The sequence below is a fragment of the Mobula birostris genome, chromosome 22 (genome assembly GCF_030028105.1).
Source record: "Mobula birostris isolate sMobBir1 chromosome 22, sMobBir1.hap1, whole genome shotgun sequence".
Lineage (NCBI taxonomy): Eukaryota > Metazoa > Chordata > Chondrichthyes > Myliobatiformes > Myliobatidae > Mobula > Mobula birostris.
The window spans coordinates 27,236,836-27,525,193 of record NC_092391.1 but is presented as its reverse complement, the minus strand read 5'-3'; the positions used below and the strand labels follow the sequence as shown (position 1 = coordinate 27,525,193).

The following is a 288,358-nucleotide window of genomic DNA, read 5'->3' as shown; positions in this document are numbered from 1 at the left end:
TTTAGTAATGCATGCATTAAGGAATGATACAAATTGTTCCTCCAGAATGATATCACAGAAACACAAGACAAACCAAGACTAAAAAACTGACAAAAACCACATAATTATAACATATAGTTACAACAGTGCAAGCAATGCCATAATTTGATGGAAGAACAGACCATGGGCACGGTAAGAAGTCTCAAAGACTCTCGGAAGTCCCATCATCTCACACAGACAGTCGAAGAAAGCCTCCAGTGCTGCAAATTTGCCGATGCAGCATCCTGGAAGCACCCCAACCACAGTCCGAAAACCTCGAGCCTCCGACCAGCTCTCCGACACCGAGCACCGAGCACCATCTCTGCCGAGCACTTCGACCCCAGCCCTGGCAACAGGCAATAGGCAAAGCCGAGGATTTGGAGCCTTCCCCTCCAGAGATTCTTGATCGCACAGTAGCAGCAGCAGCGAAGCAGGCATTTCAGAAGTTTCTCCAGATGTTCCTCTGTGCTTCTCACGGCTGTCTCCATCAAATCAGGATTGTGCACGGCATCCGAGTTCACAAATACGGTATCAATTCGGAGCGGCTGCACGTTGCGTCGCGCCGCCATCTTCTCCTCCCCCGTATATGGGCAAATAGGTGCAACTGAAGTCCATTTTAGTGCAAAAGTGGTCGAAATCATAACAACGCTGCTGAACTATAGTGTTTAGGGTTTGCCCGTTGGCTCACAGTGGTTGAAGTAGCTGTTCTTGAATCGACTGGTGTGGGAATTCAGACCTCTGCACCTTCTGCCTGATGGTGGCTTCAAGAAGGTGGTATGCCCTGGACGGTGGGGATCTTTGATGATCGATATTGCCTTTTTGAGGAAGTGCCTCCTATAGATACTACTCGTGGTGAGGAGGGGCGTGCCTGTGATGTTTTGGACAGACCCAACTACTCTCTGCAGCATCTTACGTTCCCATGCATTTGAATTTTCACACCAGACCATGATGCAGCCAGTCAGGATACATTCAACTGTACATCTGTAGAGTTCAATCACAAGCCAAGCCTCCTTCACTTCCTAAGAAAGTAAAGGCACTGATGCACTCTCCTTATGATTGCACCTTTATGTTAATTCCGGTAAGATGGCCGAGCACTCTTTTTTACGATCACAGGACCCTGTGGGACACTAAGAACTTCAGGTCTTGCAGGTCTTCCCCATCAGCGGCAGAGGAGCTGGACTTGGTGCAGACCGTGTTCCTCCCTGCCAGACAGCGGGGTCGGAGTCGGTGTGTGAAGGTAGTGGGGAGTCTAACGGCGCGCAATTATCCTAGTTATTGTTCTTGTGAGCGTAAGGCCCTGTGAAACATTAGAATGTGGAATGCTGCAAGTCCGGTTCACTGTGTTTTTGGTGGGACCCACGGTGGGGAAGGTGCATGACCTCAGTTCAAGCACAGACTAGGGTTAGGCTGCAGTGTCATCTGTTACAGCCACCCAGGAGAGGTGACGCCAGAGGCGGCGTGGCGCGGCGTCCGTGCTGGTGTCAGTGCTGCCCTCCGGTGTTCGCTCAGTAGAAGGCAAGCTGGATTGCATTTGTCTGCAGACTGTTGTGGATTTGTTCTTGCCAACAACATCCATGGACTCAGGAACTGTATGGTTACTGCTGTCTTATATATGTGCTATATGTGCTTTGTGCTGTGTATGACTGTTGGTACTGTGTTTTGTACCTTGGCCCTGGAGGAATGTTGTTATGTTTAGCTGTATTCATGGGTATTCATTTATTGTTGAATGACAATTAAACTTGAACTTTAACTATTTGTTGACACATCCGTTATGTTAACACCCAGGAATTTACAACTGCTGACTCTCACTACCACCATTCTCCCAAGATAGACTGGCATATTTTTCCCTCTTGAAGTCTACAATCAGCTCTTTAGTTTTGCTGACTTTGAGCGAGAGGTTGTCGTTGCAGCTTCACTCAACCAGACAACCTATCTCACTCTGGTACACTGACTTACCACCATCTATGATTTCTCCAACAACAGTAGTGTTATTGAAGATGACGTTGGAGCCATGCTTAGCCACATAGTCATGTGTGTGCAGAGAGCAGAGCAGGGAGCTAAGCAGCCTGTGTAGATGATTAGAGAGGAGACGTTGTTATCATCCCTCACGACTGCGGTCTGCGCGCGAGGAAGTGGAGTATCCATGGCAGAGGGAGGCACTGAGGTCCAGGTCTTGGGAAGGAGTTCCAGAAACTTGGTCCTGAAAGAGAGATGGCACACAAACAGGCTCTTCGGCCCATCACTCTGCCCATTTACACTAATTCATTGCACATTCTCATTAATTCCCAAACAAGAGAAAATCTGCAGATGCTGGAAATCCAATTAACACACACAAAATGCTGGAGGACTTCAGCAGACCAGGCAGCATCCATGAAAAAGAGTACAGTCGACATTTCAGTTTGAAACCCTTCAGCAAGATTTGTTCTGATGAAGGGTCTTGGCCTGAAACGTCAACTGTACTCTTTTCCATAGATGCTTTCTCATTAACTCCCCCAAGATTCCACCACTCGCCTATGCTCTAGGGGCAATTTACAATGGCCAATTACCAATGTGTGTTTGGATATGGGAGGAAACTAGAGCACTCGGGAAAACCCACACAGGCACAGTGAGAACATGCGAACTCCACTCGGAAAGCATCTGAAGTCAGGATTGAAGCGGAGTCTCTGGCACTGTGAGGCAGTGGCTCTACCAGCCGTCCCTTGAAGGTGTTGAGATCCACCAGCAAGCAGCCCCACATGCCGCCCTCCGATGGAGTGAGGACGACCGATGGCAACAGCTGAAACTTGTCAGACCCACTCAGCTCCCTTGAGGCGATAGGAGCTGGTCTTCACAAGGAAGGCAATCACATCCGTCTCCAGCCAGTGGAGCCCTTTTCCCTCTGGCCTGAGCTCTGGGTGACACCAGACTCGATCAAATTCTGTCTTGATGTCTGGTGTACTCCTCTCTTCCCTCGGCCCAAGTGGTGATCCATAGCCCGTCATAAGAGATCCGACCCTCTCCACAAGCTGATTCCTCAAAGCAAATAATGTGCTTCACTGTTCAATGTTTAAACCTATATGTGATAGCATAACAAAAGCATAAGATCTGAAAACACCCCTAAATTACTACTGATGTACTATGGACTGGCTGCATCACCATCTGGTATTGGTGGAGGGGTGTGGTGTTGCTACTGCACAGGACCGTAACAAGCTGGAGAGAGTTCTACACCTAGTCAGCTCCATCATGGGCACAAATCTCCGTAGTATCCAGGACATCTTCAAGGAGCGATGCCTCAAAAAGGTAGGTGTCCATTATTAAGGACCCTCATCGTCCAGGACATGCCTTGTTCTCATTGTTACCATCATAGAAGCCTGAAGGCACACACTCAATAATCAGGAACAGCTTCTTCTCCTCTGCCATCCAATTTCTGAATGGACATTGACCCCATGAACACGACCTCACTACTGGTTTTTATTTCCATTTTTGCACTACTTTAACTATCATATACTTGCTGTTTTTCATTGTTTTTTTCCTTCCTATTATATGTACTGCATTGTACTGCTGCTGCAAAGTCATCATATTTCACAGCATATGCCGATGATATAAAACCTGATTCTGATTCTGATCCCACAGCCACTGGAAAATTTCTTTCCTGGTGGCCATTATTCCCTCAACCGACTTCTCCCAAAGCTGATTAGCTGGTTGTTCTAGCATTGCGACTTCAGTCCTGCTGTGTACCAGAATGTGCATTTCCTACATAAAAGAAATGGCTTTATCAGGAAAAAGAAAAAAATCATGGGCTGCGAAGCGCTTCGGAATGCGCTTGCGGTGTGTGAAGACGGGTTTGAAATGGGAGACTCTGAACGCTGAAAACCCAGCACTGGGGAGCTCAACACATCATGGTCATTCAACCTTTGTTCCTACTACTGTCAGGCTTCGGGCCTTCGTGGACAGGCAAGAAAAAATCTGGCAGCGCACCAGCATTTCCATTGACTGACGGCCCATTCCTGCTTCGGTTTTATTGCCTCATGGGGTTAAATCTTCCGAGCTACATTCCCAAAGTGCATATCACTGACAAGCATTATTGGTTACCATGGACACTGCTGCTGGCTAATGGTGCTTTTCCCATTTAGCTGCTCCTGTTTATATTCCACTTAAGCAAGTCCAGATGATTGTGTTGCTACTTCTGTTACAAGTCTAAATCAATCTGCTGTTAAATTCACTGGCTTGTCAATGATAGAAATCGTTCCTATTAAAGCCAGGAATGAATCAGGCTTTGCTGCCCTCTCCCCAGGCTCCACGCAGCACCGCGTTAGACCCACCTCCTCGAACATCAATCCTCATAACTGCACGGCCTGCATAATCAATCTTAAACCAATCTCCGAGGCACAAATCAGAAAGTTGATTATTCGAACTGTGCAAGAAATGGAAGTTTAGATTCCATCATCGCTTCCCGCTGCAGGAACAGCTAAAGTGCATCAAGCTCCTGCTGTTCCCGGCTCTCAGCCTAATCCTTCACCTCTTCACTACAGAGGGCTTTTACAGAGTGAGTCCATTTCCCCAGCCCCAATAATTCCACCCTCACTCCTCTGCCCCACCCAGAGCTGACCCCAGCATTGAAACTGCCTGAACTCAGTCAGCCATAAACATATTTTGGCTGTTTTTCTATGTTAGGAGGTTTGAATGAGAGAAAATTACTCAATAAATTCTAAACCAAGGCTAAAGGATTTTGCTATGCCTGGTCCCCATTGTACTTGCACAGAGATTGTTTGACAGAGAGCTTTACTCAGTATCTAACCCAGACAGCACAGTGCTGGGGTGTGTGATGGGACAGTGGGAGGGAGCTTTTCTCAGAATCTAATCATCTCTCCTTATGTGTTTCTGTGGGATATCATGGAGAGAGATTTACACTGTGTAACCCAGATTGAAGACTCCTGTGGTGTTTTGACAGGAGAGTATGCTTCAGTTTCTTCTGATATGCAGGTTGTGTGGGTTAATTGAATGCTCACTTTGAAGTTGTCTAAGACGTTGGTGAGGCCTCATTTGGAGTACTGTGTGCAGTTTTGATCACCTACTTACAGGAAAGATCTAAACAAGGTTGAAAGAGTACAGAGAAAATTTACAAGGATGTTGCCAGTACTGGAGGACCTGAGTTATCAGGAAAGATTGAATAGGTTAGAACTTAATTCCTTGTGATGTAGAAGACTGAAGGGAGATTTGATAGAGGTATACAAAATTATGAAGGGTATAAAGAGGATAAATGCAAGAAGGCATTTTCCAGTGAGGTTGGGTGGGTCTACAATGAAAGGAGATGGGGTAAGGGTGAAAGGAGAAAAGTTTAAGGGGAACATGAGCAGAAATTGCTTCACTCAAAGGGTGGTGAGAGTGTGGAATTAGCTGCCAGTGCAAGTGGTGCATGTGAGCTCGACTTCAACATTGAAGAGAAATTTGGGTAGGTAAATGAATGGTAGGGGTATGGAGAACTGTGGTTCCAGTGCAGGTCATCCAGAGTAGGCCATTTAAATGGTTCAGAACTGGCTAGAAGGGCTGAAGGGCCTGTTTCTGTACCATATTTTTTATGACTCTATGACAATACATGTAGGTGAGTAGGAGTGATAGGAAAGAGGGAGTTTAACTTTAATTAACCCAGTGTTACTGAACAGGCCTTTGGCCTGCTGTGTCAGTCCCAACTACCAAACGCCTGTTTTCACCGCTCCAACACTAATGCCAATTCTTTTGATTCTCCCTGCATCCCACTCAACTCCCACCAAAAGCTACCACTCGGGGTAACTTAACCCACCCACCCGCTCGTCTTTGGCATGTGGGAGGAAAAGCCACGGGAAGGGCATATAAGGCAGAAAATGTGAGTGGGAGGATCGATGATTGGGAAACTTTTAAAATCCATCAAAGGCAACAAAGAAGGCTATAAGAAGGGAAAAGATGAAATATGAGGACAAACTAGCCAATAATAAAAAGCAAGGTACGAAAGGTTTTTTCAGTTCTATTAAGAGTAAAAGGGAGGTGAGAGCTGATTTAGACCTCTGGATGGGTGGGTGGGTTAAATTACCCCGAACGTGTAGGTGAGTGGTAGCTTTTGGTGGGAGTTGAGTGGAATGCAGGGAGAATCAAAAGAATTGGCACTACTGTAGGAATCTCATTAAGTTCATCTGCCATTTCTTTGTCCCCCATTACTACCTCACCAGCATCATTTTCCAGTGGTCTAGCAGTGTGCCGGAGGTCCGTGAGTGTCAGGGAGCAGGAGTGAGTGCCATTGCTATTACAAAGGAAAAAGTGCTAGGCAAATTAAAAGGTCTTCAAGTGGATAAGTCACCTGAACCAGATGGACTACATCCCAGAGTCCTGAGAGAGGTTGCTGACAAGATCACGGATGTATTTGTCCCGATCTTTCAAGAATCACTTGATTCTGGCATGGTCTCAGAGGACTGGAAGATTGAAAATGTCACTGCACTTTTTAAGAAGTGAGGAAGGCAAAAGAAGGGAAATTATAGGCCAGTTAGCCCAAACTCAATGGTTGGGAAAGTGTTGGGAGTCTATTATTAAGAGCATAAGTCAAAGGAGCAGAAGTCAGCCATTCGGCCCATCCAGTCTGCTCCGCCATTAAGGAACACACATAAAAGTTGCTGGTGAACGCAGCAGGCCAGGCAGCATCCGTAGGAAGAGGTGCAGTCAACGTTTCAGGCCGAGACCCTTCGTCAGGACTAACTGAAGGAAGAATGAGTAAGGGATTTGAAAGTTGGAGGGGGAGGGGGAGATCCAAAATGATAGGAGAAGACAGGAGGGGGAGGGATAGAGCCAAGAGCTGGACAGGTGATAGGCAAAAGGGGATATGAGAGGATCATGGGACAGGAGGTCCAGGAAGAAAGACAAGGTGGGGGGGACCCAGAGGATGGGCAAGAGGTATATTCAGAGGGACAGAGGGAGAAAAAGGAGAGTGAGAGAAAGAATGTGTGCATAAAAATAAGTAACAGATGGGGTACGAAGGGGATGTGGGGCCTTAGCGGAAGTTAGAGAAGTCGATGTTCATGCCATCAGGTTGGAGGCTACCCAGACGGAATATAAGGTGTTGTTCCTCCAGCCTGAGTGTGGCTTCATCTTTACAGTAGAGGAGGCCGTGGATAGACATGTCAGAATGGGAATGGGATGTAGAATTAAAATGTGTGGCCACTGGGAGATCCTGCTTTCTCTGGCGGACAGAGCGTAGATGTTCAGCAAAGCGGTCTCCCAGTCTGCGTCGGGTCTCGCCAATATATAAAAGGCCACATCGGGAGCACCGGACGCAGTATATCACCCCAGTCGACTCACAGGTGAAGTGTTGCCTCACCTGGAAGGACTGTTTGGGGCCCTGAATGGTGGTAAGGGAGGAAGTGTAAGGGCATGTGTAGCACTTGTTCCGCTTACACGGATAAGTACCAGGAGGGAGATCAGTGGGGAGGGATGGGGGGGACGAATGGACAAGGGAGTTGCGTAGGGAGCGATCCCTGCGGAATGTGGGGCGGGGAAGGGAAAGATGTGCTTAGTGGTGGGATCCCGTTGGAGGTGGCGGAAGTTACGGAGAATAATATGTTGGACCCGGAGGCTGGTGGGGTGGTAGGTGAGGACCAGGGGAACCCTATTCCTAGTGGGGTGGCGGGAGGATGGAGTGAGAGCAGACGTACGTGAAATGGGGGAGATGCGTTTAAGAGCAGAGTTGATAGTGGAGGAAGGGAAGCCCCTTTCTTTAAAAAGGACGACATCTCCCTTGTCCTAGAATGAAAAGCCTCATCCTGAGAGCAGATGCGGCGGAGGCGGAGGAATTGCAAGAAGGGGATAGCGTTTTTGCAAGAGACAGGGTGAGAAGAGGAATAGTCCAGATAGCTGTGAGAGTCCGTAATTTCCACCACCTCCAACAGGATCCCACCACTAAGCACATCTTTCCCTCCCCCCCTCTCTCTGCATTCCGCAGGGATCGCTCCCTACACAACTCCCTTGTCCATTCGTCCCCCCCATCCCTCCCCACTGATCTCCCTCCTGGTACTTATCCGTGTAAGCGGAACAAGTGCTACACATGCCCTTACACTTCCTCCCTTACCACCATTCAGGACCCCAGACAGTCCTTCCAGGTGAGGCAACACTTCACCTGTGAGTCGACTGGGGTGATATACTGCGTCCGGTGCTCCCGATGTGGCCTTTTATATATTGGCGAGACCCGACGCAGACTGGGAGACCGCTTTGCTGAACATCTACGCTCTGTCCGCCAGAGAAAGCAGGATCTCCCAGTGGCCACACATTTTAATTCCACATCCCATTCCCATTCTGACATGTCTATCCACGGCCTCCTCTACTGTAAAGATGAAGCCACACTCAGGTTGGAGGAACAACACCTTATATTCCGTCTGGGTAGCCTCCAACCTGATGACATGAACATCGACTTCTCTAACTTCCGCTAGGCCCCACCTCCCCCTCGTAGCCCATCTGTTACTTATTTTTTTGCACACATTCTTTTTCTCACTCTCCTTTTTCTCCCTCTGTCCCTCTGAATATACCTCTTGCCCATCCTCTGTGTCCCCCCCACCTTGTCTTTCTTCCTGGACCTCCTGTCCCATGATCCTCTCGTATCCCTTTTGCCTATCACCTGTCCAGCTCTTGGCTCCATCCCTCCCCCTCCTGTCTTCTCCTATCATTTTGGATCTCCCCCTCCCCCTCCAACTTTCAAATCCCTTACTCACTCTTCCTTCAGTTAGTCCTGACGAAGGGTCTCGGCCTGAAACGTCGACTGCACCTCTTCCTACAGATGCTGCCTGGCCTGCTGCGTTCACCAGCAACTTTTATGTGTGTTGCTTGAGTTTCCAGCATCTGCAGAATTCCTGTTGTTTCCGCCATTAAGGATGAGGTTTCGAGCTACTTGGAGACTAATGCTAAAATAAGTCAGTCAGCATGGTTTCTGGTAAAGAGAAATCTTGCCTGATAAATCTGTTACAGCTCTTTGAGGAAGTAACAAGCAGGTGGAAGAGGAGAGGCAGTGTTGACATTTACTTGGATTTTCAGAAGGCATGTGATAAGCTGCCACACATGAGACTGCTTAACAAGATAAAATCCTATGACATTACAGAAAAGATACTGGCATGGACAGAGGAATGGGTGACAGGCAGGAGGCAGCAACTGGGAATAAAAGGGGCCTTTTCTGGTTGGCTGCCAGTGACTTGTGGTGTTCCTTAGAGGTCAGTATTGGGACCACAACTTTTCACATTGTTTGTCAATGATTTGGATAATGGAATTGATAGCTTTGTGGCAAAGTCTGCGGATGATACAAAGTTAGGTGGAGGGGTAGGTAGTGCTGAGGAAGCATTGCGATTGCAGCAGGACTTACACAAATTGGAAGACTGGGCAAAAAAGTGGCAGATGGAATAGTGTTGAGAAATATGTGATAATGTATTTTGTTAAAAGGAACAATAGTGCAGACTATTATCTAACTGGGTAGAAAATTCAAACATCAGAGGTGCAGAGGGACTTGGGAATCCTTGCACAAGACTCTCAGAAGGTTAATTTACACATTGAGTCTGTGGTAAAGAAGGCAAATGCAATGTTGGCATTTATTTCAAGGGGAATAGAATATAAAATCAAGGAGATAATGCTAGGACTTTATAAGACACTAGTCAGGCTGCATTTGGAGTATTGTCAACAGTTTTGGGCCCTTTTCTCAGAAAGGACGTGCTGTCATTGGAGCGAGTCCAGAGGAGGTTCACAAGGATGATTCCAGGAATGAAGGGGTTAACATATGAGGGGTGTTTGGCAGCTTTGGGCCTGTACTCACTGGAATTTAGAAGAATGTGGGGGGGGGCAGGGGTTGGAATTTCATTGAAACCAACCTAATGTTGGAAAGACTAGATAGGTTAGATGTGGAGGGGATGTTTCCTCTGGTGGGGGTATCCAGAACTAGAGGGTACAGCCTCAAAATTGAGGGGCTATCTTTTAGAACAGATGTAAGGCGGATTTTTTTTTGCCAGAGAGTAGTGAATCTACTCTCTGCAGTGGAGGCCAACTCCATTGGTATATTTAAGGTGGAAGTTGATAGTTTCCTGATTGGTCAGAGCATCAAAGGATATGGCGAGAAGGCATGTGTATAGGGTTGAGTGGGATCTGGGATCAGACATGCCGAAATGATAGAGCAGACTTGATGGGCTGAATGGCCTAATTCTGCTCCTGTGTCTTATGGTCTTATGAAACGAGAGCATCCTGAGAAACCCTGCATGGTCACAGACTGCACCGGAGGTCAGGATTGGATCTGGGCTCAGCCCAACCATCTATGTTATTGTGCGATGGTACAGAGGAACTCCACACCGTACCCAGAACAGAAAGTGTTAAACTTTGATGGTATATTTGATCAGTTGCCTCTCTGTTCCAGACTAGTACACTGGGTGTGTCATCAGGCGGTCGGATTGGTATGGAACATTTTGTAGAATGTATCCGGCTCAGCCATCTGTGCCAGAAGTTTGAAGTTGGGAATGGCTTCCTGCCAGATGTCAGTGTGTTGTTAACTGGAGGACAACGGCATATTTCTGAGGTCGCCGGGGCTGACAGTGTTTGCTGTGATGAGGTCGGGGAGCAGTTGGTGGAGCTTCCTCTGAGATTCACACAATGTGTGCAGCCAGCTGCACTGGGGACTTGCTTTTGGCCACGTGTGACTACATATCAACTGAGCTCGGAGAATGCTCAGCAGAGGAGGTGAACAGATCAAGCTGAGATCCACGACAAATCAGTCAATGACATGGCCAAGCAGAAGCTAAGTGACGACAGAGGCAGAACTCAGGCTCCGAGCAACTGTGTCCATTAATGGCTCCACTGACCTCTTGGAGATGAGGACTAATTAGTTGGTTCTCCCTGGGGTCCTGAATGATAGTCAACCCATAATCTGCATTGTCAAATTCATAGTCATCATGTTACTGTTTGTGGGAGCTTGTTTCTAAGCACGTTGTTCAGCATATCAGTGGACATTTGAATTGAACGAGTGTTAAATTTCTCAGACACGACAAAATGAAATCACAGTATTGCTGCAATATTTCTGAGGCATTGCTTTCACAGTAATTTGTAATAGTAGCCGACTATTTTTTTGTCAGTCGTACATTTTATTTTCCAAATTCAAAAGCATAATATCAAAATTATATTAACATAATTTCAAGCTCCTGACCTCATCACCTCCTTGATCCAAACATGGACCAAAGAGCTGAATACCAGAGGTGAGGTGAGAGTGATAGCCCTCGACATCAAGGCAGCATTTGACCGAGTATGGTATCAAGGTGCCCAAGCTAAAATGGAGTCAATGGGAATTAGAGAGAAAACCCTCTGCTGGTTGGAATCATAGCTGACACAAAGGAAGGTGGTTGTTGTGGTTGGAGGTCCATCATGTCATCCTCAGGGCATCACTGCAGGAGTTCCTCAGGGAAGTGTCCTAGGACCAACCTTCCTCAGCTGCTCCATAAAGTCAAAAGTGGGGATGTTCTGCACCATTTGTGACTCCTCAGATAGTGAAGCAGTTCAGACCCCAAGGCAGCAGGATGTGGGCAATATCCAGGCTGGGGCTGACAAGTGGCGCATAACGCTCGAGCCATGCAAGTGCCAGGCAATGATCATCTCAACAAGAGAGGCTCTAACCATCGTCCCTTGACATTCAGTGGCATCACCATCACCGAATCCCCCACTATCAACATCCTGGGGGTTACCATTGACAGGAAACCGAACTGGTCGAGCCATATAAACACAGTGGCTACCAGAGCAGGTTAAAGGCTAGGAATCCTGCGGAACGTGACTCACCTCCTGACTCCCCAAAGGCTGTCCGCAATCTACAAGGCTCAGGTCAGGAGTGTAATGGAATACTTGCCACTCGCCTGGGTGAGTGGAGCTCCATCAACACTCAAGAAACTTGACACCATCCAACACAAGTCAGCCCACTTGATTGGTACCCCTTCCACAAGCATCCAATCCCTCCACCATCAACGAGCAGTTGCAGCAGTATGTACGATCGACAAGATGCACTGCAACAACACACCAAAGTTCCTAAGGCAGCACCTTCCAGACGCACAAACACTACCATCTAGAAGGACGAGAACAGCAGACACCTGGGAACACCACCATTTGGAAATCCCCCTCCAAGTCACTCACCATCCTGACTTGGAAACGTATTGCCAATCCTTCACCGTTGCTGGGTTAAAATCATGGAATTCCCTCCCTAACAGCACTGTGGGTGAACCTACACCTCAGGGACCGCAGCCGTTCAAGAAGGCAGCTCATCACCACCTTCTCATGGACAGCTAAGGATGGCCAATAAATGCCGGCTTAGCTGGCGACACCCACACCATTCCATCTCAGTGCTTGATCCTTGATTATCAATCTCCTTGGAACTGAAATATGGCAGTGCAGCAATCCCTCAGTATTGTCCCTCTTAAACTGTAACCCTGCTTCAGTACTGTCCCTCCAACAGTGCAACACTCCCTCATTTCTGCCCTCTGACTGTGTGGCATTCCCTCAGTACTGCCCCTCTGACAGTGTGACGCTCCCACAGTACTGCCCCTCTGACAGTGTGACACTCCCTCAGTACTGTCCCTCTGACAGTGTGAAACTCCCTCAGTACTGCCCCTCTGATAGTGTGACGCTCCCTCAGTACTGTCCCTCTGACACTGTGACACTCCCTCAGTACTGCCCCTCTGATAGTGTGACGCTCCCTCAGTACTGTCCCTCTGACACTGTGACACTCCCTCAGTACTGTCCCTCTGGCAGTGTGAAACTCCCTCAGTACTGCCCCTCTGATAGTGTGACGCTCCCTCAGTACTGTCCCTCTGACACTGTGACACTCCCTCAGTACTGCCCCTCTGATAGTGTGACGCTCCCTCAGTACTGTCCCTCTGACACTGTGACACTCCCTCAGTACTGTCCCTCTAACAGTCTGACACTCCCTCAGTACTGTCCCTCTGACAGTGTGACACTCCCTCAGTACTGTCCCTCTGACAGTGTGACACTCCCTCAGTACTGTCCCTCTGACGGTGTGACACTTCCTCAGTACTGTCCTTCTGACAGTGTGACACTCCCTCAGTACTGATGCTCTGACAGTGTGACGCTCTCTCAGTACCGTCCCTCCAGCAGTGTGACACCCCATCAGTACTGTCCCTCTGACAGTGTGACACTCCCTCAGTACTGTCCCTCCGACAGTGTGACGCTCCCTCAGTACTGCCCCTCCGACAGTGTGACACTCCCTCAGTACTGACCCTCTGACAGTGTGACACTCCCTCAGTACCGTCCCTCTGACAGTGTGACACTCCCTCAGTACTGTCCCTCAGACAGTGTGACACTCCCTCAGTACCGTCCCTCTGACAGTGTGACACTCCCTCAGTACTGTCTCTCTGACAGTGTGACACTCCCTCAGTACTGTCCCTTGGACAGTGTGACACTCCCTCAGTACTGTCCCTCGGACAGTGTGACACTCCCTCAGTACTGTCCCTCTGACAGTGTGACACTCCTTCAGTACTGTCCCTCGGACAGTGTGATACTCCCTCAGTACTGTCCCTCTAACAGTGCAGCACTCTCTCAGCACTGCCCCCCAGCTGGAGGAGAATATTTTTCCACTTTGATTTGTGGGTTCTGGGGCTGTGTATGTAGCTGTGGCCCGAGGTGCCGAATGGGTGAATGGTCTGGAAGGAGATACATCCCATCCAACCACTTGGGCTGGTCACTGTGTGTCCCAGTACACGGACATCCTGGGTGGTACTTCCCAACTTTCAGCAGTCGCTAGCCAGAGATTCCCAGGAATCCTCGGGGATGTTTGCATTTCTACCAGCAAGCTTCAAGAACATCCTTGCATATCTTCCTCACTCCCTGGAACGAAATTGGAATGGTGTGTCTCAGGAGGCTACTGTCAAGCTTGGGTCCGACTACTTCCTTCCGATTGATTTGGAAAGTTTTCCAGAGGAGTCACGTTGCCTTTGGGTGGTTGCCGCAAGTCGTCTCAGTCACAGAAGCTGTGCCCCTTTGACGGTGCAATATTCACTCAGTTCTACACCCAGTCGAGATTCTCGGCTCAGCTCCTCAGGACCGTCACTAAGCCAGGTTTATGTCAGTATCCTTTTGTCCTTTTTGTTTTTAAATGATTTTAGTTCCGCAGTCTGCACCTCTCACTGCCCCACTCAAGGATCATCATCATCATTGTCGTTACGTGCTGTGTCGTATGGCGTGGCCGATCATAATCCATGACCATAATCGCTCTTGGTGAACTCTTCTGTAGATATTTTGCCATTGTCTTCTTCTGGGCAGTGTCTTTACAAGACGGGTGACCCCAGCCATGATCAATCCTCTCAGAGATTGCCTGGCATCAGTGGTCACATCACCAGGACTTGTGAGATACACCAGCTGTAAACCAACACGCCCACCCCTCTCCTCGCTCCCATCAGGCAGAAGACACGTACTACCAGGCTCAAGGACAGAATCTACCCCATTGTTCTCAGACGTTTGAACGGAGTCTTCTGCGATAAAAATGGATTCTAGTCTACCTCATTATAATCTTGTACTTTATTGTTTACCTGCACAGAATTGTTTGAGAGCTTTTACACTTTATTCTGCATTGTTATTGTTTTACCTTCTTCCAGCTCAATGATTTGATTTGTATGAACGGTATGCAAAACAGGCTTTTCCCTGTATCTTGGTACATGTGACAATAATAAACCAAAACCAATAAAGAGGAAGATAAACTTAAATTGAAAATATTGTGCTTGCGTCTGGCAGCTGTGACATGTACCCATCTAGAACAAGCCAGGAGTCACTGAATGTTCCCTAAACGGGGACACCCAGGGCTGAGCCACAGAGGAACGACCCACCCTTTGAGACCCATGGAACCTCCCCCTCTATGAGGTTGCTGCCTGGGCTGTGAATAGTCACTCTACCTTACAGGCATCCGTTCGTCTCGTGAGACCATGGATTTGCGCCTTGGAAGGTTTCCAGGGTGCAGGCCTGGGCAAGGTTGTATGGAAGACCGGCAGTTGCCCATGCTGCAAGTCTCCCCTCTCTATGCCACCGATGTTGTCCAGGGGAAGGGCACTAGGGCCGGTACAGCTTGGCACTGGTGTCGTCGCAGAGCAATGTGTGGTTAAGTTGCCGTGCTCAAGGACACAACACACTGCCTCAGCCAAGGCTCGAACTAGCGACCTTCAGATCACCAGACAGACGCCTTAACCACTTGGCCACATGCCAACACTCCACCTAGGCCGAGGGTAATTTCAGACCTTGCCTCACTCGGTCCAGGACAACCGAAGCACATGGAGAAGGTCCGTAATCTCTCGTGTCTAACACATACATGTACACGGACGCACCAAGAGCACAGGAGTTCCTGACAGCTGGGGATCAGCAGCCTGATTATGTATCCAGCACTGAGGGCTTACATAGATTGTAGGTGACAAAACCACTGCTGGCAGTGATTTGGTATATCAATAAAATGAGTCTCCTTCAACAACTTCACTGATCAATATTTAATCATCCTGCCTCTGAACCCACCGTCACCTCCACAGACAAACACTGACACCCATTCAGAGTGACAGATTGTGCTGTGGGTCACGCACCTTGGTCTGGATAACATTCCACTCACTCCCGATCCGATGCCTTTTCCTTCTGATTTGATCCGACACGGACTGTCGTCCACCCCTTGTGTACTTTACACGCGTTTACTCAGACAGAAATCCTTCACTCAGACACAAGGTACAACCAGTCTCACTAAGCCCAGTTCTCCACTTTTACCGATCCTGTGTTTGGCTGTTCACTTCCCAGCAAAAACCATGAGATGAATGGGAATGAGGGCTCAGCTCTCAGAGACCGCACCCGGGGCAGGACTCTCACCTCTGTGTCAGGAGTTCAGCATTCAGATACGTTCCAGTAGTTTAATTGCATAATCCAGACTCTCCAATCAGCGTGTGTGAGACCTGTCCCCAGTCGGGATCAGTGTGCGTGCAACCTATCGTCCAGTGAGGGTCAGTGTGTGGGGGACCCAGCCCCCAGTGAGGGTCAGTGTGTTTGGGAACCGTCCCCCAGTGAGGGTCAGTGTGTGTGTGGGACCCGTCCTCCAGTGAGGGTCAGTGTGTGTGTGGGACCGATCAGCCAGTGAGGGTCAGTGTGTGTGGGACTCGTCTCCCAGTGAGGGTCAGTGTGTGTGGGACTCGTCCCCCCAGTGAGGGTCAGTGTGTGTGGGACCCGTCCCCAGTGAGGGTCAGTGTGTGTGGGATCTGTCCCCCAGTGAGGGTCAGTGTGTGTGGGACCCATCCCCAGTGAGGGTCAGTGTATGTGGGATCCGTCCCCCAGTGAGGGTCAGTGTATGTGGGACCCGTCCCCCCAGTGAGGGTCAGTGTGTGTGTGACCTGTTCCCCCAGTGAGGGTCAGTGTGTGTGGGGCCTGTCTCCCAGTGAGGGTCAGTGTGTGTGTGGGACCCGTCCCTAGTGAGGGTCAGTGTGTGTGGGACCCGTCCCCCAGTGAGGGTCAGTGTGTGTGTGGGACCTGTCCCCAGTGAGGGTCAGTGTGTGTGGGACCCGTCCCCCAGTGAGGGTCAGTGTGTGTGTGACCCATCTCCAGTGAGGGTCAGTGTGTTCCAAGTGATAGTTGGCTCTCCTCAGTAGCGGAGTGAATTCTGTCAAGTCAAGAAGAATCCGTGTTGACAAATTCGAAGTTGCTCATTAAAGCCGAGCGGGGCCTCTGGGTGATTGCTGACAGGTTGCGCAGCCGATTGCTCATTAGCTGTAGTTTCCTGCTGCCTGCCTGTTTACTGTGGAATTTCATACAATCTGGGCCCACATATTAAGCCAGACTCTAAATGTCTTTCCTCTCCCGTCCTGTGATGGGAAACCTGACAAGGGCAACGTTCCAAAAGCAGAGGGACTCGAGGTTTGGAAGAAGGAGTGATCCACTCTGCTTGTCCCCACATACATGCTGTTTCTTCTTCAATTAGGAGACCTCCTCGTCACTACCGGTTTGGATTACTGAAGAGAGGGAAGCAGGTTCCTTAATGAGCACTTCCCAGGCTGATCAAAGTGATCCTGGGAGGTGCATTCAGGATGCCAGGACTGTTGGTGAGGAGGAGACCTTGTCCACATCATTTGAGAAGGAGACTTTGATCTTCAATGAACCTGCTCTTCAAACAGCCTCCAAGTGTTGAACTGAATTTCAAGAGGGAAACACTGTGGAAGAAGTTTCTTCATCTTCTTCTCAGGCAGTCTCTCATTAATTGAGAATGACTCTCTTCCTCGCTGCTCCTGTGATGCTCTGGGCTCTGTACAGGTTCCACCATTGAGGCAGTGGATCACCTGGTGGTGGTGAGATGTGTGGGTTATGGTGTTGTCCATCCCTTCAATGTGTACAAGGCCTCCACTGAGACTTGGAGGGCTCTGTGTCTTCCCAAAAGCTCCTTCGCCATCTTGAGAAGTCGCAGGCCAGGGATCCCCATAAACTAGCGAGCACCTTCTCAAGGAGCATTGGGAAGTCCCTCGGACCATTTTCGTCACTCTCTTGGAGTAGGGTGCTTGCTTCAGGAGTCTGGTGTGATTGAGGTTGCTCACTCAGCCCAAGCGTTTGATCACAGGCTTGACGTTGGTAACGTCGGCTGGGACAGGATGCCGGCAATGGTTCACCTACCTCGAAGACCAGTTTGGAGGAGATTTAGAGGACAGGTGGTGGCAGTCCTCCAGCGCTGTCCGAGGTCACCTATGACTCGGAAGTGTTCAAGAGGAAGGGGCCAACCGTTGCTCGAATAACCATGAGCACCTGGTCAGATCTGAACGAAGATACAAGTACAGACTGCCTGTGCGAGCAGAATTTGGTGACTTTACCGCAGCACTCGCCTACGAGTGAGGAGGTTCTACATTCTAGGCCCCCTCCTGCGACGTCATGTCAAAAAGCTAAATGCCCCCAGCTCAGGGTTGCACCATCGGAAGAGCAAAACATTCGAATCAGGAGCAGCAGGAGATTGGACCTGCTCAGATTCATTAAATCATGGGTGCTCTGACATCTCGGTTCCCTTCTTGCACTAACCTCACATCCCTGAGTCCCTTAATATCCCAGACTCTCAGAATCAGAATCAGGTTTATTATCACCGACATGTGATATGAAATTTGTTAACTGAGCAGCAGTGGTTCAATACAATACATGATATAGAGGGAAGAAGAAAATAATAATAATAAATCAATAAATAGATTTACAGTGTGTGTATATTGAATAGATTAAAATCATGTCAAAAACAGAAATAATTGTATATTTTAAAGAAAGAGGTAGTGTTCACGGGTCCGATGTCCATTTAGGAATCAGATGGCAGAGGCAGAAGGTGTTTCTGAATCACTGAGTGTGTGCCTTCAGGCTTCTGTACCTCCTACCTGATGGTAACAGTGAGAAAAGGGCATGCTCTGGGTGCTGGAGGTCCTTAATAATGGACGCTGTCTTTCTGAAACACTGCTCCTTGAAGATATCCTGGGTACTTTGTAGGCTAGTACCCAAGATGGAGCGGACTAAATTTACAACCTTCTGCAGTTTCTTTTGGTCCTGTGCAGTAGCCCCTCCATACCAGACAATGACACAGCCTGTCAGAATGCCGTCCACGGTACATCTATAGAAGCTATAGAGAGTATTTGTTGACATACCAAATCTCTTCAAACTCCTAATGCATTATAGCCGCTGTCTTGCTTTCATTATAGTTGCATCGATATGTTGGGACCAGGTTAGGTCCTCAGATATCTTGGCACCCAGCAACTTGAAACTGCTCACTCTCTCCACTTCTGATCCCCCTGTGAGGATTGGTGTGTGTTCCTTCATCTTACCCTTCCTGAAGCCCACAATCAGCTCTTCCATCTCTTGAGCTCTGTATTGAGCGAATTCAATGACGGAGTCTCCGAACATCCATAACAATGAATTCCAAAAGTTCACCAATTTCTTCCCCTCTCAGACCTCAACAGCCCACCTTTACGCTCTCAATCCTTTCTGATTTAGTGCCATCAGCTAACTCAGAAATTGATTCCCTCAACCAGCTCCCTGATATGGATTGTGAATACCTGGGGCCCAAGCACAGATTCCTGCAAGCACCCCACAAGTCACAGCCTTCAGCTTGAGATCTGCTCATTCTCACTCTCTGATTCATATCTGATAACCAATTTCCATTCTATGTCAGCATATCACTCCCTATGCTGTGTGCTCTAACCTCCTGTGTGAACCTTTTGAAAATATAAATATACCACATCTTCTGGGTCCCCCTTATCCATCCCCAGATCCTCAAAGAACTCTGGTAGATTAGTCAAATGTAATTTTCCTTTCATATATACATGTTGACTGTGGTCAATACTGCTATTCTTTCAATATGTTCTTCTCTTACATTCTTTATTGATTTCAGTGTTTTCCCTACTGCCAACATTAGACTAACAGCAGGTCAACAGTTCTCTCTTTCTCTCTTAAATTGTTAAATAACATTGGCTGTTCTCCAGTTCACAAAACCAATTCCAGAATTTGCCAGACCTTGGAAGATGATAACCAAGTTTTTCGGCCTCTCGAAAGCTACTTCTTCACTAAACAGCCATTAGGTAAACTTGCACCTTACAGGATGTTTCAGGAACATATTCTTCCCCTCCATCATCAGATTTCTGAATGGACAACGAACCCATGAACACTACCTCAGTATTTTCCCCCTCTCTTTTTGCACTATGTTTTAAATTTAATTTTCTTTTTAACATATACTTATTGTAATGTATCGTTTTCATTATTATGCATTGCAATATACTGCTGCCGCAAAGCAACAAATTTCATGGCATATGTCAGTGATTTCAAACCCAATTCTGATACTGATTCACCTGCTTGTTAATGCAAGTATCTAATCATCCAAACATGTGGCAGCAACTCAATGCGTAAAAGCATGCAGACATGGTCAAGAGGTTCAATTGTTGTTCCGACCAAGCATCAGAATGGGGAACAAATGTGCTCTAAATGACTTTGACCATGGCATGATTGTTGGCGCCAGAGAGGGTGGTTTGAGTATCTCAGAAACTGCTGGCCTACTGGGATTTTCATGCACAACAGTCTCTAGAGTTCACAGAGAATGGTGTAAAAAGCAAAAAAAATTCCAGTGAGAGGCAATTCTGTGGACAAAAATGCCTTATTAATGAGAAAGGTCAGAGGAGAATGGCCAGAATGAATTAAGATGACAGTAACTCAAATAGCCACACATTATAATAGTGTGCAGGAGAACATCTCTGAATGCACAGCACTTCAAACGTTGAAGTGGACGGGCTACAGCAGCAGAAGACCACGGACATACACTGAGTGTCCACCTTCTTCCCTGAGGCTGTGACTCCGCTGAACATCACATCACAGCGCCAAGCATTATTGCACCCAGATTGAACTGTCTCAGTACTTCTATATTTGTATGCTGTAGCACTTACTTTTTATTCGCAGTTATTTTGTAAATAATACTATTCTTTTGCACTTCTGGTCAGATGCTAATTGTATTTCATTGGCTTTGTATCTGTACTCGGCACAATGACAATAAAGTTGAATCTAGTCTAATCTAATCTATTAGGTGTGAGAGGTAGCTAATAAAATAGCCACTGAATAGATTATCAACTCCTTTGGATTTATTTTCAATTTCACTAATTTCTCTGGCACACTTTTGAAGTCAATACTTGTTTTCTTCAATTCCTCATACCTGAGGTTCTCTGGTACTTTTGGTCATTTTATTGACTTTTCTGCCATAAAGACAGAAACAATATAGTTGTTTAATTCCTCTCGTCCTTTCCTTGCTTCCTGTTACAGTATATGTTCTCACACTTCTGCCCAGAAGCACTCCACTTTTGTTCTTGCCAGTATTTACAGAAGGCTGTTTTTGTATATTTTTGTCAGGCTACTCTTATATTCAATCACAAACAAGAGAAAATCTGCTGAAGCTGGAAACCCGAGCAACACACACAAAATGGTGGAGAAACTCAGCAGGTCAGGCAGCTTCTATGGAGAAAAGAACTGTCGACGTTTCGGGCTGACGCCCATCGGCAGGATTCAATGTTGCCTCTATCGATACCTTGGTCATCCTTTGCTGAGTTCTAAAGTCCTCCCAGTCCTCTGGACAATTCAAAAAGGCCCCAAGTATGTTCTGTATAATTCTAAGACCCAATGACACAGTTTCTGTTTCTGACAAGTTTGTAAACCTCCAACATGTCGGTTCATGGCCTCCTCTTGCGCCACCATGAGGCCATCATCAGGGTGGAGGAACAACATCTTAAATTCCATCTGGATAGCTTCCAACCTGACGGCATGAATATCGATTTCTCTTGCCAGTTAACAAATTCTACCCCTCTTCTATTCCCCACTTTAACCTTTTACCTCGTGTCAGCAGCCGATTACTTCCCCCGAGGTCTCCTCCTCTGTTCCTTTCTACTGCGGTCCACTCCTCTCTCCTATCATATTTCATCCTGTCCAATCTGTGACATTTTCCACTCACCAGGTTTCACCCGTCACCTTCCAGCTATCCTCCTTGCTACCTCCCCCCACTTTTTTATTCTGGCGTCTGCCCTCTTCCTTCTCAGTCCCGAGGTCTCGCCCTGAAACGTTGACTGTTTACTCTTTTCCACAGACGCTGCCTGACTTGCTGAGTTCCTCCAGCATTTTGTGTTCATGCTTTGGATTTCCAGCATCTGCAGAAATTCTCCTGTTTGTGAAGGTATCTCATTGGCTGTGGCTGTAGTTGTCTGGGAAAATACTGTAAAAGCTACATCACTGGACAGACAGCTGCAAATATTTGGATAAGCAATGCATCTATTGTGGAAAAATATATATTCTGTTAAGAACCCACCAAAGCTCAAAAAGAGAAACAGTTCATCAGTGGCTGACAGAAGAAATTAAAGATCCTATTGCATCCAAGGAAGAGGTTTATAATAAACATGAGAAAGTCTGCAGGTGCGAGAAATCCAAACCAACACATACAAAATGCTGGAGTAACTCAACAGCTCAGGCAGCATGTGTGGAAAAGAGTAAACAGTCAACATTTCAGGCTGAGACCCCTCTTCTACTGTGTAGGTATAAAGCCTAACTTTCAATTAGCTCACTCCACAACCCAACAAAATATCATATCATGATTGTTCTTCTCCAAAGCACCAACAGAGCTCTACACTGTCAGAGGGATGGTACATAGGGAGTGTCGCACTGTCAGAGGGACAGTACTGAGGGAGTGTCACACTGTCAGAGGGACAGTACGGAGGGAGTGTCACACTGTCAGAGGGACTGTACTGAGGGAGTGTCACACTGTCGGAGGGACAGTACTGAGGGAGTGTCACACTGTCAGAGGGGAAGTACTGAGGGAGTGTCACACTGTCAGAGGGACAGTACTGAGGGAGTGTCACTCTGTCGGAGGGACAGTACTGAGGAACTGTCACACTGTCAGAGGGGAAGTACTGAAGGAGTGTCACACTGTCAGAGGGGAAGTACTGAGGGAGTGTCACACTGTCAGAGGGACAGTACTGAGGGAGTGTCGCACTGTCGGAGGGACAGTACTGAGGGAGTGTCGCACTGTCAGAGGGACAGTACTGAGGGAGTGTCGCACTGTCAGAGGGACAGTGCTGAGGGAGTGTCACACTGTCAGAGGGACAGTACTGAGGGAGTGTCACACTGTCAGAGGGACAGTACGGAGGGAGTGTCACACTGTCAGAGGGACTGTACTGAGGGAGTGTCACACTGTCGGAGGGACAGTACTGAGGGAGTGTCACACTGTCAGAGGGACAATACTGAGGAACTGTCACACTGTCAGAGGGGAAGTACTGAGGGAGTGTCACACTGTCAGAGGGACAGTACTGAGGGAGTGTCACTCTGTCGGAGGGACAGTACTGAGGAACTGTCACACTGTCAGAGGGGAAGTACTGAAGGAGTGTCACACTGTCAGAGGGGAAGTACTGAGGGAGTGTCACACTGCCAGAGGGACAGTGCTGAGGGAGTGTCACACCATCAGAGGGACGGTACCGAGGGAGTGTCGCACTGCCAGAGGGACAGTACCGAGGGGGTGTTGCACTGTCGGAGGGACGGTACCGAGGGAGAGTCGCACTGTCAGAGGGACAGTACCGAGGGGGTGTCATACTGTCAGAGGGACAGTACCGAGGGAGTGTCAGACTGTCAGAGGGACAGTACCGAGGGAGTGTCAGACTGTCAGAGGACAGTACTGAGGAAGTGTCACACTGTCAGAGGGACAGTACTGAGGGAGTGTCACACTGTCCTGGCTAACTTCTCTTCCAATGTTAACTATCCGTCTGCCCCATTTTCTCCTCAGCTTCCTCCCAACTACAATGTGCTCAATGGGTCCTGACCTTGGAAAAAGTGCAGGATAACACAAGTTTTTGTGTCTGTTGTCTGCCTTCAGCTTTTGTTAGTAAGGAGGTTGAGCCTGCGCACAACTTGGTTGCCACACTTCCTACTTAGACCTCTGGTTAAGTTAGTGACTTGCTCAGTACTTTGTTGGTAATAAGCGTCTGCTAGACAGAGGAAGCACATCTTGTGCTCAGACAAAAACATCATCTGCTTCCCTGTTCCAGCACTCCTCATGTTTTATATTCTGTCCATATTATGAAGGATGATGGTCTCTAGTGTTGCCTTTCACTTGTTGCAGAGAAAGATCCCCTGAACATTCTGCAGTGTTCGTTCAGTGGAGTGTTACCGCATCAATTGCTCCGCATTGCTCAGCCCTCTGTTTTCAATTGGTCAACCTGCATTGCACTCTTTTGAGGCAAAAAAAAATCCTTCCTTGACTTGGGAGGCCAAAATCTACAGCGTTTTCAAGGTAATACTCACTCACAAGATGCTGAAGGAACTCAGCAGATCGGGCAGCATCTATGGAAAAGAGTAAACAGTCGACGTTTCAGGCCGAGACCCTTCATCAGTTTTCAAGGTGTGCTCTCCCCAAACCTTCTCATGGCAAGACTTTCTTAATCTTCTCATCTAAACTGCCTGCGATATCACTTGTCTTCCTGACTGCTTGCCGTTACTACAGGTTAACCTTCTGTGATTCATGTACAGTGACAGCTGGGTTCTGGTGAATGCCAGCATATTGCATTTTGCAATCTCTCACCTCTTCAAGAATATTCTGCCTTCTCATTTTTCTTGTCTAAGAGGCTAATTTCCTACTCTGCCGTACAAAATCTCCATCCTATTCTTAACCATTCCTTTAACCTCCTTCTACCATCTACAGGCTTTTACAATCTTCATATTTCACTTTCATCACAAGCACAGTATCCTAGAACACCTGGATATCCTGTGCTCAGTCCCATCACCTAAACTATTGATATATATTATAAATAGATAAGCCCCTATACTAACCCCACAGCAGCAGGAAAATGACCCTTTCATTCCTATAGTCTGTTTCATGTCTATTAGCCTATCCCCAGACCAAACTACGTAAATATATATTATCCCTAGCCTCATGGGCATGTTGCCTCATCCAATCGTGAATTGTCATTAGACAAACCCAGAACAAGTTGGAAAGAAAAGACCAGGCAGTAAAGGTCAAGGATGAAGATGTCACAAAGATGTAGCTGACGGCTGTAATAAGCTGCGAATTGATTTCCAAGTACAAGAAAGATGTGTATCATGCTGGCTATCACACAGAGATAATTAGAGACAGGCTGTGAAAAGGCACTGGAAGGACGAGAGAGAGGGGAAGGGAAAAGAACGCAAGGCCATTCGGCCCTTCACTCTCATGCCATCAGTCAATTAAATTTCAATTCCATCTACCTATAGTCATAGTCATACTTTATTGATCCCGGGGGAAATTGGTTTTCATTACAGTTGCACCATAAATAATAAATAGTAATAAAACCTGCCATGGTTCTACAGGACCATAAGACATAGGAGCTGACTAAGGCCACTCGGCCCATCGAGCCTGCTCCACCATTCCATCATGGCAGATTTACTATCCCTCTCAACCCTGTTCTCCTGCCTTCTCCCCTGTAACCTTTGACACCATTACTATTCATGAACCTATCAACCTCCTCTTTAATTACCCAGTGACTTGGTCCCCCACACCATCAGTGGCAATGAATTCCACAGACTCACCACCCTCTGGTTAAAAAAAATCCCTCCTCATCTTTGTTCTAAAGGGACTTCCTTTCTTTCTGAGGCTGTGTCCCCTGGCTCCAGACTCCTCCACTATCGGAAAGATCATCTCATCGTCCACTCTATCAAGGCCTTTCAGTTAGATATAACAATATCCTGTATTGCTAACACTCAGTAAAAGCTAATAATTTCAGATTTGGAACAATTAGACCTCGTATTTTGCCCATTTGTGTGCAAAAGTGTCTTCCCCCCTCCCCCTCACCCCTACTGATACCCAAAACCAGAACCAAAAGGCCTGGTTCCAGCTGGAGTTACACCATGCTCCCTTTGTTCTGTGTTGCCCCCTCTTATTGGAGGGACTGAAAGTGGGATCAGTGGTTCACAAGAATGATCCTGGAAATGAAAAGGTTAACATATGAGGAGCTTTTGCCGGCCTTGGGCTTGTAGTCACTGGTGCTTAGAAGAATGAAGGGGGATCTAATTGAAACATATTGAATATTGAGGGGGGTATGGGGTATCAGGGAGGGGTAGCACCTCTGGTGGGGGAACATGTTGCGTCCTTTTCAAGGCTGTTGGCCCACCTTTGGTCCCCAACTGGCACTCAGCTCTCACCTGTGGCTCCTCGTAGCTGTTTGCATGCGACAGCGGCCACACCCTGGGTAATGGCTTCCACAAGCTGGCTAAACCAGGTGAGGGTAGCCGACGGGTCTCAAACCCTTGGTGAGATAGGAAGTTGTCTATCCTAGCATGTGAAGACAGACTCCAGCGGATTGAGCGGACGAGACCAATGGAAGGTCCAACGGTCAAGAAGGCGGTCTCTGCAAGCGTCGTGGAACGTGTAGAGCAGGACAAGACACATAAGACGTCCTGGTCTTCCACTGCGCCTAGTCCCATCTCCAGCCGTCTTGACTCTGTCTTGCCACTGGATCCAGATGGGAATTGGGAAGAGAGAGCAAGGCTGACGCTGCGCAACTCTCCCTCACTTAAATCCAAATCAAGCGCTTGTCTCGACACCATCACATAAGCCGGCTGGTGACGTACTGGCATCAGCGCTGGACTCCGGGGTGAGGGGTCCCAAGTTCGAATCCGGTCGGCCCCCATGCTGGGTTGAGTGTCGAACTAGCAACTCGACGTACTCGTAAGAAGTACTAATGGTGTCGAGGTCTTCATCGATGACAAGGGACGAACCTTACTGATTATTGAAAAGCCTGGATAGAGCGGGCATGGAGAGGAAATTTCATATAGCAGGGCAATCCAGGACCAGGGGATACAGCCTCAGATTAGAAAGTCATATCTTGGGAAAAGAGATGAGGAGAAATTTCTTTATTCAGAGGGTGGTGAATCTATTGCCACAGATGGCTGTGGAGGCCAAGTCATTGGGTATATTTAAAGCGGTGGTTGATAAGTTCTAGATTAGTCAGGGCTCAAAGGTTGCAGGGGAATGGGGTTGACAGAGACAATAAATCAGCCATGATAGGATGGGGAGCAGACTCAATGGGCTGAATGGCCTACTTCTGCTCCTCTGTCTTATGGTCTCATGGCGCAGGTTAAGCCTGGCCTTCACATTGCCACACTGAAGTGGTCACCGACCCTTAAGGTAGAACAGACCGAGCCCTCAGAGCCAGATGGCAGCTCACCCGAGGATTTGTCTGTCTTCCTAATTGAGCAAACGTCAAACAAATCCACAGCAATCTGCCTGAGAAGCTCCATTAGACACAAGCAAAGAACAACTAATCAGTTGTGTCCATTCCGTTCAGATCTGGACATCTGCACTTCAGTTGCTGGAAACGTATTGTCCAATAACGTCAAGTGCTAACCCTTGACGTCCTAGCCACTCAAGTTCCAATTGCGGGGGTGAATGACTGTCACCCTTCACATCTTTGCCAGAGCCTTTGTTATTTTCTTTGGGAGTAGGGGGAGGGTATTTAACCCAGGACCAATGGTTGGGATGGAGAGTTTGGGGAGAGGGAGTCTTACCCGCTGATCTCCTGTAGAAATCCCACTGACTTTCAGCTCCCACTCGAACCCAGGGGGCTCGTTGTTCGTGAGTTCATCATGAAGCCATGACATCAATTTTAACACCTTATCCACCTGAAGGTGGGCTCAGAATGAGAAGATGCTAAGTGTGAAATGTGGACCAAAGGGCTCCCCGGTCCTCTCCCACCTCAAATCTCATTTCCTCTCCCACTCACGCCTTACGGTAGACAATAGACAATAGGTGCAGGAGTGGGCTACTCAGCCCTCCGAGCCAGCACCGCCATTCACTGTGATCATGGCTGATCATCCACAATCAGTACCCTGTTCCTGCCTTCTCCCCATATCCCTTGACTCCACTATCTTTAAGAGCTCTATCTAACTCTTTCTTGAAAGAATCCAGAGAATTGGCCTCCACTGCCTTCTGAGGCAGAGCATTCCACAGAACCACGACCCTCTGTGTGAAAAAGTTTTTCCTCAACCCCGTTCTAAATTGTCTACCCCTTATTCTTAAACTGTGACCTCTGGTTCTGGACTCCCCAACATCGGGAACATGTTGCCTGCCTCTAGCATGTCCAATCCCTTAATAATCTTATATGTTTCAATCAGATCCCCTCTCATCCTCCTAAATTCCAGTGTATACAAGCCCAGTTGCTCCAATCTTTCAACATATGACAGTCCCGCCATCCTGGGAATTAACCTCGTGAACCTATGCTGCACTCCCTCAATAGCAGGAATGTCCTTCTTCAAATTTGGAGACCAAAACTGTACACAATACTCCAGGTGTGGTCTCACCAGGGCCCTGTACAACTGCAGGAGGACCTCTTTGCTCCTATACTCAATTCCCCTTGTTATGAAGGCCAACATGCAATTAGCTTTCTTCACTGCCTGCTGTACCTGCATGCTTGCTTTCAGTGGCTGATGAACAAGGACACCTAGATCTCGCTGTACTAGGAAGGACAGTAACCAGGGAAGAGCTGGACAACGGGCAGAACAGTACTAAAAGAGAAGTGTAATAGACTAGGTGCTGTACTGAAGGAACATCTCTGCTCTTCGTTCATTTTCTTTCTTCTTTATGGTCTTGTGGTCTTCAAATGTTGCTGAGAGGGCAGGATGTCCTGAGGCATCCCTTCTGCACCATTCCACCTGGCTGCCCTTAAATGTTCATCCCCTGTGATGGTGAGAGCCATGTTTTCTACACACGTTGAGAAACCTGCTTCGTCCCAGGCTGTCCTTCGGATTTTTAAGAGACAATATCATATTTTTAATCTCTGGTTTCAGTCGTGCCTACATGTAGAGTCAGAGAGTCAAACAAGATGGAAAAAGGATCTTCAGCCCAACCTCTTCTCCTATCAAACCTTTCATATTCTAACACACTCAGTCTCAGTTTTCCTATTTCCATAGGAAGGAAACCCATCCTGTTTGGTCCTTCCTTGACAGCAATACCCTTAGTTCTGTATCAGCTTAGTAACATTTTAAATGATGCACAGCAATCCTGAATGCCCAGTGGATCCGCACTGCACACACACACACACACACACACATAGAACGACACAAACTCACACTCACATACATTCACAAACACACATGCATTCTCCTCTCTCTCTCTCTCTCACACACACACACACATACAAATGAACAAACGCTAAACATACACACACATTCTCACACACAAACACAGTCACACAAATTCAATCACATACATACACATAGGCACACACATTCTCTCACACATACACACACATACATACTGCCCAGACACAGACATGCAAGCACACAAAAGCACACACAGACACATACAGACACTCACACCCACAAAGACAATCCTTGTTTTGCTATTCAGGAGCAAAGCGACTTCTTGACTGAGTTTCAGCCAGATGGAAGGGATTCAGAGGCCAAGCCTGCAGTTGGGTGGCTTTCTTCCTGTGTAGGCTGAACCCTGTTCACCAAAACTGTTTCTGAACACTTCCTCAGTGTGTTAGCTTCTTGATCCCTGGCGGGGCATCATTTGCAGTGGGCTGGCTTTGAAACCTGAACAACAAGCTGGAGTCTGAAGGCTGAGCATCACACCATTCGCTAACCTAAGAAGGTGTTAGGGGAAGCATCTGTGAGATTACAATTCAGAAATGGACCACATCACATTGGGACAGCAGTATTGACACAATGAGAAAGATCCCTTTATACTCATTTTCGTGTGAAACAGATTGCAATGGGAAAGTCCCATCAGAATTTTACAGCAAATTCTGACTTATCATAACTTATGGGAAGGGATCAGACATGTTCTGAAAATCAGGATTGAACAAGAAGGGGTTTGATCTACTGGGTTTCTTCACAGCTGAATTGAATGGGAAAGGGTTTGGTTCAATGAGATCAATAGAATGGATGGAGTTAGGGCCATTGGAATTTAATAAAATGGGAGTGAATGGGAAGTGGTTTAGTCTGTTGGGAATCTGCAATATGATTGGCTAGACAGTAGCTTGTCCACTGAGATCCCATCCAATGGGAGTGAAGTTGATTTGTTTGGACAGCAAAATGTGAATGAATAGGGAAGAGTTTGGTTCTTTGAGATATTATGGAAAGGGAATGAACAGATGCCTTAGGTTCCTGAGGGAAGGATTTGGACTCAGTATTACCCCACTAATATTCTGTGATTGATTGGTGCTGTTGACATTGACTTTCTCTGTCTGAGGTAAGGCTCAGATTGGAGCCATCAATCACTTGGTATGAATTCTATGTCAATGGAAACTAACCCCGCCCCCCACCCGAGAGTGAGGGGAGGAATCAATCACCCTTTCAAGAATTTGCAGTATTAAGTGTAACACTGGAAAACCACCAGTTCAGTGTAGAAAGCATGTTACAAAGGCTGGATTCTGACCTCCAGTACTGGGAGGACTAATGTGAAACATTTAGGTTGGACATCAGCTCCTGATAGCAGCCTCCAGTAAGATGGTCATTGTGCACAATGTCGTGAAAGCCCAAGTACCAGCAAGGACTAACTTGAGCAACGCACACAAAACGCTGGAAAAACTCGGCAAGTCGGGCAGCATCTACGGAGGGGAGAAAACAGTCAATGCTTTGGGCAGAGAACCCCTCACCAGGATGGAAAAACAAGAGAGCAGAAGGCAGGATAAGGAAGTAGGAGAAGGGGATGGAGCATACGGTAGTAGGATATAGGTGAGACCAGGGGAGGGGGAAGGTAAGTGGGTGGGGCAAGGGAAAGAAGTCAGAAGTTGGGAGGTGTTAGCTGGAAGAGGTGAGGGGATGAAGCAGAAGAAATCTAATGGAGAGCACAGTGGACTATGGCAGAATGGGGAAGAGGAGGGGAACTGGAGGGAGGAGAAGGGCAGGGTATGAGGTAACCAGAACGGGGAATGGAAAATGAGAAAAGGAGAAGGGGAGTGGGGAAGAAATTACAGGAAGTTGGAGAAGCCAGTGTTCATGCCACCAGGTTGGAGGCTACCTAGACGGAATATGAGGTGTTGCTTCTCCTACCTGAGTTTGGCCTCATCATGGAAACAGGGGAAGCCACGGACAGACGGCGGGAAGCCGAACTGAAATGGGTGGCCGCTGAGGGATCCTGCCTCGTGCCGTGCACAGAGCAATAGTGCTCCACAAAGCAATCCCCCCAGTCAGCATCCGGTGTCACCAACGCAGAGGAGGCCACAGCGGGGGCACCTGATGCAACAGATGACCCTGAAGAGATTTGCAGGTGATGTGTCCACTCGCCTGGAAAGACCTGAATGATGGTGAGGGAAGAGGTGTGGGGGCAGCTGCACCAGGACCCTTGCAGGGATAAATGGCAGAGGAGAAATCAGTGGGGGGGGTGGGGAAACGAATGGACAAGGGAGTTATGTAGAGAGCGATCCCTACAGAAAGTGGAGGGGTGGGAGGACTAACTTGATTTCTTTTATCATGTCCCCTTTAAAGCGAGGTCCCGTTTGATCTCATGACTGTACATAAATATTCATGTAATGTTATTCGAGGAGGATTCAAGGACTCAAAAAATCAAGGTACATTTATTATCAAAGTATGTGCGCGGTATACAATTATGAGATTCGGCTTCCCCACAGGCAGTCATGAAACAAAGGAGAACCACAGAAAAAAACATCAGCCCTCCCTCCCCCCACAAGCAAAAAAAAATCATCAGGCGAAAGGCAACAAAAAAAGAGCGAAACACAGAAAATAAAACACAAAATCAAAAGGCTTATTCAGTTCACTCTGTGTTCATTATCTGTCGGCCGCCCCGGTTCAAAATCGCCCAAAGTAACAACAAAAAAGGAGCGATCCAGAAAAACTAGAAGCACGTCATATGTGAATTGGAGTCGGAGCCACAAACTGCGTTGGTTAAACTTTGCTCGGGTACCGTCCTCCGACAGCATCGGGGGAGAGAGAAATCACTCGAACGCAAGGACCTTACCCCTCGGGAGCAGGGAGCGAGAGGGACACACACACACACACACACACACACACACAGACACACACACACACACACACACACACACACACACACACACACACACACACACACACACACACACACACGGAAGAGAGTACAGTCAACGTTTCGGGCTGAGACCCTTCAACCCTTCAGCAGGACTGAAGGGAAGATTTACTTCTTCAGGGTCGGCATCCCTGGAAGAGACTTCGCAGGGTCGGAATCCTTTCCCTTGTTTGGGAGAGACCGCCACACTCAGACACCTTCTTCCAGCGGCATGGGATACCTCTCAGCGACCCGGCCAAAATAATCTCTCAACCATCTTTCATAAAAATCAGAAAAAGAGGCATCTCCCCCAGACTATTTCTAGTGACTAAAGAGTCTCTGGAGTGGGCGTTGTTGTCACGAGCTAACGCGTGGCTCCAGGCTAGATTTACTGCAAAATGGCAGCTTAGTACATGAAGAGTTTTTCAGACATTTTTTGAGTCATGGCGTCAACCCTTCATCAACACTGAGCAACATATATACGGGAGTATCTGAAGATTTTGTCTGAATAATCGTAGGCATAAGACATGAAAGTCAGTCCTCGGGCCATCATGCCCGCGCTGCCCGGCAACCACCCAGAACAGACTCTTTTCATCGTTCATCACAACCGGGTTTATCATCAGTGACACACGTCGGGAAATGTGTTGCTTTGCAGAAGCAGTACAGTGCAATACATAAAATATACAATAAATGAAATAAGAAATATTTATAAAATAAGCAAGTAGTGCAAAAAGAGAATAAAAAATACTGGGGTAGTGTCTATGGGTTCAATGCCCTTTCAGAAATCTGATGGAGAGTGGAAGAAGCTGTTCCTGAATCACTGAGTGTGTGTCTTCAGGCTCCTGTAAGCAAATGCTTCCAGAGGCGGGTTAACAACTACATCTGCAGCATGCTACCACCCACACTGGCCCCCTACAACTCGCCTACCGACACAACCGATCAACAGATGCAGTAGCCACAGCTCTACACACTGTTCTTACACATCTGGAGAAGAGGGATGCTTATGTGAGAATGCTGTTCTTGGACTACAGTTCAGCGTTCAACACCATAATTCCCTCCAGGCTCGACAACAAGCTCAGAGACCTTGGCCTTCACCTCTGCCCCTCTGACCCGCAACACAGGTGCCCCTCAGGGACTTGTCCTAAGCCCCCTCCTTTACTCTCAGTATATCCATGATTGTGTCGCCACCCACAGCTCCAATCTGCTAATTAAATTTGCTGATGATACTACACTGATTGGCCTAATCTCAAATAATAATGAGACAGCCTACAGAGAAGAAATCATCACACTGACACAGGGGTGTCGAGAAAACAGTCTCTCCCTCAAAGTCACAAAAACAATAGATCTGATTGTGGATTACAGGAGGAATGGCGACGGGCTAACCCTAATTGACATCGGTGGATCTGGGGTTGAGAGAGTGAACAGCTTTAAGTTCCTTGACGTACACATTACCAAGGATCTCACATGGTCTGTACATACCAACTTTGTAGTGGGAAAAGCACAACAGTGCCTCTTTCACCTCAGATGACTGAAGGAGTTTGGCATGGAGCCCCAAATCTCAAGAACTTTCTATAGGGGCACAATTGAGAGCATCCTGACTGGCTGCATCACTGCCTGGTATGGGAACTGTACTTCCCTCAATTGCAGGACCCTGCAGAGAGTGGTGCGGACAGCCCAGCACATCTGTAGATGTGAACGTCCCATGATTCAGGGCATTTACAAAGACAGCTGTGTAAAAAGGGCCCAAAGCATCACTGGGGACCCAAGTCATCCCAACCACAAACTGTTCCAGCTGCTACCATCCAGGAAACGGTACTTCAGCATAAAAGCCAGGACTAATAGGCTCCAGGACAGCTTCTTCCACCAGGCCATCAGACTGATTAATTCACGCTGATACAATTGTATTTCTAGGTTATATTGACTGCCCTTGGTTGTACATACTATTTATTACAAATGACTATAAATTACACATTGCACATTTAGACAGAGACGTAACATAAGATTTCTACTCCTCATGTATGTGAAGGCTGTAAGTAATAAAGTCAATTCAATTCAATTCCCTTTTGGTAGTATTAAGAGGAGGACTTGGTGGGGTCCTTAATGATAGCTGCCGCCTTCCTGAGGCATCATCGTTTGAAGATGTCAACTCACTTTTCTTGATTCTCCTCACTTTCTCATCTACTCCTCCCAGATTGTACCACTCTCCTCCTCACTAGGGGCAACTAGCCTAACCACCTGCCTGTTTCTGGGTGTGAAAGAAGCAGGAGCACGCACCCAGTCATAAGCAGAGCATGCAAGCTCCACACAGACAGTACCCAAGGTCAGGATTGAACTAAGGTCCCTAGAGCTGTGAAGCAGAGGCTCCTCCGGCTGCACCTCTTTGTCACCGTTCTCTGTGACAGCTCCTCTGTCAGCAGGAAGCCAGAAGTGCTATCCATATGACCATAAGATAAAGGAGCAGATTTAGACCATTGGCTTATCCAGTCTGCTCTGCCATTTCATCATGGCTGATGAATTTTCCCTCTCAGCCCCAATCTCCTGCCTTCTTCCCGTATCATTTCATGCCCTGAAGAATCAAGAATCCATCAAACTGTACCTTAAATACACACAATGACTTGGCCTCCACAGCTGCCTGTGGCAATGAATTCCTCAGTTTCACCACTAACTGGCTAAAGAAATTCCTCCTCATTTCATTCTAAAAGGACACCCCTCTATTTTGAGGCTGTGTCCTCTGGTCTTAGACTCTCCCACCACAGGGAACATCTTCTCCACGTCCACTCTACCGAGGCCTTTCACCATTCAGTAGGTTTCAATGAGATCACCCCTCAGTCTCCTGAATTCTGTCACTGCTCATGTTCCCTCTGGGAAGGCTCAGAAGGGCATGAGAAGTCAATACTGACTATGCAGGAGCAAAGGAGAGCAGAGCAAGATGAACCACGTCCTTCCTTGTAAAGGAAACCTTCCTTTCCTCTGGGCATCCTCCAGTGGTCTGCCACACCTGCTCACTCAACCCTTTCACACCTTCTCACTCAACCATTTCACACCTTCTCACTCGACCCTGTGATACCTTCTCACTCAACCCTTTCACAGCCTCGGCTGTAAACCCACACACTTCACATTCTCACTGAATGTGGTGGCCTGCAAATAGCAAACACTCTTTCAAGAAAATTGCATCTAGTTGACATTTCAATTTCACATCCAGTGTGTCTAATGTGCTATATCATTTCTAGACGTTCCAAATGTGTACCAGAATCATGTGCAAAACCACTTTTTCAGCCAGTCATGTTGTGTTATCTCTTTGTATCCTTTCACCAAAATAATATTTATTCCTGGATTCAGGCACTGACAGAACCCATCCCCATTTTTAGACTGAAAAAATGTTCTCAACATGTTGATAGCTATATCATTATACTTTATTATATCTGCAACTGAAAGCTGAGCTAATGGTTGAAGTAGGCACGCCTAGGAACATAGATAGCTCAGAAACACCTTGGTCGCAGTTTGCTGCAGTATGCTAGTATCAATATTTTTAACTTTTATATGTTTAGATTATAGTAAATATTCATTATGGTAAACTTGAAAATATGCTTCGCTGAATGTGAAATCTTGGATTATAATAAAATAGCGGTCTTGATCAACGTTCCCTCTGATTTTTTTTACAGCTGTGTGGACCAACCATTGCTCTGAGAAGGAAATTTTTACATGGCCTGAAAACTGTGTGGAACTTAAAATATATTTTTGTGATAAATATTTAAAATAAAAAATTGAAAAATCACATACTTTTGAATTTATTTATTAATTGAAGGGTATAATAAAATACAGTAGCAAAAAGAACATCATTCACATTTCATAAACTTTTAAAATTAGACGGTGTTGGCTTTCAGTGGGCCATCAGATTATTAATAATGATCTGCCGACTTCCATTCTGTGTAGATTGTTACAATTTGTAACAGACATTGTAAGTACATTGAAGCTTTAAAATGTTTCAAAGTAAAGGTTGTAGTATATTTATTATTTTGAAAATGTATGGATTATATTAATTGACACATAGTTAATTACGGGGTATTGCACAATTATATTAATATAGATTACAACATTTTATTAACATATATAAAAGAAAATTCCAGCTGCATGGCAGCAAAGGCTATGTGCATGGGAGCATTTCAGTTACTGTGTGGCAGCGCACCCGCACAGCTTAAAGGGTACAATGGTCCTGATGCTCCTTGACATTATTTAAATTTTTGAATTCTTGTCAATAGTCACCTATATAGGAACATAATTACCCGACAATCATTAGACTTCTGAACCAACTTGCATAATTTCATTCACATCAAATCTGAACTCATTCCATAACTGATGGACTTTACTTTTAAGGACTGCAACTCATATTCTCAGTGTTAATTACTTATTTAATTATTTTATTTGGTGAATTTGTCTTCTCTGTTTATCAGTCTTTGTTTGTGTGTAGATTTTTTTCATTGACTCTATTATGCTTCTTCGCTTTCCTGTGAATGCCTGCAAGAAAATGAATGTCAGGGTAGTATATAGTGACGTATACATACTTTAAGAATAAAGTTAGTTTGAATGTTGAAGAGGTGATGGTGCCAGTTGCTCCTGTAGTTTGCATGGTGCTGTAGACTTATGGCGTAACCAGATGTTAGCTAGTTCAGAGGGAAGTAAGAAGTAGTCACAATGTTGTAGCTCTGGAATCAAGTCAGACAGGGTAAGGATGTTAAAGTATGTTAATGAGCTAGGTGGATTATTGTGATTATTTAAAGGCATCCGTTAGTCTTGTGAGACCATGGATCTGCGCCTGGAAAGTCTTCACTCTCCAGGGTGCAGGCCTGGGCAAGATTGTATGAAAGACCAGCAGTTGCCCATGCTGCAAGTCTCCCCTCTCCACGACACCAATGTTGTCCGAGGGAAGGGCATTAGGACTCATACAGCTTGGCACCAGCATCGTCGCAGAGCAATGTGCGATTAAGTGCCTTGCTCAAGGACACAACACGTTCCCTCGGCTGGGGCTGAAACTGATGACCTTCAGGTAGCTAGTCCAATGCCTTAAACACTTGGCCACGTGCTCACTATTGCGATTATAGCTGATAGATTATCTATTAATAGATGGACGTCATGGTAGTGTAGCGGTCAGCACGACGCTACTACAGCTTGGGGCGTCCCAGAGTTCAGAGGTCAATTCCAGCGCCCTCCTGTAAGGAGTTTGTACTTCCTTCCCATGGAATGTGTGGGTTTTCCATGGATACTCCGGTTTCCTCCTGCAGTCCAAAGACATACCAGATAGGTTCGTTGGTTACTGTAAATTGTCCCGTGGTTACGTTAGGTTTAATCGGATTTGTCGGGGGTTGCTAGGGTGATGTGCCTCAAAGGCCCAGAAGGGCCTACTCTGTGTTATGTCGCTAAATAAGTAAATAAATAAATATTAGTTTCAAGGCAGCATTCATTCCAGAGATTTTAATGCAGCCAGTTACTTGAACATATAAATGAATTTAAATGATCCAACAGCCACAACGATGTTTGAACACAAGTTTATTTTATTGCCTTGAGCACCGAGCCGCTGAGCCCCACTTTCACATTGCTATTTGTGGAAACTTGTTACACAGTAACTCCCTGTTGTGCTTCCTCTGCTACAACAGTGACCACACTGAAATAATACTTAATTGGCTGAGAAGCATCTAGGGATGCTCTGAGGTCGTGAACAGCGCTCTCAAAACGGAAATGTTTCTTTCTTTATTGGCCTTATTTTGCAGGATTAATCATTGGCGGGGGGAGGGGGAATGTGGTGAGCAAACAGATGTTTACAACCCAGGTCCACAAACAGTTCAAATTAAAGAGTTGAACCATTCACATTTGCACAGTAAGAGGGCATTCTGAACTGTTTTCCTACCAATTAAATTGTGATTTAATCCATGCTGGCTTTTCCACTTAAAAAAACAATGCTCTCTGTGTTATTATGTGTGCATAATAAAGAACATCAGTTCCCAGTGGACAATGCGAGGGAACCTGGAACCGGAAGCTATGATGGTGACCTGGTCGTGCACGCACAGGGTTGAGGGCAGTTCAGTAATAAATCATTCCAACGTAAACCCACACCATGTTTGTCCTTATTAAGAACAAGCATAGCATGGTGTCAGAAGTGGGATAGTGAGGTCTGAACATGCAAAGTAAATGAATACCATGCGTGAATGAGGAAGAGACTGCACGGGTATGAAAGGTACTAACAGCAAGTGAGGTCGCACACTAGTTATGATGGAGAGGAGCTGGCCAGTGAGGCGAGAGAGCACGTTGCTTCCAAAATTCAGCAGTCACTGGATTCACAAAGACAGATTCAGGTGAGAGGCCAAAAGTTCCCGTCATGGATAAGCTAATGCCTACGGCACCCATGCAGCTTACCGGCAATTTAACAGATAGCAGGAAACACTTCAAACAGAGAGCAATTCAATATATACTCAGCTGCCGAAGGGGTAGATGAAAATTTGAAAGCATCTTTCTTTTGCACGTAATTGGTGAAGGTGTTTTGGTCATCTACCACAACTTTCAAATTAACGAGACAGCTTTTATGTTGGACACTCGGATGACAAAATTTGAGGAGTATTTTGTTCCAATTAAGAACATCATAGTCGAGAGATATAAGTTACTTTTCTGTGACCAGAAACAAGGTGTTAGCTTTGACCAATACTTAACGGAGCTCCGCACACTGAGTAAGTCCTGTCAATTTAGAGGTTTGAGAAACTCACTAGTTAGAGACAGACTGGTTTGCGGAATTCCAGATAATGGACTCAGAGAAATACTGCGGCATGAAAAAGATTTGACACTGGAAAAGGCTGTGAATATGTGTAGGGCAGCAGAGACCACACCAGCACAAGCTAAGGAGCTGCACAGTGCATGCTGTGAAAACAGAGGAGCAGTGCACAACACGCACAAAATCCTGCAGGAACTCAGCATGCCAATCAGAATCTGTGGGAAAAAAGTACAGTTGACATTTTGGGCCAAGACCCTTTGGCAGGAATGGAGGAAAAAAGATGAGGAGTAGATTTTAAAGGTGGGGGGAAGGGAGAGAGAAACACAAAATAATAGGTGAAACCGGGAGGGAGAGGAATGAAGTAAAGAGCTGGGAAGTTGATTGGTGAAAGAGGTACAGGGCTGGAAAAGGGGAATCTAATAGAAAAGACAGGTGGCCATGGAAGAAAGCAATGCACAAACTGTTTCTCAAAGCAATGTCAAAGCAAAGAAAAATGCTCAAACAGCAAATACAGCAAATGTGGAGGTAGCCATATTCCAAAACTGTGTCCTGCTTATGGAAGGTCCAGAAATAATTGTGAGAAGAAGAATTTTGCAAAGTGCTGAAAGGCTGGGGTTGAGGAAATGGGGGAAGACTTTGTGGATTCTCTACAGACTGCAGAATGGGTCATTCCAGTGACAGTGAATGAGACAGTAATTCCATTCAAGCTTGATACTGGAGCCCAGGTGAATCTGTTGTCCATGGATGATTACAGGTCTCTCACAGTGAAGAGCAGGATGTACCCAGTGAAGTTTAAAGTGACAGGCTACACTGGAGAGAACGTCCCAGTGATACACAGTTGTATTGTGACCTTCAAGCATACAGGGCAGCACCTAAAGTCGCAGCTACTGATTGTACAAAAGGCAATACAGCCAATATTAGGTCTGTGTGCACGTGAAAAGCTCAGCCTGATGAAAAGAGTTATCATAGTGGCTTCACAGACCAAAGATGACCACACAACACTCATGGAAGAGAACACAGCTGTCTTTGAGGGGTTCAGATGCCTAACTGGTGTACACAAAATTCACAGAGATGAGACAGTGACTCCTGTTGTCCATGCGTGCAGGAAAGTTCAGCTTCCACTTAGAGACAAACTCAAACAAGCCTGGAATGGATGAATGACGCACAGAAAATTGAAGAACCAACAGATTGGGCAAACTCACTGGTCATTGTGCAAAAGGAAAATGGAGCATTGTTGATATGTTTAGACTCAAGAGATCGCAATAAAGCCATCAAGAAACAGCATTTTAATTTGCCAACATGTGAGTGGATCCTGTCCCAGTTTGCCGGTGCCAAGTGGTTTAGCAAGCTCGATGCCTCATCTGTGTTTTGGCGGATGATGTTTGATGAAGCAAGTTCAAGACTCTGCACTTTTCACACAGCATAGAGAACGTATCACTTTCTTTGGCTCCCGTATGGGATTCTGTCTGCACCAGAAATCTACCATAAAATCATCTACATGATCTTTGAGGGCATACTTTGTGTCAAGACCATGATGGGTAACATCATGGTCTGGGGTTCCACCAAGGATGAACATGTTACACGACTGAGACAGGTGCTTGACATGACATGAAATGTCATTTAAATAAAGAGAAATGTGAGTTTGGTGTTACGACACTGATCCTCATAGGAGATGTCATATCAGAACAGAAAGTGAAACCTGACCCAAGAAAGAGATCAGCCACTGAAACATGTGGCTTGGCTCTAACAAGTGTGGAAGCCAACTATACACAGATAGAGAAAGAGCTTCTTGCCAGCACATATGAATATAAAAGGTTTCATCAGTATATCAATGGACAAGCTTTTAGAGTGGAGACAGACCATAAACCATTAGTCTCAATTACACCAATGCACTGAATGACTGTCCCATGAGAATACAGTGCATGTTGATAAGGCTGCAGAAATATGATATGAAGATGATCTATACACCGGGAAGATATAAGTTTGCAACTGATGTGCTGTCTTGAGCAGTCAATAAGAAAGAAAAAAGTGACCAAGAGGTTAATGCAGATATACAGGCCGATGTTGACATGATCGTCACCTCTATTCCTGTGTCTCCTGATAGAACAGAGCAGATTAGGAAGGCAGCGAGAAAGGATGAAATGATGGAAGTACTCAAAGAAACAATACAGAAAGGATGGCCAGCAACTATGAATGATTGTCCAATGTGTATTCGGGATTGCTAGGCATGCAGAGCTAAGATGTCAGTAGTGAAAGATATGGTCTTCAAAGGGAACAGGTTTGTGATCCCAGTGTTGCTACGCAGGGAAATGCTCCAGAAGATATACAGAGGGCATCTTGCTGAGGAACAATGTAAACGCAGAGCTTGGGAAGTGACATACTGACCACAGATGAACCAAGACATCAGCCAGACCACTGTTTCATGTGAAATATGCCTTAACTACAGACCAAAACAGCTAGAAGAACAGCTTCCACTATACCCTGTACCAGACAGTCTGTACTTCAAAGTTGGTGTAGATTTGTTTGATTGTAACGGGAAGAATCATATTATTGTAACAGACTACTTTTCGAATTACCCCAAGGTTGCAAAACTACAATCAACATCCAGCAAAGTGGTCACCACCTTCCTGAAAGCTGTGCTTGCGAGGCATGGAGCTCCATGTGAAGTGGTATCAGACAATGGGCCACAATTTTCCAGCTGTGAATTTGAGTCCATTGCTAGTGATTGGGAGTTTCGACATATAACTCCAAGCCCACATCACTCAAAACCTAGTGGCCTAGCAGAGAGTTCAGTCAAGGTAGTGAAGGGCCTCATGAAGAAAGTGCAAGATGGACGAGAGGATTTCCACAGAAGTCTAATGATTTACAGAAGTGTGCCACTGCAGAATGGCCTTTCTCAAGCCCAGACGCTGATGGGTCAACACATACACTAACCCTCCAATGCATAAAAACCTGACACCTAAAAGAGTACACAAGGTCAAACTGGCTAAAGTGAAAGGGAAGGGAAAACGGAAACAATATCATGACAAGGCTGTGAAAAGCCGACCACTCCTAAAGCCTGGAGATCAAATGCAAATCCAGGATCACAATTCTGGCACATAGTCCATGTAAGCATAGGTGCGGGAGGAAGCAGCTCCACATTCCTACCTGATCCAGGTGGAGCAAGGGACACCACTCAGAAGGAACCACATGGATCTGTGACCACAAGCTCCAACCCCTAGATGTGACGCATCACCTGTCAGTACACCGAAGGGAACAAGAGAAAATCTGCGTATGCTGGAAATCCAAACAACACACACAAAATGCTGGAGGAATTCAGCAGGGCAGGCAGCGTATATGGAAAAGAATACAGTCGACGTTTCAGGCCAAGATCCTTTGGCAGACTTGCTGAAGGGTTTCGGCCCGGAACGCCAACTGTACTTTTTTCCATAGATGCTGCCTGGCCTGCTGAGTTCATCAAAGGGGCCAGAAAATGTAAAAAAAATGAAAATATCAAGCAGCGTTCTCACAAACACACAAACATTAACGCAGCAAATGCAAGCAATACACCTGTGGAAACAAATAGATTATCAGAAAGGACCATTAAACCACCTCAGAGACAGACTGAAAGTTGATTAGTGGATAAGGAATTGTAATTGCTCATTATAATTGAAGTTAAAATGTTGAATAGTTGAAAATCTGAAAAAAGAAATGAGACCAGCTATGGAATGTGGATACCTTTGTTGGAAAGGATTATTGTTCCTTGCAGGTTTATGAGGACATAGTGTCTTTGTTTTTCTTTCAAGGGGGAAGAATTGTTATTATGAGTGCATAATAAAGAACTTCAGTTCCCAGTGGGCTTGCAAGGGGTTCACCTGGAGCTGGACGCTATGATGGTGACCTGGTGTGCGTAAACAGGGTTGAGGAGAGTTCAGTAATAAAATGTTCTAACGTAAACCCACGCCAAGTTTGTCTTCATTATAAACATAATACTCTCGCATAGGGTTCACTGTCATCATTGGGTACGATGGACAACCAATCAATCAATCTGGGCTGGTACTTTATTGAGGAATGAATGCCTTCACTGGAGGTTGACAATAATCCATCACTATATTTCTGGAATTAAAACAGAGGATGCTGAAATCACTCAGCAAATCAGGCAGCATCTCTGGAAAGAGAAAGAGTTAAAGTTTCAGCTCATAAACTTTTCACTAGTGTTGGGAAAGAGGGAAACTGCTCAGAGTTTATTTCAGATTTCCAGCATCTGCAGTTGATTGACTTTCACTGCATTTGCGCTAGTAGAGCCGCTGCCTCACAACCTGCAGCTTCATTGTTAGTGCTGCTTATGTGCAGTTTGAACATTCTCCGATTGGGTTCATCCAAAGTCGTCCATTTTCCTCCCACATCACAAAGACGCGGGGGTCGGTAGATTAGTACTACCCCTAGTACAAGAGTGGTAGAACTTGGGGAGAGTCGATGGGAAAAAATGCAAGATGGCGTGGTAGCATAGTGGTTAGCATAATGCTTTACAGCACCAAAGATCGCCGATCGGGGTTCAATTCCCACCACTGCCTGTAAGGAGTTTGTACATTCTCCCCGTGACCACATCGGGTACTCTGGTTTTCTAAAAATTTCCAAAGCAGTATGGTTAGGGTTGGGGCATGCTATGTTGGCACCAGAAACGTGGGGACACTTGTGGGCTGCCCAGTAAAACCCACACAGATGTGATTTGACATGTTGCACTGTATGTTTTGACGTACATATGACAAATAAAACTACTCTCATTAAAAAATGTGATTTTGTGGTATTAGTGTAAATGGTTGGCACCATAGCCAAAGAGCTTGCTTATGTGCAATATCTCTCTACAAATATATGATTCTGTTTGTGAGTTTTCTTCAGAGCTTCCTCCTCTGAGGACCTTTGTGATATTTCATTTAAATAAAGTGGAGGAAAATCACTTTGTTGTATGTCTTCTCAGTAGGAAATGATCAGAAAGAGGTGGGCAAAGGATATAATCAGCCTTCACACATACAAACTGCAGCAGAATCCAGACTCGATGGCCCAAATGGCCTCCTTACATCCCATCATGATTCTATACGACACCACATTACTTTCTTCTTGCCAGAGTAATTCAGCCTGGCTCAGGCAATCAACAACATACTTCAGATTCTCGTCTGATCCTTTGGCCATCCAAGAATTGAGACGAGGCAACAACAACAACAACAAAAATGTAGCTTTGTATTAAAGCAGAAAAAAATGGAAGTACTGAACTGGTCAGGAAACAAAGATCATAAACACAAGAAAGTCTGTAAATGCTGGAGATCCAAAGCAACACATACAGACAGAATGCTGGAGGAACTCAGCAGGCCAGGCAGCAGCTGTAGAAATGAATGAACTGTCAACATTTCAGGCTGAGACTCTTCTTCAGGACTGGAAAGGAAGGGGGAAGACGTCAGAATAAAAAGGTTGGGAGAGGGGAAGAGGCTAACTGGAAGGTCAAGTGCTGGAGAAGAAGGAATCTGATAGGAGAGGAGAGTGGACCACAGGAGAGAGGGAAGGAGGAGGGGACCCAGGGGAGATGATAGGCAGATGAGAAGATGTAAGCGGCCAGGGTGGGGAATAGAGGAAAAGGGGAGGAGGGAGTTTTTTTTTACCAGAGGGAGTAATTGATATTTATGCCATCAGGTTGGAAGCAACCCAGACGGAATATAAGGTGTTGCTCCTCCACCCTGAGGATGGCCTCAACAAGATGTTGAGATACTGCACTTGATTTGGTACCAGATCTGTCCCTATGAAAATAAATAAGACAACACCGTGCCACAAATCGTCAAAGGCTCCGTCAAAGAGATGGGTTTCAGGTGTGCCAGTGTGGAGGAGTGAAATAATCAGTGAGGGAGGGGCCCTGATATCTCTGTGGATTGTACAGCTGGGGAGCTGAGAGCCGATGGAGATTTAAAAACAAAAGTAATAATTTTACAATGGAGGCATTGCTTGACTGGAAGCCAGATGAGTTCAGCCAACACGGGGTGAACTGAGTGGCTGCGTCATGGTTTTGGTGTGGAAAATCAAATGCACGCAGACTGTAAGGAGCTTTAGAGAGTAGTAGGTTCAGCCCAATACATCGCAGGCATATCAAAATAATTTACAAGAGGCGCCACCCCAAGAGGGCAACATCGAAGATCCACGCCATCCGGGTCTCGTCACCTTCCCACAGATACCACAGGGCAGGTGAAGTCCCACACCACCAGGTTCAAGTTAGCAACTTCCTTTCAACCATTTGATTCCTGAACCAACCTGCATAACCCTATTACCTCAGTACAGTGACACATGGCACAACAGTGGACCCTGTTCCTGTTCTGCTTTTGTTCTCTTTTGTCGAACTTGTGCATGGTTTACGTTTATACGTGAATGTACTTTCTGTGCCTGTGATGCCTCTGCAAGTCAGCTTTTCATTGCATCTCTGCATGTGCATTTGACAACAAACAAAACTTTGACTTGGACTCGGAATGGGACGAGTTAGCGTCCAGGCAGCAAAAGATTGTCTGAGCTCAAGTTTATGTAGGGAGGAAGATGGGTGGAATTATCTAGAGATATGGAGGATAAGGTTAGGGTCTTAGCAGCATCTGTAGCAAGTGATGTTACACACCTGATGATGAAGCAGTTTGGGTGTCAAAAATGGGCGCTAAAGTTAGGCGGGAATCGTCCGTCTCAGCCCTAGGTCTTGGCCTCAGGGCAAGAGCATAGAGGCTGTGGCAGCGGGTGAGAGCACGACTTCCCTCCTCCCGTTACTTACTCGCGTAACGATTGTAAACTGGGCATCCCAGTGCCCCACTTGTTCACTACATGACGAAAGCGCGTGTGACTAGAGGCGGCAGGGTGACGAGCAGAGATCGTGAAATGCTGAAGCCTGTTGTGTGGCAGAAAGCTGCAAGTAGGTCACACCTGCCGTGCTAAGCAGTGATGCTATATGCAGCATCCTCCAGCAGCCTAACCTCCTCTGAATCGCAACTATCCGATTCTTAACAGCTACAGCAGACCTGCTAATAAATACTTCCACATTAATGAGTGAGACCAAGCAGACTAATTTACAGCATCTAAATTGTAGAATACTCCTCATTTAGCACATTTCACCATTAAATGGCTTCTTTTTAAGAAGACTTTTCCATTAAAATCTATCCAGCATTTTCAAACGAAGAGGTTCTCAGACCTCAAGAACTAACTAAAATTCGTGACATTTGTTTGGGATATGATTTGTGAGTATGATCCTGAGTTTTTATACTTCAAGCACCCTGAGTGAGTTAAAATAACCCATGGCATGCGAAATGTTGGTGAAAAATGGTTTCGTTTTTGCCACGGGGGGTATTGTAGGTTATTACTTTGTTCTCTCACCAGAACCACTGGCCCCCACTAATACGACTTGTCAGACCGAGAAAATGAAAAATTTATATTTAGTTACTTAAATCAGAATCTTACATAATATGAATGATGATTTCTTAACAGAGCTGCCCATGCTCCGTCTGAGGTGCTTAATGAAATCAAATGGTGTAATAGGTTGGTGGTGGAGAAAGTGCTTCTTCTGGCGGCTGGCCAGAATTGTAAGACTTGCCTGTTCAGAGGGTGTTGTCATGAGACACTTCTTCAAACACAACACGAGTGGTCCGTTGGAACTGTCTCCCACAGAATGCTGGTGGGACAGGGGTGGGTGCTGCTGGAATGGGGAGGGGTGCTAATAAACTGAAAATTTCAGGGCAGAGGCCGACAGAGTTTCTTTAGATAATGGAACCTAGCCACACAAGCCGGGGTCAGACAGAGAAAATTTACAAGGACCTTGCAGGGATTTGAGGAGCTGAGTTATAGGGAAATGTCGAATAGGTGAGGACTTTATTCCTTGGAGTGCGGGAGAGTGAGGGGAGATGTTATAGAGGTGTACAAAATTATGAGGGGGATAGATAGGGTGAATGCTTGCAGGACTTTTCCCCCCTCAGATTGGCTGCAACTAGAACTATAGTTCAAGGGTTTAGGGTGAAAGATGAAATATTAAAGGGAAATATGAGGGGGAACCTCTTCACTCAGAGAGTGTGGAACGAGCTGCTAGCAGAAGTGGTAGATGCAAGTTCAATTGAAGCATTTCAGATCATTTCCGGTTGGTACGTGGATGAATGGCTATGGCCTGGGTGCAGATAGATGGACCGGGCAGAAGACTGGGCCAACATGGACTAAATGGGCCAAAGAGCCTGTTAATAGTATCATGCACTGTAATCATCTGCAGCCAAGCAGGACAATCCAGTCACAAAACTGCAGATGCTGGAAGTACAAAACAAAAGCAGGAAATGCAGGAAATAATCAGCAGGCCAGGCAGCATCTGAAGAAGAAAAATGTTTCAGGGCCAAGACTCTTCATGACAGCCCTACCTCAACTGGACACTTGAGAATAAGCATGGTCATTTTAAACCATAAGACATGAGAGCAGTATCGAGTCTTCGCTGTCCTTCTGTCATGAGTGATTTACTATCCCTCTCAACACTATTCTTCTCCCTACAACCTTTGATGCCATTACTAGTTAAGAACTTATCACCCTCTGCTTCAAATATACCCAATGACTTGGCCTCCACAGCCTGTCTGTGGCTATGCATTCCACAGATTCACCAGCCTCCGGCTAAAGAAATTCCTCCTCATTGAATTGAATTAACCTTATTACTTACATCCTTCACATACATGAGGAGTAAAAATTTCCACGTTACGTCTGCATTTAAATGTGCAGTGTGCAATTTATTGTCATAAGGGGGCATTGGGAGCAGACCCAAATGCAAGACACAGACACTGCAGTTCTCAGAACAGGACTAGGTTTGTCAAGAGAGCAAGGTGAGTAAGGAAGAAACAACGCTGGACATTGACACAGGCCCTGGACGAGACTAGGATTCAGGACCTGGGCTAGGACTTGGACTGGAAACACAGGACCCAGACAGGGAACTAGGAATGAGGAGCCTGGACTATGAACTTGGAACTCCAGAATCAGAGCCTGGACAAGGACCCAGAACCTGGGTCTTGGTTGGGACTCAGACCTGGGTCTTGACTTGGAACCAGGACCCGGGTCTAGGCTAGGACTCGGGACTAGGATCTTGGCAAGGACAGGATGTGGAACTCCTGCACAGGACGAGGGAACTCCAGCACCAGGCTGGGTGAGGCACTCCTGAGCTGGGCGAGAACACAAAGCTTAGACTTGGACAGGGCTGGAACACGGTGCCTGGACTTGGACTTGGAACACAAGAACACAGAGCTTTGGACTTGAGCACAGGAACACAGAACACAGAGCCGGGACCCCTCCTTGGGGAGCACAGGAGATTGGGCCGGGACTCGTACACAGAACACGGACACTAAACACGGGGACACAAAGAGACAGATCTAAACTCAACAATAGATAGTTCCTTCTCTTGGCATGGCAAGGCTCCGGTCTCACTCCAGTGGTTGAACTTGATGGGGATACTGACAAGGTTGCAGGCAGAGGTTCAGAAGGAAGCAGAAGGGAAGGGAAGGGAACAGACCAGCAAACAATCCCTGATTTGCAGAGGCATTTATGTGCCAGACCAAAATGAGAATCAGATGCCTCAATTAAGGCACCCAACAGAACAAGGGGAAAACCCCGGCACAAGGATCGATGGACCGGACTGTGAACCGGAATGCGGACTTCACAGACCGGACCACGACGTTTATAGTAATTTGTAATAAATAATATGTACAACAGGACAGTCAATATAACCTGGAAATACAATTGTATCAGCATGAATTAATCAGTCTGATGGCCTGGTGGAAGAAGCTGTTCCAGAACCTGTTGGTCCTGGTTTTTAGGCCACGGTACCAATTCCCAGATGGTAGCAACTGGAACAGTTTGTGGTTGGGGTGACTTGGGTCCCCAGTGATCCTTTGGGCCCTTTTTACACACCTGTCTTTGTAAATGTCCTGAATCATGGGAAGTTCACATCTACAGATGCGCTGGGCTGTCCGCACCACCCTCTGCAAAGTCCTGCGATTGAGGGAAGTACAGTTCTCATACCAGGCAGTGATGCAGCCGGTCAGGATGTTCTCAATTGTGCCCTTGTAGAAAGTTCTTAGGATTTGGGAGCCCATACCAAACTTCCTCAACTGTCTGAGGTGAAAGAGGCGTTGTTGTGCCTTTTACACCAATTAGCCAGTATGTCCAGACCACGTTAGGTCCTCCGTGATGTGTATGCTGAGGAATTTAAAGCTGTTCACCCTCTCAGCTCCAGATCCATTGATGTCTACAGGGGTTAGCCTGTCTCCATTCCTCCTGTAGTCCACAACCATCTCCTTTGTTTTTGCGACATTGAGGGAGAAGTTGTTTCCTTGACACCACTGTGTCAGAGAGATGACTTCTTCCCTGTAGGCTGCCTCATTATTATTTGAGACTAGGCCAATCAATGTAGGATCATCAGCAAATTTAATTATCAGATTGGAGCTGTTGATGGTGACACAGTCATGGGTATACAGAGAGTAAGGAGGGGGCTTAGGACACAGCCCTGAGGGGCACCTGTGTTGAAAGTCACAGAGCAGAGGTGAGGGAGCCCACTCTTACCACCTGCCAGTGATCTGACGGGAAGTCCAGGATCCAACTACACAAGGCAGGGTGAAGGTCTTCTATGTTCTAAAGGGAAGTCCTTCTATTGTGAGGCTGTGCCCTTTAGTCCTAGGTTCTCTTACGATTGGAAGCATCCTCTCCACATCCACTATACCTAGGCCTTTCACTATTCAATAGTTTCAATGAGATAACCCCTCTTTCTTCTAAGCTCCAGTAAGCACAGGCCCAGGACATTCCAGAGTATAAGCTTTTCCACGTGGGAGACCGGTAGGGTTGGTCCAGTAAAACGTGGCCCAACTGCCGATGCAGGGTTTCCACCTGAAACATCAACAGTTGCATTCCTCCCACAGGATACTGCTCGGCCTGCCGAATCCTATCAGCTGATTGTTTGTGCCTCAGATGTCAATGGTCCCCAGAACGATGATCCGGTCCCCTGGCCCTGACCTGTAGGATTTTTCCATTGACACAGACCTTCCCCTGGACGGCTGTTCCCAATGAATTCTAATGGCTCACACTTCACATAGGAGGAAATGGACCAGTGCACACGAGTGTGCAAAATCAATCTGTGTGCTGTCATGAGCTATTTACAGTGTGTCTCTGTACACCTATGTCGCTGTGTGAAAGAAAGCACTGAGTCCAGACTGGTCTAATAAGCCATCTTCATACACATCGCTACAGTTATAGACAAGTTGTCATGCTCTTAATTGAGAACAAGAATACATGCGCCAGTTATATGAGAGAAACCCTCTCACCTCCGCAGGGATCGCCTACAGAATGAGGGAGGAAGGCTCATGTTTACATAGCAACGCACACAAAATGCTGGAGGAGCGCAGCAGGTCAGGCCACTCTACCAACGGGAATAAACATTTCAGGCTGAGGCCCCCAGAACACTTTGTGAGCAAATTTCCCTTCACTATGGCTCCGAGCTGCGGACGGGGTTTAGAGGACTGTGCATGTGCGCCGGTGGATGGGTGGGAGGGAGGGAGGAAACGGGGCTTCTTTTGGTGTTGTTGCTTTGGCGCTTGGTCCGTTCTGCGTTGCCCTGCCGAGCACGGTGGCCGTGATATGCGGGCCCCAGAATGTGTGCCGACACTTGCCGGTGCATCCTTAGGTGTGCTGGCTGCTAATGTAAGCAAACGCATTTTATTTTACTTATTCACTTTATTTACTGAGATACGGCATGGAATCGGCCTTTTTGGCCCTTCGAGCCGCATCACCTAGCAACCCCTGATTTAATCCCAGCCTAATAACAGGACAATTTACAATGACCAAATAACGTACTAATCTGTATGTTTTAGGAATCTAGGAAGAAACCCGAGCACCCAGAGGAAACCCCTCGATCACGGGGTGAACGTACAAACTCCTCACGGGCAGTGCTGGGTCACCAGTACTGCAAAGCATTGTGTTACCGTACCTTGCATGTTTTGATGTACACAGGATAAATAAATCGGAATGAAGGGCATTTTTTTTGAAGAGTTGGCACTGTTATGATCTTGGAACCGGGAAGCTAATTTGCACAAAGAAAATTCCCGGTACCAGCGAGACGACATTGGCTGAATGGCCTGTTTATACTGGTGCTGGGTGAGGGGAACTACTGTCCATAGCACTGGGAACGTCTCCTCTGCACCATCTTGATGGAGTGTTGAGGGACCTTCTATATCCAGATAAGAGCGTAGATGCCCATGTGTGGGGCAGCCCCTCTCCTGGCGACATTTTGAAAGGAAGGTAAAAACTGAGGCATCCAAACTGTTTCACAGACATCGAAGTGCGTCCTCAATCGTGGAGTCTGCACGGCAGTGATCTGCGCACAGCAATCTCCCACTATCAAGAATTGCTTGACGAGTACTTGGGAATCCTAGTGCCGGATTCCCTAAAGGTTAACTTGCTTGCTGGCAAGGAAAGGTAAATGCAAAGTGAGCAATCGTTTCCAGAGGACTAGAATATATAAGCAAGAGTGCATTTCTAAGGCTTTATGTGGCATCGCTCAGACCGTACCTGGATTATTTTGAGCAGTTTTCTTCTAAGAAAGGATGTGCTGACATTGGAGAAGGTCCAGAAGAGATTTACAAGAATGACGCTAGGAATGAAAAAGTTAATATATGAAGGGAATTTAGGACCAGAGGGCACATTCTCAGAAGAGGAGGATAAGACAGAGATGAGGAAGAATATTTCATTAGGAGATTTGCTGTGTCACCTGGAATGCTCGGAAATTTCTACAGATGTACCATGGAGGGCATTCTATCTGGGTGCATCACCCTCTGTTATGGGGGAGGGGGCTACTGCACAGGATCAAAGCTGCAGAGAGTTGTAAGCTTAGCCAGCTCCATCATGTACCCAAGACATCTTCAAGAAGCAGTGCCTCAAAAAGGCGGCGTCCATCATTAAGGACCACATCACCCAGGATGTGTGCTCTTCTCACTGTTACCATCAGGAAGGAGATACAGAAGCCTGAAGGCACACACTCAACGATTCAGGAACAGCTTCTTCCCCTCTGCCACCCGATTCCTAAATGGACATTGAACATTACCTCACTACTTATTTTTAAATTTCTGTTTCGTACTGCTTATTTAATTTTACTATTTTATATAGACTTACTGTATTTCACGTTTTTTTCCTATATTATCATGTATTGCATTGTACAGTTGCCACATAATTAACAAATTTCACGACATATGTCTATGATATTAAATCTGATTCTGAATTTCTTTAGCCGGAGGGTGGTGAATCTGTGCAATCCGTTGCCATGGGTAACAGTGGAGGCCAAGTCATTGGGTTTACTTAAAGTTGAGGTTGATAGCTCTTGATTAGTAAAGGTTTCAAAGGCTATGAGGAGAGGGCAGAAGAATGGGGTTGAACAGGAAAATAAATTAGCCATGACTGAATGCCAGTGCAGACTCAATAGGCCAAATGGCCTAACTCTGCTTCTTTGTCTTATGGTCTTATAAATTGGCCAAGCATTCTACCATCCTGCTCTTCGCTGACTTATGGAGAGGGTTATTTTACATCCTGTTGAGGGCACAGAAAGGGCTTCAGCTTAGCAGCTGATTGCAGAACATCACAAGCATCCATCTCAATTACAGAAGCAGGTCTCTCGCGTGGGGCTCACAACTACAACCTCTGACTCATTCGCAGGAATGCCACAGTAGGAATTTTACTGATGTATGGTGGTTACCACAGCTCTGTATGTGAAAGCATGCTTCGCTAGACAGGCACAAGAAAATTATCTGTGTCTGTGATAATATTGAGAAAGAGGTGTCAGGGAAACAAAATATAATCTCTTCTGTCTCCTATTATTTTGCATGAGCATGACAGACATTTCTCTCCATGGATCAAGCAGTATCTCAAAAACAAAACAGATTAGGATGGTGCATACATAAACAGTGCTGAGCGAAGTGTGGTTGTAACCGGAGGGGAGTTATCAATGACTCTGCAACACTGCCGACTTCAGGCCCAGTCTCTGCTAACACAGCCAGCCCCAGGCCTCAAGCCCAGTCTATGCTGACACAGTCAGCCCCAGGCCTTAGGCCCAGTCTCTCCAGACGATGTCAGCCTCAGGGCTCAGGCCTAGTGTCTGCAGACACATGCAACCTTAGGCCAGGTCTCTCCAAACACAGACAGCCCTAGGCCCAGTCTCTGCAAATACAGCCAACCCTAGGCCCAGTCTCTGCAAACATAGCCAGCCCCAGGCCCAGTCTCTGCAGCCACTTCTAGCCCCAGGCCTAGTCTCTGCAAACACAGCCAGCCCCAGGCCCAGACTCTACAGACACTTCCAGCCCCAGGCCCAGTCTCTGCAGACACTGCCAGTCCCAGGCTCAGTCTCTGCAGACGTGTACTGCCTTGGGCCTAGTCTCTGCAGTTGCCACCATTTTCAGTTAGCCGACTGTACTTTGCTGCTTTGCTATAGTAGCCATGTGTCCTCTGAGAGAACAGGAAATTGCACTGTGGTTTAATATAGTCCTCTTCAGGGCTGCTGACAGTTATGTTTTGTAACTTCAAAAACTAATTGAAAGAAAAAGAGGAGAGCCCGGGGATAACGTGTCTACTTAGTTTCTTTTCTATAATGAGGCGGGCACATATGACTTGCCGGCATAATGCCGCATGCTATTCACATACTTTCAGTAAACAAACAAAGAATTCTTCATCAAATAATATATTTAAAATATTATTCAAATATTACTGAAATATTAAATGCACAACATTGACGTCTTGTGGTGCTTAGTTTCGAGTTGTCATCTGATATTCATGAAATCACATTATGAAATTATAATCTTATTCCGAGTCAGACTATGGAAGGCGAGAGCTGTGTTCAGTCATAAGAAGATTCAGTGGTATAGTGCCAAACACTGGTACAGAGCAAAAAGCCCATTTCCAGGTTGCAGGCTCTACCCTTTATTCAGCTAGATTTTGACTACGACCAGATCTCCTGTGAGTTAAGGAGTCCTACTAAGCAAAAACCCTGTGATTAAAGCATTGCAGTTAAAATGCTGGCTTGCAAACCTTTCCAGGAATCGGGGCAATAACGTGCAGCCTGCTTTGAGGCTGGTCTTTCCTTGTTTGGCTGTGTTATAGTCTGACTTGCTTACACCGTGGTCTAGAATGGAAATAAGTTTCTGTGGCTAGCACAATGTGAGGTTCAAACGTCCCCTCCTAACTGATGGAGTCAAGGCCCTCTTTCAGTCTTGCTGAAGTCTGAACTCTGTGGCTGGTGCTGCTCCCTACATTTTCTCTTGGAATAGCTGAGTGTGGAGGAGGGAGAACTTTGACAGATATGTTAAAAGGAAGTGATCAGCAAAGTTAATGGCGGTCCCTTAAAGACTAAGACAGGTGAAGTCATAATGACGGATAAGGGTAAAGAAAACAAATAAATTTTTGCTATCCGTCTTCACAAAGGACAGACAGAAAGCCTCCCAGTTATTGCTGAGAATAGGGTCTGGATTGAGCAATAAACTGAAAGAAATTGGTTCTTTTAAAAAGTGTTAGTGAATTAATGGGACTTCAAGGCAGTAAATTCACAGTCCTGGGGACCTGCATCCTGAGGCTTTGAATGAGATGTCTATGGAAAGAGTGGATGCACCAGTTATCACTTTCTGAAATTCCATGGATTTTAGAACAGTTCTCACAGAATCAGAGGTAAAGGATGGTAACCCTGCTATTAAAGAGTGGGAAGTACAGACCAGGAACAACAGATTCATGAAGATAGACTGAGATCAAGCTTCAGCAAGCTGATTCTGAGAATGGCAGGTTTGTCACATGAAGACAATTTAAGCTGTCTGGAACAATGCTCTCCTGAGCTTAGAAGGAGAGATAATTTCAGTGAAACATATGTGGTTTAACAGGGTAGATGCCAAAATCATATCTTCCTTGGCTTTCGTTTCCAGAACCAGGGATCACTGTCTCAAAATAAGGGACCAGTCATTCAGAAATGGGATGAGAAGGAGCTTCTTCACCAGTGGGTAATGAATCTTGTAGATCTTCCTGCCCAAGAGAGGTGTGGAAGTTCAATTCACATACACTCAGTGGCCACTTTTTTAATTATGCCTGTATACCTATTGATTATGCAAATTTGGATCTCATAGAAACATTCCGAATGTTAAAACGCCTGAACAGATTAGATGTGGCAAGCTTGTTTCCCATGGTAGGGGAGTCCAGGACAAGAGGGCACGACTTCAGGATTGAAGGACGTCCATTTAGAACAGAGATGTGGAGAAATTACTTTAGTGAGAGAGTGGTAAATCTGTGGAATTTGTTGCCACGAGCAGCTGTGGAGGCTGAGTCACTGTGTGCATTTAAGGCAGAGATAGACAGGTTCTTGATTAGCCAGAGCATCAAAGGGTGTGGGGTGAAGGCAGGGGAGTGGGACTGACTGGAAGAATTGGATCAGCCCATGATTGAATGGCGGAGCGGACTCGATGGGCCAAATGGCCTACTTCTGCTCCTATATCTTATGGGTCTTAATGAAACAAATCAGGGATGGCCAAGAGGATGGAACTGGGGTAGCGCAGAGACCTCGGAATTTGTGGCACTGGTGGAGGCTAAAAGAGGAAAGCACAGAAAAGAGGAGCAGCAGGAAGTCGTTTGACCTCTCAAACCTCTTGAATGCCTCCATCACTTGAAGCTGTTCTTCTGAAGTTGGAATGACTGAACTCTGTGGGAAACCTAGACCTGGACCAAATACCCAAGCAGCCACGCCACACCCACAGAAGGATCAGAAAGGTGTGTGGAATGGAAACAGAAGCTGAAACTGCTGGATATGCTCGGGTACAAGCAGCGCAGAAACCATTCCAGGCCAAACCCTCCGACGCAGATTTCCCTGGAACCTTTACACACAGCTCAGTGTTGGGTGTTGTCACAATTCTTCAGTACCACTGTTCAGAATCAATAAACCCGTCAGTACTTTTTCATGAGTAAATCAGGCCCTACTGGTCCAGGCACGTGTTTACCTTAGGATGAAGAGCAGGGTCAATGGTTAGTTATTGTTGAGAAATGTGGCTATCTATTATACGTTCAGAAACAGCTCTTTTTGCAATACAGTGAGTCTGCAAGCACATCCAAATGGCCGGTCCTGGTGTGATGAGTTGCCAACTTTCCAGGTTTCCTCCTGATAACCCAAACGCCACCGGGGAGGTCATCCACATCGCAATATTCAAGCATCGCTGTATCAATGATGCTGCCACCTGGTGAAAGGGCAACTAGAGGAACAGGGGTGAGAGAGGGAGAAGACTCAGGTGGTAAGCTCAGTGTTGTTTAAAACATCGCACCACCAACCATGTAGTCCACCTCAATGATCCATCACCCTCCATTTCTGAACCTGTCTCTGTCATACATTTCCATAGATGCTGGAAATCGGAGATAATATGAGTATGAAGACACGTAGTCCTCTTTTATTGTCGTTTAGTAATGCATGCATTAAGAAATGATACATTATTTCCTCCGGTGTGATATCACAAAACACAGGACAAACCAAGACTGAAAAAACTGACAAAACCACATAATTATAACATATAGTTACAAACAGTGTAACAATACCATAACTTGATGAAGAAGTCCGTGAGCACAGTAAAGTTCAAAGTTTCTCAAATGTCCCATATCTCACGCAGACGGGAGAAGGAAGAAAAACTCTCCCTGCCATGCCGACCACAATCCAACTCTGAGTCATCAGAAAACTTCGAGCTCTGATCAGCTCTCCGACACTGACTACTGAGCGCCATCGGAGGGCCCGAATGATTTGACTTCCTTCTTGGTCACCAAAAGCAGGCAAAGCCGGGGATTTTGAGGCCTACCCTCCGAAAGATTCACGACCGCACAGTAACGACAGCAGCGAACGGGCGTTTCAGAAATTTCTCCAGATGTTCCTCTGTGCTTTCACGTCCATTCTCCATCAAATCAGAATTGTCCACGGCCCCTATTTAACAGATACCGGAGGGCTGCGCACGCACGGTGCGCTGCCATCTTCTCCTCCTGCTGAAGAGAAAATGCTGGAAACACTCAGCAGGTCAGACAGCATCTATGGAGAGTGAAATGGATTTCGTATTTCAGGTCAAAGACCTGATGTCGGGACTGAGAGGGAAAAACAAGCAGGTTGTGAATTGCAGGGAAAATACTTCAAACCACATCCATTTGGCAATGCGGACGACATTAAATTCAACATGTCCTTTCAAAGGGTCCTTTCAGCATATAGTTCAAAGTGGAATTCAATGTTAGATTCCAACCATGCATAGCGACGAGAAGTGATGAATCTATTGCTGATGTCACCAAAGAATTAACTGCTGTTGAATGGTCACAGACCAGAGAGTGGAGCTAAGTGGTTGCAAGTTCTTCAGTCTGAGGAAGTCATACAAAGCAAGTACATAGGGAAGGAAGTTGAACTGATTAACAAAACCCATCAACAGACTAATGACGGTGCCGATGTCTGAAGGCTATCCATACACCTATTTTCAAAGAGAGAAAGCAAGAGGGTGTATTTATGCATAATATGCAAATAAGTCAAATCTTACATCATGTAATGATGTCATCATGTGTCGGTATGATAGGAGCAGTAAGTTCTAGAGTGCCTTGCAGTGAATTAGAAGGAGGTTCCCCTCTGATGTTGGAGCACTTTTGAACTGGAGGATATTATTGAGGCTGCACCATTGTCATTTTCAGAAGTTTTCGGATGACTCTGCCATAGTTGGATGCATCAGCAAGGGAGATGAGGCTGAGTACAGGGCTATGGTAGGAAACTTTGTCACATGGTTTGAGCAGAATTTTCTGCTGCTTCATGTGAAAAAGACTAAGGAGCTGGTGGTAGACCTGAGGAGAGCTAAGGTACCGGTGACCCCTGTTTCCATCCAGGGGGTCAGTGTGGACATGGTGGAGGATTACAAATACCTGGGGATACGAATTGACAATAAACTGGACTGGTCAAAGAATTCTGAGGCTGTCTACAAGAAGGGTCAGAGCTGTCTCTATTTCCTGAGGAGACTGAGGTCCTTTAACATCTGCCGGACAATGCTGAGGATGTTCTACGAGTCTGTGGTGGCCAGTGCTATCATGTTTTCTGTTGTGTGCTGGGGCAGCAGGCTGAGGGTAGCAGACACCAACAGAATCAACAAACTCATTCGTAAGGCCAGTGATGTTGTGGGGATGGAACTGGACTCTCTCACGGTGGTGTCTGAAAAGAGGATGCTGTCTAAGTTGCATGCCATCTTGGTCAATGTCTCCCAACCACTACATAATGTACTGGGTGGGCACAGGAGTACATTCAGCCAGAGACTCATTCCACCGAGATGCAGCACTGAGTGTCATGGGAAGTCGTTCCTGCCTGTGGCCATCAAACTTTACAACTCCTCCCTTGGAGGGTCAGACACCCTGAGCCAATAGGCTGGTCCTGGACTTATTTCATAATTTACTGGCATAATTTACATGTTACTATTTAACTATTTATGGTTCTATTACTGTTTATTATTTATGGTGCAACTGTAACGAAAACCAATTTCCCCCTGGGATCAATGAAGTATGACTATGACTATGACTATTCAAGCAATTCAACATGGTTCAAAGTGTTCTCAGATACAAGACATCCACAACCAACAAATCAATCCATCTCGGTCTTAAAGACTTCAAGCAGAACCCTCTACCAGACCTCATAGAGCAGTTCAAATTCTTAAGAGGATGGCAGGTAGTTGCAGGTTCCCCAGCAGCAAAGAAACTATTCATTTATTCAACTGCAGAAAATAGCAAAAGATATGTTACATTAGAAGGAATAATTCTCACCAGCCAACATCATTTTAATGCTAACTCTGTTCCAGAATCCACAGGTGATGCCTGACCTGTGGAATACTTCCCATCATTTCCATTTTTATTTTAGATTTCCACCATCTGCTGTTTTTGCTTTAGAATAGTTCTCACTGCATTGTTTAATTCTTTCTGCATTTAAGCAGAGTCATAGAGTCATAGAAAACTACAGGGCAGAAACATCTAGTCCATGCCGAACCAGTTAAACTGCCTAGTCCCATTGGCCTGATATGGGACTGTGGAAGACGTCCTTCCTCGTCCCTGTGCCGAAGACGCCGCGCCCCAGTGGCCTCAATGACTACAGACCGGTGGCATTGACCTCCCACATCATGAAGATCCTGGAGAGACTTGTTCTGGAGCTGCTCCGGCCTATGGTCAGGTCACACTTAGATCCCCTCCAGTTCGCCTACCAGCCCCAACTAGGAGTTGAGGATGCCATCGTCTACCTGCTGAACCGTGTCTACGCCCAACCTGGACAAGCCAGCGAACACTGTGAGGGTCATATTTTTTGACTTCTCCAGTGCGTTCAACACCATCCGCCTTGCTCTGCTGGGGGAGAAGCTGACAGCGATGCAGGTGGATGCTTCCCTGGTGTCATGGATTCTTGATTACCTGACCGGCAGACCACAGTACGTGTGCTTGCAACACTGTGTGTCCGACAGAGTGATCAGCAGCACTGGGGCTCCACACGGGACTGTCTTGTCTCCCTTTCTCTTCACCATTTACACCTCGGACTTCAACTACTGCACAGAGTCTTGTCATCTTCAGAAGTTTTCTGATGACTCTGCCATGGTTGGATGCATCAGCAAGGGAAATGAGGCTGAGTACAGGGCTACGGTAGGAAACTTTGTCACATGGTGTGAGCAGAATTATCTGCAGCTTAATGTGAAAAAGACTAAGGAGCTGGTGGTAGACCTGAGGAGAGCTAAGGTACCGGTGACCCCTGTTTCCATCCAGGGGGTCATTGTGGACATGACAATAAACTGGACTGGTCAAAGAACACTGAGGCTGTCTACAAGAAGGGTCAGAGCCGTCTCTATTTCCTGAGGAGACTGAGGTCCTTTAACATCTGCTGGACGATGCTGAGGATGTTCTATGAGTCTGTGGTGGCCAGTGCTATCATGTTTGCTGTTGTGTGCTGGGGCAGCAGGCTGAGGGTAGCAGACACCAACAGAATCAACAAACTCATTCGTAAAGCCAGTGATGTTGTGAGGATGGAACCGGACTCTCTGACGGTGGTGTCTGAAAAGAGGATGCTGTCTAAGTTGCATGCCAGCTTGGTCAATATCTCCCATCCGCTACATAATGTACTGGATGGGCGCAGGAGTACATTCAGCCAGAGACACATTCCACCGAGATGCAACACAGAGCGTCATAGGAAGTCATTCCTGCCTGTGGCCATCAAACTTTACAACTCCTCCCTTGGAGGGTCAGACACCCTGAGCCGATAGGCTGGTCCTGGACTTATTTCATAATTTATTGGCATAATTTACATATTACTATTTAACTATTTATGGTTCTATTACTGTTTATTATTTATGTTGCAACTATAACAAAAACAAATTTCCCTCGGGGTCAATAAAGTATGACTATGACTACGACCACAGCCCTCCATACCCCCACCATCCATGTACCTATCCAAACTTCTCTTAAACATTGAAATCAAAATCGCACCTATCATTGTGGTGACAGCTCATTCCACACTCTCACCACCCTCTGAGTGAAGAAGTTTCCCCTCAAGTTCCCCTTACTCATTTCCCTTTTCACCCTAAACCCATGATTTCTTGTTGTAGGCTCACCCAACCTCGGTGGGAAAGCCCACTTGACTTTGCTCTCTTTAAACTCCTCATAACTTTGAATACCTCTATCAAATCTCCCCTCAATCTTCTAAATTCTAGGGAATAAAGTTCTAACCTATTCAATCTTTCCTTATAACTCAAGTCCTCCAGTGCTGGTAACATCCTTATAAATTTTCTCTGTATTCTTTCAATCTTATTTACATCTTTCCAGTAGGTAGGTGACCAAAACTGCACACAATATCACAAATTAGTCCCCACCAATGTCTTGCACAACTTCAGTACTTTGATCTATGAAGGGCAATGTGCCAAAAGCTTTCTTTACAACCCTATCTAACTGTGATCTGTGATACCACTTTCAATTAATTATGGACCGGTATTCCCAGATCCCTTTGTTCTACTACACTCCTGTCATGGTTCGGTCCGTGAAGTCCGCATTCCAGTTCACAGTCCGGTCCATTGACCCTTGCTCCAGGTTTTCCTGTCTACCCTGTTTCTGTTCCTGTTGAGCACTAATTGGGCTGGCTGCATAAATACCTCCAGAAAGCAGGGTGTGGCTGCTGGATTGTTCTTGTCCTTACTCCTTGTATCCCTTCCCCTGCCTTCTGTTTCCTAGCCTGAAGCCCTGCCTTGTCTTGCCGGTAACTCTTGCCTCGCTTCGCCTGTAGACTTGTCTTGGAGCCACCCTGTACCTAGCTCCCTTCCTGTCCTTTGCCTCTGTCGAGTAAGCCAGGCTGTCTTGCCGTTACCCTGCGGTTGGTTCTGTCCCTTCCTGTCCCTTGCCTCCGCCATGTAAGCCAGGCCGTCTTGCAGTTACCTACGGTTGGTTCTGTCCCTTCCTGTCCCTTGCCTCCGTCAGGTAAGCCAGGCCGTCTTGCCATTACCTACAGTTGGTTCTGTCCTTTCCTGTCCCTTGCCTCCGTCGGGTAAGCCAGGCCGTCTTGCCGTTACCTACGGTTGGTTCTGTCCCTTCCTGTCCCTTGCCTCCGTCAGGTGGAGTACCACGCCCTGCCCAGGAGGAGCTTCGAGACCCCAAGCCTTGAGCCTCACCCCAAGCCAAGCTTCAAGACCCCAAGTCTCAAGTCTCTGGTCTCCAGCCTCGCCTCAAGCCTGAAGACTCCAGCATCATCCTGTCTGCCAGCCAAGTCACGTCCTTTCCTAGTTCTAGGGTCTGAGCCAGAGGCAAGACCCAGGTTCTGGGTCCTTGTCCAGTCTCTGGCTCGGAGTCCAAGCCCTGGCTCCTAGCTCTCTTGTCCAGTCCTGTTCCAGGTTCCCGGTTTTCATGTCCATATCCTAGCCCTCACCCTGTATCCTAGTCCTGTCCCTAGTACTTCAGTGTCTGTGTCTTGCACTTGGGTCCGTTCCCAGCGCACCCCACCTTATGACAACTCCTCAGTGCCCTATCGTTCACTGTGTAAGACCTATCCTGGTTGGTCCTCCCAAAGTGCAACACCTCACACATATTCACATTAAACCCCATATGCCATTTTCAGCCCATTTTTCCAGCTAGATCAGATCCCATTGCAAGTTTTGATAGTCTTTCTGGCTGTCTACTACACCCACAATCTTGGTGTCATCCACAAATTTGCTTCTCCAGTTAACCACATTATCATCCAGTCAGAGGAGCAATCACCTGCTACCACTCTCTGGTTTCTCCTGCAAAAAGCCAATGTCTAGTCCAATTTATGACCTCATTTTAAATGCTAAGAGACTGAACCTGCTGGACCAACCCCCCATGTGGGACCTTGTCAAATGTTTTGCTGAAGTCCATGTAGACAACATCCAATGCCTTGCCTCCCGCAACTTTCCTGGTAACTTCCTTGAAAAGCACTATGCTGTTGATTAGACACTACCTACCATACACAAAGCCGTGCTGACTATCCCTAATTAATCCCTGTCTATCCAAATAGTCATATATCTGGTCCCTTAGAATTACTTCCAACAACTTTCCCACTGCTGATGTCAGGTTCACTGGCCTATAATTTCTTGGTTTATTCTGAGACACTTCCTTAAACAGCAGAACAAGATTAGCTATCCTCCAATCCTCCAGTACCCCACCTGCCACTAAGGATGATTTAAATATCTCTGCCTCTACAAGTTCTGCACTTGCCTCCCACAGGGTCTGAGGGAACACCTTGTTGGGCCCTGGGGATTTATCCACCCTAATTTGTCTTAAGACAGCAAACACTTCCTCCTCTGTAACCTATAGTTGTACCGTGGCGAGCATTCTGACAGGCTGCATCACTGTCTGGTATGGAGGGGCTACTGCACAGGACAGGAAAAAGCTGCAGAAGGTTGTAAATCTAGTCGGCTCCATCTTGGGCACTAGACTACAAAGTACCCAGGACATCCTCAGGGAGCGGTGTCTCAGAAAGGCAGTGTCCATTATTAAGGACCTCCAGCACCCAGGGCATGCCCTTTTCTCACTGTTACCATCAGGGAGGAGGTACAGAAGCCTGAAGGCTCACACTCAGTGATTCAGGAACAGCTTCTTCCCCTCTGCCATCCAATTCCTAAATGGACATTGAAGTTTTGGACATTACCTCACTTTTTTTAATATACAGTATTTCTGTTTTTTGCACATTTTTAAAAATCTATACAATATATGTAATTGATTTACTTGTTCATGTTATTATTATGTTTTATTTTATTTATTTTTCTCTCTCTCTGCTAGATTATGTATCGCATTGAACTGCTGCTGCTAAGTTAACAAATTTCACGTCACATGCCGGTGATAATAGACCTGATTCTGATTCTGTACAGGGTCCTTGACCTTGCTGCAGCTTTGCCTCACTCCTGTAGACTCTGTGTCTGTCTCCTGCGTAAATACAGATGCAAAAATCCATTTACGATCTCCACCATCTCTCTTGGCTCCATGCGTAGATTACCATCCTGATCTTCCAGAGGAGTAAATTTGTCCCTTGCAATCCTTTGGTCTTAACATATCTGCAGAATCCCTCAGGACTCTCCTCCACCTTGTCTGCTAGAGTGACCTCCCGCCTTCCTTTAGCCCTCCTGATTTCTTTCCTAAGTGTTCTCTTACATTTCTTACACTCCTTAACTACCTCATTTGTTCCTGTCTGCCTATACCTCCTGTACACCTCTGTTTTTTTTTTCTTAACCAGGACCTTAAATCTCTCCAAAACCAATGTTCCCTAAACCTGTTATCCCTGCCTTTTATTCTGACAGGCACGTACAGGATTTGTACTTTCAGAATTTCACTTCTGAAAGCCTCCCACTTATCAAGTACACCTTTGCCAGAAAACAGGCTGTCCCAATCCACACTTGTCAGATCCTTTCTGATAACATCAAAACTGGCCTTTCTCCAATTTAGAATATCAACCCTAGGACCAGACCTTTCCTTTTCCATAATTATCTTGAAACTACTGGCACCATGATCACGAGATGCAAAGTGTTCCCTTACACAAACTTCTGTCACCTGTCCTGTCTCATTTCCTAATGGGAGATCAATAATTGCACTCTCTCTCATTGAGACTTCTATGTACTTATTAAGGAAACTTTCCTGAATATATCTGACAAACTCAGACCCTCGGTATCCTGACATTTTGCGAGCCTAAATCTCTGCAGTTCATCGCCTGCCCTCAGAAAGGTTGATTAACAACTTAGTGTGGAACTGTTCCCCAGTTAGGGTCAGTTTGTTTGGGACTGTCCCCTACTGAAAGTCAAATTGGGTTGGACTCATCTCCCAGTGAGGGTCAGTGTGTGTGGGACCCATCCCCCAGTGAGGGTCAGTGTGTGTGTGGGACCCGTCCCCCAGTGAGGGTCAGTGTGTGTGTGTGGGACCCATCCCCCAGTGAGGGTCAGTGTGTGTGTGTGGGACCCATCCCCCAGTGAGGGTCAGTGTGTGTGTGGGACCTGTCCCCCCAGTGAGGGTCAGTGTGTGTGGGACCTGTCCGCCAGTGAGGGTCAGTGTGTGTGTGGGACCCGTCTCCCAGTGAGGGTCAGTGTGTGTGGGACCCATCCCCCAGTGAGGGTCAGTGTGTGTGGGACCTGTCCGCCAGTGAGGGTCAGTGTGTGTGTGGGACCCATCCCCCCAGTGAGGGTCAGTGTGTGTGGGACCCGTACCCAGTGAGGGTCAGTGTGTGTGTGTGTGACCCGTCCCCCAGTGAGGGTCAGTGTGCACGTGGGACCCGTCCCCCAGTGAGGGTCAGTGTGTGTGGGACCCGTCCCCCAGTGAGGGTCAGTGTGTGTGGGACCCGTCTCCCAGTGAGGGTCAGTGTGTGTGGGACCCGTCCCCCAGTGAGGGTCAGTGTGTGTGTGGCCAGAAGAGATCAATGCTTTTAAGAAAGGAAACACAGATGAATTGAGAATGTGCAGCCAGCTCCCATTAAGTGTGAGGCACGTGAAAACAGGCTATTCTGCTTTTGAAGCTGAGATTTACTCTTCCTCCTGACAGAGCATCACTGATAGAATAACTTGCCTTTAAGATTTCGACTAGTGAATGCAGCGCTCGAATCCAGAATACAATTGGATCCCTGTCCTTGTTCTGGGTCTGAGGTTATTACTGGCTGTATCGACCCCAGCCCAAGTGGCTCGTTGTGAGTACACCATCGCTGGCTGCTTCTCCCAGCCTCGCAAGAACAGAGAGACAGCGCAGCTCCACAGACAACCTGAGACTCACAGTCATATTCCAGCTGAGCATTCATTAATCTCAATGAGTACATAACCAGAGATGGAATCAGTATCACCATTTCACCAGCTCTCTCCTGGTATCGGTACTCTGTGTAATGCAGAACCTACTTAGCCAGGGACCCATTGCCATTCATTCAAATAAGGGTTTAAATACGAATACATGTAAGCCAGGCTTGGAAACAGTGCGGTGAATATTAATGACTGTTCTGTAATCACAGCTGGAGAGAACGTTAACAGCAGAAATATACTATAATCTATAACCCTGCCCTCTCCTTTCTCTCTCGTTTAGATTCTGTGTCTCCTTTCTATCTCCATCGCTTTTTTCTTCTTCTTTTTCTTTAATCTCTGTTCATTCTCTCTCCTCGGCACTCTCCATTGCTTTTTCTCACGGTCACTCTTGCTCTGAGCAGTTCTTACTCCTTCTGTTCTGCCCTGCCACATTCTTTTTCTCTCTCTCCACTTCATCTTTCTCACTCTTTCCTTCTCCCTCCGTCTCTCCCTCTCTCACGCCACCACCTTCTCTATCTCCCTCTCTCTCACCCTCTCTGTCCTGCTCTCTAACTCTCTCTCCCTCCCTCTTTCACTTGCTCTCTCACTCTCCCTTTCTCACTTACTCTGTCTCTCTCTTCTCCCTATCTCTCTAACTCTCATTCCCTCTCCCTCTCTCTCTCACTCTCTCTCTCTATACTCTATCTCTCCCTCCATTCCTCTCCCGCTCCCTCTCCCCCACCTGACAAGGATACAGAAAGACAGAAGGAAAGAAGGAGAAAGTATTTCACAGATACGGCAAGAGAAGGAAAAATGGAGAAAGAGAGAGAGAGAGAGAGCGTGATGCTAATAACTTGCCAAGGGGGTGGCATACATCATTTATATTACAGGATGAGATGGATGATACAGGATACAGCTAGAGGTGAGATAGAAGAGGATTAAAACCAGGATATTAATGCTGCAAACACAAAAAGACAATGAAGCAGTTTTGAGTCAGGCGGTAATGAAAGAAGCTGAAAGAGAGCTTCACTCAATCAAACCGGGATTAAACTGAGTCGTTCAATATCTGAAGGACGACTGCAGTGCATCTGTTTTAAAATGAAACACAGATCTTCATTTATAAACAGTTCTCTTGATTCAATTGTCTGTCTCTCTGACACAGAATCACTTTGCCTTTCTGCTTTCTACTGACTTCACTCAGTGGATAGCACAGACATGAGTTGATGCTCCCAGATTAGTACTGAGGGAGTGTCACACTGTCGGAGGGACAGTACTGGGGGAGTGTCACACTGTCAGATGGACAGTACTGGGGGAGTGTCACACATCAGAGGGACAGTACCGAGGGAGTGCCGCACTGTTAGACAGACAGTACTGAGGGGGTGTCACACTGTCGGAGGGATAGTACTACAGAGCCACACAGCAGATCCAGGCCATTTGGCCCATCTAGTGCTATCCTGTTGAGGTCGTTTTTGGGCACTTGCTCTGTGGTATAGGCTGAAGCACATATCACACAACACTGCTGACACTTCCCCTGCTCTTCAGAGTCTGCAGAGTTCTCTGCACTTCAGCTCTGAATAACCCACTGTACACGTTCAGGTTTTTCCTGTATCCAGACAACCTGCCATAGGGTTGAGTTCTCTCTTTAATCTTCTTTCCCTTTCTAAAAAAGCTCTCCTTTTCTATCAGTCGGGGAGAAGAAGCAGAAAGTCCCGGTGTCAGAGCCACATGAAGAGCTACAAACTGTCTCCACGAGGCAACAAAGCATGTTCCCATCTGCCAGAGACTGTAGCACATCTGCATTGCAGCCAGCATACCAGAGATGTCTTTGTACTGGTTCACAGGCCCAGTTCTCAAAGAGCTTCTTAGGCACAGAGGCAGAGGACTCGGATCTGTTCAAATGGCAGCTGCATTAAATAATTAAGGAGTATATTTTCTGTCCTTCCATTTATTTCCGTCTGCTGAGGCAATGCCAAATGGACCTTGCCTCGGCAAATCAGTATTGCGGACATCAGCAGCTGAGTTAAAATGCTGGCTCCGATAAAGAGGGGTGCTCGTTCTTCTCAAACCAAACAAATCTTCACCTATCCCACTCTCTTGGATGCTGAGGAACATGTGGCGAGGTTACTCCGTACCCAAGGTACTCTGCGGGTACACCAACAATACCTTGCATTGATATGGATCCTTTGGCTCAGTCAAAGCTCAGCAGCATTCTCAATCCGAATGTGACACAGGCACCGTGAATGTAGTTTGCCACTTATCAGCATGATGTCAAATTCAAGTTTGTTGCTGGAGAATGGGTGCCCTGCGTTTGACCGATCTCTCTCCGTCTCCCTCTCGCTCGCTGCTGCCCCGAAGACAGTGCCGGAGTCCTGGGTCTCGGGCGAGTTTTGATCCACGTGGTTTGTGGATTGGACTCTGTAATTCACATTAGGAGGTGTCTCAGGTCACTCCATTTATTCCTATTTTGTGCAATTTAGATCGGGGCAGCCTGCAGTCAGCAAACAACACAGAGCTGAACTGAAGTGAACTGGACATTCCAAGACTCTTTCAGGGACTATATGGTTTGAGGTTTTACATTCTGTGTGTTTTTCACTCATATTTTTTACCACTTGTGTGATTTGTTCTTTTTTTGCGCTTTGGGTGTTCAATATATTCTTTGAACTGCGTGGTGTTTCTTTCTTTCGTGGCTGCCTGCGTGAAAATGAATCTCAGAGCAGTATTCAGTGTACATACTTCGATAATACATGTGCTTTGAATCGTTGAAGGGCAGAGTGTCATAGAATTACAGAGCATGCAAACAGGCCCTTCGGCTTATCCCGTCCAAGCTGACTCCGTTGCCTGGCAAGTTAGTCCCATTTGGTCTAAACATCTCCTCTCCACGTACTTACCTACACTCTTTCTTCTAAGCTGCGCGGGTACGTGGCCATGTAGTCACTAAAACTCTCCCGCGCTCTGCCGCGATGAGGCCACACTCAGGTTGGAGGAGCAGCACCTTATACTCCATCTAGTAGCCCCCAATCTGACGGCACGAACACCCATTTCTCGAACTTCTGGTAATTGCCCCCTACCTCCACCATTCTCATTCCTGGTTCCCCTCTCACCTTTTCTTCTTACCAGCCCACCACCTCCCTCTGGTGCACCCTTCCCTTTCTTCCATGGCCCTCTACCCTCTCCTCTCAGATTCCCCCTTCTCCAGCCCTTTCTCTCTTCCACCTAACAGCTTCCCAGCTTTTTTCTTCACCCCTGCCCCTCTCCCGGTTTCACCTATCACCTACCAGCTGGTACTTCCTCCTCCCCTCTCCAGACCTTCCTGCTCTAACTTCTCATCCCTTTTCCAAGTCCTGATCAAGGGCCTCGGCCGAAACATCGACTGTTTACTCTTTTCCATGGGAGCTGCCTGGCCTGCTGAGTTCCTCCAGCACTTTGTGCGTGTTGCTCCCACGCACGTAGCCTTTGTTGCTGCACAGCTGGAATTTTCTTTCAAATAATGTTTTATTAAAATGCCACGTGGTTTTCAGGCCATGTAAAATTTTCCTGCTTGGAGCAATGGTTGGTCCATGAGCCGTAAAAAGAAATTAGAGGGAACATTTCCTATCTAGATGGCTTTTTAATGTGTCTTCCTCAACCAGTATTTCTGGGAGCTCATTCCAAATACCCAACACCCTCTACTTAAAGAAGCTGCCCTTGAGATCCCTTTTAAAGCTGGAACCTCTCATCTTAAACCTTTTAAGATAGATCTTTTTAACACCTCAGCCCTGGGGAGATGGTTACGTGCCATTATCCTGCCTATGCTCCTGATGATCTTGTCACCCCGCAATCTCCTACGATCGTAGGAATGAAGTCCTAGTCTATGCGGCTTCTCTTTGGAACTCAGGCTCCCAAGTCGAAGCAATGTCCTGACAGATCTTTTCTGAACTCTGTCTAGTCTAACAGCATCTTTCCCTCAATAGGGTGACTGAAACAGTATACAATACTCCAAACGCAGCCTCACTACCATCTTCTTACAGTGCACTGTATACCATATAACATCTTACTGCAACGTAACTTCCTAACTCCTATGCTCAGTAGGATGAAGGCCAGTGTGCTAACATCTTCTTCACCATCCTTTCTACTTGTGACACCACTTTCAGTGAACTACGTACTTGCATTCTAGGCCCCTCTATTCCCTAACACTCCTCAGGGTCCTACCATTCACTGTAGAAGTCCTACACTGGTTTGATATCCTGCAGTAAACCATCTACCAAATTATTTTAGTATCATCCGCCAATGTACTAACCATGTCTTGTACATCCACACCAAATAATTTACATAAATTATAAACAACAAAGGTCCCAGCACCAACATTCCCTCCAACTTTTTATATAGCTGCAAATGTTTACTTGGCTGAAAATGTTTACGTGGCCTGAAATGTGCACGACACTTTAAATGTTTTGTTCTAATATGCACATCAAACAAACACAAACCACAACTCTCAACACAAGTAAATGGTATCAGGCAGTCAGAACAACTGAAAGGCCATAGTGGCAAAAGTAAAATGTTTTGACTAGATGGCGTTGGCATTATTAACAATGAGCTACCGACTTCCATTCTGTGTTTATTGTTACAATTTGTAAGAGTGTTGTAATTTGAAACTGACAATGTAAATACATTGAAGCTCTAAAATGTTTCAAAGTAAAAGTTGTGTACGTTTATTATTTAGAAAATGTATGGATTATATTCATTAACATAATTGATTATAAGCATTTCACAATTATTATAACATAGATTTCAATATTATATTAACATTATATAAAAGAACATTTCAGCTGCTCAGCAACCAAAGCTATGTACGTGGGAGCATTTCAGTTACTGTGCGATTGCACACCTGCACAGCTTAGAAGGCATAAAATCCAGCACTAACCCCTGTTGCACACCTCTAGTCTGAGGAACTATCCTTGGCCATCACCCTCTGCTTCCTATCACTGAGCCAACTGTGAATCCAATTCACAATTTTCCTTTGCGATTTACCCTTGCAGACCAGCCTGTCATGAGAGACCTTGTCAAAGGGCCAGTCATCAGCATTATGTGCTGTGTCATATGATATGGGCGATCGTGGTCCTTGACTAAATTTGACCTTGGCAATTTTTACTACAGAAGTAGTTTGCCGTTGTCTTCTTCTGGGCAGTGTCTTTACAAGGTGGGTGACCCCAGCCATTTTCAATACTCTTCCCGATTGCCTGTCTGGCATTAGTGGTCACATAACCAAGACTTGTGATATACACCAGCTGCTCGTACAGCTTCACGTGACCCTGACTGGGGTGCTACACCTTGCCGATGTGTGACATGCAGGCTGGCAGAGGGAAGGAGTGATTTACACCTCCTTTGGTAAAGACATATCTCCACCCCACCACCCACAAAGAGCCATTAAGTAATGAAAAGTTACAGCCAACAGCATCACAGGTGCCTACTGTAGCATAATTTAAGCGGGCATTCTCAAGAAAAACATTAGTTAAACATGATATCCAATTTTTGTAAAATGAACATAATTTGAACAAAAAAAAGTCAATTTTAGTGCAAAGTGATCAAAGTAGTCACAGTGTTGGATGTCCGATGAATACATTTGCAGGACAAGTTTTACAGTGGAAAAGCTGTTACACTGGGGTAGTTCCACTCTCTCGGCCTCAAAAATCTTGGTCCAACAGTACGAAAAATCGTCACAGCTGTAGACTTACTCGGCTGTGGTGGGTCTGTGCTTTGTCTTGCCTTTCGCTCTCCATGAAGCATCGCAGCACCGCCTTCTTGGCCGCTGGATCTTGTAGGTGATCTCATCCACCTGGATCTCATACATCGGAACTGGCTTCGCATGTTCCTCCCTCACCGGGGTTGGAGGTTCCTGGCTACCCTCACCTGGTTTAGCCCGCCTGTCGGAGCGGCGTATCAGGGTGCGGCCACTGTCGCACGCAAACAGTTACATAGAACATAAACATCTACAGCACATCACAGGCACTTTATCCCACAACATTGTGCCGACCATGTAATCTACTCTAGAGACTGCCTAGAATTTCCCTAGTGCATAGCCCTCTATTTTTCTAAACTCCATGTACCTATCTAAGAGGCTCTTAAAAGACCCTATTGTATCCGCTTCCACCACCACTGCTGCCGGCAGTGCATCTCATGCACCCACCACTCTCTGTGTGAAAAACTTACCCCTGACATCCCCTCAGCACCTTAAAACTATGCCCCTTGTGTTAGCCATTTCAGCCCTGGGGAAAAAGCCTCTGGCTATCCCCACGATCAATGCCTCTCATCATCTTATGCACCTCTATCAGGTCACCTCTCATTCTCTATCACTGCAAGGAGAAAAGGCCAAGTTCACTCAACCTATTCTCATAAGGTACACCCTCCAATCCAGACAACATCCTTGTAAATCTCCTCTGTTCTCTCTCTATCATATCCACATCCTTCCTGTAGTGAGGTGACCAGAACTGAACACAGTACTCCAGCGGGGTCTGACCAAGGTCTTATATCGCTGTAACATTACCTCACGGCTCTTGAACTCAGTCCCACGGTTGATGAATGCCAACTCACCATACGCCTGCTTAACAACACTGTCAATCTGTGCAGCAGCTTTGAGTGTCCTATGGACCCAGACCCCCAGGATCTCTCGGGTCCTCCTCACTGCCAAGAGCCACAGGTGAGAGCTGGGCAGCAGGTGGGGACAAAAGGTGGACAAGCTGCCCCTGGGTGGAGCACGACAAGCCCACCACCACCACCAGAGGCGCTCTCCCTCCCTGGGCACCTCATGCACCCCATCAAAGTAATCGGAGCATTATAGGGTTGTGCCGGTTGGCTCAAGAACCAAATGGTTGAAGGGAACTAGATGCTCTTGAACTCGGTGATGTGGCACTTCAGAGTTCTGTAGCTCCGTGGCGGCTGTAAGAAGAGAGCATGGTCCAGCTAGTGAGTTTCTTCCATGATGGGCGATGCCATCTACCAATGGTGGGGAGAGATGTGCCCACGATGTAATGGGCACAGCCCGCCCACTCTTTGCGCTCCATGCATTTTGAATGGCCACAGCAGGCCGTGGTGCAACCAGCCAGGACACTTCCAACAGTACATCTTTAGAAGTTCGTTAGTGTCTCCTAAGAAAGGTAGGCAAGTGCTGAAAGTAAATGCTCTTGCTACTTTTCTAACTGAGGGATTAAACTGTGAACGAGCATGAGTGAACCTGCCCACCTCGGAGCCGATGATGAAAGGAAGGTCTCTGATGAAGCAACTAATGACGCTGTCTAATGTTGCCTGAGGGCTGGATGATTGACCTTCAACAACTGCAACTGCCTTCCTTTCACTGGGGTATGGCTCTGACAACCGCAGAGTTCTCCACTTAGCGGCTGCTGGATTCAGTTTTACGTCCACCCTCACCGTGGTCATTCTCACCCCACCTCAGGAATTCAGCTCTTTGTTTAGATCACGTGGTGAGTAGTTCTGGCAAAAGCCAAATTGGACTACAGGAAGTGTGGCCTGCACCTCCAAAGGAAGCAAAGATGCTGAAAGCAAATGTTCTTGTTGCTTCACTTAATGTAATTGCAGCCTGAACCCACTGATGCGTGACCTTCCATTACTCACTGATGATTAAGAGCAACCTGTTGGGCAGTAATTAGCTAGATTGGATTGTCTTTTTTTTTTGTGAACAGACATACTGGCCAATTTTCCACATTGTTGGTAGCTGCCAGTGTTGTAACTGTACTGCAATAGCTTGGCCTGAGGCCTAGCTGGGCCTTCAGTATTGTAGCCAGGATGTCATCTGGCCCCGCAGCCCTTGCTGTGTCCTTTGCTCACAGACGCTTGATGATAATCAAGTGGAGTGAATCAACGTACAAGCAAAGCGCTGTAGGGTTGGGGTGGGGGGGGGGGGGAATTAAAAATAAAGACAACGAGCACAGAGGTGAACACAAATCGCTGAACATTAACACAGAGGTTCAGCAAGCACTTAAGAGGAAGCACAGTAGCTTACAGGTTAGCACCACACTATTGCGGCACCAGGTTCAATTCTGGCACTGTCAATAGTTCCACTTAATATCAGAGAATGTATTCATAGTCATAGTCATACTTTATTGATCCCAGGGGGAAATTGTATACAACCTGAAATTCTTACTCTCCACAGACATCCTCAAGACAGAAGAAAAACCCCGAAGAATGAATGATAGGAAAACATTTGAACCCCTAAGTCTGTAAGGAGTTTGTATCTTCTCCCGTGGCCATGCAGGTTTCCTCCACAGTCCAAAACTGTACAAATTAGGGGGTTAATTGGTTACATGGGTGTAATTGGGAGTAGTGGCCGGTGTGGATTCATTGGGTCAGATGGGTCTGTTGGTGTGCTGTATCTCTAAATGGATAAATGTTCTGTCGGGTTTTATTGCACGTAAGACCATAAGACTATAAGATATAGGAGCAGAAGTAGGCCGTTCGGCCCATCAAGTCTGCTCCACCATTCAATCATGGGCTGATCCAATTCTCCCAGTCATCCTCACTCTCTTGCTTTCACCTCATACCCTTTGATGCCCTGGCTAATCAAGAACCTATCTATCTCTGCCTTAAATGCACTCAATGACTTGGCCTCCACAACCACTCGTGGCAACAAATTCCACAGATTTACCACCCTCTGACTAAAGTAATTTCTCTGCATCTCAGTTCTAAAAGGACGTCCTTCAATCCTGAAGTCATGCCCTCTTGTCCTAGAATCCCCTACTATGGGGAATAACTTTGGCACATCTAATCTGCCCCTTGCTCTATTATATGAAGCCTTGGTGAAACCACATTTAAAATATAGTGTACAGGTCAAGTCTCCTAACCCAAGGAAAGATATTTATGCCGTAGAGAGAATGCAACAAAGGTTCACCAGACTAAGTCCAAAGGTGGTGAGTGGTCAGGTGAGGAGAGGTTAGATAGATTGGATCTGTCGTCCCCTGATTTTAGGAGATAAGGGGCAACCTCACTAAAATGTACAACATTCTTATGGGTTTCAACAAGGTGGAGAGCGGCAGGGATATGCAGAACAGGGGTCATAGTCCCCCTACAAGGGTCAGCCTTTCAGAGTGGAGATGAGAAGGAATTTCTTTACCCAGAGTTTAGAGAACCAACAAGGATGAAGAGGTTCATTCAGTAAGACAGAGATGGATACATTTTTAAATAGGCTGTGGAAATAACAGGCAGGATAGCAAAGGAGAGTCAGTGGATGTTATTTGTTTGGATTTGCAGAAGGCCTTAGACAAGGTGCTGCATGTGAGGCTGCATAACAAATTAAAAACCCATGACATTACTGGAAAGATACTACCATGGGTGGATTTGCTGATTAGCAAAAGACAAAAAGTGGGATAAAGGGGGCCTTTTCTGCTTGACCACCAGTGACTAGTGGTGTGTCACAGGGGTTCATGTTGGGACCATTTATTTTCACATTGTATGTCAATGATTTGGATGAAAAAATTGATGGATTTGGATTGCAAACGATATGAAGGCAGGTGGAAGGGCAGGCCACATTGAGGAAACAAGGTGTCTGCAGAAGGACTTGGATAGGTTAGGGAAATGGACAAAGAAGCAGCAGATGGAATATAATGTAGGGAAATCTATGGTCATGTATTTTGGCAGAAGGAATAAAAGTGTGGACTAAATGGGGAGAAAATTCAAAAATCAGAGGTATGAGGGTCCTCGTGCGGGATTCCCTAAAGGTTAACATGCAGGTTGAGTTGGTGGTAAGAAAGGCAAATGCAATGTTAACATTCATTTAAAGAGGACTGGAATATAAAAGCAAGCATGTGATGTTTGGGCTTTATCAGTCAGACCACATTTGGAATATTGTGAATAGTTTTGGGCTCCTGATCTAAGAAACGATTGTGCAGGCATTGGAGAGGGTCCAGAGGGAGTTCATGAGAATGATCCCAGGAATGAAAGGGTTAACATATGAGGAGGGTTTGATGGATCTGGGCCTGTACTCCCTGTAGTTTAGAAGAATGAGGGAGTATCTCATTGAAACCTATCAAATATAAAGGTCTAGATAGAGTGGATGTGGAGAGGATGTTTCCTACGGTGGGGGAGTCCAGGACCAGAGAGCACAGCCTCAGAATAGAGAGACATCCATTTAGAACAGAGATAAGGAAAACTTTCTTCAGCCAGAGGGTGGAGAATCTGTGGAATTCATTGCCACAGATGGCTGAGCAAGTCGAAGTCATTGGTTGATAGGTTCTCGATTAATCAGGGTGTCAAAGGTTACGGGGAGAAAGCAGGAGAATGGGCTTGAGAGGATGGTGGATCAGTCACAATGGAGTGCTGGAGAAGACTCGATGGGCTGAATGGCCAAATTCTGCTCCTTTTGGTCTTACAACAGAATCAAGGGATATAGAATTAGTGCAAAAAGTGGTGCTGAGATAAACAATCTGTCTTGATCTCTTTGAATAGAGGAACAGGCATGGGAGACCGAATGGCTTTTTCTACCTCTATTTCTGATGTCCTTATAATTGGGTGTGAGTAGGTACACCCCTTTATAAAGACTTGACGTAGAAGCAGGAGAAAGCTACAGAGTTTTGGACCAAAATGTCGACTGTTTACTCCTTTCCGTAGATGCTGCCTGACCTGCTGAGTTCCCTCTGGCATTTTGTGTGTGTTATTCTGGATTTCCAGCATCTGTAGAATCTCTTGTGTTTATGAGTTTCGGACAAACGCAAGTTTATGTCTGAAAGGGGTCTCCTCCCCTGACAAACCCACCATCTCCGAGATCAGTCTGGTGAACCTTTGCTGCATTCTCTCCATTGCATAAGAATCCTTCCTTGGGTCTGGAGAAGCGATCTGCCCACTACATTTTAAATGTGGTTTCATCAGACCTTCATATAATGGAGCAAGGTGTCTCTGCTCTCACCGGGGTCCTGTCATCAGCCAGCCTGGAGGTCAATACCTAAGATCGAAGCCTGAAGGTCAATCGGAAGTCAGAAGTCAAAGCGTGGAGAGTGGAAACCGGAGAACCGGAGGCCTGTTCTGAGGTTGGAGGGCCGAGTCTGTTCAGGCTGGGTGGGCGCAAGGGAGGCAAGAGGCTTGTCATGCTGTTGTTGTCTTGTTGCCTGTTGTGCTGTGTCTTTTTTTGTTCTGCCGAGCATTGTGGGCAAGCTACGCTGGTGCTGCAACACTTGTGGGCTGCCCCCCCCAGTTATGCTCTTAGCGGTGTTGGTCGTTAATACAAGCGATGCATTTCACTGTATGTCCTGATGTGCACGCAGTAAGTAAATCTGAGTCTGAGATACTCAAGCGTAAGTTGACCCAAAAATGAACAAAAGGAAAAATGTGTTGAACAGTGGAGGAAGAACAGGGGAGAAGATATAATTAGAGAGCTTTTTCCAAAAGCTGGTACAGCATAAAAAGACACAGAGAACATCCCTGTGCTCGAAAATTCAGTGCTCTGTTGGGTCTGAAACCCAACAACACGATCACACACCAACCACAAGGCAACGACTGAATTAAGCTAAAGCCAGAGAACAAGGCAACTGAGAATTCTTCACACCACAGCAAGACCAACAGACTAATTCTATTGAATTAGTACAGGCAAATTTTTTCACATTGGGACACAGCATAGCAAAGCAATATCCTTGCACAGACTAAGCCCTCAGTAATCTGATTGGTGTGTTTTAAACATTAGAAGTATACTATGGTGTGGGTACATATTACAGAAGGTGGCCATTCATCCCGAATGGTCCGGATATGTGCTTAGGCTCCATGCAATCCTTTACCCACCTCTGAAGCCACAACATCTTTTAAGTGTGCCATGACTCTAACTTAGAAAATAGCCCCAAGCTGACACAAAATTTGACACAGATATCTGAGTGCACAAAACAACTTGGACAAAGGACTTGGTATTAGGAAGTGTAACAGAGGGGCTGAGGAACAACGATGAGGCTACAGTAGGAAATTAGAAGGCTGGAGGTAAGGTGATTTAAATCAGAGGAGAGCAAAAGTCTGGAACTGGAGCAGTGCAGTGACCACAGCGGATTGTCGGGCAGGAGGTGTTACCTGAACAGGAGGCGACAGGCCATGGAGATATTTGAAATGGTTAATTACTTTAACCCTGCGAGCATGCTGAATGACTTGTACTTATCTCCGATTCCTTTATGCTGATACCTCGTGTTTACCTCAACTAATACTTGTGGTCGAGATTTCCACAATCCCACAGCCCCATAGGAGCTGTTTCCTTGAACTCCCACAACTGAAACATTTTTCTATGTTCCCCGTAATAAATCCATTTTTTACTTGAAGGCTCCAGCAGATCGGCCTTGGGCCTTCTCTTTCAGCCAGAAATAAAAGTGTGACCTGTTTAATATTTCCTAATATTTGGGTGGTGAGTGGAGATATGTCTCTGCCAAGGGAGGTGTAAGGCGCTCCTTCCCTCCGCTAGCCTGCAGGTCACCCTTGGCAAAGGTGTAGCACCTACTCAGCCCCCAGATCAGTGTCACATGAAGCCATGGGGCCAGGCGCTGGATGGCCGTATGAGCAGCCAGTGCATATCACAAGTCCTGGTTATGCGACCACTGATGCCAAGCAGACAGTCTCTGAAGAGCATTGATAATGGCTGGGGTCACCCATCTTGTAAAGACACTGCCCAGAAGAAGGCAATGGCAAACCACTTCAGTAGAAAAGTTTTGCCGGGAGCAATCATTGTCATGTAAGTACGATGATAGCCCATGTCATACGATACAGTGCAAAATGAACGAAGAAATATGTTTAACACCCTGCAAGCCTGCTCTGCCATTCTACATGATCTCAACTTCTCCTCTACCAAAGCACCATTTTTTGTCTTGTTCCATGTCTTCTGACCTCCCAAAATCTATCAATCTGAGCTTGGAATGAACCCTCTAGGGTAGAAAAATTCCAAAGATTCGCCATCCTTTATGCGAATAAATTTCTCAGCATCTCAGTCCTAAATGGCCTACATAGAACCATAGAACCATAGAAACTACAGCACAGAAACAGGCCCTTTGGCCCTTCTTGGCTGTGCTGAACCATTTTCTGCCTAGTCCCACTGACCTGCACACGGACCATATCCCTCCATACACCTCCCATCCATGTATCTGTCCAATTTATTCTTAAATGTTAAAAAAGAACCCGCATTTACCACCTCGTCTGGCAGCTCCTTTCATACTCCCACCACTCTCTGTGTGAAGAAGCCCCCCCTAATGTTCCCTTTAAACTTTTCCCCCCTCACCCTTAACCCATGTCCTCTGGTTTTTTTCTCCCCTTGCCTCAGTGGAAAAAGCCTGCTTGCATTCACTCTATCTATACCCATCATAATTTTATATACCTCTATCAAATCTCCCCTCATTCTTCTACGCTCCAGGGAATAAAGTCCTAACCTATTCAACCTTTCTCTGTAACTGAGTTTCTCAAGTCCCGGCAACATCCTTGTAAACCTTCTCTGCACTCTTTCAACCTTATTTATATCCTTCCTGTAATTTGGTGACCAAAACTGAACACAATACTCCAGATTCGGCCTCACCAATGCCTTATACAACCTCATCATAACATTCCAGTTCTTATACTCAATATTTTGATTAATAAAGGCCAATGTACCAAAAGCTCTCTTTACGACCCTATCTACCTGTGACGACACTTTCAGGGAATTTTGTATCTGTATTCCCAGATCCCTCTGTTCCACTGCACTCCTCAGTGCCTTACCATTAACCCTGTATGTTCTACGTTGGTTTGTCCTTCCAACGTGCAATACCTCACACGTCAGTATTAAACTCCATCTGCCATTTTTCAGCCCATTTTTCCAGCTGGTCCAAGTCCCTCTGCAGGCTCTGAAAACCTTCCTCACTGTCTACTTCACCTCCAGTCTCTGTATCATCAGCAAACTTGCTGATCCAATTTACCACATTATCATCCAGATCATTGATATAGATGACAAATAACAATGGACCCAGCACTGATCACTGTGGCACACCACTAGTCACAGGCCTCCACTCAGAGAAGCAATTCTCTACCACCACTCTCTGGCTTCTTCCATCGAGCCAATGTCTAATCCAATTTACCACCTCTCCATGTATACCTAGCGACTGAATTTTCCTAACTAACCTCCCATGCGGGACCTTGTCAAAGGCCTTACTGAAGTCCATGTAGACAATATCCACTGCCTTCCCTTCATCCACTTTCCTGGTAACCTCCTCGAAAAAATCCAACAGATTGGTCAAACATGACCTACCACGCACAAAGCCATGTTGACTCTCCCTAAAAAGCCCCTGTCTATCCAAATGCTTGTAGATTCTGTCTCTTAGTACTCCCTCCAATAACTTACCTACTACTGATGTTAAACTCACCGGCCTATAATATCCCGGATTACTTTTCGATCCTTTTTTAAACAATGGAACAACATGAGCCACTCTCCAATCCTCCGGCACTTCACCCGTAGACAGCGACATTTTAAATATTTCTGCCAGGGCCCCCGCAATTTCAACACTAGTCTCCTTCAAGGTCCGAGGGAACACTCTGTCAGGTCCCGGGGATTTGTCCACTTTAATTTTCCTCAAGACAGCAAGCACCTCCTCCTTTTCAATCTGTACAGTTTCCATGGCCTCACTACTTGATTCTCTCAATTCCATAGATTTCATGCCAGCTTCCTTAGTAAATACAGACGCAAAAAACCTATTTAAGATCTCCCCCATTTCCTTTGGTTCCACACAAAGCCGACCACTCTGATCTTCAAGAGGACCAATTTTATCCCTTACAATCCTTTTGCTCTTAATATACTTGTAAAAGCTCTTTGGATTATCCTTCACTTTGACTGCCAAGGCAACCTCATGTCTTCTTTTTGCCCTCCTGATTTCTTTCTTAAGTATTCTTGCACTTCTTATACTCCTCAAGCACCTGATTTACCCCCTGTTTCCTATACATTTCATACAACTCCCTTTTCTTTATCAGAGTTGCAATATCCCTTGAGAACCAAGGTTCCTTATTCCTATTCAATTTGCCTTTAATCCTGACAGGAACATACAAACTCTGCACTCTCAAAATTTCCCCTTTGAAGGCTTCCCACCTACCAATCACATCTTTGCCAGAGAACAACCTGTCCCAATACATTTTACTTTCAAACAGTAACCTTTCAGCTCCAGATTCTTCAGCCAGGGAAACACCTTCCATCTAATCTGTTGAGCCCTCAAAGGATTTTGGTTGCTTCATAGATGTCATCTCTCCTTCCTCTAAACTCTACAGAGGCTGAACTTACTCAATCTTTCCTCAAGTAAGAGATCCTCCTTGTCTGAAACCAGTCTGGTGAATCTTCACTGCACTCCCTCTATATCAGGAGCTCCCATCCTGGGGTCATGAATCCCTTGGTTAACAGTAGGGGTCCATGGCATAAAAAAGGTTGGGAACCCCTGCTCTAGAGCAAAACATCATTCTTTAGACCACATTTGCACACAATAGCCATCAACGTGTGGTCTCAGATTGATAAACCTTCTCCAGTGCCTTTAGATTCTTTCTGCAGTATGGAGACCAGATTGGAATTATTTGTAATGCTCCAAGTGTGGCCTGAAACCACACAGGTTTCATCTCACACAAAATGCTGGAGGAGCTCAGCAGGTCAGGCTGCATCTATGGAGAGACATAAACTTGACGTTGCAGGCCGAAACCCTTCATCAGGCTCGTAGATGTTGCCTGAGCTGCAGCACATTGTGTGTGTTACTCCGGATTTCCAACTTCTGCAGAACCTCTTGTGTCTAGAAGTTTAGTATCTCAATTTTTCAGGATGAACTGTTCTGTCTGCCTTTTAATGTCCTCAATCAGCCATGTCACCATTTTCTGTGCATCTGGTGTATTTGAGCCCACTGCTTAAATACTCAAAGCAGCTTGTGCAGAAAACCTGTTTCCTTGGCTGGGGAGTCTGGAATGGTGTTGGGAAGGGTGGAAGGTAACTTTAAAACTGGCTAATTTTAATGTCAGGGTGCATTCCTCAGAAAAATAAAGCATTCCCGATCGATAGATTTTGCTGTGAGGGGATAGGTTTACAAGAGTGCTGCCAGGACTTGAGGACATGAGTTCTAGGGAGAGGCTGGGCTGGCCAAGACACTTTTCCTTGGATCAATGGAGGCTGAAGGTGGGGGAGGGAGGTTGACCTTACAGAGGTGTTTAAAAATCATGAGGGGCATTGACAGGGTGAGTGGACACAGCCTCTCTCCCCTGGGTAAAGGGAACCAAATCTAGAAGGCGTTGGTTTCAGATGTGAGGGGAGAATATTTAAAAGAGACCCAAGGGGGCAAATTCTTTGTGTGGAGAGGGCACTGGGTATTTGGAATGAGCTGCCAGTTGAGGTAAGTGCAGTAACAACACTCAGTAAAGGACGATTGGAAAAGTACCTAGTGGGAAAGGTTAAGAGGGATGAGGGGTAAATGAATCTCAGGGTTTTATATGGTGACATATATGTACTTTGATAATAAATTTACTTTTGAACTTTTGAAGAAGTGTAGACAGACTCCATGGGGGAGAGGGGAGGCTGCCCACAATTCTCTGCCGCTTGCTTTACCTATGAAATACTCAACCACAGAAGCCAGGCAGGGAATGGGATAGCAGAGTGAATGGGACTGAGGGGCCGTGCAGCCTCTTCTTGCTGAGAGTTACCAGTGGCTCAGGTCTGATCCGGGGTGGTGGGGGTGAGGCGGTGGTGAGGGACGGCCAAAGTCGGTGAAGGTGAGTCGGGCGCCGACTTGGAGCTGCTGGAGCCCGGGAGCGGAGGGGGAGGTGAGGCCGCTGACGCAGGCTACTCGTGCCCGCGTTGACGTGGAGGCTGGCCCTGCGGCTTTGTTGAGCTCTGCACCCACCTCACCCTCCTGTGCAGAGTCGGTCCCGAGCAACAGGATCGCTCTCGCCAGAGCCGCAGAGACGCACGTCAGCAGGTGCTGAGTGGCAGCGGTTAAAATTAGCACCGCGCAGCTGCACATCGCTGAGGACTACTTTTTGTTCCATGTTTAATTTAATAACATATTAGATGTTTGAAGTCATATCATCCCTTAGGTAATTAGTTCGGCCAGAGAGGCCCATCGAAATCAGGCCGTAACTGTAGCAAGAATTCATATCACAGATCGACCAACTCGCTGGTAAAATAAAAACTCGCCCTTCAGCCCAGCTCACCGGTTGTATATTTCATAGGTAGAGCAAACATCCGACGGCTGACCAAAATAAAACGCTGGAAACCGTCGGCAGCATCAGTGGAGAGCGAGTTAACGTTTCAGGCCGAAGACCTCCCATTAGAATCGCGGCACTTTTCCCACAGCCGCTGCCTGACCTGCTGAGAGTTTCTCTCGTTTTGTGTTTTTTATTTCAGATTTGCTGCATGAGTGATGTTTATTGTTCGAGTTCGGAGCACGGTTGGTGAAACAACCAACAGGCCAGGCAGTAGCTAAGGAGATGAATTGATGTGCCCGACCCAGATGTTACTCAGGACCCACTGAAGGATCTCGACCCGGAACGGTTACTGTTTAATCCTCTTTATAGATACTGCCTGACCTCCAGCATTTTATGTATGTTGCATCTGTAGAACCTCTTGTGTTAAAAACAACCAACTCACTCCAGGTGCCCACCCCTCCCGGTCCATTGACTCGTTGAACTCCCCTTAAGTGTATGGGGCGGGGGGCGGTGTGGGAGAGAGAGGTGGTGGGATGGCTGGGCTTCGGATTTCACAGTGGACACTGAATGAGATAGAGAGGACGGAACCTGGAATCTCGCATCTGACTGTGCTAACTCTCTGCCGTGAGTCTGGAGGATTGTGACCGTCGCCCAAGTTGGCTGAGCAGCGGCCGAATTACACTCGGGAGCTCGTGGTCCGCTGTGTACCGCGTTCAGTCTCTTCCGTTAAGTTTCTAGGACGTCTGCAATGCCCGTCCGTTTGGTTCCCAGACCAGAACTGAAAGGGCGATACCGTACTGGAAATAAACCGAAGGTGTTTCCCGTTGCGCCCCTGGTGTTTAGCGCAGCAATGAAGGTCCTCCATCGCTATTTCCGTAACCCTGTCTACCAGTCAGGGTTGTTCGCCCTGAGCTGAACCACCCAAATATTAGAACCGGCGGACCACTCGTCGGCTGGCCTGTTTGGCATGGGTGACCCTACGAAGAGACAAGGCACCTGACTCCAGCTCTCCGGGTCATTGACGCACGCGAGTCTCCAAACCCTACAACAAGGTTGTGGTCCTCTTGGAGGAAAAGAGCTAAAGATTACTGTGAAGCTAAATCTCCTAGGAGTGTAAAGATTGCGTTGTGGCCTTTGCCCCAGTGAAAGAGCTGGGAATGAGGGGTCACCCGGCGGAGGAGCCCTGGGCCGTCCCAGCACCGATAGCGTCACGTCTCTGGGACAGAAACACCATCGCACTCCTGTCCCGGCGACAGCCGTCACTTTGTTACAACGCGCACACACTTCCCACGAGCGAGACGGCTCTGAGACGCGCCGTCTATTTCTGGATCATCGTGCAGAACGAGAACAGAAATGCGGCTGAAGCAATTCAGAACAATGACATCCTTCTCCCCAATAACTGTCGAACCAGCTGGTGAGAGTGTGGCAGCGTGCAGATCTCGGCCTTCTTAATGCCGCATTTCTGGATAGATTTCACGGATCTTACTCTTAAAGTACGCCGACTCCATCTTCCTGACCAAATCCTGCATTCCTGTGGCTCATCTCCAAGGATAGGGGTAGCTAACTACATCAAAGCCAGAACGGGGATAATGGGCCGAATAGCCTGCTACCCAGGCTTTGGAGAACGAGTTATGAGGAAGGCACTGTGCGGTCGCGGGGTGTTTAAAGAGCTCGACCAGAGCCACGTCTCTGCAACAGCAGGTTGGAAGCTCCTCCCAACGATGTGACATTGCTGGTCCCACTCCGGCAGCGAGTTAGGAGAGATGTTCTGGTTCCAGTTAGAGTTCCTTTGGAAAGAGAAAGGACAGCTCCGACCGTAGCCGGCGCCGCGTTGTCGCTTCCCCGAGCAGCCGACGACTGATCTGTGCTTGGACGGCCCGGGCAGCGCACACCCAGGAGCTCCCGAGGAGCACATCGACAAGCAAGCAGCTTCAACCCGAATCGGAAAGCGGAAATACTGAAAACATGCCACTAAAACCGAAAATACCGCAGAAAAGTCGTGCGCATAGAACCTCTCCTCCCCACATACGCTGCCCGACCCCCAGAGTATTCCCAGCAAATTCCCTCACTTTATGTTCTGCAGGGAAGCAGGCCCTGGCCCACTGCGTTGTGTTTGTCACCCATAGGTGCCCTTCCCCCCACCCCACTACACCCTCAGAGGAGGGTCTCCACCCCTTCTGCCACCACTGATGCTGCCTGGCTAGCTAAGTTCCTCCAGCCCTTTGCGTTCTCTCTTCAGTCTGGAGACCAATTCCCCTGTTCCTCCAGCAGCTGGCTTTTTTCTCTCTCCTAAGTCTATGGACCCCTGTCCTTCAGGTATATAAGTTAATTCCTCTTTAATGTTTTTCCGTGAATCTGGGGCCCAAGTGTTCCTTTCTCCCGCCAGTCTCCATATGAAGGGATTCTCCTGAATTTGCCACTGGGTACCTTGTATTCTGGATTATTACTGTATAGGAGACATGTCTGTCCAGTCTGTGTCAACTCCCATCAATCCTCTTCACTTCTTTTTTCCCCATGGTCTTCACCTACCTCATTGACTCACTCTCCCCTAATACGGCAGACTGAGAGTTCCAAAACCAAACTATTTTCTGTATTAAATGTCTTTTACTCTGTTTATATTCTGCTCAAAGCTCTTGTTGTCCACCTACTAATGAGAATCATCTTCCTCCATTTGCCCAAGCAAGTCACTCTTGGATACCCTATCAAATCTTTTGATGGCCATAGCTATGGATCTGTGTGTCATGAGCCTGTGCACCTGTATTTGTTAATTGTCATCTTATCTGGAGGTGTTAAGCCCTGGTGCTTTCTGTTTAGTCTTGTCAAGTTTATTTTGACTGGCACAGGTTTTCCACGTACTGTGATTATTTAAAGTGGGCTCCCAATCTGCAGCGTCCTTGTGTTTCAAGAATGATTCCTCTCACAGTGTCACTCCGTGAAACCACCGATGTTCCATTGGAATTCCAATGAATAAACTCTTGTTTCTGTCTCTACATGGGAGACTGTCATCCCTCTGCATCTGGGTTTCGTCACTTGTCAGCGCACAATGTGACACCGTGAGTCTGCAAGTCTACTGGAGAAGTTGGAGGCCCAATGTCTGCGAATCCATGAGTCCACTGGAGGCCGGGGGTGGGGGTGGCCTGTCCTGGGCTGGAGGACTGTGTGTGTGAGTGTGTGTGTGTGAGAGAGAGAAAGAGAGTGGGTGTGTGTGTGTGAGTGGGTGTGTGTGTGTGTGAGAGAGAGAGTGGGTGTGTGTGTGTGGGTGGGTGGGTGTGTGTGTGAGAGAAAGAGTGGGTGTGTGTGTGGGTGGGTGGGTGTGTGTGTGTGAGAGAGAGAGTGGGTGTGTGTATGTGTGGGAGGGGGTGTGAGTGGGTGTGTGTGGGTGGGTGACTGTGTGTGGGCGGGTGTGAGTGTGTGTGTGTGTGTGAAGGGGTGTGAGTGGGTCTGTGTGGGTGGGTGACTGTGTGTGGGTGTGTGAGTGTGTGTGTGTGTGAAGGGGTGTGAGTGGGTCTGTGTGGGTGGGTGACTGTGTGTGTGTGTGTGTGTGTGTGTGTGTGTGAAGGGGTGTGAGTGGGTCTGTGTGGGTGGGTGACTGTGTGTGTGTGTGTGTGTGTGTGTGTGTGTGTGTGTGAAGGGGTGTGAGTGGGTCTGTGTGGGTGGGTGACTGTGTGTGTGTGTGTGTGTGTGTGTGTGTGTGGGTGGGTGGCTGGGTTGTAGGGAGGAAAAGGGCTTGTTTTGCTGCTGTTTGTGTCATTCTGCTGAACAATCTGGGCAAGTAATGTTGGCATTGGAATGTGTGACAATGTCCCTTTGTATTATCAGGTTGTACTGGATGTTAATGGAAATAACACATTTCACTAAACATGTGAAAAATAAATAAGTCTGAATCTTTATCTTATTTTTCCTTGTCCTAAGAGTCCAGCTTCAGTCCATCCTGGGAGCTAAAGATTCAAAAGTGAAAAGCATTTCACTATGCCCAGCACTTCAGAACCTTTATTCATCTTGAGAGCCACCATTAGGTCTTGTCAGTCTTCTGCTAATCCCCAGCCAGACTGTTGTGAGCTCTCAACCCTGGGTCTTTGATTAGCCGCAGTGAGTCCAGAAACACGAGTGCTCCCGGCGGAAGATGTGGAAGCTCTCAAGGACTGATCTTAGACAGCTCCTCACAGCGACCTGATGATTCTCAGTAACAGGAGCCTACCGTAATCAGCAGCTGTGAAGAGACCATTGACAGCTCCAATGAAAAAAAAACTAGTCTGATGAAAATGACAGGAAACTGAGAGTTCATTAACCGCAAATGCAGGCATTTCCTGGATTAGAAGCTCTGCAACTCCCCAAAGGAACGGAGTCAGACGTACAGCTGAAGGCAGAGGTCCTGTGGCAATGGCAGGCAGGATCCCAGCCATTCCTCTATAAGTGACACGCAGGGACCCTTCAATACTGTCAAAGCCACCAGTGACCGAAACACCGGGGACCTGTTCCACTGAAAGGGGGTGAATGGGGGCATTCAAATGCCCACTGGATGTAATATGGGGAGGTCAAGTGCCCGCTGGAATATGAGGACCATCTAATGCCCACTGGAAGGAGCATGAGAGTAGTCAAATAACCACTGGAAGGAGCATAGGGCAGTGAAATGCCCACTGGAAGGAACGGGGCAGTCAAATGCCCACTGGAAGGAGCATAGGGCAGTCAAATGCCCACTGGAGCATGGGGCAGTCAAATACCCACTGGAAGGAATGGGGCCAGTCAAATACCCACTGGAACATGGGACAGTCAAATACCCACTGGAAGGAATGGGGGCAGTCAAAGACCCACTGGAACACGGGGCAGTCAAATGCCCACTGGGAGGAATGTGAGAGCAGTCAAATACCCTCTAGAAGGAATGGGGGCAGTCAAATACCCACTGGAACACGGGGCAGTCAAATGCCCACTGGAAGGAACAGGGGGCAGTCAAATGTCTGCTGGATGGAACATGGGGCAGTGAACACCAGCAATTTTCATGCCATATGTAAAGTTACTAATCATACCTCCTACTTTGCTTTCCAATGGGTTTTGACTGTCCCCATGTTCATTCAGTGGGTCTGATAAGGTAAAACGTGCTCCATAAATCGGGCATTTGACAGGCCCACATTTCTTCCAGCAGAAACATGGGTGGGCAGTCAAAGGCCCACCGGTAGAAATACTTCCAAGATCAATCCAATAGTAAGTCAGTTCTTGATGAGAGTCCTTGTGACTCCATCCCATACCATCCTAGTCAGCCCAACCTTGCTCCTATTCCTGACCAACAAGGTTTAAAAAGGCCATACATCAACAAAAATACAGTAAGTCCTTGGTAGGAGACAATCTCCCCATTGAGTTTCTAAACCCAGCAGTGAGGGGCTTGTGTCACAAGGATATCTCAGCTGGATGTGCCAGGGGTCCTCATGGGTTGCCATTATCATGAACATCTTCAACAAGAGAGACACGCCTCATTGGGATAAATACAGAATGGGACTTCCTGCTATCTGTCTCAGAGGAAGCCATAGGTCTCCTTAAGTACTTCCCTCTTGATCCTTGCTTCCACCTATTTGGAGATATGAAGGATCTACTCTCCATCAGGGAGCAGCACCTCATGGAATGCTAGCCCAAAAAGTTAAAGGCAATGGGATCCAAGGAAAGTTGGCAAATTGAATCCAAGTTGGTAACTAGACAGAGGGCAATGGTGGAGGGGACTTTTGTATTTGAAAGGCTGTGACCAGTGGTGGACCACAGGGACCAATACTGAGACTCTTCTGGAGTTTAGAAGAATGAAGGGACTCTCATTGAAAACTATGGAATGTTGGTAAAACAAGAAATTCTGCAGATGCTGGAAATCCAAAGCAACACACACAAACTGCTGGAGCAACTCAACAGATCAGGTAGCAACCATGGAAACAAACAAATTAGTCAACATTTCTGGCCAAGATCCTTCTTCTGGGCTGGAAAGGAAGGGGGAAGATGCCAGAATAAAAGAGTGCGGGGAGGGGAAGAGGGGTAGCTAGAAGGTGATAGGTGAAACCAGGTGGGTTGGAAAGATAAAGGGCTGGAGATGAAGGAATCTGATAGGAGAGGAGAGTGGACCCAGGGGGAGGTGATAGGCAGGTGAGAAGATATAAGAGGCCAGAGTGGGGAATAGAAGAAGAGGAGAGGAAAGGGATTTTTTTCACTGGAAGGGGAATATGAAATATTGAAAGGCCTGGATAGAGTAGATGTGGAGAGGATGTTTCTAACAGTGTGTGGAGTGGAGTGTCTAGCCTCAGAATACAAGGACGATAATAATAATAATTACTTTATTGATCCCAAGTGGAAACTTATTTTGTTACAGCAGCAACATTTAAAACACACTTAGCAATAATAATATTAACTAATAATAAAGTACAGAGTAATAATATACACAATAATAATTCACCAATGTGCAATAATAATGTACAAAATAATAAAACAGAGACTGTTTTACTGTGATGTGTGTCCTCCTGTCTCACAGAGATGAACTGTTGTATATGCTTCTTGCATTGGTAGGAAAGATTTTCTGTAATGACCCTTGTGACAGCGGTTTGAATGAGCCTGTTTGAAAGGGGGCTCCGCTGCTTATTCAGTAAGTCATGGAGACGACGTGCCAGATTGTCCAGAATGGATAACAGTTTGTTTAGTGACCTCCTCTCCACCACTAACTCAAAAGAGTCCAGTTTGTAGCCAAGGGCAGATCCAGCCTTTTTGATGAGCTCACTTAGTCTTTTTGCATCACCAGCAATGATGCTGCTCCCCCAACATAAAAGCCACAAAGAAGACTGCACTCGCTACAACAGACTGGCAAAAGATCTCCAACATCCTTTAGAACAGAGATGAGGAGGAATTTCTTTAGCCAGAGGCTAGTGAACCTGTGAAATTCATTGCCACAGACGGCTGTGGAGGCCAAGTCACTGGGTGTATTTAAAGTGGAGGTTGATGGGTTCTTGATCAGTAAGGGCTTCAAAGGTAAGAGGGAGAAGGCAGGAGAATGGGTTGAGAAGGAGAATAATTCAGCCATGATGGAATGGTGGAGCAGACTCAATGGGCTGAATGGCCTAATTCTGCTCCTAGTTCTTTCTCTTATATGCTGATGACTTGGATGTAAATGTAGGAGGTTTGATTAATAGGTACACTGTTGGCATGAAAATTGGTGGTCATTGTTGTTGGTGAAGAGAATAGACTTGGGTTACAGAACAAAATTGATCAGCTGATAAACTGGACAGAGCAATGACAAGTGGAACTTAGCAAGAGCAAGGTGACACATCTTTGTCGGTCTGCTGAGGGTAGAATGAATGGCCGGGCCCTGGGAGAACTGAGAAACAGAGAGATGTTGGTGCGCAAGTGAACGAATCACCAATGGGGGCAGCACAGCTGGATGGCTTGGGAAAGAAGGCACGTGGGATGCTGGCCTTCGTTAGCTGGGATACTGAGTATAAGGGCATGGAAGTCGTGGTACAACTTAATAAAACATTGGTTTGGCCACAGCTGGAATGCTGAGTACAGTTCCAGTCACCACACAATGGCAAGGGTGTGATTGCACTGGAAGAGATGCAGAGGAGACTCACCAGGGTGTTGTCAGGGGTAGATTGTTTGAACTGTAAGGAGAGGGTGAATATGCTGGGCTTGTTTTCCTTGGAACAGAAAAGGCCAAGTGGTGACCTTCTAGAGGTGTGCGGAAGTAGGCATGGAAGGGCTGGAGGGTGAGAAATCTTTCCCACATCAGAGGTGTCTAACTCTAGGAGGTATAGGTATAGGGTGAAGTGAAAGGGGTTTAGAGGTGACCTGAGTAAACATTTTTCCACCGAGAAGGTGTCTGCAGTCTGACGAGCACTGCCTGATAAGGCGGTGGGGGCAGATACTCACAACGTTTAGAATGTACCTGGATGAGCATTTGAATCAACAAAGCACAGACACTACTGATCAAATGCTGGTCAGTGGGATTAGTGTAGATGGGGATTCGATGGTCAGCACAAACTTTTGGGTCAAAGTAGCTGTTTCTTGCTATTTGATGTTATGACCAACTGTGACAACTCAAGGTTTTAGGAACAGCTTCTTTCCCTCCAACATCCAATTCCTGAATGGTCTGTGAATGCATGAACACTCCCTCGCTACTGCGATCTCCTTTTGCACTGCTTCTTTATTATTTATACATTACTTAGTGTAACTTCTAATTTTTTATGTTATGCGCTGTACTGCAATGCCTAAAAACAAAAATAAACATGACATACTGCATATCATTGTGGAAGTGAACCTGACTGATTGTGATGGCAATACAAGAGCCTAATGACTCCCTCATTCAACTGCAGCACCTCAAGCTCAGCTGCCCCCAGAAGCTGTATGATCTTATGATCGCTTCACGATGACGTGCAAGTCCTGATCCATTACAGAGCCGATCTCAGTGAAGAATGGTGTTGAACAAGTCGACATCTTTGCCCCAAGATCTTTCCAACCTTTCTTGCTGTAGTGTTGAGCCTCACCTACAGCCGGAATGGATCTAATCAGCAGGTTAAGTTGGAAGCCCTTAGGCCAACGTCACCTCTCGTGCTGGCCTCAGCTGCTTCGTAGAAGGTGGGTTCCGTGCCGGACTCCAGGCGTTGGTCTTCAAAGATTCTTTTCCTTAGATGGTCTAAGGCCGCCCTTGGACCTAAGATCTGAGGTCACCCCAAACACAGTAATTTGCAGAGGGTGCTCGCTCATACACGTTTTCAGCTTCTGACTGCCAATTCATTTTCGACTCGGTCATTAAAGCAGACGTGAAGAAAGGCCGCATACTCAACACCCACGAAACAAGCCAACGCTACCAGCCTGCGCTGCCTCGCTCCGATTGTAAAGAGTGAAAACTAGGTCCTGAGGAACACGGGCGCTTTGCGGCGAGGGACCTTGAGGAGAATGGTTAGGACCCAAGACCTGGAGTATCCAAGACTAGGATTGAGACACGATACAAGACTGAAACTAGGACTGAGTGCAAGACAAGACACGAGGCGATAATCTGAGTGAGTTTATGATTGAGCACTGAACCTCCATTCAGGTGCTCCCTAAGTACCGAGATCCTGGCACCAAAACATGGCGTCCAATTAGCCGTAGGATCCTGAATTCTTAAAGGGGCTGCACCTGCTATCCATACCCCAGGGAGTCGGAGCGCTGGAATTCCGGAAGTTGTAGATGGATCGTAACACACTTTCCATATCACAGGAGTTGCCTCTCCATCACAGTTCATGCTGATGTTAAGATTCCTCCTTAGGAAGGAGACCTGGTCACCAGCTCTTGCACAAGTGCCGCTCCCTGCTGTAGGCAACGGGAGGGGCTAGCACAGAATAAAGCTGAGAAACAAAGGAAAGAAAGCCAGAGAGAGGATGAGTGAGGGTGGTAGAGCACAAGGAAATAAATCTTTTTTTGAGGAAAATAATTGCACACAACTCTCAGATCTGACACAAGCCACTTAATGCTGTAATCCTTTGTAAAACATCACTTCCTGCCGTGCATTCTGTCTGCAAGAACAGAATGGTATCTGAGGGGCTGCCATATGCTTTGCACTGCATATTAATGAGGGAACATTTGCTTACAGCACAAACACCTCCATTCCCACTAAATGCCATGTTGCATTCTGCAAACGAAAAGGAGAATTTGAATTCAAGCAGCACTTTCCGAGATCTGAGGACATCCCAAAGTCCTGAAATACTTTCAAGTCGTCACGCTGATAACACGGGAGGTGTCACCGCACATTTGCACCAAGAAAAAGCTGCTACAGATGCCAAAATGACCAGAGTTATTCTCAGTTATTCTGTGTTTAATACACTGAGCCAGACGCTTGCCTGAGTCTTCATCAACGCACGGATGTGGTATCTCTCCACCTGATCAGTTTAGCACCTCAGAGAGTGCAGCCTTGCCAGAATATTGACCCTCTGACAGTGTGACACTCCCTCAGTACCGTCCCTCCGACAGTGCGGCGCTCCCTCAGCACCGTCCCTCCGACAGTGCGACGCTCCCTCAGCACCGTCCCTCCGACAGTGCGACGCTCCCTCAGCACCGTCCCTCCGACAGTCTGTCACTTCCTCAGTACAGTCCCTCAGACAGTGCGACGCTCCCTCACTACTGTCCCTCTGACAGTGCGACACTCCCTCAGTACCGTCCCTCTGACAGTGTGACACTCCCTCAGTACCGTCCCTCTGACAGTCTGTCACTTCCTCAGTACCGTCCCTCTGACAGTCTGACACTCCCTCGGTACTGTCCCTCTGACAGTGTGACACTCCCTCAGTACCGTCCCTCTGACAGTGTGACACTCCCTCAGTACTGTCCCTCTGACAGTGTGACACTCCCTCAGTACCGTCCCTCTGACAGTGTGACACTCCCTCACTCTTGCTCCCTGTGTGTGCAATGTGCTGACTGTATGACCCTCTTGACATCCCAACGGTGAATAGAAAGATCAACCTTCACTCTATTATCCACCACTGGTCATTCGTGGCTGAACCTGGACTCCACTCTTCAGTCAAGCGTCTCTGAATCATTTACTTGAAATGACACAGAGCAGGGAGCCGAGTTTCCTGCTGCCTCCCTGAGATCAATCTCATCAGCCGTGTTGCCTTTCCAACTCTCCTCCTGCACCCCTTCCATTTATCTGTTCTCAGACATGGCCATCAAATCCCCTTTAATTCTCTTTACCTCTCACCTGTGATCAGAACTAAGGCCACCAGACAGGAGCAGAATGAGGCTATTCAGCCCATTGAACTAACTCTACTATTCCATCATTGCTGATCTATTATCTCTCTCAACCCCATTCGTCTGTCTACTCCCTGTAATATTTGAATTGAATTGACTTCATTTCTTGCATCCTTCACATACACGAGGAGTAAAAATCTTTATGTTGCGTCTCCATCTGAATGTGCAGTGTGCAAATTATAGTAATTTGTAGTAAATAGTATGTACGGTAAAATATGCAACAGAACAGTCAACACCCTTACTAATAAAGAACCTATCCACCTTTGCTTTAAACATACCCAATGACTTGGCCCCCATAGCCATCTTGTTACAATGAATTCTACAGATTCACCACCTTCTGGCTAAAGAAATTCCTTCTCATCTCTGGTCTGAAGGAACATCCTTGTACAGTGTTTACAGTAACCAATCGCCAGCATGCCTTTGGGATGTAGGGGGAATTATGGAGCGATTACGGGGACTTCTCACAGATTGGACATGACATCCCTGGAAGTGAGACGTTAATTTACCATCTGCCCATCTCACCACCACTCTTCAGTCCTTTCACACTCTCCTCAGCACCCACCTCTTTGGACACGGACATCTTTTTGAGCATCTTCAGTTTGGTATTGTTTCCGAGGAGAGCTTTGTGAAGAACTTACAGTGTTGAAGCAGCATCAGAAGTAGACTACAGAGGAGTGAAACTGTGTCATTGCTTCGGCCATTTTGGGGAAGTTCAGCCAAGAGGAACGAAGTGACTTCAATCAGTTCTTGCTCTTGGCAATCTGACATTTACTGCCTATATTTGCACTAGCTATTCTCAACCAGAATAATTAAATCACCAAATAACTCAAACTCCCTGCAGCTCACCAATATTAAAGAAGTGCAGCGAAATAAGAGTTATCAATAATGCATCAAAAGCAGAACTAATTAATGCATCCTTCATGCCAGCTTCCATAAACCTCTCATAAGAATTGTTTTAAGTTAATAACATCTTGAATCACAGCTTTGTATTGCTGCCTGATATGGTCCACATATAACAATAGAACCCAACAAACCTAAAGGAGATTTTCCAGCTTTAAAAAAAGCCAAACATCAAAGGGTAACAATACTTTCAAGGTGATGTTAAGTTTAAAGAGCCTCTGGCTTCTACTGTCTTTTCTCTTGAGATTTGATGTGTTCTCCCTTTTATACGTCCTAGATTTTCTCTCTCACTCTTGGTTTCTCTCATATTCTCAAATCCAATCTCTCTCAGTTTCTCTTTTCTTTAATGTCTTGATCTCTCTTTCTTGTCTCTTTCTTGCCTCTTTCTCACATTCTCCATTTTAACTCCTTGTCTCCTTTCATCCTCTTTTTTCTTGTTTTTTCTTGCTCCCCCTCTTTCTCAAAGCATTGTCTCCCCCTCCCTTTCTCTCAAATCATTGTCTCCCTCTCTCTCTCGCTCTCTCTCAAGTTATTGTTTCCCTCTTTCTTTCTCTCCCTCAAATCAGTCTCCCCTTTCTCTTTCTCAAAGCATTGTCTCCCTCCCTCTCTCTGTCAAAGAATTGTTCCTCTCTCTTTCTCAAATCATTGTCTCCCCCTCTCTTTCTCAAAGCATTGCCCCCTCTCTCTCTCTCTTTCTCTCTCACTAAACCCTTGTCTCTATTTATTAATGACACTTTTGTACATAAAGTCCTTAGTTATTGTCTGTGGCAAAGATATCCCCATATCTGCTCATACAGCCATTTCAAAGCCTCTTTTAGGGTCACACCGCAGCCTTTTCTTTCCCACACAAGAGAAGATCAGCCTGTTCTGTCTTTGCTGTCAATCATAACCTCTCACTTCTGGAAGACAACCTTCCAGGCAGCCATAATCCCTGCACAGTGGTACCCTGTGTGATTATGGGGACAGGGACAGAGGAGGAAAGAGAAGGAAACTTGCAAGTTCAGGTGAAAAAACTGTGGAAAACTGACAGAATAGATAAAAGGTAACCCCCCCCTCTCCCTCCCTCCCCCCCTCTCCCCCTCCCCTCTCCCCCTCTCCCCTTCTCCCTCCCTCACCACCTCCACCTGCTTTGTTCCTCCAGCAGACTTCAGAGGATCACTGGTTTGCACCTAACGTGGAAGGAGCGGGCAAGGTGTTAATGGGGCTAGTGATCCCAAAGTGATAATGGGGGTGGTGATCCCAAGGTGTTAATGGGGGTGGTGACCCCAAAGTGTTAATGGGGGTGGTGACCCCAAAGTGTTAATGGGGTTGGTGATCCCAAAGTGATAATGGGGGTGATGATCGTAAAGTGTTAATGGGGTTGGTGATCCCAAAGTGTTAATGGGGGTGGTGATCGTGAAGTGTTAATGGGAGTGGTGATCCCAAAGTGATAATGGGGAAGGTGATCTGAAGGTGTTAATGGGGAAGGTGATCCTGAAGTGCAGGGGTTGGGAGTATTGGGAATCTCATGCTTCTCCTGTTCTATCAAGCATCTCTGATATGGTGGGCCCATGGGCTTGGTGCTTCTGATTCTGAAGAATCCCCCTTCCCAATCCAAGCCTTTACTCCCACCCCTGGAACCAGCTAGGCCACAGACCACTGACCCAGCCTTAACCCCATGTCCTCCTTGACAACAGGCTCCTCTCCAGCCTCAGGCTCCTCACTGGTATTTATTTCACTCAGGACATTTCTCTCTGACAGGAGTTCACAGAAGCAGTGGTGGATTCCATGAGTAGATCAGCTTAGAGGGTGCTACAGTATAGTCCCCCACCAAAGGTAAAGCAGTCAGCCTGGAGACCATCCATCATTACACCTCTCTTCCCCCTATCCCTTCTTGCACACACCCTCCCTCTGCTCCCGTTTGTCCTGTGTTTTCCTGTGAGCCTTGGCTGCCTTTCCGCGCACCCCCCCCCCCGCCACTCCACCGGAGCTGCTTCCAGAATCACATTAGCAACTCCTCGCTGATCTAGAGTGTGGAGAAAGTTGATTTACAAACATTACCAGGGCCAACACTGTGAGATAAAGTCACATGCAAAGGTACCCTAGGTTTATTACAGCAACAAAGATATCAATCGCAGACTCTAACCAGCTGGGTTCACAGTACGGAACGTTGTAAACACCAAACGCTAAATATTCTTCTAAACTTCAGTAATTAAGTTCTAAATATCAGTTTGGGTAATGCCAGCAAAGTGACGGTGAAGCACCTTCAATTACTCCAGAAGACTGAGGTTTGGTAAAATACTGAAAGGCTTTTATTCGCTGTACAATACGACCTCCACGGTGAGTGTCTGCCCCCAGACTGAGGGGGAGGGGCAAGGCGAACACCTTTATACAGGACTCTGTGGGAGGAGCCACAGGGGCAGTCAGCAGAGCGGTGTGTCCAGACAGTTAACCCAGTTACAACATATATACATGGTTTACCACATTCATCCCTCCTTTTTTTAAAAAAGAGTCCCACGGGGTGAAGTGACTGACAATATTTACAAGAAGTATATTTACAGGTCAAGTCTATCAGGCGGTCGAGTCCGTCGCTGTGATCGACGTAGCACCGGCGGTAATTGCATCGGCGACGGCGGTTGTGCTGGCTCTGGCCTGACTTCAGGTGCCAGCACGTTAGGCGTCGGTAATCCCTCGTGCGTATGCGTTGTGCCTGGTATGGGAGTGTCGTGTGGTGTCTGTATAGGGTTTGGGGTGCACAGTGTCTCGTAGGTACATACACTGGTGGGTACGGGATCAATAGTCACCATGGAGTGTTCAGGGTAGGGGCCCGGAGCTCCTGCGGGCGCCAGGTCGCGGATGGAGACCGTGTCCTCCCGCCCATCAGGTAAAACCACGTAGGCATACTGGGGGTTCGCATGAAGTAAGTGAACCCTCTCGACCATTGGAGAGTATTTATTGCTCCTCACATGTTTTCGGAGCAGCACTGGCCCCGGGGACATCAGCCAAGTTGGTAGGGTGGTCCCGGTGGTCGATTTTCTGGGAAAAGAAAAGAGCCGCTCATGGGGGGTGGCATTGGTGGCCGTGAATAACAGGGAGCGGATGGAGTGGAGTGCCTCGGGAAGGACCTCCTGCCAGCGGGAGACCGGCAGTCCCTTTGACCTGAGGGCTAAGAGTGTGGCTTTCCACACTGTGCCATTCTCCTTCTCTACCTGTCCATTCCCCCAGGGATTATAGCTCGTGGTCCTACTGGTTGCAATTCCCCTAGCCAGTAGATATTGGCGCAGCTCGTCACTCATAAACGAGGACCCTCTGTCACTGTGGATATAGCATGTGTATCCGAACAGAGTGAAGAGCTTGCACAGGGCTTTTATAACTGACGTGGTAGTGGTGTCGGGGCAGGGGATGGCGAAGGGGAACCGCGAGTACTCGTCAATTACGTTAAGAAAGTACACATTGCGGTCGGTGGAGGGAAGGGGGCCCTTAAAGTCAACACAGTCGCTCAAAGGGGCGGGTGGCCTTGATGAATGGTGCCTTTTCGGGTCGGTAGAAGTGCGGTTTGCACTCTGCGCAGACTTGGCAGTCCCTGGTCATCGTCCTGATCTCCTCAAGGGAGTAAGGCAGGTTCCGGGCTTTCACGAAGTGGAAAAGCCGGGTGACTCCCGGGTGGCAAAGGTCTACATGTAGGGCGTATAGCCGGTCGATCTGCGCGCTGGCGCATGTTCCCCGGAATAGGGCATCGGAGGGCTCGTTGAGCTTCCCAGGCCTTTACATGATGTCATAGTTGTAGATGGAGAGTTCGATTCTCCACCTCAGAATTTTATCATTTTTGATTTTGCTCCGCTGCTGATTATTAAACATGAATGCGACTGAGCGCTGGTCAGTTAGCAGAGTGAACCTTTTGCCGGCAAGATAGTGCCTCCAGTGCCTTATAGCTTCCACTATGGCCTGGGCCACTTTCTCTACCGCAGAGTGCCGAATTTCAGGGCCTTGAAGGGTATGGGAGAAGAACACCACTGGTCTTCCTGCCTGGTTGAAGGTAGCAGCCAGCGCAAATTCGGAGGCGTCACTCTCTACTTGGAAGGGAATGGCCTCATCCACCGCATGCATTGCTGCTTTGGCAATGTCCCCTTTTATGTGGTTGAAGGCCGTGTGGGCCTCAGCAGAGAGGGGGAACGTGGTGAACTTGACCAGGGGGCAGGCCTTGTCTGCATAGTTAGAGACCCATTGGACGTAATATGAAAAGAAGCCCAGGCACCTTTTGAGGGCTCTGAGGGTGTTGGGAAGAGGGAGTTCCAACAAGGGGCGCATACGGTCGGGGTCAGGGCCAATGACTCCATTCTCCACGGCACACCCAAGGATAGCAAGACGGGTGGTCCCAAATACACACTTGTCCTTGTTATAGGTGAGGTTGAAAGATTTGGCCGCTTGGAGAAATTTTTGGAGGTTGTTGTCGTGATCCTGCTGGTCGTGACCGCAGATGGTGATGTTATCCAGATATGGGAACGTAGCCTTCAGTTGGCACTGGTCCACCATCCAGTCCATTGCCCTCTGGAAGACAGATACACCATTCGTGACACCAAAGGGGACGCGCAGGAATTGATAAAGCCTGCCGTTCGCCTCGAAGGCAGTGTAAGGGCGGTCCTCCCGGCGGATGGGGAGCTGATGGTAAGCGGATTTTAGGTTTATGGTCGAGTACACCTGGTACTGTGCTATCTGATTGACCATATCCGCGATGCGGGGTAGAGGGTACACGTCGAGCTGCGTGAACCTATTGATGGTCTGGTTATAGTCCACGACCATCCTATTCTTCTCCCCGTTCCGAACAACCACCACCTGCGCCCTCCAAGGACTTGTGCTTGCCTCAAAGACCCCCTCCCTGAGCAGCCGCTGCACCTCCGACTTAATGAAAGCTCTGTCCCCCGCGCTGTACCTCCTGCTTTTAGTTGCCACAGGTTTACAGTCAGGGGTCAGGTTGGCGAACAGCGGTGGGGGAGGGATCTTGAGGGTGGAGAGGCTGCAAGTGGTGTCAGTAGTGTGGCAGTTGGCATGATGTTGGGTGGGATGCGTGGGTCGGTGTGTGTGTGTGTGGTCGGTAGCGGGGTATGTGACATATCTCTACAAAACAGGGGATTTATGACAGTAATTGGCTGGAGGGGCCCATCATACTTCATTGTCACGTTTTTCAGGTGGCTCTGGAAGTCGAGCCCCAACAGCACAGGGGCACACAGTTGAGGCAAGACCAGTAATTTAAAGTCCCGATATTCTGTGCCCTGCACCACTGGCGTCGCTACACAACCCCCCCTGGATGTCTGTTGTATGCCATGGCCATGGTGACCCTCTGACTTACTGGCCGTATCATGAGTCCACAATGCTGCACCGTGGCCGGGTGGATAAAACTCTCCGTGCTGCCTATGTCAAACAGGCAGCTTGTCCTGTGCCCCTCCACCAGGATGTCCATCATTGACCTTGCGAGCTGGTGGGGAGCGCTTTGGTCGAGGGTCACAGAAGCCAGGGTGGGGTCGCTGTCTTGGTCCGGCGCGGTGGGGTGGCCTGTGAGCACCCGTTGGTCGTAGGCGGTGGGAGGTGGCGCTGACCAAGATGGCTGCCCCCATGTCTCACACATGGTGGCGGTGTGCAGGGAAGATGGCAGCAGGGAAGATGGCGATCCCCACATCTCGCACGCAGCACTGCTCGATCCCGCTCGCGGTTTTGACTTACAGACCTTGGCGAAGTGGCCCTTCTTTCCGCAGCTGGAGCAGGTAGCTTGTCGGGCCGCGCAGCGTTTCCGGGGGTGCTTCTCCAGTCCGCAGAAGTAGCACTTCGCGGACTCATGACTGGCTGCAGCCGAGGTCGATTCGCCAGCAGGTTGCAGGGTCTGCGGCGACCACGAGGTCATCGGGGGATCGCGTGCCTGGAGAGCCTTGAAGTTATGCAGAGCAGCCTCCAACGTATCAGCCAGCTTGATCGCCGAACTTAAGATAAGATCGGCTTTTTCCAGCAGCCGCTGGCGCACGTACACTGACCTGGTCCCCGTGACGAAGGCGTCTCTCACTAGGAGTTCTGCATGCTGCACCGCCGTCAGCTCCTGGCAATTGCAGACCCGCACGAGTGTCTGTAGGGCCTGGACAAACTCAGCACTCGATTCCCCGGACCGTTGTTGCCGTGTCGCTAAGCGATGCTAAGCATAGACGCCATTTATCGGCCGCAGGTATTGTCTTTTGAGTGCATTCATCGCGCCGTCGTAGTTCGGCTGGTCTCTGATCAGCGAATAAACCCATGGACTGACTCTGGAGAGTAGAACTCTGCGCTTCGCTACGGGGTCAGTCGCTTTAATCTCCTCTAGATACACTTCGAAGCAGGCCAGCCAGAGTTTGAAAGCGTTTCCAGTGTCAGGCATTTGCGGATTGAGGTCTAATTTTTCTGGTCTCAGGGCCTGTCCATGTTTTAAAACGTACAGCGAATAAAATTGAAGCACCTTCAATTACTCCAAAAGACTGAGGTTTGGTAAAATACTGAAAGGCTTTTATTCGCTGTACAATACGACCTCCACAGTGAGTGTCTGCCCCCGGACTGAGGGAGAGGGGCAAGGCGAACACCTTTATACAGGACTCTGTGGGAGGAGCCACAGGGGCAGTCAGCAGAGGGGTGTGTCCAGATGGGTAACCCAGTTACAACATATATACATGGTTTACCACAGACGGGCCGAAATATGAAGCTGCCGGCTGCAACTAGAGTTTCACTTTGGGGAGGGGGGATTTCTATAGAACAGGAGGGAGAAAGTTTGTTCTGTTGTGAATCTAGAGTATTAGAGATTCAGTTCTTTGACTGAGGAGCTAAGTTTAGGATCTGCCTGCCCACTCAGGTGATGGTCAAGGGTCAAGGGTCGACTTTATTCGCTACAACTGTACATTTACATGTATTAGGAACTCGCTGTGCTGCAGCAAACAACATTCAACAATCATAAAGAATTACATAAAATATAAAGTTAGAGGTTAAAATACAGGTATGGAAGAGGATTCAAAGGAGGTTCACAAAACGATTCCGGGTTATCATATGAGGAACATTTGATGGCTTTGGGGTGGACTCACTGGAATTCAGGAGCATGAGGGGGGACCTCATTGAAACCTATCAAATGTTGAAAGGCCTCGATAGAGTGGATGTGAAGAGGATGTTTCCAGTGGTGGGGGAGTCTTAGACCAGAGGACAAAGCCTCAGAATAGAGGGGCGTCCTTTTAGAACAGAGATGAGGAGGAATTTATTTAGCCAGAGGGATGGTGAATCTGTGGAATTCGTTGCCACAGGCCACTGGGTATATTTAAGACAGAGGTTGATAAAGTCTTGATCAGTCAGGGCATGAAGGGATACGGGGAGAAGGCAGGAGATTGGGGCTGAGAGGGAAAATGGATCAGCCATGATGAAATGGCAGAGCAGACTTGATGGGCCCAATGGCCTAATTCTGCTCCTATATCTTATGGTTTTATGGTCTCCTATAAATACATAAATGCCACCATGTATTAACAATGTAAACAGCATAGTGAGAAGTGTTTTAAAGTGCTTACAGTGCAGAGGCATGACGGGGGTAATAGTTTGTTCGTTCGTTATGCGCCATGTCATATGATTGTTCTTGGCAAACGTTTCTACAGAAATGTTTTGCCATTGCCTTCTACTGGGCAGTGTCTTTACCCCAGCTCAGCCATTATCAATACTTCAGAGATTGCCTGCCTGGCGTCAGTAGTCACCTAACCAGGACTTGTGACGTGCACCGGCTGCTCATACGATCATCCACCTCCTGCTCCCATGGCTTCGTATGACCCTGATTGGGGAGGGGGGCAAGCAGGTGCCACACCTTGTCCAAGGGTGACCTGCAGGCTCGCGGAGGGAAGGAGTAGCTTACGCCTCCTTTGGTAGAGACATACCTCCTCAGAGGCTAACTGGAATGGTTGATCAGATTAACTGCATGAGGGAAGAAACTTTCAAGATGGCAGAAGTTTTTGTTTTTATAGCCCTATAGCACATTTCAGAAGGGAGCTTTTAGAAAAGACAGCTTGCAGAGTGGGTAGTGTCTACAGTGGTTTCACCTGCCCACTTCTCTGTCCTGAACAACACAAGATATAAAAGGATCATAAATTGAGGAGATTGGGGAGTGTCTACAGATTGTTTTTTTGCCAGTGCTTGCCTGTGCCAACTCACTAAAACAGATGACCGCTTCATTATTACATTGTGGTTTACTGCGAGCTTGTTGTCCACACATTAGATGCTAAGTTCCTACACTAACTCAGAATTACCAAAGTGGCTGCAGAGCTTGTCAGGGCTTCCTCAGGTCAAAAAAGGCACTACATGACTTATAATTGTTCCTTTCATTTCTTTCAGACTGAAGCGAATTGAAAGGGAAGTGAGCCCTCAGGACAGGCCTGGAGTGGATAGTATAGGATCTGTTTCATCAAATATCCCATCCTTAATGTGAAATCTTGTACAAGGTGTTGATTTACTTGGCACTCACTGAGCGAGGGAGTGTATGCTGACGCGAGATGGGAGCTGACGGGTTTGGAGGGAGCAGCTAGAGTGAGAGACAGATCTTTAGCTCGGAATGAAAGGGCTGCGGCAGAGCTGCGAGTTGCTTTGCATGCAGGAAACACTGAGCCGATGTTCCCTTTGATCATCTGCTTCAACTTTAATCAGACTCCGATCGGAACAACAAAGAAACTGGAATACTCAAAGGGAAACGGAGAGAAGCATGGGAACAGTGAGTGTGGGGAGGAGGTGAGGAGATGAGGGAGATGCAAAAGCAAGGGGAGTTCATAGTTCAGAGTAAATTTATTGTCCATATATATCACCATATAAAACCCTGAGGTTCATTTTCTTGCAGGCATACTCAATAAATCCAGTAACCGCAATAGAATCAATTAAAGATCACAGCAACAGGACAGTCAACCAATGTGCAAAGGAGAACTGTGCAAGTACAAAAAAAAGTAAAAAAGGTAAACATACAAACAAATAAATAGATAAATATATACATACATAAACAATAAATATCAAGAACATGACATCAGGAGTCCTTGAAAGTGAGCCCGTTGGTTGTAGGAAGAGTTCAACGATGGGGCAAGTGAAGGTGAGTGAAGTTATCCCCTTTGGTTCAAGAACCTGATGGTTGAGGGGTAATAACTGCTCCTGAACCTGGTGGTGTGAGTCCGGAGATTCCTGACACTTCGACTGTTTATTCCCATCCATCGGTGCTGCCAGGCCTGCTGGACTGCTCCAGCACGTTGGGAATATTGCTCTAGATTTCCACCATCTGCAGTACTTCTTGTGTCTAATTCACTGCCCCACTGCAAAGTCTCTTCGAGGTATGCCTACCCTGAAGAAGTTTAAATCTTCTCTCCGATGGGAGTTCAGTCACTGAACTCTCCCACTGCTCCCCCTCTGTTGCTCTCCGACTCTTTGACCACAAGCTCACTACCACAGCCACATATTCTTCTTGGGAACCTGTCTTTGCTCTCATCTTATACCACATGGCTTCCAGTTCCATTTTCAGGCCTCCCAGTCTGGGCACAACATGGAACCCAGGTACTGCATTCAATTGACTGTTTCTCCCGCTGCTGCTCGCTCAGGATGCTACGTGCCACCCTCATCGCGAATCGAAGATACCTGCAAGCACTGTCCTGTTCTGTACCGCAGCTCCAAGCCTCACTCTTCACTGCCTGCCCTGGGCCTCTCCGACACTTCATCCTCCACCGAATACACAGTTCCAACTGCTGATTCTTTTCCTTCCTTGTGTCCGCTACAGATTGGAAGATCACACACCTCCAAACTCACGATCCCCGGCCCCTGCCACCTCTGACTTGGACCCCAGCCTTGGCCTCCTGCAGGCCTCCAACCCTCTGTCTCCAGCTCAGGCTTGGGCCTAAGTATCAACCACCTCCAGACCGCGGACACCAACACCTCCAACTCCCAATCCAAACGTGGCCCCCTCGAAACCGTGAACCTCACTGCCGCCAGCTCTCTCTTCAACCTCATCACCAGCTGCTCTCAAACCGTGGATCCCACCTTCTCCAGCTTCAGATCCAGCTGCAACCTTGGTCTCCTTCTCCCCCAGGCCGAGACATTAGAGCTGCTGGGTCCTCCTCTACTATCATTACTCCACACCACACCACACCAACCCCGGGTCTCCTGGTCTCCTCTCCACTTTTCTTTCCCTCCCCCCTTCATTCCTCTGAGCCCCCATTTTCCTACCACCCTACATTCCCAGGACTCCCCTACCCCAACCCCTCCTCTGCCCCTTCCAACTCTCTATCAACCCCTGACCCTAGCTCTTATCCCTGCTGTGTTTCACCATCTCCTCCAACCTTCCCCTCTCTGAGGCAGAACTTTCTGACCCCACAAACAGCCTCACCTTTGTCCCCCCGTGCCCACACCTCAGTGAGTTCTACGTCCACTATGACACCAAGCTCTTCTCCCGTCACCTCCGTGTCTGTGCCTACTTCTTTGGCAAGGACTCTCCATCCCACACCTATGACCCCTTCTCCCAACTTCAACACTCCTCCTCATCTTGGACACCACGCTCTGCTCGTCTGCCTGCTCTTGATTTGATCTATTTATCTCTAACTGCCAACAAGACATCAACTGTCTTGACTTTAACACTCCTCTGTCCAATTCAAACCTCACTCTCTCTGAACGCGCTGATCTCCACTCTCTCTGCGCTAATCCCACTCTCACCACTGAACCCACAGATAAGTGGGATGCTGTAGTAGTCTGACGGACTGACCTTGACCTTACTGAGGCCAGATGGAAACTCTCAAACACCTCCCCTTACTGACCGCTTGGACAGGATTCCTCTCTATTTTATCCCCCTTGGTTCAGTCCCTTCCTGCCTACATCCATGACACTTCATACACCCACAATCTATTCAGTGACTTTAAGTTCCCTATCCGATCGTCTCATTTACACTTCTATCCCAGATCAGGAACGCCTAAAAGCTCTCCACTTCTTTCTAGACAACAGACCCAACCAGTTGCCCTCCACCACCACTCTACTCCATCTGGCAGAATTGGTCCTGGCCATCAATAATTTCTCCTTTGGCTCCTCACACTTCCTTCAAACCAAAGGGGTAGCCATGGGCACTTGCATGGGTCCCAGCAAAGCCTGCCTTTTCATCGGCTACGTGGAACATTCCATGTTCCAAGCCCACACCAGCATTGCTCCCAACTCTTCCTACACTACACTGATGACTGCATTGGCACTGCTTCCTGCACCCATGCTGAGCTCGTCAATCTCATCAACTTTACCTCCAACTTCTACCCTTTCCTCAAATTTACTCGGTCCATTTGTGACACCTCTCTCCCCTTTCTCAATCTCTCTGTGTCCATCTCTGGAGACAGTCTATCTTTTATAAACCCACTGACTCTCACAGCTATCTTGACTATATCTCTTCCCGCCCTTGTAAAAATGCCATTCCCTTTACTCAGTTCCTCTACCTCTGCTGTATCTGTTCTCATTCCAGAAAAACTGAGATGTCCTCCTTCTTCAAAGGAAGAGGCTTCCTTTCCTCCACCATTGATGCTGGCCTCACCCGCATCTCTTCCACTTCACACACATCTGTCGTCACCCCATCCTCCCACCACCACACCAGGGACAGGGTTCTTCTTGTCACACTAGCCTTGCATCCAGCACTCAATTCTCTGTAACTTCCGCCATTTCCAACAGGACCCCACCAGCAAGCCCATCTTTTCCTACCCGCCCCCCTCCACTTTTCACTTTCTGCAGGGATCACTCCCTATGCGACTCCCTTGTCCATTCATCCCTCCCCATTGATCTCCCTCCTGGCACTTATCCTTGCAAGTGGAACAAGTGCCACACCTTCTCCTACACCTCCTCCCTCACTACCATCAGGGCCCCAAACAGTCCTTTCAGGTGAGGCGACACTTCACCTGCAAGTCTGTTGGGACCATAAGATATAGGAGCAGAAGTAGGCCATTCGGCCCATCGAGTCTGCTCCGCCATTCATCATGGGCTGATCCAATTCTTCCAGTCATTCCCACTCCCCTGCCTTCTCCCTATACCCTGGCTAATCAAGAACCTATCTATCTTTGCCTTAAATGCACCCAATGACTTGGCCTCCACAGCCGCTCATGGCAATAAATTCCACGGATTTATCACCCTCTGACTAAAGTAATTTCTCTGCATCTCTGTTCTAAATGGACATCCTTCCATCCTGAAGTCATGCCCTCTTGTCCTAGACCCCTCTACCATGGGAAATAACTTTGCCATATCCTATCTGTTTAGGCTTTTTAACATTTGGAATGTTGCTATGAGATTCCCCCTCATTCTCCTGAACTCCAGGGAATACAGCCCAAGAGCTGCCAGATGTTCTTCATACAGTAACCCTTTCATTCCTGGAATCATTCTCGTGAATCTTCTCTGAACCCTCTCCAATGTTAGTATATCCTTTCTAAAATAAGGAGCCCAAAACTGCACACAATACTCCAAGTGTGGTCTCACAACTGCCTTATAGAGCCTCAACATCACATCCCTGCTCTTACATTCTATACCTCTAGAAATGAATGCCAACATTGCATTCGCCTTCTGCACCACCGTCTAAACCTGGAGGTTAACCTTTAAGGTATCCTGCACAAGGACTCCCAACTCCCTTTGCACCTCTGCATTTTGAATTCTCTCCCCATCTAAATAATAGTCTGCCTGTTTATTTCTTCCACCAAAGTGCATGACTGTACACTTTCCAACATTGTATTTCATTGGCCACTTCTTTGCCCATTCCCCTAAACTATCTAAGTCTCTCTGCAGGCTCTCTGTTTCCTCAACACTACCCGCTCCTCCACCTGTCTTTGTATCATCGGTAAAATTAGCCACAAATCCATTAATCCCATAGTCCACATCTTTGGCATACATCGTAAAAGGCAGTGGTCCCGACACCAACCCTTGTGGAACTCCACTGGTAACCGGCAGCCAACCAAAACAGGATTCCTTTATTCCCACTCTCTGTTTTCTGCCTATCAGCCAATGCTCCACCACACTAGTAACTTCCCTGTAATTCCATGGGCTCTTATCTTGCTAAGCAGGCTCATGTGCGACACCTTGTCAAAGGCCTTCTGAAAATCCAAATACATCACATATACTGCATCTCCTTTGTCTACCCTGCTTGTAATTTCCTCAAGAAATTGCAGTAGGATTTTCCTTTCAGGAAACCATGCTGGCTTTGGCTTATCTTGTCATGTGCGTCCAGGTACTCCGTAATATCATCCCTTACAATTGATTCCAACAGCTTTCCAACCACTGATGTCAGGCTAACAGGTTGTAAGTTTCCTTTCTGCTGCCTCCTACCCTTCTTAAAAAGTGGAGTAACATTTGCAATTTTCCAGTCATCCCGTACAATGCCAGAATCTATTGATTCTTGAAAGATCATCGTTAACGCCTCCACAATCTCTCCAGCTACTTTCTTCAGAACCCAAGGGTGCATTCCATCAGGTCCAGGAGATTTATCTACCCTCAGACCATTAATCCTCCTGAGCACCTTCTCAGTCATAATTGTCGCTGCATATACTTCACTCCTCTGACACTTTTGAATGTCTGGTATACTGCAGATGTCTTCCACTGTGAAAACTGATGCAAAATACATATTCAGTTCCTCTGCCATCTCTGCCTCTCTCATTACAATATCTTGTGCATCATTTTCTATTGGTCCTATATCTACCTTCAACTCTCCTTTACCCTTATATATAGTTAAAAAGGCTTTTAGTATCTTCTTTGATATTAGTTGCCCCCTTCCTTTCATAATTCATCTTTTCTTTCCTAATGACCTTCTTAGTTTCCTTCTACAAGTTTTTAAAAGCTTCCCAATGCTCCATCTTCCCACTAGCTTTGGCTTCCTTGTATGCCCTCTCTTTTGCTTTTACTTTGGCTATGACTTCACTTGTCAGCCATGGTAGCATTCTTCTTCCATTCAAAAACTTCCTCTTATTTGGAATATATCTGTCTTGCACTTCCTTCATTTTTTGCAGAAACTCCAGCCATTGCTGCTCTGCTGTCCTTCCTGCTAGTGTCCCTTTCCAGTCAACTTTAGCCAGTTCCCCTCTAAGCCATTGTAATTTCCTTTATTCCACTGAAATACCAACACATTCGAATTTAGCTTCTTCTTCTCAAATTTCAAAGTGAACTTGATCATATTGTGATCACTGTTCCCCAAGGGTTCTTTAACCTTAAGCTCTCTTATCACCTCCAGATCATTGCACAACACCCAATCAAGCACAGCCGATCCTCTAGATTCCCCCTTCTCCAGCCCTTTATCTCTTCCACCAATCAACTTCCCAGCTCTTCACTCCTCCCCTCTCCTGGTTTCACCTATTACCAGCTTCCTTGTATTTCTTCTTCTCCTCCCTCACCCTCTTATTCTGACTTGTTCCCCCTTCCTTTCCCGTCCTGATGAAGAGTCTTGGCCCAAAATGTTAACTGTTTATTTCCATCCATAGATGCCACCTGCCTTGCTGAGCTCCCCCAGTGCATTGTGTGTATTGCTCTAGATTTCCAGCATTTGCAGTACTTCTTGTGACTGAGGCTCCCGTACCTTCTTCCTAATGGCAGCAGTGAGAAGAGAGGGTGATGGGGGTCCCTGATGATGGATGCTTTCCTGCAACAGTTCCATATAGATGTGTTCAATGATGGGAAGGACTTTACCTGTGATGGGCTGGGTCATATCCACTTCTTTTGCAGGATTTTCTATTCAAGGGCATTAGTGTTTTCACCCCAGGCTGTGATGCAGCCAGTCAATATACTCTCCACCACACATCTATAGAAATGTGACAAGGTTTTAGATGTCATCCAAATCTTTGCAATCTCCTAAGGAAGTGGAGTCACTGCTGTGCTTTATTTGTGATTGTGTTCTGGTCCCAGAACAGGTCCTCTGAAATGATAACACCAAGTAATTTAAAGCTGCTGACCCTCTCCACCTCTGATCCCGATGAGGACTGGCTCACAGACTTCCAGTTTCCTCCTCCTGAAGTCAATAATCAGCCGCTTGGTCTGGCTGACATTGAGTAAGAGGTTGTTGTTATGACAGCACCCAGCCAGATTTTCAATCTCCCTTCAAAAATGCTCATCTGTCACCACCTTTGATTCAGCCTACAGCAGTGGCATTGTGGCAAACTTATATCTGGCCTTGGAGCTGTGCTTAGTCACACTGTCATTAGTGGAAAGTGAGTAGAAGAGAGCCCCAGGGAGCCAATGTTGCTACATAATCCTTTTCCCTCGGCCCCAAGCCACCTCTGTCTCTACAATCCCTCACCTGTTACAGAAAGAAGGCAGGGGAAATGGGGGTGAGAAGGATAAGTCATGATGGAAAGGTGGAGCAGACTCAATGGGCCAAATGGCTTAATTCTTCTCCTATCCCCCTCTCTAATATTGCCACCTAGATATTTCTGTTCAAGACAGGGCTGCCTCTGGCACTTTTAGCGCAGGGGGAGGGGCTGGCTGGTATTCCCATTTATTGATAACTCTGCTAATAAGCTCAATATGATTTGGATCATATCAGCCATCCTATCAGCCATCCATATTATTCACCTGTTTCAGTTCCATTCAGTTAACACTGTGCCAGACCTGTGAGTGTTTCATGGGACAGTGTGACCGGAGTGTTGCCTGATATCCAACCCTTTCCTTTTAGGGACTTGTTTGTACGAGTGACCCATGCTCTGAGAATGTCTGGCGGACAGTGTAGAGGGAGTTGTATTGTATTGTCCCTGACTTGGAGTGGTGGTGGGACAATATGTAGAAGAAAATATATTCTGCATCTTATACAAGCTGAACCTCTCATTTTTTTCCAAAAATACATTTATTATATTTTCAAACCACCACAGTCCTTTGTACAATCACGTTACAAACAATAACTAGACAAATTATAACTAGCCCAGACTAAACTAATACATTCCCACCCTCAGCAACACACACAGAGAATGATGGAGGAATGCAGCATGTCAGGCTGCATCTCTGGAAATGAATAACTAGTCAATGTTTTGGTCTTGGAGTCCTGATGAAGGGTTTCAGCCCGAAACATCGACTGTTTACTCATTTCCATCCATGCAGCCTGACACGCTGGGTTCCTCCAGCAGTTCTTGCGTGGCTAGCACCTTGTGTTTACATTCCCATCCTCATCGAGGCTGGCATGTATGCTCCGTGGTGCTCAATAGTCTGGAAGTACTTCTGAGTTACTCATGTATGTTATGTGGTCTTTCTCCACAGCTACAGGCGTGGACATACTCCCTGAACATTGTCAGGCAGTCAGTCCGCCAGAACCCTCCGCTCCCCGTCTTCAGTACCGTGGATAGTTCCTTTAGCCGGGAGTGTTGGGTGACAGGGCCATGTATTGAGAACTACAGAGCCCGCCGCTCCCCGTCTTCAGGACCATGGATAGTTCCCTTAGCCGGGAGTGTTGGGTGACAGGGCCGTGTATTGAGAACTGAACTTTATGCGTGACCCAAATGCTACTGCCCTCCTGGGAGTGTGTGTTGGGGCAAGGTGTAGAAGAAACTTGTTTCTGTACTTACTCCACGCTGGACCTGCACCGGGGGTGCTTCACAGTGTCACATAGACGGGCTTGTACTCTAAGACCTAACCGCCTCTGCCCTGGATTGGCTGACGCTGAACCACAAAGCCAAGAGAAGCAGGACTATTTCCGTCTCTCTCAACTGACTCCCTTTATTATAGTGAGCCCAAAAAGGATCAATTAAAATTACATGGGACGGTACGTTACACGGAAGCTTGCTGATGAGCCCAGAAGGATGAAGCAATTTGAAACTCAGCAGGGATGAAGGTAATAATGTGGAGGCCCAGAGCAGGAAGTCCGCCAGCAGCTGCCTCTAACTATTACCAGCGATATAAATCTTTACCGAAGATTACAGAGCGTGAAATACAGCTTCATAATTTATGTGTTTGTTATTAATCATTCATCCACCTTTCATGTGCCGCAAGCAGTTAGAGTAGATTTTTATTCCTGACTAATCTCCTTCAATGGTGTGCGACAGTCAGACCCCAGCATCGCCACATGTGCATCAGTAATTGGATTCCACGATTGTAACTTCATTTAGGGAATATTAAATAAAACAAGTCTTCCATCGATCATAATTACCCACTGTCTCCCGGACACTGTCAGGTGGGTGCGTCCATGCGGTGCGCATGCACCCTCGGTGTTGTCCTGCCTTTTCCTATGGTGGGGGCTCGGTATGACATCTTCAGCCCCGCAACTTCGGCCAGGGAGGCCATTGACTCACTTCCTCACGACCCACTGGGCCTTGAAGCGCTTCTGAAAGAGATTACTGACTCTGCTGCCTTGCAGGCTCCACGGACCGCATCACAACGCGTGGACAGAGAACAATTTTCAGCTCCCCCGGTTCTGCAGCCAATTAACTTAAATCTGCGTCCTCTGGAGGGGATAACAAAGCTGCCGAGTCACTACAAATGGGCCGGAAGAGTAGAGATTTGCTCTGTATTAAGCATACACCTAATTTCGTCTCGCTATCAAAAGCCATCAGAACACAGCTGCTTCCCGTCTTTCAGCTGTTTGATTTCAGTCTGGGCTTCTGCCATCTCTGGGTCTCAACGCCAGTCCCCAGCAGGGTCACATCAATGTCAGGGGGTGGGAGCTGTGGGTCAGGGGAGCATGAGGAGGGAGGAGAGTGGGATGGGTGGGTGTCAGTGGGCTGTGTGGACAGTGCTCTGTGTGTGTGTGTGGACAGTGCTGTGAGTGAGTGAGTGAGTGTGTGTGTGTGTGTGGACAGTGCTGTGTGTGAGTGTGTGTGTGGACAGTGGGGTGTGTGTGTGGGCAGTGGGCTGTGTGTGGACAGTGTGTATGTAGGGACAGTGGGGTGTATGTGGACATTGATCTATCTGTGGGCAGTGCGGTGTGTGTGTTGTCAATGAGGTGTGTGTTGTCAGTGGGGTGTGTGTGTGGACAGTGGGGTGTATGTGGACACTGGGCTATCTGTGGGCAGTGCAGTGTGTGTGTTGTCAATGGGGTGTGTGTGTGGGCAGTGGGGTGTATGTGGACACTGGGCTATCTGTGGGCAGTGCAGTGTGTGTGTTGTCAATGGGGTGTGTGTGTGGGCAGTGGTGTGTATGTGGACAGTGGGCTGTGTATGGACAAATGTCAATTAGATTTTAAGCCCTATTTTGACCATGTAATGATTGTTGGTGCCAGACAAGGTGGTCTGAGTATCTCAGAAACTGCTGATCTCTGATATTTTCACACACAACAGTCTCTAGTGTTTACAGAGAATGGTGCAAAAAAAAATCCAGTGAGCAGCAGTTCTGTGGGCAAAAATGCCTTGTTAATACCAGGGGCCAGATGAGAATGACTAGTCTGACTCAAGCTGGCAGGAAGGCGACTGTAACTCAAATAACCTCGCACTACAACAGGGCGCGGAGAGGAAAGTCCCTAAAAACACAACACGTCAAACCTCAAAGTGGATGGGCTACCACGGCAGACCACAAACATACACTCAGTGGCCACTTAACTAGTTACCTCCATCATTATGTACTTGTAATTGCTCTTTTTTCGATAACTGTAGTATCGCTGAAGGAGTACTGCAGTATCCAACAAGTCAATAGTTGAAGAAATACAGCCAGCCTGATCACTTAGAGGCTTGATTATGAGACCAAAGATCATATATTTTGGCCACATCATGGGAAGACAGAATTCCTTGGAGAAGACAATCATGTGAGGTAAAACAGGAGGTAAAAGTAGGAGAGGAGGACAGAGGCTACGATGGATAGATAATATTACTCAGACAAACTGTATGATCCTGGGTGATCTTAGAGAGGCAGTTTCCAACAGGAAGGCTTGGTGTGCCGGAGTCCGTGAGGCCACAAAGAGTCGGACTCGACTTACTGACTGAACTGCTAACTGACTAAGTACTGCTGACTCGGTATTTTTCCTGACGTTTCTCTGCAGCAGGTGTCATGTCGCTGAATCTGGTCATTTCATCGGATAAGAATGACCTTATCACTGGAATGTCTTGCTACCTGTTTAATCTGAGCAAGTTTTTAGCCTAAGACAATCGGGACTTTTTGTTCTTTTTCTTCTTTCTTTGTTCTTACAACACCCGATAAATGGTATGTTTTTATGCCTCCTTGATTCCTGGAGGACTTTGCATCACAAAATAAGCAGCCCCAACGTGTACAAGTCCATAGATGCCTAGAAGTGACAGTAGCAGTGGAGGTAGATGTGATAATAATGAATGAAGAAGAGGGTGTTCAGGAAATTGGTTTTCATTAACTGGGACATAGGATAGAAGGGTCATGGCTTCCATGTACTGTGTCCTCCATTAGATACTAAGCCCTGGTTAATGAAGGTTAATGTTCTGTAGGCCTTCTTCACCAGGTGCCTGCTACTGCCTTAGGGATCTGGGAACACGTGGACCAAGATCTTCCTGTTCCTCAATGTCCATGAGGTCCTACATGTCATGATGGAGATCTGACCCTCGTAAAGCTTTGATTAGCTAGTGTGTTGTGTGCAGTTTTGGTCACTGCCTCATACAGATACAGCGATGATGGAGGAAAGGGGATTTACCAGGGGTTGGCCTGGGACGGAACCACTGGATAGGCTGTTCTGGTTTTCCCTAAAGCAGAGGTTAGTTGGCCGGTGGTGCAGTAACATCCGCACCGGACTTCAAGGCAAACGGTTCTGGGTTCGAATCTGTCCAGCTTCTTGCGTGCTTTCCATCCCGTGCAGGGTCGAGTGTCGAGCCGGCAACTTGACCTCATAAAATACTACAGAAGCAGCAAAAAATGCTCCCCAAGGCACAAAAAGGATCACAGACAAAGCAGAGATATCTGAAGGGAGGGTCCACACATAAGGTGATAAAGTGATAAACTTTTTCCATCAGTGGCAACATTTAAAAACCAGAGGTCAAAGGTTTAAGTGAGGAGTAAGAGAGTTGAAAGGAACGTGAGGAAAAATATTTTCACCCAGAGGGTGGTTACCTTTTGATAATGGAGGCAAGCATTCTGACGATGTTTAAAGAGTATGTGGGTGAACACTTGAATTGCCAAGGGGAGAAGGGTACAGATGAAGTGCTGGTAAATAGGATTAGTGCAGCTGTGGATGCGATGGGTTTCTGTGCTCTGTGACTCTGTGGCTTTATTCATACTTGAGGCCAACCTGAATTGTCCTTGAGGGTGTGGTGCTGAGCTACAGCGTTAAACAGCAACCCTAAGGTCCCATCCCCTGCTGTTGAAGTTCTGGGATTTAGACCCTGTGACAATGAAGCATTAAGGATATATTTCCAGGTTGGGATGGTGTACGTTATGTTTCGTAACTTCAAAATGTCAAACTAATTCAAACAAAGACGTGGGAGTCAGAGATGTGGTCTAACTTCCAGTCTACTTTAAGCAAGGCGTGCACATGTCACACCTTAATGTGAGGATGTATGCAATTCCCATTTTTATACATATAACCTGTAATTAATTATTTAAACAAACAAGGATGCTGAATGAACCAATATAAAGGATTCCCTAAAGGTTAACTTGCAGATTGGGTCAGTGCTGAGGAAGGCAAATGCAATGTTAACATTCATTTCAAGAGGACTAGAATATAACAGCAAGGTGAAGGCTTCATAAAGCACTGGTAAGGCTTCACTTGGAGTATTGTGAGCAGGTTTGGGCCCCTTATCTTAGAGAGGATGTGCTGAAACTGGAGAGGGTTCAAAGGAGGTTCATGAAAATGATCCTAGGATTGAATGACTTGTCGTATGAAGAGCGTTTGATGGTTCTGGGCCTGTATTCACTGGAATTCAGAAGAATGAGAGGTGACCTCATTGAAACGTAGTGAATATTGAAAGGCCTCAATAGAGTGGTTGTGGAAAGGATGTTTCCTATGATGAGAGAGTCTAGGCACGCAGGACACAGCCTCAGAACAGAGGGGTGTCCATTTAGAACAGAGATGAGGAGGAATTTACTTAGCCAGGGGATGGTGAATCTGTGGAATCCGTTGCCACAGGCAGCTGTGGAGGTCAAATCCGTATGTCTATTTAAGGCAGACATTGAAAGATTCTTGATTGGTCATGGCATGAAGGGATATGGGGAGAAGGCCAGAGATTGGGGCTGAGAGGGAAAATGGATCAGCCATGACGAAATGCTGGAGCAGACTCGATGAGTCAAAAGGCCTAATTCATCTCCTATATCTAATGGTCTTATATATAGATGCAAGGTTACTGCAGTATTAAATACAGATTAGTATATAACCTGCAGGCAAGATGTTGCCACGCACCGTGAGCCCATGTCCTTTGGTGGTGGAGGTTGCAGGTTTGGGAGGTGCTGGCAATGAAGCATGGACAAGTAACTACAGTGCATTTTGTAGATGGTACACCCTATTACCCGGCGGTGTGGGGGGCAACGGCTGCTAACACTGGCTGATGTGGTGCCAGTTAAGCAGACTGTTGTGTCCCGGATAACATCAGGCCTCTCTCAGTTTCTGGAGCTGCTTTTCGTCCAGGTTAGTGGCAAGCACTCCATTGCACCCTTGACCCTTGACCTGGAGGTGCTGGAGAGTGTGTGGGGTCAGGAGCTCAGTCAGAGGTCGCAGGGTACCTGGCCACTGGATCTGCTCCAGTCGGTGTTGGATTAGCCTGTAGGATTGTTGTTTTTCTAGGATTTTCCTTGTAGTTTAACTTTTCTATGCTTGCATTTATTTTTATATAATCGCCTACGTACATGTAATTCTTCAGTAAAACTTCCAGTAATTGTAGTATAGCTGATTCTGTATTTTTCTAGAAGTTTCTCAGTTTTCCTGCGGCAATTGTCACGCCACTTGCATCTGGCTATTTTTGCTGAAGAGTTGCAAATGGAATTGTACAATCGTCAGCCAATCTGATGAATGAAGGAAGGCCGACTGAAACCACAGCAACTCCCACAGCAACTTTTGATCCGATCTTTGGGCATGAAGCAATTTCCATATTGGAAATGTGACAGGTTCTGAGAGGTCAAAGCAAAGTAAAACCCCAGGCTGTGCATTTTGGTTGAGAAGTCCCAGCGAAGAGTCAATCAGCAATGAAGATAAGACACTGGTTGTGAAGTCCCAGCGAAGAGTCGATCAGCAATGAAGATAAGACACTGGTTGTGAAGTCCCAGCGAAGAGTCGATCAGCAACGAAGATAAGACACTGGTTGAGAAGTCCCAGCGAAGAGTCGATCAGCAATGAAGATAAGACACTGGTTGAGAAGTCCCAGCGAAGAGTCGATCAGCAATGAAGATAAGACACTGGTTGAGAAGTCCCAGCGAAGAGTCGATCAGCAATGAAGATAAGACACTGGTTGAGAAGTCCCAGCGAAGAGTCAATCAGCAATGAAGATAAGACACTGGTTGAGAAGTCCCAGCCAAGAGTCGATCAGCAATGAAGATAAGACACTGGTTGAGAAGTCCCAGCGAAGAGTCAATCAGCAATGAAGATAAGACACTGGAGCAGAATTAGGCCATTCAGCCCATCAGGTGTGCTCCATCATTCGGTCATGGCTTGTTTATTTTCCCTCTAAACCCAATTCTCCTGCTTTCTCCCTGTAACTTTTGTCACCCTGACTAGTCAAGAACCTATCAACCTCTGCTTTAAATATATCCAATGATTTGGCCTCTACAGCCACCCACGGCAATGACTTCCACAGGCTCACCACCTTCTGGCTAAAGAAATCCATCCTCATCTCTGTTCTAAAGAGGCGTCCTTGTATGCTGAGGCTGTGCCCTCTCATCCTAGAACCTCCCAATAATGGAAACAGTAATTCCCAGTCCATCACAGGTAAAGCCCTCCCAACCATTGATCACATCTACATGGAACGCTGCCGTAGGAAAGCAGAGATCCTCACCACCCAGGCCATGCTCTTTTCTCACTGCTGCCATTGGGTAGAGGGTACAAGAGCCTCAGGACTCGCACCACCAGGTTCAAGAACAGTTATTACCCCTCAACCATCAGATTCTTGAACAAAAAAGGATAATTACCATCTATTGAGATGTTCCCACGACTAATGATCTCACTTTAAGGACTCTTTAACTTGTTATTTTATGCTCTCATTATTTATTGCTATTTATTTATATCTGCATTTACACGGTTTGTTGTTTTCTATGCTCTACTTGATCTTTCATTGATCCTGTTCACAGTTACTATTCTATAGATTTGCTGAGTATGCCTGCAGGAAAAAGAATCCCAGGGTTGTATGTGGCGACATATACGTACTCTAATAATAAATTTTACTTTGAACTTTAAATTCTCTGTGCATCCACTCTATCTAGGCCTTTCAATATTCAATAGGTTTCAATGAGATCCCCCTTCATTCTTATAAGCTCCACAGCCATCAAATGCTCCTTCACATTCACTTCTGGGATCAGTTACATAGACTTCCTCTGGACCCTCTCCACCACCAGCACATCCTTTCTGAGATACGGGGCCCAGAACTGTTCACTGTACTCCAAATGAGCTCTGAGCGTAAAGCCTCAGTGTCACACCCTGGGGTTAATGTGCCAGTCTCCGTGTTAAGACCACACTGTGGCACAGGTGAGGGAGCACAGCAGAGACTGGCTGCCAGTGGATCAGGGTTACAGTGAGCAGGCAAATGCAACACCGGGGTTGCTCCAGTCAGCAAGTGCAGAGCGTTTGGAGAATGGTTGCCAGTGCAATGTCCAGAAAGGGAGGATCCCATGGCAGAATCTCAAAAGAAAGACAAGGGAACAATCTCCCAGCGTCCTGCCCACTGCCACTAGGATTTTCCCATTCACAGTCACACAGATGTCCAGGGCAAACGGACCAAACTTTTTCTCGGTCATAACGATTTCTATCCGAACTTTTCAAGAGTGTTCCGTTGGGCCATGAAACATTTTAGGACATCCTGAGGATGTGAGAGGCTCCAGATAACTGCAAATCCTTCATTGCAAAGTTCCCAAAAATGAATTTGGATTCTCAAACTGTCCCACAACTGTGGTATTCTACATTTCTTGTGACATAACTGACACAACATTTAGACAGAATTACTCTTGTTTCCAGTCCTTGCAAATCAAAAGTTCCATCAAAACCTGCAGCAGAGCAGATTTCAATAAGCTCCTTTCTTCTTCAATAAGCTTCTCCTCTGAACTTTCTCCTCAATTAAAAATGAAACATTATAAAAATTGAATTTGGTTAAAATTTAATCGACATGAGGGATTGTTGAAAAATCAAAATGCCTTGAATGTGGCTGTCAGCTTCACTCCTGTCCTGGATTTCCTATCTCACTTCAGAACAGCACGTTCAGAGGCCAAGCTCCCACAGACAGTTACACTGGTAATGACAGACCGGGGACGGTAAACACTCTGGTAATGACAGACCAGGGACGGTAAACACTCTGGTAATGACAGACCAGGGACAGAAAACACTCTGATAATACCAGACCAGGGACAGAAAACACTCTGGTAATACCAGACCAGGGACGGTAAACACTCTGGTAATGACAGACCAGGGACAGAAAACACTCTGATAATACCAGACCAGGGACAGAAAACACTCTGGTAATACCAGACCAGGGACGGTAAACACTCTGGTAATGACAGACCAGGGACAGAAAACACTCTGGTAATACCAGACCAGGGACGGTAAATACTCTGGTAATGTTAGCCAACATCCTGGGCACAGCAAGATTCCAAAACCAATATGAGCAGTGAGATGAACAGAGACACATACAACCAGACTCGCGGGTTGATTCAATCCTTGGATGGACTTGTTCTGAGATGAGAATGAATCGTGATCTCCCTGTGTATTTCATCGTGCCTCTTGCATTTTAATTGTTTATCTGTGCTCTGCATTCTCTGTTGCTGATACACTATATTTTCTTCTGTTTTTACAACCCAAATTATGACTGGCCTGATTTACCTGGATGGTGAACAAAAAAAAGTTTTTCCACTGTGTAATAAACAATAATAAACCAATAGGCAATACCAATATCAATACCAATATCAATATCAATACCAATACCAATGCCAATATCAATATCAATATCAATACCAAAATCAATATCGATACCAATACCAATATCAACATCAATACTAATTCCAATTTCAATACCAATACCAATACCTATACCAATAGCAATAGCAATATCAATACCAATACCAATACCAATTCCAATATCAATACCAATAACAATACCAGCACCAATATCAATACGAATGCCAATATTAATATCAATATCAATACCAATTTCAATTCCAATACCAATATCAATATCAATGCCAATACCAATATCATTGACATCTATCGTTTCTTCTGTAAAAAGTACTTATCCTACACATCTCCTTTAAACTTTCTCCCTCTTGACTTAAATACATTTCAAAATGCTGGTGGAGAGTTGTTCTTTATTGCAGTGTTTGGAGTGCAAAAGTAGGGAAAGTTTGTAGCAGGCTTACGTGGTGCTGGTGGGACCAGGCTTGCAACTCTACCTATGTCATGGGGTTGCTAATTTACAGAAGGACTTGCTGCACTGCATCATTGATTGGCCAATTCTTGTTATCAAAAGAGCTAGAAGCAGCTTGGGCCAATGCTCATTGGAGGTTAGAACAATGAGAGGCATTCTTTCGGAAACATAAGGTTCTGGGGAGAATTGATTCTGAAAGGTGATTTTCCTAAGGGTGGGCCAGTGGTTACACAATAATGGATCACCTGACTGACACAGAGCTGAGCAGGAGAAGCCACCTGGTGCTTTCCCGTCTCCAAGAAGATTCCGGGAGGCGAGCAGCCTCGAGGCCAAGAAGCCTGGTGAACCCATAATCGACTCCATTTCTCTCCAAACTCACTGACGAGGAAGATTGAAAACATTGAGACGAGTGCAGGATGTGAGCAAATGTTCCAGCCGTCCACCAGCCTCTTACTCGCTGCTCCCGGAGAAGGTGTCTGTGTGATGGTCTCTACCTCCCTCTCGCTAGTTGCTCCCGGAGAAGGTGTCTGTGTGACGGTCTCTACCTCCCTCTCGCTAGTTGCTCCCGGAGAAGGTGTCTGTGTGTAATGGTCTCTGTCTCCCTCTCGCTAGTTGCTCCCGGAGAAGGCGTCTGTGTGTACCGTTCTCTGTCTCCCTCTCGCTAGTTGCTCCCGGAGAAGGTGTCTGTGTGTACCGTTCTCTGTCTCCCTCTCGCTAGTTGCTCCCGGAGAAGGTGTCTGTGTGTAATGGTCTCTGTCTCCCTCTCACTAGTTGCTCCCGGAGAAGGCGTCTGTGTGTACCGTTCTCTGTCTCCCTCTCGCTAGTTGCTCCCGGAGAAGGCGTCTGTGTGTAATGGTCTCTGTCTCCCTCTCGCTAGTTGCTCCTGGAGAAGGCGTCTGTGTGTAATGGTCTCTGTCTCCCTCTCGTTAGTTGCTCCTGGAGAAGGTGTCTGCATGTGACAGTCTCTACCTCCCTCTCACTCACTGCTCCCGAGGGAAGGTCCCTCCATTCAAATGATCTCTCTCTCTCTCTCTCTCTCTCTCTCCCTTGATGCTGTTGGAGGCTGGTGCCAGAGCAAATTTATTCAACTTGATTTGTGGATTGGACTGGAGTTCACATTAAGATGTGTTTTCTGGTTTCTGGTCTCTCTTTTTTCTGTTGCTATTTTTGGGCGACTTTGAATCTGGATGACCTGCAGATACTGAACTCTGAGCTGAACTGAATATGGATTCTTCCGTTTTCTGTTTTATATTCTGTGTTTTCGCTTGTTCTTTCTTGTTGCCATTTGCGTGATTTGTTTTGTTTTGCGCATGAGGAAGTTGATGATTTTTCTTTGAGTGGGTTCCATGATGTTTCTTTGTATCCTGGCTGTCTGTGGGAAGACAAATCTCAGGGTTGTACACTGCATAGCAACGCACACAAATTGCTGGTGAACGCAGCAGGCTAGGCAGCATCTATAGGAAGAAGTATAGTCGAAGTTTCGGGTGGAGACCCTTCGTCAGGACTAACTGAAAGAAGAGATAGTAAGAGGTTTGAAAGTGGGAGAGGGAGGGGAAGACCCGAAATGATAGGAGAAGACAGGAAAGGCAGGGATGGAGCCAAGAGCTGGACAGGTGATTGGCTAAAGGGATACAAGGCTGGAGAAGGGGGAGAATCATGGGACGGAAGGCCTTGGAAGAAAGAAAGGGAGAGGGGAGCACCAGAGGAAGATGAAGAATAGGCAAGGAATTATTGTGAGAGGGAAAGAGATAAAAAAAAAATTAGAGATGGGGTAGGAAGGGGAGGAGAGGCATTAACGGAAGTTACATAAATCAATGTTCATGCCATCAGGTTGGAGGCTACCCAGATGGAAAATAAGGTGTTGTTCCTCCAACCTGAGTGTGGCTTCATCTCGACACTAGAGGAGGCTTTGGATTGACATATCAGAATGGGAATGGGATGTGGAATTAAAATGTGTGGGACGTGTAGGAATAGGACATGGAATTAAAAGCCACACATTTTAATTCCACATCCCATTCCCATTCTGATATGTCAATCCATGGCCTCTACTGTCGAGATGGCCGTCCTTGCTTGGTGATTTCATAAACTTTTGACAGTGTTGGGTCATTCTTTGTTTCCCTTTGTGTTTCGAAATTTGTTACCAGCAACTCGTCCACCAACGTGGTGTGGAACACTTCAGCTGGGTCACGGTATGAAGACTTTTCTTCTTCAGTTGCCAAGAGTGGAAGATATGACAAGCCATCAGTGTTGTTGTGTTTTTTGGTAACCCTGAACTCTATGTCATAAGAGTGGGCTCCTAGGAATAGTACCCAATGTTGTAACCGGGTAGCAGTCAGCCCTGGAATTCCCTTCCTGGGATTGAAAACAGACACAAGGGGCTGATGATCTGTCACTGGCATAAACTTTTGTCTGTAGTGGTAGTGGTGGAACTTCTTTATTCCTCATACTGGACTAAGGGCCTCCCAGTAGTTCATTCTGCACTTGTCAGTGATCCTTTTTTCATAGGGTTTAACAAAACAACTCCAATGCCATAAGGGGACACATCGCACGCCAGCCTGATGGGCAGGGGTGGGTTATAATGGGTGAGCAGTTCGTCGGATGTTATTAGCCTCTTTGTTCCTTTGACTGCTCTTTCACATCTTTCCGACCATTCCCACTTTGCTCCTGTCTGTAACAGTGCGTTCAATGGATGCAGCGCTGCAGCAATGTTTGTGAAAAACCGGTGGTAATAGTTTACAAGGCTCAAGTATGACCTGAGTTGTGACACATTTTCTGGTTTGGGTGCCTGAAACACTGCCTCAGTCTTCTCTTGTGACTTGTGTAAGCCACGTTTGTCAATGACTTGCCTACAATATGAGACTTCATTCTTGAAAAGCTCACATTTCTCTCTCTTTGCACGCAGACCATACTCACCCAACCTGGTAAGCTCTTTACCAAGGTTCTGGGCGTGCTCTTCATCATTTTTTGCCAGTTGTGATGATGTCATGAAGGTAACATTGTGTTCCTGGGAATCTTGGAGCACATGGTCCATTGATCTTTGCCAGATTGCTGGAGCTGGTACGCAGTGCCAGACTGATATTCACCATGAGATCCCCACATTTGTGAATGACTCCGGCCTTTCCTTTCTTGCTCACCGGGACAATGGGCATGGCCCAATCGCTCCACTCAACCTTGAGGACAATTCCAGATGTCTTCAAGCTCTGAAGTTCAGCAACCACTTTAGGACGCAATGCGTAAGGCACTGGTTGTGCTTTGTGGAATCTCGGTGTTGCTGTTTCATCCAGTTCAATTCTGGCCCTCATGCCTTTGAGTTTACCATTCCCCTTCTCAAACACCTTCTGATTAGCATTAAGCAGCTGTGCCAGTCTCTGGTTAGTGCGACCATTTGGGCTGCTATTGCCTGTTGATGTCACACTGAGAGCTTTGACTGAGTGCCAGTTTGGTTGGATTTTTCTCAAGCATTCACATCTGAAAAGTGCTAGTCCTCCACTTGTCAATACATAAAGCACTAACTGTTGTGCTTGGTGTTCATGTGCCACGTTTACTTTTAGTTTGCTTTTGGAAGACACTTTTTCACCTGTGTAAGTCTTTAGCATCACTGAGGCCTTTTCTAATGGTATCTTAGAAAACAGCCTGTTGTAGTCACCCTCTGGAAATATGGACAAAGCTGGCCCTGTATCCAGTTCCATTTTCAGTTTTACACCGGACACATCTATAGTGACCCTGATGATTTTGTGAACTGTTTCAGTTATATTATCCAGTTCTAGGCAGGACAGTTCATCTTTGTCATACTCTATGCTGTCTGATTCTGTTTTACATACGGCAACGTTACACATTTGCTTAGGTTTTGTGTTTTAGACTTTTCAGACTTTTGTCTGCCTTGCACAGTCTCTCTGTGACCTTGTCTGTGACACTTTCTGCAGACTTTTTCTTTGAACCAACAGTCATTTGCATCATTATATCAATAACATTTTTGGCTTTTTGCACCATTCAGGGATATTCCATGCATTTCACTTTCTAATCTGCTTTTTCCCTAGTTCTGCTGCATCCTTTGTTGCAGTCTGCAATGATGTTGCAATGGTCAATGCCCATTCTAAGGTTAGGTTTCTTTCTGCCAGTAGCCTCACTTATGTGCTTTGACTATGCATGCCACATAAAATCTTATTCCTTAATGCATCAGAAAGTCCCTCTCTCAAGTCACTGTACTGAGAAAGTTTGCACAGTTCTGCAATGTATTCAGAAATGCTTTCATCTTTTGACTGATTCCTTTTGTAAAATCTAAATCTCTCAGCTATTACCAGCAGTTTAGGGCTCAAATGATTTTGTAAAATTGTGGCAATTCCGTTGAATGTCTTGCTTGCTGTCTTTGTAGGGGTTACTAGGTTGCATAAGAGACTACGCCCTTGCACCCATTAAGCTAAGAAGTGTTGGAGAAGTGTAGGGGTTTTGCTCGTCCACGTTGTTCGCATTACGATACAGTTCAACCCTCTCGATGCACAACTCCCAGTCTTCATTAGCACCATCAAATCTGTCAACTTTCCCAACTGAAACTGTCGCCAAGTTATTTTCACTTTAAGTTCAGCGCGTCTTTCACTGTTACTCACGGATCCTTCCTCCTGCTGTCTAACTCTCCCTGTTTCATCCCGTAATTGTCGGTGCGGTTTGTGATATTTCCTGATATCCTGGTTTGTACTTGTTGTCAATTTGTTGTGTCTGTGCACAACTACACATATATTAAATAAAAGCACGGGCGTGGGAGATGGCTTTAACTGGTGTAGTTACACTGCAGCGAGAGAGCAAGGGAGCAATGTGCATGCATGGACAACAGATCAATAGGTAGCATGGGGGGTGGTCATTGCTCTAAAATAAATAGGTCCATTCATCATAAACCAGTAATCTGATTACGTTACAGTGGTTAGTGGGAGACATCGGTCAGTAATTCTCCCCATGAACACTGCATGGAGATCATATGGCTAGAGGGATAGATCTGCCAGTAGTCCAATCACTGCCCAGCAACCATGTCATTATTGGGAGAGATCGGCCAGTGATCTTATCACTGCCCAGCGACCATGTTATTAGTGGGAGAGATCGGCCAGTAATCCCATCACTGCCCAGCGACCATGTCATTAGTGGGAGAGATCGGCCAGTAATCCAATCACGTCCCAGAGACCATGTCATTAGTGGGAGAGACAGGCTAGTAATCCGATCACTGCCCAGCGACCATGTCATTAGTGGGAGAGATATGCTAGTAATCCGACCACTGCCCAGCGACCATGTCATTAGTGGGAGAGATCTGTCTCCTGATCACTACCCTGCGACTGTGATTAGAAGTAGAGATTGGTCAGTGACTGTTCACTGGCCCAGTGGTTAGTGGAGAGAGATCAGCCAACAAGGTGCAAAGTGAAGTCTGAACCAGGTCCTTGCGTGATGGAATGTCTTCCCTGCGAGATGCTGCAGACATCCGATGGAAAATAACGCTGATTTTACCGGGCGTGAGTGACTGAAGAATAAACCCAGACTCAATTGGTCCCTTGAAGTGGGGATGTTAAACTCTCCTGATGTGCGTTGGTACAGGCGAATGGATGAGCTGCCTGTGGGGGGGAATGAATCTGAGGCTAAACCAGAGGCATTGGCAGGAGATGCAACAATTTTTAACAAGGAATTTTAGAGTCCCTGACTCTTAGAGTCATACAGCGTTGCAACAGATCCTTTGGCCCAATTTGTCCATGCCAATTAAGACCCTATCTCAGCTAGTCCCATTTGCCTGTATTTGGCCTCCAAACCTCTCCCACTCATGTACTTGTCTAAATTGTAATTGCACCCACCTCTGCCACTTCTTCAGGCAGACTGTTCCACTTGCACGCCACCCACTGTGCAAGATGCAAGTACATTTATTATCAGTGAATGTATAAATTATACAGCTTTGAGATTTGCTTGCTCATGGGTAGCCACAAAGCAAGAACCCCGAAAGAAGCCAATTAAAGGAAAAAAATAAGAATAAACATAAAAGACCAACACCAGATGCGCAAGAGGAAAAAAACCACAAATCATACAAACAATTGAAGCGAACAACAGCATTCTGAGCCAAAATGGAGTCCTCAGATCCAAACCCTGAAGCAGCCTGGAGAAGGCCCAAGGCCTCAGTATCAGTTCATCATAGTAGCAGGCACGGGGCACAGCAGCTGGGGCAGTCTTCATAGCTTCAGCACCTTGGAGAGAGGAGTAACCATCGCTGGAGAGCAAGCAAAATCAACTCGTATTCCTTCTGAATCTTTCCCCTCTCACCTTAACTCTATCCTTCTTGCATTCTCTTTGTCCTTTCCTCTACCTTGCTCTCCCACTCACTGTTCACCTGGGTCAAATTTTTCGGTCCATTTCAGTCTGTTTTCACTTACTCAATTACCGCATCTCTGCCTGTCCATTTTTATCTGTCTGTCTCTATCAGACCATCGCTCTCTTCCATCTCTCTCTTTCCACACTCCCATCCCCCAACTCTGCTGCAAACCTCACTCTTTCCCCTCCATTGTTTAATAAAATCTTAATGAACACATTTATTTTTAAGTATGAACTGGTTTTATTCGGCTTCATAAAAAGCATTCTGCTCTCTCCGAGTGTCACACAGGGACAAGTGTTTATGAAGCATCACAATGCAAAGTGTCTGCAGAATTTTTTAAAAAAATAACTTCCAAGTTAATCCATCTCTCTGACATAAAAGAGACTAATTTGGATTTTAATTATGCAAATTAGCACAATCCTTCTTCTCCTGAGATTTTTTTTAACACTGCTAACTGATTTGCATATAAAAATATCTTGTTTATTTTTAGTTGGGCCTCGATGTTCGGCAGTGAGTGTTGTAGCAGATGGCAGGGAGTTACTGCCAGGGCAGTACCCGGGGAATTGCCACTGACTCGGGGCACAGACCACAACGCAGAGAATTGACACCGGCTCTCCAGATCCAGTGATACCAGCTCACTAAGGATTACAGCAGTGCAACACCTTGCAAGGAGCAGGGACGCACAAAGCGACCCCTTGACCTTGTCACACATACGAAATGCTGGCGGAGCTCATCGGAGCTCGGGAGGGAGGTGAAGAGTCGACATTTTGGGCTGAGACCCTTCCAGGTTCTCTGTGCATGTTACCGTATGTCCCGTCCCACCCGTGGCCAGGAGGTGGCAGCACTGTTCACCTGCAGGCCTGACCTCTCACCAGCCACACCAGAGACTCTGCAGAGGCTGGAAACCCTTGAGCAGCACACAGAACACTCTGGAAGGCCCCCACCCCGAAACGTCGGCTGTTTCTCTCCCTACGTAGATGCTGCCTGAACTGCTGAGTTCCTGCCACACTTTGTGTGCTGTATTAGCAAGACAACACCAAATTAAGCCTCTCAGCCTCTCAGCACAAACTGTCCATGCCCACCAGGATGTCTGTCTGTGACTGTGATTGTCCAATATTACTTTAAACCGGGGTTCCCAACCTGGGGTTCACGGACCCCTCGGTTAATGGCAGGGGTCCATGGCATTAAAATGGTTGGGAATCCCTGGTTTAAATCCTTTCTAACCTTGCACCTGTCCTATTGTTTTAAAATAGTGTAATGATTCCTGCCTCAGCTACTTCCTCTGACAGCTCTTTCCAAACGCCCAACACCTTCTGTGTGAAAATAATTCCCCTCAGGTTCCCTTTTAAATCTTTCCCTTCTCACCTTAAATCTATGTCTTCTAGTTTTAGACTCCGCTACCATGAGAAAAAGACTGGTCTTCCGCCGTATCTGTGACACTTGTGGTTTTATGACCCTCTGTAAAGTCACCTCAGCCTCTTACACTGTGGGGCAACAAGTCCCAGCCTATCCAGAGTCACACACACACAAAAGGCCAAAAGAACTCAGCAGGCCAGGCAGCATCTATGGAGGGGAATAAGCAGTCAACATTTCAGGCTGAGATCCTTCATCCGCAGAGTCCTGATGAAGGGTCTCGGCCCCGAAATGTCGACTGCTTATTCCTTTCTGTAGATGTTGGCTGGCCTGCGGGGTTCCTCCAGGATTTTGTGAATGTTTCTCTGGATTTCCAGCATCTGCAGAATCTCTTGGGTTCCAACCCATCCAACCCCTCCCTATAACTCAAGCTCTCCAGTCCCGGTAATATCCTCGTGAATCTCTTATGTACCTCTTCCAGCATAATGCCATCCTTCCAAGGGTTGGGGAGCCAGAACTGCCCACGCAATTCTCCAAATATCAACTCACCAATGACTTGCACAGATGTACAATGATATCCAACTCCTGTACACAGTGCCCTGACCAGTCGAAGATAAGCAAGCCAGGTGCCTTCCTCTCCACACTGCCTACTCTACTTTCAGAACATGATGTGCTTATACCTCGAGTTTGGCAGCTCTGGAGCAGTGAAACCCCTCTCAGCACCTCGTGACTGTGCTTTCCAACACTTTTTTAACATAAATGACCTGGATGAGGAAGTAGAAGGGCAGGTTAGTAAGTTTGCTGATGACACAAAACTTGGGGGTGTTGTAGATAGTCTGGAGGGTTGTCAGGGGTTACAGCGGGACATCAGTAGGATGCAGAACTGGGCTGAGAAGTGGCAGATGGAGTTCAACCCAGATAAGTGTGAAGTGGTTCATTTCGGTAGGTCTTTATGGTTTGACGTTTTATATCCGGTGTTTTTCGCTTTACGTTGGCGTTTGCGCGATTTGTTCTTTTTTTTGTGTGTTGGGGGTTTGAATTTTTTCTTTGCACAGGTTCCATAGTTTTCTTGTTTTGTGGCTGTCTGTGTGGAAGACGAGTCTCAGGGTTGTATATTGCATACATGCTTTGATAATAAATGTACTTTCAACCTTTGAAAGACTTTGAACCTTTAATGTCTTGGATTGTTTCTGGCTTCTCATGACGTTTTCTGCATTTATTGTCTTGAGTTTGTTGGTCTTTTATTATGTATTTTGACAATTTTTTTGTACTAACCTCCTGGTCCCATATTGCTACAAGGATCCCATCTCTTTCTGGGAAGAGCTCTCCAACTGTGAGCCAGGTGTTCAACGCTTCCTTGTCGACATCTAGTCTGCTCAGTTCGTGCGATGTCTTCCGTGGAGGGTCGTGCTCTTCCATTGGTTAACTTTTCCTTCTGTACCTTATTTTTTTCTGGGTTGTGTTTCCATTTAAATCTAGTGGTGTGTGCTTCTTATCAGAATTGCATATGCTCGCATGGAGTGCTGAATCCTTTTTTCTTTGATGAAAACATATCCTTAGAAGTTTTTTCTGACTGTTGTGTAAATTTTTTATGTTTGTTATTCATCTTCCTCCTTCTGTCCTAGAAACGTTAATCTAAATCCGTTCAAGTGTACATCCTGCTTTCTAAAATTTGTCATTTCAGTTCTTATTTTTCTTTCTAAATTTTCCAAATCAGTTTCAGACCAGGTTATTATGCCAGAAGAACACTTTAATAAGGGCATAGTAAAAGTGTTTATTGCCTTTGTTGTATTTTTACTATTGAGCTCTGTTTGACAGAGTCTCTTAAGCCTTAAAGCAAATTCTGTCAAAGGTTTTCCCTTATGTATTTATCTATCAAGATAAAGCACGGATGGGCCCTTCCGGCCCTTCGAGCCTCGTTGCCTAGCAACTGCCTGATTTCATCCCAGCCTAATCACGGGACAATTTACAATGACCCATTAACCTACTAACCGGTACGACTTTGGACTGTGGGAGGAAACTGGAGCACCCAGAGGAAACCCATGCAGTCACGGGGAGAACGTACAAACTCCTTACAGACAGTGACGGGAATTAAACACGGGTCACCGGTACTGTAAAGCGTTGTGCTAACCGCTTCGCCACTTTGTCACCCTCTATAGTCTATTCATTGCAATATAATCTATTTTTGTTGCTTGTTGGTATCTCAGATACTTATATGTTTCATAGTCATCCATCAGTTGTGCTGTATCCTGCTGCTCTGTTTTCGATTCTGTCAGCTCTATTGCAACTTTCTTTATGTTTAATATTCTGCACTTATCCAGCCCAAAGTTCATGTTAATATCTTTAGAAAATAGTACTACTATTGAATTAATTACTTCAGTTGTACAGATGAAGGATCGTATAATTTCAAATCGTCTGTGTATAGAGGGTGTGTTAAGGCATAATTCATTTGGTTGTCTCTAATTTGATACCCTATTTTCATCCAATTCAGTAAATTAGGGAGCGGGTTTAAAGATGGACTAAATCTTAGTGGGCTTAGAGAGTCACCCTGGAAAATGCCTCAGGTTATTTTGATAGAGGTGGTAGTTCTTTTTTGGTTGTTAGTAGATAGGAAGATTACAGTATGACAATGCCTCAGCAGGCTGAGGGTAGCAGACACCAACGGAATCAACAAACTCATTCGTAAGGCCAGTGATGTTGTGGGGATGGAACTGGACTCTCTGACGGTGGTGTCTGAAAAGAGGATGCTGTCCAAGTCGCATGCCATTTTGGACAACATCTCTCATCCACTACATAATGTACTGGGTGGGCACAGGAGTACATTCAGCCAGAGACTCATTCCACCGAGATGCAACACAGAGCACCATAGGAAGTCATTCCTGCCTGTGGCCATCAAACTTTACAACTCCTCCCTTGGAGGGTCAGACACCCTGAGCCAATAGGCTGGTCCTGGACTTATTTACTGGCATAATTTACATATTACTATTTAATTATTTATGGTTTTGTTACTATTTAATTGTTTATGGTGCAACTGTAACAAAAACCAATTTCCCCCAGGATCAATAAAGTATGACTATGACTATTATCAGATGCTGAAGGAATTTCACAAACACTGGGTGTCGTTTATATAGAGTATATTTAAGAGATTCTATTAACCAGAATCAAATGTTTTTTGGTAGTCAGTATAACAACATGAAAGATTCTGCTTTTCCAGTGGGCTTGATTTGGAATTACAGAATCTATTATCAGTTGTTCTTTATATCCTTTCAAACCCTTATGGCATCCTTTCTGCTCGTCTGTAAGTCCTTGGTGGTTATCTAAGTGAGTGGTGATTAGTTGCGAGATGTACGATGTTATAATTTTATATGTTGTTTGTAAACAAGTGATAGGACGATATTTTGATCTCCCCTTTAGGTAAAAGATGTGTTAACTACAATCCCTCGTTTATCTATTGAGATGTTCCCACAACCAATGATCTCACTCTAAGGACTCGTTATCTTACTATCTCATGTTATTTATTGCTATTTATTTATATTTACATTTGCACAGCTTGTTGTCTTCTGCATTCTGGCTGATCTTTCATTGACCATGTTAGAAATACTAGTCTATAGATTTGCTGAGTATGCCCACAGGAAAAAGAATCTTAGGATTGTATATGGTGACATATATACTGTATATACTTTGATAATAAAATTTACTTTGAACTTTGAAAGGCGGGAGGAGAAGATGGCGGGGCGACGCAGCGCGCGGAGCTCTCCAGTGAAATGATATCGTATTTGTAAGTAGGAGGCCGTGCACAATTCTGATTTGATGGAGACAGACGTGAGAAGCAGAGGAACACCTGGAGAAATTTCTGAAATGCCCGGTTCGCTGCCGCTGCTACCGTGCGATCGAGAATCTCCGGAGGGAAGGCCCCAAAATCCCCGGCTTTGCCTGCTGCTGGTGACCAAGGCTGAGGTCGAAGCATTCGGTGCTCGGTGCTCGGTGTCAGAGAGCTGATCGGAGGCTCAAAGTTTTCGGATGACTCAGAGTCGGTCTGTGATCAGGCATGGCAGGGAGAATTTTCTTCCTTCTCCCGTCTGCATGAGATGTGGGACTTTCGAGAGACTTTGAACTTTTTTACTCTGCCATGGACTGTTCTTCATCAAGTTATGGTATTGTTGCACTGTTGTAACTATATGTTATAATTATGTGTTTCTTGTTAGTTTTTCAGTCTTGGTCTGTCCTGTGTTTTGTGATATCACAGCGGAGGAATATTGTATCATTTCTTAATGCATGCATTACTAAATGACAATAAAAGAGGACTGCGTGTCCTCATAATTGAATCTAAAAATTCAGGTACTTTTTTAGGATTTTTAAGAAAATTGTTGATAGGTATTAATAGGTACAGATGAAGGCAAATATACTTTTGTACCAATAGTGAATATTATCACTGCTGGTACTTTTTCAGTTGTAGGTTGTCATTATTATTATTATTACTAATCATCATTATCATTGTTGTTGTTGTATCTTTATATTTTTCTCAGCTCAGGCTGGCAAAACCAGAGCTACAGTCATAGCCAAACTCACGCATTTCTCAATTGCTGGGAATGTTCAGACTATCTTAGTGGTATCTTTGGCATTGTGGCTTGCTGAAGATTTACATAGATATTGCTGTGTGGCCTTAATTGTTTAATACTATTGTGTAGTGACTTTGAAATGAAACCAGTTGTAGATATTACTATTGGGACAATGTGTACCCTGTTCATGTTCCAAAATCTTTCAATTTCCTCTTTTAATTCAGCATATTTCTGTCGTTTTTCATTTATTGATTTCTATATGTTTTGCATGTTTCCAATGGGTATATCTACCAAGTAAGTTGTTCTTGCTTATTTATCCTATAGTATCAAATCTAGTCAGCTATTACGAGCTGTGCTGTCTGTAATAATGGATCAATTGCAGTATAACTTGTGGGACTCGGGCTCTAATCCTGGTTCAGGCTTGTACTTATAGTGAGCTGTGGGGTCTTTTATGAGTCCACCATTCACTCACACACCAGAGGCAACTCATTTGGACTATTAGCCTACTAACCATTTTGCCTTTAGGACGTGCGAGGAAACCAGAGCGCGCAGAGAGAACGTGCGGACTCCGCATGAACCGCACCCGGGGTCAGGATTGAACCCAAGCCTCTAGCTCTAATGAGACAGCGGTTCCACTACCTGTCCCTCAGCAGTGACCCGCTGTGCTATCAGGGTCATGGTGCGAAGACAGCCAAAACTGAGACGGCTAGCTTGTTCGAAGCGCCGCTATCCGTGAACCCAGAGAGAGCTCGCACCAGGGACACGTGCCAAAGCCGCTGAGGGAGAAAATGTCTGCAGGCGGAAGGTGATAAGAAGGAAGCAGCCAGCAGTCAGAGATGGCCTATAGAAGAGAGAATGGGAACAGAGGCCTCGTGATATGTCGAGGTGAAGGGAACGTGAAAAGGGCTGGCAAGTTTGTGGAGAGAAGGGTTACTGTTTAATAGATTTTGGGGGGGGATCTTGTTGCAAAGCCATTACTGCCTCAAGGAAGCAACATCTGTCATCAAAGATCCCCGTGCCATCTTCTCACTGCCACCATTGGGCAGGGGTAAAGAAATCTGAAGTCCCACACAACCAGGTTCAAGAGCAACCATTGGGTTCCTGAACCAACCTGCACGTCTTTAATCGCCTCTCAGTGTAACAGCACTGTGATCACTTTGCAACAGAATGCATTTTGTTTCTTGTTCTAATTGTGCTCATTCCTGTAAATCTTGTATACGCTTTATGGTTTTCTTCTGAAGGTGGTGATCCTGATGCTATGTGTCTGTGATGCTATGGTGGGTACGATTTTCATTGCGTATGTGTACAGCCAGGAGGGGGGAGAAGATGGCGGCGCGATGACAACGCACGTGGCCACTTCGGTGATGAATATCTGTTATCTGTCAAGTAGGGGACCGTGCACAATTCTGATTTGATGGAGACGGACGTGAGAGCACAGCAGAAAATCTGGAAAACTTCTGAAATGCCTGGCTTCGCTGCCGCTGCTACTGTGTGGTAACCGGAATCTCCGAAGCTGAAGGCCCCGAAATCCCCGGCTTTGCATGTTTCAGCGGCCGGGGAGAGGTCGAAGGCACTCAGCAGAGGATGGCGCTCGGGAGGCTGTATTGGAGAGGCTGCTCAGAAGCTCGGAGTTTTCAGACGGATGGACTCAGGGTCGGCTGGGGTCGGCTGCTTCCAAAGTATTGGCAAGTTGACGGTGCCTGGAGGTTTATGGCAGGGAGTTTCTCCCTTTTGCCGCTGCTATCGGGGACTCGGGAGTCGATCAACTCGGGACTTTGAGAACTTTTTTTTTTACTGTGCCTCTGGACTGTTCTTCATCAAATTATGGTATTGCTTTGCACTGCTGTAACTATATGTTATAATTATGTGGTTCTATCAGTGTTAGTCTTTGGTCTGTCTTGTTTTCTGTGATATCACTCCGGAGAAACATTGTATCATTTCTTAATGCATGTATGCATTTCTAAATGACAATAAAAGAGGACTGAGTGTTCTCATAATCTAATAAACTCCACTTACAAACAAGAGAAACACTGCAGATGCTGGAAACCTGAGCAACACACACAACATGCTGGAGGAACTCTGCAGGCCGGGCAGCACAGTTGTTGACTTGTTGCCCATTCTCAAGGAAATGGTGGTTAGCCTCCCCGAACTGTTGCGTTTCTTCTGGTGAAGCTAATTTTCACACCGCCGTCACGTACGGATTTCCAGGATTTAGATCCAGCAATGACGAAGAAATAGCGATGGATTGAGAGCTGGTTATTGGGCAGGGTAAGAAGCAAGATGCCAGGAGGCGACTAGTGGGGTAGCCCTGCGTTCTGGGGTACATGACAGACGTCACGGATTTGATGAGGGAACCAGATGTCAGGGTTCCATTTCTGCTGATGACTCAAACCTCGGTGGGGCTATGAGTAGGGAGGAGGAGGAGGAGGACATTAGGAACATGAACACGTTGAGTGAGTGGCCAAGCGCAGGGCAGATGAAAAATGTGAAGTTATTAACTTTGGTAATTAAAACAGAATATTTCCTTTCAAATGGTGTCAGATTGGGTAACGTTGCTGCTCAAATGGACTGAGTTATCCTGTTGTCATTGTTGAAAGCCAGCATGCAGGTGGGGCAAATGAAAAAATGCAAAAAGCTCTGATAATCCGGCCACTCGGGACTTTGGTGGTGCCGGATGGGCAGATGTACAGAACAACTGGATTTTTCTTTCATCAATACCTCAACTCTCCTCTCATTTACACTTTTGGATGTGATATGGTATGATAATAACTTTAGCAGGTGGACCAAAGAGAATCGGGAATCAGGTCCTGTGGATGTGGAGCGTGGGAACTGGAATTCTGGTGGGTGAGGAGGAAGGGCAGGAATCGGACTCCAGTGAGGAGGTGCAGAGTGTGGGAACTGGGCTCCGGTGAGGAGTGAGGAGTGTGGGAACTGGGCTCTGGTGAGGAGGTGTGGAGTGTGGGATCCGGGCTCCGGTGAAGAGTGAGGAGTGTGGGATCCGGGCTCCGGTGAGGAGTGAGGAGCGTGGGAACTGGGCTCCGGTGAGGAGTGAGGAGTGTGGGAACTGGGCTCCGGTGAGGAGTGAGGAGTGTGGGATCCGGACTCTGGTGAGGAGTGAGGAGTGTGGGATCCGGGCTCCGGTCGGGCTCTGGTGAGGAGTGAGGAGTGTGGGATCCGGGCTCCGGTGAGGAGTGAGGAGTGTGGGATCCGGGCTCTGGTGAGGAGTGAGGAGTGTGGGATCCGGGCTCCGGTGAGGAGTGAGGAGTGTGGGATCCGGGCTCCGGTGAGGAGGTGTGGAGTGTGGGATCCGGGCTCCGGTGAGGAGTGAGGAGTGTGGGATCCGGGCTCTGGTGAGGAGTGAGGAGTGTGGGATCCGGGCTCCGGTGAGGAGTGAGGAGTGTGGGATCCGGGCTCCGGTGAGGAGTGAGGAGTGTGGGATCCGGGCTCCGGTGAGGAGTGAGGAGTGTGGGATCCGGGCTCGGTGAGGAGTGAGGAGTGTGGGATCCGGGCTCCGGTGAGGAGTGAGGAGTGTGGGATCCGGGCTCCGGTGAGGAGTGAGGAGTGTGGGATCCGGGCTCCGGTGAGGAGGTGTGGAGTGTGGGATCCGGGCTCCGGTGAGGAGGTGTGGAGTGTGGGATCCGGGCTCCGGTGAGGAGTGAGGAGTGTGGGATCCGGGCTCTGGTGAGGAGTGAGGAGTGTGGGATCCGGGCTCTGGTGAGGAGTGAGGAGTGTGGGATCCGGGCTCCGGTGAGGAGTGAGGAGTGTGGGATCCGGGCTCCGGTGAGGAGTGAGGAGTGTGGGATCCGGGCTCCGGTGAGGAGTGAGGAGTGTGGGATCCGGGCTCTGGTGAGGAGTGAGGAGTGTGGGATCCGGGCTCTGGTGAGGAGTGAGGAGTGTGGGATCCGGGCTCCGGTGAGGAGTGAGGAGTGTGGGATCCGGGCTCCGGTGAGGAGGTGTGGAGTGTGGGATCCAGGCTCTGGTGAGGAGTGAGGAGTGTGGGATCCGGGCTCTGGTGAGGAGTGAGGAGTGTGGGATCCGGGCTCCGGTGAGGACGTGAGGAGTGTGGGATCCGGGGCTCCGGTGAGTGGGCAGGGAGTACAAGAACTGGGTGCCAGTAAGTGGACGGGAGCGCAGCATCCCCTGCTGAGACAGGTAGTGAACCGTCTGGATTTTCAAATCATTGATTAGTGGATTATCAGAGTTTCACTGTGAGTGTTAGCCTTCATTATGGAAGGATCTGAGAACAGGAGGAAAGATTTAATTACAATTATACACGACCCGGGACCTTGCCAACTACTGGAGAGCCCTGTACAGCTTCAACTTTAAATTCTTCGGAGTTTACCACTTCGGAGGCCCTGTCCTGGGTTCGGCACATTGGTCCATGAAGAAGAAAACAGAGCAGCGCCCCTACTTCCTTTGGAGTTTGCAAAGATTTGGCATGACATCTAAAACTTCGACAAACTTCTACAGATGTGTAGTGGAGGGTATGTTGACTGGCTACATCAGGGCCAGGTATGGAAATACCAATGCCCTTGTATGGAAAACCCTACTAAAAGTAGTGGATACGGCTTAGTAAAGCCCTCCCCACCACTGAGAGCATCTACATGCAGCAGGACAGCAGCATCTGTCAGCAGGGACCTCTACCACCCAGGACACGTTCTCTTCTTGCTGCTGCCATCAGGAAGATGGTCTCAGGTCCCATACCACCAGGTTCAGGAACAGTTATTACCCGTCAACAATCTGGCTCTTGAACCAAAGGGGATAACTTCACTCAGCTTCACTTGCCCCATCGTTGAACTCTTCCTACAACCAATGGGCTCACATTCAAGATCTCTTCATCTCGTATTCTTGATATTTACTTATCTATTTGTTAATTTGTTTGTTTGCTTATTATTACTTTCTTTTTGTATCTGCACAGTTTGTTGTCTTTTGCAAAAGACATTCAGCATTCTTTCATAGATTTGATGATGGTTATTTTTCTATGATGTATACACTGAGTATGCCAACAAGGAAAAAAAACTCGGGGTAGTATATGGTGACTTTTATGTCTGTCTAGGTACCATATCCAATGCGGATGTTGGTGACTGTGGTTTTCCATTTAGATCTATCCCCCGTTCTTTGGATGACTTCCATTTCCTCGATGTGTAGCCACCTGGCTATGCTTTTGATGTACATTAGCCGAGGTCTTCCTCTAGGTTTGCTCCCCTCAATCTTTCCAGAGAGTATGAGTTTTTCCAGTTCATCTTTCCGCATGATGTGTCCTAGGGATCTGAGTTGTCTTTCTCTTATTGTTGGTATGAGTGATCGAACTGCTTGGGCTCTTCTGAGAACTTCTTCATTTGATGTGTGTGTGGTCCATGATATTTTTAACATTCTCCTGTAGAACCATAATTCAGCTGCTTCTAGTCTCTTTTCCATTGCTGGGGAAATGGTCCAGCATTCACTCTCATAAGTCAGGATAGAATAAATGTAGCACTGCAGTATTCTGTTTTTAGTGTGCGTGCTCATCTTTCTGTCTGTTAATATAGTCTTCATTTTTTGGAAAGCTTCTTTCACCATTGCTATTCTGTATTTGACATTTGTGTCGCACCTGCCATCACTTGTTATTAGGCTGCCAAGATACTTGAACTTGATGACTTGTTTGATGTTTGTATTTCCGATCTTGATCACACATTGTGGGCTGTTTGTCTTTCTGGAGATGACCATGCTTTCTGTCTTCTTGGTGTTGATTGAGAGGCCTCTGCGATTACTTTCTGCTGCCACTATAGTGAGTAGTTCTTGAAGTTTCGTTTCTGAGTCAGCTATTAGTACGATGTCATCAGCATATCTGATGTTATTTATATTATGGCCTCCAATTGTGAGTCCTTTGATGTCTTTGATACTTCTCAAGATATTTTCACTATACAGGTTGAATAAATCTGGTGAAAAGACACAACCTTGCCTGACTCCTCTCATGATATTCACATACTCACTCACTTCTCCTTCTATTCTGATGGATGCTGTCTGGTCTCAGTATAGGTTTCTTAAGAAACGTATATCTTTCCCATCTATGTCAAGATCTTGAAGCATTTCCAGAAGATCTTGGTGTCTGACAGTGTCATAAGCTCTTCTATAGTCAATGAAACATAGGTAGATGTCTTTTTGTACCTGGATGGCTCGTTCACAGATCATCCGTAGCATGAAAATTGCATCTCTGGTTCCAGTGTTTTCCACAAAGCCGCATTGTTCTTTACTGATTTCCGGTTTTATGCAGCGTCTTGCTCTCACCATGATTACTCTGAGAATAATGTTTGCCACGTGGCTCATGAGGCTTACTGTACGATGTAACTCACATTCTGTTGCTCCCTCTTTCTTTGGAAGTGTGATGAACACTGGTTTACTTAAATCATCAGGTATTTCCCCATGATCATAAATTTCATTTGCTATTTCTGTTATTTTCTCTATTCCAAAATCTTCTAAGGCCAGTATCATTTCAACAGCAATGTTGTCTGGACCAGTTGCTCTGTTATGTTTTGTTTTATTTATGGCTGCTGGAATTTCTGATTTTAGAATGCGAGGTCCTTCAAGATTCTTCTTTATGTTTGGTTTTTCTCCTCTTTGATCTTCAAAAGGTTCTTTTATATATTCTGTCCAGCTGTTTAGGATTTCCTCTTTGCTCATAATTAAGTACCCGTCTTTTGCCTTGATGCATCCACTTGCTGAGCAAGGTAATTTCCCCGTTAGTTCTTTAATCTTACTGTGCATCAACTTTGTTCCAGGGTTCTGGGTTTGTAGCATTTCTATCTCTGAGCATTTCTCATTTAGCCATCTGTCTTTAGCTTCTCTTCATTTTCTTTTTATTGTCTTATCAAGTTGTTTGTATTCTTCACTGTCTCTTGGTTTGGTGGTCTGTTTTTGTTGCATCAATTGTATTATATCTTCAGTTATCCATTTCTTCTTACTTTTCCGCTCTTTTCGTGGGATAGTTTCTTTTTCAGCTTCAACCATGGATTCCTTCAGTATCTCCCAGAAAGATTTGCCTCCTTCATCCTGCAGCAATTGAAAACTGTTTTTCACCTTGATTGTGTATTCTGTTTTCAGATGAGGGTTGTTTTGTAGTTGTTGATAATCCAATGGTTCTGATCTTTTTGGTTTCTTTAATTTTCTCATCTTTATTTTTATTTTGCAAATGACTGGTATGTGGTTGCTTCCACAGTCTGCTCCAGGGTAGCTTTTGGATTGAGTTATCGAGTTTTTGAATCTGTTATTGATTGTTATGTAATCGATTTGATTTTTGTTTTTCCCATCTGGGCTTCTCCATGTCCATTTCCTTCTTGGATGTTGTTTACACCAAGTGTTGGTCATTATCTGATTGTTTGCTTTACACCATGATATAAGCTTTCCTTTCTCCCAATCCCTGGTCTCCAACAATATGGTCTTCTCTTCCCTCACCAACTTTTGCATTGAAGTCGCCCATGACTATGATGGCTTCTTGTGATTTGCATTCTTCTAGTGCTTTGTCTAGGGAGTGATAGAAGGCATCAATTTCTTCCTCTGAGCTTGCCATTGTGGGTGCATATACTTGGATGATCGAGATGTTTTTTTGTTGTCCTTTTAGTTTGATTAGCATCATTCTGTCTGAGATATGCCAGTATTCTAGCAGGCTCTTGGATGTTTTTTTGTCTAAGATGACTACAACACTCATTTCATGCTTATCTCCACCAGAGTATATCATCCTGTAGTCGCCTGTTTGGAATATTCCAGTGCCTTTCCATCTTATTTCACTTAGGCCTAGGATGCTGACTTCTAGCCTCTTCATTTCTAACTTTACATTTTCTAGCTTACCAGCTTGGTGCCCAGTTTGAACATTCCAAGTGGCAATTCGCAGTCTCTTGTTCTTGCAGACAGTAGTGTTATGAAGGCTTTGTGTGTCAATGCAAGGAGCATTCATAACAAGGTGGATGAATTGAAAGTCAGATTGTTATTAATGAATATGATATAGTTCGGATCACAGAGACATGGCTCCAGGGTGACCAAGGATGGGAGCTCAACGTTCAGGGATATTCAATATTCAGGAGGGATAGACATGAAAGAAAAGGAGGTGGGGTGGCGTTGCTGGTTAAAGATAAGATTAACGCAATAGAAAGGAAGGACATAAGCCGGGAAGATGTGGAATCGATATGGGTAGAGCTGCGTAACACTAAGGGGCAGAAGACGCTGGTGGGAGTTGTGTACAGGCCACCTAACAGTAGTAGTGAGGTCGGGGATGGTATTAAACAGGAAATTAGAAATGTGTGCAATAAAGGAACAGCAGTTATAATGGGTGACTTCAATCTACATGTAGATTGGGTGAACCAAATTGGTAAAGGTGCTGAGGAAGAGGATTTCTTGGAATGTATGCGGGATGGTTTTTTGAACCAACATGTCGAGGAACCAACTAGAGAGCAGGCTATTCTAGACTGGGTTTTGAGCAATGAGGAAGGGTTATTTAGCAATCTTGTCGTGAGAGGCCCCTTGGGTAAGAGTGACCATAATATGGTGGAATTCTTCATTAAGATGGAGAGTGACATAGTTAATTCAGAAACGGAGGTTCTGAACTTAAAGAGGGGTAACTTTGAAGGTATGAGACGTGAATTAGCTAAGATAGACTGGCAAATGACACTTAAAGGATTGACGGTGGATATGCAATGGCAAGCATTTAAAGATTGCATGGATGAACTACAACAATTGTTCATCCCAGTTTGGCAAAAGAATAAATCAAGGAAGGTAGTGAACCCGTGGCTGACAAGGGAAATTAGGGATAGTATCAATTCCAAAGAAGAAGCATACAAATTAGCCAGAAAAAGTGGCTCACCTGAGGACTGGGAGAAATTCAGAGTTCAGCAGGGGAGGACAAAGGGCTTAATTAGGAAGGGGAAAAAAGATTATGAGAGAAAACTGGCAGGGAACATAAAAACTGACTGTAAAAGTTTTTCTAGATATGTAAAAAGGAAAAGACTAGTAAAGGCAAATGTAGGTCCCCTACAGACAGAAACAGGTGAATTGATTATGGGGAGCAAGGACATGGCAGACCAATTGAATAATTACTTTGGTTCTGTCTTCACTAAGGAGGACATAAATAATCTTCCAGAAATAGTAGGGGACAGAGGGTCCAGTGAGGTGGAGGAACTGAGCGGAATACATGTTAGTAGGGAAGTGGTGTTAGGTAAATTGAAGGGATTGAAGGCAGATAGGTCCCCAGGGCCAGATGGTCTGCATCCTAGAGTGCTTAAGGAAGTAGCCCAAGAAATGGTGGATGCATTAGTGATAATTTTTCAAAACTCGTTAGATTCTGGACTAGTTCCTGAGGATTGGAGGGTGGCTAATGTAACCCCTCTTTTTAAAAAAGGAGGGAGAGAGAAACTGGGGAATTACAGACCGGTTAGCCTAACGTCGGTGGTGGGGAAACTGCTGGAGTCAGTTATCAAGGATGTGATAACAGCACATTTGGAAAGCAGTGAAATGATCGGACAAAGTCAGCATGGATTTGTGAAAGGAAAATCATGTCTGACGAATCTCATAGAATTTTTTGAGGATGTAACTAGTAGAGTGGATAGGGGAGAACCAGTGGATGTGGTATATTTGGATTTTCAAAAGGCTTTTGATAAGGTCCCACACAGGAGATTAGTGTGCAAACTTAAAGCACACGGTATTGGGGGTAAGGTATTGATGTGGATAGAGAATTGGTTAGCAGACAGGAAGCAAAGAGTGGGAATAAACGGGACCTTTTCAGAATGGCAGGCAGTGACTAGTGGGGTACCGCAAGGCTCAGTGCTGGGACCCCAGTTGTTTACAATATATATTAATGACTTGGATGAGGGAATTAAATGCAGCATCTCCAAGTTTGCGGATGACACGAAGCTGGGCGGCAGTGTTAGCTGTGAGGAGGATGCTAAGAGGATGCAGGGTGACTTGGACAGGTTGGGTGAGTGGGCAAATTCATGGCAGATGCAATTTAATGTGGATAAATGTGAAGTTATCCACTTTGATGGCAAAAATAGGAAAACAGATTATTATCTAAATGGTGGCCGATTAGGAAAAGGGGAGGTGCAACGAGACCTGGGTGTCATTATACACCAGTCATTGAAAGTGGGCATGCAGGTACAGCAGGCGGTGAGAAAGGCGAATGGTATGCTGGCATTTATAGCAAGAAGATTCGAGTACAGGAGCAGGGAGGTACTACTGCAGTTGTACAAGGCCTTGGTGGGACCACACCTGTAGTATTGTGTGCAGTTTTGGTCCCCTAATCTGAGGAAAGACATCCTTGCCATAGAGGGAGTACAAAGAAGGTTCACCAGATTGATTCCTGGGATGACAGGACTTTCATATGAAGAAAGATTGGATGAACTAGGCTTGTACTCGTTGGAATTTAGAAGTTTGAGGGGGGATCTGATTGAAACGTATAAAATCCTAAAGGGATTGGACAGGCTAGATGCAGGAAGATTGTTCCCGATGTTGGGGAAGTCCAGAATGAAGGGTCAGGGTTTGAGGATAAAGGCGAAGCCTTTTAGGACTGAGATTAGGAAAAACTTCTTCACACAGAGAGTGGTGAATCTGTGGAATTCTGTGCCACAGGAAACAGTTGAGGCCAGTTCATTGGCTATATTTAAGAGGGAGTTAGATATGGCCCTTGTGGCTAGGGGGATCAGAGGGTATGGAGGGAAGGCTGGTTCAGGGTTCTGAGTTGGATGATCAGCCATGATCATAATAAATGGCCGTGCAGGCTCGAAGGGCTGAATGGCCTACTCCTGCACCTATTTTCTATGTTTTCTATGTTTTCTATGATGATCTGGGCTCACCTGTCTGTTTACATGATACCCCGCACCGAGCGAGGTGTCCGCACTATTTGGAAGTGGGCTGCCATTGACACTGTTGTCTTTTACATTTGTGTATGTATTAACCATGGTTGTACTAGGGATAAAATACAAGAAGCAGCTTCTCCTTGCTTGCTTCCGGTGCAGTGTCTTTACAAGATAGGTGACCCTGAAAATTGTCCTATTAAAAGGATCGACTGCTCAGCGTCTGAGAAGCAGGGACCATCGATTGTGTTACTCACAACTTGCCTTCTGCTTCATCCACCAACTGCATTCTGTGGCTTCACGGTAACCCAAGTAGGGAGCTAACATGTGCAACACCTTGCCTAAGGGTGACCTGGAGGTAACTGTGGTTAATGGTAACCTCATTACCCAAAGCAAATGCTCCACAGCTGGATGTGGTTTGTCCTCGAACCCAGGAGGGGACATATATGTACTTTGATAATAAATTTACATTGAACTTTGAACTTTAAACTTCTTTTTAAACAGGATGTACTTGCCACAGAGGAAGTAAGGCAAAGATTCATGAGACTGGATCCTGAGTTGGTGGGGTTGACACTTGAGGAGAGATTGAGTACACTACTCCTGCTCTACAGCTGAGGAATGAAAGAAGATCTCATAGCAACCTGTCAAACGATTACAGTTCTCAATGAGCTGAATACAGTTTCCCCTCGGTAATGAGTCCAGACCAAGGGCTCACCATTTAAGAACGAAGGGAGACGAGGAGAACGTCCTTCACTGAGGATGGCACATCTGTGGGATTGTCCGTCATGCTGGGCAGTGGGCGTCCGGTCAGAGAGTTCACCCAAAATAGAGACTGCAGGTTTCTGGATCACAAAGGAATCAAAAGTTATGAGACTGAATGAGAATCAGAACCAGGTTTATTATCACTGGCATATGTTGTGAGATCTGTTGTTCTGCGGTAGCAGAATGCTGTATACATAAAACAACGTTATAATTTACAATAATAATTGTATAAAATAATTAAATAGTGTAAACAGAGAGTAAAATAATGACGTAATGTTCAGGGACTCATGGACAGTTCAGAAATCTAGTGGCAGAGGGGGAAGGAGCTGTTCCTAAAATATTGAGTGTGTGTCTTCAGGCTCCTGTACCTCCTCCCTGACGACTGTAATGAGAAGAGGGCCTGTCCCAGATGCTGAGCATCCTTGTGCAGGAGGCTGCAGCAGAGATAGAGATTTGCAGAAATCCTGAAGAATGGTAAACAGGCTGGAGGGGCTGAATGGCCTACTACCCCACTTCTGATCCCCTTATATTCTCATTTCCAGGGTAGGATGGGGTAGGACGAGAACAGAACCCTATGTATTTCTCAGTGGTGAGGGTGGGGTTGTAGAAACAGCTGGGACAAGTACTCAAGGGTGGTTTGCAGACAGTGCACTCCACATCCACCATACCAGTAGAAGATGGAATAAACGTTGGGTGTGATTGTTGGGTTAACAATCAAACTGGCTGCTTACTCCAGAATAGTGCTCAGGGTTGTTAAAGTTGAATCCATTCACACTCCTGACTGTCAGTGGGACCTGTGCCCCAGTGAGGGTCAGTGTGTGTGGGGGACCCGTCCCCCAGTGAGGGTCAGTGTGTGTGTGTGGGGGACCCGTCCCCCAGTGAGGGTCAGTGTGTGTGTGGGACCCGTCCCCCAGTGAGGGTCAATGTGTGTGGGATCCGTCCTCCAGTGAGGGTCAGTGTGTGTGGGATCCGTCCTCCAGTGAGGGTCAGTGTGTGTGGGTCCCGTCCCCTAGTGAGGGTCAGTGTGTGTGGGACCCATCTCCCCAGTGAGGGTCAGTGTGTGTGGGTCCCGTCCCCTAGTGAGGGTCAGTGTGTGTGGGACCCGTCCCCCGGGGAGGGTCAGTGTGTGTGGGACCCATCCCCAGTGAGGGTCAGTGTGTGTGGGACCCGTCCCCAGTGAGGGTCAGTGTGTGTGGGATCTGTCCCCCGGTGAGGGTCAGTGTGTGTGGGACCCATCACCAGTGAGGGTCAGTGTGTGTGGGACCCGTCCCCAGTGAGGGTCAGTGTGTGTGGGATCTGTCCCCCAGTGAGGGTCAGTGTGTGTGGGACCCGTCCCCAGTGAGGGTCAGTGTGTGTGGGACCTGTCTCCCAGTGAGGGTCAGTGTGTGTGGGACCCATCCCCCAGTGAGGGTCAGTGTGTGTGGGACCCGTCTCCCAGTGAGGGTCAGTGTGTGTGGGACCCGTCTCCCAGTGATGGTCAGTGTGTGTGGGACCCGTCTCCCAGTGAGGGTCAGTGTGTGTGGGACCCATCCCCCAGTGAGGGTCAGTGTGTGTGGGACCCATCCCCCAGTGAGGGTCAGTGTGTGTGTGGGACCCATCCCCCAGTGAGGGTCAGTGTGTGTGGGACCCGTCGCCCAGTGAGGGTCAGTGTGTGTGGGACCCATCTCCCAGTGAGGGTCAGTGTGTGTGGGACCCGTCGCCCAGTGAGGGTCAGTGTGTGTGGGACCCACCTCCCAGTGAGGGTCGACATCTTCAACAACTGAAGTGATCAGTTGAACGAAGACGGATCTTCAAAGAATAGCAACACACATCAAAGTTGCTGGTGAACGCAGCAGGCCAGGCAGCATCTCTAGGAAGAGGTACAGTCGACGTTTCGGGCCGAGACCCTTCGTCAGGACTAACTGAAGGAAGAGTGAGTAAGGGATTTGAAAGTTGGAGGGGGAGGGGGAGATCCGAAATGATAGGAGACGACAGGAGGGGGAGGGATGGAGCCAAGAGCTGGACGGGTGATAGGCAAAAGGGGATATGAGAGGATCATGGGACAGGAGGTCCAGGGAGAAAGACAAGGTGGGGGGGGGAACCCAGAGGATGGGCAAGGAGTATAGTCAGAAGGACAGAGGGAGAAAAAGGAGAGAGAGAGAGAGAAAGAATGTGTGTATAAAAATAAATAACGGATGGGGTATGAGGGGGAGGTGGGGCATTAGCGGAAGTTTGAGAAGTCAATGTTCATGCCATCAGGTTGGAGGCTACCCAGACGGAATATAAGGTGTTGTTCCTCCAACCTGAGTGTGGTTTCATCTTTACAGTAGAGGAGGCCGTGGATAGACATGTCAGAATGGGAATGGGATGTGGAATTAAAATGTTTGGCCACTGGGAGATCCTGCTTTCTCTGGCGGACAGAGCGTAGATGTTCAGCAAAGCGGTCTCCCAGTCTGCGTCGGGTCTCGCCAATATATAAAAGGCCACATCGGGAGCACCGGACGCAGTATATCACCCCAGTCGACTCACAGGTGAAGTGTTGCCTCACCTGGAAGGACTGTCTGGGGCCCTGAATGGTGGTAAGGGAGGAAGTGTAAGGGCATGTGTAGCACTTGTTCCGCTTACACAGCTAAGTGCCAGGAGGGAGATCAGTGGGGAGGGATGGGGGGGACGAATGGACAAGGGAGTTGTGTAGGGAGCGATCCCTGCGGAATGCAGAGAGGGGGGGGAGGGAAAGATGTGCTTAGTGGTGGGATCCTGTTGGAGGTGGTGGAAATTACGGACTCTCACAGCTATCTGGACTATTCCTCTTCTCACCCTGTCTCTTGCAAAAACGCTATCCCCTTCTCGCAATTCCTCCGCCTCCGCCGCATCTGCTCTCAGGATGAGGCTTTTCATTCTAGGACAAGGGAGATGTCGTCCTTTTTAAAGAAAGGGGCTTCCCTTCCTCCACTATCAACTCTGCTCTTAAACGCATCTCCCCCATTTCACGTACGTCTGCTCTCACTCCATCCTCCCACCACCCCACTAGGAATAGGGTTCCCCTGGTCCTCACCTACCACCCCACCAGCCTCCGGGTCCAACATATTATTCTCCGTAACTTCCGCCACCTCCAACGGGATCCCACCACTAAGCACATCTTTCCCTTCCCCCCCCCCGCATTCCGCAGGGATCGCTCCCTACGCAACTCCCTTGTCCATTCGTCCCCCTCATCCCTCCCCACTGACCTCCCTCCTGGCACTTATCCGTGTAAGCGGAACAAGTGCTACACATGCCCTTACACCTCCTCCCTTACCACCATTCAGGGCCCCAAACAGTCCTTCCAGGTGATGCAACACTTCACCTGTGAGTCGACTGGGGTGATATACTGCGTCCGGTGCTCCCGATGTGGCCTTTTATATATTGGCAAGCCCCGACGCAGACTGGGAGACCGCTTTGCTGAACATCTACGCTCTGTCCGCCAGAGAAAGCAGGATCTCCCAGTGGCCACACATTTTAATTCCACATCCCATTCCCATTCTGACATGTCTATCCACGGCCTCCTCTACTGTAAAGATGAAGCCACACTCAGGTTGGAGGAACAACACCTTATATTCCGTCTGGGTAGCCTCCAACCTGATGACATGAACGTCGACTTCTCTAACTTCCGCTAGGCCCCACCGCCCCCTCGTACCACATCTGTTACTTATTTTTTTGCACACATTCTTTTTCTCACTCTCCTTTTTCTCCCTCTGTCCCTCTGAATATACCTCTTGCCCATCCTCTGTGTCCCCCCCCCCACCTTGTCTTTCTTCCTGGACCTCCTGTCCCATGATCCTCTCATATCCCTTTTGCCTATCACCTGTCCAGCTCTTGGCTCCATCTCTCCCCCTCCTGTCTTCTCCTATCGTTTTGGATCTCCCCCTCCCCCTCCAACTTTCAAATCCCTTACTCACTCTTCCTTCAGTTAGTCCTGACGAAGGGTCTCGGCCTGAAACGTCGACTGCACCTCTTCCTAGAGATGCTGCCTGGCCTGCTGCGTTCACCAGCAACTTTGATGTGTGTTGCTTGAATTTCCAGCATCTGCAGAATTCCTGTTGTTTGTCTTTAAAGAATAGGTCTGCTGCCACCTTGTGGTTGAAACGAACATCTTCTCTCTGGAAAGGAAAGTCTGGAAAGCTTTAATGATTTAAATTGCTTTGTTCAATTAGGTCATTGGACAGAAGTTCTGACCTTAGTAACAGTAGTTCAGAATTATAAGGAGACCCATTAAAGGACAAAACTCAGAAAGATCTTCAGCAGTTCACAGCAGCCTAATGACACTGTCCTGATCATTCCTTAATGCCCTGCCATTTCTCCCCACTTAAATGCTTCACTGATTTCCTTTGGAAAGTGACCAGTCAATCTGCTTTTTGCAGTCCATAAGGCACCATATTCCTGATCAGAATAATACACTCGGCTCAATAACATTACTTGCGATTACCTTAAATCTGCAGCCTCTGTTGTTAAACTCTTCAAGACTTTCTCTTTAATACCGTTAACTGCCTCAGAAGTGCTGGTACTGCATCTTCCTGGAGGAAAACGTAGGAGGAGACCATGTGGCCCAACACATCTGTGCTTGTCCTCGACCAGAAATTCAACGAAATATCTGAAACCTGGGAAGACATTGTACTCAACGGCTATACCTGGAGGGAAATCTGTTTTAGAGAGCCACAGAGAACAGCTGGCCACTGTGAAAGGAGAGACTGAACAACCAAAAGACTCAAACACTAACCACAGCCACCACTTACCCTTGCCCTCACTGCACCAGGATATGGGGATGAGGATCAGCCTCCGGAAGACCCAGCAATAGACAACCCCTTGAATCAATCAGTTCATGATGAAATGGTGGAGCAGACTTGATGGGCCAAATGGCCGACTTTGTCTTACTTTGTCTTATGGTCTTATGGTCTTTAGGAGCACATTATTACTACCACTGCCCAGAGCAACCCACCACTTCCATCAATTGGCCCAACCAACTTCCCTCCGCCACATTTTTATTCAGTCCCCTTTTGAAGACCGCAGAGGGGCCAGCCTGCACTATGAAGGTCTCACCACCTCTCATGCAGGATGGATGTCAGTGACGAGGAATCTGAGTTCCTGAGCTAAGAAAGCAGAGGACTTGATGGTTCAAATCCCTCACTAATTTTTATAGATGCACCGTAGAAAGCATTCTTCTAGGGTGCATCACAACCTGGTATGGAAGTTGTCCTGTCCAAGACCGGAAGAAGCTGCAGAAGATCATGAACACGGCGCAGCACATCACACAAACCAATCTTCCATCTGTGGACTCACTTTACACCGCACGCTGTCGGAGCAGTGCTGCCAGGATAGTCAAGGACACGACCCCCCCCCCCCCCAGCCAACGCACTTTTCGTCCCTCTTCCCTCCGGGAGAAGGCTCAGGAGCTTGAAGACTCGTACGGCGATTTGGGAACAGCTTCTTTCCAACTGTGATAAGACGGCTGAACGGATCCTGACCCGGATCTGGGCCGTACCCTCCAAATATCCGGACCTGCCTCTCGGTTTTTTTTGCACTACCTTACTTTCCATTTTCTATTTTCTATTTATGATTTATAATTTAAGTTTTTAATATTTACTATTGATTTGTACTCTGGGGAACAGGAAGCACAGAATCAAATATCGCTGTGATGATTGTACATTCTAGTACCAATTGTTTGGCGACAATAAAGTATAAAGTATAATACCGAGCAGTGGAGGCTGCAAATCAGCTGCTACTTGCACTGATGGAGCAAGGCCTTGGTTTGAAAGCAAGGACATCAATTCAATGTGACAGGGGTTTGTGTAGGGGGAACACTTTGATCACAAAGTCATTAGTTTCAAAGTAAATATGGAAAAAGATAGGTCTGGTTCACAGGTTGAGATTCTAAATTGGCGAAAGGCCAGCTTTGGGTGGTATCCAAAAGCATCAGGCAAGTGTGGTTGGGGCAGGTTATTTTCTGGCAAAAGTGTCCCCAACCATATCGCAGCCACCACCCTGCGACCAGACATTGTCCTAGTGTCTGAGTCTGCTAAGCAAGTGGTGCTGCTGGAGCTGACAGTCCCATGGGAAGATAGCTTGGAGGAGGCCTTTGAAAGGAAGCTCTCCAAGTATGCAGGACTGGTCAGCAACTGTCAGCAGGCTGGATGGAGAGCGAGGTGTCTCCCAGTGGAGGTTGGTTGTAGGGGATTCGTAGCACGTTCTTTAGTTAGAGCCTTCAGCATTTCGGGTAGCGAGGGAGAGAGGAAGAGGAGAGCCATCCGCAGTACCACCGATGCGGCAGAGAGGGCCTCAAGATGGCTGTGGCTCAAAAGAGGGGAGCCGTGGAGTCATAAGTAGCTAGCCATCTGGACACAAGCTGGGGTCTGATCAGCCCTGGCTGGGTCACCTGGAGGAGGTTGTATGATGTTGAAAGACCCGAAACACCCGATGATTCCAGGAACATCACTGAAGATGTGTCCAGAAGCATCAATAGATGTATGTACACAGGTGAGTGGGAGGCCTTCAAAAATGAAATTTTGAGCGTACAAAGCTTGTATGTGCCTGTCAGAATAAGGACACGCTGTGACAGCGCTAAGCAGTATTGCCCCCATATTGTACTGTCTCAGTACTTTTATATTTGTGTGCTGTAGCACTTACTTTTTATTCGCAATTATTGTGTAAATAACACTATACTTTGCGTTTCTGGTCAGATGCTAACTACATTTTATTGGCTTTGTATCTGTACTCCGCACAATGACAATAAAGTTGAATCTGATCTAATCTAATAAAAGGTAAGATAACAGGTATAGGGAACCTTGTTTTTCAAGAGATAGTGAGGCCCTGGTTAAGAGAAAAAAAGGAGGTGCGTAGCAGGTAGAGGCAGGTAGGAGCAAATGAGGTACTTGAGGAATATAAGAAATGCAAGAGAACACTTGGGAGAGAAATTAGGAGGGCTAAAGGAAGACATGAGGGTGCTCCAGCTGACAAGGTGAAAGAGATTCCCAGTGGATTCTACAGATATTTTAAGAACAAAGGATTGCCAGGGACAAAATTGGTGAGGCAAAGCAGCATCAACTTCACAGACCCCATGCTGGTTACAGAAGAGGAGGTGTTTGATGTCTTAAGGCAAATTAGGGTGGATAAGCCCCAGGGCCAGACAAGATGATCCCTCAGACCCTGCAGGAAGCATGTGCAAGAATTGCCGGGGCCTTAGCATAGATATTTAAATCAGGTGAGGTGATTTAGCGAGAGGTGAGGTACCAGAGGATTGGAGGGTAGACAATGTTGTTCCGCTGTTCAAGAAAGGCTCTACTGTGGGGTGGCAGAGTGGCATAGTGGTCAGCACAATACTTGACAATACAGGGAACTCAGGTTCAATTCCCACCGATACCTCCAAGAAATTTCTACATTCTCCCTGTGACCCCATGGGTTTCTTCTACATGCTCCAGTTTCCTCCCACAGTCCAAAGACGTACCACACACACACACACCCATTATCTGCTCCTTGCTAACCCATCTCCCTCTCCGCTCACCCAGATGCCCATCTACTCCCTCTCCCCTCACCCAGATACCCATGCACTCCCTCTCCCCTCACCCAGATACCCATGTACTCCCTCTCCCCTCCCCTCACACAGATACCCATGTACTCCCTCTCTCCTCACCGAAATGCCCATGTACTCCCTCTCCCCTCACCCAGAAGCCCATGTACTCCCTCTCCCCTCCCCTCACCCAGATACCCATGTACTCCCTCTCCCCTCACCCAGATACCCATGTACTCCCTCTCCCCTCACCCAGATACCCATGTACTCCCTCCGCCCCTCACCCAGATACCCATGTGCTCCCTCTCCCCTCACCCAGATGCCCATGTACTCCCTCTCCCCTCACCCAGATGCCCATGTACTCGCTCCCCTTCACCCAGATACCCATGGACTCCCTCTCCCCTCACCCAGATACCCATGTACTCCCTCTCCCCTCACCCAGATACCCATGTACTCCCTCCGCCCCTCACCCAGATACCCATGTGCTCCCTCTCCCCTCACCCAGATGCCCATGTACTCCCTCTCCCCTCACCCAGATGCCCATGTACTCGCTCCCCTTCACCCAGATACCCATGTACTCCCTCTCCCCTTACCCAGATGCCCATGTACTTCCTCTCCCCTCCCTCACCCAGATACCCATGTACTCCCTCTCCCCTTACCCAGATGCCCATGTACTTCCTCTCCCCTCCCTCACCCAGATACCCATGTACTCCCTCTCCCCTGCCCTCACCCAGATAACCATGTACTCCCTCTCCCCTCACCCACATACCCATATACTCCCTCTCCCCTCCCTCACCCAGATACCCATGTACTCCCTCTCCCCTCACCCAGATACCCATGTACTCCCTCTCCCCTCACCCAGATACCCATATACTCCCTCTCCCCTCACCCAGATACCCATGTACTCCCCCTCTCCTCCCTCACCCAGATCCCCATGTAGTCCCCTCCCCTCACCCAGATACCCATGTACTCCCTCTCCCCTCACCCAGATACCCCTGTACTCCCTCTCCCCTCACCCAGATACCCATGTACTCCCTCTCCTTTCCCCTCAGCCAGATACCCCTGTACTCCCTGTCCCCTCCCTCACCCAGATACCCATGTACTTCCTCTCCTCTCCCCTCACCCAGATACCCATGTACTCCCTCTCCCTTCCCTCACCCAGATACCCATGTACTGCCTCTCCCCTCACCCAGATACCCATGTACTCCCTCTCCTTTCCCCTCAGCCAGATACCCCTGTACTCCCTGTCTCCTCCCTCACCCAGATACCCATGTGCTCCCTCTCTTCTCCCCTCACCCAGATACCCATGTACTCCCTCTCCCCTCCCTCACCCAGATACCCATGTACTCCCTCTCCCCTCACCCAGATACCTATGTACTCCCTCTCACCTCCCCTCATCCACTTTCCACCACAGATGCTGCATTGTGCACAAATGTTGTCCTGGAGCCATGTTTCTGTACGAATCAGCCTGTTGCAGTTTCTTATCTCATGCTGGTTCAGTTGCAGACAAGTAGATCCATTTTGTTTTCCAGGGAGAAAACAGTTTTGATGGGAGGGCTGGCCTGCTGGGGTTAGCCTTTTAACCTAGCCTGGATTCCAGTGCATTTACTCACACCACCCTGGACATCTAAGTGGCTTCCATCCATCTGCCCAGTCGAAACCAGAAAGTGTTGGAAACCCTCAGCTTACTTACCAGCAGCAGCAAAGGAGAGATGCAGAGGTAACACGTCAGGGCCATGATCTTCCAGTTTTTCAATCACCTTGGAAGCTTCCTCTTTCCACTCTCCCACAGATGCTTCTGGAATCCCTTGAATTTTCCCACCGGTCCATTCTTCTCTCGATTATACTCTGCCAATTGGTGAGTTCACCCCAAAAGACAAGAGGTTCTATTGGCACCCTGGCTCAGCCAATATCTCTTTTACACTCACCACTATTTGTTGCATTTTATGACTATACTTACTGAGCCAAAGAGAAATTTCTTCTGAATAAATATTGGGAAGAGTGAAGCCAATGATTTACATAGAAACATAGAAAATAGGTGCAGGAGTAGGCCATTCGGCCCTTCGAACCTGCACCGCCATTTATTATGATCATGGCTGATCATCCAACTCAGAACCCCGCCCCAGCCTTCCCTCCATACCCCCTGATCCCCGTAGCCACAAGGGCCATATCTAACTCCCTCTTAAATATAGCCAATGTACTGGCCTCAACTGCTTCCTGTGGCAGAGAATTCCACAGATTCACCACTCTCTGAGTGAAGAAGTTTTTCCTAATCTCGGTCCTAAAAGGCTTCCCCTTTATCCTCAAACTGTGACCCCTTGTTCTGGACTTCCCCAACATCGGGAACAATCTTCCTGCATCTAGCCTGTCCAATCCCTTTAGGATTTTATACGTTTCAATCAGATCCCCCCTCAATCTTCTAAATTCCAACGAGTACAAGCCCAGTTCATCCAGTCTTTCTTCATATAAAAGTCCTGCCATCCCAGGAATCGATCTGGTGAACCTTCTTTGTACTCCCTCTATGGCAAGGATGTCTTTCCTCAGATTAGGGGACCAAAACTGCACACAATACTCCAGGTGTGGTCTCACCAAGGCCTTGTACAACTGCAGTAGTACCTCCCTGCTCCTGTACTCAAATCCTCTCGCTATAAATGCCAGCATACCATTCGCCTTTTTCACTGCCTGCTGTACCTGCATGCCCACTTTCAATGACTGGTGTATAATGACACCCAGGTCTCGTTGCACCTCCCCTTTTCCTAATCGGCCACCATTCAGATAATAATCTGTTTTCCTATTTTTGCTACCAAAGTGGATAACTTCACATTTATCCACATTAAATTGCATCTGCCATGAATTTGCCCACTCACCCAACCTATCCAAGTCACTCTGCATCCTCTTAGCATCCTCCTTTCTGGTCCTGTTCAAAACAACAGTCATTAACCACCAACTCCAACCTTTGAATTGAATTGAATTAACTTTATTACTTACATTTTTCATATACATGAGGAGCAAAAATCTTTACATTATGTCTCTGTCTAAATGTGCAATGTGCAAATTATAGTAATTTATAATAAATATTATGTACGGCAGGATAGTCAATATAACATAGAAATACATTTGTATCTGCATTTGGCCTGGTGGAGGAAGCTGTCCCAGAGCCTGTTGGTCCTGGCTTTTATGCTGTGGTACCATTTCCTGGATGGTAGCAGCTGTAACAATTTATGGTTGGGGTGACTTGGGTCTCCAATGATCTTTTGGGCCCTTTTTACACAGCTGTCTTTGTAAATGTCCTGAATCATGGGAAGTTCACATCTACAGATGCGCTGGGCTGTCCGCACCACTCTCTGCAGAGGCCTGCGTGGAGGGAAGTACAGTTCCCATAGCAGGCAGTGATGCAGCCAGTCAGGATGCTCTCAATTGTGCCCCTGTAGAAAATTCTTAGGATTTGGGGGGCCCATACCAAACTTCCTCAACTGTCTGAGGTGAAGGAGGCGCTGTTGTGCCTTTTTCACCACACAGCCGGTATGTACAGACCATGTGAGATCCTCGGTGATGTTTATGCTGAGGAACTTAAAGCTGTTCACCCTCTCAACCCCAGATCCATTGATATCAATAGGGGTTAGCCTGTCTCCATTCCTCCTGTAATCCACAACCAGCTCCTTTGTTTTTGCGACATTGAGGGAGAGGCTGTCTTCTTGACACCACTGTGTCAGGGTGATGACTTCTTTGTAGACTGCCTCATTATTATTTGAGATTAGGCCAACCAGCGTAGTGTCGTCAGCAAATTTAATTAGCAGATTGGAGCTGTAGGTGTCTTGACCACTGTCAGAGGCTGAACCTATTTCCGCTCTCCCTGCCCTGCCTTGGCTTACTTACAGTGGAAACTTTCCTGCACTCCCTTGTTCGCTCCACATTCAACATCCTACCACTGCCTGAGCAAATCTGATCCTCCACACCACAGCTCATTCAATCCTTACTGCCCATGTCCGAGCTCATGAGTCTCTCCTTTGCTCACTAACCCAAATTGGTCTCAGAACCTTAATGTTCAACTTTAAGATCCATGTGTTAAACTATGGGGCCCATCTGCCTTAGAACATAGAGCAGTACAGCACAGGAAGAGCCGCTTTGGACCACAATGTCTGTGTCAACCAGGATGCCAAGTTCAATTTATCCCATTTGCCTGCACACAATCCATATCCCTCCTTTCCCCCAATAGTCATTTGTCTGTCTCATGTCTCGTAAAGGCTTTATTGTGTCTGCTTCCACCACAACCTCTGACAGAGCATTCCAAGCATCTAACACCATCTATGTAAAATATTTGTCCCACACATCGCTTTTAAATATTGCCCCTCTCATTTTAAAGTTATGCCCCCTAGAATTTGACTTTTCTAACTTGGGACAAAGATTCTGACACTCTATCTTATCTATGCATCTAATAATTTTATATATTTATTTTACGTTCAAAGTAAATTTATTATCAGAGTTCGTATATGTTACCATATACTACACTGAGTTTTTTCATGCAAGAATTTATAGGATAAAAACAAGAGAATTTACAAAAAAAAACTGTACATAAGCAAAGACTGACGAACAACCAATGTGCTAAAGGAAAGAAATTGCAAGTAAAAAATAATACTGTACTGAGAACACGAGTGGTAAAGAGTCTGCGGGTCATAGAATCAGTTCAGAGCAGCGGTGATCGAAGCTGGTTCAGGAGCCTGATGGTTGAAGGGTAGTAATTGTTCCTGAACCTGGAGATGTGGGACCTGAGGCTCCTGTACCACCTGCCCAATGGCAGGAGTGAGAAGAGAGCGTGGCCTGGGTAGTGGGGATGTCTGACGAGGGATGCCGCCTTCTTGTGGCAGTGCTCCCTATAAACGCGTTCGGTGACGGGGAGGGATTTGTCTGTAATAGACTGGGGCTGTGACCACCACTTCAGCTGCTGATGCTCCAGAGAAAGCAATCCATATCTGTGCATCTTCTCCTTATAGTTAACACTCTCTAATCCGAGCAGCATCCCAGTTAGTATATTCTGCACCCTCTCCAAAGCCTGCACATCCTTTCTGCAATGGGGCGACCAGAACTGAACACATACTCCAAACGCAGCCTAACTGAAGCTTTATACAACTGCAGCAAAACTTTCTGTATCATATAACGCCCTGACCGATGAAGCTAAGCATGACACACACCTTTTTTTACCACCCTATTTACTTCTTACCACTTTCAGACAGCTGTGGTCTTGGACACCAAGATTTCTCTGTACATCATTTCTCCTAGGGATCCTACCATCTCCTCCGTACATTTGGTCTAACAAAGTGTAGCACCTCATTCTTGCACGGATTAAGTTCCAGCTGCCAGTCTCTGTGCCCATATCAGTTCCTGGATCCTTTGATGACCATTTTCTCTATCCATAACTCCACCAGTTTTCGTGGTGTCTGTAAACAGCCCATCTACATTTTTGTCCAAGCTATTCATATACATCACAAGCAACAGAGGTCCCAGCAAGGATCCCTGCAGAACACCACTGGCCTCGGACCTCTAGTCAGAATAACACTCCCTCCACCCCCACTCTCCATCTTCTATGGCCAAGCCAAGTTTGAGTTCATTGTACCAAGTGATTATGCATCTTCTGGATCAGCCTACCCTGGGCTTCCTTGTTAAATGCCACAATAAAAATCCATGTAGACAACATCCACTGCCCTAACAGGTAACACTAATGAAACAAGTTTATAGTGGATGCCATTTCCCTAGCCCTAGACTCAACTCTGGAGCACCTGGATAAATATACCTATGTTAAACTGTTGTCTATTGACCACAGTTCCATCTTCAATACTATAATTCCATGCAAACTTATCATCAAACTCCAAGACCTGGGAGTCAATTGGATCCTCAACTTCCTGTCCAACAGACAACAATCAGTAGGAATAAGCAGCTCTATCTTTGTCATGGCTATTCTCAACACTGGTGCTCCACAAGGTTGCATCCTTGACCTCCTGCTCTGCTCCCTGAACACTCATGACTGTGTGACCAGGATCTGTTCTAACCCGTATCCTGACTGGTTACATCACAGCCTGGCATGGAAACACCAATGCCCATGGACAGGAAAGCCTGAAAAAAGTAGTGGATACAGCCCAGCCCATCATGGGCAAAGCCCTTCCCACCATTGACATCTACAAGGAGCACTGCCACAAGAAAGTAACATCCATCATCAATGACCTTCACCATCCAGGACAAGCTCTCTTCCCACTGCTCCATCAGGGAGGAGGTACAGGAGCTTTAGGTCTCATCCCACCAGGTTCAGGAACAGTTATTACCCTTCAACCATCAGGCTCCTGAACCAGTGTGGATAATGTCGCTCACCTCAACACTGAACTGTTCCACACCTATGGACTCTTTCAAAGACTCTACAACTCATATTCTTGATGTTATTTATTTCTTGTTTATTATTAAGATAATTATTGTAATTGCACAATTTGTCTTCCTATGCACGTTGATAGTTTGTCTGTCTTTGTGCATAGTTTCCATTCCTTCTATTGCGTATTTTGTATCTATTGTGAATGCCTGCAAGAAAGTGAATCTCTGGGTAGTGTCTAGTTACATACATGTACTTTGATAATAAATTTACTATTGAACTTTTTCAACTTTTTTTGAACTCCATCGACAAGTTTTCAGAATATACCATTGTAATGGGCTTAATAACATGGCGTCATGAAACAACGTTCACCTCAATGTTAGCAAAACAAAAGAGCTGATCGTTGACTCCTGGAGCTGGAATGGCCCACATGCTCGTATCTTCATCAATGGTGCTGAGATTGAGAGAGTTGAGAGTTTCAGGTTCCCAGGACTGAACATCACCAACAGCCCGTCCTGCTCCAAACTTGCAGGTGCCACAGCCACTACTTCCTCAAGAGGATAAAGAAATTCGCACGTTCCCAGCAATCCTTACCAATGTTTATTGATGGACCATAGAAGGAGCATCCTATCCAGGCTTGGTGTGGTTTGTGCTCTGCCCGTGATCATAATAAACTGCACAGGGTTGTGGACCCAGCTCAGCACATCACCTAAAGCAGCTTCCCTCCCTTCCATGGACTCTGTCCGTGTTTCTCGCTATCTTGGTAAAGCAGCCAGCATTATCAAAAGCCCCACCCACCCCAGACATTCTCCCTTCTCCCCACTCCCATTAGGCAAAGGATGCAAAAGCCTGAAAACACATTCCACCAGGCTCAAGGACAGCATCTATCCCACTGCTATAAGACTACTGAATGGTTCCCCAGTATGATAAGATAGACTCTTGACCTCACAATCTGACTTGCTCTGCTCTTGGACCTTGTTGCCTGCCTGAACTGCTCTTTCTTCATGGTTGCTGCACTTTATTCTGCATTCCATTATTGTTTCACCTTGTACTTCCTGAGTGCACTGTGCAATGCCACAGTGTACAAGACAAACTCGATACATGTAGTAATAATAAACCAACTCCAGATCAAATTCCTATCCTCATCCATCATCTTCATTTGTTCCTCAAATAACTCCATCGTACAACATAGAACAGCACAGAACCAGACTCACAATTTTGTGCCAAACTAGTTAAATTCCTAATCAATTGCCCGACTACACTAATTTCTTCTGCCTACACAATGTCCATACCACTCCATTTCCTTCCCATTCATATGCCTATCCAAGAGCCTCTTGAATGTTTCTGTCACATTTACCTCCACCATCACCCCGGGCACTCTGTGTAAAAAATTTCCCTTGCACATCTCCTTTGGCTTTTTATCCCCTCTCACTTTTGTGATGATATTCACTCCTGGCCAGTGGGCTTCTTGGTTTTTTGCTAATCCTGCTTCCTAAACATGGCAGCTGCCACATATAAGATCGCAAACAATTGTCAGTAAAGTTCCAACTAACAGCTGTTTGACTTCTGGTCATAAATGGAAGTCAGTGTCTTCAGTTCTTAAAGTGTAAATGGCAAGCAGTATCAGTTTGAAGTTAAAGCAAGTACTGTTTGTAGATCAGCTCTGTAAACATGCTCTGCAGGTAATAGACTGTCTGTGAGGAGTAAGGTTTAGCTCACTACACCTGATCTATTGCTGCTTGAGATGTAGTGTAAGACAATGAGTTGCTTAATTCAAACAGACAAGCTGACTCTAAGTTGTTTAGTTCAAGGAAGCTTGCAGAACTGGGTGGATAATATCATTTAGTATATCAAATAAATGATGTGTCTATAGTTGAAAGATTCATGTACTCAAGGAAGTTACCTTTACAGCGTTAATTATAAACTATGAACATTATGCTGAGATCTACTGTATGTCTCCAAGATGCTTTCAGACTGTTTGTGTTAAAAGGATAGCTGAGGAAGTATCATATAGGTGTGAAGTCTTCCAGCTTAAGATGGTGCTGATGAAGCTCAGCATCTACTTACTGGCAGCAAACAAAGCAAAGAACACAACTCAATACTTTATTAATAACACCTTTTCTTGTAAAATTTTTGGTAAAATGATCACCGCAAACAATGAGGAGGCAAGTTAAGATGAGGCTGAGTCAAGGGTTGAAGCGTGCAGGTGCGAGGTGAGGTCAAGGCATGTTTGAGACAATGTCGGGGTGAGGTTGAGGGATGTTCAAGGCAAAGTTGGGACAAGGTCTAGACATACTGATGGCAAAATCGGAGCAGGGGAGGGGCAGATTCGAGGCCTATTCATCTAAACCGAGAGCGAGGTTTGATCAATTGAAGCACCAGGCTGATTTGGAAAGGTCAGGTATGGGTTGAAATGTGGTGGTGGGAACTAAGCCCAGAGCATATTGATGCAACAGGGCCCAGGTCTGAGTGTGAGGACGACCCGATGTTTCCATGATTTAATTGCTGGGCCGGATACATTGGCGGGGTGTCAGGACAAGAGGTAAGGGTCAGCTGATTCTGCTCACTGCTCTGTGACGATTACTCGGCTCGGCGCTGAACTGAGGCTGAGGCTGCGGTCTGTTCCCGTTGCTCCAGGTTTCGAGTCCATGGACTCACTTTTATTCTGAATGTTATTTGCTTACCTTTACTGTTCGTACGATTTGTTTTTTTTTCTCTCTGCACACTGGGTGTTTGACAGTCTTCTTTTTTATGAGTTCTGTTGGGTTTTTTCGTCTTGTAGTTTCCTGTAAAGTGATGAAACTCAAGGTTCTATAATGTATATGTACTTCAATAATAAATGTACTTTGAACTTTGAAATCACCCAAGTGGCAGAAGAACTGTATAAGTGAAGAGAGCATGTTCAGACTTATTGAAAATGGTTAAATAACATCAAAAAGAAATGATAGAAGACAGGGTGACTAGAATCCATTCTTCTGGCTTCAGTTTCTGCAATGGATGATTTATTCACCTGTATTATTACTATGTCTTTTTAGTTTATAAGAATTGTGTACAGGGTCTTTCTTTTGTTACATTTAAAATGGCGACTTTGTTATGTTAATCTGGGGAATGCGGCTTTGTTGTGCTTTAACGCTGAAGAGAGTTTGCGCTAACAGTTTGTTTTACTTTAAAATGAGATAACAGGGTTCTATTAGCCAATGGGTGGTTATGTATCGTTTTGTTTTCGGATACCATGCTGTATGATATGACTGTGGACTGAGTTTTGGCGGGGAGTCGGAGGAGAGACGAGGAAGACCGCGGACGTGTGGAGAGGCTCCGGTCGATCACTCAGGGTGGTCCCGAGCCGTGAGTCGACGGAATTTGGGTGGTCGTCTGAAGTCGAATTGAGCTCCAATGTAGCGCGCAAAGAACTTGGACTTTGATAAGTGTTGGCGCCTTTTTTTTCATTACTTTCCTCTCTGTATCAAATGTATATTAATGTCATAGAATTAGTAATATCTATAAAGTGTATTTGTTAAAATTTACTGGGTGTGCTGGCTGATGATTGATGTTTGTGATTGATTCGGGCGGCAACCGACCCTGTGGGGAGTGTTGAGGCGGGTGCTGGGCGGGATTTCCCCTAGACGTACACGAGCCAATATAACTGAACGTTACAATTGCATCTGTGTTTTGGAAATCCTTTGTGTTTTAGAAATGGATGCAATTTGGAAATGTTTTATAAGTCAGAAATCCTCTGTGAGTTTTAAATGTGTTTTAAGTACATTATTTGCACTTAAACGTGAATCACTGGAAATAAATGAACTGTGTTTAAACTACTTCATTAGCTGGAACTATCTCCTCCTTGGTAAAGAGTTGAAGGGGGCCCACTGCTCAAATAGTGGGTATTGGCAGCTAGAACTCACCATAAACAGGGAATTAACTAGTCTTTGAAGATTGGGTAGTTCTGAATCAAACTCAGAATCAGATTTAATATCACTGCCATATGACGTGAAGTTTGTTGTTTTGCAGCAGCAGTACATTGCAATGCATAATAGTAAAAACTGTAAATTATGGTAAGAGAAATATATATTTTTTTAAAAGTTAAATATTTATAAGGTCAAGTACGGGGTGGCAGGGTCTATGTATAAATATTAAATACACATAAGTAACACAAAAAGAAAGAACAAGTCATGAGGTAGTATTCATGGGTTCAATGTCCATTCAGAAATCTGATGGTAGAGAGGACCAAGTTGTTCCTGAATCGTTGAGCCTGTGCCTTCAGGTTCCTGTACCTCCTTCCTGATGGTAGCAATGAGAAGAGGCCATGCACCGTGTAATGGGGGTCCTTAATGATGGATGCCACCTTTATGAGGCATCACCTCTTGAAAATGTCCTGGACGCCGGGGAGGCTGGAGATGACAGTTTACACATTTCTGCAGCTTATTACGGTCCTGTGCAGTAGCAACCCCCCCCCCCCCCAGCAGCACCATACCAAATGGTGATGCAGCCAGTTAGAGTTCTCTCCACGGTACATCTGTAAAAATTTGCAAGTGTCCTTGGTGACATGTCAAATTTCCTCAAGCTCCTAATGAAATATAGCTGCTGCTGTGCCTCTTTTGTAACTGCATGGATACGTTGGGCCCAGGATAGATCCTCAGGAATTTTGACCCCCTCCTGGAACTTCTGATCCCTCTGGGAGAACTGGTGTGTGTTCCCTGTCTTAACCTTCCACAATCAATTCTTTGATCTGACTGATGTTGAGTGCAAGGTTGTTGCTTGCATATATCTGATATATAGCTGATATATCTGATATATAGCATATTGCATATAGCTGATATATCTCCCTCTTGCACGCCTTCTTGTCACCATCTAAAATCCTGCCAACAATATTTGCTTCACCAGCAGATTTATAGATGGCACTTGAGATGTGCCTAGCCACACAGACACGGGTGTAGAGAATTGCAGGAATGATTGTGTTAAACACTGAGCAGTAGTCAATAAACAGCAGCCTGACGTAAGTATTAATACTGTCCGGGTGATCCAAGGCCATGTGAGATCGCATCCACTGTGGACCGATTGTGGCGATAGGCAAATTGCAGTAGCTTCAGGTCCTTGCTTAGGCAGGAGTTGACTCTAGTGCTTCTCAAAGCACTTAATGACCGTAGATGTGAGTGCAACTGGGTGACAATCACTGAGGCAGCTCACACAGCTCTTCATGAGCACTGGTATGATTGTTGCCCTTTTGAAGCAGGTGGGAACTTCCACCTATAGCAATGAGAGATTGAAAATGTCTTTGATCCAGTTGGTTGGCACAGGTTTTCAGAGCCCTACCAGGGCCTGTCGCCTTGTGAGGGTTCACCCGCAGTATAGTCTGCCTTTAGTGAGAATACTTGTGGCTATTTACATCTGATCGGGCTTAAAGTCTTCATCTGAGTTTAGAACTTTGCAGACAGCGTCATTCACGTTCCCCTGGTATGAGACTTTTCAACCCAGGGGAGAAAGGTACTGTCTGTCTACTCTGTCTATGCCTCTCATCTTATAAATCTTCTATCAATTCTCTGTTCAGCCTCTACCACTCCAGAGAAAACAATCACGTTTGTCCAAACTCTCCTTGTAGAACATGCCCTCTAATCTAGGCAACATCCTGTCCTCCACACCCTCTCCAAAGTTTCAGGAGTTTTATAAAGCTACAACATAGCTTGCAGTTTCTTAAACCTGATTCCTTGACTAATTAAGGTAAGCATCCCATGTACTGTACCTTCTTTGCCAGTCTATCATCCAGTTTCACTGACCTATGGACTTGGATCCCAACATCCCTCTGCACATCAACTCTACCCCTTTCGCATTCTACCTCCTAAAGTGCAACTCTTCATAGCAAAATGATGAGGGGTATAGAGAGGGTAAATGCAGGCAGGCTTTTTCCCATTGAGGTTGGGTGGGACGACAACCAGAGGTCATGGGTTAAAGGTGAAAGGTGAAAACTTTAAGGGGCACATGAGGGGAAACTTCTTCACTCGGAGGGTCATGAGCATGGCAGGAGCTGCCAGTGCAAGTGGTGCATGTGAGCTCAGTTTGAAAGTTTAAGAGAAGCTTGGATAGGTACATGGGTGGTAGGGGTATGGCGGGCTATGGTCCTGGTGCAGCTTAAATGGTTTGGCACAGACTAGATGGGCTGAAGGCCCTGTTTTCGTGCTGTACTTTTCTATGACTCTGTGACCCTTCACATTTGGCGGAATTAAACTCCCAAATATGTACAACATAGCCCTGCCCCGCTGACTATGCCAAATAAGGCCATGCTCTTCCAAATGTGAATTAATCTGTCCCTAACAACAGGGTAGCGTGGCAGCTAGGGCAACACTGCTCCAGCTCAGAGCGTCCTGGAGTTTGGGGTTCGATCCCAGTGCCAGCTGTAAGGAGTTTGTACACTCAACCCAGGAGGGTTTACTCTGGGTGCTCCGATTTCCTCCCACAGTCCGAAGAGGTCAAGTGGTCATGGTAAATGGTCCTGTGATAGGGCTGGTGTAAAACAGACCGGTCGCTGGGCTGCAAGAGCCGAATGAACGCTGTATCTCTGAATAAAGCAGGAACCCTCTCTCACACAGCTTCCCTATTACTAATGCAAGACTCTCTAGCCTCCCAATCCCTTGTTTTCAAGAAGAGGGGTATTATTTTTAACTCTTTTCAGACAAAAGTTGCAAACGCAGTAACCACTACTTATTATTCATGTTTTTTTTGTTGTTTTACCGATTCGAATTCACACAAACACAGCCGGGTCGCCGTCCGGACGTACATATTTATTTATTTGTGTTTCCCCCGCCTCCTCGCTGTTGCTCTGAACTTTGCCTGCAGCCGGTGGGAGTGGAGACGGCAGTGCGCGGTGTGGCTGCGGCGAGACGAGGGAGCCGCGTGTAGCAGGTAGTGCTGGAGCGCGCGGGGCGGGGGGCTCGGCTCGCGTCCCGGGGCTCGGGGCGGTGGGGGGGGGGGTTCTGCCGGCTGTCAATCAACCTGGCGAGCGGCGGGGAGGGGCTGTCAATCAAACCCGGGAGCCGGAGCAGGTGCCAATGAAAACGGGAAAGTGGGAGCACCGGGAGCCGGGGCAGCTGTCAGTCAAGCCGGGCTCCGCGCCGCCCGAGTCAAGCCGTTGTCCGGCGGCGGGAGCACTCCTGACTCGAGGCTTCGGGCCTAACTATACTCAGAGATCCGGCCGGACTGGGGTCGCCCTTCTGCCCCTCATGTCGGAGTGAAACGTGATCACTTGGCCTGACTGAGGAGAGCAGGGGGAGAGTTGCTCCCAACGGCCTCCTCTCCCTTACAACCCCCGGCCCGGGCTCCTTCCTCCTCTCACTCGCGGGCCGGGCTCGGGGCCTGCCACTGTGCCGCAGGTCGGAGGCTGCAGCCTGGGCCTCGGGGTCGGGTTAGTCGCTAGCGGGCCGCTGCTGAGAGCAGGGCGGTAGCGGAAGGCCTGGATGGCCGGGGCACGCCGGCTCTGCCGGTTGCCGACCGGATCGGGCGGTCAGGGTTGGGGGGGTCGAGTGAGGTAGTGGTGCTGCCCCTCGTCACAGACTCAGTGCACTGTCGGGCCAGCCTGGGTCCAAAGAGCTCCGAGGCGTGACCGGCCGTTGCCTGGCTGCCAATCACCATCGCTTGCACGCTCAGAACAACTGGGCACCCAAGTGGGGGATGGCATAGCAAATGCCCCTCAACGTGGGCAAACAGAATCCTGTTACAGCCTCAAATCGTAGGTAAAGGCAGTTCCCTCGTATTAACCAGCCGTCAAGGACATGTATACAGAAAGGTGCTGGAAAAGAACCAATAACGTCATGGAGGATCCCACACACCCTGCTCATGGACTCTTTGCCCCAGTTCCATGGCGTACACGCCAGAACCACCAACAGTTACAGTACTTTCCCCAGTAAGGCTGATCAACGCTTCCACCCACTAATTCCAACACTATATTATTTCCTGTCAGTCACCTTATGTATAGCTTCTGTCTCTTTATGGACAATCAATCTATGTATATAAGCTATCTTATGTTTTTATATTTATTGTGTGCTCTTTATCTTTTGTGTTTTTCTCTGTACTGCATCATATCTGGAGTAACAATTATTTTCTTCTTGTGTATAGATAATAACATTAAACAGTCTTGAATCTGAACTATCAAAGCATCCAATGCTTCACAATTAGCTGTAGAGGTTCAACCTCATTTCCCTGCTCTGTGAACCTCTAAATGTGCATTCCTGAATTCAGGCATTTCTGCACAGTTGGGGAATAAAGGACTAGAGGGCATGGGTTAAGATTTTATAGGATCATGAGGGACAACTTTTTTTACACAAGGGGTATCTGGAATGAGATGCTCGAGGAAGTGGCTGTAACAAGTACAATAAGATGCAGTTGGACAGGTACATGGATTGGGAAGATTTAGGTTGCATGCCTAGTTTGGATGTGACATTTTGGTCAGTAAAGGATCTGTGGGGCCGAATGGCCCATATCTATTCTGTATAAACCGAGTAAACTTGGCTCTGAGCGTATTTGCAATGTATTTTAAATCGGCATCGGCTTCAGAAATGGGTCAACCCATTCACAAGCTGCAATCTTGTAAGAGGTAGAGAAAACTTGAGTGTTAGTATTTTTAAAATAAACTTGTATCTGTTGCTTCCCCCCCCCCCCCCCCCGCCCATATAAAATGGCATTTTTAGCAATTGGGTCAGAAGCAAAATCCTGTTTAACTACACTTGAAAATGATTCTGTGAGATGAGTGATGCAAACTTAATAGTTTTATTTACAATAGCAGCTAGAATCTACCATCATAAAGTTTCCCAGCTCAAGAGTTATATGAAATAAAGAATTTAGCACTGGCTCAGGACATATACAGACAGGTAAGAGTTTTTAAGGAACAGTTAAAGGAGGAGGAAACACACTCATGTCCCTATCTACATCAAAGGAGCTGTAGTGGAGCGTGTACCAAGCTTCAAATTCCTTGGTGTCCACATTTCTGAGGATCTCACCTAGTCCCTGAACTCCTCCATCCTGATCAAAAAGGCGCAACAGCGCCTTTATTTCCTGTGGAGCATCAAGAAAGCGCACCTCTGTCCCAGGATACTGATGGACTTTTACCGCTGTACCATTGAGAGCATACTCACCAACTGCATCTCAGTGTGGTTTTGCAATTGTCCTGTATCGGACCACAAAGCACTCCAGCATGTGGTGAAAACTGCCCAGCAGATTATCGGCACCCAATTGCCCACCATTGAGAACATATACCATAAACGTTGCCTGGGCAGGGCGAAAAGCATTATCAAGGATGCATCTCACCCTAACCATGGACTTTTTACTCTCCTCCCATCCGGTAGGAGCTACAGGAGCCTCCGCTCCTGCACCAGCAGGCACAGGAAGAGCTTCTTCCCTGAGGCTGTGACCCTGCTGAACTTCACATCATAGTGCTAAACAGTATTGCAACCATATTGTACTGTCTCAGTACTCTTATATTTGTGTGCTGTAGCACTTACTTTTTATTTGTAGTTATTTTGTAACTAACACTGCATTTCTGGTCAGATGCTAACTGCATTTCATTGGCTTTGTATCTGTACTTGGCACAATGACAATAAAGTTGAATCTAATCTAATCTAAAACTAAAATTGGAGGGAATGGGCAGGCAATGCTACAGCAACAGTAAGGTGTAAGTATTGAAGGGATTTGAATGCAAAAGTGATTAAAAGTGAAAGCAGTGTAGATGAGCAGCCACAGCAGAGCTGGCTGAATGGGTTAGGATAGAATTAGGTGACTGGGTTGCCGGTGTGGAAGTTGTGAGTCAAGTGGCACTATTGCTAAGTTGGTGAGTTAGTTAAAGGGAATTAGTTAGTGTTATCCTGCCATCGTGATTTACAATGTCATTTCTAATTCTCCATGACTTTCAATAGAATTTTTTTCTCATCTCCAGATTTCTTGAGTTAGTATAGCATGATTGAGTGAGTTTTTACAAAGCGATTGAAGGTTATCTCAGTACTGAGGGAGGAGTGTACCTTTGAAGGTGTAATACTGAAAGTCTGCTGCACTATTGAAGGGCCAAAACTGAGGGAGAGTTGCACTGTCAGAGATAATAAAACATCTGCCTAAAGTCATCTGTGGGAGATCCATCAGATTTTATCTTGAAGAAGAGCCAAAGAGTTGTCTCTATTGTCCTGAACAATGTCTATTCCTCAAGCAACATTGATAAAATTGAACCAGGCTTTTTGTTTGCCACCTCTTAACTAAATGGCAAAAACAGATAAAAAGAAAGTTTCTCTGAGTTGACTGACTCTTGTAAAGCATCAGTATGAGTATTGTTAAGCTGTTTATTTTGCAGCCGTTTTGATTGTTTTTGTTCTACATTGTTTTCGCAGGATGTGAGGGGAGCAGCAATATGTCCAGAGTGTCATTCTCCTGCTATAATGTTCTTAATGAATTTGACACCTGCCTCTGCAATACAGACAGATTGGCAGTCCTTTGGAGCTTCCCAGAGCTACAGCCTTCCTGTGGGTTTTTCCTCTGTAAAGGACAAGTTAGCTGCTGTTGGAAGTACTGTCAACGTAAGTGTACAAATGATTGTGGAAAACCTGCAGCCCCATAACTCATCTCATGCTGTGAACAATGACGCCAGTAGTAATGCTCAAACAAATCTAGTCACAAAATGGCGGAGTGAGGGCGCGTTAGACAACAGCGCCATCAAGCTTCTAAAAGGGGCCGCCGTAGAGGATCTGAAGACCGGGTATCCAACCTGTGCACTTGGCACAGAGGAGTCGAATTTGGGTCATTGTGAACTGGATACAGACAGCGATGAGTCTGTTGACCGAGATATAGAAAAGGCTATTCAGGAATACTTGAAGAAGAAGACAGAAGAAAGTTGCTCAATGTCGAACGTCATACATGATGCTGAAGTTCCTCCTGTAATACATCCACCTATCAAAGACGCTGCTCCAAATGTCAGTAATAGAATCTCACTTGAAGAAAAGGTGGTTCCCACTGAGCTTGTCAATGTTGACCCTCTTCCTGCCCACCCAAAGGCTACTGCAGGTTCCAGATGTTCTTCACCTTCCAGCATCAGCAGCAACGACTCTTTTGAACTGAGCATACAAGCTGAGATTGAAAGGTTCTTACAGGACAAGCGGGATAAAGAAACCAGCAATCCCAGTGACAAATTAGCATCGGAGGGAGGGCCAGCACAGAAGGAAAATCTGGTGAAGGTAGGACTGAAAAGCAGGAAGAGGTACATCAAGCCCAGCACAGGGAGCCAAGCACGTGTTGTCAAACCATTGGTGACAAATCCCAACACTCAGGTTCCTGGCACCAAATCCACCAAAGTAGGTGAAGCTGGCAAATCTGGGAAGACCAGTGAAAGGAATCCCAAGGGCCATAAGAAGCTGGCCAATGAGAAGCCAACAGCAATACCTAGCTTTAAGGATCTCTGCAAAAGCAGTAACATCCAGTTGAACATGAAGACTGAATTCTCTGTCCCAAAGCCTAATTCCATAACCACAGGAGCAGAGCTATCTGACTCCAGTAGCGATGATGGGATTGAGGAAGCCATCCAACGTTACCAGTTAGAACAGAAGAAAATCAAGGATCTTCCCTTTGCTCTTGGACTGTTACCTCACAAGCCTCTCTGTTCCATGAACTCTGAATCCTCTTTGGATGCTCGTCATGCACCCAAGGACGAGGGGAAGGAAACGGCACGAGCAACTCTGAGCAAGAAGCGGAAGCAATGTATACCCAAGTCTGTGGAGTCAAAGGCACAGTGTCCACACAGCCTTTTGGATACAGTCTCCAATAATCAGTTGAGTGATGACTTTGTAAAGCAAAAGGAAAGGAAACACATAGTCTCTGAGTTAAGTTTGAAAGGAACGGAGGCCCCATCAGAATTTTTTCGAAAGCAGGACGGCCCTCTGGTGGTCAGTATGGATGGCATGACAGGAACAACGATGTTGGACAGGGAAGAGCATGTGGCCTGTGGGAAGATGACCAGCAAATATGCCACTGTTAACTCCCAGCAAATCACATCTTCTGACAGTGAAGACAGTTCTGTGGATAGTAGTGACAGCATTGAAAAAGAAATTCAAAATTACTTGGCTCTGAAGCTGAGCCAAAGCAATCAGAAGTCAAATAAAGTGGAAGCTGTGAGCGAGTCAGTCAAAGTCTTCCCCTCAGATCTGAAGGAAAAAGATAGTCTGAACTTCTTCTCTCCTGTGTCTTCATCTCAGATGCCCTTATTACGGAAAGAAAGTCTGAAGTCTAATGACAGTGTTGGTCATAAAACTGGAAGAGAAAAGTTGAGAGAAAACCAGCCAGAGGCCAATGAAGCACCTGTTTCCAGGATTGACCCTGACTCTGCCCCCTCCAAGATTAAACTTAAAGATGATCTGTTGGAGCAAGATACTTTGGAGGTAGGCAATGTCTGGGACAGCGGGGCAATCAATAGAAATCAGGACAAGTTATCCCCCAGTTGGACTACCAGCATACAGTCCTGTCATAAGCCAGTCCACGATGCTTGGCAGACGGATGACAAAAGTAGCTCACTGGACAGTGACGAAGATCTGGATACTGCTACAAAGGATCTTCTGAAAACCAGAAAAAGAGTGGGGAGAAGAGCAAGGGACTCCAAGAACCGGTGCAGGAAGCGAGTACGGTTTACAGGGGCAGAGGTGCTCACCTTCTCTGAGCAAAACACCGGTATTGGGAATGAAACTCCCAAAGCCGCTGGTGAAGGCCTTGCATTGAGCCACGCCCCCCTGAAGAGCTGTTTGTCAAAATCTAGCAGGACAGTCTGTAGAAGTTATTTAGACTTTAAAAGTAAAAATAACAAAAGAGCTGGGGAGACATCAGAAGGCGAAGGAAATGGTAATATGGTTAGAATGGGAAGGCCCGTAATGGTCTTGTTATCTACAATGCCATCCACCATGGTTGAACCGGTAACTCAAAAAACCATGACCAGAGACAGCAGTTCCGGAGATAGTGATGATGGCATTGAGCAAGAAATCCTGAGATTCCTAGCAGAAAAAGCCAGAGGGAATAGTGTAGCAGAGGAAAGCTTGAAAGACCAGGGTGAAGTGCAAGATTTTACAGAGCGAGGCAAAGGAAGCAGACCGTTAAAAGTGCCAGGCCATGGTGGAGATATATCTTCCATTTCTCAGCAGACTGAGGGGTCTTGCAGCGTTGGTATGAAGGAACTGCATCATGAGGAAGAGGCAGTCACAGCTGGGTGTTCATTTGGAGGTACGGAAAGTGCTGCTGCTGCTGAAAGCAAGACTCGCATTCACGGGCCAGGTTTGCTTCGGGACGCTTGTGTTGTTCACAGTGCAGAACACCAGACTGAACACAGACTGGTTGTCAGAGAATTGTCAACTGTGCTTCAAACTGAAACTGCACTTGAGCAGGGGATTTTGCAAGTTGGTACCACAGACTGTCAAGGGAAAGAGAGCAGTAACAGCAATTGTGACTTGCACGGTACTGTCCTGCAGATGGATGATCCCTTAGGAAACTGCCTCGCCCAGAACGTGCAGGAGAAACAGGCAGCTGCGGGTTTCAAAGCAATTCCACCCTTGGTTCAAGAGCAAAGTGGACAATATATTGATCTCAGAGAGCAGGGTGTGAGACAGCCTCAACCAAAAGCAGTTCAAGCAATGTCTTTAGAGGGAACTGTAAGCAATTTGAAATCATGCAGTGTCATCTTCACTGAACCTCTCAGTGACACTGCGCCAAAAGACGGGGAGAAAGATGCTAGCAGTAGAGCTAAATATTCCATGGAAAGCCAGTCACATGTAGGGTGCAGTACAGAACAGAGCCCTCATACTGCAGGTAAAGCATATTCACACCTGGGTTGGACAGGCAGAGATAGAACTAAACCTGAGGAGGGTGGATACCCAAGCAGGCCTTCAGGATCTCTGATGCCATCAGTAAGTCCTGATGTTCACTCCAGTCAGATGAAGGGCCCGCCTTGTGTTACCTGGCGGGAGCAGAATGACCACAATTATCAGAGTGGAATGAGGTCAAATCAAGACGCTAGACCTGAATGTTTCAACTTTGTGAGATCACATTCATGTGAAAATAGAGGAGCGAGCACCAGTGTACCATTTGCTGCACATTCCATACCTTCAACCCACAAGGAAACCAGCAGGATAGGTCAGAGCGTGCAGAGTACAGAGTCAGAGACTGCCAAAGGAGCAGTGAGTGGTGAGGGAACTGCTGAAGAGAAGGCCAGCAGTCAGCACTCAGGTAAAGAAAATGGTGGAACTGCTCAATGGCAGTCGCTGAACCTGTCTTTGTTGGAAGCTAAGAATGAGGAGCAAAGCGACAGGAGACGAACAGGAGTGGGTTTTGAGGAGAAAAGTCCTCAACCCTTTTATGACAAAGCAAATGATCAATCAGACAATGGTGATAGGATGGAGACTAGTAGTTCAGGACAGAAGGGACAGTATACTGATGTGTAAGTATAACATTGTACAGTAGATTTTCTCTTAATTATTTAAGATAACCATTAAGTTCCATTGTAGATGGTGGAATGTTGGCAAGTGGCTTAAGACAATTTTTGGCTGATGTGATGAAAGGCTATCCTAGATAAGCATTTGATTTAGGGCAAAGAAAATACATTTTTAAAATGTCCATTCCTGTCTTTTCCAAATAAATGGGATGATTAAAAGTTGGGCTGTATAGTTTCAAAGCATTTCTTGCCATGGCTGAGGCCCCTGCTATGAAATGTAGTTGCCATTTGTTTCTGTGGTAGTGGAGGGCTCACCATTTCTCATCTTAAATTGATTTGTATTTGCATTTCTCAGGGTCAGTGCAGCACAGTCTTTCTTCCTGTCCATAGATAATACCCATAGCACATCATCCCAGAATCTGGAAAAATAGCCCCAGTTCTAATTATTGTTTTCAAGGTCAAAGCCGTAGTTATGGTGATCACTCTCAGCACTTCTGAACGAATCAGAAGGTCCAGATCCAGGCTCTGTTCCTGATGAATACATTCAGGGAACAACACAGGGGATTGTCTCTGATAGCTCCTAAGTTTGAATAGTACAAATTGTGTTGACGTGTAAATGAACGTCAGTTGGATGAGCTACTCTGAAGATTGAAAGTCAATAAGAGTAAAGATTGATCTGGGATGGAGAGCTACAATAGAAATTGTTTTTGAATTGACAGAGGGAAAGTACTTCAAACAGAAAATGTGTACAGTAACTAACTTGCACACAAACCTGCAGAAGGTACCTGATCCCTTTTTTATTGCATTCAAATTGTATTTTTATTTCTGTTAAGAAGCTGCACAAAAACTGTTTAATTGTTAATACAGGTAGTGGTAGCAGGTGACTTGGGATGCCAGGAAGTGAGGTGAAATTGCTGAGGAACAGACCCTGCTAAGGGACTATAATTTTGCATTCGTTGATTGAGGTTCAGGATGCTGACACTGGAAAATCAAATTGCTATCTAGTTGGGAACAGTACTACCAGATGCAGAAAAAGGATGGCTCTCTTTTCCTGGCTGTAGGCCTTATCATCAGCCTCATAACTAGCAGCTCCTAAACCCCACTGTATTAGATTATTTAAATATTCCTCTTGAAGCAAGGAGATTATGGACCAGAACTGCCAGTTTTCAACACCTACTTGATCTCTGGAGTTTAATTGGCCATCAGTAGGATAGCTTTCACCCTCGGCCAGTAGTTGAAGGTGTAGGTAATAATTACTTTTTGTTATTATCCTTGCAGGTTGGAATAGGATTTGCCCTTGGATGTAAATTATCAATGAATGATCATAAATCAGGGAGATAATTAGCAAATGACTGACGTCAGGAACTTACTTTCCCAAACTCATGGTCTTCATGAGGAAATTTGACCTCTAGAAATTTTCAGGCTAGTATGGCAATAGGCAAGCCTACGGCACCTGCTATTCCCAAACAGTCTCTCATCCAAGTATCAATCAGGCCTGAGCATGCTTAGCTTTCAATACCAAATGAGATTAGGCACAATAGTGGTCAGCATAACGCTACTACAATGTCAGTGACATGGATTCAATTCCCACTGCTGCCTGTAAGCAGTTTGTACATTCTCCCTGTTACCAGGTGGGTTTCCTCCGGGTGCTCTGGTTTCCTCCCACATTCCAAGACGTACAGGTTAGTAGGTTAATTGGTCACATGGGTATAATTGTGCCTCGCGGGCTCATTGGCTGAAAAGCCTGTTGCCGTGCTATATTTCTAAGAAGTCAGTTTTCTAGTATGCAGCAGGAAGAATTGTTTAAAAGAAAGCTATTCACAGCTGATCTCCGGAAAAGAGGGGGAACTGTAGTTTGTGTCAGGGTCAGGGGAGCAGTGTCATCGAGTATACTTTTTCCCCATTACTGTCAAGCGGCACTCATCCCAGGATCATCTGAGGGTAGAAGTGTGAGCTCGGTCATGAATGGGTTGAGAGGGGTAACAAATCAGCCATGACTGAATGGTGGAGCAGATTCGATGGGCCAAATGGCCTAATTCTGCTATGAGGTCAGATGGTCATGATCTCTCCATGGCAAATACTCTGTCAACACTCTATCAACTGGGATTGGATTCTGTAAGGAGAAGCTGTAGAAAAGTACCTTGGGAAAGGGTACCCTACTAAAAGGGGAGAAGTGAATCAGATATGTACGGATTTATATATAAATGCAAAGAATGTCAAATTCCAGCTCAGAACTCACATAGATAATCATGCAAAGGAATCTATTGAAATATGACATTTGTACAGACTTTATACTCCAAGAATACAGAATGACTTATTTTAATTAGGGCCTGTTTTAAATTTCTTGGCTCTTTATTTATGTAAAGCCTGGTGTATTTAATTCAGCAAAATCCCAGTGAGAAATGGGATTTATAAATGAGTTACCTGGCCCTTCTTCTGGATAACACATTGCAGCAGCTTTGTCAGGATGATTTCAGCAAAACACAATAATGATGTTGCACTGAAAAGCACCTTGTCACATCAGAGTATTGGGAAGTGCTTTCCAGTGAAAATTCTCTAAAGTGTCTAAACTGCTGTGGACAATGATTGTGGAACTAACTTTATAAATGCTGACCTGCTGAGTCCCTCCAGTATTTTGTTTCTGTGCTTATAAATGCTAATCCTTCTTTCCAAAATAAAATAGTACTATCATTTTCTGTTAACATTTAACAACGAGTGCAGAATAGAAAATTGCAGGAATGTAGCAACTCCTGGGGAAACCGTCACTAATCTAAATTCATTTTGATGGCCTTTTTACTGGAATGAAGTGTTGTGGCTTACAGGGCAGTTAATGGTGATGGGACCAATTTTGAAGAAATTAGGAAAAGGTTTACCAGCAACATCAGTGTATTGTCTTACGTGGAATATTCTGTCCACAGATTTCATCTGCGTCTAAATATCAGATTTAATAACAAGTGATTACACATAAGTAATGAATGTTGCTGCAAAGACCAGCGTTTATTATCTATTCCAAATTACCCTTGAGAATGTGATGATGTGATATCATCTTTAAGAATGCTTAATGATCCATGCATGCTCTTCTGCAATCTTCATTGAATTGTGTACCGTACCTCAACGGTAATGAGGAAGTGCTGGGTCATGATTTTGAATATTGTGGTGAAATACAGTTCTACTATTAATTGTGTCTCAGAGCACCTTAGACATACCCAGTTTTGAAATATCAGTTTTATTTAGAATCTCTCTAACAGAAAACAGTGATTGTATCCTACATCATAGCAATGTGAGGTCAAAATCATGTTGATTTTTCTTCTTCATCTTCTGCTGAACCACTCACAGTCATGTCCTGGATTTAGCCAGCTAGGTGAAAAATGGTACACTCAAGCTACTCTTGAAGGTGGAAAATAAAGACCCTTTTCCCCTCCTTGCTATCCACCCATCTGGCTGCATTTTATGCCTTGTTCTTTGTAGTAATTTTTATTATGGTGGAGCACTAATTCATCAGGCAAGGCAGGATAGGAGGTGATGTTCAGCATAGATTGCCTTGCCCACCATTGACAATGTTGAAGTCTCTGAGAAGCACTCTTATTTTTTTGTATTAGTCATGATGGGTATGTTGAGCCAATAAGAAAGGGATGGTATTGAAGAGTATGATTCTTTGAGGGATGGAGTCAAGTTTGATAGTTCTATTGAATAGCATTCCCAATTTTGGCATGTTTTCAAAGTCTCCAGAGCTGTGATGTCTTTCCCATGCACAAATTCGCATGATCTTTCTGGTATGGATATTGTGTAGCAGTTTGATTGCCCTTTCCCTTCTTGCATGCCCAGCACAGAGCCACTGGACCTGTTCTAAATCGATTCTTTTGAGGGTAGTGGTCGTGCCACATAACACAATGGAGCATGAGCTCATGTTGAAGAGACTTCATGTTAATTGAATTTAAATTCTTTGGCTGTCTCGGTGAAACTGGAGCTCTTCATTTAGAGAATCAACAACAACTTGGAACCTGACATCTGAATGCATAAGCAATGTAAGCATGCAGCAGCTGATACTGGGTTTGGTCTTAACTTGGGTGTGAAGTGAGGTGAAGTAGATTGAACAGTTTTCCCAGTGGTTCTGCAGATGAACTTCACTCTAATGGGCAGCTTGTTGGAGGCATAGCAAAGTATTACAGCAAGAAGATGAAAGAGTGCCGGAGTGATTATGCAACCTTGTCTGATACTGATCTGTAGTGAGATGGGCCTCTTGTGAATGTATTAATGCATTGGTTAGGCAAACCGTCATGAAGCAAATGTAACTCAGAGAAATTTGCACCGGCATCCAAATGTAACGAGGATGCTCCACGGTCCCACACAATCAATGTATTCAAAGGTTTGAGTGAGGTAGAAAGCCCCATGTTTTGTGGTTGGTGCTGTTCTCTTCACTTCTCTTAGACTTGAGGAGTTAGTGTGTCACTGGAAAGAGTATCTTGGAGATCCCTAAATAGTTAAGAGAATTGGATTTGTATCCTTGCTTGTGGAAACTCAGTCATTCTGAGATTCACTGACACTTCCTTCTCTTCTCAGATGTCAGAGATAAAGTTGTGGACTTGTGGGAGATGTTCCTCACCATCAAGTATTAAAACATTAGCATGTATACTATATGTTCGCAGGGCCTTTTCATTTGGCTTTTCGCCTTTTCAACTTGTCGATCAAAGTTAGTAGCAAGGCTGCATGAGATAGTTTGCAGTTTTGAATTTATCCTGTTTAGGATGGTGGTAATGCCAGGTAGCTCAATGGAAAATGTGGTTTGGATGGGTATGGAATTTCACCTGACTTAACTAACTGAATTTAAGTTCTCTAGCCAGCTTGGTGGGATTCTAGCTCATGTCACTGGATCACCCAGGAATGACTTCTAAAATATTTGTCCAGTAATGAAACCCTTCTAAATGAAACCACATACTCTGTAGCATTATTCATTAGTGATCCAAAGAAGTAATAAAATCATTTCACTTTTGTGTTTTTAATCCATTTTTTCCATTTTTGATGTATGTGTTGCCAAATATTTTTTCTGTTTTGTGAAATTTTCTTGTGATGTTGAAATTTCTCCTCCGTTTTTGCCTGAGGGGTATATTGTGCACATAGTTTTTAACAAATTATGTGAAATATTTAAATTATACAGTTCCACATTTTCTTGGCAATTATCTAATAAATAGCACAGTCTTGTGATACTTGTGATGTCGGTTATTATTTCTCAACTCTTCTGCTGGGTGCACAAGGTTGTAGATAATTGAATCACTTTTGTTCTATGTCTTTCTTCTCTTCTCCACCAACAAAATCCCATAACCCCATACGTTACAATCTATCACCCCGACACTCTACTCCAATCTCTCCCACTGTCTTCCTCCTTTTTCTAGTCCCTTCCCCTTATCCTTTTCTGTCTGTCCCCACTCTCTAGTCTTTCTCTCTGTTGACATACATGAGAATATCTCCTGTTTGGTGTTTCAAGTGAGTTCTTCAAAAGAATCAGCGAAGTAGTGTTCATGGGTTTGTGATGCATTCGGAAATCTGATAGCAGAAGGGAAGAAGCTGTTCCTAAACCATTGAGTGAGGGTCTTCAGGCTCCTGTACCTTCTCCCTGATGATAGTGAAAAGAAGACATGTCCCAGGTGGTACGGGTTTTTAATGGTAGATGCCATCTTCTTTAGGCATCACCTTTGGAAGATGGCGTCGATGGTGGGGAGGCTTATGCCCATGAGGGAGCTGGCTGAGTTTCCAGCCTTTTACGATCCTGTGTATTAATACCTCCATACCAACTGGGGATGCAACCAGACAGAATGCTTTCCACAGTACATCTGAAGAAACTTGCTAGAGTCTTTGGTGACATACTAAATCTCCTCAAACTCCTAATGAAGTATAACCACTGGTTTGTCTTCATTGAGATTGCATGAATATGTTGGGTGTAGTATAGATTCTCCAAGACTGATGGCCATGAACTTGAAATTTTTCGCTCTTTCTACCGCTGACCTTTCAATGAGGATTGGTGTGATCTCTCAACTTCTCCACCCTGAAGTCGACAATCAGTTCCTTGGTCTTGCTGACATTGAGTGCAAGCTTATTGTTGCAACACCACTCAATCAGCTGATCTATCTCACTCCTGTATGCCTCCTCATTGCCATCTGAAGATTCTGCCAACAACAGTAGACGGCAAAATATTTTTTTTCTTTCTGTTTGTGTTGTTACACTGTAATAGCCACTTAACTAGAATGGGATCGTAAGCAGAAAACCAGCAATGGAAAAATGAACCAAATAATAGCTTTGCTGTTTGATTCTAACCATTAGCCATATATATCCGGCAGTATCTGTTACTTAGGACCCTTTACAGCACATTTTAATAGATACTGGATGATCTCCAGTGCCTCATTCAAATGGCTGTACTTTATGTGGCCACATGAATTCAATTGCAGGAAGGAAATTTCTCCCGATAAACCGATACTTCGGTAGAGGTAATCTGGACAACAATCGGGATTGGGAATTGTGGCCTAATATTTTTCTCTGCCCTGATGTTCAGGGTTGTATAATTACGAAGTACATTGCATAGCAAGAAGAACAATGCAGTGTTTACTCTGTAAAAGGTAATGAAAGAAAAGAAGCCAGTAAAAAAAAAACTTAAATCCTCACAGACTTGATATTAAACAGGCCCCATCAATGCAGAGCGGTGTACCAGACAGCTGATAGATTTAGTCCCTTGTCCTAAATTACAGAATATGAAAATCACTACTACATTCAACAGGTTCCTGCTCAGAATGGTGTGTGTGCCTTGGGTCAGACATCACTTTGAGCAAACCTTGGGTACCATATCTAGTACTGGTCAGTTCGTGAGGCTCGAGTTGAATACCTGGTGTTACCTACAGCAGAGCAAATGTGATATTTATGTACGAACCTCTTGTTAGGTGGATTTGCACTGCACACTTGATAGCAGTTGGGCTGCAGGGATGCCATCCGATGAACAAGCATGGTATAAACAGTAGAAAAGATGTATCTGGACTTGGGGGCCTGAATTACTAGGAGAGGTTGTGTAGTTTAGGTCTTTATTTCATGGATTATAGGAGATTAAGGGGGTGACCTGATAGAAGTAATGAAGGGGTATAGATGAGGTAAAAGTACATAGTCTTTTTTCCCCAGGGCGGGGTTGTTTAAAAACAAGAAGGCATAGGTTTAAGGTCAGAGACGAGAGAATTAAAAGGGATATCAGGAGCAGCTTCTTCACGTAAAGGCTGATATGTATTTGGAATGAGCTGTCAGAATTAGTGGTTGAGGCAGGCATATTAGCAACATTTTAAAGCAACAATGGTTAGCACAATGCTTTATAGTACCAGTTTTGTTGTTTCGTATGACATGGTCCATTCAGGAGCCGGGGTTGAATCAATCTTCGTGAGGCATCTGGTCAACATGGGTGGCCCTGAGTTGGCATCATCTGATTGAGTTCTTGAAGCACGCAAGCCTCCACACACGTCAACGTGTCGATCCAGGTCACGGAGGACAGTATCAGTGACTCGGGTTCAATCCCTGCTGCTGCCTGTAAGGGATTTGTACGTCCTCCCTGTGACTGCGTGGGTTTCCTTCGGGTGCTATGGTTTCCTCCCATGATCCAAAGACACGCCTGTTGGTCTTTGTAAATTGTCCCATGATTACGCTAGGATAAAACCAGCGGAATGCTGGGCGGCACAGCTCAAAGAGCCCATTCCGTGCTGTATCCCAATAAATAAATATGTGGATAGGAGAGGATTAGAGGGCTACAGGCCAGATGTGGGAAAATGGGATTACCTCACTGGGCTTCACGGTCAGCATGGTGGAGTATGACTTTATGACTCTATAAGCATTATATTTGTGTTCACAATACAGTGGTGTTACGTCAATTCCTGTTCCTAGGCATGCTGGGGAGATTCCAATTTATCTATCACCTACCTTGTGCATTCTAACTATCCCATCTGGCTTGGAATCCAGTAGGGAATAAATCACAAGCATAGCTGGGAAGACTTCCACTTTACTGTAATTGGAGGTGTGAATATGAGATAATTATCACACTTTAACTCATGTGAACATACAAATATAGTGCAGGAGCAGCCGTGGTTCCAACAGCTGTGGTCAGTTAGTTGTAACTTGCTATTACGTACAAATTATCATGCTCACTTGAGAGCAAGATATTCATGATCTAATGCTTTACTAAATAAAGATACCATCTGGCAAGGTACTGAGTCATATAGACAGGGCAATCACACATATCTGCCACAAAAGCTGCTCACAGTTCAGATACCGGAGTTGGAGTTGGCTTCAGTGCCCTCCCACAGATTCAGGATGAAATCTAATTCAGCCTGACCAAGTTTAATACTTCAGTACAGATTCCATTAATTCCACCCAGTTAACAGAATTTCACTTGAGGGGTTAACCTTTCATGTTTGCAACTTACAGATTCTAACAGCAGATAAATATTGTATGCTTAAATCATCCTTCCGTGCTTCATAATTTGTCTGGGAATTGAATTTGATCATTGTTTCCTTCCGTTTACGAATATCTCAGTCTAATCCTGCAATATCATTTGGACGCCTTCTATCCCACTTCAACATTGCAGATGGCCATTTCAAGCAAGGGTAATGAGGATGCGTCCCAACAGGAGATCGTAAAACCTGCAGTTTCTCATACGTAAATAGATAGGGCATCCAAATTAGAGCTGGAAATAGTAGCAGCTGATTCATGCTATTTGCTGATTTTATGTTTAGCTGCATTGCTGGTGGTAGCCCTGATTGACAATGAAACCTATTTAAACAATGTCCTGGGGTGTTGCCTGGGTGGTGATTTTTCTTCACATCATTGGAGGTAAATGCTTGTGATCTATTTGTGCTGCAATTTTCCACGTATATTCTAAATCTGTACTAAAGCATAATATTTGCATTGCTGTTCTGCGCCAGCCTTCTGTATGCTCCCTGCAGTTGCCTCAAAATACCAACTAATACCAAATCAGCAAATGAAAAGGACATAAGATTAGAGTTGCAATGAAAGTTTATAACAGCACACCCAGATCATCCAGGTACTTTGTAAACACCCCCTTTCTTATGATTTATTTATTGTTGGGATACTGGCATTCATTTCTCATCACATACTGACTCTTGAGAAGTCCCATGTGCAATATCTTCCTCTTAATGTTTTTGTTTGTGTGTTGAAGATACTTCTAAAATGCATTTGTGAAGGAGATTCCAGAATTTTGAATCATTGTCGGTGAAGAGATGGAGTATATTTCCACGTCAAGGGGATTTATATAATTCACAGGGGCGGCATTGACCCGATATATCTTGCGCCCAGCTGTTGGAAGCCATGAGGAAGGTGCTGCTGAAGAAGACACTTCACTACATATTATAGAAAGTACATTCTTCAATGTGCCTGCCTTTGGTCAATTCAGGAATAAGTATTTGAAGGTCAAGTCTTCAGACTTGGCACAAAACTCATCCCTGCCCTTCTAAATATTTCTGAGACTTGGGCCACCTAGGGAAGGCATTTCAGGTACTGGAAAAAATAGCATCAGCAATTCCTTCACAGAATCCTCCAAATTTACTGCAAGGACAAGCAAATCAGTATCTGTCACCGCTCCCTGTTCAGCATCTATAAGGGGGAAGCCATAAAGTTTATATACATGATATCAGACTTCCAAAACAGACTTATTATTCCAAGCTTTTTCAATTCTGTGCTATGGAAGCACACTAAACCCTTACACAAACAATAGAAGGAGCGGATCACCTCGGAAATGAACTACTCACTCATCTCATGGGCCACCACCAGGCCCACCTGTGTAAGGATCAGTAGATCCTGCGTAGGTCTCACAAAGCCAAAGTAGTAATAAGTCATCCCTGACTCTGAGGATCTGCTCAAGAGGAAGGTACCCCCTGCAGCCAGTGGAGAGGTTAGCTGCCATAGAATTGAAGGCACATGCCGTCAACAGTCAGGGGATTAGATGTGGGATTCCCCGAGAGACCAACACTAATTTGAAACATTTTCAAAATTAAGTTTCTTTATTGACTTCCAGGATCTGCAGAGTCAAGGCTGATGTACTTCCACATAACTAAGGGATTGCTGCAATATCAGAGCTGACACTTTTCAGTTGGATTGTCTGCCCTTTTGATTGGGAACTTTGGAAAAAAAAAAGTCCTTTTGGCTGTACTGGAAGATGCAGTGCAGCAGAATTCTCAGTTTTCTTGACAATGTATATCCTCAGATCAACATCGCTAAAGCTGATAATATGGTCATCTAAATCAGAACTGTCTGAAGGAGTTTGCTGAGTGCAAATTGCCTGTTGCTTGAACCACTTTCAACACTTCAAAAATACTTTATTTTCCATGACTTTTAATAAAATGAAATATGCCAATAAAATGCACATTTTCTTTCCTTTTGCGACACCCGTGTGTATATAATGGCAAAATACTTGCTGATACTTGAATATCTGTTAGGCTGACACCCAACAGCCTTCAGTCCTTCAAGTGGTCTCCAAGGTCCCAGATTGTCTCCTGTCATTTGTCAAGGTCTCCATTTGTATGATACAAATTACCGCCAAAAGCCGAACTTCCCGGTGCCCAAACTTTTTAATTCCAGTTCTCATTCCCGTTCTAACATGTCGGTCCATGACCTTCTCATGTGCCAAGAGGAGGAGCGACACCTTCTATTCTGTCTGGACAGCCTCCAACCTGATGGCATGAATATCAATTTCGCTTTCTGGATAAAGAAAAATCCCTCCCCCTCCCCTCATCTATTCTGGTCTCTTATCTCTTCTTACCTACCTATCACCTTCTATTTTTCTTTCTCCTAAGGTCCACTCTCCTTTCCCAACAGATTCCTTCCTCTCCAGCCCTTTATCTTCCCTACCCTCCTGGCTTCACCTATCACCTTCTAGCTATCCTCCTTCCCCTCCCTCCACCTCGTTTATTCCCCTTTCCTGTTCGGTCCTGAAGAGGGGTCTTGGCCTGAAATGTCAACTGTTTATTCATTTCCATAGAAGCTGCCTGACCTGCTGAGCTCGTCCAGCATTTTGTGTATGTTGCTTTGGATTTACAGTATCTGCAAAATTTCTTCTGTTTGTGATTTACCACCAACCCAGACGTGAGAAAAATAACACAGGTCAGATTACTCTTTGCGTTACGAATCAGCTGCTGAAATCTCATCATGCCTGTGTTACTTATGGACTTCACTGTTCCAATGTCCAGTCTCCCATTGTTCTACTCTCTGTAAGGTTTGGTAGAATTCCACCGCCCATGTCTTACCAGCACCAAGTCCTATGAAGTGCCCTGAGATATTTTGCCATGTACAATACAAATATAAGTTATTTGTAGTTTTGCTTGCATCACACTGTACTTATGAATTAATTTTTTTAAATGTTCTTTATTATCAGCATTGAATTGCAGAGACTGTCAGATTGGGGGTCAACTGTGTTGTAAGCTCAATGAAACAGGTTCCTCTCTTGTTTTCAATTAATTCCTAGGAGACACCACTTCATTATCAGGTACATAGCAACAGGACTTTCAGGTCCTCTGGGCTACTATTCTGCCATTCAAAGAGATCATGGTGCACAATATATACTTTAAAATCATTTCTTGGCATTGCACAGGCACAGCACTAAACTGAGACTGTATCAGGCAGAATCTGAAATATTTGCACCAGGAGATTACACAAACAAACAGCTCTAACGCAGCTGCAGCTCAGGAACAACACTAAGATAGGCATTTAGTCAGCTATTTGTAGAACATAACATTAAAGTTCTCATGAGTTAACAACTCGCTCCCTCAGATCCACTTGCATTAACATACTCTCCTCATTAATAACCATTCACTCTGGTGAGGTCACCATCAGGTATCACAGATTTAAAATCGAAAGGGTAAATGAGCTCATTTCTTTCACTTAGATAGTCTTCGTGATTGTAACTGTACATATCGAAAGGTGGCAGACACTGATTCCATAAATAGTTCGAAAAACAACACAACTTGGCCAGCTACTTGAGAGTAAGGCATCCAAAGTTTATGGACAAGAGTGCAGATGTATCAGCCAAACCTCTTACCTTGACTTTCTGGTATATTCTCCTTAATTGTAACCAACCACTCCCATTCAGTTTTAAAATTGTACTATAAAACCCTAACTTTCTGGTCTTGTGTTAACTTAAATTGAGGACACTTCATGGAAAATGGAAAACATCCTTGACTTCTCTGAGCTGAACTAATACATGTCCACCTTCACTGTTGAACATGTTACTTAACATAAATTAATCCTGGTTTCCTATAAAATCTCCTTTAAGCTATCCACACCTGCCACAGCATTGAAATGCCCTTAACAAATTGAGAAATTACATCCTAAGCAAATTTATCTATTTCCCTTATCAATTTTCTTGACCTGCCTACAGACTTTGTCATAACTGACCTCACCACTTTCCTATTGCATTATCCAGCCAAGTGGGAATGCCTACAATACTGCAATGATCTAAAAAAGTTTAGGATACTTATGCATTCTCACCCAAGGCATCTATTTATAAAGCCCTAGATCACAGTTGTCTTTAACACTGCTCAACTTGTCAATAACCTGTATATTTCTTCACTTTTGTTTCAGGATGCGTCTGTCTTCATACATTGAACCTGGTTTAAATATCGAGTCATACATTGTTCTAAGCCCTGAAAAGCTGTTCTGCAAACATTCTGCCAGATATTCACTTAAGAGAGCGAAATGCAGCCAGGATAAACATACAGTGCCACAATTACTGATCCAAGATTACATTAGACTCTCCTTATTCTTCATGAGGCTATTAGTCACTGAAACAGGGGTAGGCTTTGACCCATTCTTCAGTATTAAAATAGGAATGATGAAAAATGCCAGAATATTACACATGCCCAGTCTTCTCATGCTCTCTAACCCATAGATGTTAGACAGACCCTTTCAACAGCCATTATGCTCTTTGTGGATGTCAATGAGAGACTCAACTGGGCTCTTTTCCTTAGAGTAGGGAAGGTTAAGTGAAGATTATTAACAAAATTAAGATTTAAAAGTGGGTAGATAAGGAGAAAGAATTTCTCCTAACAGAGGGTTTAATAAGCATAGATTGAGAACATGTAAAATAAGAGAATGAAGAGGAGGCATTGGATCTCACAATCCTGTTCAATCTTTGTGTAAAATCATGGCTGATCTCCAACGTAAGTCAAGATGTATGCCGTTAATCCAAATCTCCTTTCAGGCAAACAATTAGCTTCCTAGGACATTTTGGAGGGAAGTTAAGAGTCAGCCTATTGCTAATGTCAGGATTATGCAGGCCAAAACAGGGAAAGGTTACTGATTCCTTTTCTGAAGGTGCATTGGCAAACCAGTTGGGTTTTACAAGATTATAATAGCCTTTCCAGCCCAGGGGTGGGGGGGCGTGGAATGGGAGTTGTAAATAATCTAACAACCCACCCCCAGAGAAGCAGGAAACCACAACCTCTAGGGATAGAGGGAAAGGGTAAGCAAAGAGAACTAATTGAACAGTGCTTTTAATGGACCCCTTGCTTGACACATATATATAGTTAGGGTGCCTAAGACCTTTGCACAGGTCTTTGTATTTGTCAATGTGGAATGGACAGCGAGTTCATAAATCTGGCAGGAGCAAAGCATGTTGGGAATAACAAGGGTGGAGCGCCACAGGAGGGTTGAGGGGCAAATGACAGAGTGAGTGCCAGGGGCCTGGGGTGGTGTGGGTACAGACACACTCAGCCCTGAGACACCAGGCAAGATCATTCAATTTCAAACAATTGGCTTATTGATCATTACAGAATGTCTCTCTGGTGCTTTCTGCTCCCTCCCCTCTCCCTTCCCCTTTTCCCAACCGTGATTCCCTTCTCCCTGCCCCCTTCCCACTCTCAATCTACAATAGAGACGCACATCAGAATCGGGTTTATCATCACTTGCACGTCATTGAAATTTGTTTATTTTTTGCAGCAGTAGTATAGTACAATACATAAAATTACTATGGTACTATGCAAAAATCTTAGACACCCTAGCTCTCTCTCTATATATAAGACTTTTGTACAGTACTGTATGATTTTACAACATTTCTATGTGATGTCAGAACAATTAGCTAATTACTAGATTATAGAAAAAATGAGAAGTGATTTTTGTCTGTAATTTCACAATTTTTACACAGAATGAAAAAGTAAACCTTCTATAGATGTACTGTGGAGAGCATTCTGACAGGCTGCATCACTGTCTGGTATGGAGGGGCTACTGCACAGGACCGAAAGAAGCTGCAGAAGGTTGTAAATCTAGTCAGCTCCATCTTGGGCACTAGCATACAAAGTTCCCAGGATATCTTTAGGGAGCGGTGTCTCAGAAAGGCAGTGTCCATTATTAAGGACCTCCAGCACCCAGGGCATGCCCTTTTCCCACTGTTACCATCAGGTAGGAGGTACAGAGTCTGAAGGCACACACTCAGTGATTCAGGAGCAGCTTCTTCCCCTCTGCCGTCCAATTCCTGAATGGACTTTGAAACTTTGGACACTATCTCACTTTTTTAACATATAGTATTTCTGTGTTTGCACATTTTTAATAATCTATTCAATATATGTAATTGATTTATTTGTTTATTTATTATTTGTTTATTTTTTTTCTCTCTCTGCTAGATTATATTGAACTGCTACTGCTAAATTAACAAATTTCACATCACATGCCGGTGATAATAAACCTGATTTTGATTCTGAGATGAGATCAACTTAACCATCACTCCCAACAAAATATAATTGCATTGCTCTCAGGTGTTTAGTACCTACAGTGAGATTTTTTAAAAAGCTTATTACATAATGGTGATTCACAAGAGGTTAGTATTGAGGGAAACTAACAGAATGTGTGTTGCTTGAGGAACTGAATGCAAATACAACGAGGTTTTGCCTCAGCTAGACCATTTATGGAGTACTGGAGTATTAATACTCTTTAAAGGAGGAGTATGGGTCTCCTTATTTAAGGAAGGAAGCAATTCAGAGATTCTCTACACCAGTACCTTGAATGAAAGCGATGAACTGAGGCTGAAGCTGTTGGCCTGTTCGATCTGCTCCAGGCTTTGTGTCTATGGACTCACTTTCATTCCAAGTGCTTTTGCTTGCTTTTATTGTTTGCACAATTTGTTTTTTCCCCTCCCTCTCTGCGCATCGGGTGTTTGCTGGCCTTTTTTAAATGGGTTCTTTCAGGTTTCTTGTTTTGAGACAAATCTCACGGTTGTATAATTTATGCATACTTTGATAATAAATGTACTGTACTTTGAACTTTGAATGAGCAGATTGTCTTTTGATGAAAGGTTGGACCGATTAGGCTTATATCCACTGGAGTAAGACAGGACATGATTGAAACATATAAAGTCCTGAGGGGTGACTGAGAAAAGGAGATTTCCTCCTATGGGAGAATTTAGAACTAGAAATCACTGTTTAAAGTAAGAAGTCGTTCAATTAAGACAAATAAGGCATTTCTTTTTCTTTCAAAGGATAATAAAGCAAAACCTTTGAAGATGAAGATCAATAGATGCAGTAGATACTTAATAAGCAAATAGGTGAAAGGTTACCCACAAAGGTGGAATGCAGAATTGAGTTTAGAGCAGCCTTGGAATGATGTAACAGGCATAAGGGGTCAAGTAAACTCCCAAACCCAGGCTTGAGGGGTCAAGTAACCTATTCCTGCTCCTAATTCATATATTTGTACATTAATAAATGAAGAATCTGAATCACTAATACATGTTGATATATCTGAAGATGTTTGGAACTGACTGTACAATTATTTGATTAAAGCCTTAAAGTTTGGGATTTCATCCCAAAATTGTTAAAGCATGGAAGTGAAAAGTTTATTCCCTAATCTACTTCAAAACAGTGGCTTTCTATATATTATCATCTGATAGGGCAAAAATGAGGCTTAATTTTTGTCAGCTGCAGCTCAGTAGGTGATTGTCAGCTGTGAGTTTGAGGTTGGTCAGATACTGGGGACTGGAAGTCCTATAATTTTCTGCAGCAAATTGACACACCGCCTTTTGTTATTTGACAGCTAATTGCTGATTGGAAACTTTGTGCACGCAGAGCTCACTTTGGTAAATTGCAATGCACTCCACCATGTGGTCGATGGACTTTAACACAGAGAACGCAAGGCATACAGCACATGCAAGCTAAGACTGGCAAGATGCTGAAGTGTTTTGATATGAATATATATCTGAGACAACTCACGATCAGCCCTATTCCTCAGCAACACACACAAAATGCTGGAGGAACTCAGCATCTATGTAAAAGAGTACACAGTCGACGTTTCGGGCCAAAACCCTTCATCAGGACTGGAAAGGAAGGGGAGAAGGTGGGGGGAGGGGAGGAAGAGGTACCAGGTGCAGGTGATAAGTGAAACTGGAAGATGGGGAGGGGTGAAGTAAAGAGCTGGGAAGTTGATTGGTGAAAGAAATAAAGGGCTGGAGGAGGGGGAATCTGATCGGAGAGACAGAAGATCATGGAAGAAAGGGAAGGGAGAAGAGCACCAGAGGGAGGTGATGGGTTAGTAAGGAGATAAGGTGAGAGAAGGAAATTGGAAAGGGGGAATGATGAAGTGGGGTGCAATTTAGATTAGATTATGAGGACACTCAGTCCTCGTTTATTGTCATTTAGAAATGCATGCATTAAAAAATGATACAATGTTCCTCCAGAATGATATCACAAAAAAACCAGGACAAACCAAGACTAAAACTGACAAAGCCACATAATTATAACATATAGTTACAACAATGCAAAGCAATACCGTAATTTGATAAAGAGCAGACCATGGGCACGGTAAAAAAAGTCTCAAAGTCCCGATCGACTTATCATCTAATGCAGACGGAAGGAAGAAACTCTCCCTGCCATGAGCTTCCAGCGCCGCAAACTTGCCGATGCAGCACCCTGGAAGCACCTGACCACAGTCCGATTCATGAGTCTGTCCGAAAACTTCGAGCCTCCAACCAGCCCTCCGACACCAAGCACTGAGCACCATCTCTGCCGAGTGCTTCGACTCCGGCCGCCAAGCAACAGGCAAAGCCGAGGATTCGGGGCCTTCCCCTCCGGAGATTTCGGATCATACAGTAGTGGCGGCAGCGAAACAGGCATTTCAGAAGGTTCACCAGATGTTCCTCCGTGCTCTCACGTCTGCCTCCATCAAATCAGAATTGTGCACGGCCTCCTACTTGACAGAATACAGATAGTCATCAATTGCTGGAAGTTCGCAAAATTGGTGTTCATGCCATCAGGTTGGAGGCTACCTAGATGGAATATAAGGTGTTGCTCCTCCAACCTGAGTGTAGCCTCATTGCAGCAGTAGAGACCATGGACCGACATGTCGGAATGGGAATGGGAATGGGAAGTAGAATTGAAATGGGTTGCCACCAGGATATCCCACTTTTTGTAGCGGACAATGAAGGTGCTTGGTGGTCTCCCAGTCTACGTCGGGTCTCACCAGGAGCACTGGATACAGTCGATGACCCCAACAGACTTGCAGGTGAAGTTTCACCTCACCTGGAAGGACTCTTTGGGACCTGAAATGGTAGTGAGGAGAAGAAGAAGAAGAAGAATATCTTTATTGTCATTGTTGTGGAGCAATGAAACACAGTTTAGCAGCTCAATGTTTTGCAGCATGACAAAGAATATATACATAAAATAAACTCTAAAACCTCAGGAGTGCAGTCCAAAATTAATAATATATGGATGGGGGTGTAGGACTATTGCACACCCGCCATTCCTGGAAGTGTGATGCATTTAGCTGTCGCCGTCTTAGGAGGAGGGCAGGAGGAGGGAAGGGGGTGTTATACATTTCACTGCTTGTGGGTAGAAGCTGTTAAGGAGTCTGTTTGCTTTTGTCCTTAATGCTCTGTATCCCCAGAAGGTAGAGGGGAAAACAGGTGATGTCCAGGATGAGTGGGATCCTTTGAAATACAAGTAGCCTTCTTTTGAAGTCTGCCAGTATAAATGTCTCTGAGGGAGGGTAATGTTGTGCCAATAACCCGCTCTGCTACCCTCACCACCCGCTGCAAGTCCTTCCTGTCCTGTTCTGTGCAGCTGGCAAACCACACTGCACAGCAATACGTCAGGAGGCTCTCTATAGTTGTCCGATAGAAGTTGATCAGCAGGTGATGAGGGAGGAGAGCGTGCATTAGCTTCCTTAGGAAGTAGAGCCTCTGTTGGGCCTTCCCCACCTGATAAGAGATATAGGCAGTCCAGGTGAGGTCAGCCGAGATGTGGACTCTGAGGAACGGTAGAGGAGATGTAGGGGCAGCTGTGGCACTTGTTCAGCTTGCAAAGAAAAGTACCAGGAGGGAAATCAGTGGGGAGAGTCTCATGTTTGCAGCCCTATTTCTGTTTAAATTACACCATTCAGCTGTGGGGTCTGGTAAGTTTGCAAGAAGACAATGCCATGAATCATCTCAGACCCAATACCCAGCATCTCATCTCGATGGTAAATGCTTCATTCCTTACAGGGTGCACCATGATCCCTACTCAGCCTACCCACCTCATGTTGCTTGGTGACCCAAAGGTGTGTGTCTCAACATGTCTACGCCATTACCCCCACGACTTGAAGACCAAATTAGTCCCAAATTAGGATATAGGAATGCACCTGAGTCAATGGTGGAGGCAGATACACTAGTGAAATTTAAGAGACTGCTAGACAGGTATATGGGGGAATTTAAGGTGGGGCTGGTTATATGGGAGGTAGGGTTTAAGGGTTGTCACAACATTGTGGGCCGAAGGGCCTGTACTGTGCTGTACTGTTCTATGTTCTGATAATCCATCATCCTCAGCACTTTGATTGTACTACAGCAGCAGATTTTCCAAACTATCAAATATTACTCATGAACACGAGAAAATCTGCAGGTACTGGAAATCCAAAGCAACACACACAAAATGCTGGAGGAACTCAGCAGGGCAAGCAGCATCTATGGAAATGAATAAAGAGATGATGTTTCACACCAAGGATTTTCTTCAGGACTGAGAAAGAAGGGGGAAGATGCCAGAATAAAAAAGGTGAGAGGAGGGGAAGGAGGTTTGCTGGAAGGTGATAGGTGAAGCCAGAGGGGTTGGAAAGGTCAAGGGCTGCAGGAGAAGAAATCTGATAGGAGAGGAGAGTGGACCATAGGAGAAGGGAGGAAATGATAGGCAGGTGAGAAGAGGTAAAAGGTCAAAGTGGGGAATAGAGGAAAGGAGGGGAAAGTTACTCGTATTATTTCAACACATTTATTTAATAGTATAGTTATACTAGTTACACATGTCACACAGTAGATTTTTTCAGGAAAATCAGTGAATTTAAACAGAGCCAAAACATGCATGTGCTTCAACTTTTAAATCCAGCTACAGAATTAACCACACAATGTTCACAATGCTGTTCCCAGTTCCATTTATAGACAGATGAACTTAGTTTATTAAAGAGTGAGGCAAATGCAGGACCAATTAAATTTCTGACCCAAAAGTGCCATGGAATATTGCAGTTTTACTATATTGTGGTTTGTGCTTTTCCATGGCATAACAATGGGTGTGTGGTTTCAGAATTAATGATTCTAATGTACATTGCACATGACTGCACTCCCTTGGCATTACACGGCAGAGGAAATGCCCCTGGAATTGTGAAATTTAACTTCCTTTGTTAGTACAAGACACAGGAGCAGAATTAGGCCATCATGGCTGATCCCAGATCCCACTCAACCCCATACACCTACCTTCTCACCATATCCTCTGATCAAGAAACAACCAACTTCCGCCTTAAATATACTCACTGACTCGGCCTCCACCACAGTCTGCAGCAGAGCGTTCCACAGATTCACTGCTCCTTACCTCCGTTCTAAAGGGTCGCCCCTCAGATTTGAGGCTGTGCCCTCTATTTCTGGATACAGCCACCAGAGGAAACATCCTCTCCACTTCCACCCTATCTAGTCCTTTCAACATTCAGTAGGTTTCAATGAGAAATGAATATACCAAAGAGTTTAAAGACCTACTGTTGCGTTTGAGACTGTCACCCATCAGTAATATTGCACACAATTTTTTTGTTTCCCTTGAAATCAATTAACAAAAATACAAATAGACCAAAAGGAGTCAAAAGCAGAAAATAAAACAAAGCTGAAGTGGAGTGCAAGTAGATTCCGTTCCCACAGATATTTATTCTTTGATAAGGGCAAGAAAGAAACAGAGAAATATTATAAATTTGAAATATTGTGAATCAAAACACTGTCTGCTCCCAGAGCTGTAATTCTAAAATTTTGTAGATCACAAAAGCTATAAATTCCCAAACTGAAGATACCTAAAACCATGAACTCAATCATTCTAAATGCAGACTCTGGGAAGACGAGATAACATTTCAACTCTTCCAGCATTCCCGCAGTCAAACAGAGCGATAACTTCACTGGTGATGGTTGTTGGACAATTTCTCCTTAGTCAACCTGTGATGAAAGAAGGAAGAGCAGGAGCAAGTACATGTCTTGAGGATGAAACAATGTACTGAAAATGTAAAAAATGTTCTAAGAATACCGTTGAGGTTATGCTTGTTATCTTATTGTTTCATCCCAGCCATAACATAACAGAAGCTTATTTTGCGTTATCAGGCCATGAGAAGAATAGGACAGTCAAAGAAACATGTTGGTTGGAGTAGTTGGAGGTTATTATGAATAAGGTATATATAATGATTATCTCATGACGGGCAATGAATAGACCCTATCATTAGTACGAAGTGTTTTATTTTCCATTTATGTGTATGTTAAGTTACAAACTGTTGACCAAGCAAAGTGGGAACAGGATGGTGCATCTTGTGAGACGGGTGAATGGAGCAAGCAGCAACAGATACCATGACCAAACAGACTGAAAGAATGTGAAATGAACTTGGATGCACGTGTAAACTGGGTTGCATGAATTCAGTACTTAACAAGGAAAATTTGTACTAATGAGGAGAAGATGGAAACAGATTATCTCCACCTACTGAACCACGAAGAGATGTGATTTTACACATTATGATTATTTTGTGAAAGTGGCAGAGAAGTGTGTAAACTTTCCTTTGCACTTTTTCCCTTTCCCTAGATCCATTTTATACACGTGTACATTGACAGTGATTTGCCTACTTTATTTCATATTTTCTTGACCTTTCATTTCAATTTTTTTCTCATTTCACTGATTTTTGGTGAATTTAGTACATAAATACAGAAACATTGTGTCGTTTTAATATATTATGCAATCATTGGGAAGAAAAGAAAAAATTAACTGGCTGCAGAGTGGGTCACGTTGCCCTCCATACTTACATGAAAATTGGATTAGTTTTCAATATCGTACATCTTCCCATAAGCCTTGTTTCCCCTGATACGCAAAGTATTTCTCAGCAGGCTTGAACATACTTAAAAACTGTCTTTGTGTGCACTTTTTTTTGGACACTTTTAACTTGCACTGGACACTTAAACTGATTTTAACTGACATGTGGCTGTTGTGTTTTACTATTTATTGTTATGTTTATTATTTAGTGTTGCATTTGTTATGTTATGATTGCACTGCCCCTGAGAAACGCCGTCTCATTCTGCCCTGCAGGGCTGATGTATGGTTAGAATGACAATAAAGTTTTTTGAATCTGGAATCTTGAAAATCCCAGTGACTCACAAATAAAAACATGTGTATAATTAGGTTTGGCAACAGTTGCAAAGAAGATTAACACTTGAATTAATTGTAAGTTATTATTGATAATGTAAATATAGCAAAAATCCCAACACCCTCTGTAAGGAGTTTGTACGTCCTCCCCGCGGCGTGTGTGGGTTTCCGCCAGGTGCCCTGATTTCCTCCCACAGTCCAAAGGTGCACCAGTTAGTAGGTTAATTGGTCTTTGTGAATTGTCCAGTGATTAGGATAGGGTTAAATCGGGGGTTGCTGGTGGCGCAGTTTGAAGGTGCAGAGGGCTGTTCTGCATTGTATCTCAATAAATACAATACAAAGAAAAGTTCATAGTGAGTTACTTTTCACCTGCTGAAACTGATTCTCACTTTATAGCTGTGGCCTGATTTGCTGAGGGTCTCCAATATTCTATAGTTTTAATTAACCCTTAGAGCATTATATTAGTCAAAAAATTGCACCACCTGAAGTAAAGAAATATTTCCTGTTATGTGCCATAAATGACTAATCCCTAACCCCTGACAACCTGACTCTTAGTGGAAAACTTTATTTGTTCACTTGGAGAAGCAGCACGGCAACAGGCCCAATGAGCCTGTGTTTCCCGATCACACCCGGGCGAGCGATTAACCTGAACCCGTATGTGTGTGCAAACTGGAGCACCCCGAGGAAAGCCACGCGGTCATAGGGAGAATGTACAAAATCCTTTCTATCCAAGAAGTTTATTCTGTCAAGCCCTTTAACATTTTGTTTTATATTTTAAAATGATCATGTCTCATTTAACTAGATTTCAGAAAATACTGTCCGTTCCTCATCCCAGGAATCAATACAATGAACCTTCGCTATAGGTCTCTAAGACAGGTCTGCCTTAGGATACATTGGATAAAGGAAATCAAATCTACACACTGAGAAGGGGAGATGACCACGAAAATATGAAGGATGTATATTAACCATCCAGCAATATTTAGGAAAGCGGAAAAGAATTCTCGTACATTACTTTCCCTCCTTTTTGCTGTCTGATTAACCTACAGACATCTAATGCCTGCTGGGACTTCACCCAAACAAAGATGAGTATTTGATGTGTGGCCAGTAACACCGAGCTTTTGAAGCGATGGCCTTGCACACATTACCACTTCCAGCAGAGGTGATTGAACAGTGATTAGAATTGTAATTTAACTGCCTCTTCCCTTGTCTGCAACTGTCAAAGTCCCCTCGTTTCACCTCGGGATGTGAAAAAGCAATTGAACTTCATCATTGAACACTGGATCGCTATGGGAATCGAACAATGATCAATAGAAAGCATTGTGCCTGATTCACTCATTCTGTTTTAGAGGATCTGATCTGAGATTTGAGCGTCCTCTGGTTGTCCGTGGTTAGGTATCAACTCCTTTTGTTAAAAAATAATGCACCCCAGGCTGCATCTCCTGTCCGGATGAACTTCTTAAATGTCATGACTGCGACGCTCATTAATTTACAAAATGGACAAAGCGTGGTTAACAGAGTCCCGGGGTTGGGATTTAAACTGGGCAGAGGGGTAGGCGTTGTTGAACGCTGCCCGAGACAGGGTATTTCTGTTTCCGGAGACGGCCGGGCTGCTCCCGATCCCGATCCCTGCCTCCCGCACACACGGAGCCCCTCCCGGCGTGGTCGGCGGCTGCAACCCGGAACCGTGGCCGTGTTTCCGGTTCCTCGAGAGGATGTTTCTGCTGCTCCGGAGGTCGCGGCTCCTCGGGTCCGTGGTGAGTCCTGTCCTGTGTCTGGGGGTGAGGGTGGGGAACCTCGGGTTGCGAGCTGCCTGCCGCCCATCATCGAGGTCTTCCTCGCTGCGCAGTGTGACTGTTGCCGGCGTTGGATATTTCACTCACTGTCCCCAGGGGCTCTCATTACCTGTCGCCCCAGTTACACCCAGTGCTGGTTAATAAACTCTTCATCCACTCCGCCACACGAAGGGTCCCGGCCCGAAACGTCGACTGTACCTCTTCCTATAGATGCTGCCTGGCCTGCTGCGTTCACCAGCAACTTTTGTGTGTGTGTTGTTAGTAACACGAGTATTCTTTGTCCAGGCCTGTCTTGGTTCCTCAGATGGTGGAGCCTGGCTCTCCATTCTACATCTGTTTATAATTTACTCATTTGAACCAAAAACTCCTATGTGCGTTCTGCATCACTGCAGTGATAGCATGTACAAAGTAGGTAGGTATGTTCTGTATCTCACTGAAACGCCTAACATACTTCATTCACTTACACAGTGACCACTATGTCGGGCATCCCCTCCTACACAGAGCTGAACTGTTCACTGCCTGGTGTAAAGCTGCTTTCACAGTGCAAGAGTTCACTTTATTAAATTCCCCAGGTGAAATCCATTCTTCCCAGCCTCCTGCATTTTACTAATACTTACATAGAAACGTAGAAAACCTACGGCACAATACGGGCCCTTCGGCCCACAAAGCTGTGCCGAACATGTCCTTGCCTTAGAAATTACCTCGGGTTACCCTTAGCCCTTATTTTTCTAAGCTCTATGTACCTATCCAGGAGTCTCTTTAAGAGACCCTATCGTATCCGCCTCCACCACCGATGCTGGCAGCCCATTCCACACACTCACCACTCTCTGTGGAAAAAAACTTAACCCTGACATCTCCTCTGTACCTACTCACAAGCACCTTAAAACTGTGCCCTTTCGTGCCAGCCATCTCAGCCCTGGGAAAAAGCCTTTGACTATTCACACGATCAATGCCTCTCATCACCTTATACACCTCTGCCAGGTCACCTCTCATCCTCCATCGCTCCAAGGAGAAAAGGCCAAGTTCACTCAACCTATTCTCATAGGCATGCTCCCCAATCCAGGCAACATCCTTGTAAATCTCCTCTGCACCCTTTCTATGGTTTCCACATCCTTCCTGTAATGAGGCAACCAGAACTGAGCACAGTACTCCAAGTGGGGTCTGACCAGGGTCCTATATAGTTACAACGTTACCTCTCGGCTCCGAAACTCAATCCCACGATTGATGAAGGCCAATACACCGTACGCCGCCTTAACCACAGAGTCAACCTGCGCAGCAGCTTTGAGTGTCCTATGGACTCGAACCCCAAGATCCCTCTAATCCTCCACACTGCCAAAAGTCTTACCATTAATACTATATTCTGCCATCATATTTGACCTACCAGAATGAACCACTTCACACTTATCTGGGTTGAACTCCATCTGCCACTTCTCAGCCCAGTTTTGCATCCTATCAATGTCCCGCTGTAACCTCTGACAGCCCTCCACACTATCCACAACACCTCCAACCTTTGTGTCATCAGCAAATTTATATGAAAATTCAGCGTAAATTTGTTATCAAAGTACATATGTCACCATATACAAGCCCGAGATTCATTTGCATGCAGGCATACTCAATAGATCCAATAACCATAATAAATCAATGGAAGACCACACCCAATAGGACAAACAGTGTGCAAAAGACAACAAACTGCAAATACAAAAAATAAGCAATAAGTATCGCAAATATGAGCTGAAGTGTCCTTGAAAGTGAGTCCATAGGTTGTGGGAACAGTTCAGTGATGGGGTGAGTGAAGTTATCTCCTTTGCTTCAAGAGCCTGATCGTTGAAGGGAAATAACTGTGCCTGAACTTGGAGGTGTGGGGTCTTGTACCTTCGTCCTGATGGCAGCAGAGAGAAGAGAGCATGACCAGGGTGGTGGAGGTCCCCGGTGATGGATGCTGCTTTCCTACGACAGCGCTCCGAGTAGATGTGCTCAGTGGTAGGGTGGGCTTTACCCGTGATGACCACTACTTTTTATAGGACTTTCAGTTTCAGGGCATTGGTGCTCCCATACCAGTCAATATGAGGGGTCGCAGGGATGGATACACATTTGATTCTGTATGTCACAGGGGTACAGCCTTGATGACGTTTCACAGCATGGGTGCAGCTCTGGTAGATACTTGTCTGTCACTGCATGCCACTAGACTAGACTTGGTGTGGACAGATCCGTCACTGTGTACCATCAGGGCTCGACTGTCCCAATGTGACATTTTTGGTGCCGTAAGTAGCTATGGAGAAACACAGTGCGGAAATAGAAACCCCAGGCCCTCTGAGTTGCCCTGATCAACGACCACACGTTTATTCTCCCACGTTCCCATCAACCCACCCAGACCCCAACTCTCACCCGCCCACTAAGGACAGTTTATGTCGAGCAAGGATTGAGAGGAGAGCTGAACAGCCGGGGGGAGGGAGTCCCGTCCAGTCACAGTGACAAGATGCACAGGAGGTCAGGGTTGAAACCCAGGGGGACTGGAGCTGTGACACAACAGCTCTACCACTTGAACCACTTCATGTCCCGCAGGTTTTCAAAGAGACACACCACGATGATGGGCTGAATGGCCTCTTTCCAGACTCGAGCACGTGGAATCAGTATGAGAGGAAAGGATCAGGATAGATTTAATATCACCAGGGCCAGCGCGTGTTGTGAAATTTGTTAACTTGTGGGAGCAGTACAATGCAATACATAATAGAGAAAAAAAACCTGAATTACAGTGTGAACGAATGTATATTATATAGTAAAATTAAATAAGTAGTGCAAAAAAAACAAAAAAAAAGTAGTGAGATGATGTTTATGAGTTCAATGTCCATTCAGAAATTAGGTGGCAGAGGGCAGAAGCTGTTCCTGAATCGCTGAGTGTGTGCCTTCAGGCTCCTGTACCTCCTTCCCGATGGTAACAACGAGAAGAGGGCACGTCCTGGGTGATGGGGGTCCTTAATGTTGGATGCCACCTTTTTGAGGCATCGCTCCTTGAAGATGTCCTGGATACTACAAAGGCTAGTACCCATGATGGAGCTGACTAAGTTTACAACTCTCTGCAGCTTATTTTGATCCTGTGCAGTAGCCCCCACCCAGCCCCCCAAATACCAGATGGTGATGCAACCAGTCAGAATATTGTCCACAGTACATAAGACATAGGAGCAAAATTGGGCCATCAGGCCCGTCGAGCCTGCTCCACCATTCAATCATGGCTGATACTTTTCTCCCCTCCTCAGCCCCACTCCCCGGCGTTTTCTCCGTAACCTTTGGTGCCGTGTCCAATCAAGAACCAATCAATCTCTGCCTTAAATACACCCACAGCAGCCTTCTAGTTACAAATTCCACAAACTTACCACCCTCTGGCTAAAGAAGTTCCTCCACATCTGTTTTAGATGGATCCCCTCTATCCTGAGGCTGTCCTAGACCTCCCCAACATCCTTTCCACATCTACACTGTCTAGGCCTTTCAACATTTGAAAGGTTTCAATGAGATCGCCCCTCTTCCTTCTAACTTACAGCGAGTACAGACCCAGAGCCATCAAATGTTCCTCGTATGATAACCCTTTCATTCCTGGAATCATCCTTGTGAACCTCCTCTGCACCCTCTCCAATGCCAGCACATCTTTTCTAAGATGAGGGGCCCAAAACTGTTCACAATACTCAAGGTGAGGCCTCACCAGTGCCTTATAAAGCCTCAGCATCACATCCCTACTCTTGTATTCTAGACCTCTTGAAATGAATGCTGACATTGCTTTTGCCTTCCTCACCACTGACTCATCCTGCAAGTTAACCTTTGGGGTGTTCTGCACAAGTACTCCCAAGTCCCTCTGCATCTCAGATTCCTGGATTTTCTCCCCGTTTAGAAAATAGTCCGCACATTTATTTCTTCTACCAAAGTGCATGAGCGTGCATTTTCCAACATTGTATTTTACTTTCCATGTTATAGCCGCTGTCTTAGCTTCTTTATAGTTTCATCGATATGTTGGGTTCAGGTTAGATTCTCAGAGATGTTGGCATCCAGGAACTTGAAATTGCTCACTCGGTCCGGGTGTTCCCTCACCTTACCCTTTCTGAGGTCCTCAACCAGTTCTTTGGTCTTACCGACCATGAGTGTGAGGATGGAGAGTTGAGCAAAGGTACTGGTCCCAGGCTTTCTTCAGTTCTTTTTTTTTTATTCCACAGGTACTGAAGAATCGCTCAGCAGAAGCCATCAGTAATGGCCACTTTGCTAGGGGGAAGGCGAAAGGTAAGCAAGCACCATACATCCAAGCAAGGAGGAGTCTTGTAACGTGATGCTTCTAACATAGTGCAGAGGAGTTAGGAAAGATGACCAAATGTTAGTGCAGACACCGTGTTTAAGTGGAATCTTAAAGTGAAGGGATTTAGGGAGGTAACTCCAGGGCTTTGGGCGTAGGTAAATAACAGCAGAATGCAGTGACTAAGACTTTGCAGAATCTCCACGGGCTGTGAGGCTGGAGGTGGGAGATGGGGAGGGGGTGGGGGGGTGGTTCTGAAGGGGGATGAGAAGGGTACATCAAGAAGTAGAGGCAGAAGTCAGCTCTGTGCTCTCTTGAGCCAGCCTGACCATTCGCCAAGCTCCCCTGCTCACTGACTTCAGCTCCACTTTCCCCCAGAGCCAGGCCTCCCACTGTGTTGCAAAAGCCCGTCACCACCGCAAAGAGATTGAATGAGTTCCCATCAGTCACCAGCCTCCCAGAGGGACGTTGCTCTGCGTCCCTTCGATGGGGTGGCACAGCGGGTAGTGCTGCTGCCCCACCGCTCCAGGAGCCCTGCCCGTGACCCTGACCCCGAGTGCGGCCTCCGTGCAGTTGCATGCTCTTCGTGTGACAGTATGGCTTTTCCCAGGCTGCTCTGGGTTTTCGTCTCCCAAACGTGTTCATACTGGGAGGGAAATAGGTTAGGGAGAACTCACAGCCAAAGTAAATGATAAGAGTGTTGGGGCGTTGATGGGCATGTGAGAGAAAATCTACTGCAGGGGAAAGAAAGTGGGTGAATGAGACTGGTGGGGGGGCTGACTTAAACTCTAGAGGCTGAATGGGCTCCTGCATTGTAGTGTGTTTCAGTCGATCAACCATTATCCCAAGCACGTGACTCCTTTCCGTAGAGCCCTTCATCCTGGGAAGACCTGTTCAGTTTTGGGGCTGTTGAAGCTCAGTTCCCAGACGCTGCTTTTACCCTGGACTGTGTTTATCATTCAGGGACTGTCGTGAGGCATCATGTGGCACACAGCTCCACGGAAACCATTTCCGAGGGCACAGAGGATTCCTTCCTGAAGTGGACCCTGCTTCTGATCCCGGTTGCCACCTTTGGTCTTGGAACCTGGCAGGTATCACAGCAGCTTGGTGCACGCTCACGGTCTGGGCCAGGTGTACAAGGGGCGGGGGGGCGAGGGTTAAGGGAAACTCTTTGTGGCTTAGGCTGAGTTTCAGCAGCCGTTGGGGCGGGGGTCAGGAATCAGGTGGAGTTTCTCATAAACACGAGAGATTCTGCAGACGCTGGAAATCCAAAGCAACACACACAAAATGCTGGAGGAGCGCAGCAGGTCAGTCAGCGTCCATGGAAATGAATAAACAGTCAACGTTTCAGGCCGAGGCCCTTCATTAGGACGGGAAAGGAAGGAAAAGATACCAGAATAAAAAGGAGGGGGGTGGGGAAGGTGAAAGGTGTAGTCGGGTGGGTGGGAAAGGTAAAGGGCTGGAGAGGAAGGAGTCTGATAGGAGAGGAGAGTGGACCGTAGGAGAAAGAGAAGGAGGAGGGGACCCTGGGGGAGGTGATAGGTGGGTGAGAAAGGGTAAAAAGTCCAGAGTGGGAAAAAGAAGAAGGGAGGGGGAGGGAGTTTTTTCTTACCAAAAGAAGAAACTGATACTCATGACATCAGGTTGGAGGCTACCCAGACGGAATATAAGGTGTTGCTCCTCCACCCTGAGCATGGCCTCATCTTGGCACGAGAGGAGGCCATGGACCGACACGTCAGAATGGGAATGGGAGGTTCTGCTTTTGGCAGATGGAGCGGAGCTGCTCGACCGAGTGGTACCCCAACTTACAAGGGGTCTCACCGGAGAGGAGGGGCCTCATCGGGAGCGTGAGATGCCATAGACGACCCCGACAGATTTGCAGGTGACGCGCTGCCTCACCTGGAGGGACTGTTTGGGGCCCTGAATGGAGCTGAGGGAGGTTTCTGCTGTTACTGTGGGATGGTTCCAGGGAAACTGGGTTTGGGCTGGTGGCAGTTCTGAGGTGGCGGGTCAGAAAACATGAGAAATAGAGGCAGGAGCCTTGCTCCACCGTGTAATCAGATCATGGCTGACAAAAGTCGAACAACTGCAAATGCTGGAAATCTGAAGTAACCTGGAAACTCTCAGCAGCTCAGGCAGCCTCTGTGGAAAGAGGAGGTTAATGTATCAGATCTCGGGCCCCTCATCAGGAGGAGCTCCTGACCCTTTCTCCTCACCAGTCAGGGACATTAACACCCACACTGCTTCCCCTGACCCTCCTGCCCTAGAATGGCTCCCATTCTCTGCTCTGGCCCTTCACACTCATCCTGTGGAGCATAGCTTATCTTTTACCACTGCTCGGCACTCTTAATCCTTGTTTCTCTTAAAATTTAAAAATCTGTCAACCTCTACCTTGATCATTCTCAGTGATTGCACCCCCGCAGCCCTCTCGGTTAGAGAGCTCCACTAACTCACCATCTTCTGGATGAAGAAAAATCTTCTCCCAGTTGAGACCAGGTACTTGGGAACTCGGTACCAGGGGAACATCCTCCCCGCCAGGCCCCACAATAATTTTGCACGTTTCAACAGCATCATCTCTGAAATTCTCCTAAGCTCCAGAGAGTGCAGGTCTGGACCTGCTCACTACTCCGTCGCCATCTCAGGAATCAGTCCAGTGAATCTTAACTTCCCTCCCTCTGTCAGGTGTTCCCAACTGTTTTTATGCCTTGGACCAATACCATTCAGCAAGGGGTCATAGAAACATAGAAAATAGGTGCAGGAGTAGGCCATTTGGCCCTTCGAGCCTGCACCGCCATTCAGTATGATCATGGCTGATCATCCAACTCAGAACCCTGTACCTGCCTTCTCTCCATACCCCCTGATCCCTTTAGCCACAAGGGCCATATCTAACTCCCTCTTAAATATAGCCAATGAACTGACCTCAACTGTTTCCTGTAGCAGAGAATTCCACAGATTCACCACTCTCTGTGTGAAGAAGTTTTTCCTCATCTCGGTACTAAAAGGCTTCCCCTTTATCCTTAAACTGTGACCCCTCGTTCTGGACTTCCCCAACATCAGGAACAATCTTCCTGCATCTAGCCTGTCCAATCCCTTTCGAATTGGATCCCCCCTCAATCTTCTAAATTCCAGCGAGTATAAGCCTAGTTGATCCAGTCTTTCATCATATGAAAGTTCTGCCATCTCAGGAATCAATCTGGTGAACCTTCTTTGTACTCCCTCTATGGCAAGAATGTCTTTCCTGAGATTAGGGGACCAAAACTGCACACAGTACTCCAGGTGTGGTCTCACCAAGGCATTGTACAACTGCAGTAGAACCTCCCTGCTCCTGTACTTGAATCCTCTTGCTATAAATGCCAGCACACCATTCGCCTTTTTCACCTCCTGCTGTGAAAACTCCAGGTTGCGATCCCCTGCTCGATCACAAATGGAGCCTTTCTGGGGCAGGGCATAGGAAATGTATACAGTATCATCAGGAAGTGTCTCTCCTCTTGCACTCAAATCCTCTTACAAGCACTACCATTGATCTTAATTGCTGTCTGCATCTGCACGTTTGGTTTTGTGTGCAAGGGCACACAGGTATTGATGAATCCCACTATGTTAAAAAAAAATTGCCAGTCAGCTCTTACTGTGAGGGGGTCAAGGATTGGGGTGGGTGTCGGCAGTGATTGGCAGGAGTCGGTGCTTATTGTGGGAACCTGGGAGCAGACTGGAGCAGGAAGTCATTGTGAGGTGTCTGGGATGGGATTGGGGTTCGGTGTTCTGCGTGCAGTCTCGGTGACTGTGAGGCCAGCTGTGATTAAGGATGACTGTGGAGTTGGAAGATCTGGGTCGAACAGTATGACTAATTCCTGCTGACATTCCCCTGCTGGAAGGCAACCAGAGAAGGGTATTGAGATGTTCCATTGCCCCAGCGTCACTGCCCCACTCCACTCGGTTCCCTGTGCGGGACCAAGCCCCTGTCTTGCTGCATGGGGTTGCACGTCCCTCTCTGATACCCTCACCCTCACCCTTCCCTTCCCGTAGGTTCAACGTCGGAAATGGAAGCTGCAGCTCATCGACAAACTGAAAGAAAGAAGCCGCTCGGACCCCGTGCCTCTTCCCATGGAGTAAGTAAAATGGCCAGCATCCTCCTTCCATGACGGAACACTAAACCCTCCCCCGTCACCGCCCTGCCCTTACCCCCGGAGTGACACTGACCCATGCTGCCCCTTCCCTGGCGTAACACTTACCCTGCTCCTCCCCATCCCTGGCTGAAAGGAAAACTTAACTTTGAAATTGAGAGCAGGAAATGTTGGAAATACTCAGCAGATCAGGCAGCAACCATGGGGAGAGGAGCAGTGAACATTTCAGGTTGATGACCTTTCGTCAGAAAAACCAGGAAATGGCAGCTCTGTTCTCCCCAGAAGCTGCTGGGCCCACTGACTATTTCAGGCACCACCTCTTATTATTTCAGGTTTGTAGCTTTATGCTTTCCACTTAGCTAACCTTCGACCCCAAAATATGATTGATGCTTTGCCCACTAAGTAATTCTGACTTGTGACAGGGAGTAACTCCATCTCCTGCCCTTGAGTAGGGGTGAACTCTGACCCCTTGTCCTTGAAGTAACTTTGACTTTCAACAGTTCGCACGTTAATTATTCTTTCAATATCTCTAAATCCAAAGGACCAGAGAGAGTGCACTGACCCGTTGTGCTGATGAGTAATTGGTTGGGTCCCGGGTTTAGAATTGCGGCTTATTTTATTAGTGCTGTTTCCGTGGTTACACTAGCTCTCACCGTTGTGCGTTGTGCCCCGCAGCAGACTGGAAGTGAAGAAGCTGGAGTACCGGCGGGTGCGGGTACGCGGGAGGTTTGACCACTCCACGGAGCTCTACATCATGCCCCGGTCACTGGTGGACCCTGACAGGGAGGCACGGGAGGCGGGGCGCCTGACTTCCAGCGGAGAAAGCGGCGCCAACGTGATCACACCGTTTGACTGCACAGATCTGGGGTAGGTCAGAGGGACAGCTGCTCCCCGTGCTCCCAAGTGTCGGAAGTGGCAAGGGGAAGCCATGTAGTCCCTTGAATCTATTAAACTGCAACAGCAGGAAGACTCTCTGTCCCTGCACAGGAACATGAGGAGACTCTCAGACCGAGTCCAAGAGGTCAGAAGCCACAAACGCTCTCCGTTTTTCTCCAAGTTTCCACAACTCAAATTGAGATCATTTGTATTTTATATGGAAGTTTAAGAGAAAATTGAACATCTAATATTTTAAGGGCAATTTTTACTATGGAAAAGCTGGTATCCAGTTCATGATTGCTCAATGCCAGGGTCGTGCCCACGTAATGGGATTTTTCTTTATTAGAATTCTGCTGCTCAGTGACCCCATGTGGTATATTTAGCACCCCCTCTATCAAATCCTCCAAAGAGGGTGAGCACAGCTTGACTGGAATGCTCAGACTGTGGCGAGTACAAGTTTTCCCGTCCAACAGTTCTCCTCCGCCCTGGGACGGCAAGAGTGGTGACGGAACACTTGGCGTCAGACCGCGTGCAGAGCTCACGGCTAGTAGAACGTCCTGAACTGAACCGGGCTTGTGCTTTTTACCTTTCAGAGTGCGAATTCTTGTGAACAGGGGCTTTGTACCCAAGAGGAAGATCAATCCGGACACGAGGACAAAAGGACAGGTGAGGAGCAGGTGGAGCGTTAAAGGAGTATCAGGGGCTGGGTAGAAACCTCGATGGGAGGGGATTCAGTGGGTCGATGGACTCCACTGAGGACCTTTAACCAGTGGAGATATAAAGGGTCCCCTCTGGCCAGCAGAGAGAGTCCAGATTTGGGAATTATTTCTCCTTTATTATGAATAAAGTTTGATTTTTTTTGTGACCATATTTTTATTTCAAAATATTATTAGTGTCAATACATAAAGTGATGTTAACATTGTTTACGTCAAGGTGGCAGAGTAGCGTAGTGGTTAGCACAGCTCTTTCCAGCACGGGTAATCAAGGTTCAATTCCCACCGCTGCCTGTAAGGATTGGGTACGTTCTCCCCATGACCGCGTGGGTTTCCTCCGGGTGCTCTGGTTTCCTCCCATAGTTGGTAGGCTAATTGGTCATTGTAAATTGTCCTGAGATAAGGCTAGGGTTCAATCGGGGAATTGCTGGGCGTCGCCAGTGCCACTCGTGATGCCCCCTGGGGTGATAGACACTTCCCCAACAGATAGAGCCCTTCAAAGTCCAGAAGCAGAACTCCAGACTACTGTCCTTCCCCACAGGACTTTGCATGGCCATGAGGTCAAGGAAGCTAGGCCCAAATTGTAGACTGCCGGTGGACAGGGTAGCTACTAATGGGACCCTCTCTACAGCGGCAGTGAAAAATCATTAGCTTGGCTCTGTAACTATGAAGAGCTGTGAAGCACATCCTCAGGAATTCATATGTTGACTCTGCCAGATTACAGATGAGGTGGATCTGGTTGGGGTCATTCGACTGTCTGAAACGCGCAAACCATTCACCCCTCAGAACGACGTTGAGAGGAACTGCTGGCATTACCGGGACGTAGAGGCAATGGCACGGATTGCTAACACGGAGCCCATCCTCATTGATGCGGACTTTGGTAAGCATGTTGGTCACGAGCTATTAGGCAAATCTCTCAGTGTTGTCTGTCACTGGGGCAGAACTCGGGGAGCTCTTCTCTGCTTTCTGTTGGGGAAGGTGCATTTGGGAGTGGAGTTTTGTGTGAATGCTGCCCTGTTGGAACCACAGTCTGAAGGGAGCACCAGATTGTGAAAGAGGTAAAAGGAGGCAGTGCTGTACTGTCAAAGGGAGGTGGACTGAGGGAGAGCTTCAGCCTAGACAGAAGTATTAATGTCAGGTATTCACTATTGTTGCCCAGACTCCACATTCAAGAGACAAGTATTTCTTGGAGACCATGGCTACTATTTATCCCTACAAATGACCTTGTCATTCTGATATTGATGTTTGTCAGAGCTTGCAGTGCACCAATTACTTTACAAAAATGACATTCACAAGAGCTTCGGGTAGCCTTAAGTTTTGATGACACGTGATTTTCTTCCTTTAATGTTTTTCCTTTGGCTGTCTTTGATATTGCTGAGAGCAGCACAGAACACCCCCTCCTCCTCCTCTGTCCGGCTGATCACACAGTTACGCTGGCTGTGAATGGCCTAGGTGGGTAGGTACCAGGCCTGATCAGCTCCAGTCTACCTTTGCGGTTGCCCCTCGATGTAGAAGCCCTGCTGCCACTCACCTCGCCCATCAAAAGCCCTGCCAGTCATTTCACCTGAACAGATAGAGCCACCTATTCTTCAACCGCGAGCGAGATTGTGATGGGTATCAAGGTGTGAATGTGTGTCGGTTATGTTTCCTTGTTGTTTTGCTGTTAAATCTGCTGTGCGCTATGGGCTCCAACATTTGCTTCATCCTGCATCTAATGGAATTGTCAAGTGGGACCATAGAATTCACAGCCATTTAGCTCAACTGGTTCTTGCCAGAGTTTCGGCTCCACATCACATCAAAAAGTCCTTTTCCTTTCCCTTATAAAGCACCCAAATACATCTATGCATTTCACATCACCCAGTCTGGGAAGTAGAGATTTGCACATTCCCTTCATTTAATGATGAAGACATGTCCTTCTACATCACCAGTGGGATTGGTGGATGTTTTATTTTTGTTTTGTCTCACTCATGTAAAGACAACCTTTGCCTCCAACATCTCCACAAATTACTTCATGATTTTAAGACCGCCATCGTAATACCATCAGTCTTTGCGAGAAGAGAGTCCAAGTAATCTCAGTGCATCCTGAATTCTCTCTCAGTGCTGGTGTCTTCATCATAATAAATCTCTCTTGCACTTTTTCCAGGTTCTCTTATTTTTTAAACATTGTGATGGCCAGCTTTTCAAAATACTCATGCAATCTCACCCAAGATTCTGTACTGACTGAACATAACTTTTCCCTTATTTAATTATATCCCTCTTAAAAAAGGAACCCATGCCCCTTTAAGCCCTTGCTTTGCTCATTTAATGATTTGTGTATCTGTACTTGGAGGACCTCTGCTTCCCATCACTATTAAAAGCAAATGGGGCCTCTGTTCCTCCTCACGAAATGGACCAACGTGAACTGGTGGGATGGGAAACAGCCCAGCAGGATGGTGTGGGTGACAGTAATGGTGGCAGCCCAGGGGCAGAAATTCCTTTCTCAGTCCGTCTCTGATGAAATTAAAGACTACTTGATGGCTGGTGATGCACCTTATGATCTGAGCACATAATGCAGAAATATGTGTCCTTGTACATTTAACACTGTTTCTTACAGACAGCACAGTCCCTGGAGGCCCTGTTGGCGGGCAGACCCGGGTCACCTTGAGGAATGAACACCTGCAGTACATACTAACCTGGTAAGACCATGACTGTTAGCCTAGGTTGAGTCTCCATCAAAGGGCTAATCTCAATCAAAGAGAAGATATTGCAAGAGCTGATCTTTTCAGTTGTAGATACTGAATGGCCTAAAAGTACAGAGGTTACCAGAATAGTTACTGGGAGGTCTGACTTTTAGGGTATAGGATCAGGTCATGCCACCCCAAAGCCTTTCCACTACCATCAAGAATACCCCATGATAGACAATATTGCAGGCCTTGCTAGCAAAAACCTACATCTTAAGAAATGGATACATTTTAAAAATATTACAGCAGGAATCAATATTGGTCAAGGGGACAGTTGGAGCTGCTGGGTTGAAGGATTCCATTGGTTTTAAGAGAACTGCATGGAAAAGACCAGTCTTGATTGTCAGCCATGTTTAACTTGCATCTCTTCATTACTTAACTTTTGTTATACCCATTTCTGTCTTAAAATGCCAATTATTTTTCCTCTAAGTTCTAAATTCATTGCTGTCCTTGCTTCAATCATTTTCAGGTCATAGGCCAGATCGCCTAGTTCCCTAATGCCCTTCTATTCCCTGAAGGAAGGCGGCTTTCTGGATGGTAGACCTTACCCTTCCACCATCACCCCCTTTGGCTAACAGAACTAGTTCTCACCTGAACTCTCAACACTGGCAATGCTTCCCAACTTTTTCTCTGCTACATTGTCTGCAATGGTTCTGCTTCCTGCACACCTCTGCTCTATCTGGATTGCTGTGTATGTGGCACCCCCTGTCCACTTGATACTCCCAGCACTTACCCCTGCAAGTGTGTTAAGTGCCATACCTACCCCTACACCTTCAATCAAGGCCTCAAACAGTCCTTACAGGTGAGGCCTGCAAGTCTGCTGGTGGCAGATATTGTATCTCAATATCTCAAAAGGGACAATTTTGTTATCCTCACTCTGCTGCAAAAGGCAGGATCTCTCAGTGGCTAGACACTTCAATTTAACTTCCTATTCTAACATGTCTGTCCATGGCCACCTCTGCTGCCACAATGAGGCCAAACTCAGGTTGGATGAGTAACCCCCCCCCCCCCAATCTGGCTGTGTACCCTCAAACCTGCAGCCATGAACATTGTTTTCTCCAACTTTTTAAAATTGCTCCTGCTCACTTTCCACTACTCTGGCTACCCTCTGTTCCCCATCACCACCCCCTCCCTCTGGTTCAACTCTTTCCCTTTCTTCCATGGTTCAGTCCTCTCGTATTAAGATTCTTTCTTCATCCCTTACCTTTCACCTATAACCTGCTAGCTTGCATTCCTCCCCCCCCCCCATAGTCCTGAAGGGTTTTGACCCAAAAGATCAACTTCTCCACCAGACACTGCCTAACTTACTGAGTCTCTCCAGCATTTTGTCATTAAGTTCTTACTAGTCTTTTTTTTTGGGGGGGGGGGGTTTGAAGAAAAGAAAATTCCTTTTCCCAATGCGTTGAAGAAAAGGAAGTTCCTTTTTAGGTTCACTATTGATTTGACTGATATTTCCTTAAATTTCCTTTTCCCAACAAGTGGGAACATCTCCATGTCTGTGCCGTTAAACACCTCATCAGTAATCCATCATTAGACCTTCAACCTGTTGTCCTCTCATTTCTATCACAATCTTTTCTTTATTTGAAAGGTATGGACTTTGTGCAGCTACCTCCTATATGTGGTTCCAGAAGTTCATCCGGAAAATCCCTGCCTAAGAACTGGCTTGGCATTCCATTCTACTTGCCAGGTTCTTCCAATGGAAATGTTACAATTAATCACACTTAATATTCCCAATAAAATTAGTTTCTCCAACTGCAATTACCCTCTGGCTTGTCAATGAGTTGCTTCCACTGTAACTGATTAAGATGGCTAATGAGGCAACTGTGGGAACCATGGACAGGAAAGGTGCTAGGTAACATGGAGGCTCCCAGAACAGCAACCAATTCTTTTAAGGAGCCAAAGATCAATTTCCAGGCATCACTGAGTCCAAATTTGACAAAAAAAATCCTGGAATCTTTTTCAAGTAGATACTTGTTAGTAATCTTTCCACGTAAGATTTTAAGAATAATCCAACCCTAAGCCAGCTGGTGGCGCAATGACATTAGTGCCAGACCCAGGAGCAGAGGTTCCCGGGTTCAAAACTAGTCGGGTCCGCTTTCCATCCGTGCTGGGTTGAGTGTCAAGATTGCAACGCAACCTCGTAAAATAAAGGGAAAATACTGCGAAGATGTCTGTGAGGAGTGGCACGCCAGTCTCTCTCCGCACCTTGTAAGTCATGAAAGACATCATCACGGATGCATGCACACACCAAAAAGAATCCAACTTGGCTAGTGGACTAAGGATTTGCTCTGGCAAGAATTGGTGTTATCTTCCCAATGCCTTGAAGATAGACATCAATGCATCAAGACTACCTTTTAGTTGAACATTATTTGGCACAGAACTCCAAAGTTTACATCAGGGATCAAAAACTATAGGAAAATGTATCAAACCATTCCATCCACTGTTCATTCCCAGCAATGTCAACATCCTTTATTAGTCCCATTAACCCAGCAGCACATCTTTGCTACATGGAAGGAAACCTAGTTACCAGGAATGGTGACTTAACTGGATAACATTGGGCAGGGTAATAGCCGGTGCTGCATTTACCTGCCATAATGCCAATATCCTTTAAATTACAGTACTAAAATGTTTGAATCTGGTACTCCAGTATGAAGTAGCTAAATGCAGTTATGTCAACTCATTAGACCTGCAACAAAATCAATTACAAAGAAACCTATTCAAGTGTTGATATTTAATCCAAGTCTCTAGTATTCAAATACTCTTATGAAAATGCCATGTTTCCTCAACACTTCCAAAATGTACTTAAACTTGAGTCTCCATCAAAATGTGCTTCAGTTGAAGTAGGAACACAAACAGCAAAAACAGAATCTAAGGAAGTAGGCTTCCTTGATGACTGACCTGATTAAGACCAAGGTGAAAGTGCAGATGGCTGCAATGTTTATGCAACAGTACAATGAACCACAAATCTTCATAAACATTAATCAGGTGTAAGAAGGGAAAGTAGGCAAATTGTAAAGTTATAGTATACCCAAGACTGAGCTCAGTTCAACCAGATAGTCTCAATTCAAAAAAAGTTAAAATATGACTACTTTTATTTATGTACAATGGGCACAGTCGACACAATTTAGCCAAGTTTAGTTGCCAATTCCTTGGCTTTGGCCTTCTCCAGCTTCGCAATACGAGCCACAGATTTAGGTCCAAGGATCCCACCACCCCAGTGTCGACGGATCTGAAAGAGAAGGTAGAAGCCATTGTTAGCAAATCATGCACCAAACTTCTCTGCAGGCACTACACTGGTCCTACTAGCCTCATCATCCCAGAAAGATCCAGAGATCTATCAGGATTCACACAGGATAACCACCACCCCTCTTATGGGTCTACAGTTAAAGTCTGACTTCGTCCAAAAGACAAGATAGTCTTTCATGTCCCAGTTACTCAGCTGATAGTAATTGGGCTCCTAACAATCACACCTCTTCCAACCATTATATTCCAGGACTCTCGGATCTGCAACCCTTGCACACAAGGCAGGGATACGCAATCATCCCCATCCTACAGGTAGTTTAAGATTATTCAGCTTATATTTGTCTCTTCAATGCATTCTGGGAGACAACTTCCCATGGGAAAATAACCAAATGTAAAGATGCAGAGCCAGGATCATACCTCATCATATCGCTCATTGTAGTTTGTCCGCACAGCCTCTATCAGCTTGGCAATTGCACCCTTGTCCTCACTGGGGGTGGGAAGACAAATAAACATTATTTTCTGGAACATATGAGAGCACTAGGAAAGGCATTTGAATGAACCAAATGCTCAGGGTTAAAAAGCTCAAAATACCACATGGTTATTCAGGTGAAGAAATTCATCGCACATCATTGCATTCTTGGTTCAGCCCAGCTAGAGGAAGTAGCTGTACACCCTGGTTTAATGTACTATATGCCAACAGAGAGCAGAATCAAACCCCAAAGAGCCGGTGCCCTCAAAGAAGCCTTCTGGCATTGTTTTCAATATTCATTTTTAGTTCATTACCAATAGGTCAAGAACTGCAAGGACTCTACCCCACCATCACACCAAATGCTGGAAATACTATTGGATCAGCTCTTGCTGACTGATCAACATGTAGATGCCCCTCAGTGTTGAGACTGACACGCCACCCCCCTTGAACATTTCAACATGAAAACACAGTAAACAGATCAAGTGACACACCACTCCCAATCGTCAGTAATAGACAGGTTACTCACGGGTTTAGTTGTGCAAAAGCGAGGCAGCTGGCAGTCTTCCTGTGCACAAGACGCCCCAGTCTGGCTTTGCCTTTGACAATGCAATAAGGAACTCCCATCTTACGGCAGAGGGCAGGCAGGAACACAACCAACTGGAGGGGGCATCAGGGAAGTGGAAAATGGAGATTAGTACTGGCTTGACTAATCAACTCTTATACAAAAGATTCTATTTCACAGAAAATTATCAAATTAAAGTCAAACCCTTTAGCGTAATTGGTGTGTTTTAAAGTGAACTCAGCTATTAAGCTTAAGCTACACCCAAGGCTCAGGCAGCGAAATGCCTAGCAATAAAGGAACAAGAAATTGGGAACAGGGAAGGCAGGAACCATGTGGGAATTTGGAATTTAAGCACCAAGTTGACACACTGACACTTCTCATTTCACCCACACATTGCTACAAGTGTCTGGGATTTATTTCAATTGAAAATTCTCTCATTCCAAACTACTGGAAGGAACACTGAACAAATAAGGTTTAAGGAGAAAGGGAAAGTCCCTCTGAATCAGATATACAGCACAGCCTTGGCTTGATGCTCAGGGTTAAAAAGCTCGTTTCTCTGATCTACACACTGAACTTCAGGTGAAGAAATTCAAATTCATCATCGCATTAGCCAGGCTGATGCATAACAGATTAATAGGGAAGCAGAGATTTTGATGACCCAGTCAAGCCCCCATGCCACACCAACAATGATGACCTTCCAGCTCCCAGTATGCACAATCTATGAATTTGGCTTGGTCAAATACAAGGAACAAAACTGAGAACATCTTCATCCCAGTCTCAACAAATAGAGACACAAGGAGTAAGATCATCCTTTGTGTAGGGCAGAGCAGCCTTGATGATCGAAGAAAGCCCCTCCGTAAATAATGAAAGATCGCCCATCTCTGAAACAGCTATGCCATCACCTCAGATGGGAAAATCTCCAGCAGCATTAAGTCATCAGTATAGTTATGCCTGGCGCCCAAATTGGGTCTAGATTTAGGGAGCAAGGAGTGCACAGCTTACCTCAATAGGATCAACATCATGCGCAATAATCACCAGCTGAGCTTTCTTATTCTCCACCAATGTGGTGACAGTATTCACACCTGTACAAAGACAGAATAATGGCCTTTGAGACAAACAAGGCAACACTTACAGAATCAGGTATACAACAAAATCCTCCAGTCTTTCTGCACCAATTAGTTACGAGAGATGATTGTCAAGTTTGTGGCCTAAGGTAGGAGTCAATTTTAGAAAACCTAGCACATTTATTTTTCAACATAGTCCCCTCATACTTTTACATACTTAGTCCAATGGTCATGGAGCATACGGATCATGGACCTCCAGGAAGTGTCCACAGCAGGGGTGATTGATAAGTTCGTAGCCTAAGGTAGAAGATGAATTATACAGCTCTCGTTACATGCACGTGATTATGCAGAAAGTTTGAAGTTAATAACTCATTGGGGTGATTGATAAGTTCGTGGCCTAAGGTAGAAGGAGATGAGTTGTTAACTTCAAACTTTCTGCATAATCACTCAAAGAGTTGAACTGCACATGCATGTAACAAGAGCTGTATAACTAGTCTCCTACCTTAGGCCACGAACCTATCAATCACCCCTGCTGTGGACACTTTCTGGAGGTCCAAGATACGTATGCTCCACGACCACTGGACTAGGTGTGTAAACGTAGGAGGGGACTATGTTGAAAAATAAATGTGCTAGGTTTTCTAAGATTGATTCCTTCTACTGTAGGCCATGAACTTATCAATCACCCCTCGTATACATTTAACTGCTGCTTGTATCCCCAAATCCCTTAGAAAATAAAAATCCTCAATCCACAAGGAAGGCGAGAGAGAAGACCCATGGCTTGTTGCTCAGTGTTAAAAAGCTCGTTTGTTTGATCTACATGCTGAACTTCAGGTGAAGAAATTCAAACATCATTGCAACATTAGCCAATTTGTTATCACAAGAATGAGATTGGAGAGAGACTGCAACAAAACTTAAAACAGTAAACTTTCCTCAGCACCAATGCAGAGCCTAGGAATACAACCCCAAGTCATCAATAGTAAATGCACTGCAGTTGGTGGATTTAGAGAACCAGAGACAGGTGTGGGAGGGATTCTAACAAAATTAAGAAAATCAACCAGAGCAAGTCCAGAAACACAGAGGTGGTGGTTGAACACAGTAATACAGATTAGGGCACAAAAACAAATAAATGAGAAAGCTCACTGAAGACAACCAGCGGAAGAGTGCACTGGAATTGTCAGGGAATAATAGACAAGCTGCCCGAGAAGCTGAGCTTACAAAGAATTAAGTCAGGTCCACCATAAAAGGTACACAATGGCTATTAACTGTAAGCAACTCCCTGAAATCGCATCACCATACCCAATACTAGTCAATAATATCCCTCTAACTATTCTAACTGAAAGGCAAGTGAACTAGTGTCAATCCTCTCACACCTTAGTCAAGAATGCCATTCACTTCTACATCCAATGTCAACTACAAGTTAGACCATAAGATATAGCAGCCACCTGGCCCATTGAGTCTGCGTCGCCAGTTCAAGTTAAGCAAGCAGTGAACCCATCTTACCGGCTCTGAGAACAGCAGGTCTCTTTGTGGGAGCGTCAGCTTTCCCAGCCGCCTTCTGCTCAGCCCGGGCCAGCAACCTTTGCTTCTTCTCTTGTTTAGTCTCAGGCCTGTACTTGTGTGCCAATTTGAAGAGCTGGGTGGCTGCAAAAATGAATCGTCATTAACCAGGATATTTTGGGCGGAGTGGAGCAGAGAATGTGGGGGCAGGAAGCAAGTGTTAGTTTCACAGGCTGCTGCTGGTAGAGGGACTCAAGAGTGCATCAGCGATCTTGGTGGATAAATGTCATCCGTTAAACTCAGATAGCAAATATTCTGTTTACATCATCTGCAAACTCCGAGATTCCCAACCTACTGACCCTTCCCCTCATGCTCTGAGGAAACAGGAAAAAGAATTTCCTTAAGACCCAGAAACAATTCACACGTTGAGGCAAGGGAAGAGCGATGTGCAGCAGACACAATTCATTTTGGCATCTTTCAAAGCCTTTTATAACACTATGACCCACCAGTCTGTCTGTCCAATGCCTGGGCGAACTGGTTGATTGCAGGAGGCACCTTCAGCCGTTTATACAGGATTGCCCTCTGGCGCTGAAGACGGACATATCGTGGCCATTTCACAAACCTCGTCAGGTCCCTCTTGGGCTGAATATCCTGACCTGCAGAAAGAATGGCAAGTGAACTCCAGGACTCCATTCTAGCTGTAATTGTGTCCCACACAAACACCCCTGCTCCTCCTACCCACCGCAGACATTCATTCTTTTCCCCCTTCCATCAGGCATTATCTGACCCAGGCTCAAGACAGCTTCTGTCCTGTCATCACTCTCCAGCAGATGAGATAACTGACCTCAATCTACCCAATTATAATCATGCACCTTATTTACCTTTCTCTGTAGTTTGTATACTTTATTCTGCATTGTTTCACCACATTGTATCTCACTGCACTGTATGAACAGCATGGACCAGCTTTTCAATGTACCTCAGTATAATAATAAATCAGTACAAGCCTTCAAACCTTTAATGTCTTCAGTTTCAGATATCCTCACCCACCCATGACTCCGGTTTACAAGCAACTACAGCAACTTTTTACAGACAACAAAATACTATCAAAACATGGAGAAATTATAATGACAAACAAACAAGAAAAAATCTGCAGCTGCTGGAAATCCAAGCAACACACACAAAGTCCTGGAGGAACTCAGCAGGCCAGGCATCTTGAAAAAGATTACAGTCTATGTTTCATGCCAAAACCTTTCAGCAGGACAATGAGCTTTCAACTACTGCAAATATACATTATGAAATTTCAATTTAAACTGAATGATGCCCTTAACTCCAACTACAATTTAACCCCTGCCAATAACTAGGTGCTTTCCAAGACTGGAGGTGTGATCAACAAGCCAGCAGCTTTACTAGCAGAATGTGTATTCCAACATTCAATAAGGACTTGACCACTCTTCTCCCCATCAGATTCCTTCCTCTCCAACCATTTGTTTTCCTACCCACATGGCTTCACACATCATCTCCTAACTATCCTCCCCAGCTTTTTAAACTGGCACCTCCCAAAGAAAGTTCTTGGCCCAGAACACTGTTTATTGATTTCCAAAGGTGATGCTTAACCTGCTGGAGTTCCTCCAGCATTTTGTGTTATTTAACCTGCTCATTCCTGTAATACCAAGGTAACCAGAAACAGCCCAGAACATAATCTGACTAGTTTTTATTCACAGAATGAGTTGCAAACTTTTCCCACCTTCTGTAGAAAGAAGCATCCCATTCGGGTAACCCAATTAAACATTGGTGATTTCAGAAAAGACAGGCCTAAATGGGTTAAAAAGCAATAATCTTGGTTGGCTCAACACTGTCAATGCTCTTAAGTTTCCCATTCACACCCAAATCTTACCCAGTATTTAAGATTTTTTAACTGAATGCAGAACTCACCAATCCCAAAGTTCTTGGGCCTCTTTTCAAAAAGAGGATTTACGACTTTTTTCACCTCATGCTTCTTGACAACTGAAGGGGCCGGGGCCACCTTCTTGCCCTTGGCTTTCTTCCCTTTTGGCTGAAAAAGGCAGAAATCACAGATAATGATACAGCAAGCTTACCAACACCTAAAGCCATCCAAATCAGCTCATTGGCTTTGACTTCCAGAGGCATTAGGAGCGATTACAGCACAGCAGTCAACCACAATACATTCTGGTGCACTGTTTATCACAATTCCCCCTCGAGACCACAATGGAAGCTGATGCATTCCAAATTTAACCCGATACTGCACCCCCACTTATTCTCTTCATTCGTTCCCTGAAACTTATCACTAGTTCTATACCAGCCCAAAGATAATAACACTCAGATAATGCATTTGGTCCACTGCTCAAATAACATATGTCTTATCTATTCTGAAGAATAAACACCAGCCAAATAACATTATGTCTTATCTATTCTGAAGAATAAACACCAGCCCCTCTAAACTAACCATTGGAGGAACGATACACAAATCCATTTCTGCATTACCTTTAAAGCCTTCCCATCCTTCCTGTGCAGCAACCAAAATTAAAACACTAATCCAGATACCAGACCAAAATTTTAAAACCTCTACAAGATGTTATAAATGCTGACAAGCCCAAAACTGAACGTCTTACCACTTGCTTCCTCAACCACATTCCTGACTTTTACCATTGTGCACTCAGACCTCCAGCTTGTTCTGTTCCTGCACCTTCTTCAACAGCAGCCTCCATGTTGCTTTAGCTCACTGGTACAAAACGCATTAAAGTTCATGCGTTTCTGTCCATTTCACTAGGTTGATATTAGCTTCCTTCCTGGCATTTTTGACTACCAGCAAGTCTAGAAATGTTGTGGCATACACTCAATGCTGGACAATTGCTATAAAATCAAAAAATACCAATGGTCTCAATTCCAAATGCCGGACGCCATCTATTAACCTTTCCTCAATCAAAAGCAAATCACAGTAACTGATAACTTACCAGAAATAACAATACCAGTGTTTATGCCATCTAATTCAACTCTACTCGTCATGCGGCACCTCACCAGAGAAACAACCGCCTGTGGCAACACCCTCCGCTGCTAGGAACCTGTGCATCGCAATTCCCCGTGTGTAACGCACCAGACCCGCAGGCCCCATGAACCATTCCCACTTTATAACTATTCCATTCACCGTGAACCAAATTGAATTGCTTATCGCCGCAACGTCGGGCCCTCTCGCTGGGCAATGCGGGCCTGCAGTTTCCGACACGGCGCAAACACCGAGACTCGACCTGCACTAAACGCGGTACAGCTGCAAGGAAATAAGACGGTCGTTCCGGGACCTCGGGTTGGGGCAGGAGTTAGCCACCCTTCCCCGGGCTCCAAGCAGGAGCCGGCCATCCGCAACTGTAAAATGGCGGTACCCCCTAACCCACTTTGAACATAAACCTCCCTCAAACTTCATCTTCACCACACCATCGCGTCCTAATTTCGGACTGCGGGTGGAGCGGGAAGCCTGCCGATGGACATCGGGGCACCAGAGAGGGCGACGCGCCTAAGGAAGCGCCGATGGCGGCGGATTCGGAACGGTACAAAGAAAGACCACGGCCTCACCATGGCGGGGGGAAGAGAAAGAGAGAGGGCGAGAGCGCGGAATGCCGGGTAATACCCGAACCTGCTCTCGCGTTACTTAATGTCGCTGCGAGAGTTCAATTTAAAGGGATAGGCACAAGGCGGAAGTGCTGATGAAGATACTGTACTGTCGATGCTGGAAATCTGGAGTAAAACACAAAACGCCGGGGGAACGCAGGAGGTCAGGCAGTGTGCCCTCTGTAGATGCTGGCTGACCTGCTGTGTTCCTCCATCGCCCCAGGAGTCAATTGCTGACCTGACCTCCTACACACACAACTTCCAGCATCCCATTCATTCAGTGGTCGTCAAAAAAGCTGAAAAGGGCGGATTGCGGCGGGCTGACTAACTTACCTCGATCTCGCATGGGCCAAAGTTCCCCTCGTCCACCTGCCACGTCCTCGAACTCTATCTCTCTTGGTAATTCGGTTATTGTCATATTATCATTTCTCACTGCACCGCTATCTTTGCGCCAATCTGTTGTTCTGCTCTGGACGCTGAGATTGTTATATTTATTATTAACACGTACACCGTGAGCTTCAGACGAGCAAGGAATTTCATTACACCCTGGTGTGTATGACATTAAACCAGTTTGATTCTGAATCTGATCCCACCACAGAAAATTAGGTCACTGTCTCCCAGCAGTAAAATTTACTATTTCCTCTATCTTACCCCTTCGGGTTTATACTGTCAGTTTCCACCCTGCCCACAGTTTTACATGGTCCATTTGTGATTTTCCTCTTCTCTTCCTCCATCTCCTTCTCAGAGGATAAGTTAGCCATTGCAAGTCACGGACTCCCAGGGCACTCTCAGCTATACCCCTGGCCAGTGCTACAGGTTCTCCATTCTCCCAGTTCACCACCCCCACCCCCATTATATCTGCTTCATTTGCAAGTTCTTTTCACACAGGTACATCTGACTTCATTGCTTTCCTTAATTCTAGCTTCTATCTACACCATAGTGGCTGTGTACAAGAGGGCCAGAGTTGCCTCTACCTCCTGAGGAGACCGAGGCCCTCTGGAGTACGCAGGCCTCCCCTTCACATGTTCTACCAGTCTGTTGGCCCCAGTACAATCTTCTATGTGGTGGTGTGTTGGGGCAATGGCATCAACACAGGTGATGCCAACAGGCTCAATAAACTGATTAGAAAGGCTGACTGTGTTATAGGAGTCAAACTGGACACACTGGAGGCTGACAGTGAACAAAGGACCCTAAGGAAAATACTCGCAATTTTGGACAATGTTTCTCACTCTCTGCATGCCACCTTGGCTGGACAGAGGAGCACTTTTAGTGATAGACTAAGACAGCTGTGCTGATCCAAAGAGCGCTATATGAGCTCATTCTTACCCTCAGCCATTAGGCTCTATTATGAGTCAACCTATAGCTGGGGACGTGATGACTCCCCTCCTGATAGACTGTTCGAGGTAATTTTTATTCTTTCATATTTCTCTTCTAATATTTGTATATCTGTGCACTTGTAATGCTACTGTGACAGTGTAATTTTCTTTATCAATAAAGTATCTATCTATAGTTGAAAGTGACCTTGACTGTCTCATTTCTTTCCCCTATATCTGCTCTAACCCTTTCTCCTCCCACAGATAGTTCCCAAGATCCTGTCCTTCCACTCCACCTGCCTCCACATTCAACAAACCAGCCTTCTTAATTTCCACCAACTTCAGCAAAATTCTGCCACATGCACATCCCCCCTTCCCCATCTTCCACAATCAGAATCGGGTTTATTATCACCCACTTATATATCAAATGTGTTGCTTCGTGGCAGCAGATTAGTGCAAATAATTTAAAATACTGTGAATTACGGAATAAATGCAGTCCTGTGAAAAAGTCTTCAGCAAAAAATCTGTAAAGATGCTTTCAAAATAATGAAATTGACAGTTTCTAAATATCAAAAAATACAATACAGTTAAAAAAAACTAAATCAAATCAAAGGTGTGACCATCTTTTGCCCTTAAAACCGCATCAATTCTCTTAGGTACACTGTCATGCAGTTTTATATGAAAATCAGCTGGTAGGTTGTTCCAAGCATCTTGGAGAACTTGCCACAGTTCTTCTGCAGACTCTGGCTGTCTCACTTGCTTCTGTCTCTCCAGGTGATCCCAGACAGTCTCGATGATGTTGAGATCAGGGCCCTGTGGAGGCCATACCATCTGAAACCATATAAAAATCTCTGCTGTCTAAGGCTTTTACACGGTACTGTAAACTGTGCAAAGTAAAAGGAATAATGAAATACTGTTTATGATTTAATGCAATGTTCAGAAATCTGATGGCAGAAGGAAAGACTCAGCATTTTCAAGAGATCATCCATCTCCATCAACCACTCCCCTTCTCATCTGAACTTTCTGATGAAATGAAACACCTGCTTTTTTTTGCCTAAACTTCCTAACATCCAGGAATCCAAACAGTATTGCAATAATTTTATGCATTGCATTGCACTTCTGCCACAAAAAAAACATGACATATGAGAGTGGTGATAAACCTGATTCTGGTATGGGTCTCTATTGTGGACTGAGGGTGGGAAGGGGACAGGGAGAGGGGAATCATGGCTGGTACAAGGGGAATGGAGATCGGGTGATGGTTTTGTTGAATACAGAAGGATGTACAAAGGGCCTAATAGCCTAAGTTTGCTTATGTTTCTTATAATCTTATTCATAATCCAACAACACAATATGTGTAGAGTCAAGCTATCCTTCTGAAAGTGCTGTACCCAATATTGAAATCAACCCTCCAACTGAGGCCCTAAATATATATGCCCAAGACTTTTGCACAGTACTGCATAACCAGTTTTCTTGATGGTTCTCTTGTTCGTCCATCATTGACGTCGATGAGGACCTCGACACCATTATGATGGTGTCGAGACTAGCGCGTGATTTGGATTTAAGTGAGGGAGAGTTGTGCAGCGTCAGCCTCACTCTCTCTTCCCAATTCCCATCTGGATCCAGTGGCAAGACAGCGTCTAGACGGCTGGAGATGGGACTAGGCGCAGTGGATGACCAGGACGTCTTCTGTGTCTTGTCCTGCTCTACACGTTCCACGACGCTTGCAGAGACCGCCTTCTTGACTGTTGGACCTTCCACTGGTCTCATCCGCTCAATCCGCCGGAGTCTGTCTTCACGTGCTGGGATAGACAACTCCCTATCTCACCGAGGGTTTGAGACCCATCGGCTACCCTCACCTGGTTTAGCCGGCTTGTCGGAGCCGTTGCCCGGGGTGTGGCCGCTGTCGCATGCAAACAGCTACAGGGAGCCACAGGTGAGAGCTGAGTGCCAGGTGGGGACCAAAGGTGGACTAACTGCCTTGAAAAGGACGCGACATGTTCCCCCACCACAGGTGCTACCCCTCCCTGACACCCCATACACTTACAAGAGATGGTTACTGTTACACAGGCACAAGGATTAAGAAAAAAATGGAGGGCAATATGGGAGGGAAGAGTTAGATTGATCTCAAAGTAGGTTAAAAGGCTGGAACAACATCATTGGCCAAAGGGTGGTAATGTTCTACTAGGTGTCAGTGTAGGTTGTAAGGAGGATACAAAGAGGCTTCAAGGGATAGAAACAGACTTAATAAAATAGCAATGAAATTGCACATGGAATATAATGTGCAAATAACATCCCGCTCACTGTGAGAATGGGAGACACCTCCCTCCCCCTTGCCAGGGAGAGAGAGAACCTGTGGTTTGTCGAATATCGGATGAAATGCAAAGCCATTGGGGTAACTTTGGTCTGTATCTTTGCTATTGCTTAGCACACGCTTGGGCTCGGCGATGGTACCGATGCGTGTTTATTTCTGGTGGGGGGAGGGGGGAATCATTGCTCACTGCTGCTTACGCGCGGGAGGGGGAAGCTGGGGGGGACTTTGGGTGTAGAGGAACGTCTAAATGTTTCTTGTACAATTGACACTGAGAGTTAACATGCAGGTGAAGCAAACAATTATAAAGTTATGTGGTATTGTGCTTAATTTCAAGAGGATTTGAAATCTTACCCCAACTTTATAGTGCACTGGTAAGAGCATTCCTGCAAGATAGGTCTCTCTATTTAAGGAAGGCTAATGGGGAAAACAGTAATGGTTTACTAGATTCATTCCTGGGTAGCAGATTTGTTGTTTGAGGAGAGATTAGGCAGTCTGGGTTTATATTCTCTAGAATTTATACAAATGACATATAATCTCATTGAAACATGCAAAATTCTTCATAGGTTTGACAGGGTTGATGCAGAGGATATTTCCTCTGGTTGATGTGCCTAGGACCATGGTTCACAGTCTTCATAGGGGTTAAAGAGATGAAAAGAAATGTCTTACCCAATGGGAAGTAGATATATCCAACGGGATTGTGGAGGTTCAATCACAAAGATTCTTCAGAGTTCAATTGATTTTTGGCTACTAAGGATATGAAATACTGCAGAGAAGTTGTACAGTGGCGTAGTGGTTAGCACACCAGTTTACAGTACCAGCGACATGGGTTCAATTCCCACTGCTGCCTGTATGTTCTCCCCATGGGTTTGCTTCAGTTTCCTCCCACAATCCAGGGACATAAACCGATTGATAGGTTAATTAGTCATTGTAAATTGCACCACAATTAGGCTAGGATTAAATGGGGGATTGCTGGGTGGCGTGGCTGCAAGAGGCTATTCTGAAACGATTCTCAGTAAATAAATAAACAAAAATAAAAGAAGTGAAAGATTTAGCATGGTTTTCCCAAACTATATCATGTTTAAATTTAGGAAAAATTAGAAGTGACATTTTTGATCCTTCGGTTAAATTTGAAGAGACTTGGAAACCATTTATTCAACATTTTCATATGATGTAATTTGACCTTTCCGAATCCTCCTCATTAACTTAAAATATATGAATAGAGGAGCAGAGTTGACAACATCATTGAACGTGTTCGATTTAAGATAATGGTCTAGCCTTGTTTTGTTCTGTTTGCTTTTTTGGGTTTAGTATTTAGTTCTTTTTTTTGTTTCTTTTTGGGGGTTTTCTTTGTATTTTTTTCTTTTTATTTCTTTTTTCTCTATGATTAATTACATCATGAGTTTGGAAGTCTATTATACTTGTATTATTTGAAATCTTTTTTTGTATATGCTTATTAACAATAAGATTATTCCAGCAACACACATAAAAGTTGCCGGTGAACGCAGCAGACCAGGCAGCATCTCTAGGAAGAGGTACAGTCCACGTTTCAGGCTGAGACCCTTCGTCAGGACTAACTGAAGGAAGAGCTAGTAAGAGATTTGAAATTGGGAAGGGTGGGGAAAGATCCAAAATGATAGGAGAAGACAGGAGGGGGAGGGATGGAGCCAAGAGCTGGACAGGTGATTGGCAAAGGAGATATGAGAGGATCATGGGACAGGAGGCCCAGGGAGAAAGAAAATGGGGGGGGGGACCCAGAGGATGGGCAAGGGGTATAGTGAGAGGGACAGAGGGAGAAAAAGGAGAGAGAGAGAGAGAAAAAAAAATGTGTATATAAATAAATAACGGATGGGGTTCGACGGGCAGTTGGGGCATTAGCAGAAGTTTGAGAAGTCAATGTTCATGCCATCAGGTTGGAGGCTACCCAGAGGGAATATAAGGTGTTGTTCCTCCAACCTGAGTGTGGCTTATCTTTACAGTAGAGGTGGCCGTGGATAGACATATCAGAATGGGAATGGGATGTGGAATAAAACGTGTGGCCACTGGGAGATCCTGCTTTCTCTGGCGGACAGAGTGTGGGTGTTCAGCAAAACGATCTCCCAGTCTGCGTCGGGTCTCACCAACATATAGAAGGCCACATCCAGATTATTCCAGTCTCTCTGTATCAACATTGTTATTGTGTTTATAACTTTGGAAAATTAATAAAAAGATTTAAAAAGAAGTGAAAGATTTGGCTATGGCTTTGTTGAATACAGAAGCATGTACAAAGGGCCAAATATCCTAAATTTGTTTCTGCTCCTTATAATCTTATTCATAATCCAACGTGTGAAGTCAAGCTGCCCTTCTGAAGGTGCAATACTCAATAATGAAATCAATCCTCTAATGAAGGCCCTAAATATTATTTAAGGTCATAATTATTTGTAATCATTCAATTGCATTTCAACTTGTCACGTTTGAAGTATTGTATATATAAATTCTACCTGTAAACTTCCTTCCCAAGCAACGAGTTTCACTGTCCCCTCTACCTATCTTTGACCTCGTATTTATTTACACTTGCCTGCATTAAATTGCAAATGTTAGTGTCTGCCTATTACAGTCAACATATAGATCTTCACTATTTTATTTTGCAAACAGTCAAATGCTTTTTGGGTCCACATAATAGCTCTGTGAGCAGATAGGTATTGCAGAGACGGCAGTACAGAAAACTGTAAATAGTATTATTTTTATAACTAGAACGTCCTGGAAGCACACAGGCGCTCAGTCATCATCTGTGGAAAAAGAGTTGATCTGTCACTTTTGAGCATAGCAACCGGTTTATCATAAAACCAATAGCCAGCCACATAATAATTCCAATTTAATGCAGACAAATGTAAAGAAATGAAGAGTCCTGGTGAAGGGTCTGGCCTGGAATGTCCTCAACTGTTAAAATTGCAGGCTGACCTACTGCGTTCCACCAGTAGTTGTGCTCTGGATTTCCAGGGTCTGCAGTATCTCTTGTGTTTAAAATGTAAATACTTTCAATACTGTTAAACTGGTACCAGTTATCTTATGAAGTATTCGTTTAACTTTTAACGGAGGGAGATTTCCCTTCTTTTCTCAGCTTCTGAAACCTTTTGCACCAACCAGTCAGTGTCACGTGACAGGACAAGCGGCTCCCGAGGGTCCCGGAGAAAGCGGCAGTGACGTATTTCCGGTCGGGACACGTGTGCTGGAGTTTCCATAGTAACTGCGCTGCAGCCGCGGTGGGAGCGATGGCGCTGCGTCTCCATCTCGCTTTTACTCGTTTAGGGGGAGCGGTGACCTCCCGGCTGATTGCTGCGGCCTCCAGGTGTCCGCGCCGGGTACTCCTTGCCGGCGGTCGGCCTCTACCCCACGGCAGAAGCCTCTGGAGCGGCCGGAACAGGCGGGCTGCCGTCGGTGCGAGCCAGGCCGCTGCCACCCACTATCAGCTGGTCTACACCTGCAAGGTGAGCGAGAGGACGGCTCTGCCCCTCCGCATCTGCATTCCGGAGCCTCCGGGACACTTGCAATGACTGTTCAGAGTATAGTGGGGGTGCGGGTGGGGGAACAGCAAGGAGGGTTCGATAACCCAGGGTCGTGCACGTTCTCCCTATAGCCTAGGGAGACGCATGGGCCAAAGGGCTTGATTTCATGCTGTAAGGGTTTCCACATACCACTTGCAGGAGGGTCAGGTCAGATAGAGGTTACTGTCATGTACACAAATGTGTGAGGTACAGGTACAATAGGAAAAACTTGCAGCAGCATCAAGGCGCTTAGGTTCAGACAACACGGGAAATTTAAATTAGACATAAATGGAGAGAGAGAGAATGGATGAGACACAGCACATCCACTGAACCCACTGAGTCTCCATCACCAAGCACCCATGTTGTGCTATTCATAACCCCAGAATCAGGATTATATATGTTGTGAAATTTGTCATGTTGTGCCATCAGTGCAATACATAACAAGTTACTATAAGTTACAATAAAAACAAATAATTCGTGCTCCTATCAACATCACCCCCTTAACCCCCCCCCATCCCAGATTCCACTACTCAGCTACACGAGGGGCAACTGGTGGTAAGTTATCTGACAATCTGTATATGATGAATAAACTCTTCTTGGGCTTCCAGCTGGGTACAAGTGTCAGTTATAACCGGCGTTTCGATGAAAACCTCTGCCGTCTTCATGAGGATGATGTCTGGCCTGGTGGTATTGATACCCCCATTGTCCATCCCTCCTGATTGGTTAGTCCTCATCCAATCAGGTTTCCACTCTCCCACCTTGTTTACAAGTGAATTCCAACTTGAGTGGGACCTTTGCCTTTGTTAAAGTTCTTTTCCTCTATTTTAACAAGGACGGTGGGGGTAACAATACCTTCGGACTAGACATACCCGGGCATCATCTCTGATGGAGATGGCAGTGGTTGTCATTGAAACGTCGTTTATAATCGATTCCTGTACCTGGCTGGGAGCCTGAGAAGAGTTTATTCGTCATACACGCCGGGAAAGGACTAGATTTTTTAATCTGTATATTTCTGTAGGATGTGGGAAGAACCCCAGTCACAAAGCAAACACACAAACCCCATCATAGGAACTGAGGGAGCCACTCACCTGTCTATACCCCTGTACTGCCCTCAAAGACTATATGTTGTGAGGTATATGAGAATACGGCATTACTTATGTCGGGAACAAGGATACAGGGAAGTTGCTCTTTAACCTTTGGTATTCGGAGACCAGAGTCACTCACCTCTGTTCATTATCCAGTGCTGGCTCAGAAACAAATTTAGGGGTTTGAGGTGGAGAGGCAGGTTAAGGTCAAATAGAAAAAGGATCTGAACCTTTCCTAATACAACGCTGATGAGTATTTTATATTCTTTCAGGTGTGTAATGAAAGATCCGCCAAGAGGATTTCCAAACTTGCTTATCACAATGGAGTGGTTATTGTGAAGTGCCCGGGGTGTAGCAATCATCATATCATAGCTGACAATTTGGGATGGTTTTCAGACCTCGAAGGGAAAAAGTAAGTCCTGATTAATTTAATTTAACTAGTGGAATTCTACTTAAAATTTCAGCAATGTGGGCGTCCGTCATGTCCGATGACAGGAAACATGTGCGCAGGAGTTTTAAAGTGGAAAAGCTGTTGCACTAGGGCAGTTCCACTTTGTCTCAGAAATCCAGGTCCAGTGATGCAAACAAGCACCTTCCTTGGTTGTAGCAGATGACCACGTTTACTTCTGTTCCTCATCATGCCACTCGCTGTCCATGGGGCATTGCAGAGCCACCTTCCTGACCGTTGATCTCACTGTAGATCTCATCCACCCAATCTGCCAGAGTTGACTCTGCACGCGAGGATGGGCATGTCCCTTTCTCCCTGGGGTATGAAGCCCCTATCACATGCAACAGCTTCGAGCTACTTGGAGTCACAACTGAGAGCTGAGTGTCTGTGGGGACCAAAGATGAGTGAGCTGTCCCTCACACCGACCCTCACTGGGGAGACAGGTCCCCCACACACACTGACCCTCACTGGGGAAACGGGTCCCCCACACACACTGACCCTCACTGGGGGATGGGACACACACACACTGACCCTCACTGGGGAAACAGGTCCCCCACACACACTGACCCTCACTGGGGAAACGGGTCCCCCACAAACACTGACCCTCACTGGGAGACCGGTCCCCCACACACTGACCCTCACTGGGGAAACGGGTCCCCCACAAACACTGACCCTCACTGGGAGACCGGTCCCCCACACACTGACCCTCACTGGGAGACGGGTCCCCCACACACTGACCCTCACTGGGGGATGGGTCCCACACACACTGACCCTCACTGGGGGATGGATCCCACACACACTGACCCTCACTGGGGGAGGGGTCCCACACACACTGACCGTCACTGGGGGAGGGGTCCCACACACACTGACCCTCACTGGGGGGACGGCTCCCACACACACTGACCCTCACTGGGAGGTGGGTCCCACACACACTGTCCCTCACTGGGGGGATCGGTCCCACAAACACTGACCCTCACTGGGGGGACAGGTCCCACACACACTGACCCTCACTGGGGGGACGGGTCCCACACACACTGACCCTCACTGGGGGACAGGTCCCACACACACTGACCCTCACTGGGGGACGGGTCCCACACACACTGACCCTCTCTGGGGGGATCGGTCCCACAAACACTGACCCTCACTGGGGGGACAGGTCCCACACACACTGACCCTCACTGGGGGACGGGTCCCACACACACTGACCCTCTCTGGGGGGATCGGTCCCACAAACACTGACCCTCACTGGGGGGACAGGTCCCACACACACTGACCCTCACTGGGGGACGGGTCCCACACACACTGACCCTCTCTGGGGGACAGGTCCTTCCCACACTGACCCTCACTGGGAGGTTGGTCCCACACACACACTGACCCTCACTGGGGGGGACGGGTCCCCCACACACTGACCCTCACTGGGAGGTGCTTCCCACACACACACTGACTCACAATGGGGGGATGGATCCCACACACACACTGACCCTCACTGGGGGAGGGGTCCCACACACACTGTCCCTCACTGGGGGGATCGGTCCCACAAACACTGACCCTCACTGGGGGGACGGGTCCCACACACACTGACCCTCTCTGGGGGACAGGTCCTTCCCACACTGACCCTCACTGGGCGGTTGGTCCCACACACACACTGACCCTCACTGGGGGACTGGTCCCACACACACTGTCCCTCACTGGGGGGATCGGTCCCACAAACACTGACCCTCACTGGGGGGATCGGTCCCACACACACTGACCCTCACTGGGGGGACGGGTCCCACACACACTGACCCTCACTGGGAGACGGGTCCCACACACACTGACCCTCACTGGGGGATGGGACACACACACACTGACCCTCACTGGGGGGATGGGTCCCACAAACACTGACCCTCACTGGGAGACCGGTCCCCCACACACTGACCCTCACTGGGAGACAGATCCCACACACACTGACCCTCACTGGGGGGACGGGTCCCCCACACACTGACCCTCACTGGGAGACGGGTCCCCCACACACTGACCCTCACTGGGGGATGGGTCCCACACACACTGACCCTCACTGGGGGATGGATCCCACACACACTGACCCTCACTGGGGGAGGGGTCCCACACACACTGACCGTCACTGGGGGAGGGGTCCCACACACACTGACCCTCACTGGGGGGACGGCTCCCACACACACTGACCCTCACTGGGAGGTGGGTCCCACACACACTGTCCCTCACTGGGGGGATCGGTCCCACAAACACTGACCCTCGCTGGGGGGACAGGTCCCACACACACTGACCCTCACTGGGGGGACGGGTCCCACACACACTGACCCTCTCTGGGGGGATCGGTCCCACAAACACTGACCCTCACTGGGGGGACAGGTCCCACACACACTGACCCTCACTGGGGGGACGGGTCCCACACACACTGACCCTCTCTGGGGGACAGGTCCTTCCCACACTGACCCTCACTGGGAGGTTGGTCCCACACACACACTGACCCTCACTGGGGGGGACGGGTCCCCCACACACTGACCCTCACTGGGAGGTGCTTCCCACACACACACTGACTCACAATGGGGGGATGGATCCCACACACACACTGACCCTCACTGGGGGAGGGGTCCCACACACACTGTCCCTCACTGGGGGGATCGGTCCCACAAACACTGACCCTCACTGGGGGGATCGGTCCCACACACACTGACCCTCACTGGGGGGACGGGTCCCACACACACTGACCCTCACTGGGGGACGGGTCCCACACACACTGACCCTCTCTGGGGGACAGGTCCTTCCCACACTGACCCTCACTGGGAGGTGCTTCCCACACACACTGACTCACAATCGGGGGATGGATCCCACACACACTGACTCACAATCGGGGGATGGATCCCACACACACTGACTCACAATGGGGGGAGGGGTCCCACACACACTGACTCACAATGGGGGGAGGGGTCCCACACACAGTGACTCACAATGGGGGGATGGATCCCACACACACACTGACTCACAATGGGGGGATGGATCCCACACACACTGACTCACAATGGGGGGATGGATCCCACACACACTGACTCACAATGGGGGGATGGATCACACACGCACTGACCCTCACTGGGGGACGGGTCCCACACACACTGACCCTCTCTGGGGGACAGGTCCTTCCCACACTGACCCTCACTGGGCGGTTGGTCCCACACACACACTGACCCTCACTGGGGGACTGGTCCCACACACACTGTCCCTCACTGGGGGGATCGGTCCCACAAACACTGACCCTCACTGGGGGGATCGGTCCCACACACACTGACCCTCACTGGGGGGACGGGTCCCACACACACTGACCCTCACTGGGAGACGGGTCCCACACACACTGACCCTCACTGGGGGATGGGACACACACACACTGACCCTCACTGGGGGGATGGGTCCCACAAACACTGACCCTCACTGGGAGACCGGTCCCCCACACACTGACCCTCACTGGGAGACAGATCCCACACACACTGACCCTCACTGGGGGGACGGGTCCCCCACACACTGACCCTCACTGGGAGACGGGTCCCCCACACACTGACCCTCACTGGGGGATGGGTCCCACACACACTGACCCTCACTGGGGGACGGGTCCCACACACACTGACCCTCACTGGGGGATGGGTCCCACACACAAACTGACCCTCACTGGGGGACAGATCCCACACACACTGACCCTCACTGGGAGACGGATCCCACACACACACTGACCCTCACTGGGGGAGGGGTCACAGACACACACTGACCCTCACTGGGGGAGGGGTCACACACACACTGACCCTCACTGGGGGGACGGGTCCCACACACACTGACCCTCACTGGGGGGACGGGTCCCACACACACTGACCCTCTCTGGGGGACGGGTCCTCCACACACTGACCCTCACTGGGAGACGGGTCCCCCACACACTGACCCTCACTGTGAGACGGGTCCCCCACACACTGACCCTCACTGGGGGATGGGTCCCACACACACTGACCCTCACTGGGGGATGGGTCCCACACACACTGACCCTCACTGGGGGATGGATCCCACACACACACACTGACCCTCACTGGGAGACGGGTCCCCCACACACTGACCCTCACTGGGAGACGGATCCCACACACACTGACCCTCACTGGGGGACGGGTCCCACACACACACTGACCCTCACTGGGGGAGGGGTCACACACACACTGACCCTCACTGGGAGATGGGTCCCCCACACACTGACCCTCACTGGGAGACGGGTCCCACACACACACTGACCCTCACTGGGAGACGGGTCCCCCACACACTGACCCTCACTGGGAGACTGGTCCCACACACACACTGACCCTCACTGGGGGGACGGGTCCCACACACACTGACCCTCTCTGGGGGACGGGTCCTCCACACACTGACCCTCACTGGAGGATGGATCCCACACACACACACTGACCCTCACTGGGAGACGGATCCCACACACACACTGACCCTCACTGGGGGGATGGGTCCCACACACACTGACCCTCACTGGGGGACTGGTCCCACACACACTGACCGTCACTGGGAGGTGGGTCCCACACACACTGACCCTCACTGGGAGGTGCTTCCCACACACACACTGACTCACAATAGGGGGAGGGGTCCCACACACACACTGACTCACAATAGGGGGAGGGGTCCCACACACACTGATTCACAATGGGGGGATGGATCCCACACACACTGACTCACAATGGGGGGATGGATCCCACACACACTGACTCACAATGGGGGGATGGATCCCACGCACACACTGACTCACAATGGGGGGATGGATCCCACACACACTGACCCTCACTGGGGGACGGGTCCCACACACACACTGACCCTTACTGGGGAATGGGTCCCACACACACACTCTGACCCTCACTGGGGAACGGGTCCCACACACACACTGACCCTCACTGGGGGATGGGTCCCACACACACACACTGACCCTCACTGGGGGATGGGTCCCACACACACTGACCCTCACTGGGGGATGGATCCCACACACACACACACACACACTGACCCTCACTGGGAGACGGATCCCACACACACACTGACCCTCACTGGAAGACGGGTCCCACACACACTGACCCTCACTGGGGGGGATGGGTCCCACACACACTGACCCTCACTGGGGGAGGGGTCCCACACACACTGACCCTCACTGGGAGATGGGTCCCACACACACTGACCCTCACTGGGGGACGGGTCCCACACACACTGACCCTCACTGGGAGATGGATCCCACACACACACTGACCCTCACTTGGAGACGGGTCCCCCACACACTGACCCTCACTGGGGGGATGGGTCCCACACACACTGACCCTCACTGGGGGACGGGTCCCACACACACACTGACCCTCACTGGGGGAGGGGTCCCACACACACTGACCCTCACTGGGGGGATGGGTCCCATACACACTGACCCTCACTGGGAGGTGCTTCCCACACACACTGACCCTCACTGGGGGACGGGTCCCACACACACACTGACCCTCACTGGGGGACGGGTCCCACACACACTGACCCTCACTGGGGGAGGGGTCACACACACACTGACCCGCACTGGGAGACGGGTCCCACACACACACTGACCCTCACTGGGAGACGGGTCCCACACACACACTGACCCTCACTGGGGGAGGGGTCACAGACTCACACTGACCCTCACTGGGGGAGGGGTCACACACACACACAACTTGATGACACTATTTACAGTTTCAAATTAAAATACAGTTATCACTGTCCACAAACACTTGAGCCCCTGAGGAGCTCACCGTTATTGGAGGCAGAAATTTACTCCTGGACTGCTTCAAGTTGAAGTTTATTTTCATCTGACTGTACCTATACTGTATACAACCAAATGAAACAAAGTTCCTCCAGACCACAGTGCACCCATAAAATACATATTATGTATGGTACTTAAAATACAATATTACCACAAATAAGTTAATAAAATATCATTCAAAATACAAACCCAATTTCCAGAAAAGTTGGGATATTTTCCAAAATGCAATAAAAACAAAAGTCTGTGATATGTTAATTCACGTGAACCTTTATTTAACTGACAAAAGTGCAAAGAAAAGATTTTCAATAGTTTACTGACCAACTTAAGTGTATTTTTTTAAATATACACAAATTTAGAATTTGATGGCTGCAACACACTCAACAAAAGTTGGGACAGAGTTAAAATAAGATTGAAAAGTGCACAGAATATTCAAGTAACACCGGTTTGGAAGACTCCACATTAAGCAGGCTAATGGGTAGCAGGTGAGGTATCATGACTGGGTATAAAAGTAGTGTCCATCAAAGGCTCAGTCTTTGCAAGCAAGGATGGGTCGTGTCTCACCCCTTTGTGCCAAAATTCGAGAGAGAATTGTTAGTCAGTTCAAAAGGAACATTTCTCAACGCAAGATTGAGAGTACTTTGGAAAACCATTGTCACTCAACACAGTCCGTCGCTGCATCCAGAAATGCAACTTGAAACTGTATTACGCAAGGAGGAAGCCATATATCAACTCTATGCAGAAACGCCAGCAAGTTCTCTGGGCCCGAGCTCATCTCAGATGGACCGAAAGACTGTGGAACCATGTGCTGTGGTCAGATGAGTCCACATTTCAGCTAGTTTTCGGAAAAAACAGGCGTCAAGTTCTCCGTGCCAAAGATGAAAACACGCGTCCAGATTGTTATCAGCGAAAGGTGCAAAAGCCAGCATCTGTGATGGTATGGGGGTGCATCAGTGCCCATGGCATGGGTGAGTTGCATGTATGTGAAGGTACCATTGACTCTGAGGTGTAAATTAGGATTTTAGAGAGACAGATGTTGCCATCAAGGCGGCGTCTCTTCCCGGGACGTCCATGCTTATTTCAGCAGGACAATGCCAGACCACATTCTGCACGGGCTACAACAGCGTGGCTTTGTAGACAGAGTGCGTGTGCTTGACTGGCCTGCTGCCAGTCCAGATCTATCTCCTATTGAAAATGTATGGCGCATCATGAAGAGGAGAATCAGACAACGGAGACCACGGACTGTTGAGCAGCTGAAGTCTTATATCAAGCAAGAATGGACAAAATTTCCAGTTGTAAATCTACTACAATTAGTATCCTTAGTTCCAAAACGATTAAAAAGTGTTATTAAAAGGAAAGGTGATGTAACACAATGGTAAACATGCCTCTGTCCCAACTTTTGTTGAGTGTGTTGCAGCCATCAAATTCTAAATTTGTGTATGTTTACAAAATACAATTAAGTTGGTCAGTAAAACTATGGAAAATCTTTTCTTTGTACTTTTTCAGTTAAATAAAGGATCACGTAAATTAACATATCACAGATTTTTGTTTTTATTGCATTTTGGAAAACATCCCAACTTTTCTGGAAATGGGGTTTGTACATGTGAAGTGCACTGCACAGGTAACAGTAAACAGTGATGTGACCTCACCGGTGGCAGGGTGTTCATTAGTCTCACAGCCTGGGGGAAGAAGTTGCTGTCCAGTCTGTCAGTCCTCGTCCTGCTGATCCTATACCTCCTCCTAACGGTAGCAGGTCAGAGAGATTTTGCGATGGGTGGGGAGATCCTCAACAATGTCTTGGACTCTTCGTCTCCAGTGCTCCTGGTAACTGTCACAAATTGGGAGGGAGGAAGGTTCCATGATCCTCTCAGCAGTTTTTACTATCCTCTGCAGGGTCTTGTTGTCCAACGCAAGGCATCTATCGATGATTTACTCTTAGTTTCTCTATGTCCTTGCTGACAAGTACTGGAAACAAATCACCTATTAATTACACCCTGGAGGCAGTGACAGTTTTGTATAACCCAGTTTCTTTGTCTGTAATGCAAAATAAAATCTTGTTCTGTTTCAGTTTACTATTCAATTGATAAATATAAAATTGAAGTATAACTTTAAAGCAATCCAAACTCAATGTGGCCCAATTATCTTTCACCTTCTAGCCCCACTCAAGGTTATCTTGGCACATATTATTATTAAATGTATTAATAGGCACCATTTTGAACAAATTTCCCTCTGATTGATGCCATCAGGAATATTGAAGAAATACTGGCTGCGAGAGGAGAAAAGGTTCAGCGTGTGGTTGGTGATGGCTCTCTGGAAATCCTGACAGAAGTAGTGAATGATAAACCTGGAGATCCAGCTGAAGGAGATGTTTCTAAGGACACAACGAGCTCTGGAGAGCAACTGAAATCCTGATACTGTTGCCAAAGTGCAACGTTTTGCTGAAGGAGAATAGCACTCGGGACCTTGCAGTTGCCATTTTATAAGAGTTTGGCTGAACTTGAGGGGAAAGTTCACAAATTATACACTAACAAGCTTAAGAAATTGCAGATGGCATGTAAAGGCTGCAGATTGTATGATCTACAGGATACAGTAAAAAAATTGGCAAATGATTCAACACCTTCTCTGGTCCAAAAAAGGACATGGGTACCAAGTCCATGAAAATACCAGTTGAAAGTCCACCTCCACACAGCATTGTAATTGAAAATATTCTGTTCTTATGTCATCATCCTGGAGTCAAAACAGCAACATTACACAGGCCTACCAGCTTCAGGCAACCTAACAGCTTTTTTGGGGTGAATTAGGGATGGACCCTGCCAAATGCATTCACATCTGCAAATTGATTGATAAAAGCTGGTAGCCAGTAGACTTCAGAGATGCCTCAGAAGAATTATGAAGATATATTTTTGTAATTGTGTAGAATCTTTTCTTCAGAACATAGGCACCTCATTCATAGAAAGATAATGGATAGCAGGTTAGCTCGGTGAGTAATCGTCTGAAATCATTCTACAGAAGCCATTCAAAGAGAAAAAAATGGACAAATTCAGGATAGAATGGTGCAACTGTTTCCAAGTTTCTTTAAAATGAACATAAAAGATTGAGAGGTTGCAGCGTGGACAAAGTAATCCTTCTAGCTAAGTGAAGCAATTATTTTTCAGGCTGATTGTAAATAATGTTTGTAAATCTTTGTTCCTGGTGGATTTTGTCATTCTAGTCAGTTTTAGGTAAAAGGACAGACTTTGTTACTACAGGACCTGTATTACTTTGTAGAGTTATAATAAAACAACATCAAATAGAACTTAATTTTGTCATTCATTTATTCCTCTGGTAAGTTCTGAGCTAGATAGATAATTTCCAACCAGTATTAATCTGTGGGATAAATATCTTCTTTAGGATCCATTGTCAAGGATTGTACCTACCCACAGTTCCATTTTGATACATACTTGGATTTCGATATTGGAATTTTAACCCATATGAGGAAAATCTTTTTAATATTTTTAGTATTTAATATTTGTAATCCAGGGAGCGGGAAGCACAGAATCAAATATCGCTGTGATGATTGTACGTTCTAGTATCAATCGTTCGGCGACAATAAAGTATAAAGTAAAGTATTCATCTGAAGAAGGTGACATCCACCATTAAGGACCATCATCACCCAGGACATGCCCTCTTCTCATTGCTGCCGTCGGAGGGGAGAACACACACACCTGCAGAGACACACTCAACATTTCAGGAATAGTTTCTTCCCATCTGCTATCAGATGGACAATGAACCCATGAACACTACCTCACTATTTTTCATTTGCTCTCTTTTGCACTACTTACTTACTTTAAGTTTTAGTATATACTTCTTTTTGTAATTGATGGCTTTTTAAAATTACGTACTGCAATTTAATGGTGCTGCAAAACAACAGATTTCGCGACATATGCCGGTGATATTAAACCTGATTCTGAGCATTTAATTCTGGTATTCTAATACTTTATTTGCACTTTCACCATTGCAGCCGTACGAATTTGAGAGCATTATAGTTTATGATGGCCAAGTGTGACTAGTTTTTCTGCATTTGAATTTGAATATATTATCCCCTAAATTGACTAGTCCATGTGTCTTTGCGAACATGTTTTCCTTTTCTATGACCATTGTAGCCAAGTTTCTATTCTCCGCTAACACTGGAATCTGGATGTAACCTGTGACACCATTTATTTTCTTTAGCATTCTCCACAGCACTGTCAGACCAGTTTCCCTCCCAATTGTTGAGCTGCTCTCTTAGCATTCCTAATAACTCTCCTTGCCACCTGTTTTCTTCTGAAAGTTCTTCAAGGCTTCTTGCGTTAATCTACATTTCAAAATGCAAAAAGCCCATCTCCAGTCTCTGATAGACTTCGTACATTCTTGTGTCCACCAAGGAACACATTTCTTACCAGCTCTCTGAGACACCAGAGGAATGGCCTGATGGACTGCCCCACACGAACTAGAAATTATACTCCGATAGTCTCCTGCGGTAGCGTCAGCCACAGAAGGTTTGGCAGTTGCGCTCGTGAATATGCACGTGTCAGCTAATTATTATTTCGTTGTGATAGTATTTAACTCCGTTCATTCCGTCGTAGTATTTGTTGAGACTTGGACACAGAAATGCTTTGGTGCCTGCATTCTGTCTTCCCTGAGAAATTAGACTGTCGAGTCAACTGACTCTGAAGACTAGTGGTACTCGTTTTATTCCTCGTTGTTCTTTTCAGCCACAGTATAGGCTTTGTTTTCCATTTGAGAGTTTTAGTTAATGGCCCTATTTGGCCTAGTGTTTATTGTTTTATTTTCCCTTTAACACTGTTCGCATTAAAGTCTGTGAACTATTGACCCGCGTCAGTGTCTCTCATTCTGCACTTGGGCCCTATCCAAACTGGGTGACAATGGTGTCTCCTGGAGATAATTGATAAAATGGTTTCTTCACTCAACAGAAATTTTTCCCAGTTTGCCCTCCTAAAACACCATTTAGTACCAGAATCCAAATTCTGACAGTGAACTTTCATCCCTACAGTACACAGGGCTGGGAAATGATCATTCCCCATACCATCAGTCATTACATCACAACTGCAAGTGGAGCAGGGATAAGAGTCAAGTCCAGACAAGAGCCCCCACCTTTAGCAATATCCATCCTTGTCTTTCTTCCATCATTTAAACAAATTAAATTATATTCTTCCAAAAATTCCTCTACTACTGCTTCACTGGCACTGTAATCTTACTGCCCTGCAAATCACTCTGCATTAAAGTCACCACAAAAAATAATTTTACCAGAATATTTTCCTGCCATTTTTCCCAAACCTTCCACAGACAGTTCCTGACCTGGATTATAAAAGTTCACAATTCCCACCCTGTAAATACAACCATTCAATAATTACACATTCGGTATTTTCTGGAGAAGACAAGCTTCTGTACAACAAACTGTCCTGCACAAAGGTGGCACAGCCTCCTCCCTCAGCTCATAACCCAGAATCTCAAACGATAATTGTGATTGATTCTTGCACACAAGTATCACTCAAGGGAATACCAAAACCTAAGACATACTCTTTAAGTTCCCGTACGTTGGTGAACAGACTTCTCGCATTCCAATGAAGAACTGTAAGTTTAAGAGAAGATCACTGTGTAGCACTTTGTGTACAATCACTGTTCACCATCAGCCCATTCTCTTTACTGTCATTCCCCAAATCTTCCCTCCTAAGCAATTCATTTACCTGTTCAGGAGTAATTCCCACTAAACCCAAATACTTTGACGCTCTACCCACCAATATCCTGAGTTTATCAGACTTCTTTCCTACCAGTAGTGTTCCATTAACCACAGCACACAGAAACGCAAGAAAATCTATCTTTTAATCAATACCTCCATAGATACTTCACCTCCCCCACTCCCCACCTACAGAACCTCACTTCATGATCTTCCCCCATCTGAAACCTTGTAAGTGCCTGTCTTAACCCAACACCCTACAGATGTAGAGGAATCAAATCTCACAGCTTCAGCGTAAGAAATGTTATGTCCTAACCTCACCTTCTGAATTTCCAAAGCCTTTTGTAAAACAGGGCATCTTAAATAAGCAGCACTGTGAGCACCGCATCTTGCCCCAACGCCAACTTCACAATTCCCATATTCACGTTCTCTTCCACATTTCCGCCTGCAAGAAGCAGCAACGTGTCCCACTCATTGGCACTTAAAACACCGCAACGGAGGAGGGTCATACTTTCTGACTGAATAACTGATACAGCCGAAATAGATTTTTTCACAGCAGCACTTCACCAGAAAAACTCAACAGAACAGATCAGCTATCACATTTCCCCCCCACCCCCAGGCCTGTAATCTCTTTGCCAAAACAACTTGAGGGACCAGATTGTCCCTAATATCCTCCACAGATACACAGAGAGGTTCACCTGAAAGAACACCCCAAGCCTTCATTTTACCCCCTACTAACAATTTTATTCTGGTCCAGAGTCTTCACTTTCAGTATTTTCTCCTGTTGTTTTATATCAGCACGTGTAATCAACACCCTAGCCTTGCTAAGACATATTGCTGATTTTACTTTCCCCAATCTTTCTGCGTAAACTTTGTCAAGGTAAAGAATTTTGTCACAATAAGATATGAAAGTAATCATTATCTTGAAACGTACAGCATCTTCTACCCCAGTCTGAATGCCTTTCAGCCGGCGACCATAATCCTCCCCAACCACCCCCCCGACTCATTTTCCTTTTATATTATGCCAAAATCCATTCCAAACTATCACACAAGTCTAAATTTCCCTTCAGTCATATTACAGGTGGTACAAACCACCAGGCCCCCGTAACTCTTGCCGACCGACTACAATGTCCAGAAGACATTGCACCTTGGGAGCCCCGTTGAGAGGCATCAATAACGAGGCAGCCTACAGGGAAGAAGTCATCACCCTGACACAGTGGTGTTAAGAAAACAACCTCCCCCTCAATGTCACGAAAACAAAGGAGCTGATTGTGGACTATAGGAGGAATGGAGACAGGCTAAATCCTATTGACATCAATGGATCTGGGGTTGAGAGGATGAACAGCTTTAAGTTCTTCAGCATCTACATCACCAAGGACCTCACTTGGTCTTTAAGTACTGCTGTGTGGCGAAAAACGCACAATCTCAGACAGCTGAAGAAGATTGGCTTGAGTCCCCAAATCCCAAGAACTTTCTACAGGGGCACAATTGAGAGCATCCTGACTGGCTGCATCACTGCCTGGTATGGGAGCTGTACTTCCCTCAATCGCAGGACTCTGCAGAGAGTGGTGCGGACAGAAGACAGGTGCGTAAAAAGGGCCCAAAGGATCACTGGGGACCCAAGTCAATCACAAACTGTTCCAGCTGCTACCATCCAGGAAGTGGTACCGCAGCATAAAAGCCAGGACCAACAGGCTCCAGGACAGCTTCTTCCACCAGGCCATCAGACTGATTAATTCACGCTGATACAATTGTATTTCTAAACTATATTGACTGTTCTGTTGTACTGTATATTTTACTGTACCTACTATTTATTACAAATTACTATAACTTGCACATTCAGAGGGAGACGTAACGTAAAGATTTTTATTCCTCATGTATGTGAGGGATGTAAGAACTAAAGTCAATTATCTGTAGATTTCTTTCCCCCACCATCTCCTTCATAAGGACCTTACTAACATGGTGTGACCTTCACAAAATGAAGTCCGTCACGCAGGGCGCAACCGAACTTGATACCTCGCGCTACTTTTAACGGGCAGCTCGGCTAGCGATAGACATCGTGATGTTTCCTGTTCACCCAGCGCCCAACGCCAATCAGCTACGTCGGGAGGCGGGATGTATGGCAGCAAGGTTTGGTGGTGGTCGCAGTGTGTTGGCGGGGGCTGAGGTGAGTTGTTCCGTAGTAATGGGGTTGTGTTTAGTTTCGCATCGACGTGAGCGGGCCTAAGAGCGGGGAGTGAACACTGGGAAAGGCGGGTGGTGTTGGGAACCAGAGATCTGTCGCTGAAGCTAGAGAAAAAATGGGGAGATGGATATGGGTGCCCCTCTTCTCATTACTACCATCAGACACACTCAATATTTTAAGTACGTTTTTTCCCTTCTGTCATATTTCTGAATGCTCCATGAAATCATGAACACAATTTCATTATTTACTCTGCTTTATTTATTTTTTATATTTGCTTTTGCAATTTACAGTGATTTTCTTATGTATTGCGCTATACTGCTGCTGCAAAACAACATATTTCACTATTATGTAAATGAAAATGATTCTGATCCACTGGACGCTTGGGTAGTAAGTTCAGAAACTGAACTGAAGATGGCATGAGGGATTCTGCAGATGCTGGGAATTTTGAATAACACTCAGCAAAACGCTGGGGGAGCTCAACAGGCCAGGCAGCATCTTTTGAAGGAAATAAACAGTTGATAATTCGATTAATTCGGGCTGGGACCTTTCATCAGGACTGGAAATGAAGGGGATAGAAGCCAAAATAAGAAGGGAGGGGAGGCAGAGGAGTACAAGCTGGTAGGTGATAGGGGAGACCAGGGGAGGAGACTTCTCAGGCCAAATATGAAGTGCTTCTCCTCCAGCCTTGGTTTGGTTTCAGTTTGTCAGTAGAGGAGGCTATGGGTTAGTGTGGAAATGGGAAATGGTATCAAAAATAGGTGGCCACAGGAAGTTTCTGACTGAAAAGTGCACAGAGCTGAGATGCTTAACCTTTATATTATGGTCAACTGTGCTCCCTTATCAGATTCCTCCTCCTCCTCCAGCCCGTTAGCTCTTGTGCATATAACTTTTGACATATCCCACCCCGCCTCGTCTCACCCATCACCTGCCATCTTGTACTCCTTCCCTTCCCGCCCCCCCCCCCACCTTCCTATTCTGACTAATATCACTTTCCGGTCTTGAAGAAGAGGTCCAGCTGGAAATATCAACTGTTTATTTCCCTCCATAGATGCATCCTGACTTGTATAGTTCCTCCAGCCTGAATGTATTCTGCAGCCTTTGACTGAGCCTCAGTCATGGGTCAACTACTGACTATGCTTATTTCTTCATAGAACATAATCTCAGGCAATGTGCTATTATGAAGGGTCTCGAATCGGAAATGTGAAGCTTGTTTGCCTTTCCACATATATGCAGCCTGATCTGCTAACTGTCTGCAGTAATCTGTTATTTTTCAGGTTCCATGGCACTATTTTGCAGAACAGGGGTATCATCTCTGCTGTCTTGAACCTTGAAGCACTTCAAAAGGTATTTTGCTGGATTTAAAGCACTTTGGGACATTCTGAGAATTTTCAAGGCACTATAGCAAATAATACAACCCTGATTTAGCACCATTCCCTCATTTTCAGTGTATTGCTTGGTTTCCCATTTTTTTCCTCTCAACAGAAAAAAGCATTTGTAAGGCACCTGTCAGGATTATAGCCTACTCCAATGTAGTTTGCAGCCCGTGAAGTACTTTTGAAGCATGGCCAGTTTTGTAATGTGGGAAACATGCGACCCATTTGAAAAAGGATCTTGTGCTCTCCCGCCATATATGACGAATAAACTCTTCCGGGCTTCCAGCCGGGTACAGGTTTCGATAAACACTGATGTTTCGATAAACTCTGCCATCTTCTTCAGGGATGATATCCGGGCATGTCCAGTCCAGTGGTATTTATACCCCTGTTGTCTGTCCCTCCTGATTGGTTAGTCCTCATCCAATCAGGTTTCTACTCTCCCACCTTGTTTACAACTGAATTCCAGTTCGTTCTTAGAGCGAGACCTCTGTCTTTGTTGAAAAAACTTTAATTTTTAGAGGAAAAGGTTTTTAACAAAGATGGAAGTTCTCGCTCTAAGTAAGAACTGGGATTAAATTAAGCTTTTGGTATGCTGGCCTTTATAAATCAGAGCATTGAGTATAGGAGTTGGGATGTAATGTTGAAATTGTACAAGGCATTGGTAAGGCCAAATTTGGAGTATTGTGTACAGTTTTGGTCACCAAATTATAGGAAGGATTTCAACAAAATAGAGTACAGAGAAGATTTACAAGAATGTTACCTGGGTTTCATCTCCTAAGTTACAGAGAAAGGTTGAACAAGTTGGGTCTTTATTCTTTGGAGCGTAGAAGGTTGAGGGGGGACTTGATAGAGGTATTTAAAATGATGAGGGGGATAGATAGAGTTGATAGGCCTTTTCCATTGAGAGTGGGGGAGATTCAAACAAGAGGACATGAGTTGAGAGTTAAAGGGCAAAAGTTTAGGGGTAACATGAGGGGGAACTTCTTTACTCAGAGAGTGGTAGCTGTGTGGAACAAGCTTCCAGCAGAAGTGGTTGAGGCAGGTTCGATGTTGTTGTTCAAAGTTAAATTGGATAGCTATGTGGACAGGAAAGGAATGGAGGGTTATGGGCTGAGTGCAGGTCGGTGGGACTAGGTGAGAGTAAGAGTTCGTCACGGACTAGAAGGGCTGAGATGGCCTGTTTCTGTGCTGTAATTGTTATATGGTTATATGGTAAATTGTAAACAAGATGGGAGAGCGGAAACCTGGTTGGTCAGCCCTCATCCAGTCAGGAGGGATGGACTACTGGGTATAAGTACCACCAGAATAGACATGCCCAGGCATCAAGACGAAGATGGCAGAGTTTGTTATAGAAATATCGGTTATAGTTGATACCTGGACATGCTGGAAGCCCAAGAAGAGCTTATTCATGACAGCCATTTACATTTGGTAAGTTTCTACAAACGCTGCTGTAATATAACCAGATCATGTTTATAAGTGAAGCTGTGTGAGAGATGGATACTGGTGTAGGACTCTACAAGTAACTGCCTTATTTTCAAACAATGCTGCTAGATTGTTTACATCCACATGAGAGGGGAAAAAAAACACCCCAGTTTAATACATAAGAAGTCACAGCAGTCTCTGAATACTCTTCTCAAACCTCTAGACTAGAACTGAACCTACAATCTTTGAAATTAGACTCATCAAATCCAGCAATTAGGTTATTATATTGATTACCATCCCTAGAGTTTTACTGTGACCAATTGTCAGCAGCTCTAGACCATGACTATACAAGAATCGTGATCACTTATCTTGCATCTGTGAAAGGCACTTATGTTTCAAAGGTTTATTTATTATCAAAGTATGCAAGTCTGAAATTTTCTTCTCCAGATAGCCACGAAACCAAGTAAGAAAAGGACGGCAGCATGATAATCGACCCCCAAATCCCTCCTCCCCACACAAAAAAAACTTAACAAAAACGGAATCAGCACAGTGACCCCCAAGTTTTCCTCACCCACACACAAAAAAAACGAGAAGGATGGGACGGAAACACAGAATACAAAAAAGGCCATAAGACTGAAAATAAAAGCCCACAGTCCAAGTCCACATCCACAATGCAGAAAATATGGACAACATTCTCCCCTCTGTAGCAGAGCAATCTCACCAGCAACTAAAAGGTAGTGTCCTCACTCCGTAGAAGAGTGTTTGACCTAACAAAAGTACAAGATAGCAGAGAAAGTGTTGAAAATGCTCTAATCACGTGCTTCCTTTTTTTATTGTGACTTCTCTCAGTGTAGGACAAGAGCAGAATGTCCCAGCAACGGACTCTGCCTCAAAGTAAGGAAATCCTGCTCCAATCCTACAACAAGAGACTGAAAGATGACATTAAATCTATTCTGGATAACTTCACGGAAATCATTAAAAGTGCTCGGGTATGTGATAACCAATCTGAAGCAAGTACAGCTGGTCTCCAAGGGAGCTTTCATTTTCCTGACATTGATCATTTAAGAAGATTATTTTTTCAATTGTACATCTGGGCCCTGAAATTTACCACAGCAGGATTTCCAGGGATGGTTTCAGGGAATGTGCGTGCATGGACCCTGGGTTTGCATGCATTATTTTCCAGCAGTCTGATTGGACAGGTGTGGTCCATGTTGTGTGGGGAGTAGTACAGGAGTGACTACACCAGAAGTTAGGTTTCCACCTGCACGGTGAAGAGATTGTAGGAAGATCGGGCTATGTAAGTTTACTGTGATGTGAAGGTCAGTGATTCTGTTGTAAGAAACATAAGCAAATGGGTTATTTTTGGGTAGGAAGGAAAAATATTATTGCTCCTTCTTACTCAGTCTGGAAAAGCACAATTTTTCTACGTCCTGATACCAGTCTCTACTCAGCCAGTGAGTTTTCATTTGGTCCTTTAAGAGAGTGCCTGCAGTCTCCAGCTCACCAGTCATTTACCCTGATCTGCATTTTGCCTCACTGCTCCAGCAGCTTTCAATGTCTTGCAGACTAACCTCATCACCTTAAGTGTTTCTTTTCCAGAAACTTGTTCAACTTCTCTTTCTTTTGTGATTTTAAAAAAATTGTTCTTCTCTTTCTTGCCTTAGGGATTCATAGTGTCTTAAATTTCAAAGCCATGTGGTCAGGTCAATCTCATTCATTGGCAGCACCTAATTTCTCAAGTTTCCTGTGAAAACCATGCCTGTACCCGGTGCTGGGGTTGAGTTTTCTGCCCATTTTGTATTATAAACCATATGAACTACTGCAACAGAATGGCACAATGACACCATCATTAAAACTCTGCCTCACTGTTCCAGTGACCTGGGTTAACATAAAAAAAACCTACAGCACAGTACAGGCCCTTCGGCCCACAAAGCTGAGCCGAACATGCCCTTACCTTAGAAATTACCTAGGGTTATCCATAGACCTCTATTTTTCTACGCTCCATGTACCTATCCAGGATTCTAATAAAAGACCCTATTGTATCCATCTCCACCACCATTGCCAGCAGCCCGTTCCACACACTCACCACTCACTGCGTTTTTTAAAATAAAACAACTTACCCCTGACATCTCCTCTGTACCTACTTCCAAGCACCTTAAAACTGTGCCCTCTCATGCTGCCATTTCAGCCCTGGGAAAAAGCCTCTGACTATACACGTGATCAATGCCTCTCATCATCTTATAAGCCTCTATCAGGTCTCCTCTCATCCTCCGTCACTCCAAGGAGAAAAGGCCAAGTTCACTCAACCTACTCTTGTAAGGCATGCTCCCCAATCCAGGCAACATCCTTGTAAATCTCCTCTGCACCCTTTCTATGGTTTCCACATCCTTCCTGTAGTGAGGCAACCAGAACTGAGCACAGTACTCCAAGCGGGGTCTGACCAGGGTCCTATACAGCTGCAACATTACCTCTCGGCTCCGAAACTCAATCCCACGATTGATGAAGGCCAATGTACCATATGCTTTCTTAACCACAGAGTCAACCTGCACAGCAGCTTTGAGTGTCCTATGGACTCAGACCCCAAGATCCCTCTGATCCTCCACACTGCCAAGAGTCTTACCATTAATACTATATTCTGCCATGGTATTTGACCTACCAAAATGAACCACCTCACACTTATCTAGGTTGAACTCCCATCTGCCACTTTTCAGCCCAGTCTTGCATCTTATCAATGTCCTGCTGTAACCTCTGGCAGCCCTCTACACTATCCACAACACCCCCAACCTTTGTGTCATCAGCAAATTTACTATTCTTCATCCAGGTCATTTATCAAAATCACGAAGAGTAGGGGTCCCAGAACAGATCCCGGTGGCACACCACTGGTCACCGACCTCCATGCAGAATATGATCCATCTACAACCACTCTTTGCCTTCTATGGGCAAGCCATTTCTTGATCCACAAAGCAATGTCTCCTTGGATCCCATGCCTCCTTACTTTCTCAATAAGCCTTGCATGGGGTACCTTGTCAAATGTCTTGCCAAAGTCCATATACACTACATCTACTGCTCTACCTTCATCAATGTTCTTAGTCACATCCTCAAAAAATACAATCAGGCTTGTAAGGCACGACCTGCCTTTCACAAAGCCATGCTGACTATTCCTAATCATATTATGCCTCTCCAAATGTTCATAAATCCTGCCTCTCAGGATCTTCTCCATCAACTTACCAACCACTGAGGTAAGACTCACTGGTCTATAATTTCCTGGGCTATCTCTACTCCCTTTCTTGAATAAAGGAACAACATCCGCAACCCTCCAATCCTCCAGAACCTCTCCCGTCCCCATTGATGATGCAAAGATCATCGCCAGATGTTCAGCAATCTCCTCCCTCGCCTCCTACAGTAGCCTGGGGTACATCTTGTCCGGTCCCGATGACTTGTCCAACTTGATGCTTTCCAAAATCTCCAGCACTTAATATCTACATGTTCAAGCTTTTCAGTCTGCTGTAAGTCATCCCTACAATTCCCAAGGTCCTTTTCTGTAGTGAATACTGAAGCAAAGTGTCCACTAAGTACCTCTGCTATCTCCCCCAGTTCCATACACACTTTTCCACTGTCACACTTGATTGGTCCTATTCTCTCATGTCTTATTCTCTTGCTCTTCACATACTTGTAGAACGCCTTGGGATTTTCCTTAATCCTATCCGCTAAGCTCTTCTCATGGCCCCTTCTTTCTCTCCTAATTTCATTCTTAAGCTCTTTCATGCTAGCCTTATAACCTAGATCTCTATCATCTAGTTTTTTGAACCTTTTCTTCTTCTTCTCAGCTCTTCTTGACTAGATTTACAGCAGCCTTTGTACACCACGGTTTCTGTACCCTACCATCCTTTTCCTGTCTCTTTGGAACATACCAACTCTACACAAATATCCGCTGAACATTTGCCACATTTCTTCCATACATTTCGCTGAGAACATCTGTTGCCAATTTATGCTTCTAAGTTCTTGCCTGACAGCCTCATAATTCCCCTTACTCCATTTAAACCCTTTCCTAATTTGTCTGTTCCTATCCCTCTCCAAGGCTATGGTAAAGGAGATAGAATTGTGATCACTATCTCCAAAATGCTCTCCCACTGAGAGATCTGACACCTGACCAGGTTCGTTTCCCAATACCAGTTCAAGTACAGCCGCTCTTCTTGTAGGCTTATCTACATATTGTGTCAAGAAACCTTCCTGAACACACCTAACAAACTCCACCCCATCTAAGCCCCTTGCTCTAGGGAGATGCTAATCGATATTTGGGAAATTATAATCTCCCACCACAAAACAACCCTGTTATTATTACACCTTTCCAGAATCTGCCTCCCTATCTGCTCCTCAATGTCACTGTTACTATTGGGTGGTCTATAAAAAACACCCAGTAGAGTTATTGATCCCTTCTTTCTCCTAACTTCCACCCACAGAGACTCCGTAGACAATCCCTTCGTGACGTCCACCTTTTCTGCAGCTGTGACACTATCTCTGATCAACAGTGCCACACCCCCACCTCTTTTGCTTCCTTCCCTGTCTCTTCTGAAACATCTAAAACCCAGCACTTGAAGTAACCATTCCGGTCCCTGAGCCATCCAAGTCTCTGTAATGGCCACAACGTCATAGCTCCAAGTACTGATCCACGCTCTAAGCTCATCCGCTTTGTTCATAATACTCCTTGCATTAAAATAGACACATCTCAAACCATCGGTCTGAGCGCATCTCTTCTCCTTCACCTGCCCATTCTCCTCTCGCGCTGTCTCCAAGCTTTCTCTATTTGTGAGCCTTCCTCTGTCATTTCAGTTCGGTTCCCACCCCCCCAGCAATTCTAGTTTAAACTCTCCCCAATAGCCTTAGCAAACCTCCCCGCCAGGATATTGGCCCCCCCTGGGATTCACGTGCAACCCGTCCTTTTTGTACAGGTGATACCTGCCCCAAAAGAGGTCCCAATCATTCAGATATCTGAATCCCTGCCCCCTGCTCCAATCCCTCAGCCACGCATTTATCCTCCACCTCACTCTATTCCTGTACTCACCGTCACGTGGCACAGGCAGTAATCCCGAGATGACCAGCTTTGTGGTCCTGCTTCTCAACATCCTTCCTAACTCCCTGTAGTCTGCTTTCAGGACCTCATCCCTTTTCCTGCCTATATCATTGGTACCAATATGTACCATGACCTCTGGATGTTCTCCTTCCCACTTCAGGATATCATGGACACGATCAGAATCATCCTGGACCCTGGCACCTAGGAGGCAAACTACCATCCGTGCTTCTTTCCTGCGCCCACAGAATTGCCTATCTGACACCCTACCCCGATCACTGCTGCCATCCTCTTCCTTTCCCTGCCTTGCTGAGCCACCGGGCCAGACTCTGTGCCAGAGGTGCGGCCACTGTTGCTTCTCCCAGGTAGGCCGTTCCCCCCCCCCTCCAAAAGTCCTCAAACAGGAGTACTTATTGTTAAAGGGTACAGCCACAAGGGTACTCTCTAGTATCTGCCTCTTGCCTTTCCCTCTCCTGACTGTTACCCACTTATCTGTCTCCCGAGGCCCCAGTGCCTATAGCTCCTCTCTATCACCTCCTCACTCTCCCTGACCAGATGAAGGTCATCGAACTGCATCTCCAGTTCCCTAACGTGGTCCCTAAGGAGCTGCAGCTCAACGCACCTGGCGCAGATGTGGCCGTCTAAGAGGCTGGGAGTCTTCCCCAGTGTCCCACATCTGACATCGAGCATAGAAAACCGGCCTCTCACACATACTTCCTGTCTATATTCTACACAGTTAACCTACCTGGCCTCGACCTGTTATCACCGAAGCTCTGTTGAGCCAAGGCCTTCCTACTCTGTCTCCCTCTACTCTGACGCCCACTCTATAAAGCTGTCTCCTTTTAAACCCTACTCGCTGTTCTAAGTGGCTGACATCCACACGCTTGCGCAGTCGTGCCCCAATCAAACTGCTGAAGAAATAACCAAATCTTTGGAGCATTCCACTATCATACCTGGCATCCCCACAGCTCCAACTATGCAATAAGAAAGAAAGAAAATTTGAACAAAAGAATCTACCTGCAGCCTTCATGTCTTCTCGTGAAAGCCTCTATAAGCTAAAGCTTGAGCTCTCCACTCTGAAACTTGCCCACTCACAGAATGGCCGCTCTGCTTAAACCTAACTTTTTATTGACCCTTGCAGAATGCTCAATTATGCACAATCCAGTGTCTCCTCGGAAATGGTGGAATGTTCTGACTGGCCCCACTCACCACTTTTGAACTCTCTCCCACAGCACAATCCAATATCTCCCAGGAACTGTGACATGCAGAATTTCCCGACTGCCACTGCTCACTTCTTTTAAATTCTCTCATTCCTGTTGTGCAATCCAATGTGTCCTTGAACTGTGGCACGCAGAACGTCCCAACTGCCCGGCTCCCCTCTTTTGAATTGCTGAGTTCCTCCCACACTCTGGGCTTCCCAGATCTGAGGTGGTCCCGACCAGCTGGCAGCTTACAGCAATAAACGACCTACTGGAGGAGCCCAGCAAATTGAGCAGCATCTACGGGAAGCCACGATGCACGATTTTGTCCCGAAACGTCAGCAATTCCTCTCCTCCCATGGATGTCGCTCGACCTGAGCTCCTCCAGCAGATTGTTGCTGCACACCGCCAGCAACTGCAGTCTCCTGTGTCTCCATCTGCTCATTAGCTCAATGAATTGTGGAGCAAGATGGAGGAACAGGTGCTCACCCCTTCACTCAGATCACGGGTAACCAGCAACTCAACCCATCCATGCTCCACACAACTGGGCAAAACAACAACAGGTGTTGGCATCTCAGCTCCTCACACCTTTTCTACCTTTCACTATAATCCTGGCTGATCTGCCCTATGCCTCATCTCCCCTTTCTCAGTTCCCTTCATAACAATTTATTACAGTACGTGAATGTACGTATTGGGAGCAGAAGAAAGCCACATTCTCCTTTGCGTACATTAATTTTTCATTCCATTAATAATCAACAATCTAAATGACCCCACCTTAAAACTACTCAGGCTACTTCCACCATTCTGTCAGGAACCCTGTTCCAAACTCACAACCCTGAGGGAAAATAAAAATTGCCTCATCCATGTCTTACTGTCGCCGGCCAAGTCAAAGGTGGTGACTAATCAGCATACAGTGTAGGAGGGAGATTGAAAGTCTAGCTGAGTGGTGCCCCAACAACAACCTCTCACTCAATGTCAGCAAGACCAAGGAGCTGATTACTCAGTTCTCATGGGAGTTAAACCTGAGGTCCATGAGCCAGTCCTCATGGGAGGATCAGAGGTGGAGAGGGTCAGCAACTTTAAATTCCTAGTGTTATCATTTCAGAGGACCTTCCTTGGGTCTAGTATGCAAGTGTAATTACAAAGAAAGCACGGCTGTGCCTCTACAGGAGTTTATGAAGATTTGGCAGGACATCTAAAACCTTGACAGACTTCTATAGCTGTGTAGTGGAGAGTATACTGACTGGCTGCATCACTGCCTCTTAGTGTAGATGCACCAATACCCTCAAACGGAAAATCCTACAAAAGGTAGTGGATATGGCCAGTCCATCATGGGTAAAACCTTCCCCATCATTAAGCACATCTCCATGAGGTGTTTCAGGAAAGCAAAGGATCTCCACCATCCAGGGTTAAACCTTACTTATAGCTCCACACAGTTACATCTCATGTTATTAGCATATCTATCTTTCTCCCTTCTAGTGTGATGCAGCCTCTGTACCATTCACCCGAACTACTCCGTGTAGTATTCTGCTCATTCTTCAGAAGAAGTTTCTCGTTGAATTTCTTCTTAAGATTTATTACTGCCAATCTTGTGTTTATGATTCCTGGTTCTGGACTTCCCCAGGTTGGAAACACCTGCCCTTTCATCACTTTAAAGGCCTCTGTCAGGTTTTTCAGGTTTGCCAGCTCAGTCCTGTTCAGTTGCTTAGAACCTCAGTTGTGAGCAGGTTTGCTAGAGCTGTGGGGGAGGGGGTTAAGTTTGGCAAGAGTTGGGAGCCAGAGTGATAGAGCTGAGGGTGAGGCAGTTGGTATACAACTAGATGCAGTGTGTCATGTGACTGTGAGGATGGACAGGCAGATGATAGGGCAAAATTGCAGTCAGTGAGATGAACTGAAGTGCAAATCAGAGCAAAATTGAAAAGGGTGATGAATACACGACTGAGGGTGTTGTATTTGAATGCACACGATATGCAGGATAAGGTAGATGATCTTGTAGTGCAGGTACGATGTTGTGGGCATCACTGAGCTGTGCCTGAAAGAAGGTCATAGTTGGGAGCTGAACATCACATACAATGTGATACCACATTGTATCAAAAGGACAGGCAGATAGGCAGAAGGGGTTGGGTGGCTATGTTGGTAAAAAAAAAATGAAACCAAATTCTTAGAAAGAATCCTGAAGAAGGCTCTCAGCCCAAAATGTCAATTCGTCCCCCCCATCCCTCCCCACTGATCTCCCTCCTGGCACTTATCCGTGTAAGCGGAACAAGTGCTACACATGCCCTTACACTTCCTCCCTTACCACCATTCAGGGCCCCAAACAGTCCTTCCAGGTGAGGCAACACTTCACCTGTGAGTCGACTGGGGTGATATACTGCGTCCGGTGCTCCCGATGTGGCCTTTTATATATTGGCGAGACCCGACGCAGACTGGGAGACCGCTTTGCTGAACATCTACGCTCTGTCCGCCAGAGAAAGCAGGATCTCCCAGTGGCCAAACATTTTAATTCCACATCCCATTCCCATTCTGACATGTCTATCCACGGCCTCCTCTACTGTAAAGATGAAGCCACACTCAGGTTGGAGGAACAACACCTTATATTCCGTCTGGGTAGCCTCCAACCTGATGGCATGAACATCAACTTCTCTAACTTCTGCTAGGCCCCACCTCCCCCTCGTACCCCATCTGTTACTTATTTTTATGCACACATTCTTTCTCTCACTCTCCTTTTTCTCCCTCTGTTCCTCTGAATATACCTCTTGCCCATCCTCTGGGTACCCCCCCCTTGTCTTTCTTCCCAGACCTCCTGTCCAATGATCCTCTCATATCCCCTTTTGCCAATCACCTGTCCAGCTCTTGGCTCCACCCCTCCCCCTCCTGTCTTCTCCTATCATTTTGGATCTCCCCCTCCCCCTCCAACTTTCAAATTCCTTACTCACTCTTCCTTCAGTTAGTCCTGGCGAAGGGTCTCGGCCTGAAACGTCGACTGTACCTCTTTCTAGAGATGCTGCCTGGCCTGCTGCGTTCACCAGCAACTTTGATGTGTGTTGCTTGATGTCAATTTCTTTATTCATTTCCACAGTTGCTGCCTGACCTGCTGAGTTTCTCCAGCATTTTGTGCGCGTTGGTTAGAAAGAGGTGACATAGGATTGGGATATATAGAATCTTTGTGGGTAGAGTTAAGAAACTACAAGGGTGAAAAAACAATGACGGGAGTTATATGCAGGCCCCCAAACAGTAGCCAGGAGGTGGGGTACAAATTATAACGAGAATTAGAAAATGCAGGTCAAAAGGGCAATGTTTTAGAACATAGAATAGTACAGCACAGTACAGGCCCTTGGGCCCACAATGTTGTGCCGACCCTCAAAGCCTGCCTCCCATATAACTCCCCACCTTAAATTCCTCCATATACCTGTATAGTAGTCTCTTAAATTTCATTAGTGTATCTGCCTCCACCACTGACTCAGGCAGTGCATTCCACGCACCAACCACTCTCTTGAGTAAAAAACCTTCCTGTAATATCCCCCTTGAACTTCCCACCCCTTACGTTAAGAGGAATGTCCTCTTGTATTGAGCAGTGGTGCCCTGGGGAAGAAGCGCTGGCTATCCACTCTATCTATTCCTCTTAATATCTTGTACACCTCTATCATGTCTGCTCTCATCCTCCTTCTCTCCAAAGAGTAAAGCCCTAGCTCCCTTAATCTCTGATCATAATGCATCCTCTCTAAACCAGGCAGCATCCTGGTAAATCTCCTCTGTACCCTTTCCAATGCTTCCACATCCTTCCTATAGTGAGGTGACCAGAACTGGACACAGTACTCCAAGTGTGGCCTCACCAGAGTTTTATAGAGCTGCACCATTACATTGCGGCTCTTAAACTCTATCCCTCGACTTATGAAAGCTAACACCCCATAAGCTTTCTTAACTACCCTATCTACCTGTGAGGCAACTTTCAGGGATCTGTGGACATGTACCCCCAGATCCCTCTGCTCCTCCACACTACCAAGTATCCTGCCATTTACTTTGTACTCTGCCTTGGAGTTTGTCCTTCCAAAGTGTACCACCTCACACTTCTCCGGGTTGAAATCCATCTGCCACTTCTCAGCCCACTTCTGCATCCTATCAATGTCTCTTTGCAATCTTCGACAATCCTCTACACTATCTACAACACCACCAACCTTTGTGTCGTCTGCAAACTTGCCAACGCACCCTTCTACCCCTACATCCAGGTCGTTAATAAAAATCACGAAAAGTAGAGGTCCCAGAACAGATCCTTGTGGGACACCACTAGTCACAATCCTCCAATCTGAATGTACTCCCTCCACCACCACCCTCTGCCTTCTGCAGGCAAGCCAATTCTGAGTTGATAGGAAAGGGTCACTAACAGGGATGATGGCAGAGCAGCAATGGCTGGAGTTTCTGGAAACAAATCAGGAAGCGCAGGATAGATACATCGCAAAGATGAAGTATTCTGAGAGGAGAATGACAAGGGAGGTCAAAGACAGCGTAAAAGCAAAAGAGAGGGCATATATAGCAAAAACTTGTGGGAATTTAGAGGGTTGGGAAGCCTTTAAATACTAAGACAAATCAACTAAAAGCTATAAGGAGAGAAAAGATGAAATATGAAGGTAAGCTAACCAGTAATATAAAAGATGATACCAAAAGTTTTTTTCAGATACATAAAAGCTAAAGGAGAGGCAAGAATGGATATCGGATCACTGGGAAAATGACGCCGGCGAGATAGTAATGAGGGACAAAAAAAATGGTGGACAAACTTAGGTACTTTGCATCAGTCTTCACTGTGGAAGACACCAGCAGTATGCTGGAAATTCAGGAGTTTTGGAACAAAAGTGAGTGCAGTTGCTATTACTAAGGTGTTTAGGAAGCGGAAAGATCTAAAAGTAGATATGACTACACCACAGGGTTCTGAAAGAGGTGGCTGAAGAGATTGTGGAGGCATTAGTAATGATCTTTCAAGAATCGCTAGATTCTGGAATAGTTCTGGAGGACTGGAAAATTGCAAATGTCACTCCACTCTTTAAAAGAGAGAGGCTAAAGATAGGAAATTATAGGCCATTTAGTCTGACCTCAGTGGTTGAGAAAATGTTGGAGTCGATTGTCAAGGATGAGGTTTCGGGGTACTTGCAGGCACATGATAAAATATGCCAAAATCAGCATGGTTTTGTAAGGGGAAATCTTTTCTGTCAAATCTGTTGATATTCTTTAAAGAAATAAGAGACCGGATAGACAAAAGAGAGTCAGTGGATCTTGTTTAAGTGGATTTTCCGAAGGCCTATAATAAGGTGCTGCATGCAAGGCTGCTTAACAATTTAAGAGCCCACGGTATTTCAGGAAAGATACTAGCATGGATAGAAGATTGGTTGACTGGCAGGAGGCAAAGAATGGAAATAAAGGGGGCCTTTTCTGGTTGGCTGCTGATGACTAATTGTATCTCACTGGTGTCAGTGTTAGAACCACTTCTTTTCTCGTATATGTAATGAATTGGATGATGGATTTGATGCCTTGTAGCCAAGTTTGTGGACAATACGAAGATAGGTGGAGGGGCAGGTAGTGTCGAGGGAGCAGGGAGTCTGCAAAAGGACTTGGACAGATTGGGAGAATGGGCAAAAAAGGGGGCAGATGGAATATTGGCATTCATTTTGAGAGGACAAGAATATAAAAGTAAGAATGTAATGCTAAGGTTTTATAAGACATAAATCGGACTGCAGAGGAGTATTGTGTGCAGTTTTTGTGCCCCTTATCTAAGAAGATGTTCATGAGATTGATTCCAGGAATAAAAGGGTTAATGCATCAGGAGCGTTTTGATGGCTATGGGCCTTTACTTGCTAGAGTTTAGAAGGATGAGGGGGGATCTGATTGAAACCTATTGAATATTGAAAGGCCAAAGGTAAAGTGGATGTGGAAAGGATATTTCCTGTAGTGGGAGAGTCTAGGACCAGAGGGCACAGCCTCAGAATAAAGAGAAGTCCATTTAGAACAGAGATAAGGAGGAAATTCTTTAGCCTGAGGGTGGTGAGTCTGTGGAATTCATTGCCACAGATGGCTGTGATGGCCAAGTCATTGGATTATTTGAAGCAGAAGTTGATAGGTTCTTGATTAGTCAGGACATCAAAGGTTACAGGGAAAAGGCAGCACAAGTGGGTTTAATAAATGAGCCATGATGGAATGTTGGAGCAGACTCGATTGGCTAAATGGCCTGTTTATGCTGCTATGTCTTTTATGGTCTTGAAAAAAGGCAGCATCTATGGAGGGGAATAAACAGAACTAGTTTGAGGCTTAATGTAAAGTCCTTTTCACGCTGAGATATATTAATCTGAAGCTCAATCTTGTCTTGCAGGTTGAAGACGAGACACAGGTTTCCCGCGCGACTCAGTGTGAACAAGATCACTATGAGATGCATGTGAGAGCAGCAAATATTGTACGTACCAAGGAGGTCAAATTCACAATTTTGTCTGAGTAGTTTATACTTTCTGTGTCTCTCCTTGGTCCCACACACACTGAGCCTTGCTAGGGATGGGTCCCACATATGCTGACCCTTGCTGGGGTGGGGGGGGGTGGTTCCCACACGACCTTTCCCAACCATGATTCCCCCCTCCCTGCCTCTCTTCCTGCTCTCAGGCCATGATAGAGACCCATATCAGAATTAGGTTTATCATCACTCACATATGTCATGAAATTCGGGTTTGTTTTGCAGCAGCAGGAAAGTGCAATACATCAAATGACTACAGTAGTGTGCAAAAGTCTGAGGCAGCCGAGCCATATGCATGTGCCTAAGACTTCTGCACAGTACTGTATATGTAGAACACCCCAAATGGGAGGATTACAGGGCAGCACAGCTGAAAGATCATTGGTGTGAATTATTAACGTTATTCCTCTTAACACAGGCGGACTGACCTGCATTTTCTATTTTTATTACAGCTGAACATAAAGTTGCTTTTCATCTTTGGAACTTAGGACGCTAGAATTAGAACTTCATCTAAAGTTTGATAAATTCTTATGTAAACATTTTGTATAATGGTGAATAGCAATTTGGTAAGAAATGTTAACATGAACCAATATCCATACCGTGTTTAGAATAGCTGTCAGGTTTTGTATCACAGACTTAGTGATGTGAAATTTGTTGCTTCATGGCAGCAGTTCAGGCAAAGACATAAAAATGATTATAAGTTACCCAAAAAAGAGCACAACAAAGAAAGGAATAATGAGATAGTATCCATAGACTTTTTGAGAATCTGATGGTGGTGGAGGAGGAGATGCTGTTCCTGAATTGTTGAGTGTGGGTCCTGTATCACCTCACTGATGGTAGAAATGAGTAGAGGGCGTGTCCCAAATGGTGAGGTTCCTTAATGATAGATGCCACCTTGAAGATGCTGTTGATGATGGTAGGGAGGCTAGTGCCCAGGATGAGGCTGGCTGAGTCTACAGTCCCTGGCAGCCTCTTGCAATCTTGCACATTGGACCCTCCATACCAGGCCACGATACAACCAGTCCTAACGCTCTTCACCGATCGATGGAAATTTGCAACGGCCTTTGGTGATATACCAAATCTTCTCAAACTCTTAATAAGTAAGAGATGCTAGCACGTTTTCTTTGTGTTTGCAACAGTGTATTAGGCCCAGGACATGTCCTCCAAGATGGTGACACCCAGAAACATCAGGACGTTGAGACACCAGTCAACTAGCCGATCCATCTCACTCCTGTATGTCCCCATCTGAGATTTCATCAACAGCAGTGGTGTGATCTGCAGATTTATAGATGTTGATTGAGCAGTGCTTAGCCACACAGTCATGAGAGTGCAGAGAGTAGAGCAGTGGGTTAAGCATTCATCCCTGAGGCATGCCTGTGCTGATAGGAGATACAGTGAGGAGGTATAACAGCTATATTCAAGGTATTGCAGTTCATGATGATCTAATCCATTATAATGTCTTAAATCAACATTTACAGTGGAAGCTTTCAATGTAAATTTTCACCTTGAAATTTCATTCTTTGATAATATGGACATTTGTAGTAAAGAGTGAGTGGTACATAGAAGAAAAAATAACAACTTTCAAGGGAAGCAATCTGTCCCTCAAGTATAGTGGAGTTCTGGTATCCTGTAACCTGAAGAGTTGAAGGTGGCAGACAGTTAACAATTTTGAAGCTGAGATTGGTTCATTTTTGTTAGACAGAGCACATTCACAGTTACAGAAAAGTGGTTAGATGAATTTATGATATCTGATTGAATAAGGGAGCAGAGTCAAGGAGCTGAATGGGCTGTTTCGATATAATAGTTTCAGAAAATTGCTTTTGTATCCTCAAGAGCAGAATGTTTAAAATTTACTATTCATCCAGGTCCGATCATCTTTCACCCACATCTCTTAGTTTAGGCCCTCACTTGTCTTAACACCACGTAAGTAATGCACAGTGAAATTGACCTGTAAATCCACAGTAGATATATATATATATATGTGTGTGTGTGTGTGTGTGTGTGTGTTTATATATGTTTTCATTCTGTGTTTTTGTCTTCTATATATATCTATAATATGTTGTTGTTGTTGTTCGTCCATCGTTGACGTCGATGAGGACCTCGCACCATTATGATGGTGTCGAGACTAGCGCGTGATTTGGATTTAAGTGAGGGAGAGTTGCACAGCATCAGCCTCACTCTCTCTTCCCAATTCCCATCTGGATCCAGTGGCAAGACAGAGTCGAGACGGCTGGAGATGGGACTAGGCGCAGTGGATGACCAGGACGTCTTCCGTGTCTTGTCCTGCTCTACACGTTCCACGACGCTTGCAGAGACTGCTGCCTTGACCGTTGGACCTTCCATTGGTCTCGTCCGCTCAATCCGCCGGAGTCTGTCTTCACGTGCTGGGATAGACAGCTCCCTATCTCACCAAGGGTTTGAGACCCGTCGGCTACCCTCACCTGGTTTAGCCAGCATGTATAGATAGATAGATAGATAGATGTATAGATGTGTTTTCATTCTGTGTTGTCTTGATTTAGGTGCGTGCTGGGGAGTCTCTCATGAAGCTGGTGTCAGACCTTAAACAGTTCCTGATTCTGAATGACTTTCCCTCCGTGAACGAAGCCATAAACCAGCGAAAGCAGCAGCTTCGGAGTCTACAGGAAGAATGTGACAAGAAGCTGATCACCCTACGAGATGAGATTGCAGTTGATCTGTACGAGCTGGAAGAAGAATATTACTCCTCCAGGTACAAATAGCACGGGACTGCCCTTCCTCAGCCTCAAACATGTCTGAACAGCCACGACGGGTTCTGACATACTCCACAGTGTAACCAGTTTCACCTTCTCAGAATGTTAGACTTTTTTAATCCCACAACATAATATTCTTCTATTGCCATGTTTAACAAGCTGAGGTTCTTGTACTGATTCCATTGCACCAGGGTATTTCATTGAGATGAGAAGGGGTTTCTGCTTAAACTGTTTTCATAATGCTGCTTATTATAGATATCCTTGTGTAATGCACTAGAAATGGAAATTGTTCTTTTGAAGATAGTTTGTGTTCTGGTTTGAAGCACCTTTACAGTACACGATCACCTACTGACCACAGTTTTGGTCTAACACAATAGCTGCTTTTACAACCTGACCAGTCAGTGCTTACTAGCCTTTCATAGAGACTTGCATGCAGGGATAGGGAAAACAGTTGTGTTTTTCACGGTTTCTCTTCGTCTCAACTCTGATGTTAAACAAATTGCTGACATTTCACTGAAACACATGGTAAGTAAATGTAGTTTATTCTGCACCCTAGCTCCCTTCCACAATGCCTTACGAAACAATAATCCTTTGTGGGGGAACTGTGGGGTGCAAATGGCCTCCTTAAAGGTGTTTGCCAATCCATCGTCAAATATTCAAGGAGGGTCACTAAAACATTCCCTCATGCAGTTTTGAAGAAGCTCCCTCTGCTTCAGCGCCTGTTAGAGGAGTTTGCTTTTCCCTGTGCAGAAGGCATTGAAAGTTAGAGTATATTGTACCTTTTTATGTAAGGTGGGAAAAATGCTTCTTTTATGTTTGACAATCATTTTTAAATGATGGATATTGGTGTCCTGTTCTATGCAATGAAAATATGAGAAATTTTATAATTTTATAAAACATAAACTGGAATTCTATATATTTCTCCAAAAATATAATCTTATACATTTCATGTATGCACTACCCCTTGTTTGTCACAATTTAGAAGTCACACTGTGTATGACACAAATTTCATGTTTTTAGGGGAGGGATGTAATCCTATATTTGTTTGCTGTAGAATGACTTTTTGATCATAAAAAATAGGACAGTTACATCCTTTTTTCCCCACAAGTAGTATGTTAAAGGGCATTTGATTTAACTCACGTCGCAAAATATGTTGTATATAAAGATCGCTGCAGCGAAATTTTATATAATATAAATTTATATTTTCATATTCTTTGTAAGCTACAAGTTGCAACTGTTAAATTGAAGCATTGAGTAATTCAGAGCCTCTCATTTCCACAGTGAAATAATACTAATACCAGCATTGCTGTTACAGTGAACCCACTTTGTTCCATAGTATTTCCTTATATATCTCATATCAGCTCTGCCAATTGCCTACTTAACTGTTGTAAATTGCTAGTTTATGTCGTGTTTCACATATCAAAAGTGGCTTCTTAATAGTAAACCCCATAATATTTGGTCTTCATCCAGCTGTAGAGACTCAAATGTTCAATGCCTACCCAGGTGTACTGTTGTTTGTACATCTTGCGTGAATCCCACGATGTCATGTTATTGTGACTGAGTTGTACATCTCATGATATTCCATGCATGAGTCACCTACTTTTCCCATTATCCAAATGCAGCCCCTGTGCTCAGTAAGTAATTCTGTTGCAACGTGAGTAAGGATTTGGTCAAGGCCTGCTCTACCGAGATCCAGAGACTGGCCCCCAGAGCCCAAGACCTCTGTTCTGTATGGTGAATACTATTGGGATTAGAATATTTTCTTAGCTATACAGATCTGGATTCCATCCGTGGTGTGTTTGTAAAATACCAGTCTCAGTCAGAGCTGGGAATGGGGTCTGCCACGGTTGCTCCTTGTCTGGAGAGGAGATGTGGGGGGCAGTCAATCACAGTTTCTTCTGATGACTGCTAGTATGATTGATCCTTCCTGGAAAGTGTGCATTTTCTTGCATACAGTTAGCCGAGTTGCAGTGTTACCCACAGTCAGATAGGTGGTCAGTGTGGAAGTTAAGGGCCAAAGAATCTGGTTCTGTGCCTGTATGGCCCTGGGACTTTATCAAACCCAAGGAGTGGCTGTTTGGAATTCGTGTGGGACAGTGAGATATCAGAGAGTAGTTGGCCCTCGTCCACAGCACAAAGAAAACTTGCCCTTGGGGAAGGAGGAGGAGAAATAACCAGCCAGTCTGGGAACTGCATGCAGGAGAAAGAGCACATGAAAGCTTCCCAAATATCTTTGCATACTCTTTAGAATTAATGTGACCACATTGCTGATTCTTTTTCAGTGAAACACGTTCCTTAGATTTTAAAGCCACTTGTCACTGGGGTCTGTAATGGTTCTAACTAACTGCTCCTTCCAGTAATGAGTGATGTCCAAATGAATAATACATTTAATAATTGTCATTTAAACTTTGTGCCTTGTTCACTGTTCCCAACATTTTAAAGAAAGCTGTTTTTATTTCTGTATGTGCTTATTTTAAGATTTATATATAATTTAGACTGGGTGCTAATTTTGTTACATATTCTAGCATCCCATTTTAAAGATTCATCTTCTTATACAGAACTTAAATAAAGTTAAAACATACAGATCATTGATTTTCAATTTCTGTGTTGTCCATTTAATGTCACTCCTTATCTAATTTAATTTCCACCAAGCTTCCATCTGTCAGTTGGTTTCTTTTAATTTCCTCAGAAATTTAACTGTTATTCATCATACAAGTTATTCTGCAGAAGCAGAGATGGTTAAAAAGACAAACGAACCCACAGAGATTGATGAACAGTCAGTGTTTCTCCCATGACTTCACTGTGTTAACTGATAACTTGTCAGAATAGGGATTGGGGTGTTACTTCCCTGTGTTGTAGAGCAGGGGTTCCCAACCTTTTTTATGCCATGGACCAATACCATTAAGCAAGGAGTCCCTGGGCCCCAGGTTGGGAACTCCTGGTATACAGGGAGCTTTACCATTCTATTTAACCTATGCTAATATGACTGGGGTGCTTGATGGGACCTCTGAAGATTGCTGTCTTGAAGCTTATTTTCTAACAGAACCCTATTCAAGAAGAACTTGCATTAATTTGGTGCCTTTAATGTAACCAAACGTGCCCAAGCAGGCAAGGAAGTGATTTTCCAAATGATACACAGTACCACAGGGGATTTTAGGGTAGGTGACCAAAGGATTGACCATAAAAGATTGAAGGGGTGTGTTAAACAGGGAGAGTGGTTTATAGCTGAGCACTTAGATCAGGATTGAACTGACAGCCAGAATTGGAGTGACGTAGAGAGGAATGGTAAAGTCAGTGAGCATTAGGTGAACAGAACAGGGTGACTTAGGATATGGATAACAGCTCTTGATAGGTGGCATAGAGAACTTTGGAACAAAGTGCATAGTCCACGGCCAGGGAACAGAGGGAGAGAGCAGAACGGGGAAATATTTGAATTTGTATTTAATTGGTGAAGAGACACCGAGAGTGTTTGTGCACCTGGTCTTGCACAAAGACCTCCCAAGCCTAGCTGGTGCTCTGTGAGTAGCCTCTTGCTTCTGAGATGTGAGCAAAACAAAGTCCATACATACTGAGGGAGTTTTGCATTGTCAGGGATGGTTTCCTTTGGCTGTGTTATTTAACTGAGTCCTTGAAAGCCTCTTGAAAAGGTCCCATGGTACTGTTTAAGGAATAGTGAAGAGACCTTGGTGCCTGGCCAATACAAATCCAAAACATAGAGTAGCTGGTTGGCCATTATTGCACTGTGGGCTTAAACTGGCTGTCTACTAAGTATTTATTACTAAACTCGTGGGTGTTGGTGGTGTTGTGTGTGCTAGTTGATGAAAGTAAGGATGCAATTAGCAGCAGGTGGTTAAGAAAACAAACAGTTCTGTAGGACCTTAGTGAGACCACACCTTGCATACCATGTACAGTTGTGGTCTCCTTGTCTGGGGAAGGACGTTCTTGCTGGGCAGGGACTGCAGCAAAAGTTCACTAGACTGATGCCCAGGACTGGCTGCTGCTCAAGGATATCCTGTGGTGACAGGACTGACACAGAGAGATTGGAGAAATTGACTTGTATTTGCTAGAGGTTAGGAAAGTAAGAAGGACTCTACTGAACACTAAGTGCATAGATGCTGAAAGATGTTCCCAACGGCAGGGTGTCTGGAAGCAGGAATCACGTCCTGTAGGATCGCGATGAGAAATATCTTGTGGGGAAATCTGAATACTCAGTTGATACCATATTATTAAATGTATTCAGTAAGGAGTTGGACATAGTTCTGATGACTAAATGAAGGGGTTAAGGGAGAAAGCAGGAAGAGGGTACTGAATTCGTGTGATCAGCTATGACTATATTGACTGGTGGAATGGGCAAATGGCCTACTGTAGCTGCTTGTTTTGGTAAAAGTGTTTTGTTGGTGGTTCAGTAATTTGGGAGTTCCGGAGCTGTTGAAAGGCATTACAGAAATGCAAGTTCTTCCATTTCTTTGTCACTAACTCCCTTTTATGTATTTTTTGGTCATAACTCTTGATTCATTCTTATATCCGTTGCTCTTCTCTCTTACGCCGTCTTTGTTCCTGGCAAGCTACAGCCTGTGGGATGGTGCTGACCTCCCACTCTGTGAAGCATACCGGAGACGGGAGGAAGAGGGGGCAGCCACAGCTGAAGAGGAGATGGCGATGGAAATCGTGTCCTCTGCCTCGGTGGTGGCCCCTGGAGAAGCTAACACTGGAGCAACGCTGAGCACTACAGCCTTGCAACCGCAGGTGAACGGCCACAGAGCGGGCACCCCGGATCCTGTCTGACGGGCAGCAGAGATCTTGGACTGAGCTGCCATGTCCGCAACGAACAAAGCTGCTGGAATAGAGCAGTAACACAGACGAGAACGTTTCACAACATGCATTCAAAAGCGCCATGCCTCCTCTAACACTGTTTACGAGATGCTGCTGACCAGGCAAACAAGTCAATGGAAAAAGGACTCCTAGGAAATTGAGGTTGCTGCAGTGGAATTAGAAGGAGAAAGATGGATTTGTGGATGGGGTGAAACTGGTCTTACGGCACTGGCACAGGGTTGCTCATGGTGATTTACCTGCCTTTTTTTTTTGATCCGGGTCTCTCCCATTTAAAGCGAACAAAACAAGGGCAGGAAAGTTGGTAAAGCTGGCTGGTCATTGATCAAAGGCCAGCTTCTCTCTTCACCGCCCCAAGCCCATCCGAAATCTTTTTTCTTTCTGACGCTGATCAACTTATTGTTCATTTTCACCTCTTTTTGAAAGGGATACGTTCTTTTGCCTGCTGTTTGGTTAAGTGGCTGATTTTCTCCATTATTGGGTCAGTAACTTGGAACTCACGGCATTGTCTGACATGTGGTTTGTAAATGTAATGGCAACATGTTCATTTAGTTGCTTGTGAGTTCTAATCTGGGCGAACATCCAAATCAAACAGGAAAATTCAAGGTAGGAAACTTCATATATTTTTAATTTCAAACTGTTTGACCTCAAGAGAACAACAAGTAGTTAAAGTGTTAGCAAAATCTTGATGTGAAAGTGACTTTGTGCAACACTGCCTGAAGCTGAAACCTCACTGTAATCCTCAACAGTATTACTTGGTACAGTCATAGTGTTTACGCAATAAAAGTATTACCATTCCTGAAGAACTTACAGCAAAATGACACTGTGTAGTTTTTGAATTTGTTAGTAAATTTCAACTGGAGGCAGTTGTTCTGTGTTTTTTTTTGTCCCATAGATTCTCACTCAAGGTGTGACAAGTGATTGTGAAGTCTATGCCTTATAAGATTAAAAAGTGGTGATGTGTATTAGCCTGTCCTTAGCAGTGATGGATCTCGGCCAAGGTTTCACCGGACCTGGGGAGGGGGAATGAGGTGGAGGGAAACAAGTAGCGATTTTACTCCTGTCCCCTGATAGCCTGCGTACAAAATGATGGTTTGATGATTGCCTCATACACTGAAAGATATTGAAAACTTGCATTTTGTGAAGGTCATCTGATTTCAAACATGGGACATACTGGGAAGAAGAACATAAAGGATGTCCCATGACCTTTGTACCATTGAAAGTGAGAGAAACACTTATTGTAGTTCCAGTCTGATTGGAAACAAGTTAAACTTCAGTTGCACAACAAGGCTACATTAAACATATTGGCTGATGCTTAACTGCTTGCGATTAGCACTAACAGAATCATGGGGAAGTAATGATCTCTTGCTGAGTTGTGCCTGTAACCACTTGTGTAAGTATCCAGCCTTAATTGATGATCTTGATTCTGACATTAAATCGCAGAACAATAATTTGAGAATAAAAAGCTGTTATCATAAAAGTGACCATAACAGTAACATGAATGCAAATTCCAACTGGTTCAGTTGTCCCTTTAGGGTGGAAACCTAAAGTGTTGCTCTTTTATTTCTAATTTTATTCTTCTGCTCTGAACTCAGTCAGAAAGCTGCTGGCAGGTTATAAAGAACTCAAACCACCACCTTTGGGTGGGTGATAAATGCCAGACTCTCCAGTGTCCCCTGTACATCGGATCATCTTGTTTTAAGTTAATTTGGGGATAGATGGTCTAGAGCAGGGGTTTCCAACTTGGAGACCATGGACCCTTTGCTTAATGATATTGGTCCTTGGCAGAAAAAGGGTTGGGGACCTCTGATCTAGAGGCTTGACTGTTCGGCCCATTTTAGTTGATGTCACTCACCTTGGCCCCTCTCCTCACCCACCTGCTGCTTAAACTGGGAATTGCAATGGCCAACGAGCTGAATAGACAGTCTGAGATGACAAAAAAAAGTTAAGGGCAGAAATTATTAAATAGTATAGAAAAGGGAAAATTTTAATGAAGAAAGGTTGTAAATTAGTCTTATCGGGGGGGGGGGGGGCGGAAGACACCATAAACCCTGCAGTACTCCCTCGGTCCTGTCTTTCTAACTAAGAAGCATTTCTTCTGCAGTACCCCTTCAGTTGTTTTTGTTGAGTGCCGTTGACTCATGCTGACCCTATGGATAGTGTAGTTGTCCAAGATACTTTAGTAGATTGCCAGGCCTTTCTTCCGCGCAGACACTGCTGCCTGCCCAGGTTGGGACCCGGTCAGGTATATCCGTCTCAAAGTCCAGTGCTGATGCCACTACACCGCCAGCTGGCCCAGTACGACATCTACCCTGCAGTGTTGTGCAGCACTGACAGCCCCTCGTAAGGCAGGTCTCCTCTATAATCCAGTAGAAGTGTTGGCCCGAATTAAGCGTTCAAGTCTCTGGACCAGATCTTGAAATCACAAGCTAAGTCATGGGGTATGGGTGAATGTTGTTCACTAAGCACGGGTTCCAATATAAAGGACCATTTTATACTTGTACAAATCCTTTTTAATAGAACAGATTTAAATTATTACACTGTTGTGTAAGGGACATACAAAGAAAATGCAGCTGACTGCTGTAAGGAGTGGAGTGAGCACGAGGAAATCACATCCACTATTCCGTGTCGGATGGGCCAGCATGAAAGTAGGAGCGGTGGAAGTTCAGACGGTCCTGGAACCGAATGAGGTTGTCTGGCCCAGTGACCAGGGACTTCTCCAGGCCCACATTGAATCCATTGTCTCTGTACATTCCACATTTACTTAAGTGATTAGAAAGCTTACGAGATACTGAAAAGTAGCTGGTCTGGAATAAAAAGAGATGAGAAGGGATGAGTCTAAGGGAAGAGACAGAACCCAGCACCACTCTCAATTCCATCAGCAGACCCTAACATCACAATTAGATCGTCAGGATAGGACTGATTTTACCTCTTTTGGAAACTTAACTGAGGAAAAATAATAACTGGGTTTTATGCACACTGACCCTTATCTGGGTACAGGTTCTTCTGGTGGCGAGTCTCAGTGAGAAACGTGTTTCTCGCTGTGTCTAATTGTCACTGAACTTCGGATTCCATGAATAAATATTCGATTGGGAGAGGGGTCCACACACTGTGACCCTCACTGGGGGATGGGTCCCACACACACTGGCCCTCACTGGGGGACATCCTATAAATTATGAAATAATGAACCAGAATTTGGACAGTTGATTGCAGCAAGTTATTAAAACAGTGGCAGATATCACAGTAAACCAGCTGATTTCGGAAATCATTCTTACCGGCATTTCATGGACAGTTGGCCGCTGACTCCCATAAACCTGGTTGGTTGTTCGATATATCGGATTAATTGGTCGGGATCTATATATTGTTGATCAACAAAGAAATACGTTTCATTTGATTATCACTTATAAAGATATTAATATCCATTTGTCATAACACCATTACTGAAGATGGTAATCCTTGCAGCCCATGCTCTCTGCCTGCCCTCCTCTCAGGCTGCATGTTGTCCCTGGGCTTCTGCCCTTGTGGCAGCCTGTGGCTGGAGTTGAACACTGGAGAGGAGGCTATTCACCCCTCGAAACTGTCAACCCTTGCTTTAGAATCTGAATCCGTACTCCACCCCGCTGGCATTTGTTTCCTATACTCTGTCGTACTGACCTGGCACTCTTTCAGCCTTGCATTCACTCGCGGCTGCAACGGACTCTGGTGGAGGGAATTTCGGATCACCAGGGCACTGGATGGAGAAATGTTTGTCATCGCCTCCAAGTGGCTGAATTACTGTATTCTGGATTCTGTTGAAGGTAAACGTCTGCCCTTCTGGCCCATCTGTGTGTGTGTGAGAGTATGTGCATATATTGTATGCGAATGTGTGTTTATAGATGTGCTCATGTGTGACTGTGAATGTGTTTGTGATTATATTTGAATGTTTTTTATGTGAACTGTCTATGTGACTAAGATTTTGTGTATGTGTTTGAATATATATGTTTTGTGGGTGTATCTATGAGCGTATACGTGTGTATATTTTAGGGTGTTATGAGTGTATGTTGGTATGTACTGTATGTGTCTGTGCTCTGTACATAAGTTCATGCATCTTTGCAGGTATGTGTGAGACTATGCATCTGTGTGTGCATACAAGTGTGTGTAGGTGTGTGTGTGTGTGAGTGTGTATCAGTGTAAATGTGGTTGTGGGAGTGTGTTGGTGCAAAGTTATGTGTTTGGGTGTGTGAAAGGGAAGGGAGTGCAGGTGAGACCACGAACCTGCAACGAGAGACCACACCCACCGCCACCACCGGTCAGTATCCTACAGAGCCATGAGAGGAGTGACGTGGACACATGCTGTATTTGTGCTGGTGACAAGTCGGGGAAGCTGCAGCAGGAATCAGTGGGCCCTGTAGGAAGCAGACATCCCACCCTGCAAAAACTCATTTCAGGGAGGTAGCACCATCAATTTGCAGGAGACTTCCGGGAGAGGTGGGATGTCTGCAATCGAGTAGCTCCTTAGCAGCCAGCCAGCTAGTTTAAATAACATTAGCTATGCTAATGAATGAATGACTCCTGTTAACCTCACCTCAACATGTCTTTTGCAGTCTTAACCCACCATGGGCAATAGAAAAATCACTTGCAAACAGTGCAGCGAGCAACACTGTCATTATTTTGACCCCTATTAGACAGGGATACACTTTAGTGTAGTCTGGGGTGACGTACGTTTTATATTTTTTTGGTACACTCTGCCATGGCGTGTTCTCACTCGCTCTCTCTCTCTCTCGTGGTCGCTCTCGCGCTCTCTCGCTTGCTCTCAAAAAAGTTGATTTCTGTAATATTGTATATAATTTGCGGGCATCAGGGAGCCACTATTAATATGCGGGAGACTCCCAGAAATTCCGGGAGAGATGGGATGTCTGAGGAGGGGTAATTGACCAGAGAGGTCACAGGGAGGACAGGACTCTGCTGGTGACGAGTCGGGGATGCTGTGGCAATAATCAGTGGGCCCTGTGGGAAGGGTAATTGACCAGAGAGGTCACAGGGAGGACAGGACCCTGGAACTGCTTCAGATGCCACAGGTAATGATTTCAGGAACAGTAACGACATAAAAGGGGAGGATTTGGGGTGTAACCATTAACTGAAATCTGCAATTCAGGTGTGTAACCTGATAAAAAAGTTGGATGAAACATAACCACAACACATGCAGTAAGGAGCCCAGCTTACTTCAAAGTGCGGGCTCATGTTGTAAAATTAAGGGGATTCAATTACACAGTGCGTATAAAAAGTATACACAGCACCCCTGGCCCCGGAAGTTTTCTTATTTTATTGTCTTACAACATTGAATCACAATGGATTTAATTTGGCCTTTTTTGACACTGATCAACAGAAAAAGACTCATGTCAAAGTGAAAACAGATCTCTATAAAGTGATCTAAATTAATTACAAATATAGAACACAAAATAATTGATAATATGACACACCAAATCATCACAGGTGGTGCTAATTGGTTTTAGAAGCACATAATTGGTTAAATGGAAATCACCATGTGTAGTCAAGGTGTTTCAATTGATTGTGGTAAAAATACACTTGTATCTGTAAGGTCCAACTGCTGGTGAGTCAGTATCCTGGCAAAAACGACACCAGAAAGACAAAAGAACATTCCAAGCAACTCCACAAAAAGGTTATTGAAAAGCACAAGTCAGGAGATGGATACAAGAAAATTTTGAAGTCACTGACTATTCCTTGGAGTACAGTTAAATCAATAATCAAGAAATGGAAAGAACATAGCTTGGCTGTGAATCTACCTAGAGCAGACGGTTTTCAAAAACGGAGTGACCATGCAAGAAGGGGACTGGTGATGGAGGCCACCAAGAGCCCTATGACAGCTCTGGAGGAGTTACAAGCTTCAGTGGCTGAGATGGGAGAGACTGCACATACAACTGTTACCTGGGTGCTTCACCAGTTGTAGCTTTATGGGAGAGTGACAAAGAGAAAACCACTGTTGGAAAAAGAATCACATGAAATCTCGGCTAGAGTTTGCCAGGTAGCATGTGGGGGACGCTGAAGTCAGCTGGAAGTAGGTTCTATGGTCTGATGAAATCAAAATTGAGCTTTTTGGCCATCAGACTAAACACTATGGTGTAAGCCAAACACCACACGTCATCAAAAACAAACCATCCCTATCATGGAACATGGTGGTGGCTGCATCATGCTGTGGGGATGCTTCACTGCAGCAGGCCCTGGAAGGCTTGTGAAAGTAGAGGGTAAAATGAATGCAGCAAAATACGGGGAAATCCTGGAGATAACCTGATGCAGCCTGCAAGAGAACTGCGACGGGAGAAGATTTGTTTTCCAGCAAGACAATGACCCCAAGCATAAAGCCAAAGCTACACAGGAGTGGCTTAAAAACAACAAATTTAATGTCCTGGAGTGGCCAAGTCAGAGTCCAGGCCTCAATCCAATTGAGAATTTGTGGCTGGACTTGAAAAGGGCTGTTCGCTCACGATCCCTATGCAATCTGACAAGGCTTGAGCAGTCTTGTAAAGAATAATGGGTAAAAATTGCAGTGTCCAGATGTGCAAAGCTGATAGAGACCTACCCACATAGGCTCAAGGCTGTAACTGCTGCCAAAGGTGCGTCTACTAAATACTGACTGTAGGGGGTGAACACTTATGCAATTATTTTGTGTTTTATATTTGTAATTAATTTAGATCACTTTGTAGAGATCTGTTTTCAGTTTGACACAAAAGTTTTTGGCTGTTGATCAGTGTCATAAAAAGCCAAATTAAATCCACTGTGATTTAATGTAAGACAATAAAACATGAAAACTTTCAAGGATGGTGAATACTTTTTGTAGGCCCTGTATATGAGAGCATACTAACATATCGCACCGTGGTATGGAAACTGCACTGTGCTGGACAGGAGGGCTCAGCAACGGGTGCTTAACACCGGCCCCAGCCTACCTGCCACTAAGGACAGATACACAAAAAGGAGCTGGAAAAGGCCGGCGATATCATGAAGGTTCTCATACACCCAGCTCGTGGACTGTTTCTCCCACTCCCGTGAGGGAGGAGACTGCAGAACGTCAATGCCAGGACCACCAGACTCAAAAGCAGTTACTTGCTGTGATCAACACCCCCACCCATTAACCCACCCACAACAACTACTAGTTTACCATCTCCTGTCAGTCTCTTCGTGCACAGATACTCCTGTATCGAGTGTCACTTTATGTACTGTACATACAATCAGACTATGTATAAAATCTAATCTTATGCATTTCTATTTATTGTGTTTTTTTATTATTGTGTACTTTATGCTTGTGATTTTTAATGTGGCATCAGATCTTGAGAAAATAATAACCGCTCTCCTTTACACTTGTGCGCTGAAGAATGACAATAAATAATCTCCAATAAGGGCGTGAGGCACAAATTCGTGGCCCTGACGTTCAGGATGGCCCAGCTGGTGCTGTGAACAGCTGCTCACAATGTGACAAAGACTGGCAGGCTCTCTCCTCTAGGGGCAGTAGATACAACGAGAGTGATGGCTCTCCAAGAGATCCAGATCAACTTGATCCCCTAAGAAAGAAGTCAAGATAAAGGTCCTTCCCCAACCCAGGAAAGACGAGCACCTAGGGGAATCAGATTAGACCTGGCCCGGGTCACTGGAAGCCGGATGATTGGCCAAATGAGGATACAACCTCAGCCAGAAATGGGGTGAAGCAGGGTGTGTGTGTTGACTGCTGAAGAGCAGGGTTCACCTATTATCGTGATGTGCAATACATAGAACTACAGACAAAAAAAAGTGTTGGACGAACTCAGCAGGCCAGGCAGAATCTATGGAGGGAAATAAACAATTTTGGGCTGAGACTGTCAATCAGGGTTGGAAAACCAGGGGAAGAAGCCAGAATAAGAAGGTGGGGGAGGGGAAGGAGTACAAGATGGCAGGTGATAGGTGCTGAGTTCCTCCGGCATTTTGTGTTTGTGCAATATATAAAAGTCATTTTGTTAATCCCATCAATAAGTGAGAATAGTTTTCCCCGTTGCCACAATATAAAACATTCAGAGGTCAGATTTATGATCCAGTGATGTGTGTGCTTTTTTGTTAACTGGCTAGTGAAAATGGCCCACGGTGAGTAGGTTTGAGTTAGAAGTGAGAGGGGTGAGGTTGATTGGGAATACCGGGAGAACGGAATGGGACTAACGTAGGATGAGTGCGGGTTGATGGCTGGACGCAGGAAGATCAGTATGGACCGAGTGGAACAAAGGGCAAGTTTTTCCTGCGGCTCTGACGTTACCCAACTCTGGACTCCAAAAGATGTCAGTAAGGACACTGTGATAGGGAAGTTCTGTAGATAGACACTGTGGCAATCCGCCCACCTGCAGTGGGAGATTAGACACGGCCTCAGGCCGGCCTGAGTGTGGGCATGTGGTGATCTCGGTAGGAACCAATCATTGTGGCTGCAGGCAATTGAAGAAACATTTGTTTTCACTAATGAAAGGGCACATCAGCTCAGTCAGACTGACTTCTCTAGGGGAAGTGTGGATGGTTCATTTTATCTACTTATTTAGAGATACAGCTCTTCCAGCCGCACCACCCCAGCAACCCCTGACAAACCCAGCTAACCCCAATCTAATCACAGGACAATTTACAATGACCAATTCACCTGCCCGGTACGTCATTGGACGGTGGGAGGAAAGCGGGGGCCTGGAGAAAACCCACACTTTCCACAAGGAGGACGCACAGACATTCCTTACAAAATTGAACTCCGACCTCCGGAGCGCTGGAGCTTTAATAGCGTGGCGCCAACCGCTACGCGACCCTGGCGCCCTATCCAGACGGGAACGCAAGGACACTTGATGGAAAAGGGCAACAGGCCCTAAGGAGCCAGACAGTGCTGTAAATACTCAATGAGGTCTCATCTGTGGGAAGAGAAACGGTCAACGTTTGAAGCCACTGGCCTGAAACGTCAGCTGAGTTTCTCTTCCCCCCAGTCACTGATGATGCTAGAGTGTATCCCCACCACTGGGTTGAGTGGCCATGTGTAGTGTATCCAAGTGTGCTGAGGGTAGCAAGTGGAAGGTAGCATGAGTGGGGTGTGGACAGGCTAAGAGGAAGAGCATGAACCAGGCAGATGGAAAATAATGTGAAAAAATTGTGGACGTCCTTATTGATTTTAAAATGAATTGGAGGAAGTTTTTAAATGGTGAGGGTTGAGAAGTATTGAATGATCAAGGGGATGGAGGTATCCTTATATATGGGACACAAAAGGTGAACATACGATTATAGCAAGCAATAAAGAAGGCACAGTATGTGGACAAAAAATAGGGAACTTCTCTTGGGAATTTCCTGCCAAATATTGTCTTGTACAGGGAAGTGTATCAAGATAGGAACATAGCAGCAGAAGATCCCACAAATATTCATAACCATGCCCTCCCACAGTCCCATGAGAATATTGCACACTCTCGGCAGACTCTTTAAATGTTGACACATTGTGGAAATCCTTGCAGAGATACTGTCATGCTCCTGGGGAACCCCAAACAATGACTTTCACAGTTCTAGGGATACATAATAAATATTGACAGCCTCGGTGAATCTGCAGCGTGCCACAGCAAGGAGACGGGAATTCCCTCATCCCAAAGCTGCAGTTGCTGCATAAAACACCAGCATAGTAAATACAGTGTTTTTTTTTTGTAATGTCCAGCTGGAAACATGATAATGAAAACAGGAGACTAAGACACTCAGTGATCAAACACAACTTGAAGCTTTGGGATCTATGAAAATAGCAGCCCCCGTCTGCCACCCTGCATCTGACTCAGAATCTGCTCTGCATGTCAATCATTGCAGTATAAGCAACTTATTCTCAACAAAACATAAAAATCAAGGCACTGCAGATGCTAGAAATCTTCAATAAAATACAGTGAGCTCTGCCACTTGAAAGCAAGATCTATTATCATATTAGGCATCCGTTAGTCTTGCGAGACCATGGATCTGTGCCTGGAAAGTCTTCACTCTCCAGGGCACAGGCTTGGGCAAGGTTGTATGGAAGACCAGCAGTTGCCCATGCTGCAAGTCTCCCCTCTCCACAACAGCGATGTTGTCCAAGGGAAGGGCATTAGGACCCATAGAGCTTGGCACCAGTGTCATCGCAGAGCACTGTGTGATTAAGTGCCTTGCTCAAGGACACAACACGTTGCCTCAGCTGGGGCTGGAACTCACGACCTTCAGGTTGCTAGTCCAATGCCTTAACCACTTGGCCACGTGCCCACACTATTATCTGTTATCAAAGACCCTCATTATCCAGGCCATGCTCAGTTCCTGTTACAACCATCAGGCAGGAGGTACGGGAGCTTTGGGTCCCACACTAACAGGTTAAGGACATAAGAAATAGGAGCAGGAGTAGGCCATCTGGCCCATCGAGCCTGCCCCGCCATTCAATAAGATCATGACTGATCTGTCCGTAAACTCAGCTCCATCTACCTGCCTTTTCCCCGTAACCCTTAATTCCCTGACTATGTAAAAACCTATCTAACTGCATCTTAAATATATTTAGTGAAGAAGCCTCAACTGCTTCCCTGGGCAGAGAATTCCACAGATTCACCACTCTCTGGGAAAAACAGTTTCTCCTCATCTCTGTGCTAAAGCTTCTCCTCTGAATTTTGAGGCAATGTCCCCTAGTTCTAGTCTCACCTACCAATGGAAACAACTTTCCTGCTTCTATCTTATCTATCCCTTTCAAAATGTTGTATGTTTCTATAAGATCCTCTCTCATTCTTCTGAATTCCAGAGAGTATAGTCCCAGGCGACTCAATCTCTCCTCATAGGTTAACCCCTTCATCTCTGGAATCAACCTGGTGAACCTCCTCTGCACTGCCTCCAAAGCCAGTATATCCTTCCTCAAGTATGGAGACCAGAACTGCACACAGTACTCCAGGTGCGGTCTCACCAGTACCAGTTGCAGCATAACCTCCCTGCTCTTGAATTCAATCCCTCTAGCAATAAAGGCCAACATTTCGTTTGCCCGCTTAATAACCTGTTGTACCTGCAAGCCACAGGAATTCTGCAGATGCTGGAAATTCAAGCAACACACATCAAAGTTGCTGGTGAACGCAGCAGGCCAGGCAGCATCTCTAGGAAGAGGTACAGTCGACGTTTCAGGCCGAGACCCTTCGTCAGGACTAACTGAAGGAAGAGTTAGTAAGAGCTCTTACTAACTCTTCCTTCAGTTAGTCCTGACAAAGGGTCTCGGCCTGAAACGTCGACTGTACCTCTTCCTAGAGATGCTGCCTGGCCTGCTGCGTTCACCAGCAACTTTGATGTGTGTTGGTACCTGCAAGCCAACTTTTTGCGATTCATGAACAAGCACTCCCAAGTCCCTCTGCACAATAGCATGCTGCAATCTTTTACCATTTAAATAATAATCCGCTCTTCTATTATTCCTTCCAAAGTGGATGATCTCGCATTTACCAACATTGTATCCCATCTGTCAAACCCTGGCCCACTCACTTAACCTATCTATATCCCTCTGCAGACTTTCCACATCCTCTGTACAATTTGCTTTTCCACTCAGTTTAGTGTCATCATCAAATTTTGCTATGCTACACTCAGTCCCCTCTTCCAAATCGTCAATGTAAATGGTAAACAGCTGCGGGCCCAGAATTGACCCCCTGCGGCACCCCACTCACCACTGACCTGCCAACCGGAGAAACACCCATTTATACCAACTCTCTGCCTTCTATTGGTTAACCAATCCACTATCCATGCCAATACACTTCCTCCGACTCCATGCATCCGTATCTTATTTATTAGTCTCTTGTGTGGCACCTTATCGAACGCCTTCTGGAAATCCAAGTATACGACATCCACCTGTTCCCCCTATCCACTGCACTCATTATGTCCTCAAAGAATCCCAGTAAATTTGTCAAACAGGACCTTCCCCTTCTGAATCCATGCTGCGTCTGTCTAATGGAACCACTCCTTTCTAACAATTACCCTACAGCCATCAAGTTCCTCTTCATTCACCACTACACTGATCTGATTCTACGACCTACCAACTCATTTTCAATACCGTATAACCAGTGTGGATAACTTCACTCACCCCAATTCTACCACCTACAGACTCACTTTCAAAGACTCTTTACAACTCATGTTCACAGGATTATTTTTCTTTTCACAGCCTGCCTTCTTTTGCACATTGGTTGCTTGTCAGACTTTGCCATTCATAGATAGCTCTTGTAAAATTCCATGGTATTTTCCCTGTAAATGCCTGCAGGAAAATGCGTCTCAAGGTAGTACTGTATATAGTAACATATAAATATTTTAATAATAAATTTACTTTGAACTGTGATCTGGATACACTGCAGCTTTCTAGACATGGTATTAAAGTCTCCAACTTTAGGTAGCTCCCACTCTCTGCCTGTAACGGAACTGGCCACTTCTGCTTGTCGTCAATCTGTGATAATTGGTTCTCGTGTTTTTTTTCTTCCCTCCCTCTCACCCTCTCTCCCTCCTCCTCCTCCTCCTCCTCCTCTCCCCCCCCCCCCCCCGTAGCTCTTACTAACTCTTCCTTCAGTTAGTCCTGACGAAGGGTCTCGGCCGTAGCCTGGTTTGCTGGACACATTCTTCAGCCTTGCTATTAGTAGCACTTTGCACTAACAAAAAAAGATCACTTTGCCGACTGCCACCAGCTCATCCTTAGGTTGTGCTGGTTGACAATACATTTCACTGTATGTTTTTGATGTGCATGTGATAAATAAGTCACTGTAGAACCGTAGAAGGGAACAATGCAGAAATGGGCCCCCTCAGCCCACCTCATCCATGCCAACCATGAGGAAGATATCTACATCAATCACATTTACTCACATTATTCCGCCACACCAATCACATTTGCTCACATTATCCCGCCACACCAATCACATTTGCTCACATTATCCCTCCACACCAATCACATTTACTCACATTATCCCGCCACACCAATCACATTTGCTCACCTTTCCTGTCACATTTGCATTCACCCTATCATGGATATCTTATTCATCCCTTCCCCTCCCACCTTCTCTGCTCATGTGTTTCTCTCCCAGCTCCAAGACCTCAAGTGTCACAATTTTCCTCCCTCCACAGATTCTGCTTGGCATGAACATTCTGCCATTCCCTGTTGTTGCTAGCATGTTCCCTAGATTCCATTTTCTGAAACAAATACCCTGGATCCCTTCACGATGAGGAGAAAGTCTGCAGATGCTGGAAATCCGAGTAACACACGCAAAATGCTGGAGGAATTCAGCAGGCCAGGCAGCATCTACGGAAAAGAGTACACAGTCGATGTTTCAGGCCGAAGCCCTTTATCAGCCCTTTTTTCTCCTGTCCTGATGAACGGTCTCGGCCTGAAACATCGACTGTACTCTTTTCCATAGATGCTGCCTGGCCTGCTGAGTCCCTCCAGCATTTTGTGTGCGTTGTCGTGGATCTCTTCACCAAATTATCAGTTCTCTGATTTTATTCACTTCTTGGATTATGCTCTCCTGGGTTCTTTATCTGAGGTTACAGACCCTTGTTCCCGCTATATCCCGTTCACCCGAATTCCATTTGATATACCCGTTCTCCCGGGATCCCATTCCTCTTCTCCCTTGATTTCCCTTCCATACATTAAGACCCTCCTTTGCATACAATGGATCCCGCCGATTCAATCCCATTGCAACCCCAGCTCGGGATTTGACTGCATCTCTTTGCTGGGATCACGCTCCCAGATTCCATGGATGATCGTTCCGAAGATCGCCCTCCATTAGGCGGAACCAAGTCCAAACCCCTTCCATGGGGATCCCATTTCCAGTCCCTTCCACCGGAATTCCAATCCCGGGATTTCCTGGAATGAAATGCCTCCCAGTACCTATAACCCTGGAAACAGTCCGGATGCTCGAATCTGTCGGGGACGCCCGGGTGCACTCGGTAATACTGGCTGGTCCGTGGCGGGACAGGAGGCTCGGGCTCCGGCACCGGCTCCAAATATTTCACCGTGGGCTCCTTCACTCCACACAAGTCCATGGTGCTAGGAACCACAACAAAAGCCCGTTACCGGGCAACCTCCCACGCGTCATTAGGCAGGAAGCGGCGCACCATCCAATGGGAGAGCGTCATGTGGAGGTACTGACCCTCTCTGGGGGACGGGTCCCACACACGCTGACCCTCACTGGAGACGGGTCCCACACACACTGACCCTCTCTGGGGGACGGGTCCCACACACACTGACCCTCACTGAGAGACGGGTCCCCCACACACACTGACCTTCACTGGAGACGGGTCCCACACACACTGACCCTCACTGGGGGACGGGTCCCACACACACTGACCCTCACTGTGAGACGGATCCCACACACACACTGACCCTCACTGGGGGACGGGTCCCACACACACTGACCCTCACTGAGGGGACGGGTCCCACACACACTGACCCTCACTGTGAGACGGATCCCACACACACACTGACCCTCACTGGGGACGGTTCCCACACACACTGACCCTCACTGGGGGGACGGATCCCAACACACTGACCCTCACTGGGGGACGGGTCCCACACACACTGACACTCACTGGGGGACGGGTCCCACACACACTGACCGTCACTGGGGGACAGGTCCCACACACACACTGACCCTCAGTGGGGGACTGATCCCACACACACTGACCCTCAGTGGGGGACGGGTCCCAACACACTGACCCTCATTGGGGGACGGGTCCCATACACACTGACCCTCACTGGGGGGACGGGTCCCACACACACTGACCCTCACTGGGGGGACGGGTCCCAACACACTGACCCTCACTGGGGGACGGGTCCCACACACACTCTGACCCTCACTGGGGGGACGGGTCCCACACACACTGACCCTCACTGGGGGACGGGTCCCACACACACACTGACCCTCACTGGCAGACGGGTCCCACACGCACTGAACCACACTGGGGGACGGGTTCCGCTATTTCTTCCTGACACTGGGCGTACTTTGCTTGGCACCTTCCCAGGAGTTCCTCCTTTCAGTTCCCCAATTTTGTCAAACTCAAGTCCGCTGCTGTCTGTCCTTGTGTCTATGTCTTCTGCCTGCCAGGAATTATCCAAGAGAAAGTGCAATATTGTGACATGTGGCATTGCTCAATAGTGTCGTGGATTTAATGCATGCCTCTCCAATAGCTGTCAATCTTGTTCTGTCCCTGGCTGCTGGTCATACCATTGTCCATCATCTCTGCTCTCTGAAGGTGAACGGTTATTTGCTGCCACACACCCTTGCACTTTAGAGTTATTTGTTGCTGCTCTCAATGTCAGAATCAGAACCAGCTTTAATATCACTGGTATATGTCGTGAAATTTGTCGTCTTTGTGGCAGGTGTGCAATGCAATACCTAATAAAGAGAAAAAGTGTGAATTACGTTAAGTATATATATATATAATAGTTAATTATATATAATAGTAAATTGGATGGCATTGGGGAAGGAGTTGTTCCTGAATCGTTGAGTGTGTGCCTTCAGGTTTCTGTACCTCCATCCTGATGGTAGCAATGAAAATACGGCTTGTTCTGGGTGATGGGGGTCCTTAAAGGTGAATGCCACCTTTTTGAGGTATCAGTCCCTGAACATGTCCTGGATACTGTGGGGGCTAGTGCCCATGATGGAGCTGTCCAGCAACTCACTGATAGGGCCACTGTGCTCACTAAAGTAAGCTGCCTACTATTCCCAAAGTTGGCAGGGTAATTTGATTGCCTGGCATGCATGGTGAGTCTTGCCCAAATAGGGAGTGAGCGGGAGTACTCAAGGACATTTTCAACCTCTCACTGCTACAGACAGAAGTTCCCACTTACTTCAAAAAGGCAACAATTATACCAGTACCTAAGAAGAATAATGTGGGCTGCCTTAATGACTATCGCCCGGTAGCACTCACATTGACAGTGATGAGGGTTGGCTTTAAGAGGTTGGTTTTGACTAGACTGAACTCCTGCCTCAGTAAGGACCTGGACCCATTGCAATTTGCCTATCGATATATTAGGTCAATGGCAGAGGCAATCTCAATGGCTCTCCACACGGCTTTAGACCACCTGGACAACACAAACACCTATGTCAGGATGCTGCTCATCGACTATAGCTCAGCATTTAATACCATCATTCCCACAATCCTGATTCAGAAGTTGCAGAACCTGGGCCTCTGTACCTCCCTCTGTAATTGGATCCTCACCTTCCTAACCGGAAGACCATAGTCTGTGCGGATTGGTGATAACATCTCCTCTTCGCTGACGATCAACACTGGCGCACCTCAGGGGTGTGTGCTTAGCCCACTGCTCTACTCCCTGTATAGACATGACTGTGTGGCTAGGCATAGCTCAAATACCATCTATAAATTTGCTGACGATACAACCATTGTTGGTAGAATCTCAGGTGATTACGAGAGGGCATACAGGAGTGAGATATGCCAACTAGTGGAGTGGTGCTACAGCAACAACCTGGTACTCAACGTCAGTAAGACGAAAGAGCTGATTGTGGAATTCAGGAAGGGTAAGATGAAGGAACACATACCAATCCTCATAGAGGGATCAGAAGTGGAGAGAGTGAGCAGTTTCAAGATCCTGGGTGTCACAATCTCTGAGGATTTAACCTGGACCCAACATATCAATGTAGTTATAAAGAAGGAAAACAGCGGCTATTCTTTATTAGGAGTTTGAAGAGATTTGGCATGTCAACAAATACACTCAAAACTTCTATAGTTGCACCGTGGAGAACATTCTGACAGGCTGCATCACTGTCTGGTATGGAGGGGCTACTGCACAGGACCGAAAGAAGCTGCAGAACGTTATAAATCTAGTCGGCTCCATCTTGGGTACTAGACTACAAAGTACTCAGGATATCTTTAGGGAGCGGTGTCTCAGAAAGGTAGCGTCCATTATTAAGGACTTCCAGCACCCAGGGCATGCCCTTTTCCCACTGTTACCGTCAGGTAGGAAGTACAGAAGCCGAAGGCACACACTCAGCGATTCAGGAACAGCTTCTTCCCCTCCGTCATCCGATTCCTGATTGGACTTTGAAGCTGTGGATGCTACCTCACTTTTTTCAATATACAGTTTTCTGTTTTTGCTCATTTAAAAAATCTATTCAATATACGTAATTGATTTACTTGTTTATTATTATGTTTTATTTTATTTTTTTTCTCTCTCTACTAGATTATGTATTGCATTGAACTGCTGCTGTTAGGTTAACAAATTTCACGTCACATGCCAGTGATAATAAACCTGATTCTGAGAATTTGGTCACAGGGTAACAGAGCAAAAAATCAGGTCCTTTGGCCCACTGTTCCAATGCTGACAGGACTGTGCAAAGCTCTTTGACACATATAGCTGGGGTGCCTCAGACCTTTGCACAGTACTGGAGTAAATTTATGTATTGCACCGTACAGCTGCTACAAAAGAAAACAAATTTTATGATACATGTGAGTGATGATAAACCTGAATCTGATATGGGTCCTCATTGTGGACTGAGAGTGGGAAGGGGGCAGGGAGAGGGGAATCATGGTTGGGAAAAGAAGAGGGAATGGCGTTCCACCCTCTCCATTCCCAACATCATTTACTCCCACCAGCTTTACAGACTTGCTCTCCACCCCACATTGACAAGTCCCCATTTATTTGAGTTAGGTCTATAACACTGTGGTGCCTTGCCTGTCCAGATGCTTCTTTAAGTGTGAGACTATCTGCTTCTACCACTTCTTCGGGCAGTACATTCCGGATTCCAGTCACTCTTTGTGTAAAAAATAAATTCCTCTCCAGCCCTCTAAACTTCCAATCTCCCACCTCAAACCTCTGTCCTATTGTCACCACCAGGCAAGAAGTAAAATAAAAAGATTATTGCTCCTATGGATTTGTCTGTCATTATCAGGGACCTCTCAGCCTCAACCTCCCAAAGGGAAAAACAACTCCTGCCAATCCAATCACTTCATCATATCATTTCCCTTTCTCATGCTCATCAAGAAAAAATGCTGCTGATTTTCAGGTTTCTTAATCCACGTGGATGATGCAAAATGAGAAATGCTGCCCTTGGCTACGAATTGTTTCTGAAACCTCCCAACATTTCACAACCCTGCTTTCCAGTAATGCAATCAGCAAATTTCTATTTTCGAAGTTCAAAAGTACATTTATTGTTGAAGTACACGCACAATCCCATATACTACCTTGAGAGTTATTTTACCATGGCAAAAGAAATACAATAGAATTTACTAAAGAGCTGCACGTAAACAGCCAATGTGCAAAAGAAGACAAACTGAGCAAATAGAAACACTCCTGACAACAAGAGTTGGAAAGAGTCCTTGAAAGTAGGTCGTAGAATCGGTGAATGAAGTTATCCACACCGGTTCAGGAGCCTGATGGTTGTTTGATAATTGCTGTTTGTGAACCCAGGGTATGAGACTCAAGGTTTCTGGACCTTCTAACCCTTAATGAGAAGAAGGCATGGCCTGGAAGGTGGTGGTCTCTGAGGAGAGATGCTGCTTTCTTGTGACAGCGCTCCTTGTAAATGTGCTCAGTGGTGGGAAGGGCTTTGCCTGTGATCGACTGGGATGTATTCACCACTTTATGTAGCCTTTTCCACCCCTGGGCGTTGGTGTCTCCACACCAGGCTGTGATGCAACCAGTTAGGATACTCTGCACTGTATATCTATAGAAGTTTGTCAAAGGTTTTGATGACATGCTGAATCTGCAAAACTTCTAAGAAACTAGAAGCGCTGTTGTGCCTGTGATGACCCCTCCGTGCTTTGCCCTGGACAGACCCTCTGATATGTTAATTCCAAGGAATTTAAAGCTTCTGACTCTCTCCACCTCTTTTCTCCCAATGATGACTGGCTCACGAACCTCTGGCTTCCTCCTCCTGTAGTCAATAATCAACTCTTTGCGTTCGCTGACGCTGAGTGAGAGGCCGTTGTTGTGGTACCATTTATTGTCTCCCTCCTATGTGCTGATTTGTCAGAACCTCTGCTTCGACCAAAAACAATGGTGTCGTCAGCTCCTCAGTATGGACTTGGAGCAGTGCTTAGCCACGCATCATTAAGTATAAGGTGAGTAAAGCAGAGGGCAAAGCACACAGCCCCGCAGTGCAGCTGTGCTGATGCAGGGAGTGAAGGAGATGTTGCTAATCCAAACTAAGTAAGGTCTGACGGAGAAAAAATTGAGGACCCATTTACCGAGGCCCAGATCTCGGTGCCTAGTGGTAAGTTTTGAAGGGAAGATAGTGTTGAATATCAATGAGGAACATCCTGATGTAAGCACCTTCATTGCTCAGGTGTTCCAGAGCTGACTGAAGAGGAAATGAAATGGCGTCTGCTGTCAGAAGTTTGGGCAATTGCTGTCTCTCTCTCTATCACTCAATGGTGAGTGTGGGTTTGCTGCTGATTCTCGAATCGAGGTGGGGCGCTTGGAACTCAAAATAAAAGTGGGCACTTCAGACTGTAACATTGAAACGGTGATCTGTTTGTCTCCCCTCTTGCTGTGGAAGGGGAGATATCCCCAGGGTAAGAGAGGGAAAGACAGCCTGTAGCACGTCCACCTGTTGGGACGAACGGTGGCTTTTGATGGATTGTGGTGGACCATGGTCTCCCTTTGGGGGCTTTGCTGTTGCTTGCATGGTGGGTGGTGGGAGGGCTGATGTTTTCTGTTGCGATGAGGGGGGAGTGCTGATGATTTCTTTTGGGATAAGAGGGGGGAGGGTTGATGATTTCTATTGGGATAAGAGGGGGGAGGGTTGATGAATTCTATTGGGATAAGATGGGGGAGGGTTGATGATTTCTACTGGGATAAGAGGGGGAGGGTTGATTATTTCTACTGGGATGGGCGGAGAGTTGATGATTTCTAATGGGATAAGAGGGGGAGGGGTGATGATTTCTATTGGGATAAGAGGGGGGAGGGTTGATGAATTCTATTGGGATAAGATGGGGGAGGGTTGATGATTTCTACTGGGATAAGAGGGGGAGGGTTGATTATTTCTACTGGGATGGGGGAGAGTTGATGATTTCTAATGGGATAAGAGGGGGAGGGTGATAATTTCTATTGGGATAAGAGGGGGAGGGTTGATGAATTCTATTGGGTTGGGGGGGAGGGTTGATGATTACTACTGGGATAAATGGGGGAATACTGATGATTTCTATCTGGATAGGAGGGGGGAGGGTTGATGATTTCTATTGGGATAAGCGGGGAATGCTGATGATTTCTATTGGGATAAGTGGGGAATGGTGATGATTTCTATTGGGATAAGAGGGGGAGGGCTGAGGCTTTCTTTCTTTATTGTTATATTATACAAAAGAAATAACACGAGTACATTGAAGTAACAACACTTACAATGTCTCAAAAAAGACATAATCTTAAAGATTGAAAAACAATTTGTGATAACAAAAAAAAACCTACTAAGCAGAAAAAGTGGGGAATAAAACCCATTAGGTGTACAACCCCGGAGCCACGCGTCATACGAAAAGCTTCTAAAAATAAACATCAAACCGCCAGCAAGAAAAGAAAATATATCAAAAAATTTACAATTAGATCATGGAAAGAATCGATCAATTAGCTCAAATGATAATAATGAGCAAATGAGCCCCATCTTTTCTCAAAATCAAATAAAGGCTCAAAGGTTCGACTTCTAATTTTCTCCAAACTAAGACATAGCATCACTTGAGAGAACCATTGTGACAAAGTGGGAGCTGATGTATCCTTCCACTTCAACAAAATGGCCCTCCTAGCTATCAATGTAACAAATGCAATAACATGTTGGCCAGACACAGAAATACCATGAATATTTTGAGGAATTATTCCAAAAAGCACAGTTAATTTATTAGGTTGTAGATCAATTTTAAGTGATTTATAAATTGTTGAAAAAACTGACTTCCAGAACTGTTCCAATATAGAACAAGACCAAAACATATGTGTCAGTGTAGCTATCTCAGTTTTACATCTATCACAACAACTATCAACATTAGAAAATATTTTAGAAAGTCTCTCCTTCGTCAAATGATAATGATGTACAATTTTAAACTGAATCAGTGAATGGCTAGCAGAATTAGAAGAAGAGCTAACCAACTTCAAAATCCACGTCCAATCCTCCGTCATAAAAGTCAAATTGAGTTCCTTTTCCCAATCCTGTTTAACCTTAGATAAAGGACGCTTATCCCATTGTAATAATAAATTATAAATTCTTCCAATAGAACCCTTGATCAAAGGGTTCATACTCATAACAGTATCTAACAGGTCAGCCTCCAATATGTAAGGAAAGTTACTTAAATATTTTTGTAAAAAATGTCTAACTTGAAGGTATTGCAGAAAGTGTGAGTATGAAAGAGAATATTTATCCATTGTTCAAAAGACATCAATCTATCTTCTTTAAATAAATCCAAAAAATAATTAATACCTTTATTTTTCCAAAGTTAAAAAAAAAATTGGATCACTCAAAGAAGGCTTAAGAAAGTAATTTTGATAAATTAATCTACAAAGTTTAAATTTTTAAGATTAAAAAAATTGTGGAACTGGAACCAAATTTGTAAAGAATACTTTATCACAGGATATAGGTTTAAATTAACAACTTTAGCTAAATGTCTAGGTAAAGCAGCTCCCAATAACGAGGTTAAATAAAACTGTTTTACAACTTTCAGTTCCAGGTCTACCCAAATTGGCCGATCACTCTTATCAAACCAATATAACTAAAAGGACATGTATCGCACATTAACAGCCCAATAATACATTCTTAGATTAGGCAAAACAAGACCTCCATCCTTTTTCAATTTTTGTAAGTGACATTTACTAATTCTTGGTCTTTTATTATTCCAAATAAAAGATAAAATAATAGAATCAATCCGATCAAAAAACTTCCTAGTCAAAAAAAAACAGGGATATTCTGAAATAAATATAAACGTTTTGGAAAAATCATCATTTTAACTATATGAATACCACCAACAAGTGAAAATGTAAGTGGACTCCATCTACTAAATAAATACTTCATAGAGTCTACTAAAGGAACAAATTTGGATTTATAAAGATCCTTATATTTTTTAGTAATTATAATACCTAAATATCTAAAAGAATCTGTGACTTTAAAAGGAGTATTATCATATATAGAGACAGAATCATTTAAAGGAAACAGTTCACTTTTACTGAAAGTTATTTTATACCCTGAAAAATCTCCAAATTCATTGAATAATTTTAGCAAGGCAGGAACAGATTCGTCAGGATTAGATATATAAACCAATATAAACGTCAGCATAGAGAGTGATCTTATGCATGGTCTCATTCACAAAAATCCCATGGATATTTTTAGCCTCATGAAGAGCAATAGCAAGGGGTTCTAATATTAAATTAAATAACAAAGGACTTAATGGACAGCCTTGCCTTGTCCCCTGTGAAAGCTGAAAAAAAGGAGACCTACAATTGTTAGTGACAACAGTAGCAATAGGAGCTTGATATATTATTTTAATCCAATTATTAAAATTAGCACCAAAGCCAAATTTCTCTAAAACATTAAATAAATATTTCCATTTGACTCGATCAAATGCTTTTTCAGCATCCAAAGATACAACACATTGTGGAGTTTTAAAAGAGGATGAATATATAATGTTAAATAGTCTCCGAACATTTGAAAAGGAATAACGACCCTTTATAAAGCCTGTTTGATCTTTAAAGATAATTTTACCCAAAATATTCTCCAACCGATTGGCCATTATCTTTGACAGAATCTTAGTATCGACATTCAGTAATGAAATAGGTCTATATGAAGCACAGTCAGTAGGATCTTTATCTTTTTTAAGAATTAAAGAAATAGAAGCCTCATAGAAGCTGATGCTTTCTATTGGTATAAGGGAGGGAGGGTTGATGATTTCTATTGGGATAAGGGGGGGGTGGGCTGATATTCTCTATTGGGCTAAGAGGGGGAGGGTTGATGATTTCTATTGGGATAAGAGGAGGGGAGGGTTGATGATTTCTATTGGGATAAGAGGGGAGGGTTGATTTCTAGTGGGATAGGGGGAGGGTTGATGATTTCTATTGGGATAAGAGGGGGAGGGTTGATGATTTCTACTGGGATAAGGGGGAGGGCTGATGATTTCTATTGGGATAAGAGGGGAGGGTTGATGATTTCTACTGGGATAAGGGGGAGGGCTGATGATTTCTATTGGGATAAGAGGGGGAGGGTTGATGATTTCTATTGGGATAAGAGGGGAGTGTTGATGATTTATATTGGGATAAGAGGGGGAGGGTTGATGATTTCTATTGGGATAAGAGGGGGAGGGCTGATGATTTCTATTGGGATAAGAGGGGGAGGGTTGATGATTTCTAATGGGATAAGAGGGGAAGGTTGATGCTTTCTGTGGGAAAGGAGTGGTAAGTGTTGATGCTTTCTGCTGGGATAAGAGGGGTGAGTGCTAATGGTTTCTATTGAGATAAGAGGGATGAGGGTTGACGTTTTTGCTGTTGCTTGTGTATGGGAGGGGGTGGGGGCTTTGGGGTTTTTACATTTTTTTCTGTCATTCATTCCTTTGGGTTTTCCTGATTCATGGTTGTCAGTGGAGAGTAAGAGTTTCATGTTGTATATTGTATACATTCTCTGATACTAATTGAAACCATTGAACACAATGCTTTTCTATTTTCAGAATGCCACTGATGGTTGGTTTTATGTTGTTTTCTATCTATACTGTCACTAGGAGTTACTCTGTAGCCAGCTATGCAGGACTTAAACTGAAAGTATCTGATGGAGAAACTCCTGTTACCAGGACAGAACGTTGTCGTGATTGACTGGTGGACAGTCTGCTGTTGCTCGAAATACAGTGTAACACATTTGCTCATGGTTTAATTGGTGATGGGTGTCAGGCAAAATCATATCCTGTTTTGGTCTCCAGTATATGAGGAAGAATCAGAGGAGTTGTATTAAAGTTGTATTATTTAATTTAATTTTTTTTTGCTGGTGGGGGGGGAATTGTTGCTTTGCTGCTGTTTACGCGCAGGAGGGAGGGGAGCTTGGGGGGACTTTGGGGTTCTAACATTTAACTGTCATCCATTCTTTGGGGGCACTCCTCTGTTTTCGTGAATGGTTGCGAAGAAAAAGAATTTCAGGATGTATATTGTATATTGTAAACATTTCTCTGGCATTAAATGTACCTTTGATACCTTTAAAACCTTTGAAGGAGGGATTGTTGGGGCAAGAAAATGTTCCTCAGAAGAAAGCTTGGGTAAAGTAACCCTGACCATTTACTAAAGAATAAGATGACCTGGCAGAAATGTGTGAAAAAGGACTTGGCAATAGATGTTGAGGTTAGATTTTCAAGGTGAAAGTTTGGCCAGCTATGCTAAAATGAGGAGAAATTCCTTTCCTGAGGTGGTTGAAAATGCTTGGAGTCCTCTAGCACGCAGAGCTGTGGACGTACAGTTGGCAAAGTATTTCATACTTTGGTTGATGGTCCTTATGTCAAATGGTGGTGGCTGGGAATGGACCCAAGTGCAAGATACAGACACTGAAGTACTAGGGACAGGACTAGGATACAGGGCGATGGCAAGGACATGGACAGGAAAACCAGGAACAGGACTGGACAAGAGAGCTAGGAGCCCGGGCTTGGACTCCGAGCCAGAGACTGGACAAGGACCCAGTACCTGGGTCTTGCCTCTGGCTCGGACCCCAGAACTAGGCAAGGACGAGGCTTGACATGCAGGCAGGACGAGGCTGGAGTCTTCAGGCTTGAGGCTAGAGGCAAGGCTTGGCTTGGCTTGGCAGGAGACTCGAGGCGAGGCTGGAGGCTGGAGACGAGGCGAGGCGAGGCTGGAGGCAGGAGACTAGAGGCGAGGCTGGAGGCAGGAGACTCGAGGTGAGGCGAGGCTGGAGGCAGGAGACCTGAGGCGAGGCAAGGCTGGAGGTAGGAGACTCAAGGCGAGGCGAGGCTGGAGGCAGGAGACCCGAGGTGAGGCGAGGCTGGAGGCAGGAGACCCGTGGCAAGGCGAGGCCGGAGGCAGGAGACTTGAGGCGAGGCGAGGCTGGAGGCAGGAGACCTGAGGCGAGGCGAGGCTGGAGGCAGGAGACCCGAGGCGAGGCGAGGCGAGGCCGGAGGCTGGAGACTTGAGGCGAGGCGAGGCTGGAGGCAGAAGACCTGAGGCGAGGCGAGGCTGGAGGCAGGAGACCTGAGGCGAGGCGAGGCCGGAGGCAGGAGACTTGAGGCGAGGCTTGGCTCCTCCTGGGCAGGGCGTGGATCATCACCCGACGGCGGCAAGGGACAGAACCAACCCCAGGTAACGGTTGACAGTCTGGCTTCCCTGGGCGGAGGCAAGGGACAGGAAGGGACAGAACCAACCCCAGGTAACGGCAAGATGGCCTGATTTAACTGGGCGGAGGCAAGGGACAAGAAGGGAGCTAGGTACAGGGTGGCTCCAGGACCAGACAGCAAGACAAGGCAAGACTTCAGGCAA

The 288,358-nt window shown here is 45.9% G+C and overlaps 6 protein-coding genes and 4 non-coding genes across 19 annotated transcripts; 4 read left to right on the top strand and 6 right to left on the bottom strand.

Annotated features, from left to right (window-relative positions):
* The first annotated feature begins 163,244 nt into the window (after window positions 1-163,244).
* ppp1r26 (protein phosphatase 1, regulatory subunit 26) lies at window positions 163,245-176,065 on the top strand. 2 transcript variants are annotated; one of them, XM_072240463.1, is made up of 2 exons: window positions 163,245-163,327; window positions 166,792-176,065. In XM_072240463.1, exon 2 carries the CDS (start codon window positions 166,840-166,842, stop codon window positions 170,869-170,871), a length of 4,032 nt encoding a protein of 1,343 aa, XP_072096564.1. In that variant the 5' UTR covers window positions 163,245-163,327; window positions 166,792-166,839; the 3' UTR covers window positions 170,872-176,065. The 2 variants fall into 2 exon arrangements, with proteins under 2 accessions (XP_072096564.1, XP_072096563.1); XM_072240462.1 differs by lacking the exon at window positions 163,245-163,327 and adding an exon at window positions 163,572-164,324.
* Window positions 176,066-194,134: 18,069 nt separating this feature from the next.
* On the top strand, window positions 194,135-208,755 carry surf1 (SURF1 cytochrome c oxidase assembly factor). Of its 2 annotated transcripts, none has more exons than XM_072240460.1 (9): window positions 194,135-194,241; window positions 198,480-198,543; window positions 199,517-199,644; window positions 202,577-202,659; window positions 203,353-203,541; window positions 204,144-204,216; window positions 204,981-205,143; window positions 206,857-206,938; window positions 208,572-208,755. In XM_072240460.1, the coding sequence occupies exons 1-9, from the start codon at window positions 194,200-194,202 to the stop codon at window positions 208,636-208,638; spliced, it is 891 nt and encodes a 296-aa protein (XP_072096561.1). In that variant the 5' UTR covers window positions 194,135-194,199; the 3' UTR covers window positions 208,639-208,755. The 2 variants fall into 2 exon arrangements, with proteins under 2 accessions (XP_072096561.1, XP_072096560.1); XM_072240459.1 differs by having other exon boundaries at window positions 194,136-194,241; window positions 203,350-203,541; window positions 208,572-208,754.
* Window positions 208,756-210,057: 1,302 nt separating this feature from the next.
* rpl7a (ribosomal protein L7a) lies at window positions 210,058-217,857 on the bottom strand. Its single transcript, XM_072240689.1, has 8 exons — window positions 217,773-217,857; window positions 215,751-215,909; window positions 214,325-214,474; window positions 213,822-213,962; window positions 212,260-212,339; window positions 211,222-211,352; window positions 210,644-210,713; window positions 210,058-210,212 (listed from the first exon to the last, which is right to left on the bottom strand). Exons 1-8 carry the CDS (start codon window positions 217,855-217,857, stop codon window positions 210,108-210,110), a joined length of 921 nt encoding a protein of 306 aa, XP_072096790.1. The 3' UTR covers window positions 210,058-210,107.
* LOC140186527 (small nucleolar RNA SNORD36) lies at window positions 210,789-210,861 on the bottom strand. The gene has a single exon (XR_011882901.1). It is a non-coding gene; the product is annotated as a small nucleolar RNA SNORD36 (small nucleolar RNA).
* Window positions 211,786-211,864, bottom strand: LOC140186528 (small nucleolar RNA SNORD36). The gene has a single exon (XR_011882902.1). It is a non-coding gene; the product is annotated as a small nucleolar RNA SNORD36 (small nucleolar RNA).
* LOC140186526 (small nucleolar RNA SNORD36) lies at window positions 213,102-213,178 on the bottom strand. Its single transcript, XR_011882900.1, has one exon. It is a non-coding gene; the product is annotated as a small nucleolar RNA SNORD36 (small nucleolar RNA).
* On the bottom strand, window positions 214,078-214,151 carry LOC140186529 (small nucleolar RNA SNORD24). The gene has a single exon (XR_011882903.1). It is a non-coding gene; the product is annotated as a small nucleolar RNA SNORD24 (small nucleolar RNA).
* On the top strand, window positions 217,581-235,230 carry dnlz (DNL-type zinc finger). The gene is made up of 4 exons (XM_072240458.1): window positions 217,581-217,838; window positions 224,161-224,527; window positions 225,942-226,081; window positions 234,182-235,230. The coding sequence occupies exons 2-4, from the start codon at window positions 224,312-224,314 to the stop codon at window positions 234,345-234,347; spliced, it is 522 nt and encodes a 173-aa protein (XP_072096559.1). The 5' UTR covers window positions 217,581-217,838; window positions 224,161-224,311; the 3' UTR covers window positions 234,348-235,230.
* Window positions 235,231-239,761: 4,531 nt separating this feature from the next.
* med22 (mediator complex subunit 22) lies at window positions 239,762-263,818 on the top strand. Of its 8 annotated transcripts, none has more exons than XM_072240453.1 (7): window positions 239,762-239,818; window positions 241,111-241,180; window positions 243,079-243,365; window positions 243,486-243,620; window positions 255,254-255,334; window positions 257,902-258,110; window positions 262,677-263,818. In XM_072240453.1, the coding sequence occupies exons 4-7, from the start codon at window positions 243,498-243,500 to the stop codon at window positions 262,894-262,896; spliced, it is 633 nt and encodes a 210-aa protein (XP_072096554.1). In that variant the 5' UTR covers window positions 239,762-239,818; window positions 241,111-241,180; window positions 243,079-243,365; window positions 243,486-243,497; the 3' UTR covers window positions 262,897-263,818. The 8 variants fall into 8 exon arrangements, with proteins under 8 accessions (XP_072096554.1, XP_072096553.1, XP_072096556.1 ...); XM_072240452.1 differs by having other exon boundaries at window positions 243,481-243,620; XM_072240455.1 differs by lacking the exon at window positions 243,079-243,365 and having other exon boundaries at window positions 243,481-243,620; window positions 262,683-263,818.
* A 1,638-nt stretch (window positions 263,819-265,456) lies between these two features.
* pierce1 (piercer of microtubule wall 1) lies at window positions 265,457-276,954 on the bottom strand. Its single transcript, XM_072240147.1, has 3 exons — window positions 276,800-276,954; window positions 266,217-266,295; window positions 265,457-265,748 (listed from the first exon to the last, which is right to left on the bottom strand). The coding sequence occupies exons 1-3, from the start codon at window positions 276,952-276,954 to the stop codon at window positions 265,560-265,562; spliced, it is 423 nt and encodes a 140-aa protein (XP_072096248.1). The 3' UTR covers window positions 265,457-265,559.
* Window positions 276,955-288,358: the final 11,404 nt, after the last annotated feature.

Bases quoted from the DNA above. Each gene is read 5' to 3' on its own strand.
- ppp1r26 (XM_072240462.1), top strand. From the start codon at position 164,280: ATGGCGTACACGCCAGAACCACCAACAGTTACAGTACTTTCCCCA. The intron at 164,325-166,791 runs GTAAGGCTGATC...TTGTTTTCGCAG, and splicing joins CAGTTACAGTACTTTCCCCA to GATGTGAGGGGAGCAGCAAT.
- surf1 (XM_072240459.1), top strand. From the start codon at position 194,200: ATGTTTCTGCTGCTCCGGAGGTCGCGGCTCCTCGGGTCCGTG. The intron at 198,544-199,516 runs GTAAGCAAGCAC...TTTATCATTCAG, and splicing joins TGCTAGGGGGAAGGCGAAAG to GGACTGTCGTGAGGCATCAT. The intron at 204,217-204,980 runs GTGAGGAGCAGG...TGACTCTGCCAG, and splicing joins ACACGAGGACAAAAGGACAG to ATTACAGATGAGGTGGATCT.
- rpl7a (XM_072240689.1), bottom strand. From the start codon at position 217,857: ATGACAATAACCGAATTACCAAGAGAGATAGAGTTCGAGGACGTGGCA. The intron at 215,910-217,772 runs GTAAGTTAGTCA...GGTGTTGGTAAG, and splicing joins TTGGCCCATGCGAGATCGAG to CTTGCTGTATCATTATCTGT. The intron at 210,213-210,643 runs GTATGATCCTGG...CTTCTCTTTCAG, and splicing joins ACAATGAGCGATATGATGAG to ATCCGTCGACACTGGGGTGG.
- dnlz (XM_072240458.1), top strand. From the start codon at position 224,312: ATGGCGCTGCGTCTCCATCTCGCTTTTACTCGTTTAGGGGGAGCGGTG. The intron at 224,528-225,941 runs GTGAGCGAGAGG...ATATTCTTTCAG, and splicing joins AGCTGGTCTACACCTGCAAG to GTGTGTAATGAAAGATCCGC. The intron at 226,082-234,181 runs GTAAGTCCTGAT...TGATGCCATCAG, and splicing joins TCAGACCTCGAAGGGAAAAA to GAATATTGAAGAAATACTGG.
- med22 (XM_072240453.1), top strand. From the start codon at position 243,498: ATGTCCCAGCAACGGACTCTGCCTCAAAGTAAGGAAATCCTGCTCCAA. The intron at 243,621-255,253 runs GTATGTGATAAC...CTTGTCTTGCAG, and splicing joins AAATCATTAAAAGTGCTCGG to GTTGAAGACGAGACACAGGT. The intron at 255,335-257,901 runs GTACGTACCAAG...GTCTTGATTTAG, and splicing joins ATGTGAGAGCAGCAAATATT to GTGCGTGCTGGGGAGTCTCT.
- pierce1 (XM_072240147.1), bottom strand. From the start codon at position 276,954: ATGGACTTGTGTGGAGTGAAGGAGCCCACGGTGAAATATTTGGAGCCG. The intron at 266,296-276,799 runs GTACTGGGAGGC...AACAATATATAG, and splicing joins GACTGTTTCCAGGGTTATAG to ATCCCGACCAATTAATCCGA. The intron at 265,749-266,216 runs GTAAGAATGATT...TTTTTATTCCAG, and splicing joins CAACTGTCCATGAAATGCCG to ACCAGCTACTTTTCAGTATC.